This window comes from Musca domestica, unplaced genomic scaffold, assembly GCF_030504385.1.
Source record: "Musca domestica strain aabys unplaced genomic scaffold, Musca_domestica.polishedcontigs.V.1.1 19, whole genome shotgun sequence".
Classification (NCBI taxonomy): domain Eukaryota; kingdom Metazoa; phylum Arthropoda; class Insecta; order Diptera; family Muscidae; genus Musca; species Musca domestica.
The window spans coordinates 8,895,728-9,184,085 of NW_026712245.1; the positions used below are offsets into that span (position 1 = coordinate 8,895,728).

The window sequence follows — 288,358 nt, forward strand, 5'->3', positions numbered from 1 at the left end:
GTACCGTTACCGAGGTGTTACATGCGGAATGACTATGGTGGAGGGTATAATAAAATCCGTTAAAAATTATGTTTAAATCTCTTGAAAAATACCGAATTTAGCCATTATATTAGAGTCTATACGACGACGTGGACCTTCATAGGCAACTTTTGTGATAAGTCATTAAAATATTGAAATGCGAAACTTGAAAAAAGATTCGGTGAATAATGCAGCTAAAATCATTAAAATATAGGAATATAGTGAGGTACCATTATATGGTGGCTATACGAAGACGTGAACCTGCACAAACAATTTTCTGTCTTAGGCTATAGTATCCATTTCGAACTTCAAATACCAAATTTGAAACAATTCCGATGAATAATGTCGCTAAAATCATAAAAATTCCGAATATCGGGAGGTTCCGTTGTATGGAGGCTATGCGAAGACGTGGACCTGCACGAACTTCAAATACCAAATTTGAAGCATTTCCGGTTAATAATGCAGCTTAATTCATCAAAATATCGAAAAAATGGAGGTATCATTATATGGGGGCTATACCCATACATTGCCCATTTTACAAACTTAATATACCTTTCGCACTATGGTGGAGAGCATAAAAAGCTTGAAATCGCTACCCTATTTTCCGAACCCTATATTTGCTCATATTACATCTTGTATGAATATGGGAGAGATCACTTCAATACTTTCAGTACCTCTACTTTGAATGGTTGAAGTTTGAAAATGATAAATCCTCAAAAATAAATAAATAGGAAATAATTTTTCATGATAAAGTCACTTTCGACTTTTTACCGCCCCTATTGGAGTGAGGAAATATAGATCCGATTTTTTAAAACCTTATCAACTATTCTGCATGTAGCCATAATCAATTGAATGGGACACTCTTAAATAGATAGCCCCCATTTCACAACGCTTTTGACTTTACATTTATTGCGATTTGGCCCAAAACACACACAAATTGAAACTTTTGCCTTTACAAATAATATCACTTAAAGTTGTTGTCGTTACCCGCTTGGTTTTTTTTATTCAGCTTTACTTTCGCATTATTTTTGCAAAGAAAATGCGACATTCTCGTTTCGGAATTTCGGTGTCGCTTGCTGCTGTCAGCGTTGTTATTATCACTGGCACTACGGACTAGCCCGGCCAAAAGTTTGCGGCTGTTGTGGCTGGTGTGAATTCTGAATTCGGATACGGCAGTGATGCTGTTGTTTGTTGTTTTCAACAAAGGATTATGCAAAAAAGTTTTTCATTAATTTTTGAATGTTTTTCGCGAGTGAGCGAGCGAATGAGAAAAACGGCTACCATCGTTGTCGCTGCAAAATGTTTGAGTTTGGCCAATGGCGGTGTTGTTTGCTTTGCAATGGAAAAAGTTTTGGGCTATGTTTTTTTTTTTTTTCATGTACTCCCTACATTAGGTATTAAATAGTTTTTATTGGCAGATGATAAGACACATGATTGTTAAACAAAACCTTTTAAAATAAGAGCTTAAGATCTCGACACTTGGGTATAAGAAGTTATTTTGTCATAGGAGTTATTTTTAAAATTAATCCTGGGGAGAATATCCCAGGCAAAAAACAAGGGATCTGATGAGGATTGGTGGCTCTTTCTGAATCCTAGGTTTTCCCTGCCTTACCCCCTGGTAAACATTACTATCTTTCTCAACTAATACACAAAAAACAACAATAATGGGATTAAACCTGACTATTTTGCAACAACAATAAGAAAAAAATATATTTTTTCTATGCAAAATTGAATCTTAACTTACATTATTCAATAATTGTCATAATTTTTTCCCGAGGATATAACGTAACAAGTTGTATAGAATTTTTGGCATTGATGTGTAACTTACCTGAAAAATAAAAAAAAAATATTTAAAATTAATTATATTGAAGTAATAAGTAATGGATACAACATATAATACTTTTCTAAAACAAATATAACAATGAAAATCAACAATTAAAAAACAAAAAATGTTTTTCCAGAAATCCCTTGAAAAAAAATTCTTAGAAACATCATGATTTATACCAAAATGTCCTCATAAAAACTACACGCTTTTGTCTAGAAAAATTGTAAAATATATTTTTAAATATATACAGCAGAAAAAGTTTTAAAATTTACGATTGCAGCCCTGATAGTTTTTGGTACTTATTCAAAAAAATCCCTATATCTGACAAGAAAGCCACGAAACAAATATTTAAATAAAAAAATAGCATCTGGTCACAGTGAACAGTGAACATTTTTTTCAAATACAGAAACATTGATTCCAAATCGATGAAAATCGAAAATTCAAAATTTACAATTGTTGTCCTGGTTGTTTTTGACAAATGTTTAAAAAATCACTATTCCTTTCAAGAAATTCATTCGATTTATGACATGCCAAAAATTCTCATTGGGTTGGAGCACTATATTTTATATTAACAAGTTTAAAAGCAGTTTAGATTGGAGTGTCCAACTACTAATATTCTTCACCTATTGGGAAAGCAACCGTTCTATAAAGCATCGACAAAAACTGAATAGCATGAGATACATGGCTAGAGAGATATATATCATTTGATATAGTCAAAACATCCCTCATTGAAATAACTGTTTAAGACCCTAAATCTCATTTGACCAAGTCCGTTTTAGGACGCTACGAGTTGATCTATCGATGTCCGCCTGTCAGATTGGTGCGCACGGTAACTGTCGAAGGAAGTATCCGATTTGGTGTACATTTTCGAAATAAGCATCTAGTTCTCTTTATATTTAACAATTCCATTATTTCTACTAACACAAGATCTGCTATAAAGATGGGATACATCGGTTCATTCCTTCTGATACCTCCCTCACAGAGCGTCAAAATATTGAATATCCAGGAAACTCATAAAACGCGAAATTAATTTCCGATTCCATTCAGACTTGGTATATCTCAATATTTCGATTAACACAAACTTTTGAATAACCAATGCGATTATAAAACGTCGAAACAGCATCCGGTTCTCTTCATATTTCACACATTCCCTTATTTCTATTCACACAAGATCTGCTGTAAAGATGGGATATATCGATCCAATCCTTCTGGTACCTCCACACGAAGAGTCCAAATTTTGAATACCCACGAAACTCATAAAACGCGAAATTAACATCCGTTTCCATTCAGACTTGGTGCATCTCAATATTTCTGTCAACACAAGATGGTAGAAATCGGACCATTTCTTTTTGTACCGCCCCCCAAATATGGTCCAAGATTCTCAAAAAAAGAAATAAGCGTCTAACTCCCTTCAAATTTCACACACACAAACATTTTTGACCTTCTAGTACCTCACATACAACGGGTCAATATTTTCAATACTTTTATCTCATAATTTGAGAAACAAGTAAGCGTTTCTTTTCTACTGAATATTTTTCTCATCCAGAAACCTACGATGAATATGGAATTTATGATTTCGCATAAAATTGGATATAAAAGTTATATCTGGTACCTAACATACATTTTAAAATTTTCTAAAAATTATCACCTATCTCATATAATGTGAAAGAAGTAACCACTAACTGACTAACTTAAAATAAGAAAGCAAAGGCTACAGCCGTGCGGAGCCGACAATGTGATACCCTACAACACTACAATATGTTGGAAGCCCCCTTATGTCCAAATCTATTTTCGAAGATTTCGTTTTTGAAATAATGTCACAGAGCTCTACCCAGATGCTGCCCTTATTTACGAACTCCGTCTTGTGGTTGTGTTTAAAATCAACTAAAGTTGTAGTATATTATATAGTTAAGTATAACCCCATGGTCATCCAAAATGCTCCACTTCTTTCCTGTTCTTAACTCATGCAAAATTTCGTGTTCATTGGTTGTCAATTGTGAAAACAGGAAAATTTTATTATTTTTCGCCCATTTGAACCCCTAAATGTACATATTCATAACAAAAGGCTTTAATTCAGAACCTAACCCTGCCGCCATGCAAACATTTTGTGAGTATGGGACTATAATTGCCAAATGTATATGTATATTATATCCTTAACAACTAGTGTGTAGAAAAACTTTTGAAAATTTACAACTCAAAATTGTAAATCAAATTAAAATAAGCGCATGCGATAAAAAACTTTGACATAAAATGATTTGCGCGATAAAAATATTTGACATAAAATTTAACAAAAATTATCCACTTTTTATTGTCATATTTATACACGATTTTCTTTGATTTTGATTTTTTGATGAGAATTGTGAAAATCAGTCCAACGGTTCTTGACTTATAAGCAAAATAACTAACATCAATTTGTTTACATATAGATCGTAACTATTTTTCTATATTTCCGATATCATGGGTATAATTATTTTGAAAATACTTTTGACCGATTTATATTCAGATAGGAAACTTATATATGTTTTATTTTCAAATTTGTGCGGAAAAATAGGTTTGAAATTCGAAAGGGTTGATCTAGAGATGACTTTTCGACCAATTTGTAGTTGCAGAATAATAAATTTACAACAAACTGTTACTACAAACGTGAAAAGTTCCGCAGAGCAACCATCTAATCCATAGTATCACATTTTCCTAAAATTAACATCTTAGTCCCCACATGAATAAAGGTAGCCTAACAAATATTCGTCTTTCCCAAATCATTTAAGTAATGTATTATTATTATTTTTTTTTTTTTTTTTTTTGCACTTCGAGACTGCATTTTTAGCCATTTGTAAAGATATCCCGAAAACCAAAAAGTGGCATTACCGCTTTTTCATCATCATCGTTCTCGTTGTCTTTGCCGCCATGGTCGAACTTATTTAGTTGTTGTTGTTGCTGCTGTTGTTATTGCAGTTAACTTTAACTTTGAAAATTTGTTGGTTTCTACTGTTGCGGCGACTGTAAAAGTTTTCTTTCACTTTTTTTCTGTTTAGGTGGTGGTGTCACAATTTTCATTCCGTTGTAGTTTTTTGTTTTGTCTTGTCTTGCATTGTCTCTTGTAGATCGTAAAACTTTAGCGCATATATATATGCACATATATATATATACGGACATAGTATTTATAGTACTAGCAGATTTGTATAGAATTTTCTTTTTTATTTAAACAAAAGTGAGAGAATTTTTACCAAGCCATTTTTTTAACCCTTAAACTTACGGAGATGACTCTATAATACTTCATATTGAGGTTTAACATTTAGTTATATAAAAATTATAATTATATAATTACATTCTTATGCCCTCCAATATAATATGAAGGGTATATTAAATTTGTCATTCCGTTTGTATCTCCTCGAAATACTCATGTCAGACCCAACAATGTATATATATTCTTGATCAGCGTAAAATTCTAAGTCGATTCAGCGATGTCCGTCCGTCTGTCTGTTGTAATCACGCTATCTTATCATATTTATTTTGCTAGTAGGCATGTAGGCATAAATGGGCCATGTATGTCCACGTCTTCGTATAGTCCCCATATAACGGTACCTCCCAAAACTCGGTATTTTGATGATTTTAGCGTCATTATTTAACGGAATTGTTTCAAATTTGGTATTTGAAATTCGATATGGATACTGCACGAAATGGAAGAAGCGCGTCATGAAATGTCTTAACAGAGCAGGCATTTTTTTTACCTCCACCCTCCACCATAGATGGAGGGTATATTGAGTTTGTCATCCCGTTTGTAGCACCTCTAAATATGCATTTTAGACCCTACGAGGTACATATATTCTTGATCAGCATAAAATTATATGTGTTTTCAGCGGAATTGTTTCAAATTTCGTATTTCAAGTCTCTAATAGGTACTACAGAAAATTGTCTATGCAGGTCCAGGTCTTCGTATAGCCCCCATATAATTGTATCTCTCTATATTTGGTATTTTTATGATTTTAGGGTATTCAAAGTGTTACTTCTTTTTAACTTGTTCTTCGTAAATTCTATTTCCGAAAAAAAGTTCAATAATTGGAAGCTAAGCTGAAGGCTGAAGAAGATTGCTTGAAACAATTATAACAAGTAAAATAGTATCAGTGGGTATTACTGACAGATGTATACCCCCAGCCTTGAGTTATGATTATTCACACTTTTGACCCTTTATGGGGCAGGTTCCGAAGCAGTTGGTCAACATTGACCAATTCGTATCTGACCTAAGACTGATAAAAATATTACAACGTGCCAGATTTGGACTTTATCGACTACTTCGTATAATAAAAATTCTGGGAAAATGTGAAAATGTGCGTGAGGTAACAAATATAGCGGACCCAAGAATTTCATTTTCATACTTCATTTAATGCAGATAGAACAATTGAAGGAAATGGAACAAAATTTGAAAATTAGAAGAAAGTGGAACATTTATATCCAATTTTATGCGAAATCATAAATTTCGATAAATTGCATATTAATGTCAGATTTTTGGTTAAGAGAAATATTTAGATATAACAAGTTGTCAAGAATCACCGATATGCTTCACAAGTTATGACAGATACAAGTATTGAAAATTCTTACCCTTAGTGGGTTAGGTATCAGAACGGATTCGCAGATGTTTGTGTGTGTGTGAAATTTGAAGAGAGTTGGATGCTTATTTCGCTTTCTTTGAGCGTTTTGTTTTTTTAATATCTTGAACCATATGTGGGAGATACCAGAACAATTGGTCCGATCTCTACCATCCTTATAACAGATTTTGTGTTGATGGAAATATTGAGATGTACCATTTTTTAATAGAATCGGATGTCAATTTCCCGTTTAATGAGCTTCATGTATACTAAAATTTTGACCCTTTTGTGGGGGCGGTACCAGAGGGAATGGCTCGATCTCTACCATCTTTTTGGCAGATCTTGTGTTGATGGCAATGTTGAGTTGTACCAAGTCTGAATGGAATTAGATGTTAATTTCGTGTTTAATGAGCTTCATAAATATTCAAAATTTTGACCCTTTGTCGGAGAGGTACCAATAGAAGTGGACCGAAATATTCCTTCTTCCCACCAGACCTTGGGTTAATAGAAATATTGTGATGTGTGTAATTTGAAGACAATCGGACACTTAAATCACATTTTACAAGAGTCATAATTATTCAAAAATTTGAACCTTTGTGGGGAAGGTACTGTATCGAGTAGACCGATATTATCAATTTTTGCACCTGATCTAGAACTGATGGAAACATTAAGATTTGCAAAGTTGGAGGAAAATCGGCTTGCAGGCACACAGACGGACGGAGGGACATCGCTAGGTCGACTCCAAATGTCCTAAAACGGATTTGGCTCAAAGAGACCTAGGGTCTAAAACCCCTATTTCGATAAGGCAAGTTTTGGCGGTATCAAATGATATATACCCTCTCTAGCCATATGGCTGAGGTTATAAAAAGATATTTTCCTACAAAACAAGTTTAAAGTTTGTTTCTCCTAATATCTATTAAAGCTATAAACCAAATACAACAGTTGACCTTTATATCTTTATTCGGAATCGTAATAATAACAAATCATCTTTCCCATTTTGGCAAGTTTTATGTTTTTCCCATCACAAAGCTGCTATAATTGCCTTGACCCCTTGATTACTTTATTTGCATTTTTTGTCTTTGTTGTCTTATGATTCTGCATTTTTTCATCTAGTTTAAGGGTTAATTTTGTATTCCAGCAGCAGTTTTTGTAAATGAAGGAGAGTTTCTGGTAATGTTCACCCTGGGAAAAAGTTCTTGGTTAAGACTCATTCTCAACAAAATGCGTAAAACTTCATTTTTTATTGATAAACAATTATTTGAGATTTTCCCGAATCTTCTTTTTTCTCTGATTCTTGTTTCAATTGGATATCTTTAGTTTTTCAATCACAGTTGTAAGAACTTGAGACGAAGAAATCCATTTTCATGTGAATGCGAAAATAGTCAAAAAAATTGATTTGGCGCAACAACAATTAAAGGTTACTAGATGTCATTGTTCATATGATTCAGATTGGGGAAGGGAAAAACTTCAATCTTAATACTTATATTGACCAAACTTTGGAATTCAAATAATACAGGCAGTCATTTCTAAACCACACGTCCGACAGCTGTTAAAATTATTCCAGCGACAGCTCATTATATTGTTTATAAGCGTTCAAAAGCATTTTGCTGAAAATTTTCCAAAAAAAAAAGTTATTGGTGATGGAATTCAAGCGTGATAGTGTGGTTTCTTTATATTTTGCTGGAACACCACTAGAGGCTATCATTAGAGCACTCTAGCATTTAAATGTGAATAAATCTTTTGTGTCTCATGTCATCCCTCGTTACCGTGATACTGGAAGCGTAGCCCGACGTCAAGGAAGTGGACGGAAGAAAACAGCAACATCAGCAGAAATGGTTCGAAAAGTAAAGAAGCGACTTGATCGAAACCCGCGTCACAGTGGCTCGTGAGCTGAACAATCGCTAGATTCCATTCGGCAAATATTGAAAAATGAGCTCGGGGTAAAGCCATTGAAATTCCAAAAAGTGCAGGAACTTACACCGCAACAAAAAGAAAATAGACTCAAAAGAGCTAAAATTTGCTTTGCTTGGCCGAAAGTGGTGAACTGCCGAATTTGGTTTTCTCCGTTTCAGATGAGAAACATTCGAGAGAAATGATCGTGTTTACTTGCCAAAGAGGTCAGCTGAAAATGTGCACCTTCGGTTGGCCACCAGAACTGAAGCCCCGGCCATGTTGATGCTGTGGGCCGCCATAATAGCCGATGGTCGCTCTCCGCTCGTATTAATCGACCTTGCCATCAGAATAATTGCCGAACATTATTATATTATCACGAAAATATTCTGGAGGGTGTATTAAAGCCTTGGACACGCAAACATTTTGGCCGCAGACCTTGGACATTCCAACAGGACTCAGCATCATCGCACTCAGCATGCGCCACCCAAGAATGTTTACAAATTGCGGTTCTTTTCTTCATTTCCTGCGCACAATGGCCACCAAAATCTCCGAATACCAATACGGTGGACTATTGTGTCTGGAGTATTTTAGAAAGCAAGGTTGGCACTAAAAAATACCAAAATGTTGATCACCTCAAACAAGCGCTTCGACGGAAATGGGACACAATACCGCAGAGCAACATTCGGACTGCGTGTGACAATTTCATTGGCCGTCTGAAAGCCATAATTCGTGCCAAAGGTGACCAATTCGAACAAATCTAAACTAATTCTAAAATGTTATGCTATTTCCGACATTTTTTGCTTTCATTCAATAAAATTAGAAAAAAAATGTAAAAATTGTAAAAAAATTGTTACAGTTTTTTATCTCACCCGGTATTGTGCTCATCTTCGAATTTGGCTGTTGAAATGCAAAATTGTCACTTTCAAAAGATATTTTGAAAACAGATATATATATATTCCCCCAGAGTTACATTATGAAGCCGTGTTACAATTTGTTATGGGCGAAGAATTTCATCACATCCTTACCACGAAAAATTGTAAAAATCTGAACATAATATTAAAGAAATCTCCCCAATAACACAATATCTGCATTTCTTTTTCCAAGAGAATCCCTCTTCCAACAAATAAGTAAACAATAAAAAATCCCCCTTCAGAAACGCAACATTTATTAATTGATTTTATGCAAAATGAAAGCTTTAAACTGGATAATAACTGCAAAGTGTGCTTAGGAGAATAATCTTTTGAGGCGATTACAAATAAAAATCACTGCCTAGACCAGCAACCACTGACTTTTGGCGTTTAAAGAAAATGTTTGTGACAACCATTTCGGAGAAGATTAGATCTAAATCGAACCCTTGTCATGGCAATTATGGAGGGATATTCCTTTACCAATATTTGGCATTTGTTCTCCCTTTTTTAGCTGGCACCCTATTGCGTATGTATATGTGTTTGCTTTGCATACACACACACATACACTTACACTTACAAAAAAGGAAAACATCAACATAAACATTGATCGCTTGTTTTCATGTACGAAAAATAATTGTTTCCTTATCGTTTGCCAATGTCGTTAGACAATACCAACAACAGCAACAACAATACAATGTTGGCCAAAAAACACCAACCTCAAGGGTAACATAAAAACGGAAGACAACTAAACCCTTTCACTGAAAACCAAACAAAAATTTGTTCTTTTTTTAAGGACATCTTGTTTGTTGTCGGATCCCCTCACCTCCGCCCCCACCCCCACTCGCTCCAACTCCAACCAATGTTTGACATCCTTTCTTCATTTGCCCAAGTTCTTAATGGAGGTTTGATTGTTTTGCTGCTGTTGTTGTTGTTGCTCCTGCTCTTGTGAAAGTTGTAACGGATTGTTGTCGCAAGTTGACGGCGATGATGATGGCGGTGGTGTTGTTCTCCCATTTGTTATGATGTGGGCGACGTGTAATACGGATGATGTTAGTACTGCTGGTCCTGTCGTGTTTGTTTGCCAACATAAAAGCCAAACATTGTTCCCCAGATACAAATTTGTGCTTATTTGTTTTAAAGCTCATTCAAAGTACATGCGAGGGGAGAGAGCCGACACACAGTAAAAAACTCAGTAACCAAAAAAAAAGTAGAATATAAAAGACAAACACGCCACTGGGCCACATGATGAAACAATCCAACACCTGTAAATGGTTTTGGAAATTCAATTTTCTTGCCACACACACACACACGGAATACACTCAAAAAGGATATGTTCGAAATACTAGAATACTCAGGTACTGTATAGTTGAAATTTGATAGGCAAAAAAAAAACCTTTGCCATGTAGATGAGACATTTAGTATGTTTTTGAAGTTTTGGGAATCCGTACTTTAATAATACGAAAAATACTAAAAGGTGTGAATTGGTCAAAAATTATATCAGTACGAGTTATAGTTGAGAAAATTACAACGATAATCACGATTTATCGGAAAAATGGATTGAGAACTTGTATTGTACTTTAAAATTACGAATAGAGTTGAAATATTGATAAGAGTTGGCAGATTGAAATTTTGTATTCGGTCCACTCATGGGGGACAAAAAGCTGATTTTTGTAGAAAATCTTTGCCTGTATGAAAGAGTACAGAATTCGCAGCATATGTAATAAGCAAAAAATAAATAAAAAAAAATGGAAAATTTATGTGGCCTACTTTGGAGGTGCTAAATTGGGATTTTTGGAATTTTGTACTTTAAGGGCACGAAAAGTACTAAAAGTTACAATATGGCACACTATTGTTATTGAGCCCTGAATACGATATTATTTTTCACTTTTAGTGTTGATGGTGATATTTTTGGCATTTGTACTTTAAAAGTACGAATAGTGCCAAAACGCAGAATGTCTTCATTGAGGTCAAATTTGGAGTAAATGGTTAGGGAAACCGGATTTTTGGTAATTTCTAACTTAAGTGTAGGGCAAGTAATAAAAGAAATCTATAAATCCAAAAAATTAAAAATTTTTAAGAAATCATGCGAACTTGTTTATAATTTTGTACTTTAAGGACACGAAAAATACTAAAAGGTACAAATCTTTTTACACCCTCCACCTTCAAAAGGATGGTATCTGAACTTTGTCATTCCGTTTGTAACATCCCTAAATATTCGCCTTAAGATGATTGGTATTGAAAATAATACATATCGGTCCAGTACATCCCGATATTCGATATTTTTATGATTTTCGCAACATTTTTTTCACGAATTTGTCTAAAAATTAATATTTGTAGGTCATAATGGGTTTTAGCTCCGGTGACAAAACATTGTATGTATACAGGATGACATAAACAACTGCAACAAAGTCAAACGCCATAATGTTTACATGTTTTTTTTATTTTTTTTTGAAAGCACATATTGTCGGAAATAGCATCAAATTTTAGAATAAGTTTAGATTTGTTCGAATTGGTCTTCTTTGGAACGAATTATGGCCTTAAAACGGCCAATGAAACCGTCACAAGCTGCCCGAATGTTGCTCTGCGGTATTTTGGCCCATTCCGGGCGAAGAGCTTGCTTCAAGTGATCGATACTTTGGTATTTTTTAGTGCCAACCTTGCTTTAAAAAATACTCCAGACACAATAGTTCAACGGATTGGTTTCCGGAGACTTTGGTGCCATTGTGCGCTGGAAATGAAGCATTGTTAGCATTCTGAGTCCAGATGGAACGTCCAAAGTCTGCAGCCAAAATGTTCAGTACACCCTCCAGAATATTTTCGCGATAAAATTCGGCATTTATTGTGGTACCACGGTCGATAAATACGAGCGGAGAGCGACAATTGGCTGTTGTGGCGGCCCACACCATCACCATGGCCGGTGCTTGAGTTCTGGTGGCCAACCGAAGGTGCACATTTTCAGCTGACCTCTTTGCAAGTAAACACGATCATTTTGTATTTTTTTACAAACCTCTGGACAACGAATGTTTTCTCATCGGAGAAAATCAAATTCGGCAGTTCACCACTTCCGGCCAAGCGAAGCAACTCTTTAGCTCTTTTGAGTCTATTTTCTTTCTGTTGCGGTGTAAGTTCTTGCACTTTTTAGAATTTCAATGGCTTTACACCGAGTTCATTTTTCAATATTTGCCGATTGGAATATTGCGATATGTGCAGCTCATGAGCCATTTTTCGGCCACTGCAACGCGGATTTTGATCAAGTCGCTTCTTAACTTTTCGAACCATTTCTGCGCTGATTTTGCTGTTTCCCCCGTCCACTTCTTTGACGTCGGGCTACGCTACCAGCACCACGGTAACGAGCGATGGTACGAGACACAAACGATTTATTCACATTTAAATGCTGGAGTGCTCTAACGATAGCCACTTGGGGTTTTCCAACCAAATAAAAAGAAATCACACTATCACGTTTGAATTCAATCACGAATAACTTTTTTTCTGGAAAAAGCTCACCAAAATGCTTTTGTACGCTTGTAAAGAATATAATGAGCTGTCAATGGAATAATTTTAACAGCCGTCGTACGTGACTTAGAAATGACAGCAGTCTAAATTCGTATGCATTTTTTCATCTCACCCTGTATTTGATAGGCCAAAACGTGCCTCATCGAAATAACGGTTTTAGACCCCAGGTCTCTTTGGACCAAATCCGTTTCTGGACATTTGGAACGCGCCATAACTTTCGAAAGGAGTATCCGATTTGATCCAAACTTAGTAGATAGTAATATTATTGTCAAACTTAGATCAAGTTCGGAAATGGGCAATATCGGTCTCCTTCTGGTACCTCCCCCACAAAATGTCAAAATATATTTGCATTTGCAATGGATAATATCGATCCACTCCATCCAATACCTCCCCACAAAGGGTCAATATTTTGAGCATCAATGAAATTTATAAAACGCGAAATTAACATCCGATTCCATTCAGAATTGACGCATCTCAATATTTCCAGCAACACAAGATATGTTATAAATATGGTAGAGATCAGATTTTGAAAAACAAAATGCCCAAAGAAAACGAAATAAGCATTCAACTCTCTTCAAATTTCACACATACAAACATTTTTGTTAACACAAGATCTGTTGTGAAGATGACATATATCTGCGAGCCCCCTCTGGTACCTAACCCATAAAGGGTAACAATTTGCTATACTATTATCTGCCATAACTTGGGAAACAAGTCAGCGATTTTTTACAACTTGCTATATCTAAATATTTCTCTTAACCAGGAACCTGACAGGAATATGGAATTTATGATTTCGCATAAATTGCATATAAATATTCGATTTTCTTGTAATTTTTCCCATACCAAAATTCGCGGAGGCGTCTTTGGGCTCCAAAAGTACAATGAGAAGTTGTAATTTGAATTTACATTTTCGGTAAATAAGAATATGGAAGTCGTTTCGAAAGCTTACTACTATAAAATACCAAATCCCGCTCTAATCTCCGAGAAAATGAAAAATTCAAGGCGTATCGAATATTTGTAATATTAAGTGTGTATCCTGAAAGTTAAACATCTGACGGAGCATAAAATTGATATAAATTTGAATTGAAATTCCTAAACATGATGAGGGCGAATAGGGGTTCTGTATAATACTTTCTATTAATGCGAACTTTTCTTTGTTGAAATAGTATTTATTTTCCAGTCCTCCATACATGATTTATCCACCATAATAGAAATGTTGTCCAAAAAATTACTCTCTGGTGTGGAGATATCACTCCCTCATTGATGACATTCTGAAACAATAAGATTTCGTTTTATGCGCGGAATGACCCATTCTTTAAAAGCAAAACAAACATATAAGAACAACAACAAAAAACATATTGAAGATATTGTTGTAAATGTTATTTTAGCGCCTTTAGCGTGTCCATTATAGCCATTCACGAATTGAAGTTTCAAAGCATTCACCAGCGTTTTTCGCATATCCATAAGTAAGTGTCGGCCATATGCTACCATTTCCATTTGGCTACAAAAACATGGAAGAGGGGAGACGTCGAATGATGGCAACATCACCAAATGATAATGCCGCTGTTCAACAAATTTGCCTTAAGGGACGATTAGACAGACAAATGAAAATGTTTAGTTAGAGACTATGACGACGATGATGATGATGATGACAGAACGACAGCTTTGCTTTGCTCCGAACAAAAGTAAGAATAATACTCCTGTCACAAAGATCTTTATCATCCTCGCCATTGAATGTGCCAAATAAAAAAAAAGCCAACAACACAAAAAAACTTGAATTTCTAAGTGAATTCAAATGTGAAGTTTGGTACCTATCTGCCATCAATTTTAAAGGTGGAGGAGGAGCTTAGCCTCAAAACGATTGTGTGCGTGGCGTTTGGACTCAGGAGTCATCTGCCAGCAAGGACAATGGTGGAATATGGTTTGAGGTCAGCCTCCAAAACCCTAATTTATTTTGATGTCACAGAAGATTTTTTTGTCGATAACATTTTCAATGACTCTTAATGTTATTGGCCGTCGTCGGTTGCCAATTGAGATTAGTCGAAATAAAGAGCTGCTGCAACAGGTCTAATGGACATTTTGAAATTGGCTAATTTTGAAAATTACCCCATTTCGTTTTAGGGGAGAAATATATGACAAGGTTAAGGACATGATATAAGTACTGTATTTGCATTCAATGGGTACCGTGTTTAATGTTGTAAAAGAGGCGTTTTATAAGGTACGTAACTTGTCTTGAATGAAGTGACTGTAGTCTAGGCAATCACAACAATTTATTTAAATTTTAATAAAATGCAAATATTTAAAAACAAATTGAATGACATATATATATATATAGAATACCTGCGAGTAAAGAAGACCTATTAAAGTCCTCTATTAAGAAGGTCCTATTTTAAGAAGGTCTGTAAGGGCCTACTTTGTAGAAGCCCTTCTGGGGGTGCTACACAAGTCTTCTGTTTACATGATGAGATTAAAAAACTGCAACAAAGTCAAACGCCATAAATTTTACATATTTTTTTTTAAATTTTATTGAATGAAAGCAAAAAATATCGGAAATAGCATTAAATTTTAGAATAAGTTTAGATATGTTCGAATTGGCCACCTTTGGCACGAATTATGGTCTTCAAACGACCAATGAAACCAATGAATGTTGCTCTGCGGTATTTTGGCCCGAAGTGCTTGCTTGAGGTGATCGACACTTTGGTATTTTTTAGTGCCAACCTTGCTTTCCAATATACTCCATACTACACAATGGTCCAACGGATTGGTATCCGGAGATTTTGGTGGCCGTTGTGTGCTGGAAATGAAGGGAGGAACCTCATTTTGTAACCATTCTTGGGTGGCGCGTGCTGTGGCAAAAATCATCGAAATACGGAATATCGGCAGGTACCGTTATATGGGGGCTATACAAAAACGTAGACCTATAGATGCAATGTTTGGCCAATGGAGATAGAACCCTTAATGATCTACAAATATCAATTTTTAGAAAAATCCGTGAAAAAAGTCGCGGAAATCATGAATACTGTCCTCCTGTCTCTTGAAATCACCATACAGCCGTCATTATTTGCGTAGAGCTTCAACAACTTTGGCACAACAATTTGTATTGTGTCTAGGATGGTTGGTATTGAAAATGAGATATATCGGTTCACGTTTTGGTATAGCCTCCATGTAACGGAACCTCCCGATTTCGATATTCGGTATTTTCATGATTTCCGCGACTTTTTTCACGGATTTGTCTAAAAATTGGTATTTGAAGATCATTAAGGGTTCTATCTCCATTGGCCAAACATTGCATCTATAGGTCTACGTTTTTGTATAGCCCCCATATAACGGTACCTCCCGATATTCCGTATTTCGATGATTTTTGCCACATTTTCTAATTCTCCCAGTTATATGTTCTTGCTCGGATGTTGCAGTGGGAAATGACAAAGAGGGGGCCTTCAGATTTTGGGGACTTCAAGGTTTGTTGACTGCGAGCCCATCCATACCAATTCATAGCTTTCTCATTTTCTCCAATATTGAAATGACCAGGTGTTCAAAGCAAAGCCGGAGAGATTTTGCAGAGTCGCTCTACACCTCAGGTTTGCGTAGTAATTGATTGTAGAAGATTCAGTTGCCTTAAGAACCGCATAAGTAATCACCGCTGCAGTCATTTCCCTCTGCCTGAAAAACACTGCACTTCCTCTCCAGGAGTAAACCGTTCCTAGTTGCGCACAGAAGATTCCGGCTCCCCTGCCTTCTACGATGGATGATGCGTCTAAATATATCTACAGGCCGATTAGAGGTAAATTGGCCTGTAGTAGGTCTTCCATTTTGCGGATTAGCTTCAATCTACAGAAGTGAAGTCTTGTAAATATGCACCACCCGTGGAAGGTGCTCTATCCATAGAGAATCTGAAAGAGGTATTTAATATTCTGACTGTCTGAAAGGGACTATTTATTATTATTTTTACTATTTTTTATGACAAAGAAAATATGTTCTTTCTATGAAGCTCCTCTTTCTGTAGAAGACCCGTGGAAGGTCTGCAATTCATAGTAGAACTGTTGCTGGACCTTCTGTCCATGGAATACCTTACAGAGACCACCTCTCTTTAGACGACCTGTTGAAGGTATTCTTACTCTCGGAAAGACCTATGAATTATACATTATTTCTATAAGATCTCCGTATGTTCTTGAGTCTCTAAACGACATATAAAATGTTATACTTCTAAAGAAGGGTAGTTCTTGTTCTTTCTCTCTCCCAACCAAATATTACCTCTCCCTTTGGCCCCCTGGTATGTATATTTATTCCATGTTCTACGTATATCCCTCTCACTCTCTGTAGCTGCAACAGGACTGGGGGGACGTCTTCCATCTAAGAGACCTCTGAGGCCTTTAGAAATTGCTGTAGAACTGAGAATGGTCTTCCATCTACAGAATATCTGTGAAGAAGCCTTTTTACCGAAGCCCTATGGAATTATTGCAATCCATAGACAACCAGATGCTGGTCTTCATTTCATAAAAACGTTTGTCATCTATCGACATTGTTGTTTAGAGAAGATCTGTTTAAAGTATTATCTTACAAAAATACACAGGAAAAGTCATTTGTTCTCAGAAGAACTATGCGAATTCTTTAGACTCTGTGAGACATACAAAATAGGGTTTCTCGTTTTAAAAAAGAGGGTTTTTTCTTTCTGTTACAAACATTGTCTCTCTTGATATGCACATTTCTTTCAGCTTTTGTTTCTTTACCTTCCCCCTATCCGTTATATGTACATTTAATTGTCTGCAAATTACATTGGAAATTTTCAAAATGAAATTGTTACGAAATTATCATGTCTGATAAGAAAATTGCAAAAAAAAAGAGACAACTGGAAATTAAAAAAAAGAAGAACTTTAAATACAAGTCCAGAAAGTTTTAGTTTTAAGTCAATTTACATTTGACACTGCCATCGGGGAGCTGGGTCATCAAAGAACATTTGGAGCGTGGCTTCTAATCTGCCACGCAGACAGTTTCAAACGAAGTTTGCTGTTGTTTTCATTCTTCCCTCTCTGGTTCCAGCTCAAGTTCTTCGATAAAGTTTTAAGTATTTTGCCATAATTAACTTGGCTTAAGATTTTGCATGATATTGCTGTCTGGTCACTCTGGGGATGGAGGGTTAACAATAAGTGTGTAACAATCATAACACCCCACAATCGAGAGCATTCAGTGGCCAGCAAAAATAATTTCCCAGAACTCCCAACACTTCGCTGGAACAAAAGTGAAAATAAATTATGTAAAGAAGTCTGCTGCACTGCCAATCGCCAATGTGCGCCAGTACAAGTGTGTGTGTGCGTGTGCGAACGCTTTCAAATCTAATAAATGGAGCCATGGCGAACGAACATTTTTCCCTGGGGCAAAATACAATTAATTAAAGTCAAGATGAATGCAAAAGGGGCTCGACTAACTGACGAATGGAAACTAATGGTCCTGCATTTTATTTAATAGGGCCAAAGGGAAACAAATCTGGAGAATTTTCTAAGTTATGAAAAGCCGGCTGCTACTTCATCCGTGGAAGAAGGCTGAATTGGCTTGGTAGCTAAATGGACAATATGGTTTCGTTTTCCTTTTATTTTTTTAGCAAATTTATAAGTTTCGCTGTGCTACTTCTACCACCGCTGCTGCTGCAACATATTGCACTCATTATAAATTGTTATTATTACTATTTTCTTTAGCGACGATTAGTAGTTGTTGTTGGTTGTAATATTGTATACCCTACAGCCTCAGTGGACATTTTATGAATAGAAGACCATTGAATGATTTAACAACTTTAGGACATCTATGGGTATTTTGCTAAAGCACTCTAACAAAAAGAAATTTAATTTTTTGGTTTTTATAATTTAAAGTCCAAAGCAACTAATATATGATAGGAATATCCTCCTCTAAATCGATTTCTACTAAATTTGCCGAGGCATATTTGCCTTTTCAATTCGGGCTTATAGTGCCCATTTGGTAAACAATTAACATGAAATCGGGAAAAAATATATGTGGGAGCTATATTCAAATCTGATCCGATCTCGATACAGTTTTTCGAAAGTATTCCAGAGTGCATATTACAGCTGTGGAGAACAAATCTAACAAATCGGATGAACGTTATATATGGGAGCTATAGCTATATCCAAACCGATTTTCACCAAATTTGACATACTTCTTTCTAGGCTCAATTTAGTCATAAGTGCCAAATTCCAACCGACTGGAATACACGTTTGGTGCACAATAAAAGGAGATCGAACGAAGATATATGTGGAAGCTATAACCAAATCTGAATCGATCTCGATAAAATTTTTCAAAGGCAACTGCATTTGATATAATTCCGCAAATATCTTTGTTACAGAGTACATATTACGGCTGCGGTTGACAAAAATAACAAATCGGATGAACAATCTATATGGAAGCTATAGCTATATCTGAACCGATTTCGATCAAATTTGGCATACTTATTTCCAGGCTTAATTTGATAGTATGTGCAAAATTCAGTGCCATTTGATCAAAAAAGCAAATCGGACGAAGATATATATGGGAGCTACATCCAAATGTTGACCTATTATCTCCAATTTCAATAGGGTTCGTCCTTGGGTCAAATTTTCTGCAAAATTTCATCTGGATTGGACAATAAAAACCTATACTTTGTTTACAAGAATACATGGACAGACGGACTGACATGCATAAATCGACTCAGAATGTGATTCTAAGCAGATCATCAAATGGGTATATCTATGGGTATGGGTATGGGTATGGGTATATCTCGCCTCGTTTTGCCTGTTACAAACAAATGTACAAAGACTTCGTCAACGAAAAGCCCACCTTAAAAATGTTAGATTCTTTCAGCAGTTCGTGTTGGGCCTTCTGTACTCAAAATTCACAATTTGTTCAGTTGACAATATTTTTTAATCAAAACTTTATAAATCGTACTAAATTTTTTCCGACTTTCAAGATTTTATAAATTATTCAAGTGTTCTTCTTCGGATAGAAAAATTGAAAGACGTTTACATTTTACCCCAAAAAGTCTTAAACATCGTTAATTGTGAAGTTTGCCGTGGAGGATATTAGTAAAACCATTGCACAATGAACCTACACCTCTTCATATTTGAAACCAACAGAATATTGCATTTCAAATTTTAGGATTCCAGCTCTATCCTTTCACCAAATACCATCTTGTTTTGTTTTCCGCATTTTCAAAACAATCTCCATATCCCAACCTCAGATACCAACAGGGACCTTAATATCAAATTTCGCGATTTAAACTCTATAATTTCTCCCATTACGAAATGTAGTACCATTTAGTACAATTATTGTACACATACTCAAAGGCAGCTATTTTTCTCAACAACATACACCAAAAGTGACATCTACATCAAATTCCGTGATTCCAGCTATATCCCTTAACCCAATACCAAATCTAGTACCATTTAGTACAACCATAATACACATTTCCAAAACCACCTCTATATCTCTATCCCAGATACCAAAATAGTCAATGTCAAATTTCGGGATTCCAGCTGTATCCCTTGACCCAATTTCCAATTTAGTACCTTTTAGCACTTTTCTAACAATTGTAGTACACATTTCCAATATAAACTCAGACACCAATAGTAACATCTCTATCAAATTTGAGGATTCCAGCCCTATCCCTTCACTCAATGCCAAATTTAGTACCATTATGTAAATTTCGTACAATTATGGTACCCATTTTTAAAACCTACCCCTTATCACAAACAAAAACAATCAGCGACCTAAAGAAAAAATCATCTGTTCACCCTAAACCAAACTTTTACAAATTTAGTACCTTTTAGTACAGATCGCACACTTATTACAAATTTTCAAAACCTTCATGCATCAAAAATACATTCCAACCTTGATTCTCATACCAAATCTCAATTTTTAGGATCTATCCAAATGATACCATTTCAGAAGTGTAGTACCATTCTAGAATTTTTCATACAGCTGTTAAAATTATTCCAGTGACAGCTCATTATATTGTCTACAAGCGTACAATAGAATTTTGGTGAGCCTTTTCCAGAACAAAATTTATTCGAGATGGAATTCAAGCGTGATAGTGTGATTCCCTTATATTTAGCTGGAAAACCAAAAGTGGCTATCGTTAGAGCACTTCAGCATTTAAATGCGAATAAATCTTTTGTGTCTCGTACCATCGCTCGTTACCGTGACACTGGTAGCGTAGCCCGACGTCAAGGAAGTGGACGGAAAAAAACAGCAACATCAGCAGAAATGGTTCGAAAAGTAAAGAAGTTACTTGATCGAAACCCGCGTCGCAGTAGCCGAAAAAAGGATTGTGAGCTGAACATATCAATTATTCCAATATTCCATTCGGAAAACATTGAAAAATGAGCTCGGGGTAAAGCCTTACACCGCAACAGAAAGAAAATAGACTCAAAAGTGCTAAAGAGTTGCTTCGCTTTGCCAAAAGTGGTGATCTGCCGAATTTGGTTTTCTCCGAAGAGAAAGCATTCGTTGTCCAGCAGTTTGTTTACAAACAACATGATCGTGTTTACTTGCCAAAGAGGTCAGCTGAAAATGTGCACATTCTGTTGGCCACCAGAACTCAAGCGCCGGTGATGGTGGACCTACCGCTCGTGTTAGTCGACCGTGGCATCATGACGAATAATAAATGCCGAATATTATCGTGAAAATATTCTGGAGGGTGTATTAAAGCCATGGGCACGCAAACATTTTGACCGCAGACCTTGGACATTCCAACTGGACTCAGCACCACCGCACTCAGCACGCGCCACCCAAGAATGGTTACAAAATGAGGTTCCTCACTTTTTTTCCAGCGCACAATGGCCACAAAAATCTCTAAATACCAATCCGTTGGACAATTGTCTCTGGAGTATTTTGGAATGCAATGTTGGCACTAAAAAATACCCAAGTGTTGATCACCTCAAGCAAGCGCTTTGCCGGGATTGGGCCAAAATACCGTAGAGCAATATTCGGGCAGCGTGTGACGGTTCATTGGCCGTTTGAAGGCCATAATTCGTACCAAAGGTGACCAATTCTAAAATTTGATGCTATTTCCGATATTTTTGCTTTCAAAATTTAAGAAAAATGTAAAAATTACGGTGTTTGGCTTTGTCGCAGTTTTACTATCGCACCCTGTACACATTCCATGTAAAATAGTCTATCTATAAGTCGTTGTCTTCCAAATTTTGCTATTTTTTATGTTTTTCTTTACATTCATTACAGCTACTAATTGCTTTGTAAATAACAAACAGCAAGTAGGTTAAGAGACTACGGGGAATACAAAAATCGTTTAGTTTTATATGATTGGTTTAGGTTCCATCCCCATTCCACTCCCCACCCAACCACATCCATTCATAGTTTATGGAAAACCAATCTAAAAACTGTAACTCTCCAATGTTTTGTGTTTTTTTTTTCTCCCTCTGCATTCTATTTATTTTTTTGTTTTTACACTTCTTGCCTAACACTTTTCTTTCTTATCTTGGTCACTTTTCTTTAACGTCTTGCTCCCCACGTTTGTTTTAGCTCTTGCCTTTCCCTTCCTTTCCTCTGGTTATAAAAATTGCAATAATTGCATAGAAATGAATTACAAATACTATTAAAATCTTAGCAATGTGAAACCCAGATAAAAGCAACGAGGACAAGGAGAGAAATTGTGCTCCTTGTGATAGTTGCGAAGAGAGTACCCAACGAATGCTACAAAACAAAAGTGAGCATTCAAGAAATGCCACAGCCAACCGACAACGAGACCACCCGCAACGTGTACGTGCAATTCGACTTGATTGTGGTTGCGAATGGTGAGGGAGTGTGTGCAGAGGGTGGGTGTGTATGTGAAGGCTAGCGTCATATTTCACCGCTGGTATTAACAGCAATAATCCTGTTGTACAATTAAGACTAGTGATAACACACACACACAGACAAACGTAGAGATTTCCATAGAAATATTGAGTTCAGATAGGGGAGTACCATGTCATAATTTCCAATATAGAAACACACTCACATGTATACACATACATGGGAATGTGCATTTGTATTGAAATATTGTTAACACACATTCTAGACCTATTAATTTTGAATGCATTTAATTGACTAGGGTAAGTGTACCAGTAGTCGGCATTTTTAGGATTTTCGCGTTTTCGCGAATCGCTCACAATTCTAAGTGGAACTTTTCAATTATTACAAAGTTAATTTATTCAGATTCGAAATTTTGTATAGTTTTTGCAATAATAAATAAAGTTTTAATAACTTTTTATTAAATTTCATAATTTTGTAGTTTTATTAAAACAATGCCTTTTTGCCAGTAGTCGGCACCACTTGCCGATTGTCGGTATGGCATGTTCCAACAGTCGGCATACCGATTTTTTTGTGAGAATAATTAATAATAATAATAAATTAATTCATAAAAATATAGTATTTTTGTTTAGTTCAACTGATTCGACGTCTTCGTTGTACCTTTCTTAAGAATATGGATTGTTGAGGACCTTAATAGACAAAAATTTAATTTTTATTAGAATAAATCATCTTTTCTTAACGAAATTGTACACAAAGACAGCTGACAATATATTTGAAGTAAGCAAAAGACATTTAGTTATAATAGTTTTATTTATTTGGGCTTAAAAATAAAAAGTGCCGACTACTGGGACATGCCGAACTTAGGCACACTTACCCTATATCTAGAAAAAGAGGAATGTGCGAATACACATCGCCACAAGTAAGATTCCCTATTAGATACCCAAGAAATTAACCTTTCTTAGAAGTGGGTGAATTATATGAACTATCTTCCAATTTTTATATTACCGTCAATTACAGATTATTAATCGAGATGATTGTCCTTTCATGTCCTATTTCTTGGTAACTAATTGCTACCATATTTTCAGTTTTAGATAGTAAATTAATGTTATTATTAGTAAATCTAATAAAAGAGATCATTGAAAATTTCACTCTAAAAGAAACGCTTTAACAAGAAGGTATGGGAACGAAAAGCTAGCAAAATTTTCAAAAACTAGGTGCTAATCCTAGGAAATTAATATGCCTCCTAATCAGAAGCTGGCAACCATGCTATTATTTTCTACGTCTGTCTGTCAGTCTGTCCATGTTAATTTGTAATCACTCTACAGGCTGCAATTATGGCCCGATCTTCACAAAATTGAAAATAGAGATGGGGTTATGGTCAAAATAGAAGCCTATTGCATAATATTTAGAGGTTGAAATGGACCAAAAACTAAAAAATTTCCTAATTTTGCAGTTGCTTTGTAGGTCGCACTTATAGACCAATCGACGTAGAAGTTAGCATGGAGCTAGAGCTTAGAGCTGGCCAATTTTAATGGTCATCGGGTAATATTTAGTGGTTGAAATAGACCATAACATTTGTGTTAAATAAAAGTCAAATTTTCCATTAAACCGCGAAATCAATCCCGGCGAAATCACAAATAGACGAACATGTAAATTCTGATGCCGATAGTAATTTATCGGATATATATAGCGAAATATATAAAATGTGTACATACAAAGGAAAGGGGTGTTAGATAGAATGCTTTTACCTCAAAAATGGCTGAACCGATCTTGAAAATTTTGTCAAATCAGAATGCCCTCTTGGCATAAAAATATGAAATCTAAAAAAAATCGCATAACAATATGCCAATAATGATGTTAATATAGGTTTTGTAGAATTTTGTGACATATTTTCTCACATTTTTTATCGCATTATCAATTTGGCTTATAAAATTGAAGTGTATATTTTGTACTAATTTTTCACCATACAACACAGGTTGGGATATTATATACAGTTTGCATTATCGTGCGATCGTCACGAAAATATTCACAAGGATAGAGGGTAGAGTAGGCTAGACCTATTGTTTTCAAAGATGTCCGCAATATAATTAGATGTTGAAATGGACCAACAACTAACAAATGTTCCTGATTTTGCAGCTGTTATAAAGGTCACAAATAGAAACCAAAGGACACGAAATTTCGCATGAAGTTAGAGTTTAGCACAGCGGGTAGAATGCCAAACATCTGGCTTTTTATGCTGATTTCGCTGACGAATATAGCCAAATATCGTAGACAAGCAAATCATAAAGATGAGCCTAATTTGGAGATACAGAGGGGCCTCTTTCTTTTGAAGATGATCGCAAAATATGTAGGGGTTCAAATGAACCAAAAACAGAAAAAAATAATCCTGATCACACAATTGAAGCCAATCGACACGCCTTAGGACAGAGTTAAGAATTCTAGCATTTTGGATGACCATTGGATTATATTTAGCAGTAAAATGGGCCACAACAACTAACAGCATGACGGAGTGCGTGAATATTGGGCAAATGTCCCTGGTCAAAATGCTAAGGGTAATATCTGAGCAGTGCTGCGTGACTTAATTTCGAAAGCGAAATCTTCCAAAATGGATTTGGACAAAAGAGGGGCTTCTAACATATAGTAGTGTTGTAGGCCCCGCACGAATATAGCCTTTGCTTACTTGTTTTGGCTGAAATTAAAAAAATAAAAAAATGAAAAACTTTGATTCTTCTTGTGGATTATTATACCTACTCCACAAGGTGGTCAGGTCGGCCCCACACGACTTTAAATCTTAGTTTACTGAATTTTATTTGATCTTTTAATTTTTTTTTTCTTTGCATCAAGTCGGGAATATGATGTCATATATATAGCTGACGGCACAGTTTATTGTCATTTGAGCCCTTTTTATGGCATTTTCCATCACTTTGGTCAAAACTTCCGGCGATAGGTTCTCATATTCTTGACGGATATTGTTCTTAAGAGCTGAAAGACTCTGAGGCTTTTTGACATAAACCAGTGACTTCAAAAAGACTTAAAACTTCGATTTGCAGGCTAGTGCATATATCCAAATCGGAAGATTAGGCGACCGGGAAATACATCCTTCAGCATGCAGTGCAGTGCAGTGTCCTGTTCGTTGCACCGTCATGTTGGAACCACATTTTTTTCTAATCCCAACTCATTAAAACTTCTAATTATACTTCTGAATACACAAAAATGTAACTTTTCGCATGGTGGGCTTATAAAATGGGGGTTTATTTGAATTAGAGGCGTTCTCCATTGTTGTGAAATTAAGTCAAATTCTTGCATATTATTGCATTATAATAAAAGTTTTGCACCTAAGTTTTTTGTACTACCTCCTAGTTGGCACCTATAGAAATAAAAATCTCACCGGTCAACTGGTTGACACGAGTGTAAGGTTAAATGCGATCAAAACTGATTTAATATTTTTTAAGTGGTCACGTTGTTCTCGGGGCACAAACTGTGAACCAAATCAAATTTGTCTCGTGGCTCTCCACTGCAAATCACACACCAACATTTACCGAAGAGGGAGATTAGACGAAAGGAAATAGAAATGAACAGATTTCTACACATGTCACATGAGAGTGGGGAAAGTTTAATGGTAGATATTGAAAGGATAAGGAATAAGGAATTTAACAATGACTTCAGTATTTCAAATCCTAACTTTTTCAAACATGTTTTCCAAGAAATATGAAGTTTTAAAAATAACAATGGAGGAAAAAGTCTATAGTGTAACCAAATCTTGGCAATAACGATTTATGTGGATGAAAGCCAGTAAAATATCGTGATAGCTATCCCTTAGCACTCCTGGCAATCAGTGGCTCCCAGAAGTGAGAAACTTCACACAATAATTCTCAACATAACGAGGTAAGATTTATTTTCCAATTTTCAAAATTGCTCTCCTTTCTAAGCCCTAATGTTACTTTTAGAATTATTTCTCCATGTCCTACAACTATCATCGTCATTCTCGTCGAAAGGACTACAAGAAACTGGCAGTCCTGTTGATTTGTTTGTGACAATATTTTTGTAATTCAATTAATTGCATTACGTGCCATGAAAGTAATTAAAACGATGACGACGGCAACGACGATGATGATGCGTTTCTGTCTTCTGTTCTACTCTCTGGCTACTATGAAGTTCAGTAATAGCAACAGCAACAGCAGAGCATGGCTCTTGATGATAATGATCCTAATTGTCAGGCGACGAAGGCTTTGTCACAACAACGAGTACAGCAACAACAAAAACAATAGCACTGCCAGTCCTGTCCTGTCCTGTGTAAGTCATCATTTAATAGACTTTCTAAAGTGGATAATTGAATGGGAAATATTTGCGTCAATGATGTTGATGATGATGACAAACACGCAATCATACAAACACCCGGTCTCTCTCACAGACACAAACATACACACACACTGAGTAATCAAACTATTTGGCAACAACTAACGCATCAACACACAAACAAACTCACACAAATTGTATTTGAATTGGCAAATTTTATTAAAATTGATGTGACACAATTAAATCACTAAAAATGACAAACACGCACAGCACACACACACTAACACAAATGTTTGTAATTAAATGGTTGTTGTTGTTGTTTAAATTGTCAGTGTGTTCAACAATGGAGATTAGGCCCAGAGAGGGTGAATGATATAAAATTTCCACCAGATGTGAAAACAACAGACTGGAATGTTTGGAAGAGGTTTGTTTTGGAAGAGGTCTCTGCTGAAATGTGGACCAGTTCCAACCTGTTCGTACCATGATTATTAAAGGACAGGATATATTTTTCGGTATTTTGACATGATTATGAAAATATGTAATCTTAATAAAAATAATTCCACAAGACTTTATATTTTTAGTATAAAAACTCAGTGCAATAATTGTAAAATTCCCATATATAGACGTCCTTACACTGGTACCATAAACAAGTAAAAAACATTAAGTTCGGCCGGGCCAAACTTTTAATACCCTCCACCTTAGGGTAAGGGAAAATTAGAACCCATTATGACCCACATACACCAATTTTTAGACATATTCATGGGAAAATATGCCAAAAATTATCATTATACCGAATATCGGGAAATACGGCTACATACAGTGTTTCGCCAAAAGAGCTAGAACCCATTAAGACAAATAAAAACCAATTTCTAGACAAATCCGCGAAAAAATGTGGCAAAAATCATTAAAATGCCGAATATCGGGAGGTACCGTTATTTGGGGGGCTATATCAAATCGTGGACCTATACATGCAATGTTTCGCCACACGAACTGGGCCCCGTTATGATCTACAAATACTAATTTTCAGACAAATCCGTGAAAAAATGTGGCATAAACCATCAAAATATCGAATATGGGGAGGTACCGTTATATGGGGGCTATACCAAATCGTCGACCCTTACATGCAATGTTTCGCCATCGGTGCTGGACCGCATTATGATCAACAAATACCAATTTTTAGACAATTCTTTGAAAAAATGTGGCAAAAAAAATCAAAATAACGAATATCGGAAGGTACCTTTATATGGGGGCTATACCAAAGCGTGGACCTATACATACAATATTTTGCCACACGAACTGGGACCCGTTATGATCTACAAATACTAATTTTCAGACAAATCCGTGAAAAAATGTGGCATAAATCATCAAATTATCTAATATCGGGAGATACCGTTATTTGGGGACAATACCAAAACGTGGACCGATATATCTCATTTTCAATACCAACCATCCTAGACACAATACAAATTGCTCTGCTAAATTTTGGCGCTCTACGTCAAATAATGTGGGCTGTATCGTGATTTCAACAGACAGCCAGACAGACAGACGGACAGACAGACGAACATCGTTAAATCGACTTAGAATTTTATGCTGATTATGAATATATATACTTTATGAGGTCTACGACTAATATTTAAGAATGTTACAAACGGAATGACAAAGTTAATATACCCTCCTTTCCAAGGTGGAGGGCTTAAATTTTGAAAAATTTATAAATTTACAAATTCTGGCTTTGTTCCAGAACATGCCAGAATCTACTATTTTTGCAATTTTTCTCGATATCATAAAGGGAAAAGCAGTTATCGTAGTAAACATTCTCACATTAGTGCAGTTCTGGATCAGACCTATAACGTGATATAATTTCCATTTGCTTGCAATTTTGTGTAGCACAATTTGGAAAAATCTTGTTTTCTTTACCAACTGATTGATACTTTTTTGAACGACAAAGTACACTTTCATTGTCAAGCATTCCGAAATAAATTCTAGTTTTAACCATGTTATGCTAGGAACACAATTGGAGCGAACGACGAATTTCGCCCTACGCGGCGACAAAATGAGCCGCGAAAATTCGTCGTATGGAACACAATACCGACGAAATTATAAAACAGCTGATGAAGTTGTTTACTTTTTGCTCATTTGTTGACTACAATGAATTATACAAGAACACATAATTCTTTACGTTCTCTATTATAATTTCACTTATGTCCATCTTCTCTATTATAAATTCACTGATATCCATCTTCACTCAGGCGCAAGTACACAAATAAATAAACAAATTAATTATGTTTTTTTTATACGAGTAACAGATAGTAGAGTGACCATAACAAATTTTAAAGTAAAAAGTAACTTTATTTACTAAAACACATAAAATTCGTACAAGTATGGCCACCTTGTACTGTTTTGTTCGCCGGTCGCCGGCGTATGAAATAGAAATAAAGCTAATTGAGTTCGCGGCGACCGACGAAATTTTCGCCGGTGCCGTGATTGTGTGCACTTCCATATACACATATGTGTTTTATTTTTGACGACGAACATACGCCGCGAAAAAATTCGTCGTTCGCTCCAATTGTGTTTCTAGCATTACAATGTAGAGTTGTGTCAAACAATTTCAGTACACCATCTCCAAAACGTATGAGTGATTTAAAATTTTTTTTATATTTCATATCACTCATACGCAGAGTTTTCATACAAACAACCGGAGTTCACGGATCATAGTTCGTTCGATCGAGCTAAATTGGCACAATTCTGGTGCAATGGGCATGTATTATAAAATTGTGGGAAATGAGATGATTTGTCTTTGTACTATGAAACCAATGACCATAAATGGTGAACTTTTTCAACACCAACAAAAAATGGAGAATACTTGTCTCTATTTTCTATTCATTGCCAGTAGAACAATATCCAATGTAACTTTGTATTCTACGTACAAACAATTACCAGTTTAAAAAAAAGGTTCCCTTTTATAACAACCTTATTTAATTTTGTGCTATTCTGCGAAATGTAAGAATTTTTCAGATAAGGTGCCAGTTCTATAAGATCAACCGATACAAATTACCTTTGTGTACTTCAAATATGCAAAAATTGCAAAATTTTAGTACGAATTTCCGAAAATCACCTTACATATTAACCTTATACAGGGTGAGATGAGATGGTGAACTGCAACCAACTTCAGACTGATGTCATTTCTAAGCCACTCGTTCGACAGCTGTTAAAATTATTCCAGCGACAGCTCATTATATTGTTAACAAGCGTACGAAAACATGTTGGTGAGAATTTTCCAGGGAAACAGTTATTCGTGATGGAATTCAAGCGTGATAGTATGATTTCTTTATGTTTGGCTGGAAAACCACAAATTGTTATCGTTAGAGCACTCCAGCATTTAAATGTGATTAAATCTTTTGTGTCTCGTACCATCGCTCGCTACCATAATACTGGTAGCGTAGCCCAACATCAAGCAAGTGGATGGAAGAAGACAGCAACATCAGCAGAAATGGTTCGAAAAGTAAAGAAGCGACTTGATTGAAACCCGCGTCGCAGTGACCGAAAAATGGCTCGTGAGCTGAACATATCGTAATATTTCATCCGGCAAATATTGAAAAATGATCTCGAGGTAAAGCCATAGAAATCCCAAAAAGTGCAAAAACTTACACCGCAACAGAAAGAAAATAGACTCAAAAGACCTAAAGAGTTGCTTCGCTTGGCCAAAAGTGGTGAACTGCCGAATTTGTTTTTTTTTTTTTTTCGATGAGAAAACATTCGTTGTCCATGATTCTCATGCCATAGTCGATTAATACGAGCCGAAATATTAGCACGAAAATATTCGGGAGGATGTATTAAAGCCTTGGGCACACAAACATTTTGGCCGCAGACCTTCGACATTCCAACAGGAATCAGCTCCATCGCACTCAGCACACGCCACCGAAGAATGGTTACAAACATGAGGTTCCTCGCTTCATTTCCAGCGCACAATGGCCACAAAAATATCCAAATACCAATCCTATTGTGTTGGGAGTATTTTGGAAAGCATGGCTGGCACTAAAAAACACCGAGTATCGATCGCCTAAAGCAAGCGTTTCGCCGGGAATGGGGCAAAATACCGCAGAGCAATATTCGGGCTGCGGGTGATGGTTTCATTGGCCGTTTGAAGGCCATAATTCGTGCCAAAGGTGACCAATTCGAACAAATCTAAACTCATTCTTGAATTTGATCCTATTATCGACATTATTTGCTTCATACAATAAAATTGCAGTTTTTTTTTGTGATCTCACCCTGTATATTGTTTGGTGACTGTCATATTAATTTCCAAGTTTCAAATCTTCCCTCAAATAAATCTTTAATTGCAAGTTATTTAGAATTTATATTTTCTTTGTACTCTGTTAGTAACGATCTTCAAGAATTTCCTTCCTATATTACACGCCACACTCATAGATAACCTCACACTAATCGCCATATATCGCACACAAGTCTAACTCTCAGATAAAATTTCTTTGCATTACCCTACCGATTAGTAATTTAGTAAATTTCCTACACATAAATTACCAAAATTCCAAAAATAGCATATCACTTAGGGGTGGACCAATAATCAACAAATAGCAAAACTGTACCTCCTACAAATAATATTATTCCAAAAATCCTTGTTATACGACCAAACGTGCCTCATCGAAATAATGGTTTAGACTCTATGTCTCTTTGGACCAAATCCGTTTCGGGGCATTTGGAGTCGATATAGCATGGTTGACTGGTGCTCACGATAACTCTCAAAGGGAGTATCCGATTTGGTCCGAACTTCGTACGTCGTAATATTATTACCAAACTTAGATGGAGTTCGGATATGGGCAATATCGATCCTTCTGGTATCTCCCCCACAAAAGGTCGAAATTTTCAAAAAAAAATATATATATATTTTAATGCACAGAAAGAGATACGATAATCCGATTTTGATCCCACTTTGCAAATCCTAATATTTACATCAAAGCTACTTCAAATGCAAAAATGGACAATATCGATCCAATCCATCAAGTACCTCCCTCTTCAAAAATTTTGAAAATTCATGAAACTCATAATACGTGAAATTCACATCCGATTCCATTCAGACTTGGCACATCTCAATATTTCCATGAACACAAAGATACATAAAGATGGTACAGATCGGACCATTTCTTCTGGCACCTCCCCTACATAGGGTTTAAGATTTTGAAACACAAAACGATGAAAAAGGGGAATAAGCTAATTTTACACCTATAAACATTTTTACTAATATACGATCTGTAGTGAAAATAATATATCTGCGAACTCTTCTGATACCTCACCCACAAAGGGTCACAATTTTCAACACTTTTATCTGCATAACTTGCGAAACAAGTCAGCAATTCTTTACAACTTTATATAACTAAATTTTCCACTCAACCAGAATCCTGAGTAATATATCGGAATTTATGATTTCGCCTGAAATTGCATTGTGAGGTTAAAAAACTGCAACAAAGCCAAAAGCCACAATACATATATATTTTTTTAAATTTTATTGAATGAAACATGCCACGTCGAAATGTTTATATCATATGTTTTTAGGTCCTATTCGAAATGGACAATATTGGCCCATTCCTTCTAAACCTACGCCATAAAGGGTCAAACATTTGAATAATCATAACATAAGTCAATATATATTTAAATAATCGATCATTGGCTGAGGGTGACTTGTATTTTCTGTTCATTTTATTAATATGGATAAAATGCTTTATAGCGTATGAGTATTGTGTGTTATTTATTAGAAAGTATTCATACGCCACAGTGCAAGTCAAAATATTTTCAAAATCATGATATATTTCAGTATTAATATAATAACTATTAAAATATTTCAATTCATTAAAGATTATACTTTTCGACATTAGAAAAAATCATCAAAAATATTCAAGGTCAAAAGGTAAAACGATTTTTTCTTAAGTCAGATCCTTAAATTTTCAATACCAACCACATACATTATATGCTCAATCATTTATTTTTTTCGACACAATCCGTTTGGCAATGACTATTTGAAATTGTTTAGGCATTATGATATATTTGTGCCCACACAAGTAATAGTATATCTCTACTAAAACTTCAGCCTAAGATTAGGCAATCAATATCGAGCAGAATAACATTTCTGCAAGTATGCTAATGATCATTTTGCTGGAAGTACCTTCAAACCATCCAACCACCATTCGAGCAGTGTTTTTGTGATGAGTTGGCAATTTTTATGAGAAAACTTTACTCCTTTCTCAGCTAAATCCTCAAAGCTCCACATACACACACACATACGTTCACACACAATCACAACAGCTTAAAGAAGTGTTTTTAATGGCGAACAAGGGAAAAATGAAATAGAATTCACTCAACAGTTTGGCCAACACTGACAATGGGCCTTAACAAACTTTGCTTTATTCGCCTGGCATATTTCGTGTTTTTTCTCCCTTTCTCTTCCTCTTCAACTTGTATTTTTATTCAGTGTAATATATGTAACGTAACACAAAGCATATTTAGTTGGCCGTTTTGCTGTTTTTCTCTCATTCGTTGGCTCGTTTGTTCATTCCTTTTAGTTTCTTTTGCATCTCCATTTACTCTATTAAAAATTCATAAACGCTTTTTCTTTTTATGGGCCCATAAAAACTGGTGGCTGGCGGGGGCATTGGTAAACGTTTAGTTTGGGAGGCGGCAAAGAGTCTTGCATGAGGGTGTGGTGTGCGGGGGTAATGTAAAGTTCTACTCTGATGAATGTGGGCCAAAAGCAATTTCCTGACTCATTGCACACGCAATATCGAGCAAAGCAAACGGACCGAACTAAGCCAACAAAACAAAAGACCAACAATGGCTCTAAACACCAATGGAATGTGTGATTTTTCTGGTCCTTCGATGGTATTTTGATTATGTGTGCATGTGTGTGTTTTTTCTTCTTCTTCTTCGTTTTCGTATTCTTTTAGCGAACGTATGTGTGTTAGGCAAAATTAAATGCAAAATTATTATAGATGCTTTTACAAGTGCCTGGAGGATGCAGAGAAAGATGGAAAAACAGTATAAACTATACGGAGCCGACCATGTAATACCCTACAATTCGACTGGTAGAATCTGCAGAGCCAACTATATCTTTACCACGAAAGTACCCTAACTATTCGTATTTCAGAAAAATGTTCAGGTCTAAAATAACGAAGAAGTCCTTTAACGATTTGGCCAAGAAGTCATTAAAAAAATCATAGATTATGATTAAAGGTTTAAAATTGACGAACATATAAAGATTCTGAAAATTGGACCCTATCAGAATCCATAACCCCATTACATTTACAAGAGTTATGATTTTTCATGAATTTAGACTTCTGTGGACCTATGGTTTTTTCTTAAAAAAGTTTTTTTTTGTCATATAAGCTATTTTTAAAATAACTTCGGGGGAGAATATCCAAGAAAAAACACAAGGGGACTGATGAGGATTGGTGGCTCTTTCCGAGCCTTCTCCTAAATCCTTTACTCACCATAGCAGCCGGTACCGCGTGTGTAGTGAAAATCCATTCTTCGAAATTGCTTTTTCACATGAATGCAGAAAAACTGCTCAGAACCAATGAACAGCAACACTCATGTCCAGGCTTACAAGCAATAAAAATCAATGGAACACCGCCACCACCACCATTACCACCTTCAACGTCATTGCCATATACATATGTAAATGTTGAGTAGAACTCTTGTTATTGTGCTGTGTGATGAGTTCGAAGGATTACATGGGGTCAGGCGGCAAGTCAATGGCTAAAGTTTAGAGGGCTCCATGATTAACAGTTAATGAAGCAAAAATGCAATGCAGTGACCCATTCTCCGATGGCATTGTTGTGGCTTGTAATTCATCATGGATTAGCAATGATGTGTTGGTTGTTTAGAGATTTTTTTTTGCAGTTTCGGTTCAGTTTCAATATTTCCAAATATTTGCTGCTGGGTTGGAGTATTAGAAATGGAAGTTTGTACTTAGGTTTGTTTCTGTTTATAAGACTCTATTGTGTGGGCCATAAATGTTTTTATAGGTCATAAATGAAGATGTTTTGTTGAAATATTTTCTGGAAGGAACCAAGCCTTATATCTCTGCGTTCAAAATGTGTCTCATCAAAATAACGGCGTCAGGCCCCATGTCGTTTTGGACAAATTAGGTATACTTTATTCTTCGTAATTCTCCTGTCAAGTTTCAAAGAGGAAAATTACAGTTCAACCCTTTAGGTATTTACAGCTTTAAATTTTCCAAAAAAAAAAAACTTACTTTTTCTAAAACTTCCCACATCGTAATACTTATATATATGTATAAAAATGAATGGTATCGGCTTAATGATTTGGTACCCAAAATTTAAAAAATTTAAAAATTTAAAAATTTAAAAAAAACAATCATTTAGAGATTTCATTGAAGTACTACTTCAGCTACCTCCCATACAGAAGTCAGAAAAATCATATATTTTAATAATGCGTTTGTAGGATATAATATTGTCGAAACTTGACACAAAGCTATATTTTTATCAAACCAAGTGGAAAAATAGAAAAAAAATATCGAATTTCCTCACAAAACTTAAAATTGAGAATTATATTTTATTTATGACTAGCAGGTGCCCGCTACTTTGGATTAGTTCCAAAAAAAATGTTTTAGGCCTTTTTAATACTCAAAATTTACAATTTGTTCAGATTGACAAATTTTTGTAATCAAAATATCATACATCGCGCAAAATTTTTAGACTTTCAAGGTTTTATTTAATAGTCAAGATTTTCCTTTTTCTAATAGAATAATAGGAAAATGATTAACTTTTACACCAAAAAGTCTTAAAAAATCATTCATTCTGCATTTGAAGGAGGAATTTTACCATTGCCCAATGGACCCATATCCAAATGTTTCTATCCAAAACAATTTCAATGTCTCACTATGTAAACCTTAGAAACCAACCACAGACACCAACACTGACATCCATATCAAATTTCAGGGTTTCTGCTCTATCCCTTCACCTAATACCAAATTTAGTAGCATTTAGTACTTTTTGAGTAATTTCATATGCATTTTCAAAACAATCTCCATAGATCAACGTCAGATAACAATAATAATAATTTAATTTCTCTCATTGCCAAATGAGGTGTCATTTACTACCATTATAGTACACATATCCAAAACCAGCTCCTTGTCCCAACAACTGACACCTACACTAACATCCACATCAAATTTTAGGATTCCAGCTCTATTTCTTCCCCCAATATCATATTTAGTACATTTTAGTACTTTTTGTACAATTATAGTACACATTTCCAAAACCATCTCCATAACTCAATCCCAGATACCAACAGCTCTAAACATTCCAGATCTATACATTCACTCACTACCAAGTTTAGTACCATTTAGTACTATTCGTACAAATAAAGTACTTATTTCCAATCCCGTTCCATATCTCAATCATAGACACCAACAGTTGTCGCAATATAAAGTTTCAAAGTTTCACCTATTATATTAACAATCAATACTTTTCGTACAATTATTGTACACATTTCCAAAACCTTCTCCACATATCCACGCTACAAATGTTTGCCCAATACCAAGTTGTTACACACGTAGTACTCTTTAGTACTTTACTTACACATTTCCAAAACCAATTTTTAATTCTGAAGCCTACCACCAACAGGGATCCCAATGCCGAAACTTCGAAATTTCATCTTCAACATCAAATATAGGAAGCATTTCCAAACCACCGCCGAATCTCAAATACATATATCATCAGCAATCTAAATATCAAATTTCAGAATTTTATCTCTATTCTTTCACCCAATATCAAATGTAGTACCATTCAGTACTTTTCGTACAATTTTTCAGAATTTCAGATTTCAAGCACTATGTAATAATTTTCATGCACTTGTAGTCCCAAGAGGGACCCCATTACAAAATTCCAGATTCATCAAGTCACTCTGAACCAAACTGTTTCAAATTTAGTACCATTTATTACATTTCGCCCAATCTTTACATGTTTCCGAAACCACAAATTTAATCAAATTTACTTTTCAATTTTAATTCGCATACCAAATTCCTAGAAGGTTAGTATCATTTTAGAACTTTCCGTAACCTTAGAAAGCGAATTTTCAAAAATTCCTTGGTACATTTATTCTGCACTCCATCAGTAAAACTGATTCCAAATTCCAGAATTCTAGCTCATTCCGTATGTTCAATACAAAGTATTAAATTTTCAGTACATTTTAGCACTTTTCGCATCATTTTAGTCGGAATTTCCAAAAACCCAGCCTTATCAGTCAGTTTCTTGTGCAAAAGTTTAAGATTCTAGCATCAACGGTTTCACCTGGGCCGTGTTTCTCACAAAATTTGACAATTTATAATCACGTTGCAGATTACAATTATGGATTCATTCCCCAGTGGTCCCACATGAATGGGAAATAAAATTGTAAAGATTGGTCCTCGTTTAGGCATAGTCCCCATAAAGATTTTAGGTGAATTTTAAATTGAAATGGACTGCTTAGAGAAACCTATCCCGATTTTACTTCTTTAAAAATTTAACATTCTTTCTTGGGAAAGGGTAACAAATTGATGTGTCAAAAATTGTCAACATTGAACATGTTTTTGATATAGCTCCCATATTCGAATTTATAAATATTTCAATTTTATTTCTGATTTAACTTGGATTCAATTCTCCCATATTGAAACGTTCTGAAAAATTCCTCCACTGTAAATCTTTCATATGTCATCCACCTTTCCATGGATGCTTTTGTATTCACAAAAAAGTCTTAAATTACTTAATACGTTTAACCTTTGACAAAGTACTTGGCAAGCGGCTATTATTATTAAATGCACTTACTTACAAATCCCCTTACGAAAATAAACGAAACGCCGAAAAGCACGCTTCCGGCAGAAGTAACAACCATCCAACATCCAACCACATCAGATGGGAATACGGATCAACAGACAACAACACCGCATGGAAGTCTGCTCACAACCCACGCCACTGATTTATAATCCATAACCGGACATAATTCTTATTTTCCTGCAGTCTCCAGTGGAACCTGGATTCTTTTTTTTTCCACTGTCGGTAGATTGCAACGTTTTACAAGCATGTGGACACATCAAACATGGCACGTGGTTCCCGTTCGTAGGTTGCGTTGCGTTTCTCGCCGGTCGGTCAGTCATACGCTCGCTCACTCACTCGCAAATAACAAGACATAAACATCGACACCATGTCGTAACATTTTTATGTGAACGTCATGAAGCTGACGTCCCTGGGAGTGGATAGCTTTTGGCCGGGACTGGTTTTGCAGTCTGACCACAGCAAGACAAGCGTGCGTGTACCTTATGTTTTACAACCATTCAAACGGCCATCCATCTATCTTGCCCAGGATACATGTGACCCTTCAACGCTTTGATGTCTGCGGCAGCAGGGACAAAAAAATTGTATTCCGAGCATTTATACATATATGTTTTTTTTTTTTTTTTTTTTGGATCACTTGATTTTGACCATTTGGGACATGGTCGCTTGCCTCCATGGTGGGATATATTTTATGCACTGTGCGTATGACAAACCAAAGAGAAGTCATTTTGTTTAAATCACAGAGAAGTCAGACAAAGTAGATTACTGTATGCCCTTCAAAAATACATTTCCTAAAAAGGTGCATCAATTATTCCTTTTAAGAAAATATTCCCAAAGAAATCATTAATTGCATGTGTCAAAAATCAATAAACTCCTTTGAAAAACCTAGATCATTTCCAATAGTGCTTTGCCAGTCATGGTCCTAAGGTTTATAGTATTCTTAACCCAGTTGATATTTTTGGCGATTGTTCAAAAGATTTCCTTGGAGTTTTATGTAGCATCGCACAATCCCGTTTTATATATTTTAAGGAATTAATTCTAAATTTCACCTGTAAGAGAATCTTTATTTCAGTAAGGATCTGTTGTACTGACAATGACTGCAGAGTTGAGCAATTTTGAATCTGATGTAGTTCATTTGACCACTTCAAATAAACTATGCACTAAATATGATCACGCATCAAAACCAATGACAAATTTATAATACCAAATTTTGCTGTAGCGTATTTGTGCTCAAAATTCAACAAAAAACGTAGACACGAGATAGATATTTTATGATATAGTAAAGTTATACACAGTAATATTTTTTTTTTATTTATTTGTTCAAAAAAATGTTTTGTAAAAGAATATATTTCACTCAAATGGACAGTTTCAGAACAATACTTTTAAAGTATAGAGAGGTGAAACGTTCAGTTCCAAATTATTAACCACTTGGGTTGAGAGATGAAGGATTTTTAATGAATAACACTGCCAACTAAATGGAGCCAAAGTCCCTTATTTAATTTGACTGAATGTATGTTATTTCGAAAATTAGTTACAAAAGCAGCAAACGAATATATTACGCACGTACATTGCTTATAATTTTTTTTTTATGCCCTACACCACAAAGTGGTCAGGGTATTATGTCTTTATGCATTTTTTGTAACAGGTAAAAGGAAACGAGATAGACTCATAGTTCCTTTTGATGATCTGCATAGAATCACATTCTGAGTCGATTTATGCATGTCCGTCCGTCCGTCCGTCCGTCTGTCCGTCCGTCCGTCCGTCTGTCCGTCCGTCTTTCCATGTATTTTTGTAAACAAAGTGCTATTCGCATTTATTGCCCTATCCAGATGAAAGTTTTCACAGATCATTTGTTTGGCCCAAGGACGAACCCTAATTGGAGATAATCAAAATTTAGATATAGCTCCCATATATAACTTCGTCCGATTTACTTTTTATTGTGCACCAAACGTCCATCCCAAATGGGATGGAATTTGGGACTTACGACCGAATTGAGTCTAGAAGCTAGTATGTCAAATTTGGTGAAGATCGGTTCAGATATAGCTATAGCTCCCATATATATTATTCATCCGATTTGTTATATTTGTTACCCACAACCGTAATATGCACTCCGTAACAACGATATTCAGGGAAATATATAAAATACAGCTCAGAAATATCTTTGCCAAATTTTATCGAGATAGGTTCAGATTTGGATATAGCTCCCATATATATCTTTATCCGATTTCAAATTAATTGTGCACCAAATGGGCAATACAATTCCGAATTTAAAAGATACAAATGCTTCGGCATATTTAGTTCTTTGAACTTTAAATTATAATTATAATCATAGCGTGTATGATTGAACTCTCCCATAAAAACGTTCAATTGTTATGTGGTGCTCTACTTAGCAAAGTGGTGTAGGGTATTATAAAGTCGGCACCGCCCGACTTTAATACTTTCTTTACTGGTTGAATTTTGTTATATCTCTGAAAATTGTTTAGTTTGTACTTAATGACCATAATGCAATAGAAACTGAAAACAAGTAAAAAATCAGCTAAGTTCGGCCGTGCCGAACTTATTATACCCTCCACCATTTGAAAATAACTTGAAAATTTTCAAGAAAAATTTCGAAAACTACCACTTAATTAAAAACTGTTAAATGGGGACTATACGAAGACGTGAACCTGCTTACGAATTTTTTATCATATGCTGTAGTACTAATTACGAACTATGAATACGAAATTTGAAACAGTTCCAGTGAATAATGTCGCTAAAATCATCAATATACCGACTATCGAGAGGTACCTGCATACGATTTTTTTTTGTCATAGGCTGTAGTACCCATTGCGAACTTTTAATACGAAATTTGTTACAATTCCGGTGAATAATGTCGTAAAAATCATGAAAATTACGAATATCGGGAGGTACCGTTATATGAGGGCTATACGAAATTTGAAAGGATTCCGGTAAATAATGTTGCTGAAATTATCAAAATAACGAATATCGGCAGGTACCGTCATATGGGGGCTATTGAAAGACGTGGACCTGCATACAAAACTTTTTGACATAGGCTGTAGTACCCATTACGAACTTCAATTATATGAAATTTAAAATAACTCCTTTAAACAATGTCGCTAAAATCACGAAAATACTGAATATCGGGAGGTACCGTTATATGGTAAACTCTTACTGGTAAGCAATGTATGTGGGCAAAATGTTAACCTTCTACCTCAACTCGTTCGTAAGAAAGCGTGATTACAACAAACAGACTATTTCGAGAAATTGACAAAGCTAATATACCCTCCATAGAATGGTGGAGGGTATAAAAAAATATATTGTGATGCTCTAAAGATTTACAGAAATTGCGGAGCTGTATTCTTTAGAAAAGGCAACTACACTGCCCACATTATTTACACACAATGGAATTTCTTAATTATACAGAGGGTATATATCATTTGATACGGCCAAAACGGTTCAAGACTCAAGGTCTCTTTGTACCAAATTTAGCACATTTGGAGTCGATCTAAAGGTGTCCGTCCGTCTGTCTGGATGGCTGGTGTGCATGATAACTTACGAAGGGAGTATCCGCTTTTTCCAAATCCGTTTCAGCACATTTGGAGCCGATCTGTCTGTCTGTCTGGCTGTCTGTCTGGCTGGTGTTCACGATAACTCTCGAAGTGAAAATCCTTTGGTCCAAATTTGGTACATTGTAAAATTATTATCAAACTTAGATCGGGATCTGAGATGGGCAAAATCGGTCCACTGCATCTGGTAACTATACCACAAAAGGTCGAAATTAAAAAAAAATTGTTTTACTGCACAAAAAGAGAAAGGATATTCCGCTTTTTCTCCAACTTTGCAAATCCGAATATTTGCATCAGTCAGGTGCGAAAATGGGAAATATAGGTCCACTCCATTAAATACCACCCCACAAAGGGTCAATATTTTAAATGATTATAAGTCTTATAAAATGTTATGTAAAATCCGATTGTGTTAAGATGGAATATATCGGTCCACTGCTTCTGGTACCTCCCACGCAAAGTGTCAAAATTTTGAATATCATTTTGTTTGTTTACAAACTGCTGGACAACGAATGTTTTCTCATCGGAAAAAAACAAATTCGGCAGTTCACCACTTTCGGCCAAGCGAAGCAAATCTTTAGCTCTTTTGGGTCTATTTTCTTTCTGTTGCGGTGTAAGTTCTTGCACTTGTTGGAATTTCAATGATTTTACCCCGAGCCAATTTTTCAATATTTGCCGAATGGAATATTGTCATATGTTCAGCTCACGAGACATTTTTCGGCCACTGCGACGCGGGTTTCGATCAAGTCGCTTCTTTACTTTTCGAACCCTTTAGGCTGATGTTGCTGTTTTCTTCCGTCCACTTCCTTGACGTCGGGCTTCGCTGTGAGTATCACGGTAATGAGCGATGGTACGAGACACAAAAGATTTATTTACATTTAAATGCTGGAGTCCTCTTACTATAGCCACTTGTGGGTTTCCAGCCAAATATAAGGAAATCACACTATCACGCTTGAATTCCATCACGAATAACTTTTATTCTGGAAAATTCTTACCAAATTGATTTTGTACGCTTGTAAACAATATAATGAGCTGTCACTGGAATAATTTTAACAGCTGTCGGACGAGTGGCATAGAAATGAAAGCAGTCTGAAATTGGTTGCAGTTTTTTCATCACACCCTGTAGTCTTAAATCCATATTTTCAAGGGGCACATTTTATATTTTTCAAATAGTATATACTATATGTAGTTGTAAAGGTGTATATGATGAGTTATAAAAATATCACGAGCAGTTATATTTGAATATAATAATTATTTCAGCATTATCGATGTGACATCTTGTTCTGGAATTTAATAAAAAATATCTCAGTACAATTATCTTAACTAAATAACAGCCCAACAAGGTAATTTAAGCAATAATATAACTAATTGTAGCTTAATTAAAATTTGTATGTGTATTCTAGTGACCGAATTCCGAATTCTTTTCGAAATCGAATTGGCTGTCTGTTACATTTCCGGTTTTTATTCCTTGGACTTCGGACTTCCAAAAACCAGACAAGAGAAATTTGAAATTTTCTAGAAAAAAATTGAAGTCTCAGAAAAAAAAAATATCTAAAAGCAGACCCTTGAAATATATCTAAAACTGGCGGTGTTTGAGAGAGGAAGTTATTATTAAGGAATATATATACTGAGATCGCATACACATTTCGTATGATTTCAGTTTTGAATGAAAACCCCTGAATCAGATTGATTAAACATATATAACGTAATTTATTTATTCATTTTTTTTGTCTTACCCACCCTTTTAGATTGCGCTTCTTTCTATAAACTTGAACTGGACATATCAGATTTTTTGGACCCTTTATTTCTATATATTGAAGAAAAAAAAACATTTGATATAACCCCCATACATGTGACCAAAGGACACAAAGAAAGAAAGAACAGAAAATGACAAAAATAAAACACACGTACAACAAAAAATGTAAAACAAAATGTTGAAATTCAACAGATTTATTGAAACTTGCGGCCCGTTGAAGTTTCTATGATAAATTATGGTCAACAATGGAAGCGTGCGTAGCATAGCCTCGAATTCTAACTTGCACTGCACATGGATGCTCCCTTTAGTGATTGCCTTCGGTTGAGGTGGTAAAGTAATTCTTTACTTGATCTGTAAACTGCGTGTGTCTGTGTGAACAGAACTCTCCCCATGTTGAACGGATATGTTACCCTGTTCCTGCTGATATTATATTTCCAAGCCGAACGAACGAACAAACAAACAAATGTGTGACTTAAAACTGAACTCCTTTAAAGACAAAGTATAGCATGAAGGGTCATGTATGCATGGTAATACTTCACTCCTGGGCTGCCGACAATGATAACTGCAACAATGGATTTACTTTTAAGCATCCAGCTGAACACACAGACACTCAGCCAGCCAACCAGGCAGCAGCTAGTCAAGCAGACACACAAATTGGTTTTGTCAATTTGACATTATAATAGATTTAGCAGTTGTTCAAATCTTCATTATACGTGCCAGGATCCCCCCTCCCCAACCACCTGACATCCACGTCCCTGTGATGGGAGTTTACCGAGATTGAGATTTAGTTTCAAAGTAAATGAGTGGTGTTCTGCTGAAGATATGGAGAGAGAGAGAGAGAGAGAGTACCAAATGATAGATTGTCTGTTTACGTTGGCCTTAGCACTCAGAGTATTACTGTGTGAAGTCAGACTGTTGTTGAATGTATTTGCTAAATTGAAATCAAGTTTGAACTTTGTTTAAACTTACAATTCTTCAAAAAGGGTTGAATTCGTTTTTTTAACTACACTAAAAACGGAAAAGAGCTGTGCGAGAAATTTACCAAAATAAACTTAAATTATAAAGAATTCAGAAAAAAAGTTGACTGGGATCTAAGAAATGCCAAAATTTAGTCGTTGCAAGACTAGAAACTATTGCTGCACCCTTTGCAATGTACAGGGTGAGATAAAAAAATGGAACCAACTTCAGACTGTTGTCATTTCTAAGCCACTCGTCCGATAGTTGTTAAAATTATTCCAGTGACAGCTCATAATATTGTTTACAAGCGTACAAAAGCATTTTGGTGAGAGTTATCCAGAAATAAAGTTATTTGGGATGGAATTCAAGCGTGACAGTGTGATTTCTTTATATTTGGCTGGAAAGCCACAAGGGGAAAAATTAGCTATTTTAGAATGGCCATAACTCATCAAATGTTGACATGTCAGGGTTTTTAGCGTGTTTTAAATTGCAGTTTCTTAAAGGGAAAATAGAGTATTTTAAAATGGCCATAACTCCTTAAATATTGACATTTGGGAGTTATTAGTACGTCTTGAATTGCAGTTTCTTAAAGAGGAAAATTAGGGTATTTTTAAATGGCCATAACTCCTTAAATATTGACATTCCAGGGGTTTTGGCATGTTTCAAATTACAGTTTCTTAAAGAGGAAAAATAGGGTATTTTAAAATGGCCATAACTCCTTAAATACCTACATTTCGGGGTTTTTAGCATGTTTTAAATTGCAGTTTTATAAAGCTTAAAAATAGCCTATTTAAAAATGCCCATAACTCCTTAAATATTGGCAATTAGGGGTTTTAAGGATGTTTTAAATTGCAATTTCTTAAAGAGGAAAAAAGGACATTTTAAAATGGCCATAACTCCTTAATATTGACATTTCGGGGTTTTCAACATGTTTTAAATTGTCGTTTCTTAAATATGAGAAATAGGGTATTTTAAAATGGCCATAACTCCTTAGATATTGTCAATTTGGGGTTTCTGCAGCTTTCCAAAAAAAAAAGATAATTTTAAAATGGCCATAACTCCTTAATATTGACAGTTTTATAAAGAGGAAAAAATAGCAAAATATGCATGGAGTTAGAAATGGCCAGAAAAAATTTTGGATTTGTTGGATTATTGGGCAGTTAAATAAATGCGAAGTGTCTTGAGGGCTTTCTAGATTGGGAGGACACCTGTTACTGACGTTGGGTATAATACGTTCCTTATTAGAATTGGAGACGCTACTATACCACGACCAAAATTGTGCTAAGATAGAACGTATTAACCCTTAGGATAATGTTGGTGATGATGAAAAAACTGCAACAAAGTCAAACGCCATAATTGAACATTTTTTTTTAAATTTTATTGAATGAAAGCAAAATATGTCGGAAATAGCATCAAATTATAGAATAAATTTAGATTTGTTCAAATTGCTCACCTTTGACACGAATTATGGCCTTCAAATGACCAATGAAACCACACGCTGCCCGAATATTGCACTGCGATATTTCGGACCATTCCCTGAGAAGCGCTTTCTTGAAGTAATCGACATTTTAGTATTTTTTGTGCCAAAATACTCCAGACATAATAGTCCAACGGATTGATATCCGGATATTTTGGTGGCCATTATGCGCTGGAAATGAGTGCTTAGTGCGATGGTGCTGAATGTCCAAGGTCTACGGCCAAAATGTTTGGGTGCCCGAGGCTTTAATACAGCATATTTTCACGATAATATTCGCCATTTATTCTAATGCCACGGTTTATTAATACGAGCGGAGAGCGACCATCGGCTGTTATGGCATCCCACACCATCACACCATGGCCGGTGCTTGAGTTCTTGTGGCCACCCGAAGGTGCACATTTTCAGCTGACCTCTTTGGCAAGTAAACACTATAATTTTATTGTTTTTACGAAGCAACTATTTAGCTCTTTTGTGTCTATTTTCTTTCTGTTGCGGTGTCAGTTCTTGCACTTTTTGGAATTTCAATGGCTTTTCCCCGAGCTCATTTTTCTATATTTGCCGAATGGAATATTGCGATATGTTCAGCTCACGAGCCATTTTTCGGCCACTGCGATGCGGGTTTCGATCAAGTCGCTTCTTTACTTTTCGAACCATTTCTGCTGATGTTGATGTTTTCTTTCGTCCATTTCCTTGACGTCGGGCTGCACTACCAGTTTCACAGTAACGAGCGATGGTACGAGACACAAAAGATTTATTCACATTTAAATGCTGGAGTGCTCTAACGATAGCCACTTGTGGTTTTCCAGCCAAATATAAAGAAATCACACTATCACGCTTGAATTCCATCACGAATAACTTTTTTTCTGGAAAATTTTCACCAAAATGCTTTTGTACGCTTGCAAACAATATCATGAGCTGTCACTGGAATAATTTTAACAGCTGTCGGACGAGTGGTTTAAAAATGACAGCAGTCTGAGATTGGTTGCAGTTTTTTCATCTCTTCCTTAAATATGCAACATGTTTTTTAATATTTCAAAGTTTAGGGCTTCGAAAAAGTTAAGGGAATTCGGTTGCACTAGAATTGTATACAAAAATTTTTATTTATTTATTTATTCGTTATCCACTTGCCATATTATATATTTTTTTAACATTACCAAACAGATATGCTGGACTTATTTTCATTATTCAAGCTATTTGTTGAGCGTGTCGAGGATATGATACCAGGTGCCAAAGTCACCCAATTATTTAGGCCCTATACTCTATTCTTTTTCATATTTGAATTTTCCTATTTTCAGTTCTTCTCTCTGGTATGAAAAACACGCCTGACATGAGCCTGGCAATTTTCTTAAGTAAGCGTAGTCTAATATAGCTTATCAATCTGCTCTACACAATAGGACCCTATCATTATATTAATTGACTAACTGTAAATCATTTCAATAATTTCCCACAAATGACAGCAGAACAAGCTCTGCCCTGTTTAAGCTTTTAACGCTAATTTACGAAATCCACCATTAGGGAATACTTATGATCATGACAATAAGCTATTGCTGGGAACATTACATATCACACACACACACACACTCACATTCCCACTCTTGCCTGCTACTAACACATTTCCAATTTAATGGGATGCGGAAACGACCAACAGTGACCAACAATGTTATATTGCATCAAATCGCAACGGAAAACGATACTGATTGTGTGGCAGCAGTTACTAGGTATAACAGTGTGTACGAGCGTGTATGTGTATGTGTGTGCAATCCCATGTTGCATTGTGTCTCTATGCGTTTAGAAATATAATGTCTTTTGTCACATAACTTCAGGAAATTGCCTTTTATGTTATGTGTATATGTGTGTATGTATGGGTGCATGTATGTGTCTTGTTGAAGACACCAAACTCTGTGTGCAACCTTAACATTATAAGTTCTTCCCCCACGCTCCCCTTCACATTTAGCCCCGCATAAATCTTTGAGGCCATTGTGAACCGGTAACATGACTCTGCAGTCCATTACTGTGTCTGTTTGGCCAAACATACCTTCATATCTCTGTGTACTCCTGATAGTTTGTAGCTGCTCGGCTTGGCTTAGTTTACGTGTAATGCTTAATCTTGTATACTTTTCCTATCGTTATTCTTATAACTTGACGCACACACACAATCAAACTCACACATACACACACAGTGATTCTCACGTCCGCACAATTGGCGACCAACAACACATCATTACAAAACGTACAAATTTACGAACATGTGTTGCACACAGTTGTCAACAACAAGGTACGGAATATCTATGTATGCATAATGTTCGTGAGTTGGTACGTATGTATGTGTGTGCGTGTGTGTGTAAGTCTTCTTGTGTGCACTTTTGAGAAAATTGAGAATTGTGCACTGTGTGCATTTTATGTGCTCAATTGAGAATGAAACTGAACGTTGAAGCTTTACCGGGGGAATTGTTGTATTTGTGCGTAACTGCGTGTGTCCGCAACATTTATTGTAAAGGCAAATTTTTGCCTTATCTTACAGGACCTCCAGAGCGAAGGAAACAGGCAAAGGTCTCAGCATAGATCTGGCTTTTGGTAGATAATATTAAAGAAGATTACAATAACTCATAATCCCGACTATAAAGTGTGAGATGACAAAACTGCAACCAACTTCAGACTGCTGTCAATTCTAAGCCACTAGTCCGACAGCAATTAAAATTATTCCAGCGGCAGCTCATTATATTGTTTACAAGCGAACAAAAGCATTTTGGTGAGAATTTTCCAGAAAAGAAGTTATTCGTGATGGAAGTCAAGCGTGATAGTGTGATTTCTTTATATTTGGTTGGAAAACCACAATCGTCGGCAATCGTTAAAGCACTCCTGCAATTTTTTTTTTTTTTGGTAGCATAGCCCGACATCAAGATAGTGGACGGAAGAAAACCGCAACATCACCAGAAATGGTTTAAAAGTAAAGAAGCGACTTGATCGCTTCGCAGTGTTCGAAAAATGTCTTGAGAGCTGAACATATCGCAATATTCCATTCGGCAAATATTAAAAAATAAGATCGAGGTAAATCCATTGAAATTTCAAAAAGTGCAAAAACTTACACCACAACCAAAAGAAAATAGACTCAAAAGAGGTAAGGAGTTGCTTCGCTTAGCCGAAAGTTGTGAACTGCCGATTTTGGTTTTCTTCGTCTCCGATGAGAAAACAATCGTTGTCCAGCAGTTTGTATACAAACAAAATGATCGTGTTTACTTTCCAAAGAGGTCAGCAGAGAATGTGCACCATCGGTTGCCACCAGAACTCAAACACCGGCCATGGTGATGGTGTGGGCCGCCATAACAGCCGATGATCGCTCTCCACTCGTATTAATCGACCGTGGCATCAGAATAAATGCCGCATATTATCGTGAAAATATTTTGGAGGGTGTATTAAAACCTTGGGCACGCAAATATTTTGGCCGCAAACATTAGACATTCCAACAGGACTCAGCACCATCGCACCCAGCACGCGCCACCCTACAATGGTTACAAAATGAGGTTCCCCGCTTCATTTCAAATCTCCGGATACCACTGCGTTGGACTATTGTGTCTGGAGTATTTTAAAAAGCAAGGTTGCCACTAAAAAATGCCAAAGTGTCGGGAGTGGGTCAAAATACCGCAGGGCAACATTCGGGCAGTGCGTGACGGCTTCATAGGCCGTTTGAAGGCCATAATTCGTGCCAAAGGTGACCAATTCCAACAAATCTAAATTTGATGCTATTTCCAATAGCACGTATACCTCCATTCGTAATTTTTTGTCATAGACTGTAGTACCCATTAGGACCTTCAAATGCGATACGAATATTGTCGCTAATATTATCAAAAAACCGAAAAAATGGGTATCGTTATAGGTGGGGTATACGAAGACGTGACCTGCATATACAATTTTTAGTCAGATGCTGTAGTAGCCATTAGGAACTTCAAAACAATTGCGGTCTATAATGCCTTTTATACCTTCAAAATATCGACTATTAAGAGGTACCGTTATATAGGGGCTATATGAAGACGTGGACCTGCATAAGTAATTTTTTGTCATAGGTTGTAGTACCTATTAAGCTATTCCAATACGAAATTTGAACAAATCAGGCCTATAATGTCACTTCAATCATCAAAATACAGCATATTTACGAACATAACCTGCCTACTGACAAAATTTCCATGTGTGCAAAATTTTAGCCTTCTATTTCGATTGGTTCGCAAGATAGTGTAATTACAACACATAGACAGATATCGCAAAATCGATTAAGAATTTTTCGCTTATTAAGAATATATATACCTTGTTGGGTCTGACATGAGTATTCCGAGGAGCTACAAAACCGACAAAGTAATGACAAAGTAATACACCCCACATAGTATGGTGGAGGGTATAAAAACTTTGGTAAATATATCCTACACGACTGACTGGTATTGACCTCTTTAAGATATCATAATGTTCTCTTAACTTTTGTCGTGCAAAACCTATATGTTTCGTGAGAGATTCTTAAGAATTTAGTTGAAAAATGTCAAGTATTTGGTTTTAAAAGCGAAATGATAATCTTTTCAAAGAAGCCTTTAAGTCTTCTTAAACAGGTAATTTAGAAACAAAACACCTCGAAGGATTCTCTCATCCGATCCATATTAAAGTGACTTCAATCAATATGTTCATCCTGCATTTAACTTCATCTTGTAAGTCATAACATCTTTACCAAATGCTGTATCCATTCACCTTTATTACACGAAATAGACTGGCTTCGTGGCAAGTCCCCTAATACTATTAAGGCTTTCTTTGGTGTATATGAGTATGAGCACGTGCATGTATGCGTATATCCTTCTTCTCTGCTCTCTTGCTATTTTGGGACAAGTCTAAACCTTATGTCCATTATGTCTGACCGTGTGCGGTCGGTACAATGTAGCTCTCATTATCCCGAAATGCGTGTGCGTTTCTGCTTTTGTCACAGCAGCCACTGCTGCTTTCGTTGCCATTGTCCTCCAGCCTCGGTGTGCTCATCCTCGCCGTGTCGTGCCATGCCCTGCCATGCCATGGAGTTCCAGTTTTCGACTCATCCATAACATGGTTAATTGTGCTAATTATTGGCATATTTGTTGTGGTCTTTCGGATCGTTTAGGACAATTGCTTAGATTTATTTTGATGTCCTTGGTGTCAACATTTGGTAATTCCCTTAATGACTTGTCCGCATTACGAATGGTAAGTGGGTTTGTATTGTTGAAAATCTTACCGAGGCTGAGTAGCCTACTCAGAGGATTTGGACAATTGTCAGGATGGCAGGCGGCCAGCTAGTCATAGACATGATTCTTAAGATCAATGTCGGTGCGGAGGAGGGTGGTGGAGGTTGGATATAGTTAGATGACAATAGTCAGTATGGCACATAATCATTCTCAGCAGGAAATCACTGAGTGCAGAAAGGTCATCAGTGCTTTGGCTGTTAATGGATGTTGGGGAATTGTTGGATGTGCAATACCTGGATTTTAGCGGATATGCACGAATGCATTTGACCAATGTGGAGTTTCGAAATTGTGTATTATTGATTATGTTCTAATGGAATACATTAATATAATAGATAATCAATTATTATCAATTTTTATATAAATGAATAAGTTTTCATTTATTTATATCAAAATTGATAATAATTAATAATAATTAACTGTTGACAAATTCCATACAATTTTGGCAAGCAATAATCAACAGAATTATTTTCTTTGTATTGGTTAAATATGGTACTTCACTGGGGATTTTTGATCAACCTGATGGTAGGACGGTCTTTAGATCGTGCTGTCAAGCCAAGTATTCAATTCATTCTCAGCACATCGTATTCTTTCCAGTCAATCATACCACTACTTCTCAACAAGTTATCCATTTTCAGTACCGGAGCAAATCAGTTCCAAATTTTAATCCTCATCGTAAACCCCACAAATTATAAAGGGTGAAGATAGAATTTGGGGGAAAATTTGGGTGGGGTCACTCTTGAGACGAAGGTGACAAGTAATTCTGGGTTTTTGGAAATACCTACCAGAACGATACGAAAAGAACTAAAGACAAGTGAGCAAAGGCTGTAGACGTGCAAGAACGACCATGTGATACCCTACAACCTTATGTCCAAATCCATTTTGGAAGATTTCGCTAAATTATGTCATAGGGAACTACCCAGATATTATCCTGAGATTTTTGGCCGGGGACATTTGCCAAATATTTACGCACTCTGCCATGCTGTTAGTTGTTGTGGTCCATTTTACAACTAAATATAATCCCATGGTCATCCAAAATGCTAGACTTCTTCCCTGTCCCTAACTCTCTTCTCATGCAAAATTCCGTGTCGCTTGATTCCAATTGTGTGATCAGGAAAACTTTTTCTTTTTGGTTCATTTGAACCCCCAAATATTTTGTGATTATCTCCAAAAGCAAGAGGCCCCTATGTATCTCCAAATTTAAACTCATCTATATGATACAATACAATATTTGGCTATATTCGTCAACGAAATCAGCATAAAAAAGCTACGAGTTCGCCTTTTGTGTATTTTGGATCTCGTCTGCAAGTTATTTTCAGCGTTTCAGTAGAATGGAACTCTTGGTATTTTTTTTCACACAAAAGTAGTGGTCCATAATACCCGCTGTGCTAAACTCTAATTTCATGCGAGATTTCGTGTCCTTTGGTTTCAATTTGTGACCTTTATAACGGCTGCAAAATCAGGAACATTTTTAGTTTTTGGTGCATTTCAACCTTGAAAAATCGCATGCCATAAAAAATATGAAAATAATTTAAAAAATTTCAAAAAATACTACAAAATCAATATTAACATCATTATTGGCATCTTCGTATGCAATTTTTTTTAGATATTATACTTTTATGCCAAGAGGGCATTCTGGATTCTTGAGACAAAAGCATTCTAGCATTCTATATACACATTTTATATATTTCGCTACATATATCTGATATATTTACTATCGACATCTGCGGAACGGTCAGAATTGACATTTTCGTCTATTTGTGATTTCACTGGGATTAAAAATATTGGCGGTTTAATGGAAAATCTAACTTTATCTGGCACAAATGTTATGGTCTATTTCACCTACAAAATATTACCCGATGACTATCCAATTTGGAAGGCTTCTGCCCAGCCCTAAGATCTAGCCCCATGCTGAATTCCGATTGGTCTATAAACGCGACCTGTAGAGAAACTACAAAATCAGGAAATTTTTTCAGTTTTTGGTCCATTTCAACACCTAATTATTTTGCGATCATCTCTAACAACACAAGGGTTCTATTCTAGCCCTACCCTCACCTCCATTCTAAATTTCGTAAAGATCGGGCCATAATTGCGACCTGTAGCGTGATTAAAAATTAACATGGACAGACGGACGGACGGACATACATAGCTAGATCGACTCAGCTCGGTGTTGTAGGGTATATTTGTTACCATTGCGTATCATATGAACGGTTAGAGCTAAAAACTTGAAATTTGGAATGGAAATTAAAGTTGAGGAGTAGAGTCGATGTAGCTTTGGAAGTGTATTCTCAAGCATACGAAATGTACTAAACGGTACTGATTTTATTACAATTTGAATTTGGAGGAGATGGGGCTGGAATCCTGAAAATTGAACTTAACAATAATGGCGGAGAGCAGAATTGAGATATGGAGGTAGTTTTCGAAATCTGTATTTATGTACACGAAAAGTACTAAATTTGGTAAAATTTCGATTTAGTTGAACTGAAATGCTGAAATTTGGAAATAAGATTACGATTGCATTGTAGGACTGAAGAATGTAGGTAATTTTGGAAATTTGTACTTATGTGTGTAAAATGGTACTTAATTTGGCAACATTTAAATTTTGGGAGAACCGTAAGAATTTGAAAAATCCTAAAATTTGAAAATAAAATTTCTATTGGATTGTATTATGTAGGTAGTTATTGAAATATATACTTAGGTGTACTAAATTATACTAAATTTGATACAATTTGGATTTGGACGAACCAATAAGATTACTGTCGGAGTGGGATACGGATTTGTACTTACATGTACTAAAATCACTACAATTCGGATTTGGGTAAACCGATTGAACTGGAATCCGGAAATTTGGAATTACGATTACTGTTGGAGTGTAGGGTTGGCGTATGTAGTACGCTTTGGAAATTCGTAATTATGTCTACAACATGGTACTAAATTTGGTACAATTTGGGTTTTGGTGAACCGATATGGCTGGAATTCTAAAATTTGGAATTAAACTGTTGGAGTGTAGGATGGAGTTTATAAGAGAATTCGTACTAATATGTACTACATGGTACTAAATTTGGTATAACTTAGATTTGGGTGAAACGATAGGTCTGGTACCCTGAAATTGGGGGATAAGATTTCTATCGGATTATATGACACATATTCTTATGGAAATTTGTATTTGTACTAAATGGTATTAAAATTGTTACAAATTGGAATTTCGAAGAACCGATAGAGCTATAATTCTGCTATTTGGAAATACGATTTCTGTGGGATTGTATGATTAGGAAATGGGTGTAGCTTTAGATTTTTTTAGAAGTTTTGGATATTCGTACTTATGTGTACTAAATTTGGCACAATTTCGGTTTATGTGACTCAACAGAGTTTGAATCCCGAAATTTAATATTATGGTCACAACTGATCTCTGTGGTTAAGATATGGAGATGGTTTAGGAAATGTACGCTCGAAAAGTACTAAATGGTACTGGGCCGGAATTTCGAAATGTGATATTGAGGTTAGCTGTTGGTATCTGAAACTGAGAGTTTGATATGGTTTAGAAAACGTGTACTGTAATTGTACGAAAAGTACTAAATATCACCAATTTGGTATTGGGTGAAGGGATAGAGCTGGAATCCCGAAATTTAATATTTATGTCTCTCTTGGTATATAGAACTGAGATATGGAGGTGGTTTTGGAAATGAGTACTATAATTATATGGAAAGTACTAAATATAACCAACTTGGTATTGGGTGATGGGATAGAGCTGGAATTCCGAAATTTGATATTGAGGTCTCTGTTGATATCTTGAATTAAGATATGGAGGTGGATTTGAAAATGTGTAGTACAATTGTTCGAAAAGTACTAAATTAAACTAAATTTGGTATTGGGTCAAGAGATATAACCGTGAAATTTTAAATTGCGATTATTGTTGATGTCTAGGATTGAGATATGGAACGGTTCTGGAAATGAGTACTATATTTGTACGACTAGTACTAAATGTTACTGAATTTGGCATTTAGAGAATATATAGATATGGAATCCCAAAATTTGATATTAAGGTCTCTGTTATCTGGTTTTGGAAATGTGCACATTATTAGTTCGAAAAATGCTAAATCGTACTAATGTTGTAATCGCACTGTTGGTGTCTAGAATGGAGAAATGTAGATTGTTTTGGATATGCGTACTAAATGTCACTTTATTTTGTATTGTGTAAAGGGAGCTGAAACTTGATATGGAGGTCATTGTTGGCTTCTGAAGTTTTCATATGGAGCCGTGAAAATGGTTCTGGATACAAAAATTGGATGAGGGACCAATGTGCAAAATTTATTAATACCCTCATCGGAAAATTTCAAAATGAAGATTTTTTTGGTGTAAAAGATAAACACTTTCCTAATATTCTTTCCGAAAAAGGTAACTCTTGAGTAATGTCTTAAAACTTGAAATTAAGAAATTTTTTAATGATTCATGAGGATTTTATTAAAAAAATGGTCAAATTGTGCATTTTGAGTACTAAACTACGAAGTACCTAAAAAACTGTTAAAATCTAAAATTTTAAGGGGACTTTTCACTGGCGAAGTAGCAGACACTTACTATTTTTAATAAAAGAAAAAATATATTCCCCTCAAATTCTAGATCTCATTACTCTTTTCCTCCCATCGTGGAACATTTTAAATTGCCAACATGTTTCCCCCCATCCGCAATAAATAAGTTATCGCAAAGCTTTTGCACGCTCGTTTTACGAAACTCCAAACATTTTGATCCTTGACCATTGGTTACATATTTGAATATTAAAACTTAATCTGTCAACCATTGTCCCTTTTTTTGTTGGACCACCCAATCCCATTCTATTTCCACAAAATAAAACGAATCTCTGGCAAACACTTATATCACTGAGACAATAATCCCAGCGATATCCTTTGTTGACTTATAGTTTTTTTTTCGGTTTCAGTTCCAGTTCGTTTTCCTGCTCTCAATAGAGATTCAATAAAATAATTCCCTGAAAAGAAGTCGCTACCACAACAACGATAACGACGACAACTATGGTTGGCCAAAAATTTATGGCTGACTTTTTATGGGGTACCAGAATAAAAAAAGACCAACAACAACAACACCAGCATCCCAACAAATTTAATCCTTTCTAATACGAAGTATATGAATGAAATGAATTTCTAGAAATGTAGATGATTTTTTGGTTTCCGTCGATAAAAATAAAACTTCTACTACCTTCAATTGACCCTTACTTTTCCATAGCCGCACAAAAAACAGCATTCAACTAGGCCAGTCAGCCAGCTAGCCAGCAGCTTTAAAACTTATTCACGAAGCAAACAAAAAAAGATCAAATGCCAAATAATTTTTTGGGTTTCTACCGATATGTGTGCTGCTGCTGCTTTCTCCTCTTTTTCTGGTTGGAAAGATTACCTCGAATTAAATTCCACGGATGCCATGGCACAAAAAAAGGTATGGCTTAGCCGAAAATAGAGAAGAAAGAAATGCAAAAAAAAAGGGAGAATCGTTGCCACAAAACTAATCCTCGTCTAACGAGACAAAGTTGCGATATTCGGTAAGAAAAACAAAAAAGCAACAACAAACAACAACAACGAAACTCACACACCAACACAAATATTTGCAAAAGAAGGAAAGCTAGAGAAATGTGTAACAGCTTAAAATTTGATTTGTGTCCGGGTTGTGGTATGGACCAGGTGAAGTTAGATTTTTTACGAAAACCAAAAAAAGAATAGAAGAGTGCATATGAGGGTAGTGAAAGCAACCGTTGGCCATTTATGCTGTTTCATGGCCACGTGAACCCATTAGAAAGTGAGTATATTGTGGGAAAACAGAAATGAATGCCAACTGAATATCATAAGTGATATCACCCCTTAAAGAAAAGTTAAAAAAAATTCCAATCGCAACTATTTTAATATTCAATGGCCTGTTCCAGAACTGCAAGAATGTTCAAGTTTTTACTACGATAACCCATTTTCCCTTTATGATATCGAAAAAAATTGCAAAACTAGTAGATTCTTGAAGGCACTGGAACAAAGCACAAGAAAACAACAAAACATCGAAATATTGACCTTTATCTCCTAACTCTATACGACCACTCAAATGAACTTTCTACAGGGTGAGATGAAAAAAAATGAATCCAATTTCAGACTGCTGTCATTTCTAAGCCACTCGTCCGACAGCTGTTAAAATTTTTCCAGTGACAGCTCATTGTATTGTTTACAAGCGTACAAAAGTATTTTGGTGAGAAAAATAGTTATTCGTGATGGAGTTCAACCGTGATAGTGTGATTTCTCTATATTTGGCTAGAAAACCACAATTGGCTATAGTTAGAGCACTCCAGCATTTAAATGTGTCTCGTATCATCGCTCGTTACCGTGATACTGGTAGCGTAGCGTGGACGGAAGAAAACAGAAACACCAGCAGAAATGGTTCGAAAAGTAATAAAGCGACTTGATCGAAACCCTCGTCGCAGTGGCCGAAAAATGGCTCGTGAGCTGAACATATTGCAATTTTTCATTCAGCAGATATTGAAAAATGAGCCAGGGGGTAAAGTCATTGAAATTCAAAAAAGTGCAAGAACTTGCACCGCAACAGAAAGAAACCAGTAAAAAAAGTCCTAAAGTCGGGCGGGCCGACTTTATGACACCCTACACCACTTTGCTAATTTTGTAGAGCTCCACATACTAATAAAAGATTTTATGGGAGAATTTAATCATACACGCTATGATTATACTTGTAATTTAAAGTTCAAAGGACTAAATATGCCTAAGCATTTGTATCTTTTAAATTCGAACTTGTAATGCCCATTGGGTGCAAAATTAATTTGAAATCAGATAAAGATATATACGGGAGCTATATCTAAATCTGAACCAATCTCCATAAAATTTGCCAAAGATATTTCTGAGCTGTATTTGATATATTTCCCTGAATATCGTTTTTACGGAGTGCATATTACGGCTGTGGGTAGCAAATATAACAAATCATATGAACAGTATATATGGGAGCTATAGCTATATCTGAACCGATCTTCACCAAGTTTGGCATACTAGCTTCTAGACTCAATTCGGTCGCATGTGCCAAATGTCATCCAATTTGGGCAAATATTAGAAATTTGGTGCACAATCAACGGTAAATCGGACGAAGTTATATATGGGAGCTATATCCAAATCTGAACCGATCTCGATAAAATTTAGCAAAGGTATTTCTGAGCTGCATTTGATATATTTCACCAAATATTGTTGTTACAGAGTGCATATTGCGGCTACGGAGGATAAAAATAACAAATCGGATGAACAATATATATGGGTGCTATACTAATATCTGAACCGATTTAGATCAAATTTAGCATACTTATTTTCAGGCCTAATTTGGTTGTATGTGCAAAATTCCATACTATTCGGGCTGATATTACACGTTCGGTGTACAATAAAAAGCAAATCGGACGAAGATATATATGGGAGCCATATCTAATTTTTACCGCTTATCTCCAATTTCAATAGGGTTCGTCCTTGGGCCAAACAAATGTTGTTTGGAAAATTTCATCTCATTCGTATAATAAATGCGACCTGCATTTTGCTCAGAAGAATACATGGACAGACGGACGGACTGACATGCATAAATCAACTCCGAAAGTGATTCTATGGAGATCCTCAAACTATGGGTCTATCTCGCTTCCTTCTCCATGTTTCAAACAAATGCACAAAGGCATAATACCCTTACCACTATGTGGTGTAGGGTATAAATAGACTCAAAAGAGCTAAAGAGTTGCTTCGCTTGGCCGAAAGTGGTGAACTGCCAAATTTGATTTTCTCCGCCTCCGGTGAGAAAACATTCGTTGTCCAGCAGTTTTTAAACAAACAAAATTATCGTGTTTACTTGCCAAAGAGGTCAGCTCAAAATGTGCAGCATCGGTTGGCCACCAGAATTCAAGCGCAGGCCATGGTTATGGTGTGGGCCGCCATAACAGCCGATGATAGCTCTTCGCTCGTTTTAATCGACCGTGGCGTCAGAATAAATGCCTAATATTATCGCAAAAATATTCTGGAGGGTGTATTAAAGCCTTGGGCACGCAAACAGTTTGCCCGCAGACCTTGGACATTCCAACAGGAATGTCTGCACCATCGAACTCAGCACACGCACCCCAGAATAGTTACAAAATGAGGTTCCTCGCTTCATTTTCAGCGCACAATGGCCATCAAAATCTCCGGATACCAATTCGTTGGACTATTGTGTCTGGAGTATTTTGGAAAGCAAGGTTGGCACTAAAAAATACCATAGTGTCGATCACCTCAAGCAAGCGCTTTGGTGGGAATGAACCAAAATACCGCAGAGCAACATTCGGTCAGCGTGCGATGGTTTCATTGGCCATTTGGAGCCCATAATAGTGCCGAAGGTGACCAATTCGAACAAATCTAAACTTATTCTAAAATTTGATGATATTTCCGACATTTATGGCTTTCATTCGATACAATTAAAAAAAATTGTAAAAGTTGTGGCGTTTGACTTTGTTTCAGTTTTTTATCTCACCCTGTATATTACCGAAAAGCAGCTAAATTCGTTCCTAATAATTTATGTTAGAGTTTTGTCAATCATATCATAGTTCAGTACATCAGTTGCTGAACGTATGAGTGATTTCATAAAGGTCGCATATTTCATATCACTCATACGCAGAGTTTTCATACAAACGACCGGAGTTCACAGAACTAAACTAAGGAACTAGTTCGTTCGATCGAACTAGATTGACACAATTCTAATTGTTACATTTAAATATCCCAGCTCTACTTAAAAAAATAACCAAATTAATTTAACAAACCTCGTCATTACAACAACACCAATCTTTTGCATCCCCCCAAAAAAAATTTGGAATTGGGATAACCATAAAATAAACTTTACATAAATGCAAAAAAAAAACCTCTAATATGTTTTCACTTACTTACCTTTGTGGAGTTGAATTGGAAAACAGTTTGAAATCCAACAACATTGCCTTGTAACAACAGCAGCATTACAACTATTGATCTCTGTGTGGTGTATCCTCCACGCACATTTGCAATAGCTCACCGAGACAACGGCAAATATTTTCTAAAACGATTTCAGGGATTTGTTTCCACATCCTCAATTCAGTTCCGGCAAAGAATTCAAATCTGAAAAAGTAAATCAAAACTCTCATAAATTTTATATCGGAGAGAAAAAAATGTAAACGTTGTTAAAGAATTGATATTTCAATTTTGTTGTCGAACACCTGAGAGCGGATGTGCAGAAGATTTAAAACGGTCTGCGGTATACATATTTGAAAATACGAAATATTTAAGAAGTAACGAATAACAAGGATGGCAAGTTGTGAAAAATTAAATTCGTTCATTTACTCAAACAGTGCCACATCTCAAGGAATGCAGTTTGGAGAAAAACACATTTTAAATTATCGATTTAAATTCGACTTTCCCAATTAAGTAGATTATTGCAAAGAAAGTAATATAATCGAATTGACATATATTTCAAAAGTCGTCACCGGATATCAGGGCTAAATTTGTGTGCATGATCAAGCATGGACTTTTAATACATAAGAGATACATAAAACCTATAAAATGCTGAATAATAGTCAAAATATTTATAATTGTGAGGTTGCCATAATATTTAGGCCTCTTCGATGGGAAATGAATTATTCGGCATTAAAAATACATAAAAAAGAAAACTTAGGGTGCACCGCTCTAGGGGGAGCTATAGTAAATACTGATTACACAAAAAGTTCACTTCTGATCGTTACATTGATTCAGATATAGAAGATATCGGATATATAGCAAAATAAATACTGTTTATGTATATCAAGAAAGGAAGAAAAGAATAAAATGTAGAAAAATCGCATAAAAGATGCGAATACATATGTTAATTTAATTTAATTTTTTTTATATGTTTGATCTAATGTGATTTTTATACTGTACACCTCTCTGTGGCCAGGTTATTATGTCTATGTAATTCGTTGGTAACATAGAGAAGTAAGCGAGATAGATCCATAGTTCCTTTGGATAGAATCACATTCTAAGTCGATTTATGCATAGCCCTCCGTCTATCCATTTAATTTTTGTAAACAAAAGTACAGGTCGCATGTATTGCCTTAGATATACCGCAACAAAGGCAAACACCATAATTTTTAGATTTTTTTTTAATTTAACTGAATGGAAACAAAATATGTCGGAAATAGCATCAAATTTTAGAATAAGTTAGGATTTGTTCGAATTGATCACTTTTGGCACGAAGTACGGCCTTCAAACGGCCAATGAAACCGTCACACGCTGCCCGAATGTTGCTCTGCGGTATTATTGGTCCATTCGCGGTGAAGCGCTTGCTTAAGGCGAGGAACCTCATTTTGTAACCATTCTTGGGTGGCGCGTGCTGAGTGTGATGGTGCTGAGTCCTGTTGGAATAACCAAGGTCTGCGGTCAAAATGTTTACATGTCCAAGACTTTAATACACCCTCAACAATACGAGCGGAGAGCGACCATCGCCACCATGGCCAGTGCTTGAGTTCTGGTGGCCAACCGAAGGTGCATATTTTCAGCTCCACCATACTATGGAGGGTATATTAACTTGTCATTCCGTTTGTAACTCCTCGAAATACTCATGTCAGACCCAACAAAGTATATATATTCTTGATCAGCGTAAAATTCTAAGTCGATTAAGCCATGTCCGTCTGTCTGTATGTCTGTTCGTTCGCCTGTCTGTTGTATTGAGATAGAAGGCTAAATTTTTGCACATGTGTTTACTTTTCCAGTAGGCAGGTTAAGTTAGTAAATGGGCCATGTAGGTTCACGTTTTCATATAGCTCTCATATAACGGTACCTCCCGATATTCGGTATTCTAATGATTTAGGCGACATTATTCACCGGAATTTTTTCAAATTTGGTATTTGAGATACGTTATGGATACTAAAGCCTATGACAGAAAATTGTCTGTGCAGATCCACGACTTCGTATAGCCCCCATATAACGGTACCTCCCAAAATTCGGTATTTTGATGATTTTAGCGTCATTAGTAACCGGGATTGTTTCAAACTTCGTATTCAGAGTTCGTAATGGGAACTACAGTCTGTGATAGAAAATTGTCCATGCAGGTCCAGGTCTTCGTATAGGCCCCATATATTAGTATCTCCCTATATTCGGTATTTTGATGAGTTCAGGTACAATACCCACCGAAATTGTTTGAGATGTCGTATTTGACGTTCGTAATGGATGCTATAGCCTGTGACAGAAAATTTTCTATGCTGGTCCAGGTCTTTTGATGATTTTAGCCACATTATTCACCCTTTATTTCAGGTTACGAATTTGAATATGGTAATGGCTTATGACAAACAATGCCTATGTAGGTCCACGTCGTATATACCCTAATATAACGGCTATATTCGGTATTTTTAAATTTTTAACAGAATGTTTTAATGATTTTATTTTTTTAAAATTCCCAAATTCTTTCCATTTGGTGGAGGGTATTCAAAATTCGGCCCGGCCAAACTTACTGCCTTTTAACTTGTTTATTTTCTCTCTGTTGCAGTGTAAGTTCTTGCTCTTTTTTGGCATTTCAATGGTTTTACCCCAAGCTCATATTTCAATATTTGCCGAATGGAATGTTGCGATATGTTCAGCTTACGAGCAATTTTTCGGCCATTACGACGTGGGTTTCGATCAAATCGCTTCTTTACTTTTCAAACCATTTATGCTACGCCACCAGTATCACGGTAACGAGCGATGGTACGAGAGTTATTTACATTTAAATGCTGGAGTGCTCTAACGATAGCCACTTGTGGTTTTCCAGCCAAATATAAAGAAACCACACTATCACGCTTGAATTCCATCACGAATAGCTTTTTTTCTCACCAAAATGATTTTGTAAGCTTGTTAACAATATAATGAGCTATCACTGGAATAATTTTAACAGCTGTCGGATAAATGGCTTAGAACTGACAGCAGTCTGAAGTTGGTTGCAGTTTTTCATCTCACCCTTTATAATTTGATGGTGAAAACTGGAAGGATTTATCGGAACATTCTGGTATTGCGAATTTGACTAGATATTGCAGACCAATTAGGAGACTTTTTTGTATCCACTGACGAAGAGTACATTGACTACAAGACTACTAGAAAGTCCTTGTCTGTAGGGAAGACAGCCAAGGGAGACCAAATAGATTCCGTGTTAAAAGGGAAGGAAGATTTGCCTATACATAGAAGACCACTGAAGAGGTTTGCTGGGCTCATAACACTTTCAAGAAGATTTGTATGTACCAAGGACCACTGATAAGGTCTTTACTGCTGGGGGATATGAGGTACTTTGTGTATAGGAAACTATTGAAGATTTCTCTTCCACACTTCAAATATAGAAGACCATTGAAGATGTGTTCTTCTATGTGTTCGAAACTTGAGCATAACCCTTTCTTTGTATGGAAGAACAAAGTATTGAAGAGAGCAGATTACTTCTTTTACACCCCGGTCACTATAGAGGTCTTCAATGTACCACTGATGAAGTACTTTGCATATAGAAGATCTCAGAGGAGTTTAGCTATATATTAAGAAGCAGCGGAGAGATCTTCCGAGTAAAGAAGACTACAAAGCGTATTATACAAAAGGCTTCTGAGGATTAGACAAGAAAGCAATTTTTAGGCTTAGAAGAAGTTTCCTAATTGCACAGGACATACAGTGTATTAAGGATAACTTATTTATTTAGAAGATTACCAGATATGTGAAAAATACGCAGAACATAACCAAATACACACCCTATTTCAGCAAAATCGTTAAAGAGGTATTGTAAGTAATAAATACAGCAAGTATGCTGTTGTTTTGTACTCATTCCTACATATCTTTAAAATCTACTCTCAATTTTAGTTTTGCAGAACACAACCCAAGAAATCTTTAAGTCTTCAAAACCAAACAGCGACCAAAATCTCCGGATTACATGTCTGTTTTAAAGATTTGCATTCTCCATAAACATACTAAAATTCTTTGATCTGTTTTCCCTTTACTGCTTCACTATTGAGTGATGCTCCTCCTTACGCCCTCCCCCAACAGCTAAACAATTGTCTTTAAGCCATCACTCATATCATCGGATTTATGGTTTCATCTACACAGGAAATTGGCTTTCAGATCCAATATTTATTCAATACCACCACTGATGTCGCTGCATCTTTTGTCTTTTCTTCGTCTTCTCCGTCTTCGTCATCGCCTGATGCATTCCTTGTGTGTCTTGTCCTTGGACCATGTCGTTGTCGTCATACGTCAAACAGGTTAAATGGCATAAAGTTGCGGCCATTGCGGCTAGATAGCATAGATCAACTGACAGGTATTTCAATGAACGAACCACGGCCAGGACGACGTAACGCACATTCCTTCTTCCGGTTGTTTGGTCGCTAGCCGCAAAGAAGAACAAACAAAAATAAAAGAAAGCTCGCACACAAAATCACGCCAGAACGCCAAAAGGAGAAAAACGGAAAAGAAATAGACGAAGATGGAACGGAATTCAATGAAAACCTACCAAAAAATCTATTTGAGCGGTGGCCAACAGTTGACAGTGGGTGTGTGTGTGTGTGCCTGTGCGTTTCTCGGTGTGTGTGTGTGTACATTGAAGATGTCTGTCAAAATATTTCAAGGATCATTATTGGCACGTTTGGTATTTGTCGAGTGGAATGGAGATGGATTGAAGAGTTTTTGTGGATTTTCATGTCGCCAAGTGCCAACAAAGTGAGTTGTGTTCGCTTCGTTTATTTGTGTTATTTGAATTTGTTTTTGTTGTTGTTTTAATCGCTGAATTTTAATCTGTTTGGTGCGGTGAAAGTGATGGCCACAAAACAAAGAATGAAAATTGAATTAAATAAATTCCACGAGTCTATTCACAACGAAGTGAATTTTATAAAATTGTCAAAACGGTGACTTTGGAATTTGTCAGAAAAAATAACAAATTATATTAAAGAAGAGGTAAAACGGGTTCAGGGCATGGATTTTGATTTTGTTTTTAAGGATTGAATAGAAAGATTTCAATAATGATCCTCAATATATGACGATATTTAATCTCTAGAAGATGTTTAAAAATTTATCCGTGATAATCTTCTACCAAATTTTGAACAAAGAGCGCTATAGATAGATGTTTTAATGCCAGATGTCATCCCTGCTATGAAACAAAGGGGGGATTAGCTTTCGCCTAACACCATTCGGTTACATACAGAAGAACCTTCTTTAAACCAGGCTCTAGGCATTAGTGTCTATATTTCATCTAAAAGCTGGTCCTCACAAGGTAATGGAAATGATCTTCACAGAAAACGCAGTGGATCCTAAGGATAGAAATCTGTATAAGTACTCCAGAAAGGATCCATTCTACAGTAGAATGTTTATGGTAGTTCGTCCTGCTTCAGTACTAAACCATTTCAAAATCTCTGTGATGGCTTCGATTTTTTGCCTGGAAAACTGTGGTGGTGCTTCGGTAGGCGGAGAGAGATTTCCATCTCCACGTCCTTCATAAAGAGGACTACCCCGTTCTCTCCCCTAAATCGAGCCAGCTTCTTGATGGAATATTCGCTAGGTTTCCTTTGTTACATGAGTCCATGTCCTGGATTAGTGTTTCGCATAGTGCAAATTAAATCTTTTCTGGTATTGGTTTGGAAATGATTATATCCATTGAATCTCCTATAGTGAACTGCATTATTGTTTTATGGCCTGTGTGGCCTTCATTAACTCACTTTTCTATCGGCTCTGACCTCATGGCTGTGAATAACCTTATGTGAACATAAGGTATAATCTCTTAAGCCCTCGTTTTTGTAGTCTTTTTTGCCCTGCTGATACCTAGGCAACACATTCTTTAGACTTTCTATAAAATGTTGATATTGAAATGTTTGTCCATTGTTGTTCACAAGACTACGCATCTGCACAGCCAGTGAATCATTTTTGTATTTAGTGCCTATCTTCAACCTATTGTCCTTCTTCAGATTTATTAGCATCTAAGAGAATTGTTTGCTCTTTACTGGAAAGACAAGTAAGTTTTTTATATCCTCAGCCATATGTATGGCTTCAGAGGATGTATATCATTTGATACGGCCAAAACGTCGAAAAAACTGACTTAGACCCTAGGTCTCTTTAGGCCAAATCCGTTTCAGGATATTTGGAGTCGACATAGAGGTGTTCGTCGGTCCGTCGGTCTGTCTGTCTGGCTGCCTGGTGTGCACGATAACTTCGGAAGGGAGTTTCCAATTCAGTCCAAACTTGGAACATCCTAATATTATTATCAAACTTAGATCGATTTCGGAGATGGCTACCTTGAGTCCACTACTTCTGGTACCTCACCCACAAAAGCTCCAAATTTTCATAGAAAATAATTTAACTTATAGAACAAGAAAGGATCATTAAATTTTGTTAAAACTTTGCAAATTCCAATATTGGGCAGCTACGAAAATTGAAAATATCGGTCCTTTCTCCCCCACAAAGGGGTTAAAATGTGGAATAAACCAAATGCTAATATAATGTGAATTTAGCATCTGATCTCTACCAAACTCCACGCATATCAATATTTATACTCACACAACATCTGATGTGAAGATGGGATACATCGGTCCCTCCTGGTACCTCCACAAAGAGTCAAAATTTTGAATAATTATATCTCTCATAACTTGAGAAATAAGTCAGCAATGCTTTTCAAACTCGGTATATCTAAATATTTCTCTCAACCAGATACCTGATGTGAATATGGAATATACGGACCAACACCTTATGGTACCTCTCTCACAGAAGTTCAACATTTTGATTCATTATTTCATTTTTCATTATTCACATAAATAAAATAAATGTCCAATTTTCTTTTAATTTTGCACATATCAATATTTTCGGTCCGCTTCATATGATACCTGGCGCATTTTTCGTCATTTTACAAAAACTATCATATATCACATAAAATGTGATAGAAGTAGTCGATAGAGTTCAAATCTGGAACTTGTAATATTTATGTCAGACTTAGGTCAGATACGAAATAGATAATATTCGCCCACTCCTTCCGAACCTCTTGCATAGAGAGTCAAAAGTTTGAACAATCATGACGCAGGGCTGAGGGTATACATCTATCAGCAAAACCGATTGTTTCTTTTTAACGTGTTTCAATCAAGGATTATTCCTAGGTATTCGATTTACTGGATATACTAACTATCTTAGGGCTGATTCATATATGAACTATAATACTTTTGATGAGAAAGAATCGCCTGTGTAACAGACAGGCTCAAATCCCTCCTTGATAAGGTCCCTTAAAATACTGTTAATCATGATTACCCACAGGAATGGTGACAAAATTTCGCTTGCAACGTTCCCTGAAAAACGTTGAAGTTTATAAATATGTTGTGTAGCCCGCAGCTCTTCTATATATTCCTTACTATGTGGATTATCCAGTTTCGAAGGAACCGGTCTAACTTGAACGTATCTAAGGATTGATAAAAGGAATCAAAGCTTCAATATTTATGCACACAGAAAGTGTGTACATCTTCATATTCATATAGCACTCTCAATATGATAGACAATCTCAGGGGGTGGGGTTCCAATGTTGTTCCAATTTTAACGATTCATTTGGAATTCTGTTTGAATATAAGAACAACGCTTGCTTCCTGGCAGACTTATGGTGTGTTCGCAAAAACATTGAAGATTTCGATTAGGTTGAGGGAAATTTAGTCAGATTCTCTTTGAGGTAGCGTCGGAAACACATTATCTGAAATGTGTATTATGTCTGCAGGACTTTTGGTATTGAAAATGGGCTATATAGATCCACGTCTTCGTATAGCCCCCATATAACAGTACCCCTCGATATTCGGTATTTTGATGATTTTAGCGACATTATTTACCGGAATTGTTTCAAATTTGGTATTTGAAGTTCGCAATGGATGGTCTTCGTATAGCCCCAATATAACTGTACACCCCGATATTTGGTATTTTGATGATTTTAGCGACATTATTTTCCGGAATTGTTTCAAATTTGTTATTTTTGTCTTCGTATAGCCCCATATAACGGTACCCCCGATATTCGGTATTTTCATGATTTTAGCGAAATTATATACCGATATTCGGTATATTGATGATTTTAGCGAAATTATTTACCGGAATTGTTTCAAATTTGGTACTTGAAGTTTGTAATGGATACTATGACAGAAAATTGTCTGTGCAGGTCTACGTATTGTAACTACCTATATTCGGTATTTTATTTATTTTAGCTACATTATAAACAGATTTTTTTCAAGTTTAGCATTTGAATATTATAATTGCTTATGATAAAAGTTGCCTATGCAGGTCCACGTCGTCGTATGGACCCTAATATAGGGCTACATTCGGTATTTTTAAGATTTTATCAGAATTTTTAGTGGATTTTATTTTTTTGAAAATTGCCAAATTTGTACCCAATGGTGGAGGTTATTCAAAGTTTGACCCGGCCGGACTTACAACTTTTTTGCTTGTTTTTTTCTTAATTATCAAAATATTCTGTCATTATTTGATGTTGACGTTTATTAAAATATCTGTCGATGTTGTAATTCAGATTGTTTTATAAATGTCCCAGTTGCATTAAAGTAAGTGTTATGTGTGTATATTTTTACGGGTTTGTACAGATTATTCAATGTTAGACAGACGGCTTGCTGTGTTAATATTTTTATTGATTAGTAATCAAATCCTCTGACATTTAATTCCATTATCACAAAATCTGTGTTTTGAGTTTTATTGTTTATTTGTTTAGCAACAGCAGCAGCAGTAAAAACAACAAAAAATGTTTATAAATTTCCAAAAATTATGAAAACCGAAATGTATTTGATTTATGACAACGACAATGGAGGACAAAATTGGGAGTATTAACAAATGTGTTTAAAAGAAAGCCACAATACTCAGATTACATATTCAATCGACTATATAATCGAAATAAATACTAGTTGGAGAAAATAATTACTAATTTTAGTTAGAATTCAAAAAATACCAAAAGTATATTTTAAGCTGTCATATCCATAACTATATCTTCCTAAAATTTCTAAAAATTTGTATACATTACATCTTCTGAAATAAAAGATTTCTTATTTGTAAATCCATATCTCACACTTTTCACCCTCACTGTTTCGACCAATACATTTACACTTGTTATTCCCCCGGAAACACATGTACACATTCCGGTACTCCAACATATATCTATGTATATGTGTGAATTTTTAACAAATCATACGCAACAGCAAAAAAGAAAAAACTCTGCACAAAACTAACATTTATTACAATAATAGTTTAGTTGGAATTTCCGGGCAATAATCTACAATGTTTTCCTAAACCGCAAGCATCAGTAATATTTTAATTTATGAATGTTTACAGCAACGCCAACGCCAACACCAACACCAACAATAACAACAAAATATTTTAATCCTTTTCAAATACATATGCATACATATATATTTTGTGGCTTTACGTTTCCAAAATTTAAGATGAATGCCATATTGATTTTAGCACAAATTTCGATGATGCAAAAATTACAAATTTGCAAAAGAAGAAAATTTAAGGACTATTACTTGAAATCAAAAAGTGAGGGATTTGCTTTATTGTATAAAATTGTTTTGTGGTGTTTGCTCTTCATTCATAATTGATCAGAAATTGTTGATGTGGCTTATGGCTATGACCTTGTAACGTCAGAATATTGTATGTAACTGCAAGGGATTTATGCATACAAATAAAATAGGGTGAGACGTCAGCGATATGCTAGAAATTAACAGAGCTCAGATTTGTTCTAAGCCACTCGTCCGACAGCTGTTAAAATTATTCCTGTGAAAGCTCATTATATTGTTTACAAGGGTACAAAAGCATTTTGTTGAGAATTTTCCAGAAAAAAAAGTTATTCGTGATGGAATTCAAGCGTGAAAGTCTGATTTCTTTATATTTGGCTGGAAAATCACAAGTGGCTATCGTTAGAGCACTCCAGCATTTAAATGTGAATAAATCTTTTGTGTCTTGTACCATCGCTCTTTACCGTAATGCTGGTAGCGTAGCCTGACGTCAAGGATGTGGACGAAAGAAAACAGCAACATCAGCAGAAATGGTTCGAAAAGTAAAAAAAGCGACTTGATCGAAACCCACGTCGCAGTGGCCGAAAAATGACTCGTGAGCTGAACATATCGCAATATTCGGCAAATATTGAAAAATGAGCTCGGGCCAAAGCCATTGAAATTCCAGAAAGTGCAAAAACTTACACCACAACAGAAAGAAAATGGACTCAAAGAGCTAAAGAGTTGCTTCGCTTGACAGAAATGGTGAACTACCGAATTTGGTTTTATCCGATCAGAAAACATTCGTTGTCCAGCAGTTTGTAAACAAACAAAATGATCGGTCACCAGAATTCAAACGCCGGCAATGGCGATGGTGTGGACTGCCATCAGAATAAATACCGAATATTACCGCGAAAATATTCTGGAGGGTGTATTAAAGCCTTGGGCACGCAAACATTTTGGCCGCAGACCTTGGACATTCCAACAGGACTCAACACCATCACACTCAGCATGCGCCACCCAAGAATGATACAAAACGAGGTTCCTCGCTTCATTTCCAGCGCACAATGGCAACCAAAATCTCCGGATACCAATCCGTTGTACTATTGTGTCTGGAGTATTTCGGAAAGCAAGGTTGCCACTAAAAAATACCAAAGTGTCGTTCACCCCAAACCAGCGCTTTGCCGGAAATTGGCCAAAATACCGCAGAGCAACATTCGAGTAGCGTGTGATGGTTTCATTGGCCGTTTGGAGGCCATAATTCGTGCCAAAGGTGACCAAGTCGAACAAATTTAAATTTATTATTAAATTTGATGCTATTTCCGACCTTTTTTGCTTTCAGTCAATAAAATTAAAAAAATGTACAAATTAAGACGTTTGCCTTTGTTGCAGTTTTACTATCTTTTATTTTTTATCTCACCCTGTAAGGGTGGTACATAAAAAATGGTCCGATCCCTACCATCTTCAGGACAGATCTTGTGTTAATAGATATATTGAGATGTACCAAGTCTGAATGGAATCGTGTTTTATGAGCTTCATGGATATTCAAAATATTAACACTTTTGTTGGATAGGTACCAGAAGGCGTGGACCGGTATATTTCATCTTCACAGAAGATCCTGTGTTTATAAGAATATTGTGATGTGTGTAATTTGAAGACAATCTGACTCTTACATCACATTTTATAAGAGTTGTAATTATTCCAAATTTTTACACTTTGTGGGGAGGTACTTGATGGAGTGGACCGACCGATGTAAGTTTGATAATAATATTATAATGTACCAAGCTTGGAACAAATCGGATGCTTCCTTCGAGAATTATCGTGCCCACCAGCTAGACAGACGGACATCGCTAGATCGGCTTCAAACGTCTTGAAACAGATTTGGTCCAAAAAGACTTAGGGTCTAAGACCGTTATTTCGATGAGGCACGTTTTGGCCGTATCAAATGATATATACCCTCTGTATGTCTGAGGGTATAACAAGTAAAAAAGCAGCAAGTTCGACATAGCTGAACTTTTAACAACCTCCACCATTTTGCAGGAACTTGAAAAATTACAAAAAAATCCGTAGAAAAATACCAATCAAAAAACCCCTTATATGGGGATTATTCGAAGATGTGTTCCTTCATAGATAATTTGTTGTCATAGGCTGTAGTACCGATTTCGAACTTCTAATGCCAAATTTGAAACAATTCCGGTTAATAATGTCGCTAAAGTCATTAAAATACCGAATATCGGGACGTATCGTTTTATGAGGGCTATCCAAAGACGTGAACTTGCATACGAAGTTTTTTTGCAGAGGCTGTAGTGTTCATTGCGGAATTTGAATACGGGAGGCATCGTTATATGGAGGCTATATGAAAACTTGAGCCGATATAACATTTTACGAATTTAACCTGCCTACTTACAAAATACACATGTGTGCAAAATGGTGGCTTTCTATATGAATTCGTGCCAAAGAGAGCGATATTACAATTACAGACCGGAAGATGGACAGACAAACCGACGGACATCGCTAAATCGACTTAGACTTTTACGAATATACAAACATTATTGGGTCTGACATGATAATTTCGAGGAGTTACAAACGGAAATCCAAAGTTAATATACCCTCCACAGAATGGTGGAGGGTATTAAAACGCTTTAAAATGTGAGATACGCATCCAATTGTCGATTTCGTGGAAATATAGTATATATCGGCCTACCCCTCCTGGAACCTTCCCCATTGAGTGTCCAATTTTCAATACTTGTATCTCTAAAAAATTTCGAAACACATCAGCGATTCTTTTTAAACTTGGCATGTCTTAATATTTTACTCTACCGAAGATTTGATGTGAATGTGGAATCTTTTGGCCAACTTCTCGCTAACAAGAGTTTAGCGTTTTCATTATTATTAATTCGTATTAAAAAATCGGTATTAGATGAAGTGTAATTCTTCGGTCTACTATATCTATTACCTCACGCACTTGTTAACATTTAACAAAAATTATCACATATCTCAAAAAATCGGAAGGAAGTAGTCGATATAGTCCAAATCTGGACCGATGTAATATTTATATTAAACATAGGTCTGACACTAAATATTAGCCCATTCTTCCGGAGCCCCCATAAAGGGTCAACAGTTTCAACAATCATAACGTTAGGTAGAGGGTTTTTTTTTTTTTTTTTTTTTTTTTGAGGAATTCACTTTACCAACGACAGACATTTGATATGTCAACAGAACGAAATTACAAACGCATACAAATTATCCATCCTACGATCCTCGGTCATTTGAATATTTCCTTTAACCTTTGTCAACAGATTAATACCAAAACAGATTTAAAATGTCATTCCAACTGGGAAAAAACCAACCTAACACAAAACAAAGAAGAGCCTCAAAAACTAAACTGAAAATAAATACCACCACTAATTCGACAGATTTAAGCTGATTTAGACAACAAAAAAGGTAACTTTGGATAATTTGCATTGATGTTCACATGCCGAGTCGCCCATCTAACGTCCCAACGTTAGAATGGGTGTAATTATTGAAATAAGGTTCCACATATGAGTACGTGTATGTGTGTTAGGCCGATTTATCCAATAATTGAATTTAATAGAAAATTGTCATCAACCCAGCTCAAATCATGAAATGACCAACCACCACTTCCCATTTCACTGACAGACAAAAAATATACGAAAACGGCAGGGGGAAATTGTAGCATCAAATGATGTGTCTTTGAATAAACACAACACCAGCACAGCATCCGAATTGATATTTCCGGATGTATCAGCCACACACCACATGCACACACACCAGCACTCATACACGTGTAGGCCTGATTAAATGAAACTTTCCTTGGAGGGGAAGGGACAATGTTCAATGTCAAACTTTATACCGGATAAACATAAAGCCAAACACATGCTGTGGTGTAAGTGTGTGTGTATGTATATATGTCAGAATGTATTTGCGGTTGAATCAAGCAGGGGAACCTACAGAGCTAAGAGTATTAGATACAAATGTCTAGAAACGAAAAAAGACACGAACTCTTCGCCATACTTACAGGGTCATTACATTTAAGGCGCCCCACACACAAAAAAGCCAATCCCTAGAAATGCGGTAAGGAATTCAAATGAGTTCTCATTTCATCATCAACGCTTCGAAGCAGCCAACAGCGACACGAACAAAATCATAGACAACCAGAGCAGAGCCACCACTAAGACTGCCAGGCGGCTGGTGTCACGTAGCAAAACGTTTTGTTTTTATTTTTGTTGTCACTGCATGGGAGGTGACACAATTTATTTTCTGGCTTTGATTTCCTTTAAAGCGAAGATAATTTTATTTTCTCAAGAATATCAAGTTCTTTTTTTCTCCTGTTCCTGTAAGGGTGTGAGTAGGAGTGTCAGTGGATGTGTGCGTGTGCATGTGCGTAGTCCTGTAAACACTCACGCGCATCTTAGCCATTAAGCATTTAAGCCTGATTGATTTTTTACATTTTCTCAATGCGAGGGAATAGCATGCCTAAAGTAGTTTTATTTTTATGGATTGCATTCGCCTGAATGATGACCAGGATTGCTGGAATATTGCGCTCAGAAAAATAATCAAAATTCTGTCCAATATTGTATTGTTTTACAGAATATATGTAAGAGAAATTGTTGATTTTTGAATTTTAAGAATTAATACGTAAAAGGTAAGAGTGAGATGCTTTCACATTCTCAAGAGTTAGAAATAGAAAGTACTTACATAAGTACTATTTTTACATCATTTATTGACACCATTTTCGTAAGAATAATAAGTTTTATGCTCGACGTTTTAGTAATCTCAATGTCTCATCGATGTAAGACCCTAGGCCTCTTCGAACAAAATCCGTTTCAAGAGATTCGCAGTCATTCTAGCGATTTAAGTCTGTTTATCTGGCTGGTGCCCACAATAACTTTCGAAGGAATGTCAGATGTAGTCTAATTTTTTTTAAAATCAGATTGTATTGTTCTAAAGAGTGTCCGAACTAATTGAAACCATAGCAAAACAATAGAGGTAGACTTATTTGCCAAATCAAATATGACAAACCTTTTCTGAAGTACTCGACTATAAACGTATGAAGAGTATCATCAAAAATAAAAAATTATTTTCGCATATAAGAACAGTTATATGTTCCTTATCTTAGGAAGACGAATGTTATTTATCTTGTCTTAAGCTTAAACAAAATATAAAAATTTTTAACCCTTAAACTGCATCTTAAGGATATATTCTCGGTGCTGTTAGTTCTTGTGTAATTCCGGAACAACGTTTCATTTCAAGCCTGTCTTAAAGGACTAAACTTCAGAGAAACTAACTGAAAAATGTTGGTAAAATCTTCGGGGATTATGGATTATGTATAAAAGGACATATTTCGCAGATAATTTTTGTAACGGCCAAATTCGGGATGACAGTCACATACCAGTATTATCTTGTACTTGTTGGTACTTGATACTTTGAAACAAAATTCAACCATGCCATAGGCAAACCTTACATTACTTATGAGGCCAAGTTTTGAGATTATATTTTTCCTTGACTTTTATACCCTCTAAAAGGACTGAAATTGACAAAATATTTGGTAGGAAATAAATCTAAATTTCTTGCCCACATATTTAAGGAAAAACTACTACATCTAAATTCAACAATTTATGGACATCAAATTTTGTAGATGTGCATTGTAATTTGTATATCAAATCGGAATTTGATTTTGAATGGAACCAGCCATCACCATCATAATTATACCCTCAGCCATATGGCTAGAGAAGGTATACATCGAAATAATAGTTTTACACCCCAGGTCTCCTTAGATTAAATCCGTTACAGAACATTTAGAGTCGGTATATATCGTAATATTATTATCAAACTTAGACAATAGACAATATATTCCCCCAAAAAACTTGAACTTTTCAAAAAAAAAAATAAAAACAAATTATTGCTCAGAAAGAGAAAGAATAATCCGATTTTGCTCCAACTTTGCAAAATCTTAATATTTGCAACACTGCTTAGTCAGGTACGAAAATAGGTAATTCCATTAAGTACCTCCCCCACAAAGGGGTCACAATTTTGAATAATTATAACTCTTATAAAATGTGATGTAAGTGTCTTCAATATACATACATCACAATATTTTTATTAACCCAAGGTCTGGTGTGAAGATGGAATATTTCGGTCCACTCCTTCTTGTATCTCCCCCACAAAAGGTAGAAATTTTGAATATCCATGATGCTCATAAAACGCGAAATTAATCTCCGACTTTCATTCAGACTTGGCACGTCTCAATATTTTTATCAACACAAGATCTGTTATAAGGATGGTAGAGATCAGACCATTCCTTCGGGTACCTCCCACACAAAGGGTCAAAGTTTTGAATATCCAAAACGATTATAAAATCCGAAATAAGCATCCCGTTCTCTTCATATTTCACACATCCCACTATTTCTGCGAACACAAGATCAGTTGTGAATATGGAATATATCGGTCCACTCCTTCTAGTACCTTCCCCACAAATGGTCGAAATTTTGAATATCCATGAAGCTCATAAAACTCGGATATGAGATCCGATTTCATTCAGTCTTGGTACATTTCAATATTTCTATCTACACAAGATCTGTTACAAAGACGGTAGAGATCGAACCATTCCTTCTAATACCTTCAAATTTAACATATCAAAATATTTTTGCTAACGCAGGATCTGTTGTAAAGTTGATATATATCAGCAGCTATAGCTATATACAGACAGCCTTTTAGGCTATATTTGATTGTACATGCAACTAATTTGGGCATATATTATGCATTTGGTGCACAATATATATAAAAATGGAGATATATCTAAATGTGGTCCAATTATCACCAATTTTAATAGGATTCTTCCTAACAAATGAACGATGCAAAATATCATCGCAATCGAACAATAAGTGCAGCCTGAAATTTGCTTTCAAAAAATTCATGGACAGACGGACGGACAAACATAAATCGGCTCAGAGTGCCTTACGAAATAATTAGACCTTGGACTAAATCCGTTTCAGAAGTGAATCTAGTGATGTTCGTCCGTCTCTCTGGTAGGCACTATAATTCACGAAGGGATTATGAGATTTAGCCCAAATTTTTAATAATAATGAAGCTCATAAAACGCTAAATCATCATACTATTCCTCTCTAATTTGGCACATCCCATACCTATCAACATAAGATCTGCTGTGAAAATGAAATATATTGGTACACTTCTTCTAGTACCTCCCCCACAACGGGTCAATATTTTGAATAATCATGAAGGTCATAAAACGTGAAATTAGAATCCGATTCCTCTCAAACTCTATAGACCCCAATATTTCTGGTACATCACTCATATTTCAATATTTTTCAAAAATGATCACCTTTCTCATTAAATCCAGTCTCATCGCTCAATAAGAATGTTGTACCTTTCTTAACCTTAGAAGAAAAATCCTAATATATCTCTGTCTGGGTTCAAACTCTGGAAACCGTTATATTCCTGAGAATCAAGAATCTGTTCAAGATAAACGGGTTCTTTCTGACACTACGGTCTACTCCGCCTTATCCCTAGGTAAACATCTCCATTCTTCTTCTAATAAATAAATTAATAAAAAGTAGTACCCTCAGCTTTCGTCACATCACACATTTTTATATCCAGAGCGCCATCTTTATCCTGAACAACTTATTATATTATCATAAGTTATCCGAGAAAAGAACTTCATATGGCAGGAAAGTTTTCCAAAAAAGTTCAATAGTAACTTTTCCTCAAGTTTTTAACTTGTACTAAAAACTAAAAACAAATCAAAATCTAATAACTTTCACTTTCTAATATTAGTACAAAAGCTCAGCAGGACTTTTCATCACAAACTTACAAAAAATGTATCGGAGCTTAATTGCAACCTCCAAAGCTTTTCATAAAGTTGCTGAAAATCTACCACAGCACATGTACTATCTTTGAACTTGGAATAACTTACCACGGAACTAATGTTGGTGATGAGACGGAACACAAAATAACCCCAGAGCACGCATGTGACACTTTAGGGGAGATTTAAGGCAAGAGATAAGGGATTTTTTTTGCTCTCTTCCTCTCTTTTGCAAACTCTAGCATGTGGGAGAGTTGAGTGTGTGGGAGAAAGAGAAGAGTACAACATTGAGTGCGAAAAAACACATGAAGGGTAATTAAAACGACAACCACTAAAATGTCAAGGAATGTCACACGGACACAAAGAAACAGAGTTGCCATATGATTGGATAAGTAAGCAAGCAGCAGTAGTTGTGGGGGATTAAAATAATTTATAGGAGTTGTAAATTTGAGTTACTCAATAAAGCAATGTATGTGAATATTTATTGTGATTTTCATAATCTGTTTTTATTTACATTTCATCCTTATCTCCAAATTACAACCATGTGTGGGGCTGCCATAAAAGCTTTGGCTGGCCATTAAATAAATCGATTTCACCATACATGCGCAGTGAGTCTCACAGATGCGCAAAATATAAGGAATAATCAGAGCTTTTTTCTTCAGTAGGACTATCATTGGCTATATTACCTACAAACGCTTATGAACATCGACCGTGAACGTTTATAAAAATCGAACGAACAAAATAATATTTTTTTGCTGCGCTTTACTAAATTTAAGAAAAAAGGTGATTAGAAAATTGTCTAAACTGTGTTAAAAAATTGCAAATCCATGGAAATAGTGCTTTAAAATTTGTTAACTACATTCTAAGTTTGTCAAATTAATGTGTGCAAAAGAAAAACGAAACTTCTTGAAATGAAATACTAAAAAAAAACCCCAAACCCCCATAGAAATGTGAAAAATTATACATGATTTTTGTGTAGATGAAAATCGAAGAAAAAGAAAGATATATTGCAGCCATATAAAAGAAAGAATTGTGTGAGATATATCCAAACGAAACGAAGGATGACAAGAAAAAAATTGTGTATCAGCCTTAAGAAAAGGCAATGCCAACCAAACCAACCAAACATCAGCCTGCGACCAACATTTTCTATATTCGGGGTATACATGCTAACGAACATCAGAAAGAAAGAACGACACACATATACGCAGTCATTCAGCCAACGAGCCAGGCAGTCAGGCAGGCAGCCAACCAGCCATCACAACACCCCCCGTTTTGTTGTACCAAAGACGAAAAAACGGGGCCACAAAGTGAAGGAATTTTTTGTGTGTTAAATAATACCCTACTAATAAGGCTAGCTAACCAAAACCGAAAAAGATCTAATCAGATTTTGTTCTGAATAGATTCAGAGAAAAAGACACAAGGAGAACAAAAAAAAAAAAAAAGAAAAAGGATATGGTAAAACTCAGGTCAACCTAGAGCTATTGATTTTTTTCGAAACAAAACTAAAACTGAAAACATAAAATCATTGCAGGCACAAAAACCTACAAAGGATATTTTCAATTCCAAAAAAAAAAAAATATTTTAGCTTTCAGGCTATGCCTCTTTAATGGCAATTCACTTTTAATTCTCCAAGTCCCTGTTTTGTGAAAGCAAGAGTTTTTTCATTAGTGGGGGATTATTACCAATATTCCCACATTAAAAAGTAAATCATTATTTTTTTATTTCATTTCGTTCTCCAGTTATTTTTTCGTCGTAACAAAAACACTGGAACACCAACAACAACAAAGCTGAGAGTGAAAAAAAAAAGAAACGAAAAGAGCTTTACTCTCACTCTTATTTATGTATTGGTATTTTGGGGGCCCCTCACTTGAGCAGTTCGCTATGTGCTCTCAATTTACTCTCACATAGCAAATACATACACATTTCAAATACACACACCAACACATTGTGACACAGGACCATCAATTAAGCTACAATCCACCAACAACTTTGGAATTTACAATTAAACAAACAACAACAGAGGGAAAAAATCATGAGGAAAATTTTTTGAAGAAAAACAACAATAGTCGAGGAATGTGTGTGAGAGAGAGAGAATACATGTAATGAACATAGAAAAATCATAAATTAAAAGGACTAAAACTGGGGTGGAGTCGACAGTGATACACCCTACAGGCTAACATGATAAAAATAATGTCCTATTTCGAAGTTGCGTTTTAAACACTAACTTGAGCTACAGGAATTTGACTTGGGATATTTTTTTTTTATTCTATACAAACCATTTGTTGGTCAGATGGGCGTTCAGTTAGTTTATATTAATGTTTCACGTGACCTCTATTGAATGATATATTGAAGAGTATATCTCGTTTAATAAAGAAGAAGAACTTCCGGTTGGTTTGAATCCATGATCTGGAATTAATTGCGGACATTTAATATATCGGTACTTTTAATATTATTCATTTTCCGATACATATTCGTCACTATTTGTCTAGACTTATCTGAAGTTTTGTCTAATACTAGTTAAATCCCCTTATCGCGTAAGCCATAATTCCAGTCATATTTCAATACTCTATGATAAATTTAATACTTTTCCGACTGTCTACAGTAAAAATTTTCGATAATATCCCATTGCCTTCCTCCTCTAAATTAACCAAAAGTCATAATTCCAGTTATATTTTTGAACATTGTACGAAATTTGCTAAGCAATTTTCCAACCACCTCCTTATCTAAAAGTTTCACACTCACAGCGGTCCCTATATCAAAATTTATAATTTCAACTCCATTCGTAACCGAATATACCAATTCTGGCTTTTTTCCTAAACTACTTTCCAAATTTAGTCCAATTTCCAAATTCATTTCCCAATCTAAACTCTTCGCACTCTCGCATTTCTAAAGTCACCTTCTTATTTCAGTCTTATTTCCCAACTTTAATTGCTATATTTAGTTAAGATTTAAGCTTTATCACCTAAAATAAGACTTTAAGTTCGGATTTTCTCAAAACCATGGGGTATATCTATGCTTAACTCCACCAGTAACCCCGTATTCCAAATCTTCAACTCCTTCTAGTGCTACTTCTGGAATTTCTTAAATTTTCACTTTGTTCGTCATATACAAAAATTCAGTGATCTAGCACCTCTCAATGGCTCATTATTAATGGTACCATAATAAGTATTTTTTCGTAAATTTCGTGCTCGTGTAGTACGAATTTCTAAAAACCCAACCTTATCCGTAATTCGCAATATCGTCTGAGCGTTGATAAACCATTCAGTCAGTCATTAGTCAATCACTTATCAAATATTAATAGAGATTGATGTGAATTGCCCCAAACTTTGAATCTAATTATGCCAACTACTATGGTGTAAATTATAAATCAAACACAATACATGCTCAATTCCAGAATTTTTTTACGGAACAGTAAACGTATGGTATTTTGTCTGACAAGATAGTTTCTATATTAAAATTGGTATAGATTCATCTAAAGACATTTTCTCTCGGTACTTCAGGTCCTCAGAATTACTTTCCAAACGATTAGGTTGGATTACGCAGTTTTTTTTATTTTCGTTTACACATACTTGAGACAATTAATGTAATTATTAAAGGGATCCATCTAGATGAACAAAAGTACGTCAATTCCACACAAAAAAATCGCAATCGGCCAACGTTTTGGTATACCCAAAACTCCGGGTTAACCATCGGAATTTGCTATTATACGGCTATATGGTGATCTCATTGGCTTTGATTAATGATGTTGGCTCTCACTGGGTACGCCAACTCTGTACAAATGAATTCCGTTTATGTCTCCCAAAAATTTGAAAATTGTGATTGAATTAAAATTGAAAATGAAATGCATCGGTGTTGTCTTTTTGATACCTGTTCCACAAACCATCAAGAATTTCCTATATACAGCACATATAAACGAAACTGAGTTACTGAAACAGCCTCAGCTTGGCCCTGTTTACATAATTCAGACATAGAACAGGATCGTGCTCGGATTGTAGTACCTCACCCTAAAAGGTTAACGTTGCAACTACCAATGACTTTCATAATGTATAAAATCAAAGTCCGATTTTTTAAACTTCGCATATTCCAATTAGACAACAGTAGGTCTCGCATGATGATGCGATGTGTCCTCTCCCCTCCTCTAAATAATCATAAATCTATGCATGTTTAGTGCAAATACCAGTGACAAATAAAAGTCTATATTGGAAAATTTTAACAGGGAGATCATACAAACTATGATTTATTTTCAATTTGTGTTGTGTCTTTGGGTCAGATATATAGCAAAAATCTATCCAGTTTGGGCTGATATTACATATTTGAAATCTGACTAAACTATATATGAGTGATATATACAAATCTGACCTGTTCTCTATGTAGAGTGCATATTACGATGGTGAAGAATTTAAAATCGAATGAAACATATATATGGTAGCTATGGCTTTATCCGAAACTATATTTACTTTAGGCTGGGTCGTATGTGTCAACATTTACTTTATTTGGAAGTGAATATTAATCATTTGGTGCATAACAAACCTGAAATCGGACAAAGCTATATTTGAGAGATATATCTAAATCTGAACCGATCTCCATTAAATTTGGCAGAGTCATTTCTAAGCCATATGAGATATCTGCTATCAAATATCATTGTTTTGTTAAAAACCAAATCAGATACAATTTTCATCCAATCTGAAGTACTTCCTTCCAGGCAGACTTCGGTTGGATTTGCCAAAATCAATCGTATTCGGGCTAATATTAACTTATGGAGCACAATGAAATTGAAATCGGTAGAAAATATATATGGGAACTCGGATCCATTATCATCAATTTCAATAGGGTTTGTCCTTGGACCAAACAAAAGATTTATGGCAAATGTCATCTCATTGGACAAAACTGCGACCTGTACTTCGTTTACAAAATACATAGACAGATGGATTAACATGCATAAATCGACTCAGAATGTGATTCGATGAAAATCTTTAAAAGGAACTATGGGTCTATTGCGTTTCCATGTGCATGTTAAAAACAAAGACACACTCCTATGTGTTACGTAGGATATAAATTTCGGATTAATACGACTTCATTTCGTATTTGAAGACCTCAGGTGTTTAATTTATATATAAACGGACTGCATACAAAAATTCAGTAAGATTAGTAAGATTTACTCAGTGATTTTCAAAAGTAAACAGACTTAGCTCGAAATCAGCTATTTTGAAAAACGAATTTGTATTTGTCTTACAAATTTTCAAGCAAAAGTTTAATAAATTATTGTGTTTCTTGAGAAAATATAATTAGAGCAAAGAACGATGATACGATTTGTTAAATTTACCAAAATTTCTATTCCATTTAAAATGTCAGTTAATTGCTTAAATTCAGATTCAGCAAATCTTTGTGAAAAAACTGTTAACATTTCTTGATTTGCTCGGTTCTACTGGACTTTTGAGAAAACAGACAACATCAAGAAAAATTTGGAGGCTATTGTTACTAGACATCGAAAAAAGAGACAACAATAATCCAACTGATAGTTCAACAATTAAACAGCAGTTACGTTTAGGCTGCCCGAAATTTTAATGACCTCCAGCTTTAGAAAAATAACACCAAAGTACCAAATTTTGATTAAAAAAAATCGATAAAAAATGTCGCTACAATCATCAAAAACACGAATTTGGTGAGCGACCGTTATATCGGGGGTTGTACGAAGACGTGGACCCGCATAAAAAATGTTCTGTCATAACAAGTAGTACTCGTTACGAATACCAAATACCGACTTTAAAACAATTCCGATGAAACATGTATCATAAATCATCAAAATACTGAATATCGGAGAGTATAGTTATATATAGGAATCTATAGCAAATCTCGGAAATATACTGGGGACACAAACTGCAATTTACAGCATATTCGGCTTTAAACTATGACTTAAACGACCAAAATACCTTAAATATGTCGTTACCGTCATATGAGGGCTATAAAAAATCATGGACCTATATAGCCCATTTTCAATGTTGCAAATTTGAAGATCCTAAATAACATTTGAATAATATTTTATCAACCTATTTTGATCTGTTCGGGAGCCAGACAACGGACAGACATCAACTTAAATTGTATGCTGATGAGGTCCAATATGAACATTTCGAGAAGTTACTATGAAATATGGAAAATTGGGTTAAATTGTATTGTTATTTATTATGAAATTTAATATAAATATATTAATAGAAATCCAGGCGGAAAAGCTAGACCGTGTGTTAATGAATGCCCAAACTGTGGTCCATCGGTTAGTTTAATTATTATTATGGGAACAAATCCAGTAGGTCATCAAAGTGGGCAGATAGACTAATTAGCATGACGAGATTAAATTACGTTATTCAAAAATATTCCGCAATGAGACGGGAGCGGGAAGTATTCAAATTGGGAACCAATTAGGCAACCAATGATATGCTGTTCAGGCAACGAATTAAAATATAATCGAAAATGGTATTTAACTCTACAACTCGTGGCATTATTTACGAACTCGTGGCTCTCAGGGGCGAACTTTTTGATATCAAAATATATATTTCTAATCCTCGATTTCATTGTGGGGAGTATAAAACAAAATCACAGTATCACAAACACACAGTTTGCTTTGAAATTACCATCACCACAATAATGCAGACACACTTAAGCACAGACTTACATTCACATCCACTCAAGTATACTTGAGAAGAGTGGAAGAAAGTCCTTTCTCTCCCAAAGCACTTTATACTATTAATGCTCCAACCACACTCTCCCCCTATCACAACGAAAGGAAACAAATTTTTATGTCATTCAAAATAAAGTAACAAGGAAAGCAATAGAGAGACATAGAGAGAGCGAAAGAGAAATGAAAAAAGAGTCATCTCTCGTTAAGCTCAGTTGGTTGGGGAAAGGAGGCACCAAAAAAAAATGGACAAGATGACTAGCATTCCTAGTACAACTGCTGGCTGAATTATTTATGTGGCCAACATCCATACATACAAATGCTAGAACAAGAGGAGAGTTTCCTAAGAAATTGGTTTCGACTTTCTTTTTAGTATCTTTTCCAGAGATTTGCTACATTCATTGCTGTTGTTATTTTTGTTGTTGCTGCTGTTGGCATTTGATAATGACGTGGGGCGGGGGCAGGGGGTTGTGGTAGTAGTAGTGGTGGTGGTGGTGAGTGACTATGCTCGTTTTGAATTATATTGATTATATGACGTTGTTGCCTTTGGCATTGTTTGTTGTTGTTGTTATCGTTGTTATCATCCATTGGCAAACAACAGACTTTGGATTTGGGTTTCTAGACAATATCGATGGAAAAATAAAAAAGCTTTTAAATAAAATCGAAATAGGATTTATAGTTGATTTGAGAAAAATAATGACTTGTGAAAGAGATCGTAATTTGTTACTGTAAAAAGGGTGTAAATTTAGGGGGGGGGGGGACAATATAGGTTCTCGATTCAAATTATCTTTAGAAATGTGTACCTTATAAAATTTGGTTGTTTTTTTAATTATAAAATACACAAAAAAATATTTTTGTGAATTTACTACAAAACCATTAAATTGGTATCCTCCCAAAGTTTGTTCTTAAACGATAATTTTGCTGTTGTTTTTGTTACCCTCGAAATGACAACTTTATAAGGGTTGGCACCATTTAATGTTTTGACACAATTTTCTTGCCAAAAACCAACAAAAAATGTGAAAATCGTTCACTCGGTTGCCAGGAATTCTGGCAACTTTATGGAATTATTGCCCAATGAGACAACGGACCTTTTGGAAATAATTTCCATTGAATTACCAACAAAATGTCATTTTGCAGGCATTGAGTGAGTAGGGTATAAATATCGTACATACGTGGATACATGCACACACACATATGTACGGCATTTATAATAATTGCGACTAAACGAATTATTGCGAAACTTATTGAATAAATCATCAATTTTTTGTTTTGAATGACATCAGAATGAATGAAAAGGGGAGTAGAGTCTGGCAAAGGGTTACCATACTGCAGGAAAGCCCTAATGCCTTACTAAAGTTAATATTGACTTTTTGGGTTGAGTTGACTTGCTGGCATTGTAGATGTGTTTGTGGCTGTCCAAAAGAGATTTTTGTGCTGTTATTCAAAGAAATATATTTAAATATAACCTATATTCCTGGATATTGCTACTGATAATGAACGACGGAAACAGCTTAGCTGTTACTTCATATTTTCGGCAATTTCCACTAAACAGTAGTTTTTCTAATATCGGATCCCATTTTTGCATTGCCTTTTTCCATTTTTCAAGGGTATTTTCTGAAAATCCACCCAAGGAGTTCCTTGTAAGTATTTTACACTCTGAAAGATAATTATATATAACGATATAGTATATCCCCCATATAACGCTACCCCCGATATTCGGTATTTTGATGATTTGAGACACATTTTCCAACGGAATTGCCTGAATATTCATACAGGGGGTTCCTTGTGAGTACTTTATCCCCTGGAAGAGAATTATCTATATCGGTCCACGATATGGTATAGCCCCCATATAACGGTATCCCCCGATATTCGGTGTTTTGATAACTTTGTCACATTTTTCAATGGAATAATACATCTCACATATTTGGTATTTTGATGATTTAAGCCAAAATTTTCAATGAAATTGTCTTAAAATCCACAAAAGGAGTTCTTTGTGAGTACATTACGCCCGGGAAATAAATTGTCTATAGAGGTCCACGATATCATATATCCCCTAGATAACGGTTCCGGTGTTGGAAAACAAATTTAGAATGTGTGAAATTTAATGTCCATCACCAAACTCGATCTAAGTTTGATGTCAAGTTTGGACCAAAGCGGATACTACCTTCGAGAGTTATCGTGAGCACCAGTTGGAGATCGACATCAAATGTCATGAAATGGATTTGGCCAAAAGAGACCTAGGGTCTAAAACCGTTATTTCGATGAGCCACGTTTTGGCCGTATCAAAAGATATATTTCTTTGTAGCCATATGACTGAGGATAAAAAATTATCTTGTAACTAGTGAGTTCAACAGAGCTAGGAAATATTTTTTTTTTTTTTTTTTTTGACCTATAAGAACCCTTTTAAAAAAGTTCATATGCTCCAGAAAGTTATTAACACGTTAGGGATATTGGTGATTTGCTTAAAAATTTAACTGTTTCGGATCTATAGATCAGAACCGAAGAGAATTAAAAATATTCTAAACATTTGAACAAAATTGCCTTGAAACTGAAGTTATATCAAAGACCTAAAATGGTAAAGACTAGGTTTGTGGCTAAACTACCTTGAATAACAGCTCATGGCAGAGGCATGTTAATATAAAAAACACAATTATAGGAAAGAATGACAAATAAAATTGTGGATAATCCAAAGTATTAGTTTCAAAATTCTATTCCATATACCTTCCCAAATAATTGCATATGGCCTTAGCGGTTGAAATTGCTTAACATTGGTAACTATGTTGTTACGATATCATAACAACAGAGGTATTTTTCACAGGGTTGCCATATTTTACTCTGTCTTGTCCTATCTTTATACTTCTATGTCTTTGGTTATATTGATTTTAGGTGTTCACAACCTTAGTTTAGTATGGCAAAGCTATAATATTTCAGAGAAACTGTGTTGGTCTTCTATTATGCTGCGTTGTTAGCATTTGGTATTAGTTTCCATGTTCCCTATTGTTATATGTTAAATGTTTTCCATATTAGACTACCTATAGACTACCTATAGATAGACTACTCCCTTCATCGGAAAAATTCTGTTGTATTCGTCTTTTCGGAGTTCTTCTCCGTAAAATAGAAACGAAGATATGTGTATAAGTAACCATCCAATATTTGGATTTTTGTACCCTTAGGCAACACTGGGCGGTGTACTCACATTGCATTTCCAAGCCAGTTTAGGGAAGAAAAAAAATTAACTTTTTCATGTGAAACGTAAAAAAAGCGTCGGAAACAGGGTGTGTATAACTCCCACACATATATTGCGCACTTCTGTCTCTGGAAGGCTAAGTATTCTTGTTTTATTATCAAATATCCTAGAGTTCAAAAACTGCGACAGATGGTCACCTCAAATCGACTCAAGAGGGTGAAAACTGTGATAGGAATCCTCAAAATGTTGATTTTCAACATCCTAGGAGTACTTAAATGTCTATGCCAAATTTTATTTATATGTCTCAAACTATTTGACCTCCATATTCATAAAAAGCAGTGGTCCGACGGTGTCTCTGAAAAATATTTCGATGTATTCATACGGGAATGAAATGTTATTTTACCGTATATTTTTAATGTTTAAATATAAGGGAGATTAAATTTGGTGTTTACGTAATCTTAGTAAAGTCCAACAAGTAAGAAAGCAGTAATTCGGCCCGACCATTTCCCAACATTTGGCAATTTTCAAAAAAAAAAAAAAATAAATAAATAAAATTCCTTAAAAATTCTGTTAAAATCTTAAAAATACCAAATATAGAGGAAGGTGCTTTTATAATGTAGTATGTACGAAGACGTGGAACAGTATAGGCAACTTTTGTCATGGGTCATTATAATATTCAAAAACGAAATTTGAAAAATCCGGTGAATTATGTAGCTAAAATCATCAAAATACCGAATATGGGGAGATACCGATATAAGGTGGATATTCGAAGACCTAAACCTACATAGACAATTTTCTGTCACAGGCTGTTGTACACATTTCGGTGAAAAATGTCGCTTAAATCATCAAAATACGGTATATAGGGAGATATCGTTATATGGGGCCTATACCATATCGTGGACCTATATAGAAAATACTCTTCCAGGGGATAAACGTACTTAGAAGGAACTCCATGTGTGAATTTTGGCTACAATCATCAAAATACCGAATATCGGGGGTACCGTTATATGGGAGCTATATGATATCGTAAACCGATAGAGCTCATCTTCGAACTCGACCTGCCTGCAGACAAATGACTGACATGTGCAAAATTTTAGCTTCTTGCATCAATTCGTTTTGTCTCTAGCGTGATTACAATAGACGGACCGTCGGACAGGGCTAAATCGTCTCAGAATTTTACGTTGATCAAGAAAATATATACTTTGTAGGATCTAAAATTATTATTTCGATGACGAACTTAATATACCCTACATACTATGTTTGGTAGAGATTATAAAAAAACTATGAGGGAATATTTTGCCTTCATTTTTGGCTAGAGCCCCCAATTTCTTCATCATGTAAGTATTTTGACATTATATAAAGCAAATCCTGCGACAACTTAGTTCGCATTACACGTACAACACCACTGTACAACATTGTGAAATCGGAAAGGATAATAATAAATAAATCTCCTTTGATTAAACTAACGAACTTAATATATACTTTTGCCGTAAATACCACCACATAAGGAATTTCCGTTTAACGACAGCAACTTTAATTTACACCGACTTTTATTGGCAAATATAATTTACAAGCTACCACTTAACGGAACGACGGAACGAAAAAAACAATTTTACGCCTGATTTTTTGTTAAAGATTTTTTTATGACACCATTGCCACTTGCCCCACATCGTCAGGGCACAGTTGTTGACAGCTGTGTGTATTTTAACGACCATGTTGTACATATCTTGGCCAGAGAGCAGCTCCATACTTTGGGGCTAAAGCAAGACAAATGCACACACTGACAAAGTTAAAGTATATAAGCGTGTTTGTGATACAGAATTTGTTTTATTTAACTCTGACACCAACAGCAATGTGGGAGTATTTGATAAATTGTTCCTCACAGGATATGGTTTGGCATGGGGTTGGGTCTATACCTGCCAGCCATACTTTGTTAAACGTTCTTAAAGTTGTTATCAAGCAAAAGAGAGATGCTGATCTCATGTTGTGAAATATTCTCCTTTCCCTGCGACTGGGCAAATCGTTTCTTATTAATTAGCTTGGGAAAATAATAAGAAATGCTCGAGGTTTTTTTTTTTTTTTTTTTTTTTTTTTTTTTTGAAGGATTAGTCTCCAACCCATTTGGAATTTTCGGAATGTAAACGGTTATTCGTTGGAATACCTTTTGTTTTATTTATTTTAGCCAAGCTTCTTTCATGATTATCCTTAAATTGTTTGTGAGTCCCTTTTGTTTTGTTTACAAAACCCATTTATGAATAATTTATCATGAAATCCAATAACGAGAAAGTGGTGGAGGAGATATAATGTGAATTCTAATTTATTTCTTTCCACCGTTTGTATACCCAAGGTAAATATTTGAAATGCTCAATGGGATTACAGCATAATCACCTTCGCTACCACTACCAACATTAAATTTATTACGTTCGGCTGTTGTACTACAATATACTTTGTTGGGAACAGAACAGAACTTCTTATGGTAATTAAGACGAATTTTAGCAGAAAATATCACAGAAGGATAAGTGGTTTTTGTGATTGACAGTTGTTGTCAAAAAAAAAAAAAACACTGTCGAAAACATACTTACAGAACACCAACTGTGTTGATTTAGTTTTTTTTTTCCTATATAAGAACGTTGTTAGTGGTCATTGAGCCATAAAATTACAAGTTTTCCAAGAACTAGCCCAATTTATTAATTAGGCAAATATAAATATTCGGTAAAGAACTAACAGAAATGTGCTAAAGCGGAAGTAATAACTTGGAAAGTTTTGGAAGGTCTTTCGACAGAAATTTACCCTCATCAATTGAGGATTAATAGTATATTTGTATAGTTTTTGTGAGGGACGCATCATAAGTATTATCACATCTTTACACTAGATCTAATGTTGTATAATTTTGAGATGCGGAAATCAAAGAAAATCGGGCAAAGTTAGCTATTTAAAAAGTTTAACATTTGGATAAAATCTATGGAAAACAGTGGGCCAATATTTTTCATATACGCACCTAACCTAAATCTTTTATATATATTACCACGAAGTTTGGACTATATTGGATATTCGAATTCTTTCTTGGGAAACATACTGGCTTTTTCGACATTCTTGGTGCCGGAAGGCTCAGAAAAAAGTCACAAAAAAATATTTTCGAAACTAACCTTAATCTAATCTAAATACTACTACTGTCTATATAAAATTCGTAAATATACCCCACAACACAATGTATTGCGTGTATTTTAAGTTTGATAGGGCCAAAAATTATGTAACACCTCGAAATATTGGTCTGGCACATAGGAACTTATGTATATGGATATTTCTATCTTCCAGAGCTGAGTCGATCTATATCATGCATATACATGTCCGTCCGTCCGTCTGTCCACGTTAAAATATAATCACTCCACAACTCGCAATTATGGTCCGATCCTCACGAAATTTTGAATGGGTGTAGGTTATGGTCAGAATAGAAGCATATTGTTGGGAGAGACGATCGGAAAGTATATGTCGCATAGAAAAATACCCCAAGAAACATTTCCTAATTTTGCCGTTGTTATACAGGTCACAATTATAGACCAATCGACGAGAAATTTAACATGTGGCTAGAGTTTTGGGATGGGCAGAAGCCTCCCAATTTGGATGGTCATAGCATAATACTTAGCGGGTGAAATAATCCATAACTGTTATGTAAAAAATACAAAATGTTCTATTAATACGCGAATGTTTTTAATCCCGGCGAAATCGCAACTACACGAAAAGGTCACATCTGATCGTAACAAGATATCACATGTATAGCAAAATATATACAATCTCATATATCACCCAGTAAAGAAAGGCCAATGATACTCTAAAGCAAGCCAAACAAGTCAAATGCCATAATTTTTGCATTTTATTCCAAAAAATTTTATTGAATGAAAGCAAAAAATGTCGGAATAGCATCAAATTTTAGAATAAGTTTAGATTTGTTCGAATTGCTCACCTTTGGCACGAATTATGGCCTTTAAACGGCCAATGAAACCTCCACACACACGTCACACGAATGTTGCTCTGCGGTATTTTGTCCCATTCCCGGCGAAGCGCTGGTTTGAGGTGATCGACACTTTGGTATTTTTTAGTGCCAACCTTGCTCTCCAAAATACTCCAGACACAATAGTCCGACGGATTGGTATCCGGAGATTTTGGTCATTGTGCGCTGGAAATGAAGCGAGCAACAGCATTTTGTAACCATTCTTGGGAGGCGCTTGCTGAGTGCGATGGTGTTGAGTCCTGTTGGTATGTCCAAGGTCTGTGGCCAAAATGTTTGCGTGCCCAAGGCTTTAATACACCCTCCAGAATATTTTCACGATAATATTCCGCATTTATTCTGATGCCATGGTGGAGTAATACGAGCGGAGAGCGACCATCGGCTGTTATGGCGGCATCATCAAAATCACCATAGCCGGCGCTTGGTTGGTGGCCAATTAAAGGTGCACATTTTCAGCTAACCTCTTTGGCAAGTAGAAAAGATCTTTTGTTTTTTAACAAACAGCGAATGGACAACGAATGTTTTCTCATCGGAGAAAACCAAATTCGGCATTTCACCACTTTCGGCCAAGCGAAGCAACTCTTTAGCTCTTTTTAGTCTATTTTCTTTCTGTTGCGGTGTAAGTTCTTGCACTTTTTGGAATTTCAATGGCTTTACCCCGAGCTCATTTTTCAATATTTGCCGAATGGAATATTGCGATATGTTTAGCTCACGAGCCATTTTTCGGCCACTTCGACGCGGGTTTCAATCAAGTCGCATCTTTACTTTTCGAACCATTTCTGCTGATGTTGCTGTTTTCTTCCATGCACTTCATTGACCTCGGGCTACGCTGTCAGTATCCAGGGATACAAAAGATTTAGATAGCCACTTGTGGGTTTCCAGCCAAAGAAATCACACTATCACGCTTGAATTCCATCACGAATTAATTTTTTTCTGGAAAATTCTTACCAAAATGTTTTTGTGCGCTTGTAAACAATATAATGAGCTGTCACTGGAATAATTTTAACAGTTGTCGGATGAATGGCTTAGAATTGACAGCAGTCTGAAATTGGTTGCAGTTTTTCATCTCACCCAGTCCATATATTCAGATTTGTAGACCAGTATTGACCATCTCGATCAAGTCTAGACCAGTCCAGTCGTACATACGGACGGCGGTAACTAGATTGACTAGAAATGTCCTGAAAAGTATGGTGACCAAGGATAAATTAAGTATAGAACCATTCTAACGATGAGACTCATTTTGGACGCACTAGGTGATATACATTCTCTGTAGCCATCAGTCTGGGTATATAAACATATTATTTAAAGGGGAGAGACTGATCGTCGTTCATTATGATTCCGTTCCGTTGGCTCTCAAAATTAGAAGACAAAATCCAAGTTTAATTAAAAAGTATTAAAAACGTTCCAAAATTCTAAATTGGTTTATTTGCAAGGTCATTAATCCCATTCATTCTTAATTTTAAACGAATAAAATTCCCATTAATCGCCATTAACATTTACGGCAGTCAATTGGTTTATAAATTTACCTCAGAGCCCAATACATCCAAATTTAAAAATTCAAATTTTTAGTTTGATATAAAAAAATAATTTTTTAATATTTTATTTTAACGTTGCTTCTGTTTCTGTTTTGTTCAGATCTCATTTATTTCACTTGGAATGTATTTCTTTTTGGCTAGTTCTACTTTCACAACTCCATCAGTCTCATTTATACTTTCTTCGCTTTCTACAACATCGTCACCATCAGTTTTGTTTTCACTTTCGTCTTCATCTTCCCCTTCGTCTGTTTCTGTTTCTTGACTTTCATCTTCGCCCTCTTCACTTTCCTCAGCTGGTCCACCACCATCTTCGGTTTGCCCAGATTCCTGATTTTCATTCTCCTCCACTTTCAGGGGACAATTGTACATAGCATTCAGTTTTCCAATATCTTTGGGACTCAAATGATCCCGCTGACCAATATTGGCATTGCTATCCAATGCTGTTATTGTTGGCAGGCCATTATCTGAGAAACTCATCGGCCCATAATGTAGAATGCTCTCGTAATCGTAGCCATAGCCAAAGTCGGTGGCAGTTTTATTATCCAATTTCATGTAAAATATTTCCCGTCCCGGTCTGATATTTTCCCAATTGATCGTTATGAAGTCGTCGCGATCAGAGGCCATGTGTTCATGGAAAAATCCCAGGGTGTGCAACAGTTCATGGGCCACAATTATGGGATTAAAACATTTTGGTCTTTCCTTGGCCAATTGAAGCCGTTGTTCACCTCCACGGTAACCCAACATGGCAGAGCAAGTTCCGATCTCTGAGGGTATGATGTTGACATAATTTTTGACATTTCTCTTGGCCTCATAGAAACGGACACAGGACACATCTTCAAGGCATTTCATGGCCGTTAGAATGGCATCCTTATGGAATTGTTCTTCAAACCGCAAAAGGAGAGGGAATTAATAATTTTTTCCTTGCCGCAAAACAGAATCCTTTGCTTACCAAATTCATCAGATATCCGATAATAGACTATTCCATTGGGCCATCTCCTGGCCGGAGCTACGACACCATTTCTAAGAACTTCAAAGACCATGTCTTCCAGTAAATAATCTTCATTGACGTCATTTTCACTGGCAAGAGGAGCTCCATAAATTTGACCAATTATTAAAATTAAAATACCCCAACAAAACAAAGAAACTCTAGCTTTTATCATAGTAACTTCCCCGTGTGTTACGTTTCGGGTTCGGTCCGGATTAAAAAATAAACTTAAAATTCACTTGTCTTCAAATATTTATAGCAAAACAACAAGAAATGAATTTTTAATCGGAATAATTTATTATTGACACACTTCAAACTATAGTTCGACGCCACACCGCAGTAGCACAACAACAACAATATTTGAATGATTCAGAAAACATTGTTATTGTATTTGATTTCGCTTCGCACGCTGTATAAACGGGGTGAATGATCATAATAGAGTTGAATTGCTAAAACGAATTTAATTTTTTTTAATATTAAGATTTAATGGAATTTTTATACATCCTGGTTATATGTCACCTGTACTTACATATATTGACTTCAAAACCCAAAAATTTCAAATTGCAGGTATGATCAAAGTATCTCTAATTGTTACGCATATATGTATGTACACCATTTTATGAGATGAGTTCTACCAGCAAAATGTTCAATGCCAAGGAGGGAGTTCCATCTCGATATCAGATAATCCTAAACACATAATTTTTGTCAAAGAAGTCATAATTTTTAAAAAGGCTTGGTTCGACCAGAAATTAGTTTTCTCCCATCTTAATAGGGTCTTATACAATGTTAATTGGAAGTGGGGAAGTGTTTGTTAAAATATATTTATACCCCACAACACTATGTGTTAAGGATATTATAAGTTTGATTGAGCCAAAAATTATGTAACACCTCGAAATATTGGTTTACAATATAGGAAAGTATATATGGATCTTTCTATCTCGCCGAGCTGAGTCGATCTACCTATGTATGTAAGTCCGTCCGTCTGTCCATGTTAATTTGTAATCTGTCTACAGGTCGCCATTATGGCGCGATCCTCACGAAATTTAGAATGGAGGTGGGGCTAGGGCCAAAATAGAACCCTATTGCTTTTGGAGATGATCACATAATATTTAGGGGTTGAAATGGACCAAAATTTTCCTGATTTTGCAGTTGCTCTACAGGTCGCAATTTTAGAATAATCGATGCGCAAATTAGCATGGGGCAAGAGTTTAGTGCTGGTCAGGAGTCTACTATTGAAGGGGATGTTATTTAGACCGCCCATAACTTAATAACGGTTGGACAGATTTTTAGAATTCTCACAAAATTCGGGATGGCATCTTGCCAGAAAAGTATAAAATCTCAGAAAATCGCGTGAAAATATGCCAATAAAAAAGTGAATATTTTTTGTTACGTTTTTTCCAAATTTTCTCATATTTTTTATGGCATGAGAATTTTTCATATTTGACTTACAATATCGAATTTTACGTTTGGTAATATTTTTTTACCTTACAACACTATATTTTTGGAGTATTATATTCAAGTAGCATTAATCGTCCGATTCTCAAGAAATTTTGCATCGGGATAGGGTAGGGGTCGGAATTATACCCTATTGTTTTTCAAGATGTACATTTAAGGCTTCAAATGGACCAACAAATTAAAAATTTCCTGATTTTGCAGTCGATTGATATAGGTCACAATTTGAAACCAATCGACACGGAATTTTGCATGAGAAGAGAGTTAAGGACAGGCCATAGGTCCAGCCATTTGGATAGCTATTAGATTATATTTAACGGTTAAATGGACCACACATTTCGTGTGAAATTGTTTTGAATGCCTATCAGCACGACAGAGAACGGGGAAAGTTCTCGCGGTCAAAAAACAAACATAACATTTGTGCGGGACTGAATGGAACTATTTCAAGACGAAATCTGACAAAATGGTTTTGGACCTAAGGAGCTTTTAACATATTATAGTGTTTTAGGGTATCACATGGTCGGCCAACACTACTATAGCTTTTACTTGTTTAAAAATAAAAAATTTGAATATTAATGTGAAGAACAGAATATCTCTTCCATGAATTTACTACTTCACTCTAAATGCTGACACGGCGTCAATTAATAAACGTCAATCATTACAAAATTAACCGCATAGGTCTTTGACCTAATTTAAAAAAGTCTGTATTCAATAAATTGAACTCCATATCAGCTGTTAAAACATTGAGACCATCAGTATTAGTTTGTTCATTTCTCATTTAGAACTGTTGTATATTCATCGAGTTCAGTTACAGACAGCGAGAGTTTATTTATTCAACCTTCACCTTTAAAATTTCTATTAGGTAAATATTGGTGTTCGTTAGTAAAATAGCAAACGTCTGACCTAAACTCCAACCCATAATATATATGAGATCAATTTATGTTACATACTCTTATATGTGATTTATCCATAATTTAATTTATCTTAGCAAAAGCTATTCCTCTTAATTCCTAACAAACGATCTCTACTAATGGAGCTAAGAACTAACAAATGAGAAGCCTAAATTAGGCTACTATAACCCAAAAATAATGGTAGCTTTATTCTAAGCGATTTAATATGAAATATATTAAATCATTTATTTTATTTATTTTTTATTTATTTATTTATTTATTTATTTATCTATTTTTTTTTTTTTGACAACTAAATCTAAGCTATTGTGGAAATTTCAAGTATCAATACATGAAACCTACTTTATATATTTGCAAAATTAGCGTCAAAATACCTGATTTTTTAGGGGCCATACTAAAACGTATATTTTCTGCTTTCACTCTAAAGTAAATAAAGTATGGAATAATTTAATCGATTTCTCTCTTCTCGTAATATAGAATAAGAATCCTTAAAATCATGTAGTGCATTAAAAAAAAAAAACTTAATCCATGTTAACAATTTTTGTTGGAAGTTGTTATAAACATCAGTAACACACTTGCAGTTTCCCTAAACAATATTAAAAATGGGGTATACATTAATGATCAGCTACTGGCAATTATTATAGGGAGGAATAAGGTCTTACAGCCAGTCATTCTCAGCCATATGGCTAGAGAGGGTATATATCATTTGATACGGCCAAAATGTGCCTAGTCGAAATAACGGTTTTAGACCCTAGGTCTCTTTGAACCAAATCCGTTTCAGGACATTTGGAGTCGATCTAGCGATGTCCGTTCGTCCGTATATCTGGCTGGCTGGTGAGCACGATAACTCTCGAAGAAAGTATCCGATTTGGTCCAAGCTGGATACATTACAATGTATTTGTCAAACTTAGATCGAGTTCGGAGATGGGCAATATCGGTCTACTCCTTTTGGTACATCCCCCACAAAAGGTCGAAATTTTCAAAAAATATATTTTTTGCACAGAAAGAGAAAGGATAATCCGATTTTCCTCCAACTTAGCGAATCCTAATATTTTCATCAGTGCTAGGCCAGGTGCGAAAATTGACAATATCGGTCCGCCCCATCAGGTACATCCTCCACAAAGGGTCAAAATTTTGAATAATTAGAACTCTCATAAAATGTGATATAAGAGTCCGATTGTCTTCAAATTTCAAACAACCAATATTTATATTAACGCAACGTCTGGTGTTAAATCCTTCTTCCACACCTTCTGGTACCTCCCCCACAAAAGGTCGAAATTTTCAAAAAATATTTTTTGCCCAGAATGAAAAAGGATAATTCGATGTTGCTCCAACTTTGCGAATTATAATATTTGCGTCAGTGGTAGGTCAGGTGCGAAAATGGACAATATCGGTCCACTCCATCAGGTATCTCCCCCACAAAGGGTCAACATTTTGAAAAACTACAACTCTTATAAAATGTGATGTAAGAGTCCGATTTTCAAACATCCCAATAATTTTTTTAACCCAAGGTCTGGTGTGAAGATGGAATGTATCGGTTCACTGCTTCTGGTACCTCCCCCACAAAAGGTCGAAATTTTGAATATCCATTGAGCTAATAAAACGCGAAATTAACATCTGATTCCATTTAGACTTGGCATACCTGAATATTTCTATAAAAACGGTAGAGATCGAACATTTCTTCTGGTACCTTCCCCACAAAGGGTCAATATTTTGAATAACCAAAACGTTTATAAAATCCCAAATAAGCATCAGATTCTCTTTATATTTCACATATCCCATCATTTCCACTAACAAAAGATCTGTTGTGAAGATGGGATATATCGGTCCACTCCTTCTGATACCTCCCCCATAAAAAGCGAAATGTACATCCGATTCCATTTAAGACTAGGTAAATCTCAATATTTCCATCAATACAAGATCTGTTATAAAGATAATAGAGATCGGACTATTTCTTTTGCTACCTGCCCATATGGTTCAGGATTTTGAAAAACAAAACGATGAAATAAAGCGAAATAAGCATTCAACACTCTTTAAATTTCACACATACAAACATTTTAGCTAATACAATATCTGTTGTCCTGTTGGCTTTTTTGTATAGCTGTGATAATTATAAGGCACAAATGTATTATTGTTTTATTCGAAGTTTTGTTGTAATTTTATGGTTTGGAAAACGTTCTCCCAAAATGTCAAAATTCTACTTTCGTAGTATTATTATTGTAAATTACGCTATTTGTTCACTTTATTATTTCCTAAAAATAACAAAATTGTATTGACTAATGGAGTTTAAAAATACATTTATAATGAAAAATGTCCATAGAAGAAGACATAGAAATGACCCACTGAATGTATACATTGATATTTTATACATTTATCCACCCATCCATCCATCATCGCCATTGACAACAACAACACAATAATCATCATCGGCAATAGTTAAATACATTTCCTGGCCAAACGATATCACATTGACAAGTACTTATCAAAGACCCCTCCCAAATTGTTGTAATTTATTTCTTACACAAAAAACGACAACAACAATGTATGTTTAGAAGGAAAACAATAAGACACCATCACAAAACAACAAATAAAATTCTAGCTAGGACAGCCATGTAACTATTAACTTCCAAAGAGTATTGCAAAAAAAAAAAAACACAAAAAAAACTAAATTAAGTTAAGACCGATTAACACGAACTGTTGGCGGATTCACTTCGCCACTGCTTCAAGCTATTAAAACGTGACGTAAATTTACGTTTAGACATGTTGACTGGCAGCAACAAAACGCTGATGAAATTTAACCACATTTTAGTGTTCCATTTCGCGTTGAATTTCCTCGTTTGTTGTGTAAGGGAGTTGTTGGGGAAACAAAGTGCACAGTGGTTAGAAAAATGGGTGAATGTAGTAAAAATTAATTTATATGAACCCGAAAATTTAACCAGAGGGAAATTTTAGAAAGATGAAAGAAGTTGTAAAGTTTTTTTATTTTTTTGAGACTTGTCTTTAAAGATTGATTTAAAGCATTGTTTCCAATCAAGGGAAGCAAGAGGATATTGAGTGATTATCTTTGCAGTTAGGGTGTAATCTTCAAGAAAATATCTTCAAGAAATTCTTTTAGGAGCAACAATTTGTTACAATCTTTCCTTAAATTGCTATCCTGCTTTGATTTCGTCGCTGCAATAATTTATAAAATTCTTGACCCGAATAAAATTTAAAGTACGTTACATGGAGATGATATCCAAATATAGACCTGTTCTGATTTTATACTATATTAAGTTTGTCGTTCCGTTTGTAAAACCTCGACATATACATTTTAGACCCCACAAAGTATACATTTCTTGATCAGCATAAAACTCTATATCGATTGAGAGTGTCCGTCGGTCCGTCATTGGAAATCACTCTAGCTTCCGAACGAAATGAAGTAGATTAATAAAATTTTACTCAAATGTATATTATGTCTTCAGGACTTTTAGTATTGAAAATGGGCCATGTAGGTACACATTTTGGTATAGCCCCCACATAACGGTACCTCCCGTTATTCGTTACTTTGATGATCTCAGCGACATTATTCACCGGAATTATTTCAAATTTGGTATTTGAAGTTTGTAATGAATACTACAGCCTATGACAGTAAATTGTCCGTGCAGGTCAACGTCTTCGTATAGCCCCCACATAACGGTACCTCCCGATATTCGGTATTTTGAATGATTTTAGCAAAATTTTTCACCGGAATTGTTTTAAATTTGATAATTGAAGTTCGTAATGGACACTATAGCCTATTGCAAAAAAGTGTTTGTGCAAGTCCACATTTTGGTATAGCCCCCATATAATAGTACCTCCCTCCATTGATGATTTTAACTACATTATACACCGATTTTTTTCAAGTTTCGTAATGGCTTATGACAAAAGTTGCCAATGCAGGTCCACGTCGTCGTTTAGATCTTAATATGACTACATTTGGTATTTTTAAGATTTTAATAGAATTTTTATCGGATTTATTTATTTATTTATTTATCTATTTATTTATTTTTTTTTTTTTTGAAAATTGCCAAATTCGATCCAAATGGGTGAGGGTATTCAAAGTTCGGCCTGGCCGAACTTACAGCTTTTTTTTTTTTTTTTTTTGAGACTTGTCTGTAAAATTTGATTTAAAACATTGCTTCAAATCTAAAGAAGCAATGGGATATTGGGAGATATATCCTTTGCTTCGCTTTCGTCGCTCTCATCATTCTTGATCGTTATATGGATACGATACCAAATTTACACATTCAGCCATATGGCTACAGGGGGTGTATATCATTTGATACGGTCAATACGTGTCTCATCCAAAAGACGATTTTAGACCCTAGGTTTCTTTGAACCAAATCCGTTTCAGGACATTTTGAATCGATTTAGCGATGTCCGTCCGTCCGTCTGTCTGGCTGGTGCGCACGATAACTCTCGAAGGGACTATCCGAATTAGACCAAACTTTGTACATCGTAATATATTTATCAAACTTAGATCTAATTCGGAGATAGGCAATATCGTTCCACTACTTCTGGTACCTCACTCACAAAAGATCGAAATTTCCAAAAAATATACATTTTCTGCACAGAAAGAGAAGTGATAATCTGATTTTGCTCAAACTTTGCAAATCCTAACATTTCCATCAGTTCTACGTTAGGTACGAAAATGGGCAATATCGATCCACTCCACCGATTACCTCCCCCACAAAGAGTCAAAATTTTAAATAATTGCAAAATTTTAAATAAAAAGTGATGTAACAGTCCGATTGTCTTCAAACTTCACACATCCCAATATTTATATTAACCCAAGGTCTGGTGTTAAGATGGTACCTCCCACACAAATGGTCGAAATTTTCAAAAAAAAATTATTTTTTGCACAGATAGAGAATCGATAGTCCGCTTTTGCTCCAGCTTTGCAAATCCAAATTTTTGCGTCAATGCTAGGTCTGGTGCGAAAATGGACAATATTGGTCCACTCCTTCTGGTGCCTCCCCCACAAAGGGTCAAAATTTTAAATAATTGCAACTCTCATAAAATAAAATGGCCAATATTGGCCAATTCCTTCGTAACCTACTCTATAAGCGGTTAAACATTTGAATTAAAATATTTATAAATAATCGGACATTGGCTGAGGGTATACATCTGTCAGCATAACCGACCTACACTATTTAACTTGTTTTAATTTCCATGAAGCTCATATAATGCGAAATATAATTTTGTTTATATCAATATCAACTTTCATAACAGAAGTCAAAATATATCTAAAAATCGAACATTGGCTGAGTGTATACATACGTGGCAAAAGACCCACTTTCACAATCTGCAGAATTTTTCTCGTAATTATTTTGTTTTTTTTTTCACAGTGTTATTTTGAAAATTAATTTTCATCATTCTACTGTTCCATGGCATGTTTATTATCGATAAGATAAAATGCTGAAACTCGCCTAATAAAAATACCTACAAACCTACGCCTGATTGGACACCCCCGACGCATACCCCTATCATGTTGCCTTTCTCTTACGATTTTTTTGATGAAAATGAAATGAAATCAATTCAATTCCAACAAAGACATTCCCTTGGCTATGTAGTGTCATAAACCAAGTGTATAACAGCAAATAAAACGTATCCTGTCATCTGTACAACCAACCCATTTACCGACAATGTGCCATCCACTCCCCAGAGTCGTAATGTTTGTACACTAATCTGGTGAAGCATGTATCTATCTAAGCATATAACCATTCGTCCTTAGAATTCTTCTTTCTCTATCTCTCTCGTTTTCTCTCTTCTTCTGTTCCTCGAACTCTCCCTCTCTGTGACAAAAGTCATTCAAAACAAAAATTAGGTTATCGCAATTCTTTACCATATCAAAATGATGATTCTTTTTGTCGGTCTTTTTCCGATTTTTTTTCGGAAGATTCTAAATTTAACCTAGCTCATCTACTCTTTGCGCCTTCGCCAAAAGATGAAAGCAAACAGCAAAAGAAACACACACAAAATAAATACCAATAAAAATGTAAAAGAAACCAAACAAATAAAAAAACGCAATCAAAATGCGCAGAAGTCAACTTGAAAAGAACAACAAGAACAGAAAACCTAGAACAAAAAAAAAAAAACAGCAACAACATAGCACAGCACAGGGAAATCAAGGCAAGAGGATAGAGAAACGGGCAACGAAAGGAGGATACATCTCTAAACTCTGAATGACAGTTTAAGTGTCAAAACATATATTTTCATGGACATTTCGACATTTCCAGTGAATGACAAAAGCGCAAACACACACACACACACACGGAACAGTTGCTGCGAATGCCCCCAACCACCCCCAACTACTAAATAATTTCATATTTTTTGGGGTGTATTGTTGTGGCTACGTACATGCATACGCACATACCTTCATAGAAATACCACCACCACCGCCACCAGTAGTAACTGACTGCCTGGCTGGCTGACGCAGTTACTTGGCCATAGCAGCGTTCGTAAATTCGCCTGCAAGGGCATGTGTAGAAATCACACACAAATCAGGGCGATTAACTCCACTTCATTTTTATCGTTGCCTAACATAAAATTATCAACTTTTATGAACAAATAATAAATAAATTATTGCTGTTGCAATTAATAGACCAGCAAACTGTTGGAGTCGGGCAAATCTAATTGGGGAATTGTGAGATAGGGCCAAGTAATGTCTATATTATTATTTTGTATATTATTACATAATGTGTGGTTAGCAGTGGTTACTAGTCTACGAAAAAAATAATGAATGAATGAATGAATGGAACAAAGGGAAATTGTATAATTTACACCTAATATTAAAAACGAAGATGTAGGATGTGTAGTATGGTCGGCTAAAATTTGAGTATAGGAATTAAAGTTTCTTAATTGGAAGAAATTATTTCTATGAAAGCAACACATCACGTATTAAAAGCAGAAGTAAACAATTAAAATAGTATCAGTCTGTTTTTCCGACAGATGCCTTGAGTTTTGATTATTCAATCTTTTGACCCTTTGTGGATGACATTTCGAAGCTGTCGGCCAATATTGATCAATTCGTATCTGACCTAAGACTGATATAAATATTACAACAGAAATTTATAGATAGTTGTAAGGATCACCGACTTGTTTCGAACGATAGATATAAGCACTGGAAATTGTGACCCTTTGTTGTTTAGATACCAGAAGGGATTGACAGATATATCATCTTCACAATAGAACTTGCGTTAGCAAAAATATTTGTATGTGTGAAATTTGAAGATAGTTGGATGCTTTTTTTTGAAAATCTTGAACCCTATGTGGAGAAGGTACCAGAAAGAACGGTCTGATCATTAACATCTTTATAACAGGTCTTGTGTTGATGGAAATATTGAGATGTACAAAGTCTGAATGGAATCGGATGTTAATTTTATGTTTTATGAGCTTCATGGGTACTCAAAATTTTGACCCTTTATGGGGGAGGCACCGGAAGGTGTGGACCGATATATTCAAACTCCACACCAGGCCTTGGGTTAATCACAATATTCTAATGTGTGTACTTTGAGGAAAACCTGATGCTTATTTAAGATTTTATGATCGTGGGGGATACCAGAAGGAATTGTTCGATCTCTACCATCTTTATAACAGGTCTTGTGTTGATGAAAATATTGATAGGTGCCAAGTCTGATTGGAATCGAATGTTAATTTCGTGTTTTATGAATTTCAAGGGGACTCAAAATTTCGACCCTTTGTGAGGGAGGTACCAGAAGGAGTGGGTCGATATATTCCATATCCACACCAGACCATTAGTTAATAAAAATATAGTGATGTGTGTAATTTGAAGAGAACGGGATGCTAATTTCGGGTTTTAGATCGTTTTTGTTATTCAATATCTTGAATCCAATGCGGGGGAGGTACCAGAGGGAATGGTTCGATCTCTACCATCTACCATCTCTACCTCTACCAATATTGAAAGGTGCCAAGTCTGATTGGAATCGAATGTTAATTTCGTGTTTTATGAGCTTCATGAATATTCAAAATTTGACCCTTTGTGTGGGAGGTACCCGAAGGTATGTATTTTATAAGTATACAATATTTTAGCCTTCTATCTCAATTCGTTCGAATGATAGCGTGATTAAAACAAACTGACAGGCGGACAGACGAACAGACAGACGGACATCGCTAGATCGTCTTAGAATTTTACGCTGATTCAGAAAGTTTGCGCTTTGTAGGGTTTACTACGAATATTTCGAGGAGTTACAAAGGTAATGACAAAGCTAATATACCCTCCATAGAGTGGTGGAGGGCTGCAGGGCTTTCAAGAAGAGAAATAAGTAAAAAAGAAGCTTTAATACTCTCCATTTGGAAGGAACTTGAAAATTAAAAAAAAAAAACTGAAAACTATTACTTAATTAAAAAACCGTTATATGGAACCATACGACGACGTGAACCTGCTCACGAAATGTTTTGTAATAGGCTGTAGTACGCATTACGAACTTCAAATACGAAATTTGAAATAATTCCGGTAAATAAGGTCGCTAAAACCATAAAAATACTGAATATCGGGAGGAACCGTTATATGGGGGCTATACGAAGACGTAGTTTGAAATTCCGGTAAATAATGTCGCTAAAATCATGAAAATACCGGATATTGGGAGGCACCGTTGTATGAAGGCCGCCGTGATCCATTTATGAACTTAACCTGCCTACTGGTAAACTATGCATGTATCCATCCATACATGCATAGAATAGAAGTAAAGGAAGTAGTCGGTATTTTTATCGGTCTAAGGTCAATGGAATAATATTGGACCACTGCTTTGATACCTCGACAACTAAAGGGTAAACATTTAAAATAATCATTACACAAGTCAGAAAAATAAATAAACGGGCATATGCTGAGGCTGTATGTGTTGTGTCTGAACCCAGACAAAGTCAAAGATGGGCTCCATCAGTCCACGTTTGCATCTATACCCCATTCTACTCAATCATCCTATTTTATGAACTTTATAGATTTTTAATATATTTTAAAATATTTATTGGTACTTCTTGTTACCGCCGACCATAACTTGTGATAAATCCTATATAACAGTTCCATATTTATGCCCGAGGGTTTTTAAAGGTCGGCTTGCTTTTTTCACTGTCCCTCAAATCTTAATTTTTATTGACGTTCAAATTTATTTTCATACAATCCTTCCTCTCATTGACTTGTATTGCATTCTCTAAAGATCATGAACGATTTATATACCAGAAGCGACCACAACTTGTGTGGGTTTGCGGCAATTTTTAATTTCAAGCTGCATTTCTTTGGCCATAGTAGGTCTTTCATAACGAAATATCTCTTCATAGAAAATAATAGGAGCCCAAAAATCGATTTCCATATTACCTATTTTAAAGTCTTTTATTTTTGACCCTAGTGATTATGACACATCGAAAGTAAATATTCCGATCATCTTATTCTCCAACATTTGTTCACTCATTGATAAATAGATTGTTACCAAGGGATATTGGTCGAATCCGGAAGACTATAGCCTCTTTTAATTGTTTCTGACAGGAAAGTTTCGCAGTGTACTCAGAAAACATTTTGCAAAAAATCGCATCATTAGTCCATTTTACATGTTTACAGGTGCTATCACAGAAGCTATTATTGAAAGGTTCTTAAATAATTAAAAAAAAAAAAAACATCAAACTGAATCTCAGTGTTGTCGTGATTATTATATGACATAAGCATACAACATTTCTTTCTTATTTCTCATTGGAAAATTTATTTATTTTCGGTATCCCCATCTCTCATTAATTATACTTTTCTGTATTTACTTTTCTACGACAAAATAGGTTCCACTTATGCGTTTTGTTTTCATTTCAAAGTAAACTTTAATTTTGGAAAACTTCCCTTTACCCTTAAAAATCCCTAAAGTCTTTATGTAATTTCTGTATTTACATTTCACAAGAATGCTTTTAACTTCTTTAATATCTCTGATAACTCAAAATAGGTGACAGAATTCCTAGAAAAAAAAAAACACGAGAAAAAAACTCATTTATCCCCAGAGTTATTTTTTTGGCAATGTCCCATCTAGGGAAATGCATTGAGACTTTTATTATTTTTCTTTCCGACAAAAACACTCGCAAACAGGACAACACAAACAAAAATAGTACAAATATTTGTTATTGTATCCCATGTACGTTCATTGCTGTGTATCGCCATGTACGTTTGTTTATCGGCATGTATGGCCAAAGTGATTATGGTTCATGTAGATTTAGAGCTCTGGCCGTAAGCTTTATTGGGGTATGGAGATAGATGCCCGTCAGTGTCCCCCAAACAGTAGTCGTTGTTCGTTCATTCATTGATTAAGGTAACAGAAAAACGAAAAGGAAAAAAACCTACACACACCCCATAAGCATTGTGAGAGCCTGCCATTGGCGTAGTGTTATATTTCTCCATAGAGATGGGGCCCGGACTTCATGTGAATGTGTGTGTGTGTTTGTGTATACGTGCGAACATTTGGTGAACTTAAAACATGTCCCACAAAAGAAAACTAAAACAATATCAATTTCAACAGCAGACAAATTTTCAGTTCTATTCATGGTCCGGAGACTACTTGTCTACGTTGAATATGACAATGTTTTTTGTTTCTGTGTGCATGAATACCTTTTTTTTCCCAAACAATGGCAATACCTCTTAATATCCTATACGAGAGAGAATACACGGTCGACATTGTGTCCCTTAAGGCAACTACAGTGTTTCATAATGATTGCGACATATGTGACGTGAGGAACAGTGGCTCAAATTAAAAAATATGAAAATTGTTTGAATGTGTTAAATTCCGTAAATATATGAAAAATTTGTACAATGATTGTATATAGAAAAGAGTGGAGGAAGCTTAAAACACTTATACGTATTGTGTTGAAAATTAAAGGCATACTGACTTTCTCAGCAAGGATCGGGTACATGCCATCGAGCGACAATAAAAACATATCAATATCGATTTCTCGCCGTTGGATACCTTACCTAAATATACTGTGCCACATGTTTCCCATGTTAAATAATTGAAAATTTTTTGTTGCTTCTGGTTATGAGAGATACCGACGGCTTTGGAGGCCTAAATGGTACTGGAAATAAAAAATACACAGCATGCAGTTAGTTTTACTCGGTATATAGAGCTAGTTTGAGGATATAAAAAACGTGCACCTATGTAGAATATTTTCTGTCAGCCAGAGGGATAACTATTCATTACGATCTTAAAAAAAAAAAACAATTAAAAAGTATCGGCCGACAGATGTATACCCTCAGCCAATGTTCGATTATTTAAAAATATCTTGACTTCTGCTATAATTATTCAAACTCTTGAACCCTATGTGGGGCAAGTAGCAAAATAAATGGTCCGATCTCTACCATCTTTATAACAGATCTTTTATTGATGGAAATATTGAGATGTACCTAGTCCTTAATGGAATCGGATGTTGATTTCGCTTTTTATGGTCTTCATGGATATTCAAAGTTTTGAGTCTTTGTGGGGGAGATACCAGAAGGAGAGGACCAATATATCCCTTCTTCACAACAGATCTTGTGTTAGCAAAAATGTTTGTATGTGTGAAATATAAAGAGAATCTGATGCTTATTTCGGATTTTATAAACATTTTGGTTATTCAAAACTTTGACCCTTTGTGGGGGAGGTACAAGAAGGAATGGTCCGATCTCTACTGTCTTTATAACAAATCTTGTGTTGATAGAAATATTAAGATTTGCCAAGTTTAAATGGAATCTGATGTTAGTTTTTCGTTTTATGAGTTTAGTGGATATTCAAAATTTCGACCTTTTGTGAGGGAGGTACTTGAAGGAGTGGACCGATATTGTCCATTTTCGCACCTAAACTGACACAAATATCAGGATTTGCAAAGTTGGAGCAAAATCGGGTTATGCAGCAAATATATTTTTGATAATTTCGACATTTTGTAGGGGAGGTACCGGAAGGAGTTGACCGATATATTCCATCTTAACACCAGACCTTGGGTTAATATAAACATTGGAATGTGTGAAATTTGAAGACAATCGGATTCTTACATCACATTCAATGAGAGTTGTAATTATTCAAAATTTTGACCATTTGTGGGGGAGGTTCTTGATGGAGCGTACCGATATTGTCAATTTTCACACCCGACCTAGCACTGACGCAAATATTAGGATTTGCGAAGTTGGAGCAAAATCGGATTATCCTTTCAATTTCCGTGTAAAAAATATATTTTTTGAAAATTTCGACCTTTTGTGGGGGAGGTACTAGAAGGAGTGGAGCGATATTGCTCATCTGCGAACTCGATCTAAGTTTGACAAAAATATTACGGTGTACCCAGTTTGGACCAAATCGGATACTCCCTTTGTGAGTTATAATGCGCACCAGCCAGACAGATAGGCAGACGGACGGACGGACAGACATCGCTAGACCGACTCCAAATGTTCTGTAACGGATTTGGTCCAAAGAGACCTAGGGTCTAAAACCGTTATTTCGACTAGGCACGTTTCGACTGTATCAAATTGTATATACCCTCTGTAGCTATATGGCTGAGGGTATAACAAGTTTTAAAAATTTAGTGAGTAGGAGTGAGGTAAGGTGGATTTGTCGAAATGCGAAAGGTTTGTCGAAAGGTTTAGCACAGCGCTGTTGAAACGAGGATCTTGAAATTGGTGTGAAATTTGTAACCTACATACCATTGGCACAGGATTACATATAAGGTGGTATATTTGGATATTCGTACTAAAAAAGGCGCAAAAAGAAGGTGGTTCTGGAAATATGTATTAAGTGTAAGAACTGCACTAAATGGTACAATATTTGGTACAATTTCGTTTTGGTTGAATGGCAAGATATAGATATAGGTCATTCTGGACATGCGTACAACAAGTGTACGAAAAGTATCAAATGGTATTAAAAAGTAAATCGGTTGAAACATATATATGGGAGCTATATCTGAACCGATTTTCTCCGAATTCGATGTACTTGCTTCTAGACTGAATTCGGTCGGATGTACACAAATTCAGGACTTTTGGACTGATATTGGCCATTTGGTGCATAATTAACCCGAAATCGGTTGAAGATAAATCTGAGCCGATCTTGATAAAATAACAGAGTAATTTCTGTGCTATAGCTGATATCCTGTACCAAATATCATTCTTGTGGAGTACATACTACGCATGTGAGGGACTTTAAACCCCTAATCGGATGAAACATATATATGGGAGCTATATCTGAACCGATTTTTGCCAAATTTGATGTACTTGCTTCAAGACTGAAATCGGTTGGATGTGCCAAAATTCAGGTCATTTGGACTCATATTGGCCTTTTGGTGCACAATTGGTTGAAGATATATATGGGAGCTATATAAATTTGAACCGATTCATACCAATTTCAATAGGGTGCAAGGGTTCGTCCTTGGATCAAACAAATATTGTTTGGAAAATTTAATTTCAATCAGATAATAAATGCGACGGACGGACATGCATGCATAAATCGACTCAGAAAGAGAAATTCTATACGTTTCGAATACGTACTTTTTGGTACCCTATTGGAATCAGTTTCGAGATTAGGGCAATATTTCCGACTTCAACTCACCCACTTCTCTTAGAAAACACCCATTTGTGACATTTGATAATCAATTCTTGTTATTAATTCGTTTTGCATTCCCATTTAAAGCACAAATTACTTCTTGGAACTTTCTACCCCACCACAATAACAAGAGTTCGTTTGAAATTGTGAAATGACTTTCCAGGAATTCTTTAATTTCGATCAATTGTTCTACCTTGCATCATTGCAAACAGATAATGAGGTACAATAATTCAAAATAACTATGTCACCCCAGAGGTCTGTATTTTGCCTCTGTTATTGCCATTATTCTTGTCATGATTGCAATGCAGCACAATAGAGTCCACTCATTATGGGGACGATGATGATGACGATGATGAACTCTGATAACATTTGTCAAGCTGGCTTGGAATGAGAGAAAAAAAAAAAACAACTAAACAAAACTAGAATGAGTGATGTGGCACGAATGGGAACAGAAAACCACAGCAAACTAATAACAAAGCAGCCACAGAATAAAAAAACAACAACAACAGCACCAAGAGAATAAGGATAAAAAGGATTCATAACAAATTAATAATAAATACAGATATACAATCATTGGTGCCAGGATGCTGTGCCGCAGGGCGGCATGGGTCAGGGTATTGCTAGAGTATCAGGTCATGCTAAAAAAAACATTTCATTGTGCCATAGAAATCCTTATGCATTTTTAAACATTAGCAAAGAGTTTCCTCCATGACTCTGTGCAACTCTAAAGTTCACTTCAGTCAAGGTTATCCGGGAAATTTGAAATTATACTTAGAAAGCCAACATCCAGAACATACTGCCAGCTCTGCCAACTGCGCCAACTAGAGTGGCAAGTTTTTTTTCCAAGTATCTCCTTCTTCCTTTTTTGCCATATTGATCTAATTTCAATGAAATCATTTAGACTTCGTTTGCCAGCCACCACTCCACTCCACACCACTCTACCCCAACGACAACACCACACACATACACACACACATGAATGAGTTGTCTGTGACAAAGTGGCGTCGTGCGAATGACACTTCTTCTTCTTTTTTCTAACTGCGGTTGAACAACTATATCTATGGATATTCGTTCAGTGCAGTTCAGTGGTTTCAATCTGGAACATTTTATTATTTTTTTTATTGTGTTTGTTGTTTTGGCTTTTGTGCTGGCAGGATATGCGGTCATAATCTATGAATAGAAGAATAACAAGAAACTATGTTTGTGTGTTAATCGAGATATTATGTTTAAATTTGTGAATGTTTGTAGATTTCGAAATGAGATATTTTTTGTAAAGATAGTTTGGCTTTAATGTTTTAAAGTAGATGTTACATTAGAACATCCACACACATTGGATTTCCAAATATACGGCATTTTGAGATATTTTGTGAATAGAAGACCATTTACCCTTATTCTATAAATAAGATAGAAGACCTTTAAAAGGTATTCTACTCATATTAGATGGCCTTAGATCTTTTTAAAATATCTTCAAAAATTGTCTATGGATAATTTATAGTCTTCAGGTGTACCCAGTATAAAAGAAGGAAATGGTTAGAAGATCCTATACAAGTCTTCTTTGGATTAAAGATGTACAGATTTTCCATTAATATAATACCCTCTGCAGATCTCTTATGGACGCAACACTTAAGACAGGTCATCGATGAATAAACTAAAGACCTCATGAAAGTTTTCTATGGATAATATACCTTACATAGGTCTACTTTAAATAGAAGGCCATTTATGGGTCCTTTATGTAAAGAACTCCTTTCATAGGATGTTATAGATAGAAGACATTGTTACGTTTGACATTGTAATATTCTTTGAATAAAATACCTTTTGCATTAATTTTATGGATAAACAACCTTTAAAAGCTTTGTGGATAGCAAACATCTTACATATCTTTTATGAATAGAAGACCTCTTGCCGATTTGTTATGAATTAAGCACTTCAGCAGACCTTCTTCCATAAGTCTTCTAACGATGGAAGATATTCTTTATGTTTTATATCGCTTAAAAACTTCTTCTTTGTTAATTTAAGAAATATAATGAGGTCTTCTTTGGATAAGAGTCTAGGGATAGGTATTCTAAGGATAGAAGACCCTCTACAAGTCTTACATGGACAGAAGACCTTTAAATGGTATTTTGTGGATTGAAGGCCTTGTAAAGGTCTTCTGCGAATTGAGAACCATATATTGCTCACATTTTCCATAGGTCTTCAATGAATAAAAAAATTTCTACAAGGTTCAATGGATACAGATTTTTATGGATCGAAGGCTTTCTAAAATCGTTTGTAGATTGAAAATTTATAGATCGTCTGAATAAAGCCGGAGATATATAAATTTTCCATTTCTTTTACATGCCTTCTGTGAGCGGAGGATCTTCTGTAGGTCTTCTATGAACATTAGACCCAATAAAAGTCTTCGAAGGGAATGAGAATTGATATAGGTCTTCTATGGATAGAAGTCTTTTTACAAGTCTTCTCAAAGAGATATTTTATAGGTCTCTTATTTAAAGAAAACCCGCTTCTATGTTTTGTATAAAAATCTTTCAAATGGGATGTCTAATTTGATTAATGAAAGCAAATTATCCAATAAAAAATCATATGTTCATTTCATAATAAAAAGATGTAGCCTCAAGAAGCATACTATACTATTTTCATGAGGCTTTTTTCTCAATGATTACAGCAAAAATTAATAAGAATTTCATAGTAGACTTAAATTTTAAATGAATTGTATTACATTTTATTTATTGAATAAAAGCAAAAAATGTCGGAAATAGCATTAAATTTTAAAATAAGTTTAGATTTTTTCGAATTGGCCATCTTTGGCACGAATTATGGCCTTCAAACGGCCAATGAAACCGTCACACGCTGCCCGAATGTGGCTCTGCGCTGCCCGAATGTTGCGGTATTCTGTCCCATTCCCTGGGAAGCGCTTGGTTGATGTGATCAAGACTTTGGTATTTTTTTGGTGCCAACCTTGCTTTCCAAAACACTCCGGACACAATATTCGGAGATTTTGTTGGCCATTGTGCGCTGGAAATGAAGCGAGCAACCTCATTTTGTAACCATTCTAAAGTGGCACGTGCTGAGTGCGATGGCTCTGAGGTCTGTTGGAATGTTCAAGGTCTGCGGCCAAAATGTTTGCGTGCCCAAGTTTTTGATACACCCTCCAGAATATTTTCGCGATAATATTCGGCATTTATTCTGATACCACGGTCGATTAATACGAGCGGAGAGCGACCATCAGCTGTTATGGCGGCCCACACAATCACCATGGCCGGCGCTTGGGTTCTGGTAGCCAGCTGAAGGCGCACATTTTCAGCTGACCTCTTTGGCAAGTAAACACGATCATTTTGTTTGTTTACAAACTGCTGGACAACGAATGATTTCTCATCGGAGAACACCAAATTCGGCAGTTCACCACTTTCGGCCAAGCGAAACAACTCTCTCTCTCTCCTTAGCTCTTTTGAGTCTATTTTCTTTCCGTTGCGGTGTAAGTTTCTGCACTTTTTTGGAATTTTAATGGCTTTACTCCGAGCTCATTTTTCAATATTTTCAGAATGGAATATTGCGATATTTTCAGCTCACGAGCCATTTTCGGCCACTGCGACGCGGGATTCGATTAACTCGCTTCTTTACTTTTCGAACCATTTCTGCTGATGCTGCTACGCTTCCAGTATCACGATAACGAGCGATGGTGGGAGACACAAAAGATTTGTTCACATTTAAATGCTGGAGTGCTCTAATGATAGCCACTTGTGGTTTTCCAGCCAAATATAAAGAATTCATACTATCACGCTTGAATTCCATCACGAATAACTTTTTTTTCTGTAAAATTCTCACCAAGATGCATTTGTACGCTTGTAAACAATATAATGAGCTGTCACTGGAATAATTTAAATCACTCTGTATATATATATTTTTGTAAGATCTAAAATTATTTTTTCGATGAGTTACAAACAGAATGACGAACTTAATATAGCCTCCATACTAAGTATGGTGGAGGCTATAAAAATAATAATGCAAGGTATATACCTGCCGGAACACCGACTACAACTTTCTAGCTATTTTGCAAAGAGTAAGGTAATGACGCCGCTGGATCATAAACCGCACTAAACAGTGACACCTTGAGGGTGAAGAGGCTTCTGAACTATTACTCTTGAAAATTCCGATCCCCAGATAAGATAATTTAGCTTGTTGACTCAGCGAGGGAGGTAAAAACGGGCCTCATCAAGCAATTTAATTTTTTCTCATATACAAGGATTTCAAGTTCAATAAAAGGTAATTCAAAATAACTCTTTTTCTATTGAAGTTTTATGATTGGGATACCTTCTATACGTCATCTAAGAAAAAAAAAGAAAATACTTTCTTTAGGTCTCACTGTGAACTCCGTAATTGTCACTCAGATCCGAGTAGAAGTAGAGTAGAATTAGAGCAAGAGTAGTTTTCCTCTCGATTTCACTCTTAGAGTAAAATGTTAATATATTTAAACTGGAATAATTGCGAGAGATCGCACGTAATACAAACAAATAGAGAGTAAACTGCTTGTAAAGCTTTTACTCTTTGAACATTCCCACTCTCCTTCTATTAGAACTTCACAAAGGTTTATGAATGAGAGATATTTTTCAGATCTTCAGATAATAAAATAAGATCTTCTATTGATCTCCTATGGATAGAATAATGATAAATTATATACGGATCCTTTGTATATACTAGTCCATTATATATACTGTATATTTTAAAGAACATTTAAGGGTTTTTATGAACTTTTCAAATGTCTTGTCTCCCAAATTTACAAATCCATAATTCAAATTAGATGTGTTACAAAATTCCTGGAACAAATTACAGATTTGAATAACTTTTTTAATCACTTGGCGGCGCAGAGTATAAACAGGCCTATCTCATTAAAAATTATATTTAACCTTGAATCCAAAGCCCCACTCTGAATAAAATGTGTTTTTAAATATTTAATCTTTATATTTATGCAAATTCATGCCATAATTTATACAAAAGAAAATTACATTGGATAACCTTCATTTGTTTTGCTAATGCTTGTGTGTGTGCGAGTGTTTGTGTGTGCCTTCGCTGTGTATCTGTGTTTTAGGGTCTGTACACACACACACACACGCTCTCTGAAGATGGTTAGATGGCAAACGGTTTAGTAGTGGCATGAGAATATTTGATTACTTCATTGCGGCGTATAAGTGATACAGAATTAGTAGAGCACTCATACGCTACGTGATACCCATACAAATGCGGATGTGAATAAATCAATTAAAAAAGAACGTGTTGCGAAACATCACTCACTCTCTCTCCCTCTCCGGATATTCCATAAACATAATTTACACTTTGCAATTTCATTTCGTATTTTATTTCATATTTTATGAATTAATCTGGAAATGAATAAATAACACACTTTTAAAATCTATTAGATTCTAACCTCCCAATCTCTGTCGCCCGTTCTTTTCCCCTGAAATTGCAATCATTATCATTGAATTTCCGTTTTTCCTAGAAACGTTGATTGCTAAATCAATTTCAAACTTAAAAAACAACGCATAAATGTATTTTTAGAATGTCATCTCATATCTCGCTGTGTTTGAATTCTGTTTGTCATATTGACAAGAGTCCTTTTTTATTCCTCTTTTTGTTTTGTGCCCGGCATGTGGTGTGCTTCGATTAAAGTATCGCTCAAAGGCTAGATGGTGATTGTTTGTTGGATGGATAGAAGGTTGGCTTGCTGGTCATATGGATAAATGCATTCTGCGACAATAACAAAAAACAGAAAAACGAGAAAAACTTCAATAAAATGAAATGCCAACTAGGCGTCAGACACACCAGGAGGTAGAGTAAAACAACAACAAAAAACACCGAGTAAGCGTTTCATTTTACATGCTGATGAACTGCGACGACATTAGAGCTGGAGAAACCCACAAAACGACAGTAAACGATAAGATAAAGCCACCAGCACCCAGCATGATTCAGATAAACGCCAACAAAGCACTTTCCTTATGTTAATGGCACAAAAGTGAGAGCATCTCAATATTGAAAGTAATTGGATACGGAAATGTGACAATTTTCCACAAGTAGTCCCTGCTTTTCTCTTCTTGTAATTTTTAATGGAATGCAAAGATGTTACTTTTTCGCAGAATATTTGAAACGCTAAAGGGAAAGTAGTGGCTTTAAAGTTTAATGCAAAATGATTTTAAAATTTATACAAAACAAGGAAAAAAGTATCAGTCGGGTTTTCCGACAGTTGTATACCCTCAGCTAATGTGCGTTGACTTGCTAGACTTGTGGGAGGTTCCGATATATTCAATATCCACACCATATAGATATCTGTATGAGTTGACTTGTTTCGCAAGTTGTGAGAGACATAAGTATTGAAAATTGTGACCCTCTGTGGAGGAGGTACCAGAAGTAGTGAGCCGATATCTAGCATCTTCATATCAGGTCTTTGTGTTAGTGGAAATATTGGCATATGTGACGCTGATGTCTTTTTTCGAATTTTATGAGCGTTTTGTTTTCAAAATGTTGGCATATCTTTGGTGGAGGTACCACGTGGTGGAGGCCGATATATCCCTCCTTCACAGCAGAGAAAGAGAAATATTGAAATGTGTGAAATTTAAAAAAAATTTAATGAATTTCACTTTTATATGTGTCATTATTATTCTAAATGTCGACCTCTTGTGGAGGAGGTACCAGAAGGAGTGAACCGATGTATTCCATCTTCACGGCAGATCTTGTGCTTATATAAGTATTTGGAGGTGCCGAGTTTGAAAGGAATCGGATGGTTATTTCTCGTTTCATGAACTTCATGGTTATTCAAAATATTAATCCGTTGTGTGGGAGACACCAGAAGGAATAAATCTATATGATCAATCTTCGCACCAGATCTTGTGTAGGTAGAAATATTAAGATGTGCGAAATTTGAGGAGAATCGGATCACCTTTTGTGGAGATACCAGAAGGAGTGGGCCGATATATTCCATATTCACGGCAGATCTTTGGCTGATATAAATATTTGGATCTACCAAGTTTGAAAGGATTCGGATGCTTATTTCGCGTTTTATGAACTTCATGATTATTCAAAATTTTGGCCCGTTGTGGGTGAGGTACCAGAAGAAATGAACCGATATGTTCCATATTCACGTCAGATCTCGTGTTGGTAGAAACATTGAGATATTCGAAATTTTAAGAGAACAGACTCTGCTTCTACATTTTATAAAATGTTTACACTTTGTGGGGGAGGTACTTGATGGAGTAATATTGTATATTTTCCCACCTAACCTAGAACTAATACAAAAATTAGGAATTGCAAAATTTGAACAAAATCTGATGATCTTTTCTCGTTCTATTTTCTATTGAAATGTTGACCTTTGTCGTGAGGAAGTGGACCACAAGGAGTAGACCTATATTGACCATCTCCGAGCTCGATCTAAAATTCTTGGTTTCTAAAGGGGTGGAAAATCTCTTCGCAGAAAACTATTAATATAGGAAAATGATTCGGTGTAGCACCTTTATAAAGGAACCTCCTGATTTTATCTATTTCGAAGGTCTTGACTCCATTTTCCAACTGATTTGGCTAAGAATTTCATTTCGGAAATTAAATTAAAAAAAAGCTTTTATTTTAGCCGGACCGAAATTTGTATACCCTGCACCACTATGTTTATCAAAGTAAAATTAATTAATGAAATGTTTTAATTAAAATAAAAATTTTCAAAATACCGAAAATCTGGAGGTATCGTTTCAATCAGCCTTCGCCTTCATGAATATCGGGCCAAACTTTGAATACCCCCACCATTTGGAACGAATTTAGAAATTTAAAAAAAAAAATCCGTTAAAAATTCTTTTAAAATATTAAAAATACCGAATATGACCGTTATATTGGGGTCTGTACGAAAACGTGAACCTGCATAGGCAACTTTTGTCATAAGCCATTACAATATTCAAATATGAAAATAAAACAAAATTCGGTGAATAATGTAGCTAAAATCATCAAACTACCGAATATAGGGAGGTATCGTTATATCGGGCTACGCGAAGACCTGGACCTGCCTACACAAGTTTCTGTCACTGGCTGTAGTACCTATTAGGAACTTCAAACACGAAACAATTTTGGTGAATATTGAGCTAAAATCGTCAATATACCGAATATAAGAAGGTGCTAACGAACATATGGGCCTATGGGAAGGCCTGAACCCGAATAGATAATTGTCTGGCATAGACTGTAGTTCCGAGTACAGTTATATAGAGGCTTTACGAAGACGTGTGCCTGCATACGCATTTTTTTGTCATAGGTTGTAGTACCCATTACGAACTTCAAATACGAAATTCGACGCAATTCCGTTGAATAATGTTGCGAAAATCCCGGAAATACCGAATATTTCTGGGGTTAGCATTATATGGGTGCTATACTAAAACGTAGACCTATATAGACAATTCTCTTCCAGGGCGTAAAGTACTCACAGAGAACTCCTTGTGTAAAATTTCAGACAATTCCATTTAAAAATGTGGCTAAAATCTATTAACTAAATACCGAAGTTTGTCTTCGGACTTGACCTGCCTGCACACAAAAGACTGATCTGTGCAAAACTTTAGCTTCCTATCTTTATTCGTCTTGACTATATCATGATTACAGTAGATGGGCAGACGGACGGACGGACAGGTCTTAGAATTTTAGGCTGATCAAGAATATATATACTTTTTTACGCCTAAAATTATTATTACGATGAGTTACAAACGAAATGATGAACTTAATACCCTCCGTACTTTGTATGGGAGGGTATAATAAACAAGTCATGTCTGTCTATCCAATAACAAAATATGTATTTCCAAACGATCTAAATTACAGTCACCATAGTTAGAGGTCAGTGAACTAGACAGGAAAATCTTATGATCCAGCAACGTACGAATTCTGTGGGAATCTTCATGAGTTTTGTGTTCCAGGATTCCGTAAAATACAGACCGATATAGCTTTTCTCTCAGTGTACCGTATCGTATAAAATTAATTGCAGAAAAATATAGAAAACTGCTCTCCAGAACTCCAATGAACTGGTGTCCCCGTCGCACCAGTTAAATTGGAAACAAATCACTTCACATTTAAAATAAATAATATAATTAAATATACATACTTATAATGGTCTTCCTACACATAGGTGACTACATCAATTTGGTAATGTACATACACACATCGTTAGACACAAATAAAATGACTTGCAAAATTAAAAGATGTTTAGAGAAAATCCAGTCACGATTTCCTTGTGAATTTGATCGTTTTGGGTTTCATTTGAATACAACTCACTTTATTTGGTCTTACTTATGTGCCGTACGTGACACACAAAACATTTTGAGGATGTTCAAAAAATTATCTAAACTACCAAAGACATGAAGATAAGGACACCGTGATACTGCAATAATGGATGGAAGTGAAACAAAAGGCAAACAAATGCCAATTGAAATTAAATATTTAATATTCGGCTGAGTTGACCCTCGAGTTGTAACAACAAGTTGGAAGTTAATGGTTGGTTGGTTGGCAATTTTCGAAATACACGAAACTTCTCAAGGGATAAGACTTTTCATTTTTACTTCATTTACATTTCAGACAAAAATTTTACTAATCAAAATGGCTTTATTTCTATTTTCCAGTAAGCCAAAATGCCACCAAACGCAGAAACAGTCGATGGATCTGGTTCTGAAATACCACCCTCAGAGCCCTTCGAATCGGCCAGTCACAAAGCAGAGGAACCCGAATCCATAGCTCAACAGGCCGAAGAGCAAAGAGTTAATAAATTGCCAGAAGTGACGACTTTAGCACCCGCAACCTCAACAGCCGAACCCGAAGGTAATCCACCACAAATCATATCATCTAAAACAACTTAACTCCATTTTCAAAATTTTCATTTTGAACTTTCAAACACAACAGAAGAAACCACAACAAAATCGGTACTCAAAAAAGTCGAAGATGTTGGCGAAAAAGTCACAGAAGTCATTGCTGAAAAAACCGGCATACCCACCTGGGGTGTGGTGGCCATCATCATCCTGGTATTCCTTGTCGTATTCGGCATCATATTCTTTTGTGTGCGGCGTTTCTTGAAAAAGCGACGAACCAAAGACGGTAAGGGTAAGAAGGGTGTTGATATGAAATCGGTACAGTTGTTAGGATCGGCGTACAAAGAAAAAGTAAGTATCAAATGCGCTATTTAATCTAAATAGTTATTGGGTTCTGGTATGCCCTAGGTTCAGCCTGATATGGAGGAACTCACCGAAAATGCTGAAGAAGGCGACGAGGAGGACAAACAGAGCGAACAGAAGTTGGGACGACTGAATTTCAAGGTAAGTTGAAATGGTGGACAAATACCAAAAGGAAAATACAAGAGAATGAATATATTGCTGTGTGTGTGAGTGTGTTTTACGATGAGCCGAATAAAAACAACTACAGAGAAACAAACAGCAGAAATAACACAGAAACAACGCTTTAAATCCCAGAACTCGGTTCAATACAGCTGATCTGAGTTGAAGAAACAATTTTGAAGACATTTTCCATACGAAATAAATGTGTTTTCTGATAATATTTTTCAACAAAGAACGTAGTTCCATATTAAATATCCAATTTCCAACACAAATATAACTTTGGATTATGTGCGAGTGAAAAATACTCGCTAGTGGGAGAACTCAAAGATTGCGAGTTTTTATACTCCCCCATTATGTCTTATGTGGGGGCGCTAGCAAATATCCTATTTGAAAACTAGAAGTGGAAGTAAAATGGTTTGATGTAAAGTAAGGGTTTACTCTAAGGGTGAAATCGATTGGAAAGAAAGAGAACTGTGTTGGCGTTTATTTTTGTGATGCCCTTATTATTTTTTTTATTAGAAAATAGTCAATTTAATCCAATAATTGTTGTTGTTTTTCAACAATAAAAGTGGAAAAATTCATTATTGTTTATCTGAATTATGCGTAATTCGAGTGTGTGGATTAGTAATCACTTGTTGACTGGGGAAGTCCTGTACAAGAGTCAAGAAGAGAAAAATAATATTGTATTGATTGTATTGCAAGCGACAGACACTTTTTCAACAAAAAAAGCAAAAGCAATTCCATAGTACAGACTAAACTGAAGGAGCAGTCGGCAAGTTTAGTATCTGCTCGATTTCAAGCATATTGTCCTCTCATACTCTTATCCAAGTGAAAAATTAGGAAAAATAAAGGAGTAACCCCACTCAAATTCAGGTAGGGAGTAAAACTTGGGGGCTCTGGAGTAAAACTTGCCGGCTCTTAAAAATAGAAAGAAATCCAATCTTAAAAGGAATTTGGAGCTTTTGTTAAACCTATGATTGTCATATTATATTCTTCATATTGATTAAAAATACAGTATATGACATATTAATACAACAAGTATGTAATTTTATAATACTTACGACAAAATTAGTTGGCTTGTTTTTCTCGATTCAAACAGCTATAGTCCCAGGATCTGAAAAAAATAGAAAAATAAATATTTTGTTATAAAATAAACTACAAATACTTGATAGGATCTTCAAAAGAACTTATAGAATTATTAATTAAACTGAATTTGAAATGTGAAATATAAAAAATAATATAATTGGTTATAAATAAATATTGGGACCTATACCACATTTGGAGAAAACTTTCTTCTCCAACTCACTATTTCGTTACTCATAACAACAGACATCTACATACAAACATACCTAAACCAAACATAAATACATACAATCAAACCTGTTTTTTCTCTACCATTATTACAAATGCAATTTGACCCGACCCGATAAAAAAACCAGTGAGATGTAGTTAAGATCGGCCGAACGTTTAATATCCTCCACATTTTGAAGAAACTTGAAAAATGTCCAAAAACTTCCATCAAAAAATATCGCCCAAAGGAAAACCTGCATATACAATTTTCCGCCATAGGTTGTAATAACCATTACGACCTTCAAATAAGAAATTTTAAACAATTCCGGTGAACAATGTTCCTAAAATCATCGAAATACCGAATATGAGTAGTTGTCGTTATATGGGAGCTATACGAAGCGGAGATCTGCATAGGCAATTTTTTGTCATAAGCTGTAGTACCCATTACGAGCTTTAAATTCAAAATTTGACACAATTCGGGAAAAAATGTCACAAAAATCATCCAAATAGCGAATATCGGGGGGTACAGTTGTATGGGCGCTATACGATATCATGGACCTAGATAGGTTCTCTTTCAGGGTATAAAGTACTACGAAGGGACTCCTTTTGTTTGATTTTCAGAAAATTCTATAGAAACATTTGGTTATAATCATCAAAATTCGAATATCGGGAGGTAACGTTATATGGGGGCTATACCATATCGTAGCTGCTTGCAGACAAAAGACTGATCTGTGCAAAATTTAGCTTCCTATATTAATTGGGTTTCCACTCAATAGGAAAGTGTTACTGAGGTCTACAATTTGTAACACTTATGCACAAAATTTGGCCTGAAACCTGTAAGTAACCGAATATAGAGGTGCTCACTCTATTTAAATGTCAAATAGAGGACATATATTAACAAATTTCTGCCAGAGGTGCTCACTCTATTTAAATGCCAAATAGAGGCAATTAATTAGAGGAAATTAACAATTTTCTGCCAGAAGGGTTTACAGGGTTGCCCATATTCGACGGACCCATCTGGCAACGCCATAACTTTTGACAGAAATGTCTTATCGCTTAATGACATACCGAGTTTGAAGCGTCAGTCCAAGCAGATTTTTACCATGAACCAATAAACGCCAAGCGAGCGCTCTGAAATTTACATTCAACAAAAGAAGTCAATTGTGAAAACTCATCGTACTTTTAAAACATTAAAAAATGTGAGAAGTTCTAAGAACACCATTAGGCGTTTATACGAAAAATTTTCGACTGGTAAGGCTCTTTCTAATCCGAAGAGGCCATATAAAAGTCGACCAAGGCGATCGGCCGAGAATATCGCTGCCGTACGAGCCAGTGTTGAGAGGTCCCCAAGAACATCCCAAAAACGCCGTTCTCAGCAGTTGGGCATGGCTCGGTCGACTTTACAACGGATTATTCGCATTGATTTGCATTTGTTCCCGTACAAAATTCAATTGACGCAAAGAATGTTGCCTGCGGACAAGCCTAGTCGATTGGAATGGGCCCAAAGAGTCATCAAAAAAATGGGTCCGTCGAATATGGGCAACCCTGTATATCCACTAAAATTGTGAAATATCAAATTAAATTGGGGAAAACCCTTCGAAATACCAGAAATCTGGAGGTTGTATTATGGGAGCTATACAAAATACCAAACTATTTATGAATAATTTAAATTTAACATATATATTTTATGTGGCCTCCGACGAATAACAGGAATTCTTATATATGATATGACGAGATTAGTAAATTCTCTTTCTTAAGGCAAATATTATAAATACAGAGAATATTAAAATTTGAAATTCCGAAATCCGCTAGATAATCTTCAAACTCAATATGGATTGTGAAAAACAATCCTGATTTAGTATAGAACTCCCACGTAATCACTCAGATAATTATTTTAAAATTTCAAATGGAGTTAGTGATTTTGGGAGAGGCGCTGCATCGGCTTTTGTGAAATCTAACAAAAAGTTGTAAAATACTTTAAGTCGCAGTATTTGCAACCAAATAAAGGTCCTAACATGCTTTGACATTTGGTATTTGGCGAACGAATAAATCCAATTTTTTTCAATATTTCAACATTGTTAGTGTGCATGGATAGATGGTGATGCGTTGAAGAAGATTCTAAAAAGAAAAGTGCTACATATTAAAACATAAGTATTGAAGGATCAATAAGGTACGGCCAGTAAGCAAATAAATTTCAAGTTGTACTAATTTGCAACTAGGTATCGGTTAAAGTTTTTGAAGGGGTATTTCGTATTTATGTCTTTTTCCATACTCATCTGCCTTAATTTGGCCTCAAAAACAGGTTTGACAATACATTTCAAATATTCGGCCTTCGATATAAACAAAATTGATTCATACTCACCATCTATGCACTTAGTTGTTCGCAAAACATAAATCACTACAAAATCTATAACTTCAATGTTACTTATCTAAAATCTTCCCCTTTTATTTCAATTCTTTTTTGGAAAAAAATGCTAACCTCCTTGGATCCCGCACAACCTCAAATGGACAATCTAAACAATTGATCCTTAATTTGTGTGCCTGTGTCTTTTTTCCATATTATTTTTAAATTTCCTTGAAAACAGCTCGAATACGACTTCAATGCCAACAGTTTGGCAGTAACTGTTATACAAGCCGAAGAATTGCCAGCCTTGGATATGGGCGGTACATCAGATCCCTACGTCAAGGTCTATCTGTTGCCCGACAAAAAGAAGAAGTTCGAAACTAAGGTGCATCGTAAAACTCTTAGTCCTGTCTTCAATGAAACGTTTACATTTAAGGTAAGTTGGAATGCAACGCTTGGTACTCCTAATCCAGTCTTCTGTAGTGGAAAACATTAATCTTTGTACGTGTGTGTGTGTGTGTTCTTTTAAAGAGTTTACCCTATGCCGATGCCATGAACAAGACTTTAGTATTTGCCATATTCGATTTCGATCGATTCTCCAAACATGACCAAATTGGCGAAGTAAAGGTTCCACTGTGTACCATCGATTTGGCGCAAACAATTGAAGAATGGCGTGATTTGGTTAGCGTTGAAGGTGAAGGTGGTCAGGTATGTAACGTTTTTTGATCTAAACTATACAGTTTTAAGGCTTTTTATGAGTTTTATATAAAACAAAAACAACAATTGAGGTTTTTTGAAAAAAAAAACTATTTCCTTATTAAGTGATATATAAACAAATAAAATATATTTTTAATTATTTAAAAAATTAAAATAAACTTTATGTACATGTGTGTGTTTGTGTGAAAATGAAAAAAGACAATAAGAAACATAAACAAAAAATAAGCAAGTGTCTAGTAAGGAAACAGATCACAATTTGAAAAAAACGACAATACTACACCCAAGGGTAGGGTTTACACCCTACTCCGCCCACTCTCTGTCACGCGTTATGTTTGCATACAGACCAAATGCAAATCTTATCTCTCTCTCTCAACACACCCAGTTCAAAATGTCAACATTAATGGAAAATAACATTTTTATGAAAAAAAAATATTATTTACAACAACAAAAACAAAACAAAAAGATTTAAACAACAGTAACAGTACTCAAAAATATCCTCCAGTCCCTCCATATTTAAATGATAAAAAAAAATGTGAAAACTCCCCCCTTGAACTATATTTCTGATTCTCTCTCTCTCACTCTCTTTTTTGGTTTTTGAGTTCCCCAATTGGAATTAAACACTAAACTTTAATTTCCACAAACTGATTTTGTTTTACTCTCTTGTTTTGGTGAAATCTTCGATTATTAACAACAAAAACAATACAATAACAAATAATTCTATTAAAATCTAATTTTCTTTTCCAATTTCCTTGAAAAAAAAATTATTCAAAAAAATACAAAACCCCCTAAACTTTGATTTCAACCTTTTTAGAAGGTAAATACAACAACAAATTCAATTGTACAAATCAAAACTCTCTATCTCTACTTTTGTTTTCATTTATTTATTTTCTCTCACCCAATCACCGACTTTTATTTTTTAAGGTTTTATTTGGCACTTACATATTTACACTCAAATCAAAAAATACAGATTTTGTTACCTAAAATCACCATCCAGCAAAAGTAAATAACCACCAACGGCAGTATCACATTAGAAAGAGGTTTATAAAGGGATGAATTTAGAAGAGAGGAATTTTTGAAGGCCTTCTAGATAAAAAATAGCTTTTGCAGACCTTCCTATATTTTGAAGGTTAAGTAAATATATAAAGATTTTTTTTTCGAAATTTACTACTTTCCAAGAGTAGGTCTAACGGAAGAGGTTTATAGATGGTAACTTGCAGAGGTTGAAGGCCTTCTAGATAGAAAGAGCTTTTGCAGATCTTCATATATTGTGAAAGTTTAGTAAATATAGAAAGTTTTTTTCGAAATTGTCTAATTTCCGAGAGTAGATCTAAGGAAAGTAGAGCTCTTTTTGTCTGTATATACGAGCATAAATGAGTCTCTCTCTCTTTCTTTCTGTATAGACGGAGTGAAGTAAGTCTCTTTATGTAAATAAAATAATGGATGGATGAATAGATGGGCTAAAGTAAATATATATCTCTCTCTCTGCATATAGGACCAGAAGCATGTCTCTCATTCTGAATTTAAAAGCGAAAGAGAGTCTCCCATTGTATAAACGAGCTGAAGTGAGTTTCTCACTGTAAAACTCTTTTTATCCGTTTATACGAGCGGAAGTAAGTATCTCTGTAAAGAAAAGTTAACATGAATTTCCCATTGAATAGACGGGCAGAAGTGATTTTCTCTCTCTAAAGACGAACAAAGGTAAATCCCTCTCTGCATAAACGAGCTAAAATACATCATTCACTTTGGAAAGGCATGAAAATATTGACTGAGAGAGGAGAGAGAGGAGAGCCTCACTCTAAAAGAATAGCGAAAGTTAATATCTGTTTTGAACAGCTAAAATGGGTCACTCTCATATTGAAGACCCTAAGTGAGTTTCTCTATGTACAGGCGAGCTGAAGTTAGTCCTTTTCTGTAAAGACGAACGAAAAAGAGTATATATTTATGCAGAGAAGAGCAGTCTCACGATCAGAAGCGACTCTGTACAGGCGAATCTTTATAGGCGTGATTAGGGAATTCTTTATAGACGAGCTTAAGAGAGTTTTTAAATGCCAGCTGGGGTGCTTATAAACGAGCTGGAGGGAGTTTTTGTAGTGAAGTAGAGGGTGTCTTTATAGCCTAGCTGATAGGAGTCTTTATAGAAAGAAGTATCTTTAAATGAGCTGGAGAGAGTATTTCAAACAGGAAAATCTCTTTGGATGGGCTGCGGAAAATATTTTCAGAGAACCTGCAAAGAGATAAGCTAAAAGAGAAGTTTTTACCGACGAGTTGAAGAGAGTCTTCATAAACGATGTCTTCATAAAAGGTGTCTTTATAGAGGAAATTTTTTGGACCGGCTAAAGAGAGTCCTTCTAAACCAAATGTAGGGGATCATTTTTGACGAACTAAAGAATGGTCTAAAGACAATTTTAGTATAGATGAACAGGAGGGAGCCTCCATAGATGAACTGGACGGAGTCTCTATAGACGAGCTGAAGTGAGACTTTACAGACGAGCTGAAGTGAGCCTTTACAGACGAGCTGAAGGGAGTCTTTACGGGCGAGCTGAAGGGAGTCTTCAAAGACGAGATAAAGGGAATATTTAAAGACGAGCTAAAGGGAGTCTTTAAAGACGAGCTGAAGAAAGTCTTTAAAGTCTTTTAAAAAAAGGTGAAGCCAGTGTTTTTTGGCATACTGGAGAGCATTTTTTTCGGCAAACTGAAGGGAGCTTTATAGATGAACTGGAGGTATGTTTTAGAGTTTGAGAGAGTCTTCTGTGACAATCTGTAGGGAGTCCTATTGAACGAGCTGGTGGTAGTATTTTTAGACTAGCTGAAGTTAGTCTTTATAGAGGATCTGGAGAAAGTCTATTCAATCGAAATGAAACCAGTATTTTTAGACAGGTCTAAGATTGTTGTTTAGAAAACTAATGGGAATGGCTTTTTCAGTCATGCTGAAAGAAGCATTTTTAGACGAGTTGCCAGATATATGTAGAAAATCTTTAGAAGCGAGATGGAGAAAGGGGTTTTTAAGACTAGCCTTTATAAAGGAGCTTTAAAAATATTTTTTGACAAACTAAAGGAAGTTTTGTAAACATTTAGTAGATAGTAATTTTAAGCATCCTGGATGTAGTATTTTGAGATGATTTTTGATCTTAAACTAGATTAACGATTTGTCCAAAAGTTTCTTAAAAACGATTTATGTGTTTGTTTTCTCTTTCGAGACGAGCTTAATGATCAGGAATTTGCAGTGAAAAGGAAAGCCAGATAGACACTATCACACACTCACCACTATGCGACGCGTTTCGCCGTTGGTTAAGTGGCTTACAAGGGCCGTTCTCTGGAAAGTAGTATATATTTCGAACTTATTGCAAATTAGCATATGCTTGCAAATTAGCATAGAAACTTATTGCAAATTAGCATAGAAACTCTCCAGGTTCGACTCAAGTTCTATTGGCAGATCTTTTTCACAGCAAAGTTTTGTTTTTGTAGTTTCTTAAAAACTTAACAAATTTGCTGGATAGTAAATCATTTTTCTTCAGTTTCCTATCATTTTTTAAAATTCTTTTTCAAAATCACTTACATTTAAAAAAAACAACTGCATTTTACTTAACCACCGAAAAACTAAAAAAAGGAAAAAACAAAACTTAACTAATTGTATTTTGATATTCGTCAAAGAACGTTTTTCTCGCATCACTAATATTGTAGTTGAAGACGTTTGTGTTTTTTATAATTTAATTGTTTCTGCAATGTCTCTTATTACTTTCTTTTTAAATTTAACGGTCATTTTGTACAGTTCTTTTTTCCTAAATATTCTTAATGTTAGTTGAAACAAAAAAAAAACAAATGGAACGTTTTCTTATTACTATTTTAATATAACAAAAAATATACTATTAAGTCAAGAAGCTCGAAAACAAAAACCGTAAGCAATCAATGTCATGATCTACTCTTCACTTTTATTTTCAAAAATTTATTTATTTTTATTAACAACAAATTAAACTATATTTCTCTAGTGAAATATATAAGTTATGTAAAAAAAAGAAAACAACAAATCATTTTGCTACAATATTAGTTTGTTGAGATAAACAATGAAAAGTAACAGAGAAAAGAAACTGAAAACAAGTAAAGAGGAAATGTCAGTAGAATCACTGGGATGAACTACAATGGGAATAGTTGTATTTTTAATCCGAAATTCAAAAGTTGGTCAAATAAATAAACTTTTCGAACATCCCTTTCTCATACTTTATGTAAAATACGGGGTGAGATAAAAAAATTGCAACAAAGCCAAACGCCATAATGTTTACATTTTTTTTTTAATTTTATTGAATAAAAGCAAAAAATGTCGGAAATAGCATCAAATTTTAGCATAAGTTTAGATTTTTTCGAATTGGTCACCTTTGGCACGAATTATGGCCAATAAAACCGTCACACGCTGCCCAAATGTTGCTTTGTGGTATTTTGGCCCATTTCCGGTGAAGCACTTGCTTGAGGTGATCGACACTTTTGTATTTTTTAGTGCCAACCTTGCTTTACAAAATACTCCAGACACAATAGACCAACGGATTGGCATCCGGAGATTTTGTTGGCCATTGTGCGCTGAAAATGAAGCGAGGAACCTCATTTTGTCACCATTCATGAGCGGTGCGTGCTGAGTACGATGATGCTGAGTCCTATTGGAATGTCTGAGGCCAAAATATTTCGGTGTCCAAGGCTTTAATACACCCTCCAATATTTTTGCAATAATATTCGGCATTTATTCTGATACCTCGGTTGATTAATACGAGCGGAGAGCGACCATCGGCTGTTATGGCGGTCCACACCATCACCATGGCCGGCGTTTGAGTTCAGGTGGCCAACTGAAGGTGCACAATCTCAGCTAACTTCGTTGGCAAGTAAACACGATCATTTTGTTTGTTTACAAACTGTTGGACAAAAACCAAATTCGGCAGTTTACCACTTTCGGCCAAGCGAAGCAACTCTTTAGCTATTTTGAGTCTTTTTTCTTTCTGTTGCGGTGTAAGTTCTTGCACTTTTTGGAATTTCAATGGCTTTACCCCGAGCTCATTTTTCAATATTTGCCGAATGGAATATTGCGATGTGTTCAGCTCACGAGCTGTCACTGGAATAATAACAGCTGTCGGACGAGTGTCTTAGAAATAACAGCAATCTGAAGTTGGTTGCAGTTTTTTCATCTCACCCTGTATATTATAGTTTTCAATTTCCATATCACCCTTTATTGTTTATTAGTAAAGGAAAAATATTTTTGTCGCCTGACAATTCCAGCCTACAGCTTTCCACTTTGATGAAAAATACAATACCTAATTTTTTTAATACAAATCCAAATTTAATTAATTTATTTTAAGAATATATTTACTATCTAAAATGTATACAAATTCTGATCACTGATCCTTGAGTATGAGATTTCAAACAACTATTAATAGACCAATACCAAAACTCGCATCCACAAATGGCATAATTCGCAAATTGTTCGTAAGGTTTTAGTAAAAACATTTGACTTTAATAAAATCGTTATCTAATTAAAATTATTAAAACCGTGATTATCAATTCTACTGACATTTCACTTGACAACAAACAAATAAAAAAATCATTTTTTTATTTCATTTTAAAGAAATACTTCAACATTTCATTTTCTTACTTCTTTTATTATTTTCTTTGAGTATGACATTTTTCTTCCTGCACCAACATTTTTCTTAAAATAACCTCTGTAGCTAAGCATTTCTTATTGCACCCAAAACCAAAAAATAAAAAAAAACTAAATCTCAAAAGTCCTTACTATATATCTAATCCTCTGAACATTGTACTTATATTAACATAATAAAGACATACAACTACATTGCATTACATTTACACGATGTCAGATGTCATGAAAACGACTATTCAAGATTAGAACACAACGAAGAAGGTTAACATTTCCAGACACACACCCACACAAACACACAAAATTTGTCACAAACATAAACATTTTGAAGATACAGAAATATTGGCCAACACAACAATGAAAAATTCCAACACTTTTACACTTACATAACCATTAATATCAGTGAGCGTTTACAACGAAAGGCCATTATGTTCCAAATGAAGCAAGAGATCGGAAGTTACTTTTTTATATTAACATGGATTGAAATATCGTATTGGACGCGGATCTTTCGTAATTTGTAGCACAGTAAAATAAAAGCAGTCAGGTTAAGCGGGTCCCCTCCATCATTAGGGAAAGAACCCCATTTAGTCCAAATTTAATATTCGAACATTATATATTGTTTTTGAGGAGAAAACATCTAATCGTTTACAAACAAAAATTTAAAAATTATCTGTTCAATAAATGCATTATTGCAGAAAGATTCTTGTTTGTTAATAAATCCGCAAAAAAAATGCTGAAAACCATCAACATAAGTATGGGGAAGTGCCAGTATATGTTGGATATTTCCCAATATCAAGTACCAAAATTATCAATCAGTCCAAAATCATCAAAACTCAGATTTAGGGGGGTACCTTTATTTTGGGAAATATGAATACGTTGACCTATATAGACAAGTTTCCGGTAGAAGAATTGATAATTATTACAAGTCTTAAATAACGAATTTCGTTGAAAGTTGTGGCTAAAATAAGCAAAATACTGAACATCGTGAGAAACCGTTATATGACGGCTGTATAAAAACGTGCACCTTTATGGATAACTTACTGCCAGAAGGGATGTTACCCAGTATGAGATTAAAATGTTGATTTTAACCAGTTTCATCGGAAAATGACGCTAAAATTATTAATATGACGTGTATACGAAAACGTGGACACATATTTACACCTAAGGGATTGATTATCCATAACGAAGCCGTATTGCAGATATTAGAAAAAACTGACTGAAATCATTAAAAAGGTAGACCTTTTCCCAATATGAACTACATATTTCGCAGGATTACATGTAAGAATTTTGCACAATAATCATATAATAAAATCAGGGTTATCGAAATGAAAGTCGTTTAAAAGAAATCGATACAAAATCACTTAAAACTTAAGATAAAATGTGAATATTACGTGAAGGCTTTGCTGAAACGTTTGAAATGTTTGATAACACCAAAATGCAGTTAAGTGAACGGAACAACCCCTGGGTCTCTCATCAACACCCGTTACCAAAATGGTCAAAAACGTTCAAACTACTGATTTTGTTTGACCACGTCTTTAAAACTTTTCTCAGCAGGATTGAAGTACTCGGTGCCTGCATTTCACGAATAAATGCTTCAACGCTGTCTTCCTATGCGCCAAACAGTCTAAAGGCGTTAATTCGGAAGAACTAAGCGGCATAAATAATTTTTACATATTTTTTTAAATTTCATTGAATGAAAGCAAAAAATGTTTAGATTTGTTCGAATTGATCACCTTTGGCACGAATTATGGCCTTCAAACGGCCAATGAAACCGTCACACGCTGACCGAATGTTGCTCTGCGGTATTTTGGACTGGGAATGCTTTCCAAAACACTCCAGACACAATAGTCCAACGGATTGGTATCCCGAGATTTTGGTGGCCATTGTGCGCTCGAAATGAAGCGACAAAACTCATCTTGTAACCATTCTTGGGTGCCGAGTGCTGGGTGCGATAGTGCTGAGTACTGTTGGAATGTCCAAGGTCTGCGGCCAAAATGTTTACGTGCCCAAACATTCAGAATATTTTCGCGATAATATTCGACATTTATTCTTATGCCACGGTCGATTAATTCGAGCGGAGAGCGACCACCGGCTATAATGGCGGCCCACACCAACACCTTGGCCGGCGCTTGAGTTCTGGTGGCCAATCGAAGGTGCACATTTTCAGCTGACCTCTTTGGGAAGTAAACACGATAATTTTGTTTGTTTACAAACTGCAACGAACAACGAATGTTTTATCATCGAAGAAAAACAAATTCGGCAGTTCACTACTTTTGGCCAACTCTTTAGCTCTTTTGAGTCTATTTTCTTTCTGTTGCGTTGTAAGTTCTTGCACTTACACAGGACTTTCAATGGCTTTTCAATATTTGCCGAATGGAATTTTGAGATATGTTCAACACTCGAGCCATTTTTCGGCCACTGCGACGCGGGTTTCGATCAAGATGATTCTTTACTTTTCGAACCATTTCTGCTGATGTTGCTGTGTTCTTCTGCCCACTTCCGTGACGTCGGGCTACGCTACCAGTATCACGGTAACGAGCGATGTTATGAGACACAAAAGTTTTATTCACATCTGAATGCTGGAGTGCTCTAACGATAGCCACTTGTGGTTTTCCAGCCAAATATAAAGAAATTCCATCACGAATAACTTCTTTTCTGGAAAATTCTCACCAAAATGCTTTTGTACGCTTGTAAAAAATATAAAATGCTGTCACTGGAATAATTCAGACGAGTGGCTTAGAAATGACAGCAGTTTGAAGTTGGTTGCAGTTGCACCCTGTATGTCTTATATAAACCTCAGGAAGTACTCAATGTAGTCCAGCACATCGTAATGTAGGTATACATTTAGGTCAATCCCTATATTGATGGGCCCAATCCTTATAGTACCCCTCCCATACATGGTGAAGAGGCCTGCGAGTAGGTCTAATCTCAGCACATCGCAATATTTTTGTCGAGCTATGATCCGGTGCGAAAGTTTGAGATACCAGTGCACTACGAATGATACCTCTATTCACTTCTTCACAATATCAACCGTTTATATGGATGATACGCGCTGTAATTCTTTAAGGGAATTTTCTATTTTGTATGAAATATTATCATACGGTATGTATTTTTATCAAACCTAGTACATATGAACTAAATGGTGAAAAATAGATTCCAAAATTAAATTTGGAACCAAGGATAGATGTGTATTTACCTATGCGTCCCAATCCTAACAAAAATGAATGAAAGTGTTACTCACAACTTTGAATAAAATAGGTATACCTCCAGATTGTTAATCAAAATGTGCAATTTTAATGGACGAACAATTTTTAATTTTATAATAAAGATCAACTATCCATTTTGAACGATCTCTTGCTTCATTTGGACAAACAACTCCCAAAACAAAACATAATACAATATTTAGTTATAGAATGGATTGGAAATCATTTTATTTTGAATAAAAGAAATCCTTTTACTTATTACTTGGCAAGGCAACAAAAAAACGCATGCTAATGCTTAAAAGAAACTTTTTTCCAAAAACTTCAAATTAATTTAAATTACATTATTTTATTTATTTTGGCAAACATTTTAAATGATAAAATTTCTAATACATTTTTTGTGAACATCATTCTTACTTTTATGACAAACATGACAAGAAAAATAATTTCTAAATCACCAACAAAAACCACCAGCAAACCAATCCAAAAAAAAAATAATAGAAAAACGCAACATTACAACTATTTTTTTTTTTACTTTAAATCAAATCGAACAGCTCATATTTCTTGTTTTATTTTTTACAATACAATATTTTTTATTATTCTCTAACCGATTAAAAATTTCGAATAATAAAATTGCAAGAAAGCATTTTTTAATCTTTTTTATTCTTCATATATTTTTTTCTCTAATTTCGTATGAACCAAAAAAAAAACAAAACCAAAATGTATCGCTAATCTAAAATCTAACAACTCAAAAACGAAAAAAATCTCGCTCATTACATCTTCAAACCAAAATGTAAATTCGAATCATCCTCAAAATGAATCAAATCGAAAAAAAAAAATAAAAATACTACCCTGAAAAATTATTGAAAATCAATCAAAAAAAAACAAAATTTTGATTCAAATTTTCGTCAACGCTGTGCTCACCACTACCACCACCACCAAAACTCACGTTCAACTCAATCTCAACTCCTTATCTCTCTATTTCTCTGTCACTGTGCGTGTGTGTGTAATGCAAATCGAACATGTAAGTACCCGAGTTTAGCAACAACAATCAAAAATTAGTATTTGAAACAAAATTTAAGAAAATTATCGAAAAAAAAAACAAAAAATGAGAAAGTGTGTGTGTCTGTATGTTTTGTTTACTTTATTCATTTTTCGTTTTTATGTATTTTGGATTTATTTTTGTTTAAAGGTAATTTGAGAGAAATTTCGACACAATCAAGGACTTTTTTACAATAAGGATATCTCTTCAGAGATTTTCTAGAGAGGTACATGATCCTAATAAAGAATTCGGAATTAGATATTTTTTTAATTTGTATCTCTGGTTAATATAAGCGTCATATTTCAAAAACTATCACTTTCGATTTCAAGTTATTTCAGAATTAAATTTTATAATGTAAATGTAAATTTAAAATTCCCCAAATTGTGTCGAAATTTGTCTCGTAAATTACCTAAAATTAATTTTATTCATGTCTATTCATATTTAAAATATTTTTCATTTAAGTTAATGTCTAAATGTTGTGTTTTATTTACCATTGTCTGATAATCAATTTAAAATTTAATTTAAAGTCCAAATATTAAAATTGGCTGTTGTTTTTTAAAAATAAAAATAAATTTGTTAAATTGGTGTTGTTGAAAAATAGCTAAAACTTAATTATACATACAAACAAAATATTTTTTGGGTATATGTATGTACGAATGATGTGCTAAATAAATGCAATAAATGAAATCGAAAACATTTCTTAATGCCTGTTTGCTTTTTTGATTTTTGTTTTTATTATTTTTATTTATATTTGGTTTTGCATTCGTCTAGTTCCAAGTTTTTCAATGGCAAATGACCCTTCCAAAAAAACCAAAGAAAATCAAAAGAGCAGCTTCGACATTCTACCTTTTTGCTTCTTTAGTAGAAATCATTTAACTCTTCCTAAATTCTAGCTTTCTTTTTTTCATTAATTTTTTATTTGAATTAATTTTACAACATAACATTACACTTTACATAGAACAATTCTCACTCTGTTTCAAACTTTTTGGGGTAAGTTTTCCAGTTGATTTCGTTTTTTAACATTTTTTTATAAATCTTGTTCTTATGTAGATAGTAAAATTTAATTACATTAATTATTATTGAATGACACAAAAATATTTCTGAGAGACCCAGTTCGGAATAAAAATTTCAATGCGATATTTAAACTTCCTCTTATCAAATGGTATATTTAATTATAGATTTTCAAATTAATTTCTCTGTCTCCCTACGTCATTTTCACAGCATTCGAAAAGATGTTTTGAAATCAAATGTAAAGAAATTTCCCCCAATTTTTGCACCTTTGGTGGAAGATACAAAATTGGGAATTAATCCAACAACATTCTTTAAAATTTTCAATAATAATATCAACACTGAGTGGTATGAAGAAATTGGTCAACACTTTCCTTATGGAGTACCGGATATAGCCATACATTTTTATTCCTACTGCTTCCTCTACTATACAAGTGCAACAATTTTAAGTATTCGTACATCTGGTATAAGATCTTCTAGTCGGAAAAAGCTATGACCTTTTGTGGGAGAGGTACCAGAAGCAGTACATCGACGCAGTGGGCCAATATTTTTTATGTTCTCTCCAGTCCTAAATGTTATATATACACAGTTTGAACTATGTCGAGCAATCGTTTTTTTTTTTTTTTTTTTTTGATGAGATAGTTTTTTTTTTGATTTAGAAAGTCTAAACCAAATATGTATTGTTCTTGTATGGGCAAGGATGTCCGAAGTCTGCATAAAATTGAAAACTGATTTTAAATTTTACACAAGTTATTGGTATTCAAAAATTTTTCTCTTAAATTCGTATCATTGCTAACCCAGTGGCGTTTGAGTCAAACCCTAGGATAATGTCGCAAGTACTGACCATTTCCTTTAGTAGGTCCAGGACATCTTTGCGTGGATGGTCCGAGTTTTTATGGATGTAAATCGATCATATTTAGCCTTACGGTGGTGATGTCATAACTACCATTTGTGAAGACGAAAACCATATGGTTCGTGCCATTTAGCCCAGAATTATCCATATTATAAAGATAAGGCTCTTGGACCAAAGTGACGTCGACATTTTACACCAAGATGATTAACAGGAGTTCGACAGCAGCCGCTTTGCAATGGTGCGGATTAATTTGCACCAGGCGTTGGCCAGACTCCTTGCCCACTACTGCTGGGTTTGTGGGAAGTGCATCCTTCGTAACGCAAAGCATAGCAATTCCCCTTGACGTCAAAGGAAGTCCTCTCTAGCCTTGTCTGTTGCTACTTTAAGAAAAATCCCGCTGTTCTTAGTTAAGGAATTTAGCAACCATTCCGCATGGGATATGCAAGACAGGCACTGCGGCAACCTTCCTGCATTCCCAAAGGCATTCAAGACTATCTGACATTTGGTCTAAAGACTCTGGCTCCCCTATAGAGTACTTCTCGGCCAATCCGTACATTACACTGTTTGACCTGATTCGACAGGTAGATGTACCGCATCTTCCCGTCGATCAGCAGCCAATGATCTTCGCTGATGTACCCATTTGTGTCAACCTGATCAATGATCGCTACTCTCATCCGGTATCATCCGTTGAGCAGGTTGATGATGCTACTTCGTTTTGGGTTGCAAGGTTTCTGCGAGGCATTACCATTTCGCACTCCCATTAGTGTGTTTCCCAATATACTTCTTTGCCGCCACCGAAGCATACGAAATGGACTGTTGTACCGTCTGCGTCATCACCATTTTCTTTGCCTGGGGTTGCTGTTCCTCAATTGACCGCATCCTCTTTACAGCCCCTGGGTGAAAGGATACTTGGTCGGCTTTGGTGCTGCCTCGTCCAACGAGATTGACAACACAGCAGTAAAAATACCCGTATGTCCGCTCGTCATAGTAAAATTTGTACAAAATAGGATTGCTCTTCTTCGTGCAAAGAGATCAAGGTTGTTACGGTTTTAATAATACCGTCTGTAGCTACAAGTCAGAGGGTATAAAAATACTTTATGTTAGGTCACATCATGGATGTACAACATATTACTATTGAACAGCATCTTACAAATATTAAAAATATGTTGTTTGCGAATTTCCAAAGATAAATTTTAAATTCTGCGAGCTCTAGAGAAATGACAAGTTGGAGTGAACATCTCAATACGGTTTTATGTTGATTTGACAAAGTCGATGACATAATGGAAGTGCCCCAATTATTCCCACCGATAATCAATGTAACCAAAATATTTGAAATACTTCAAAATAGACGAATCCGGTATATAGGGACAATATTACCAACTCTTAGATTTTAGAAAAAATTAAATTGAAAATTACATCGCATGCATCTTTGCAAAGTACATTTCGCAATTATAGTTCGTCCAAGATAAAATGTTAAACCATTTATTTTTTGACATATATATGATAATTTATGCCATTCACTTTAACTCAAAATCAAAGAGTAATATTGATAGTTCGTCAAATACCACTCTGGATTTGGTATGGTCCTCAAATGCCAAGTTTAATATCATAATATATTCTCAGGGTTAATGTAAAACAGGTTTGTTGAGTTTTGTAATACAAGATTCATACATATAATATTAAAAAAAACATGTAATGATTTATTCATTTTATCCTACATTTTCTTTTCGCTTTTGTAATATTAACTTTCTTATATATAATAATAAATATTTTTCCATAAATTATTTAAATATATCTATCTATGGTATGCCATTTTTATAAAAAAAAAACATTGATATATAGAGCTTGAAAATATTTTAATCCTTCTTTATAACTACCAACACCCAAATATAACTAAATATTAATTTCCTTCATTATTATTATTGAATTTATTTTCTAATTAGCTACATATTAAATATTATTTTGTTATTCTTTAAAGAGTTCTTAGAAATTAACTGAGAGAAGTTATATATATTATTACCATTCATTGCAAAAAATATATATAATGAAGTACAAAATAACGTACTTGTACCTTTTTGAATTTTGTTCAGTGTAATAAATACTCACTATTATCTGTTAAATGAAAAAAAAAGTAAATCAAATTTTGAGCTGGGTGTAAAGCAAACGATTTAGAAGTAAACTAACTGAGAAAGCTTTTGTAAAACGAAAGTTTGTAAGTTTTGTAATTTTCTAGATGGCAGCAGTGTACCTAAATAAATCAAACCAACAAATAACAACAACAGCTACTACTACTACTACAAAAAAACCCAAGAAACAAAAACCACACAGTCTACAACTATATTCCAAATTTAGTTTATGTTTTATGATTTTTTTATTTTATTTCCTTAGTTGCCTTCTGTGTTGCGTTTCATTTTCTATTCTCTACTTGAAAAAAAAAAAAACGCAAATACAATTTTCATGTCATCGAAGCTCTCAGTCTTCTCGTCGTATTTAACGTCTGAATTGTATTGATGTGATTTTTAAATGTTTATTTTTTTGTTTTGTTTTATTTGTGTACTTCATGTTTTCTATATTTTGTGTTACTTGTGTTTTCTTTTCTAGTATTTGTAATTTGCTGATCGATGTTTGTATGACCAGTGATAATGAATAATAAATAAAGTTAATGCAAAACAATAAAAAAAATAATCTAGGATCGGCAATATTGACCACGTTATACCTTATACCACTATATAGTAATATTGCAGGTCAAAGTGTAAAGATTAGTCAAATTCTGAAATTTGGATAAATAAAAATAGCCGAGTCTATACTCTGCCCAAAAAAACAAAAATTATTTTAAGGGTTCCCAAAAAAATACTCCTTACAAATCTGAAAACTAAGTGGTTGTTTCCCTTCTACTTTAAACGCAGTTTAGTGATAAATAAGAACTTATAAGATTGAAGTTTAGTGGCCAAACTTATTTTATGCGATATGTCTTAGTTAAAAATGAATTGGTAAGCAGTTTTGTAATGACTATGTTTGCTGGGTTATTATATATCCCAGTCAATTCCAAGGGCTCTTTTCAATCATGGATTCATGCTGTTTAATATTGCATTTTTATACCCTACACCACAAGGCGGTCAGGGTATTATGTCTTTGTGCATTTGTTTGTAACAGGTAAAAGGAAACGAGATAGACCCATAGTTCCTTTTGATGATCTGCATAGAATCACATTCTGAGTCGATTTATGCATGTCCGTCCGTCCGTCTGTCCATGTATTTTTGTAAACAAAGTACAGGTCGCATTTATTGTCCGATCCAGATGAAATTTTGCAAAGATCTTTGGTTTGGCCCAAGGACGAACCCTATTGAAATAGGAGATAATCGGTCAAAATTTAGATATAGCTCCCATATATATCTTCGTCCGATTTGCCTTTTATTGTGCACCAAACGTGTAATATCAGCCCGAATCTTATGGAATTTTGCATATACACCCAAATTAGGCCTGAAAATATGTACGCCAAATTTGATCGAAATCGGTTCAGATATAGCTATAGCTCCCATATATATTGTTCATCCGATTTGTTATTTTTGTCCACCGCCGCCGTAATATGCACTATGCAACAACAATATTTGGGGAAATATATCAAATACAGCTCAGAAATACATTTGCTAAATGTTATCGAGATCGGTTCAGATTTGGATATAGCTCCCATACATAACTTCGTCCGATTTACCTTTTATTGTGCACCAAACGTCTAATATTGGTCCAAATGGGATGGAATTTGGCACTTACGACCGAACTGAGTCTAGAAGCTAGTATGTCAAATTTGGTGAAGATCGGATCAGATATAGCTATAGCTTCCATATATATTATTCATCCGATTTGTTATATTTGTTACCCACAACCGTAATATGCACTCCATAACAAAGATATTCAGGGAAATATATCAAATACAGCTCAGAAATATCTTTGCAAAATTTTATCGAGATCGGTTCAGATTTGGATATAGCTCCCATATATATCTTTATCCGATTTCAAATTAATTGTGCACCAAACGGGCAATACAATTCCGAATTTAAAAGATACAAATGCTTCGGCATATTTAGTCCTTTGAACTTTAAATTATAATTATAATCATGATTGAATTCTCCCATAAAAACTTTTAATTGTTATGCGAAGCTCTACTAAATTAGCAAAGTGGTGTAGGGTATCATAAAGTCGGCCCCGCCCGACTTTAAGACTTTCTTTACTGGTTTTAACATTAGAACCTATTCTTTTTAAGAAGGTGTTCCTTGAGATATTAGTTCAAAATCCACTAAATCCTATTTTAAATATTACTAACAAATCCATGATTTTGGATTAATTTTTTAATTATTCACGATTTCTGTCCGGGAAGTCCTTGAAAATAATCAACGATTCTTGGAACGTATAATACGATATGCATAAATTTTTGAAAATTTGACTTCTTGCAGGGGAGGGATGAGATTAATTGGGTTTAAGTTTTCCTTTATGTAGAATTAAGGACTTTAAGAAATAGTGTGGATACCGGAAGGTGTAAACCTCACCTTTATGATTTAAAGATATTTGATATGGGAGGTCCAGAAAGAGGCAACCAATATATTCCATTGTCATAAGTGATATAATATTGAACAAGTAAAAATTCAGTAAGTTCGGCCAGGCCGAACTTTGAATACCCTCCACAATTTGGAATGATTTTGGAAATGAACCAATATTGCTCGTATCCGAGCTCCTTCTAAGGGCGTCGGTTTTGATGAGGAATGTAGTCTATGTTCATATATTTAAATATATTCGAACGCATTAGACATATTCAAAACGTTAAGCCTTTGTGGGGGAGGTAGCAGATAGCGAAAAAGGAGAAATGATTTATAGAGAGAAGTATATTTAGCAGGGTGGTCTGTATAGCCAGGAAATGCCGTTGGAAAATGTATTTAATGATAATGAGATCTATGTCTAAGAATAACGTTAGATGTTCTACCTGCGTCCTGCCAAATGGCGTATGTCTTTTGTTGGATAACATGAAACGTTTCACCGTCTTCTTCAACTACTCATAATTTACTGTACTCAGGAATACTGTTGCCCTATCTTGAGGTCAAATATCTAATAATGTAGTGACCAGTCAGTATGCCCACCACAATTCGTATATCAGACATAATAGGTGATACAAGGGAGCTTGTTCTTCTCCTCGATCTTAATAGGCAAATAACCCAGCTTATTCGACAAGAGATTTTTTGAAGCAACGGACATAATAGCGTTATACGATTAATAGCGGTTTAAGAGTCTCATAAATGGGTAGATCAATCAACTGGGATTTATCAGCCACTTCATTCCCCACTAAATTGCCTTTTTTCCGGAACCCAACAAAGCTTTATAAGTCTATGTGTTTCAAGGTGGGCTATCTTGCAGTCAGGAGTGGCTCACAATTTAATGGCACTTAACTTGATAGCTTTAAGGTCTTCTCTACTATCGATTGGTCCTATAATGCTCTTGCAGAGGTCTCTAACCATTTGGAATAATTCGTACGTTCAGAATTCGTACATGACCAAACCGTGAAGAGAGCCATCCTCCAGCTTCCCCTGTTCTCAGCGCGCTCCTTGCTGTTTGGAAATGAGCTAAGTTCAGCAGCACCTCCAATGCAGATTGTGGAGTGCCCTTGAGAGCTACGAATGTCAGATGCATGGGATCTAAAAACGTTATTTCTATGATGCTCATTTGGTGGAATCTAATGACTATACACTCTTTGGCCTTACGGCTGAGGGTACTTAAATCGACTAATTGGAGCGTCCAGGACTCGTACATGACCAAAACGTGAAGAGCGCCAAACCTCCAGCTTCCCCTAGCCTCAGCACACTCTTTACTGCTTGGAATTTAGCTGAAAGATCCAGTGGCTGGAAGTTTAACAGCACATCCAATTCAAATTGTAGAGTACTCTTGAGAACTACGGATATCAGAGACGTGGGATCTAAAAGCCTTATTTCTATGAAGCTCATTTGCGGAATCTAATGACTATACACTCTTTGACCATACATCTTAGGGTTCTCAATTGGTGCGTTACTTTAATTTTTGTACATCTTATCTCAAATCTAGTTTTACCAAAGGCATTTTCCGTCTTTAAAAGAAAATATTAAAAAGGAATATAAAAACTTTAGAATTGCATTAGGTCCATTGTTAAAAATAAATTATCTTTTAAAAAATATTCATTTGAAATAAATTCTTAGTGGAATAAGGTAAAACGAAAAGCCCATGTGATATGTAATTGTTTTGCAAAAATTATTTATTATTCATTATAAATTGGTAAATTGTGTTGTTTGTGTTCCATAAACAAAATAATGTTTTAATTTATTTTGCGAGTTTTAAGAAAAAAAAAACGTAACCTAATATATTCTAAGTGTTATTGATGTTTCTTTAACGGACAAATAAAAACGCAACAGCTAACGTTTAGAAAATGGTTGATTAGCGCATAAGAAACCAAATTTTCCAATTCCATATCGAAGAAAATTCAATCGAAATTCCAATCGATTACAATTAACAATTTAGCAAGCAAAAATATATATATTCAAATGAATTTTGTTTGAATTTTTTCGATATTGAACGCGAAAACTGAGCCCAGATATTAAAATTGTTTCTAAATCTGTTTAGAATAAACATTCCCTCTCTTCTATTTAAACCGAAGTGAAATGAGAACTTCAAGTTCGTGTCCTAAGTCTTTTGTTTTACTGCTATAGTTTATTTACTCTCTCTCTCTCTCACTTGAGATATGAGTATTTATGTATTACGAGATATGTTAAAGACGGTCATATTAATAAGAAAAACCTGAAATAACCATTAAAACAATCTATTTAAAATACCAATGTACTTCTCCTAATTTTTTTAAAGTCTTTTATTTTTTTATAAAGTACAATAATTATGAAATATGAATAATAAAATGCCTAAACACATTGATCTGAATGATGTTTTATTTCAACTATTTTCAAACAGATTTAGTAACAATACAATCCTGCTTTCAATTCTACCCAAACTATTGATCTCTCGACTGTATCACCCTAGACATGTATTCACTATTTTACGCAAAATACCAAAAAAAATAAATACAACAAGTAACGATTAATGTTTAAATGGCAATCACGAAGTAAAAAATTAAAAATAAAACAAACAACAACATAAGAAGAGAAAAGGTCTTGTGTAGTAAAAAACAAAATACAATAACTTTGTATATGTCTATGTTTTGGTTTTTGTATTGTTTTATGTTAACACAATGGCATAAATATTGAAATTTATAAAAAATACTAATTCTATTTTAAATATTTTCTTCTCTTTTCCTCGTTACTTTTTTTTCTTTTCACAAACTATAGGAAAAGCTTGGTGACATCTGCTTCTCGCTGCGTTACGTACCGACGGCTGGCAAGTTAACTGTCGTAATCTTGGAGGCTAAAAATCTCAAGAAAATGGACGTCGGTGGATTGTCTGGTAATACAATTTGGATGCCAATTTATGTTAATGGCACATTGATGTTTTGTGGCTTTCAGTTTTTTTGTTTCTCTTATTTTGCATTTGTTTGTGTCTGTGTGTGTATGTATGTATGTTTTGTAGTATTCTGTGTGTTTGAGAGCCATATAATAGCCATACATAATGAAATGGTTATTATATTGTTCCTCAATATTAAAAACATAATAATATTTTAAAATTTTTTGAAATATATTTATAAAACTATAACGCACAAAATTAGACACTGTGATGGATTAAAAATTAAAAAATTTTATTCATTTATTAAAAATTAAAAAATTCATAAAAAATATTTTTAATATTATCCGGAAATAAAAAGGTTTAAACTAATTATTTTTTATGTAAATTAGTCCCAAAAATCCAAATTAAAACAAAGAATGTTAAAATTACAATCCCTATTGGCAAAGCCTTTGAAATATCTTTTGGGAGATACAAATGTGTCTGTAAACTTATAATTTTAAGGGAAATAAATTTTGTTTAACCTAAAAAATGGTAAAGAGTATGCAATCCAGCGAGGTGATAAATTAACCTCAAGGTATCTAGTAGAAAAACATGTGTTAGAAATTTGACAAAAATCTATAAAAACAAAGTCACTCCAGAAAAAATATAACAACAAACACTATCCTGAAAATAAATTTTCTCTCGGTAAGAATTTAACGATCTGAAACTAGAACAGTTTTGGCCTGTTTGTTCGGGATACCGTCGTAAGCCCATTATGGTTATTTATTAGTGGAAAACGATGGTAGTCTTTACCAAGGCAGTTCCCTTGTTTTTGTCTGAGATATTCTCCCACACACGGCCAATTGTGAGAAGTGTTTTGCTGTTGGTTCGGTATGGTAAAAGGATCCGCAACTACATGAATTCGGCAACTACTTCACTAGGAAGAAATAAAAAAAATGGGGATTGAAGAAATATAGAAGGAGAAGAAAGTATTTATAGAGAGAAGTGTATTTAGGAGGGTGGTCTACCTAACCATTGGAAGTTCTCTTGAGAGCTCCGGTTTTCAGTAAGAATGCGGCTGTCTGTAGTCTGGTTAATTTAGACATGACTGCCTTGGATTTAATCGCATGCCATCAAACGAGGTACACATATGCCAGAACATGTAAGACCAGTATACGACGTATGTTCTGTGCCCCTAGCTCTTCTATATGGTGTTCCTGCAATGAGTCCCTATTTAGCGGGCCCTCGATGGTCTTGCTCCAATCCCCGTATGGCATGTCAAACTAACTTCTTTCTAAGGAAACGAGGCAAAATTAGAAGGGGGTAATATTTTTTATTTTTTTTTTTTTTTATAACATCCAACTCGGTTGAAAATTACTGCTGAATCCTTCGAACAAATCCGAAAAAGAAGAGGTATAACTACCACGTACATTAATGAAAAATTGGCAGAAGACTACTGAAAGCCAAAATAGCCAAAGAGGAAGGTAGCGTTTTATGGGGGCCTACCTAAATGTGGATTTTATTTAGAATGGGATAAATTTGACTCTAAAATATTGTGAGTGATGTCGTAATTTTCAAGGACAAGAAAACTGACAATCTCACGTAACTAAATCAATATAGAATTGCATGCTGAGCAAAAATATATGTTCTCTATATGCTCTCCGGCATAACAATATTTCATGGAGACAACATTTGTATCCTAAGGAAATTTTGCCTAAAAAATTCAATATGTTTTGTACTAAAAATATTTTTTTAAAAAATATATATATTAAAAAATAATTAAAAAATTTCGTTCTATATCCATCACAGTGTCTACCTTTGATAGTAACAATTACATATATTTATCATTATTTATTTTTCTTTCAAATTTTCCTCAATCATTTAGTGAATTTTTTTATCAAATTAAAATCAATTTTTGCTCAATTTTTCTATAAACCAAAAAAACCAAACTAATTTTAAGCTTTCTAATGCTAATGATGATTACCAAAGAATCATTACAATATCAAAAAAAAAAAAAAAATGATTAAAAAGAAACCAAAAAAAGCTTTCATTTTATTTACATGACTTTTTCCAACTTTTTTAAAGCCTATGAATTTTTTCCTTGTCTGTATATTTATATAATTAATTATCAAGCATAAATTTTTCTTATCATTCAAATAATCGTAATCGATTGATATTTTTTGATGGCAACTTGTAGTGACAAGATTTTTGAAATCGAATATAAAAAAGATATATCAATGGAATTTAAAAACCTTTAAAAAAGTTTTTAATTTCCCAAGCTTATTTACGCTTTAATACATTTTCATTATGTTGCCTTCTACCAACTTCCCTTCCCCATATCTATATGAATTAGTTTTTAGTAGCCTCTGTGTGTATGTAGTATTTGCCTTGTATTTCAGTATTTTGCCTTGATTATGTTCAGCTTTTGCAAAACCAAATGGAAAAAAAGTTGCCTCAAAAAATATCCCTTCTCAAGCAATGAGAATAACCAAATAAGATCTTCTAGGCTTTTACAAACAAACAATTTGAGAGAAAATAATTTAAAGAAATACCTTGCGTTTTTGGTAAATTTTATGTTTTGTGGTTTTCCAAAATTAAAAAAGTAACTCTACAAAAAATTGGAGATTTTGTGTTAACTTCGAAGTTGTTTTGAGTTTCCTATTGATGTTCTACTTTCTTTGTTTATTCTTTTGATTAATTTGTTTATTATCTATTAACTCTATATATCCAAATATATAACGATTTGTGTTTCCAATTACATACTATACGAATTTTGTGTTGGTTAAAATTTTTGCGAAAAAAAACTAAGAAATATTTTAAAATTTATTTATCAAAGAATATAATCCATAAAATAATAGTAATCGATTATTGCCTTAAATGTATACCGATGATTTAAAACAAAAACAATTATGTGTTCTTTGGCCAAACTTAACCAAAAATAATAACAAATTACAAATCAAAGCAAAAAATTTGCAAGCAAAACAAAAACAAATATGGAATATTTTATTATTTTCTCTTTCTTTCTTTATTTATTTCTGTTTTTCTTTTATAGATCCATATGTGAAAATTGCCATTATGCAAAATGGAAAACGTTTGAAAAAGAAGAAGACAAGTATCAAAAAATGCACCCTCAACCCCTATTATAATGAGTCGTTCTCATTTGAAGTACCATTTGAACAAATACAAGTATGCGAGAATGTATTATACTATCCTATAATAACAACAACAACAAAAAACCAATCAATCAAAAATAAACCCACCACCACCTAACCCCCCACCTAACTGTCAAAAAAGAAAAGAAAACAAACCGAATGAAACAAGAAAAGAAAGAAAATATATAAAGACTGAATACCACCCCCTCCCCTTGAGCCCACAATAGGCCTGTGTTTAACTACATATACAGCTCTGTCTCTACTCACCACTATTGTCACCACGATCTCTATCTGCCTCTCTCTTTCTGTCTGTCTCCCTCTAATTCTACTTCTGTCTTTAATATTCAATGGAATGTTATTTACCTTGATTATTTTGTGGATTGAAATGTTCCAATGTTTCTATTATCCCGACCCCCCTCAAAACAACTACCAAACACACACAGTGTTCATATTTGGTCCCAATTTTCCTCCAGTCAGCAAATCAAAAACACCAGACATGGAATCGAATTACGTTTCCATTTTGTACAGGAACAAACTTAATTAGATAACAAAAACCTCTTCCTTGTGTGAACAACAAAAAATACCAACAACAACAACAGAAACCCCCTTTACAAAAATCAATCCTTCAGACACAACAGAATTAATAATTAGTAAAATTGATGTTTTGATGTTTAAATGTTGTGCTTTACCAAAAAACAGAAAACAAAAATTATCAATTATAAATCAATGGTTTATTATTTATTTGTTTATAAAATTTTGTGTAATTTTTGTAATATTATTTTTTTAATTTGTTTTGAAATTGTTCAAAGGCATGTGACAGTGTTTAATGGAGTTTAAATTTTTTTTTTTTGAAATTTAAAATTTAAAGGACAAATTGTCCCATGAAGAAGTTCAAATATATATTATCGTAAAAACTCATGGATCGTTTGCAATGAAAATCTTTAATTTTAAAAATTTAATTTCTCTCTTAAAAAATTGAAAATCCGGTATATTATGTTTTACTCTTTACAACGAGTAAATCTTAAATATTATACATTTTACGAAGTCCGAAATTCCACCAACGAAACTCCATAATGTCAATTAATGTTAATTTTTAATTAATTTAAAGGATGTTGGAGCCTATTACCTCGAAATACCTAATATCGGGTGGTGCTTCTTCTTAGGTGAATAGTGAACCTATTTTAAAAATATTTAGCTGAAAGAGCAACTAGTTTGTATATTAAAATGTAACACTCAAAATATGAAAGAGAGAGGAAGTAGAAATTTCCTTTTTTTTTTTTAAGTTTGCGTTCTAAGTCTTTTGTTTGACCATAGGTCGTTTAAAAAGTTTGTATCTTAAGTCTCATATATGTAGCAGAAAGAGATTTAAAATACTGAAATCAAAATTACCAACAGTAGGAATTGCAGGTTTGAGAGGCCATATCAAACGTTGATTTTATGTACGAAAGTTTTGTATCAAATATTGGAAGAAATATCGTCATTTTCTAGGACGAAGAAACTTACATATGGCCATGACTAAGTTGACACAGAATTGTATTCGAATAAAAAACAATTAAATAAAAAAACGATTCATTCTCTTTCTGGACTTTAATTTAGCAAAATGTGATAAAAAATAAAAAAGCTAAGTTCGGCCGGGCCAAACTTTTAATACCCTCCACCGTTTTAGAGGATCTTGAAAAATTTCAAAAACAAATCCATCGAAAAATACCACTTAAATGAAAGCATTTATATGGGGGCTATACGAAGACGTGGACCTGCACAAGTGAAATTTTGTCATAGACTGTAGTACCGATTCTGAGCTTCAAATGCGAAAGTTGAAACAATTCCGTTAATATCATCAAACTTTAAACAATCCCGGTGAATAATGTTGCTAACATCATCAAAATACCATTTTACCAATACCAATTTTCCATCCTAGGTTGTAGAACTTAATATGAGCTTTAAACTTTAGTAAAGAACTCCTGGTGTGGATTTTGAGAAATCTCCATTAAAAAATTTGACTAAATCATCAAAATATCGAATATCGTGGACCTATATAGACAATTCTCTTTCACGGGGTAAAGTACTCAGAAGAAACTCCTTGTGTGGATTTCAGACAATTCTATTGAAAAATTTGACTACAATCATCAAAATACCAAATATACCTCCCGATATACGATTTCGTGGATATATGGGATATATACGATATCGCGGACCTATATAGACAATTCTCCTCCAGGGGGTAAAAAGAAAGAACTCCTTGTGATGAATTTCAGACAATTCCATTGAAAAATTTGGCTTAAAATATCAAAATACCGAATATCGGGAGTCCCGTGTATGGGTACGATATCGTGGACCTTCGAACTTGATATTCTTGCAGGCAAAATACAGACTTGTACAAAATTTTAGCTTCCTATCTTAATTCGTTTTGACTCTTAGAATTTTACGCTGATCAAGAATATATACTTTAGGTCTAAAATTATTATTTCGATGAGTTACGAGACCCAACCATTTTAAGGACCCAATCAGCAAAGACCTGACATATTTGATAAACTTTGTTAGCCTTAAGAAACAAGCTCTTAGGCAAATAACGACGAGCAGTGAACTTGGACTTTCGTTCACACTTTGTGCTACAGCAGCAGTATTCCCAGTTGTTCCTGGTCGACGTACATAGATTTCACTTTTTCACATCATTATCTTGTCTTAACAATTCGAATATTTAACCAAATTTCTGTATTACGGTCCAACAAGTTGCTTCATGACGACCTACAATCTCCACAACATTTTTGTGGAGAATTTTTTAAAATGTCAATGCATCGTTGATTTGTTTAACGTTCCATATTTAATAATGGATTGCTACACATTTTGTTGGAAATCCCTGCTTCTAAGCTGGCCAGGGATCCAAAAGTTCAAATCAAGTTTGTAACTCAATGTAGGAACTATTAATGCTGTCTTAAAAATATCAAGATTAATGATTTGTATGGCGGAAAAAACATGTTCCTATAATGTGAAAAATCTAAACGCCACTTAAATTTTATTATGTTTTTAATCTCTAATTAATAATAATATGAAACGAACATATATTTCTTAATATTGTTACCAAAATCGGGTATAAAATAATATTTTTTATCTCCCAACTATTGAACAAGTTCTCATATTTCCCCTAAAACACTGTCTAATGCCTCTGTAATATTTTAAAATTTAAATGTGTCAAAAAATTATCAACAACTTTTTGATTTTTGTTTAATTTGTGTTGAGCTTTCAAAAAAAATTAAATACAAGACCTATATCTGTTAATTATAAATTGTAGTATTGAATTGATGTGCTTTACAATTTTTTTGTGTTTAATTATGGCGTTACAAAAATTATTTGTGTGTTTCGGTTTGATATTATTTGCAAAAAAAATATTACCAAAGTAAACAAAAAAACAAAACAGCAGTAAAGACAAAATTTCAAAAATCAAAAAAAAATCCCAAATAAAATTTTTAGAACCTTATCCCTACCCCCCAGAAAAAAAAACAACAAAAATTGACCTCTCTATAAACTAAAATACAACAACGCAGCAAAATTAATTGCATATTAGTAACTTTTTTGTTTTGTAGTAGCAACACTACACTTTATGTAGAAATAACAATTACAAAGAACAACAACAACAACAAGTTTATGTTGCTTTTTTCTCAAATGCCACACAGAGCATACACAACAACAACAATATTTCAAAATCAAAACTCCGCAGGGTTTTGAATGCAACTTAGTAGAACACTACAACAATAACAACAACTCAATCTCAACTCAAACACTCGTTGCCTTAGTTTTGGAGTTTCGTTTTTTGCGAAAAGAAAAAGAAAAACGCTTCAGAAATAACTTAACGAGCTCTCAACGATACCGGAGCATTTTCATGGCCCCAATATAGGGCTTGGCTCCCCACAGCGTCTTGAAAAGCAAGAAAAACACGCCCCCAGGGTTCGTTGTTTTGACACTGTCTTCTGATTTGATACAAAACAAACAAACCAAGCAATAAAATAAACATGCAAACAAACACCGTCAACACTCTTTAATTACCAACAAAACAACAGCTAATAAACAACAACAAGAACTATGAACACCATCACCACCAACAACAACATGAATCACATTTAAGCTAAGAACAACGAATCACAGATAATGTGTCGAAAAAAGTCAAATTCTGGTCCCCCGCCCCCCAGTCTTGATGCAAGTTACCAATTCTGGTCTGGTGTTATATCCAGAGAAAAACTTTTGTATTAGTCTTTAAGGCTTTGACCCCGGCCCATCCAAAAATTGTAGGCTTAATACCCTTTATAGGAGAGTGAAAACGTCTAATTCCCCTTGGTTAATCCTGCGAACAAATTTAGGATTGAATATTATACATTTTCGTTTACCAGTATTTAATGAACAATGTTCTTTGCAACAACCCGAATTGGCAATGCAAAAAAACTTTTGAAATTCCAATCAAAAAAAAGAAAATTGTTCATTTAAATAAATATCTCAGAAAAAGAAAACATAAATTAAGCCATTCAAATACACCATTACACACATCCAAGTACATGTGAGAAACAGCTCACAAACATTTACATAACTCCATACCACTACTAAGGCACTAGCTTAAATACATTAGCGCTTTATCTAACGCCAAAACAAACCACAACAAATTGGTAGATGCCATGAGACAACAAAAACAAAAAACTCCTCCCCCTCACACAACCCCATGTAAACAACAACTCAAATGCATGTTTTAAATTCCATAGCAAAACAACTCCAATTGAAATTTGTCTTAATGTCAAGAACTCACCCCCACTCCACTCACCCTTTTACACTTAGCTGCCTTAGTTGCAAGGTTTTTAGTATTAGCCACTGCCACTCCCACTTCCCTGCAAAGGTCACTAAACAATCACTCTTTAAAGCTACACATATCAACTACCACACACTCACACTCAAAAGTATGGTTATGTGTATGTATACGACTCACCAATCTACATACATATGAATGTATGTTTGTATGTATGTTGCGCTTAAGGGCATCCAGCCAACCAACCAACCGACACTCATTAACAAAACAAAAACGAATGAAAATAAAAAACCAAAAAAGAAAACTTGGCTGTTTTATAAACAAAACCCCCCAACTGTAGTCAATATTTAGCTTTACCGATATTATTGTTGTTATCTATTTTAATTTCCAAAACATTGCTTTTTATTTCGTTTACATTGTATTTATAAGCTACATACCTTTTTTTATAAAATATGGTAAGAATGGGGTCACAAGAAATTACAAATGTTGATTTTAAATTTAAAACTAAATATTTTTTAAAGTTATTTTTTTAAGAAATTTTCACTGGCACAAATTAAAAAAAGAAATTAAGAGAGATTCCCCAAAGGAAGCATATTTTGAAAATAATTTTTAAGGACAGGCGTCCACATCTTCAAAAATATGTAATACATCATTTAAGGCTTTTTTGTAAACATACAATTTATTTGGAGAAAATTTCAGAACACCTATTAATAGAAAACCACAGAATGATCTCTTAAATTATATTTAGAAGATTTTATAATAAAACCCCTGCTTCTATCTATGAGAGATGCCTTGAAGGACCTGTTCAGCGACATACCCAGAAATTCATATTTTCATATCAGCGAAAACTTCAATTATCAAATAACTACTTACAAATCGTCCTACTACCCTATTATTTTTACAGTGACATACCGGCCAAAATAAATAGTTTTATTTTCGCTGCTAAAGGCGAAACGCCATTCAAAATGCGTTTTTCAAATTTTGAATTTAACGTAACTTTAATATAAAAAACTAATTTGGGATTGTGTCTTTATTTTGAATTCACTTTCGTATCTCTATACCGAAACAGGCCATAAAAGTAGAAAACAAGTAAAAAAGCATATAATTTCGGCCCGAACTTTTAATACCCTTCCCACTTTTTAAGGAACTTGAAAAATTTCCAAAAAATACCGCCCAAAGGAAGACCGTTATATGTGGGTTATAAGAAGACGTGGTGCTGCATTTACAACTTTATGTCATAGGCTGCATTACCCACTACGAGCTTTAAGTACAAAATTTAAGACAATTCCGGTAAAAATGTAGCTAAAATCATCCAAATAGGGAATATTAGAGACTATACTATATCGTGGGTCTATGCAGACAATTCTCTTTCAGAGGGTAAAGTACTCAGAAGGAACTTCTTGTGTGGATTTTCAGACAATTCCATTGAAACATGAGGCTACAATCATCAAAATACCGAATATCGGGAGGTACCGTTATATGGAGGCTATACGAAGACGTGGACCTGCAATGGCAATTTTCTGTCTTAGCCTGTAGTATTCCTTAAATACCATTTTTTAGTGCCAACCTTGCTTTCCAAAATACTCCAGACACAATAGTCTAACAGATTGGTATCCGGAAATTTTGGTGGCTACTGTGCGCTGGAAATTAAGCGATGAACCTCATTTTTTAACCACTTTCAGGTGGCGCGTTGTGAGTCCTGTTGGAATGTCCAAGGTCTACGGCAAAATGTTGCGTGCCGAAGGCTTTAATACACCCTCCAAAATATTTTCGCGATAATATTCGACATTTATTCTGATGCCACTGTCGATTAATACGAGCGAAGAGCGATCATTTTCTGTTATGGCGGCCCACACCATCACCATGGCTGGCGCTTGAGTTCTGGTGGCCAACCGAAGGTGCACATTTTCAGCTGACCTCTTTGGCAAGTAAACACGATAATTTTGTTTATTTACAAACTGCTGGACAACGAATGTTTTCTCATCGTAGAAAACCAAATTCGGCAGTTCACCACTTTCGGCAAAGCGAAGCAACTCTTTAGCTCTTTTGAGTCTATTTCCCTTCTGGTTTTGTTTTTGCACTTTTTGAAATTTCAATGGCTTTACCCCGAGCTCATTTTGTAATATTTTCCGAATGAATTCCATCACGAATTACTTTTTTCTGGAAAAGTCTCACCAAATTGCTTTTGTACGCCTGTAAACAACATAATGAGCTGTCACTGGAATCATTTTAACAGCTGTCGGACGAGTGGCTTAGAAATGACAGCAGTCTGAAGTTGGTTGCAGTTTATTCATCTCACCCTGTATTTCCAAAAATTCCATTTGTGTACCACGTATAGAAGATCGGATACCCCTTATAACGTCATCTTTTTTTAGGATTCATCTGGATCAATAGAAGACCTCAATTAAAGTCTTTCTTCTATAAAATGCAGGCTTCTTAAAAGCTTTTTAATCCAAAGTCATAATAGAAGTTTCCTATTTTTCGCGAAACTATAAATAGGTTTTCTATATTTGAAGGAACTCTAGTGAGGTTTCAATCAGAAGATGATGTCTGAAATTTTATTTTTTATATTAAAGACATTTTATATAAAAAGTAGCTCCCTTAAAGCGTTTGATGTCTGCCGTAGTGACATATTTTCTTCAGAAGGCCGTACATGTATGTAGTTAATCTTTTTATATTTATCTGCAACTGTATATATACATATATATATATATATATATATATATATATATATATATATATATATATATATATATATATATATATATATATATATATATATATATATATATATATATATATATATATATATAACATTTTGTATGGAGTATAGAATATTTTGTATGGAATAAGGGGTATATATATATATAAATATAAAAACTCCTCAATGGGCTTTTCTTTCGCAGAAAAATCACCCCTCGAATTGTATGTATCCAACACATAGTATTTTACTCAAAAAACGCTCCAAACGAAAATTTTTAAACGAAATCAATTAAACAATTTTTCGTTTTTAGTGGACCTCATTACACCGAATTAGCTAGAAATGCCCTTAGAATATATCCTCGAAGTCCAAGAGAAAAAATGAATTTTCCAATAAAAATGTAAAGAAAAAGTGTACAAATTTTCCCTGAGGCCATCGTTATGCAGGTTGAACCTATTGAACCTGTAAAAATACCTTGAAAGTTACTACAACTATAGGCGATTTGTTGACAGGTCATCCGTCCATAAGCAACTCTCAAAAATCTTCAAAACAAATGAAAATTTCTGACTTCCATTATATCTCTTGAAGACTTCTTGATAGACCATCCATCTATTTAATAATTAATTAAGAATACCCTTATTGCCCGCAATATTTGTAATTTCTGTGACATCCTATCCAACTTTTCGCAATTTTTATTTTCTTATCATACCTCTGTGTTCTTGTATATAATATATGTGTATATTAAAACCAATATATGTATATTTTAAAAAATAATCAACTATTAAGTGTTTTTTTTTTTTTGAACATAAAACAAAACTTTGGCACCAGATCCCGAGTATGTATAACACCAACGATACAAATTGTTAAATAATCAAATGCATATTAACTAAAATTAGTTTGAAACCTTTAAATGTAACTTCTACAAAATCCTCCACTAACTTTACACAACTGCGACTAAATATTCTTTCTACTTGAAATTCCCAAAACAAAAAAGAAATAAAATTGCGAGATAATACAACCTACCAGGTCAACAAACAAACACTCTTGACAGAGTATCAAACCAAAAATATATCTTCTTCTTCTTTCGACTCCGACAACACAGAGAATTCCAAAATGAAACCTCTTAAAAAAACATAACTTCTACAACTAAATAACTAATACAAATACAAAAAATGCTACCATATCATTTTTATGGAAAAAAATTAACATTTTGTTTTTTATTCTCTTTTATCTTCCTATCGTTGTGTGTGTGCGTGTGCATTTTTCCAATGAATCTCACACCACATCTCCAATTTATCTCCATCTCCACCACCACCATCGTCATGTGCGCCATTGCTCCATAAGAAAATCTGTCTGGTTATTACTGTTGTGGATTACGATCGTATCGGTACTTCTGAGCCCATTGGACGCTGTATATTGGGATGCATGGCAACCGGCACCGAGCTAAGACATTGGTCCGACATGTTGGCTTCACCACGACGACCCATAGCCCAATGGCATACCCTCAAAGATCCTGAGGAAACAGATGAGATTCTCAAGAATATGAAGTAAATTGCAAAGACATAATGGGATACGTACTAATCCATCATCACTCATAACCAGCAGCTGAAATCAGTTAGTCAGTCAGTCAAGTCATTTATCATCATCCCAAAAATGCAACAACAACTATAGCAACATAACGAAATAAAAATCCCAAAAAGAGAAATTGCAAACCAAAATATGCCAGCCAGCATAATGTCTACAAAAAAAGAAACAGAAAAAAATGAACTACCAAAACAACAAAAAGTAAGCATTTTTATTATGAAGATCTCATAACAATACCAAAAACAAACAACAACAAAAAGGTTGGTGACTATTTGTAAGTGGAGAGGTATTTCCATGTGATTGGTTGGATGAATAAAAAAATTTGCTAAAAATCTATTTTTTCTCTCCCTCTCTCCCTTCAAGGATATCAAATGACATTTTCGCCTTCAACAAATAAGTACTACAACAACAACAAGAGAAAGTTTGCATCAAAAAAAGCCTCAGCCGCCATCAATAAAAGAAATACAAAAACAACAACAACAACTAACCATATAAGGAAAAACGAACAACAAAATCATCAATATCACTGTCTACTGTAGTTAAAATTTATGATTTTATTTATAAATGAAATATATATACATATAAATAATAATAATAATATTAATTATGTTAACTTGCAACAAAAGTTAAAAGTCCTATAAACCTCACATAACATTTCACACATCCCCGTATACATATAGAAAAAAAATAACAACAACAATACACAACAAAAAAACCAAAGAACTCCCTAAAATAAAAAAATAGTTAAATTTTCCAAAAGACAAAGAAAAAAGGCCATTCCATATACATAAAAATATATTATATAAAAATACAATCAATATCATATACATAAATAAAAATAAACAAATCGTATATAAATTACGAGACCAGGGATGGGTAATTGTTAAAATTAATTAGAGACATTTAGTGGATTTTATGAAACAAACAGTTGCTGAAAATTTTTGGAATTTTAACAAAACTTTGTAGAGACAAGGTTTTCTTATAGAAATCTTTGTGGAGACAAGATTTTGCTATATAAAAGCATGTGGAGACAAGGTTTTCATATAGAAAAGTTTGTGGAGACAAGGTTTTCGTATAGAAAACTTTGTGGAGATAAGGTTTTCGTATAGAAAACTTTGTGGAGACAAGGTTTTCATATAAAAAATTTGTGGAGACAATATTTTCGTATAGAAAACTTTGTGGAGACAAGATTTTCGTATAGAAAACTTTGTGGAGACAAGATTTTCGTATAGAAAACTTTGTGGAGACAAGGTTTTCGTATGGAAAACTTTGTGGAGACAAGGTTTTCGTATGGAAAACTTTGTGGAGACAAGGTTTTCGTATAGAAAACTTTGTGGAGACAAGGTTTTCGTACAGAAAACTTTGGGGAGACAAGGTTTTCGTATAGAAAACTTTGTGGAGACAAGGTTTTCGTATAGAAAACTTTGTGGAGACAAGGTTTTCGTATAGAAAACATTGTGGAGACAAGGTTTTCGTATAGAAAACTTTGTGGAGACAAGGTTTTCGTATAGAAAACTTTGTGGAGACAAGGTTTTTGTATAGAAAACTTTGTGGAGACAAGGTTTTCGTATAGAAAACTTTGAGGAGACATGGTTTTCGTATAGAAAACTTTGTGGAGACATGGTTTTCGTATAGAAAACTTTGTGGAGACATAGTTTTCGTATAGAAAACTTTGTGGAGACATGGTTTTCGTATAGAAAACTTTGTGGAGACATGGTTTTCGTATAGAAAACTTTGTGGAGACAAGGTTTTCGTATAGAAAACTTTGTGGAGGCATGGTTTTCGTATAGAAAACTTTGTGGGGGCATGGTTTTCGTATAGAATACTCTGTGGAGACAAGGCTTTCGTATAGAAAACTTTGTGGAGTCACGATTTTCTACTGGAAACTTTGTGAAGTCACGGTTTTCTTATAGAAAACTTTGTGGAGACAGGGTTTATTTTAGAAAACTTTGGGGAGACAAGGTTTTCTTTTAGAAAACTTTGGGGAGACAAGGTTTTCAGTTTGTATTACTCCTTTCCGAATCATTTGTTCTTATTAATTTTAATGATTACCCATCCCTAATAATACATTCCAAAGGTATTATATATCCTTATTAAAGGATTACCAAATAATTTCATATACAACTTTTAATTGATTTCAAAGATATTTTTAATCTGTAATTTCTAAAGTTTATTCAAAACGTAACCTACACTTACACTAGGTAATGCAATGCCTTTCGAATTCGAATCTTTGTCGGTTATTATTTTTAGAGAAACAATTTTACTAGTGACTCTAAAGATATGTTGGAGATTTTTTCCGGGTTAATCTGTAATGGAACTAGGTTTTCTAAATCGTTTACAACGTAAACCTGCTATAACTCTCTGCAATCACATACACATATGATTTTATCAAATAACATTGAAAATTTATAGACATGACATTCTTGATAGTTTTTAAAAGTATTTATGATCCGGACTCTTACTGAGCTCTTTTACATCAATTTCTGTCTAAGATAACCCTTGACATTGATTCTTTTTTTTTCAAAATTTCTGTAAAAAATTAGTAATAGTGAATCGAAAATACGAAAAGTTCTGCAAATGATTCACAGAACACTAATTCACATCTTCTTCAAAATCAAAAGGGCATCTTCTCGAAACAACTTTCTGTTCTCAAAACCATTTTTGCTTCCTTTTGCCCTTCTTTTTACTAATCCACAAATGCTGGTCTTCGTTTTTTTACCTCTTGTGTACAGAAATAAAACCAAATTTACAATAACAAAAATAAAAAAAAAAACAAAAGAAGAAAGCAAATACGAATAGCTTTTAATTTAAATATCTCTATTATGATATAAATAAACTTAACAAATGACAAAAACAAAACTCTATTAAACAAATTATTATTAAACTCTATATTGAAAATCGATTTCAAAGTTGTTAAATTTTAGTCAAGAAAAAACCCTTATCTTTGAATAAAAAAAATATGAAAATCTCTTACAAAAAATCTACGACGTTGACAAATATAAATAATGATTTTTATTATTTGTTGGAAGAAAACTGAAATGTAATAAAAAAATCATCATAACAAATAAATAAGTTTTTTTTTTAATTTATTTTCATTTATATTTTAAACGAAACTTAGTCTGTTTATAATTTATAACAACAAAAATGTTACTACTGTTAAAATGTTAATAAAATCGAAATTAGAAAGTTTCCACGGAAATATGCATTGCAGAAAAGAGAAGGAAAGAAATCTTAGGTCTGGAGTGCTTCAGGAAAGCCGGTAGCTTGGTCAGCCATAAAACAAAGTTCTGAAACAAATGGAAAATAAAGAAAATATGACTAATTCGTTATTTATCTCATTTTTCCTTTTATTTAAAGGAATCCTATTTGGCATTTTCCTCTTGAGAATTGGAAGACCCATTTGTTTCGAAAAATGTTATATCTGACCATGTTGCTATATATTTTCTATAACATCATTATCCAGGTTCGGACAGAAAGAAAAACGCATCGCAACAACACAACTATAGAAAAGACTTTTACAGAAGAAACAAAAAATAAATCCAAAAATAGTCCCCACAATAAATTGTTATGTAAATTACAATAAAAATAAAAAAATACCGGAAATAAATTATTTAGCAAAAACACTGAAAAATCACAAAAATTTACAATAACTTAAATTGATTAAACAAAAAGAGAACAAACAAATAAAAAATACACTTAAACACGTATATATACATACACATACACTTATAAATATAACTAACTCTATATATGAAACCGAACAAAAAAAATATAAAAAAAACAATTGAGAAAATAAATAACAAAATTCTCTCTCTACAGCAGCAGCAGCAACATTAATAATTCCTTTATTAAATTAAAAACCCAAAACAAAAATGATAATTAAACAAAAAATTTACAAAATAAAAAATGAAAGCATAACTAAAAGCAAATATAACAAAGTTAAACTTTAACCAGTGATTTGGAATGAAAGAAAATTATACATATTTATAATTGAAAATTAATTTAAATTAATTCCTGCCTAATTATTTAACTTCCATTTTTGTGTTTCACAACAGGACAAACTAAAAATTATAAAAAAAGTATTTATAATTGAAATTGCAAAACTATATATATGTATACAGAAATAATTTGCTCATTAGCAATTTATGTTTTTTTTATTAGAAAAATAATGTATTTTTGTTACATTTTTTTCATTTTAGTGTCCTGCAAATATCATTGGAGGATATAACAACAATATTGATAAAAATTTCATTAGTTAAAATTTAATAAATAAATATTCTTAGACAAATTACGAATTATTTATTGTATGTATAACTTATTGGCCCCAATAAAAACATATGTTTAGTCTCAAATTGTTTCAAAAATAAATTCTTTAAATTTTGGCAGGGGAATGGCAGGGAAAGGATTTGAAACACGGAAAACTTTTAAACTAGGGACAAAGTTTTCTCACAGAAAACATAATATTCAAAAAGTAAAAATTCATTTGAGACAAAATGTTCTTATAAAAATATTTATTAAAGGAAAATTCTTTAATTGGAAAATTTAGGGAAACTCAATTTTCTCAAAGAAAACTTTACGTAGACAAAGACACAAGTCTCTTATATATCTCTTGGATACCTCAAGTCTAGGGGACAAGATTTTCTCATTAAAAACTTCCAGGAACACAATTTTCCTAAAGAAAACTTTGTGGAGACAAGATTTTCGCATAGAAAACTTCGCGGAGACAGTGATTCTCTATAGAATACTTTGTGGAAACAAGTTTTTCACATAGAAAACTTTTGGAGACAAGGTTTTCGTATAGAAAACTTTGTGGAGACAAGGTTTTCGTATAGAAAACTTTGTGGAGACAAGGTTTTCGTATAGAAAACTTTGTGGAGACAAGGTTTTCGTATAGAAAACTTTGTGGAGACAAGGTTTTCGTATAGAAAACTTTGTGGAGACAAGGTTTTCGAATAGAAAACTTTGTGGAGACAAGGTTTTCGTATAGAAAACTTTGTGGAGACAATGTTTTCGTATAGAAAACTTTGTGGAGACAAGGTTTTCGTATAGAAAACTTTGTGGAGACAAGGTTTTCGTATAGAAAACTTTGTGGAGACAAGGTTTTCGTATAGAAAACTTTGTGGAGACAAGGTTTTCATATAGAAAACTTTGTGGAGACAAGGTTTTCATATAGAAAACTTTGTGGAGACAAGGTTTTCATATAGAAAACTTTGAGGAGACAAGGTTTTCGTATAGAAAACTTTGAGGAGACAAGTTTTCGTATAGAAAACTTTGTGGAGACAATGTTTTCTTATAGAAAACTATGTGGAGACATGGTTTTCTCATAGAAAACTTTGTGGAGACATGATTTTCTCATAGAAAACTTTGTGAAGACAAGGTTTTCGTACAGAAAAGTTTCTGGAGACAAGGTTTTCGTGAAGAAAACTTTGTGGAGACAATGGTTTCGTATAGAAAACTCTGTGGAGACAATGGTTTCATATAGAAAACTTTGTGGAGACAATGGTTTCATATAGAAAACTTTGTGGAGACAATGGTTTTGTATAGAAATCTTTGTGGAGACAAGGTTTTATCCTAAAAAACTTTGTGGATACAAGATTTTCTCATAGAAAACATTGTGGAGACAAGGTTTTTCCCGTAGAAAACTTTGTTAAGACAGGGTTTTATCATAGAAAATTTTGTGTAGACAAGGTTTAATGATATAAAACTTGGTGGAGACTAAGATTTTTCGTAGAAAGCTTTGTGGAGACTCAATATTCTTACGAAAACACTTAACAATTTAAGGGTTTCCTTTGAAGCATTCATGAAAAACTTTTCACTCTTACAAAAAACAAGGTTTTATTACTGAATTTGTTTTATGTAAGGCTGTATTATAGCAAAGGCAGTTTATAGCAGGTTTTTATTTATAAGTAATATTTCTTAATCGGATCCTCGAGCATTTTTAATTATATCGAAGTTTGTCAAGGGCACAACTTCAAACTATGCTACAAATCTTGATATGATACCAAAAGAATATAACTGATTTCTGGAAATCTATGTAGCTAACATTTTGTTGAGACAAAAGTTATCTAATAGAAATTCTGATGCAACCATATTTTTCAATACCTAGTGGAGACATCTTTTTCCAGTAGAAAACTAATGAAACAAAAAGCGCTGGCCGCTTATTATATCCTCAAATTATGTATGCCAAGCGTACTGAGGTGATGCAAGACACTATTGATTTGATGTTAGTTTTTTTGATTCTCTAAAAACATATTTTTTAAATTGAATTTTATGAGTTTGTTTACCTCTTTTCTTATAAAAACTATAAATACAAATAGAAGAACTTGTTAAGAAAGCAGAGAATAAAATATATATTAAAAAGAGATTATTAAGAACAATAATAGTTATTACTTACTTATTTATATTATATGCATATTATTATAAACAAAACCAAAAAAATATATATTATTAATTATTAGCATACAAAATTAAAAATTATTAAAAAACAAAAAAAAATATTTAATTCAATAAAAAAATTAAAAAAAAAAAAAACAATAACTTAAATAAAATAGAATGCAATATATTATAAATGTGCAAACAATAAATAATATATTGAATTAGTTAAAACAGCAACAACAACAACATAATAATTATAATAACTTCACATAATATTAGTATAAACAATAAATTGATATACCTAACAACAACAATATATACAAAAGAATATATATATATACAACAAAAAGAAAAAGAGAAAAAAAAATACAATAATATTTCCTCTTTTTTTAAGAAAAGAAAAAGAAAATTTTACAAAAAAAGTAGATGTTTTTTTGTCCTGTATAAAAATAAAAAGAAGAACACAAAGGAAGAAGGAAAGCAACAGCAAACTATATATGGCCATACAGAAAAATGCAACTAAACAAACAATGAGAAATACAAAATTATTATTAATAGTAAATACATATGTAAAAATATAATATTAAATTATAATTATAAATTTCCAAAAACAAAGAAGGAATGCAACAAAAAATTATTTTGGTTTCGTTTGTTGTTATTTTTTAATTACGTCTAGTTTAAAAAACCAAAAAAAAAAACAAATAAAACGTGAAATGTATAAAAATTAATTTGAAAATCAATCTATGATTCATGAAAGAAAAAGACCTCACTATCTCATCCACAACTCAGACACCGACACCATACATATACATACACAAAAATACATAATACAAAAAACATTCAAACATACATATTATATACATAATAAATACATCTCCGCATACATACACGCATACATATATAGGTAGTATATTCCCTGGTATATAAGTACAGATATACAAAACATACATTAATTGAAATCGAACAATGAAAATGAAAACCAAAAAACCAAATATGTTGAATGTTTCAAATTTGATTTATATACAAATATATATTATACATATATGAAAATCTAACTCTATGTTCCAAATAAATAATATTATAACAAAAAAAAAAACAAAACAAACTGAATATTAGTTTTCAATTGAGTTGTTTCCTTTTGCATTTCACACTTAACTCACTTAAAAGAAACGTTTGTACCTCTCTCTCTCTCTATACATACATATACTATATTTGCATGGCTCATGACTCGATCTCTCCAAAACTTTTTGGAAAAAAAAACCAAACATCGTTGTATTTAAACAAAAAAAAAAAACAGAAATTATCGTCTCGTATATTATTAACCATCTGTTTTGCCATATTAAAAGACATTTCTATGAAAATTGACCAATTTCCCAAAATAAAACATAAACAAATGGAAAATTAAATAGTTTTTGTTATTTTATAGAAATTATCACAACATGTCGTCCGTTGAAACGAGTTATGTATTGATTTAGAGAATAAAACTAGGAAAATAAATGCACTCGTGTATAGTTGTATGTACATAGGAAATAAACAAAAGGTAATGTCTTTTCCTGATTTTCTCTTCCTGTCCCATGATTTGTTTTGATGTATTCCCCTATATTTCGCGGTATTTTGTACTTTAGAAAAATTTGATTTTCCTTTTCACAGAAACCGTTCTCAAACTCTCTCTTTCCCAAGCGAAGAAGCTTGGTCATTCTGAAGACAATACTGTGCTGAAAACGTTTTCCTATAGAAAACTCTACGCAGACTATGTTTTTTCAAAGATAACATTAGGTGGAAAACTTTGTGGACACAATATTTTCGTGTAGAAAACTTTGTCGAGACAATGTTTTCGTATAGAAAACTTTGTGGAGACAATGTTTTCGTATAGAAAACTTTGTGGAGACAATGTTTTCGTATAGAAAACTTTGTGGAGACAATGTTTTCGTATGGAAAACTTTGTGGAGACAATGTTTTCGTATAGAAAACTTTGTGGAGGCAAGGTTTTCGTTTAGAAAACTTCGTGGAGACAATGTTTTCTATGAGAAAAATTTGTGGAGACGATGGTTTCGTACAGAAATCTTTGTGGTGACAAGGTTTTCGTATAGAAAACGTTGTGGAGAAAAGGTTTTCATATAGAAAATTTTGCGGAGAAGGTTTTCGTATAGAAAACTTTGTGGAGACAAGGTTTTCGTATAGAAAACTTTGTGGAGACAAGGTTTTCGTATAGAAAACTTTGTGGAGACATGGTTTTCGTATAGAAAACTTTGTGGAGACAAGGTTTTCGTATAGAAAACTTTGTGGAGACAAGGTTTTCGTATAGAAAACTTTGTGGAGGCAAGGTTTTCGTATAGAAAACTTTGTGGAGACAAGGTTTTCGTATAGAAAACTTTGTGGAGACAAGGTTTTCGTATAGAAAACTTTGTGGAGACAAGGTTTTCGTATAGAAAACTTTGTGGAGACAAGGTTTTCGCATAGAAAACTTTGTGGAGGCAATGTTTTCGTAGATAAAACTTTGTGGAGACAAAGTCTTCGTATAGAAGACTTTGTGAAGACAATGTGTTCGTATAGAAAACTTTGTGGATACAAGGTTATCGCATAGAAAATTTTGTGGAGGCAAGGTTATCTTATAGAAAACTTTGTGGAGACAAGGTTTTCTTATAGCAAACTTTGTGGAGACAAGGTTTTCGTATAGAAAACTTTGTGGAGACAAGGTTTTCGTATAGAAAACTTTGTGGAGACAAGGTTTTCTATGAGAAAACTTTGTGGAGACAAAGGTTTTCATATACAAAACTTTGTGGAGACAAGGTTTTCTTATAGCAAACTTTGTGGAGACGAGGTTTTCTTATAGAGAACTTTGTGGAGACAAGGTTTTCGTATAGAAAACTTTGTGGAGACAAGGTTTTCGTATAGAAAACTTTGTGGAGACAAGGTTTTCGTATAGAAAACTTTGTGGAGACAAGGTTTTCGTATAGAAAACTCTGTGGAGACAAGGTTTTCGTATAGAAAACATTGTGGAGACAAGGTTTTCGAAAAGAAAGCTTTATGGAGACAATGTTTTCGTTTAGAGTACTTTGTGGAGACAAGGTTTCCGTGTAGAAAACTTTGTGCAGACAATGTTTTCGTTTAGAAAACTTTGTGAAGACAAGGTTTTCGTTTAGAAAACTTTGTGGAGACATTTGGTCTCTTTTGTGAAATTTCCGAAAAACTTGTATTTTATTCTAGTCTCTGGGGAAACAATTGATTTACTGTGTAGACAGTTCGTGGAAATTCTGTTTCTAATATTTTCCATATGTTTTTAACTTCGTCATTACTTTCATTTCATTTGTTGGACCCGCCGAATGACTCAAGATTTCAAAGACTTGTTTTGTTTTGTAGGTATTCCCCTGTTAACTTCTATGTAATAGCAAGCACATGCACAAAACAAAACCAAGCTCCTTAGATTGTTATGAATGTAAGTAAGTATTGTGTGGTTGGGATCGAATGCGTCCCCCTACTAAGGCACTCAGTAAAAAAGTATAGTTAATGAATTTATACAGAAAAAAACAAATATAAATAGAACTTAATATTTACAGACGGACGTATACAATATATACATAACTAATATATATATATATACATACCTTTCAGACATACCTATAAACTATTTTTCAAACAACCGAACATGGAATAGGCAGATAATCCTTAAACTGAAATTTGTATACAGTCATAGAAGTTGAATATTTATAATAAATAGACAACACAGAAATAGAAAACATAACATAAAAAATATATACATACATGAAAAAATATGGAAACAAATAATAATTCATTTATACATAATCATCGGCACCACATAGTATGAACTACAAAAAAAAAAAAAAAAAACAGACGCAAAAGCCAATCAATCAGCATAGTTAAAGGATATCCTAAAATAAGAAAAACCAGAATATTGCACCACATATACATACATATGTTTCATCCTATACTCAAGGGTTCTATAGGGTCTTAAGGACACAGATTCTTTAAAAGAATTGAAATTTAGAAAAAAATATTTTTATTTAAACATTGTTTTAACCAAACTTGACGCTTGTCAATATTGTCGGAACTTCATGGCAAGTATTTTGGGCATTGACTGAAATGGACAAGATTTTGTAATGAAGAAAAAATCGGCTTATTTATCGGGCCGCAATGACTTGGAGTTTCAAACCCCCTAATTTTCTTTATTCGAAAGACTTGGTATTTTACCATGATAAAGATTCAAATAACAAACAATGTGATCTGACTCCTAAAGAACGGTGTTTTTACAAATGATTATGTAGTTGAATTATTTTACAACTTTCAAGGAATTCACAGATCTCATCAAGCTGCAAGTCTTTGGTGTTTTTCAAACCATGTTCCTAGAAATATGGAAACCAGAAACCAGTGATCTCATTTTCATAAAATATTTTCTCCATTTTTAGAAATGATCTCAACTATCCTAGCATCGTCCTTCATTCCAAATTTTAGATTCACACATGTTTAGAAACAAATTTTCCAACTTTTGTAAGATAATTTTTATTCCTAGTTGTGAGTGGAACATTGAACAACAAAAACACTAAAAATAGCCCACAATATGTTTTTTATTGTTGTTTTCTGTATAAATTACCAAAAAATATATATTTATATATACATATTTATTTTTAAGGTATAGACAAAAAATTGAATTAAAACAAAATAATTTTAAACAAAAAAAAGAAATCTTTAAAAATAATATATTAAACCCAATTACCTTCTCCTTCCTCCTCCCTCTTATTCTCATTGATATTATTATGTATTATGAATTGAAAGAAAGAAACAAAAAAAATGCTATCGACGAAAATATGGCACGAAAGAGATGAACGAAGCAAAACTGTTAAATGTTATAAACAAAACCGTATATATAAATAAATATTATTCATATTTCTGAAATACAAAAAAAAACAAAACAAAAAGATATATAATTGGATTTGAAAGAATAATAGACAGCAAAAACCAGCAAGATGAACATTTTATTTTCAAATGAAAATATCCAAAACCAGAAGTAACAAAAATCTTGTAATGAATTGAACCAAACTTAACAACAACCAAAATACAAGAACAAAATCCAACAGACAGAAAAGAATAAAAACAACAACATGTGTAGTTAAATAAAATACAAAATTTATATAAGTTAAAAATAAAAATATGTTTGAAACTAAAAATCAAATGTTGTCTAATTTAAATTTTTGGGGAAGGAGAAGTTTTTTGGAGAGAGAGGTAAGAGATTGTATGATTTTTTCAACAAAAATTGGAATCGAAAGGCTATAGTCGTGCGGGGCCAACCATGTGATACCATAAAACACTACAATATGTAAAAAGCCCGCTTATGTCCAAATCCATTTTGAATGATGTCGCTTTTGAAGTTATGTCATAGAGCACTTACCCTTAACATTTTGACCAGGGACATTTGCCCAATATTTACGCACTCCGTCGTGCCGTTACTTGTTGTGGTCCATTTTACAGTTAAATATAAACCAATGGTCATCCAAAAGACTTCTAGACTTCTTCCCTGTCCTTAACTTTGTTCCCATGCTAAATTCCATGTAGATAGATTTCAATTATGTAATCAGGAAATTATTTTGCAATCAGCTCCAAAAGCAAGAGGCCCCTCTGTACCTCTAAATTTAGTCTGATATATTTGATGTACTTGTCTACGATATTTGGCTATATTCGTCAACGAAATTTGCATAAAAAAGCCAGAAGTTCGCCTTTTATGTATTTTGGATTTCGCCTACAAGTTATTTTCAGCATTTCGGTAGAATGGAAATGTTGGTATTTTTTCACATAAAAGTAGTGGTCCATACTACCCGCTGTCCTAAACTCTAATTTCATGGGAGATTTCGTGTCCTTTGGTTTCTATTTATGACCTTTATAACGGCTGCAAAATTAGGAACATTTTTAGTTGTTGGTCCATTTCAACCCCTAAATATATTGCGGACATCTTTGAAAACAATAGGCCTAGCCCTTCTGAGCCTAACCCTACCCTTTTCGTGAGGATCGGACGATAATTGCAATCTGTATATAATATCCCAAAACTGTGTTGTAAGGTGGAAAAATATTACACCTTAATATTATAAGTCAAATTGAAAAAATCGCGTGCGATAAAAAATATGAAAAAATAAAAAAATGTCACAAAATACTAAAAAAATCTATATTAAGATCATTTTTGACTTATTTTTTTGCGATTTTTTTAGATTTTATACTTTTATGTCAAGAGGGCATTCTGAATTGACAAAATTTGTCAAAATCGGTCCAGCCATTCTTGAGATATAAGCATTCCATCTAACATTCCTTTGCTTTGTATATACACATTGTATATATTTCGCTATATATATCCGATATATTTACTATCGGCATCTACGTAACGGTCAGAATTTACCTGTTCGTCTATTTGTGATTTCGCCGGGATTAAAAATATTCTCGTTTTAATGGAAAATTTGACTTTATTTAACACAAATGTTATCGCCTATTTCACCCACTAAATATTACCCGATGACCATCCAAATTGGAAAGCTTTTTCCCAGCCCTACGCTCTAGCCCCATGCTAACTTCTGCGTCGATCTGTCTATAATTGCGACCTGTAGAGCAACTGCAAAATCCGGAAATTTTTCAGCTTTTGGTTCATTTCAACCCCTAAATATTATGCGGTAATATCTAAAAGACTTCTATTCTGACCATAACACCACCTCCGTGCAAAATTTCGTATAGGTCGGGCCATAATTGCGACCTGCAGCGCAGTTACAAATTAACAAACTGACGGACAGACATACATAGGACGGACAGAAATACATAGCTAAATCAACTCAGCTCGTCGAGGATCGATAGGAAGATCCATATATACTTTCTTATGAGGGAAACCAATATTTATTTCGAGGTGTTACATAATTTTTGGCCCAATCAAATTTATAATACCCCCAACACATAGTGTTGTAGGGTATAAAAACTGACTATCGGATCAGAATTTCAAATTTTCTAAAAAAATACAAATGGTGTCAATCGGTTTTACCGGCAGATGTATGTATACTCACAGCCAATATTCTTTTATTGAATATATAATTGGCCTGTCGCAGATATAGTAGACCGAAGCATTCCACTTCATCTAATACTGATAAAAATATTGGGATGAGCAAAATTCAAAGAAAAACTGACATTTAATTCCAATTTTTGCGAATACTTATTAAAATTTTAAACTTTTTTGGGGAGGTACCAGAAGAAGTGGGCCGATGAATTTCAAATACGCATTAGATCTTTGGTTGAGAGCAATATTTAGATATACCAACTCAGAAAAGAATAGCTGACTTATTTCCCAAAATATAAAAGATTAATTAGGAGACTCTTGTGGGTTAGGTACCAAATATTAGCAGAAATACTGAGATGTGTGCAATTTGATATTTTCCACCTGACATTGCACTAATAATACTAAAATTTGCAAAGTTTTCACAAAATTGGATGATCCTTTCTTCTTCTGTATGGCAAATTTTGTTCTGTAAAAAAAAAGCGGACCGATATTGCCCATCTCGATCTAACTTTGATAATAATATTACGAGAACCATCGTACGCAGCAGCCGGACAGATAATAGACGGACGGACAAACAATCCTTCAACTTTAAACGGATTTGGTTCAAATTCACCTGGGGTCTAAAACCGTTATTTCGATGAGACACGTTTTGGGCGTATTAAATGATATATATCTAGCCTATCCCTGAGGGTATAAATATTATAAAGTTCCAAGTTTGGACCAAATCAGACACTCCCTTCAAGATTCTATTACACACAGGCAAACAGAAGGACCTACAAAAAACAACAGTGTTTTCAACTTTAAATTAGACTATTAATTCATAATTTTGCATTTTAACGGACAACGTTGTACGAAAACCATGGGAAACATGCTATTAGTACTGACATTTCGTTCGATAGTATCGATAGCAAAAACTATCGCTCGATACCCCCTTTTAAAAACAAAAGTATCGATACCATCAATATAGCCATTGATTGTTTGTCAGCCCTATTTGAAATTCAGTACAAGAACAACAACTAGAACGAAAAGAACGCAATAAGCGGAGAAGAGAAATTATAATTTTAAGAAAATATTCACGACATATTCTTCCAAAGGAACTAAAAATAGATTGTTAATAAAAAACCTTTAAGCCCTACATCAGCGTGTAATGTCAGAGCTTCGCTCCAAAGTTATACAATTATACAAGCATGTAAGTAGAAGGGCCGAGCAGATGCTGTTGGTTTATACAACCAAGCAAGCTATTTGTTTTATTCAAAAAAAAACCTGTCCATGCTTCGTGACCTTGTCATGTGAGTCATGAGACGGAATCAAATTTCCTACATATTTTTGGAGATTTCATGTGGTTTATTTATGTTTGACACATTGCAGCTGCAATTTTTGGGACGTGAATATCCCGGCGTAAATGGCCCGCAGAAATTCCGCCAGCAAGTGCGCGATGCTTTCCTAAAGAACAAAGATGAGACTGATCCAAATAAAATCAAAGCCCTGCTAGCCCAGGGCCGTTATGTGGCCAAAGAAGTCGAAGCTTTGTATTCACTAAAGAAGTATCGTTCCATCAAGCAACGCTACTCCCAAGAATAAAGACCCGACCAGAAGGAGCAATAACAATGTATTCGAATGCAGTAGCAGCAGCAGCATCATGGATGGATGACGCAACAACGTGTTTTGAGAAGAAAGACTCGATTTAGAGCCAGTAATTAGACTATAATGCATTTTATTTCTGTCAAAATATTTTATACTATAATATGTAGATGACCCCCCTCTCACCCCCGTAGTTTGTTTGTTAGTTGACACAAGTAATTGATAGATTTGTGGTAGCATCTCGACTTAAAGTGGAGAAGAAGAGCAGCTACGCAAAAAAAAAAAAAAAAAAACAATTTATAAAAACAATGCCAATGCTTTAAATAAAAGAATACCTACTTCCAAATATTTTACGGAACATATGAATGTGGTCAAGGTGTTATGTTTGGATACCAATTAAGATGGTAAGGTAAATTATTCTGGTGTTGGTGCTCGCTTAGTCGACAATCAAAAAATGTTAATTTGGTGGGTACTTTGTTTTGTGCATTGCATAAAGTTATGCATCTCTCCATTCAAGTAATAAATAATCTGATTACGCCCGGAATGTTATGACAATAAAACCCCGCCGTCAGATTTGCAATAAGATTATGGCTGGTTTGTTTTGCAACAAATAATTAAATTACAAACAATCGACAGAAACATATTTACAAACACATTTGTTTGTGTGTGGCAGCTATATTCTCTTTTTCGCAAATACGCAAAATCTTTATTGATGTTTACGCCGCTCTGTCTCCGTAAGTATAGTATATATTTTGTTATATTTATATACCTCAACAATCAAAAACAACAACTTTGTGTTGAGAAGGAAGACAGCACCACATTTGTTTACCGAAGATATGTACATGTGGGTATGTTTGTAAAAATATCGTCACAGATTAATTGTTGAATGCATTCAATTGAATTGGCAAAATGTCGATGTTTTTATCTTATTGCCTACTTTTGTTTTTTTTTTTTTCTCTTCTTTGCAAAAAATTTATATATTGTTCAATCTTCTAAATGGGTATGATAAATAAAATAAATTTGCATAGAATGTGAACTTTGATCTTCAAAAAATTAATTTTGTTTGATTTTTGGTTTAAAAAAGCGAATATACCACAAAAATGTTGAACAAAGTATTTGTTGGCTAATAGCTTTGATCAATCATTGTTTTTAATAAATATTGGTAATTTATTATCGGGATTTTAAATGTGACGTTCATTAAGCCATTTTAATCTGGACAGGCTAACGCTAAATGCGTTTCGAAGGCTGTATTCTTTTGACCCTTTCCCCTGCAAAGATAATTGGAAAATTGCAATATAGCCCACAGTTAGGCAATGAAATGTACTACGTTATACAGGCATAAAAATACAAGATAGTAAGAAGTATAGACTTATCTTTTTGAAATTTCACATATGAGTCACATATATTGTCCAATCAAAGGAAATTTGTTTATAACCTACTCAAACGATATTTGTCTGATGAGCCGCTTAAACTACGGCAAAATGCGCTAATAAGTCAACATTTAATATGCCTAATAATGAAGATATAGGATCCTGTTTGCATCATTGATTAGAATAGAATTAGAAACGTATTATGAGACAAATATAAATTATTTGATTTTAAAGCCCTTAAACTATTCTATCACACGTCCACAAGGGTTCATCGGCATTTGTCGTAGTGTAGTGGACCATTATGTAGGTCTTTTTGAAAATAAATGCCATTCAAAACTATTACAAAAAATAAGGTTGATTTTAATTAAAACAAGCCTTACCCATAGCTGCATAAGGAGTAGTTAAATAACTGACTTACTGAAAATCAACGAAGCGGCTGAAGCTGGAATCTTTAAATATTGCACGAGGATCAGGCTTGGTGCATAGGCGTGTTAAAAGGCTGAGTTTTTGGAAACTCGTAATTAAAGGGATACGAAAAGTACTAAATATTTAATACTTTATATTGGACAAACGGAATAAGCTAGAAATTTGGAATGATAGCCACTGACGGATTGCAGGAAAAATGTATCATAGGGTTTTTGCAAATTTCAACTTCAAGTTTACGAAAAGTTCTAAAATGGTACTAAACTTCAAAAATGGCATAATTTGGTTATGTGAAGGGCTATTGCTAAAAACTTGAAATTTCGTATGAGAATCATCGTTGGATAGTAATTTGATATATGAATGTGGTTTTGGAATTGTGTACCAAGTGCGCGAACTGTACTAAACGGTGCAGTTTGGTTTTGGATGGACGAATGAAGCTGAAATTTTGTATTGCGGTCCTTTTGGTGGTAGGTCTGTGATACGGAGGTGGTTTTGGATATGTGCACTACAAGTGCACGAAAATTACTAAATAGTACTGTATTTAGTACAATCTGGTGTTGGGTAACAAACAGTGTTTGAAATTTGGTGTTAAGGTCGTTCTTCTTGTATAGCCTGAACATATGAAGGAGGTTTCGGAAATGTATACTATAATTGTACGAGAAGTACTGAGTGGTACTAAATTGGATATTGGGCGAAGGGATATACATATAACAATTTGGGATATGATATTAATATTTATAATTCTATCGGTGTTTGAGGTTTGGCGGGGTCTGGAAATACATCCCATATATGTACGAAAAGTATTAAATGGTACTAAATTTGGTACCATGTGTAGGAATAGGGATGGAATCTTCAAATTTGATATTGAGGTCTCTATTGTTGTCTGGAATTGAGATATGGAGGCTGTTTTTGAAATACGTACTATAATTCAACGAAAAATACTAAATTTGTACGAAAAGTGCTAAATGCAATTGAATCTTCAAATTTGATATTGAGGGATCTATTGGTATTTGAAATTGAGATATGGAAGTGGGTTTGAAAATATGTACTGTAATTGTACAAAAAGTATTAATTAGTCCAAAATTTGGGTATTGGGTAAAGGAATTGAGCTGAAAAAATGAAATACAGATACCTCTTGTGGGATCTTTGGAATGACAGATGCAGATTATTTCGAATATGCGTACTAAATGCTACGAAATTTGATATTTTTGGTGATAGGATAGATCTGCAATACTGAAATTTTATATTGAGGTTACTGCTGGTTTCCAGAGTACATATATGGAGACGTTAAAATAGTTTTGGACAGATAAATTGGATGTTGGTACATTATGCAATGGTTTTAATAACATCCTCTTCTGTAAACCTCAAAATTAAAAAATAGAAGACTTTTTGTTGTAAAAGATAAACATTTTTCTATTATTCTTTGCGAAAAAGGAAAAACTTAAATAATATATGAAAACTTTAAGGTCTGAAAATTTAGTACGATATATGAAGTTTTGAAAATGTTATCAAACTGAACAAATTGTGTATTTTGAGCACTTAAAATACCAAACACGAACTGGAGAATGAATCTAAAGTTTTAAGGTAAACTTTTTGCTAACGATGTAATAGGGCATTTGCTAGGATATAATAAATCAATGCCACTCCAAACTAAAAATTTCAGATTTTAAAATATTACACGATTTAAGTCAGAGATTTCTTATGTTTCGAAATGTTTGAAGAATTAGTTTATGACATTTCTGATGTTGATACAAAGTTTATACAAAACCCGATATTCATCCAACGCATTTCATCCGCATAGACATAGTTTGCAAGTCGGGTTGACGTTATTTAATCTAATTTCCCTAAAACAGAGGTCCAACCTTATGGAGAAAATAATATTCTATTGGTACTCGGTCACAAAAAAAAAAAAAAAAATGTTGGAATATATTAAGCGGTTTTACCGACAGATGTTACCCTTGGCCTTTGACCAGACCTATATTTTCCATTTTTAAATTTGATTTAATACTCATACAGAAAATCGGACATATATTTCAAATTTTATGTAATTTTTAAACAGTTTTAAGCTTCCGATGAAGAGATGTCAGAAGAAGAGAATTGACATTGGAGGTTTTTATGAGTATTTTAGTTGTTTAACATGTGACCTTAGGCTGAATTAAATCCTCTCTTTGCTTTTTATGAGTTAAATTATCCTCTATTAAAATTTTGACCTTTTGTGGGAAATGGAAAAGATGGCCGATTTTTTCAATCTCCGATCTCGATCAAAGTTAGAAATATTACGATGATGAAAATTCGATACTTCCTTCTAGACCTATCGGACCCTTCAGCAGTACATACAAAAAGACGGATAAACATAGCTACATCGATTCCAAATGTCCTCTAACGAATTTTGTCTACTGACCTGGGGGTCCCATTTTTTCGATAAAACACATTTTGGCCAATCCAATTGATATGTACCATCTGTAATAATATGACGGTCCTTCTTTTTAAAGTATCCATTTTGGTTCATTTATGGCCATTAGAGACCAATTTTCTCAATATTCCTTCTCAATAATATATCTGGTGTATCGGTGCGATATATATGACTGTAGCAATCCTTCCTTTGGGTCAAAGTTTTTAAGAAATTCAATCAGAACACAAAGCAGCTCAGAGTGGAATACTCTTTTCAAAATCCAACAAAATAGAAGCGGCCCTTAGAATGGTACAAAAACTTTAATTAAAACAGTCAATTTTTTAATTTTTCTGTTGACAGGCGGATGCAGTCAAACTTCTAAGCCGATCAGATGGGTAGTAGTATGCTCATCATCTTTAGTTTTCCATACGCCAGAAACCAGTCCATGCGTGGTATGTGAACTGCCCCCATCTCTATTGTACATAAGGGTGAATTCCACAACATATTTTCACCCACATCATCAACACATTGGCCGAGGAAAAAACAAACAACACATTTTTATTTACATTACACAATTTATTAAATTATTTAACTTCCCACAGAATCTTGCTTTCCAGGATAATTTCAATATATTTAACTAACACATGTTCGCCGATCTCCACCACTCCTGACTTTAGTTTGATGGGATGCCGAGTTCCTTGTTTGTCCACTGGGATGGATCGGGATAGGGGAATTCACCGGTGACATGTTCGTGTTCATGATACAAATGCCACAAGACCCACCACCACATAGCGGCGCCGACCATTTCAGCACCGATGCGAGTAGCCTTCGAGTGTGGTGGTGGAGCAACACGATATGAGACTACATGGCTCTGACGAACTGTGGTTGGAGCCATACCCTTCACGGCATTACGCACCAAGTGTTGCAAAAGTGGTTTGCACAAAGGTTGTAGCCTGCTGCTGATCATCGTTGTTGGAGAAATCTATGCCAGAATCCCAGGAAGAAACAATAATTTCTTGGTTTTTTCGTTTGGTGTGCCAAAACTCGGTGTCGTAACAGTTATCGATAAATGAACAACTGATTTTTGGTCGATAACTGGCAACAGCTGTGCCTCTATTGTGAATGGTGGCCATAATTGTGAATGGTCCGTCAGTAGAAATTTAAAGCATTGCCATATTAAAATAAATTTTTGCATTCGTTTGAGATGCGTTAAAAACACAAAAACGAAAAGTAACCCCTCACCAAATATAAAAATACTCAACATTATGGATTTTTTTCTAATTTTATAGCATGTATTGAAACAATAATGTTTATTTATTTTTTTATTTTGTATAGTATTCCAAAAAATATGTACGTACCTTTGCAAAATGCATATGTCAAAAACTGCCGAAAATTTCCATTAAGAATAATACCAGATGAAAATTGCAAATTTTATTAAAACAGTTATAAATATTATATTATATATATTATATATAAATATTAAAAAACCTTGCGATGAATATTAAACCGTCTATAAATACATTCATGATGAAATGTTCTTAAGTATGCAAGGAAATTACAACATTTGTATCACAATATTAGCGAAAAGATTTTCTTGTACGACGTTATAATTAAAAACATTTTATTTTTAAGAAATATTTTAAGCTTTATATTATTATAAGCGCGCTGTAACCCCGTACAATCAATAACGACTGAAATCACACCAATATTACCCCTCACAAAAAATAGCTTTTTTAGTATTCTTATTAGACACTTAATTTTCTTCAACGTATTTCATATAAAATTTCCCGATTCTTATATTATTTTATTTGCACGAAAACAACCGATAGTCCCGTTCTTAACGACACAAAAATTATTCGAATATTTTCACGTAGGAAGCAATATTATTTTTTTAATTTTTACAGAAAATTGATTTATTTTTCATTTTGTATTAATGACACTTCTTGATTTTTTTATTTTATTTCTCTTTTAAAGAATTTGGTCGAGCAAAACCTTTACGACTTTATTTTCTTTAAATAACTAAAAGTCATGGGCATTGCAGAGAGCACACTGTTAATATACATTTCCCGCCAAAACTTCGTTTACTTCTGACAAAAATCGCGACAACACACAAAGAACACCCGATCACTGTTAACCCGTTTATGTATGTGTAATCGAAAAGCTTTATTAAAATAACAACAATTGCAATGCAAGGAGACAATACTTTTTCATATTAATTTTCTTTGAAATCACACTTAATTTTTCTTTTTTTCATTAGGTGTATTTGAAAATTGACTTATTTATGCTTTTTGTATATTTCTCCAATAAAAATTTACTTAAAATTCAACAATTTCTTTTAACGAACAATATTCACGACCGACCATCTTTAAACTCAATTGATAACTGAGTACAGACGGAAATGGGAGTAACAGTATTGCCATAACAGAGTAAAGAGATAGCGACGAACGACACGACACGAAAAAAATGTTATTGTACATATCCCGACAATTGACGACTTAAACATCCGATCACTGTTAACAAGCTTCTATAAAACCGACCGGCAAACATACGAGCATTTTGTTACTTACGCGGACGCCATTTGTATTGGAAAATAAAGAATGCCTTTTTATGCAATATTCCAATAGCAATTACTTGTACTTCACTTTTTCCTTATGAAAACTGCACTATTCTAACTTTTTTGGGTTTTTTTCTTGCAAATATTTCATTGATCTTAAGCATTCACGTTTAGCTTGCACAATTTGCGACCGACAACTTTAAATCACGATTGATAACTGACCACAGAAGCAAAGATGAATAATGTTTAATGGGCAACAAATGCAATGCAATCTTTTTGCATTGAATTTCGATTGATAACACTTTCTTGCACAATTTTTTCACTTTGTATGCTAAATATTAACCTTTTTTGATCATTTTTGTATAATTTTATAACGCCTTTCTAATTAAATTTCAACATTTGGCTTTAACAAAAACTATTCACGACCGACCGTCTTTAAAAGTGATTTGGAACTGAAAAAAGGAATAAATGAGAATAACAATGTTGTCAATTTTGTGAAAACAAAATTGCAATAATTTAAAATCGCTAAAACAAGGAAAACGTTTTTAAAGCGCAGGATTTGAATACAAATTAATGTTTAACGAAGAAATCAGATGTTACACTTAATATAGTGCAGAATTATATTACATTAGGAGAATAGTACGTTGACAATATTGTATTCCATTTTTTTAAAGTAATATTTTTCGAACCTATACCGGATGAGATAAAAAAACTACAACAAAGTCAAATGCCATAATTTTTTTATTATTTTTTTAATTTTATTGAATGAAAGCAAAAATGTCGGAAATAGAATCAAATTTCAGAATATGTTACGATTCGTTTGAATTGGTCACCTTTATCACGAATTATGGCCTTCAAACGGCCAATGAAACTGTCACACGCTGCCCGAATGTTGCTCTGCGGCATTTTGACCCATTCCCGGCGAAGCGCTTGCTTGAGGTGATCGAAACATTGGTGCCAACCTTGCATTCCAAAATACTCCAGACACAATAGTCCAACGGATTGGAGATTTTGGTGACTATTGTGCGTTGGAAATGAAGCGAGGAACCTCATTTTTTAACCATTCTTGGGTGGCGCGTGCTGAGTCCTGTTGGAATGTCCAAGGACTGCGGCAAAAATGTTTGCGTATCCAAGGCTTTAATTCACCCTCTAGAACATTTTCGCGATAATAATCGGCATTTATTCTGATGCCACGGTCGATTAATACGGGCGGAGAGCGACCATCGGCTGTTATGGCGGCCCACACCATCACCATGGCCGGTGGCCAACCGAAGGTGCACATTTTCAGCTGACCTCTTTGGCAAGTAAACGCGATCATTTTTTTTTGGTTACAAACTGCTGGACAACGTATGTTTTCTAATCGGAGAAAACCAAATTTGGCTATTCACCAATTTGGGCTAAGCGAAGCAACTCTTAAGCTCTTTTGAGTCAATTTTCTTTCTGTTGCGGTGTAAGTTCTTGTACTTTTTGGAATTTCAATGGCTTTACCCCGAGATCATTTTTCAATTTTTTCTGAATGAATTATTGCGATATGTTCAGCTCACGAGCCATTTTTCAACCACTGCGACGCGGGTTTCGATCAAGTCGCTTCTTTACTTTTAGAACCATTTCTGCTGATGTTGCGGGTTTCTTCCGTCCACTTCCTTGACGTCAAGCTACGCTACCAGTATCACCGTAACGAGGGATGGTACGAGACCCAACTTGTCGTTTTCCAGCCAAATATAACGAAATCACACAATCACGCTTGAATTCCATCACGAATAACTTTTTTTCTGAAAAATTCTCACCAAAATGATTTTGTACGCTTGTTAACAATATAATGAGCTGTCACTGGAATAATTTTAACAGCTGTCGGACGACTGGCTTAGAAATGACATCAGTCTGAAGATTATTGCAGTTTTTTCATCTCACATTCTATATACTTTTCATCATAAAAAACTCTAAGACGATCTGGCGATGTTGGCAGTCAAGTGCGAAGATAGGTTGTTTCGCTTCGTGTTTTGGTATATTTTCATTATTTGTTATTTAAACCTCATTTTCTAATGGAACTGTTTAAAACTGAGTCTTCAGAATTCCTCCTATAGCCCCCCTGTAACAGTACATCCGTATATTCAGTGTTCTGTGATTTAAGCGATTTTTTAAACGTTTAAAATGTTTAAAGCAAAATTAATTTCAAATTGTTGTATAACAACAATCGCTGTTACCTTATATTATTATACCATAGGTAGGCTTATAAAAATTGATCTGTATTCAATTCCTCTCGCTTTTAAAAGGCAGTGGACTTTTGGCGTTTTTTACTTTTTATTGTTGTCATCACATTGACAACATTGGATTTTCCATTTATTTCTTCTCCCGTCTGTGAATTCTCTTTGTTGAACATAAATATCGGTATTTGATGAAAGAAGTATTAAAAATATGTGTAAATTGTCAATATACGATATTAAATAAATGTGGAAAAATGTTTTTAAACGAAATTTAATGCAAAAAGATTGGAAGGGAATTTTTCTCCGCTTAACATGTAGTTGAGGGAATTGCTCTCATTTGCTTCTTGTTCTCACTGCTCTGTTAAACATAATCGATTAACAGTGTTGGCTAAAAATGTTAAACATTTTTTGGCGGAAATGAACATTAACATTTATGGTTGTTAGGTCGGTTAAATATATGCTTCTTTTTAATTACAATTTGTTGTTCATCTTAAATTAACAATTGCGTTTTAGAGTTGTTGAATATTTTGTTGATTAAACTTATATACTTAAAAGAGTAATTTTTCTTAAAAGAAAATAAAATAAAAGTGCTTGCAATTTAAGTATTTCAAAAATTTTTTTATAGTTTTCTTTCAATGAAATTGTCTTCTTCTTCTAGCAATGTAGACAACAAATTTTGCAATATTTCAATTGCAAACACTTTATTTCATTTTCATTTAAGTGAATTGCACTTTTGAGTATTTATGTTTTACATATAAAATATGTGATTGACAACTTCAAAATACTATTGATTACATAAGATGAATGAATTTAATTAAAGAGAAGAAATATATTTAACGAACAGATCCAACAACGATAAATGTAAATGTTTATTTCCGCCAAAAATTGTTTAACATTTTTTAGCCAACACTGTTAATCAACTTATGTTAACCCGACCAGTAAGAAAATGCATGGATAAATGAGAGCAATTCTTTCATCACGGACGATGGCACAAATAGAAAAAACAATGTTGTCAATGTGATGACAACAATAATAAGTAAAAATCGCCAAAACTATACTGATTTAAAAGCGAGAGGAATTGAATGTAAATATATTTGTGTAGGCCTGCACATTGTTTATATATAGGGGAACATAAAGTGTTGTTGTACAACAACTACATGCAAATAAAAATGTCACCTGAAAAATCAAAAATGAAAAATTCTACAATTGCAAGAATTTTCTAAATTTTAAAGATGCACGTACAAAACATATTAAAATAGCAGAGGTGGCTAGTTTTACGAAGCGTTAAACACTTTAAAAAATATAGCTAAAATCGTAGAATTCTGAAGGTGAACGATGATCCATATAGACAGTGAGTTTTAAGTAGGAACTCTCAAAACGCATTTTGCACAATTCCGATTAAACTACCGTATAATGGGAGGTATCTAAATGTGTGAAACTGGACTCTTTGAGAACAAAACTTCACCTATCTTTCTTCCTTCGGAAGATAGAAAGAATACAATAAAAGGGTGGACACCGCCAGATCGTTTAAAAATTTTTTCTGATGAAGAAGGTATACAAAGATTTTAAATTTTTTACTCTTAACGATTACCCATGATAATACCGTAAAACAAAAGGAATAAAATATTGGCAACGTAGTATTCTCACAAACTGATATATTTCAGCACTATATTAAGTTGACCATTCGATTTCCTCGTTAAAAATTAATTCGCACTTTAAAAATGTTTTTCTTGTTTTAGCGTTTTTTAATTATTAGAAAATTGTCTTCGCCAAATTGACAACATTGTTATTCTCATTAACTCCTTTTCTCCAGTTTCACATAATTTTCAAGACGGTCGGTCGTGAATAGTTTTTGTTAAAGGCAAATGTTGAAATTTAATTAGAAAGGCATTTTAAATTTATACATAAATGTTAAAAAATGGTTAATATTTAACATATGAAGTGAAAAATTGTGCAACAAAGTGTTATCAATCGAAATTCAATGCAAAAAAAATGCATTGCAATTGTTGCCCGTTAAATATGAAGCTGAGAGAATTGCTCTCATTTTGCTCTCTGCAATCAAAACTCCTTATTCATCTTTGCTTCTGTCATCAGTTATCTATCGTGTTTTAAAGTTGTCGGTCGCAAATAGTGTTAGCTACACGTGAATGCTTAAGTTCAAAGAAATATTTGCAACAAAAAATACCCAAAAAATTTAGAATAGTGCAGTTTTCATAAGTAAAAAGTAAATTAAAAGTATTTACTAAATGTTGCATTACAGGCATTTTTGATTTTCCCATGCAAATGTGGTCCGTGTAAGCAACAAAATGCTCGTACGTTTGCCGGTTGGTTTTAGAAAAGCTGGTTAACAGTGATCGGATGTTTATGTCGTGAATTGTCGGTCTATGACATAGACTCTATGTACAATAAAATTTTCTTTTATCGTGTCGTGCTCGAACTGCTTTTTTCAGTGTTGGCAATACTGCTACTCCTAGTTTTTTTCTGTTTCCAGTTGTTAATTGATTCTAATGATGGTCGGCCGTGGTTTTATAAAGCAATTGTGTGATTTTAAGAAAATTTTTATTGGAGAAATATACAAAAAGTATAAATAAGTCAATTTTCAAGTACACAAAATGAAATGAAAGTGAATTGAATTTACATTTCAAAGAAATGTAATGTAGAAAAATGCTGTCTCCTTGTTATTTTAACAAGCTATTCATATATAATCGGGTTAACAGAGATCGGGTGTTCTATATATGTATTAAGGTGTGTGTTGTCGCGATTTTTATAGCAATAAAGTAATTTCCACAGGAAATGTATATCAAAGTATTTCTCTCTGCAATGACATTGTCTTTTAATTATCCAAAGCAAATTCGGTCGCAAGTTTTTCTAATTACTTTTAAAAGCCTCTATTTCAAAAATGAAAAGTGTAATAAAAATTTAACAAGAAGTGTCATCAATATGAACATTTTTTTTATTTGTTGAAAATAAAAAAAATAAGCAAGAAAAAACAAACCTGCAACATCGCAATACAAAAAAAAAAAAAAACAAGAAGAATGCTCAAGAAGAAGAAGAAGAGTTCCAAGTGACTTCCAGTAAAAAATTTCAAAATTTGCTACAAATTTTAGGGTAATTTAACACACCTCTTGACGCCAGACGGTTTTTGCCAGAAAAGTCGTTGCGCTTAATATATTTCCGCCTTTTTGTACTGGCAACACTCTTATTCATATTTGCTTCTTCATCAGTTTTAAAGATGACCGGAGGTTCGTTAATCGTAACTGTTGAATTTTAAGGAAACATTTATTGACAAAATATTTAAAAGTTTAAAAATGTCGATTAAACAAAAAACCAAATGTGATAAAATGAAACATCAAAACAAACGTAAACCGTTTTTATGAATAAAATCCAATTTGAAAAATGCCATATTCGTTACCTTAATAGTGTGTTATTAGTGTTGGCCGATTCTACATGAGTGTGTTAACAGTAACCGGATGCCTTGACTAACATTTTCCTGTTGGTAGGTTTAATACATAGATGCCCAGTAGTGGCTGATTTCAGCAATTTCAACTCACACGTATTCTTACGCTCTTTTGTTTGATCGCCAATCAACCAATAGGAAAGCAGAAATATGAGTGGGAGAGACAAGCTACACAGGCAGAAATTCTGTGTAATATTTACATTTAATCGTAATCGAGACTGCTGTTAGTGAACACATAAACTGAAAATTATTGCGATATGTCAATGATGTCATTTCAAAAGCATTTTATGCTACAAAATGCTTTTGATGATATGCAATGTGTTATATGTTATAAGACATTTAAAAAAATAAGAAATATAATAAAAAAACATTTTGAAACTGTTCATAAAGACATGAATTGTTAGCAGGGGGAAGAAAAAGAAAAACGATTTAAAATGTATAAGAAACTTTTTATAAAAAAGTTGAAGGAATGGGTAAATCAATATAGAGGTAATGATGAAGATATGGTGGAGGAGAATTTAAAAATGGGTTTATCTAACTTAATAAGTTTATATATTATAATAAAAAAGGGAAGGCCATTTTCAGATGGGCCGTTTGTCAAAAATATGTTGTGTCAAGTTTTTGAAAAACTTAATTTTAACACTAATTTTATTAAAAAATTACCTTTGTCCCGCAATAGTATAACCCGGCGATCCCTGTACATTCATTAATTTTACATTTCCCAGAAAAAGCAAAAAATTACGACACCCGCCACACATGTGCTTTCGTCGCTATCTCGTTGACGACTAAATAAAATGAATAGAAAAATATTTTCTTCCAGTGTTATTTCGTCGCTCTCACCAATACTATTACATTGGGCATCTATGCTGTAATGGCAAAATTGAATGTTAGATCTGTATCTTTCCCGTTGTGTCGCGGATTGTGCTCGTATAAGAGAATTGCTAACTTCCAAAAAATATTGTTTTAAGAAATGAAAAAGGCATAAAAAATTCGATTTAATATCATCAGTGTCATATATGTTAAAAGTTTAAAGAAATGTTCCACTAAAAAGTGAAAAAATTAAATTTCTTTCATTTCATAAAAAAAAAATAATTGTCAAAAAAAAATGTTTGAATTGTGTTAAAAATGTTGGTGTTCTTCGAGTTACGAGTCAAAAGTGAAATTTTTGTTGTGTAAAACTTAAAATTTTAATATGCAATTTTGCTGAGAAATAATCTCTATTGAAAAATCGTTATAAAGTTGGATTATTACATATAACGAAATGACGCTGTGATGAAAATGGTAAGTCATTTTAAATGTTTAGATTTTTTGTGATCTATTAATTTAGGACCGAAAATATTAAGCCACCCAAAAAAAGATTTTTTAACGTATAAAGTTTAAGCAAAGTAACTCGCGATTTCACAGGTATTTGAACTATATTATGCATTTTGAATTTGAATAACACTCATCATAGAATTCTAGTATTTTGGATATTTTTGTTTCGGAATACCTCCTAATGTTAAAAAACGAGAGAAAAAGGTGTTGAGAATTTATAAATAGTGCGGCTTTAGTTACAAATAATTTTGGATATTAACAATCTTTCATATAAACTTTTAATTCCCTAAACATGATGAAGATAAATTTTAAAATATAATAGCAAAGACACAAATCACATGAATTTTGTGTTGGTGCACAAGGGGTTAATTGAAAAATAGTTTTTACTTAATATTAACTACTTTTTCCAATTTTTGATAATTGAACGTATTTTAAACAAATATTAAGATAAAACCAATTCTCCTAAATTAATTTAACAGGAAAATTACACAATTTCCGGATGAGGACGAATAACCAGCAAGGGGTTGGCGGTAAGGAAACTTCATGGAAAATGCTGAATTTCACAAAAATCAAATGAAAGGTCTCGAGGAGTACTTTCTAAATATATATGCTTAATATTCCCAAATGATTTCAGAAAATCGAATTTTACCGATATTCTGACCAAAGTGGGGTTAGCGGTAGGGAAGCTATGGAAAATTCTGAATTGCACAGAGCTGTTATAGGAAAGTTGTAAACTAAGACGGTTTAGCCCCGTCCGTCCGTCTGTGGAGTGAATAAAGATATGAAGCTAGGGAAGATCAATCATTTGTCTGCAAGCAGGTCAAGTTTGAAGATGGGTATTTTGATCATTGTAGCTAAATTTTTCTAAACAATTCTCTGAAAATCCACAAAAGGAGTACTTTACCCCCTGGAAGAGTTTTGTCTATTTAGTTCCATGATATCGTAAATCCCCCATATAGTGGTACCTCCTATTTTGATGATTTTAGCTAAAATTTTCAATGGAATTGTCTAAAAAGAAGGTCTTTCTAAATACTTTATCCCCAGCAAGAGAAATATCTATATAGGTTCACGATATTGAATAGCCCACCTACCACGGTACCTCCCAATATTCGGTATTTTGATTGTTTTAGCGACATAATTCACCGAAGTTGTTTCAAATTTCGTATTTAGGTTCATGTCTTCATATAGGGCCCATAATCAGTACCTCCTTATATTCACCGAAGTTGTTTGCAATTTCGTATTTGAAGTTCCTAATAGGCACTACAGCCTGTGAGAGAAGTTGTCTAAGCAGGTCCAGGTCTTCATATAGCCCCGATATAACGATACCTTCCTATATTCCTATACATTTTGATATATTAACAGAATTTTTCAAATTTCGTATTTGAATTGTAATGGCTTATGACAAAAATTGCCTACGCAGGTCGACGTCTTCGTACAGACTCCAATATAGCGGCTATAATCGGCATTTTTAATATTTTAACAAAATTTTTAATGGATTTTATTTGTTTGAAACTCTTCCAAATTCGTTTTAAATGGTGAAGGATATTCAAAGTTCGGCACGGCTGAACTTACTGCTTTTTTACGTGTTTCCATAATAAAAAAAACTAATTGTCTTTGCTCATATCAAAATATTTCTTTTAATTAAAAATATCTTAATAAACATTTCATAATTAAAACATTTCATAATTGTTTAAATCATATATATAATAAAATAAAAAACAACATTGGTTTATATTTAAACTAAATGCTGTGAAAACAATTTAAGTTTACAGAGAGAGCATTTGTAAGGGTTCTAAAAGGTTTGTAAATTTACATATAGATTGTATTATCGAAGTTATGAAAGTGTTAATTGTTTTGATTTTTTTTGTTCATTATTTTAGATGAAAATGTGAATGGTTTTCTATACAAAAATTCGAATTTAATGAGCTACCCTGTATAAATATAAATCGTACTATAATATTATGTCTATCTTTAAACCATAGAATTGTGTATAATATACTTACAAGAAACATGATAGGAAAGAAAAACAAATGTATTCTTAAAAATATACGATTAAAGCTATTTTTGGGAATTAGATAGAATACGGTGCTAAAAGCATGATAATCTTATTAAAGTCATCCTAAATCAACTTTTTGTGGTTGACTTTGCAATGTTTCAATCTAGTAGCACCGTGTAATTTAAATTGCTTACGTAATTACACCTTTGTTCTATTAGATCGCAGTAATATTACTATAAGTATGTAATAATCTTCCTACTTAACACTAAAACAACAATGTTCAATTTTAACCAAATTCAAAACCTAAAACATCATCTAAACCATAGTCGAAAAGTTTAAAATCATCCGCATAGATTTCATACAAATGCCGAATGGCACTGATCGGTAAAGGATCAAAGTATTTACGCAAATAGGAACGAGTATTCGAAGGTTTGTGGCCGGAGGGAAATGTGACATTTTCAGCACCGGTTAAGTAGAGAGCCAAGGCAGAATCATCCAAAAGGGTTTCATATTTTCCTGAAAAAAAATAAATAATATATTATTTATTTTCTCTACCTTTATTTTTCGAATTGTCATTCCACACTTACCAATGACATTATATTTCATAACACATGGATTACATAATCTCGATATAGGCTCCCAGTGCTCATTATAGGTCGATTGATTGTTCAGACTCAAGGAGGGCGTTAGAAGGTACTGTACAAATTCTCCAAATGAAACATCATCACCATATTCCAGCGAATGATTGCTCGGATCGACACGTATTCCTCGGACAATTTGCCGACCAATGCGATGTTGAAAATATTTAGTACTCGGTGCATTACCCTCCAATTTATTGCGATAGGCAGACAATATTCTTTCGAAGGGGTGCCGTACAAATATGAAACGAGTGTATTCGGACATCACCTTTTGTCGTTCCTCTTCATCTAGGCTATTGAATTTCGTAAAGATGCCATCTGAGTGTGCCAACGAACCGGGTATGCGCAGGGGATCGGTACCATTTTGCCAGATACCTTTAAGTAGCATCAAGACACGTTTCCAATTCGTACAGGCAACCTGAAAATAATAAAATAAATAAGATTGATTAATATTTTTCGAATCATTTGACACTGAAATTATGGTTAACAGTGTTTCAAGTTCGGCCCGTGTGTGTTTTTTGTGGAAATTTATATAAAATACTTATATAGGTAAGGAAAATTTATAAACTACATGTCTTCAATATACATAACTAGCAAGTGCCAGTTACTTCGTCAGGCGAGATACCAAATTTTAGATTCGTTCCAACGTTCGTGTTTTGTAATCAAAATACACAACTTTTTCAGTTTGACAAAATTTTTTAATCAAAACTTCATGCATCGTTCTAAATTTTCAGATTTTCAAGGTTTATACAGGGTGAGATAAAAAAACTGCAACAAAATCAAACGCCCTAATTTTTACATTTTTTTAAATTTTATTGAATGAAAGCAAAAAATGTCGGAAATAACATCAAATTTTAGAATATGTTTAGATTTGTTTGATTTGGTCACCTTTGACACGAATTATGGCCTTCAAACGGTCAATGAAACCATCACATGCTGCCCAAATGTTGCTCTACGGTATTTCGGCCCATTCCCGGCGAAGCGCTTTCTTGATGTGATCGACACTTTGGTATTTTTTGGTGGCAATCTTGCTTTCCAAACTACTCTACACACAATAGTCCAACGGATTGGGATCCGGAGATTTTGGTGGCCATTGTGCGCTGGAAATGAAACGAGGAACCTCATTTTGTAACCATTCTTGGGTGGCGCGTGCTGAGTGCGATGGTGCTGAGTCCTGTTGGAATGTCCAAGATCTGCGGCCAAAATGTTTGCGTGCCCAAGGCTTTAATACACCCTTCAGAATATTTTCTCGATAATATTCGGCATTTATTCTGATGCCACGGTCGATTAATACGAGCGGAGAACGACCATCGGCTCTTATGGCGGTCCACACCATCACCATGGCCGGCGCTTGAGTTCTGGTGGCCAACCGAAGGTGTATATTTTCCGCTGACCTCTTTGGCATTTGAACACGATCATTTTGTTTGTTTACAAACTGCTGGACAACGAATGTTTTCTCATCGGGGAAAACCAAATTCGGTAGTTCACCACTTTCGGCCAAGCTCTTTTAATTTATTTTCTTTCTGTTGCGGTGTAAGTTTTTGCACTTTTTGAAATTTCGATGGTTTTACCCCGAGCTCATTTTTCAATATCTGCCGAATGGAATTTTACGATATGTTCAGCTCACGAGACATTTTTCGGCCACTGCGACGCGGGTTTCGATCAAGTCGCTTCTTTACTTTTGGAACCATTTCTGCTGATGTTGCTGTTTTCTTCCGTCCACTTCCTTGACGTCGGGCTACGCTACCAGTATCACGGCAACGAGCGATGGTACGAGACAAAAAAGATTTATTCACATTTAAATGCTGGACTGCTCTAACGATAGCCACTTGTGGTTTTCCAGTCAAATATAAAGAAATCACACTATCACGCTTGAATTTCATCACGAATAACTTTTTTTCTAGAAAATTCGCACCAAAATGCTTTTGTACGCTTGTAAACAGTATAATGAGCAGTCACTGGAATAATTTTAACAGCTGTCGGACGAGTGGCTTAGATATGACAGCAGTCTGAAGTTGGTTGCAGTTTTTTCATCTCACCCTGTATCCCTTCACCACATACCCAAATCAGTTTAGATTAGTACTTTTTGTGCAAATATAGGACGCATTTCCAAACGACCGTCAGATCTCAATCACAGCGGCCAACAGTAATCTAAATATCAAATTTCAGAATTGTATCTCTACTCCTTCATCCAATATCAATTTAATTACTATTTGGTACTTTTTGTACAGTTGTGTGTATTATACACATCTCCGAAACCACTTCTCAAATATAGGTGCCATCAGTAATCTAAATATCAAATTTCATTTCAATCCCTTCAACCAAGGCCAAATTTACTACCATTTAGTACTTTTCGTTCAACTATAGTACACATTTCCTAAACCACCTCCATATGTCCAGGCTACATATGAACAATGACCCTAAAACCATTATTTCAGATTTCAAGCATTATCTGTACCATATTGTACAAATATAGTACTATTTAGTACTTTTCGTGCACTTGTAGTACACATTTCCAAAACCATCTCTTTATCACAAAACTACCCAATACAAAATTTCGAAAATCTAGCATAATCAGTTCACCCTAAACCAAACTGTTTAAAATTCCATTTTAGAAGTTTAGTACCATTTTATTAGAACTTTTCGTACCCTTTTAGTACGAATTTCCAAAAACCCTTTTGATGCATCAATCCTGCACTCTATCAGTGACTCTGATTCCTGATTTCATAATTCTAGCTCATTCCGTTTGTCGAATACAAAGTAGTAAATTTTTAGTACTTTTCGTACACTTTTAATATGAATTTCCAAAAAACCAACGGCTTCGTACATTAGACCCTCTCAGAAATCCTTACTATTCTGATAATTTTTCTACTTTTTGCTTAGAAAATGTTGTTGCTTCCCCCACCCCCTCCCGAAATGATTTCTGCCTACGTCCCTGGCATGTATAATAGCCTCATCTTACAATTACGTAGGGCATAACACAAGTTCGTTACACAACAACAAGACATTAAAAATGTATGTGGCCGGCTTTTGTAATTGTCTATTTTTTATGAGATCAGATAACATTTTTCTTAGAAACAAACATTAATAAAATGAATTAAAACGAAAAAAAAAACTAAATTAAGACACAAACAAAAATGTGAATTATTTTAATTTCAATATAAGTCATATTTTTATTATGGAAACCTGTGTACATTAGCCTGTACGTATTATTTTTAACTTTGCTCAGGTTCATCGCATCGTCGTCGGTCATTAAAATCTTGCGTAAATTTTTGCCAAAAAGATACCAGTTTAATAATTGGGGAGGTCGTCTACTCGGTCGAACAACCGGCCGGATGGCCATTAACTAAAGCAAAATGTTAAAATGTAATGAGCTTTTTTTGGTAGATTAAGCAGCGGTAAACAGAAAAATAGCATTGATTGAGCAAAAAATACGCATCAGCATTTCACACATAGCTGCTATGGAGAAGTGGGAAATTTACAATGAATTATTCACAAATGTTTACAACATTCTATTTTATGGCATTTTTATTTTAGTTGTGGCGTTGGAGAACAGAAAATAACACACTCTTTCGAGAAACTTGTAATAGAGGCAATAAATGTTGCCAAACTACATCTGATCTGATAGACGACGCCTCCGTTGACTATATCATTCACACAATTCCAATTTTGTTTATTCATAATGTTCTGAGCAGAAATTCTCTAATCATAATTTTTATTTCGCAGAACACGTGTGTTGAATCTAACCAACCCCAAAAGTTTGTCATTCCTTCTTCATTTTTTTTTTGTGGATTCCAATGAATTCTCGCAAACATTCTTATGTAGTTTTTTTCTAATGACTTCCGCCAGTTAGGGGGTTATCAGTTGGGACACTAAATCACAGCTGCCATAGTGACAATAATGCTGTCTTTAGTTTTGAAAACTAATTGTTGGCACGTCAAATGCCGTAAACCACCACAGAATGAAAGCCAAGATATCGAAAACTATTCGATAGGTTTCTATGGAAATAACAATGACTTGTCTTTATCGCGATAAAAGTCCAAATGGTAATTTAGGACGAAGTCGATCTATTTTTAAAATCCCCTCCACCCCTATTCATACGCAAATGTGGATATAACGTGTCATTCCGCATGTGACTCAACGTTTGTTTGATCGGTGTGAAATTCTAATTGATTTAAATCATGTACGTCCATCGTTCGTAATTTTCAAAGGGGTTTGAAAATTGTATCATACATCTTGACATTAAGAGCATTGAGAGAACAAGCAATTAAAAAACTTTAAGTTTGGCCGGACGAACTTTGAATACCCTCCACCATTTGGAACAATGTTCAAAAAAAAAATCCGTTAAAATCTTAAAAATGCCAAATGTAGCCGTTATATTAGAATCTATACGACGACGTATAGATTTCTGTCATAGGCTGTAGTATCTATTACGAACTTCAAATACCACATTTGAAAGAAGTCCGTTAAGTAATGTCGCTTAAATCATCAAAATACAGAATGTTGGGGGTACAGTTATATGAGAGCTATATGAAGACGTGGACCTTCACAGATAATGTCATAGGCTGTAGTATCCATATCAAACTTCAAATACCAAATTTAAAACAATTCCGGTGAATACTGTCGCTAAAATCATCGAAATACCGAATATCGGGAGGTACCATTATATGGAGGCTATACCAAAACGTGGACATGCACAGACAATTTTCTGTCTTAGGCTGTAGTATCCATTACCAACTTCAAATGCCAAATTTGAAACAATTCCGGCGAATAATGTTGCTAAAATCATCAAAATACCGATTATCGGGAGGTATCGTTATATGAGGGCTATACCAAAACGTGGACCTACATAGCCCATTTTCAATACCAAAAGTCCTGCATACATCATATACATTTGAGTAAAATACTATCAACCTACCTAATTTCGGACATCGCTAAATCGACATAGAATTTTATGCTGATCAAGAATATATATACTTTGTGGGGTCTAAAATGTATATTTCAAAGTGTTACATACGGAATGACAAACTTAATATACCCTCCATACTATGGTGGAGGGTATAAAAAATGCTTCAAAGTCATAGCATGGTTCTTTGATTTTTATACCCTCAGCCATATGGCTACAGGGGGTATATATAATTTGATACGACCAAAACGTTGTTCATCGGAATAACGGTCGTTTTAAGATATTTGGAGTAGATCTAGAAGTGTCCGTCTGTCTGTATGGTGCGCATGATAACTCTCGAAGGGTGTACCAAATTTGCTTCAAACTTGGTACATCGTAATATTTTAAAAGATTAAGTTCGGAGATCGGCAATGTCGGTCCACTACTTCTTGTCCCCATACAAGTTTTAACAGAAAATAATTTACCCTATAGAACAAAAACGGATCAACCAATTTTGTACGAACTTTGCAAATCCTAACATGTCAAATGCGAACTTTTACGAACTTTTGCAAATCCTAACATGTCAAATGCGAACTTGTCAAATGAATAATTTTGATAAAATTGTAAACATATGACTTTACCTTCCTAATTCTGTCATATTTCGGCACAACGATTCCCAAATTGGGTTTCAGTTCTAGGACCTACAATTATATATTTACCTTTTTATGTTTTTTTTTTTTGTAAAAACTAATTGTTTTCCATAGTTTATATTCCCAGCAAAACCCGGATAATCAATCAAACAAACTACATTCAGTATCTACGATGATTTCCATACAATTTTGTTTTCTCACAGACCTTGATAAGTTTTGTTAAGAAAATGTGTCGCTTCAGATATATATGTTTTTGTACTTTGACACCCACCAATAACAACCCATTACGGAAGTAATTGCATTGTCGGGTGAAAGAAAGCTCAGCTTAATGGACTGTTTATCTATCTGTCTGTGAGATGATGGCACACAATAAAAATCGCAGACTTGAAAGAAAAACAAAAAAATGCGAAAGACAGATAAGCCTCATTTTACACGAATTGTGATAAAATACAAACAACGACATCTACACGGAACTATATACAGATTGGGCAAAAATGAACCATCCAAAAATAATGATAATTTTAAAAATTAGTTACACCAATCTATAACTGGCAAATAATGTCAGACAATACTAGCCCTCACTGTAATCTTTTAAATTGCATATTCAAGTTGGAGATTTCTTATTTAAATATATTTGCATGGCAATATCAAATGTGCCCATCAGCCGAACATCAACTGCAAGTGAGAAGGCGGATATCAGACAATTGTGAATAAAAAGCAGCAGCAACATCATCATGTGTGGGACCGTACGCCACCCAAGTATAGTTGGGCATATTTTAACATGTGAATCTGCTACAATAAAAAATATGTGTCAATTTGGCGACGTTGGACCACAGCACATATTCTAAAATAAGAAAATTTGGACATGACTAGACATGTGTCAAATTATTAAATATGTTATTGTTTGTGCGGAAATGTTTTTGCTACACATTAAACTAAAAATAAAATAAACAACGTTTGCTGAAAACAAAGACATAAAACTATAAAGACTGGACAAAATGCATATGGGCTTTAATTTTTCCATCAGGTAACAGATGGCAGGCGACATAACAGAAATGCATTGGAAATCTTAGAAAAATATGTTATTCCGATATCGCCGAAAATTGGCGGAAATACGAGGAAAAAAATATCAGGTATGATAGACCAAAAATCAAAAATCTATTCCAGAGCATTTCCTTGTAGATTGAATCGATAAAATCAACAACAACCCTTAAAAAGTGTCAGCTCTGTTAAACTATAACATAATGCTATGTCACGATATCGTGACATAACATATTTTTCCACTACCAACGCCATCTATTAAAGAAAAGTGAAAATGTAATGTCGCATCTTATTATATTATATGTCTTTGCTGAAAATCAATATTTATTTCTGTCAATAATATTTATTTTTGAAAAAAAAAAAGAAAATTATATTTTAGAAGAAATGTTAGCTATTTTCGTAATTATTGGTGTTTTGGGTCCAAGGACCAAAAATATATATGGGAGCTATATCCAAATCTTGACCGATTTTAATATAATTGGACAAATGAACCAAACTGGAGATATATGGCGTGTTGGGTGCATCAAATACATGAAATCGGTCGAAAATATATACAGGGTGAGATAAAAAAGCTGCAACAAAGTCAAACGCCACAATTTTTAAATTTTTTTAATTTTATTGAATGAAAGAAAAAAATGTCGGAAAAAGCATAAAATTTTAGAATAAGTTTAGATTTGTTCGAATTGGCACGAATTATGGCCTTGAAACGGCCAATGAAACCGTCACACGCTGCCCGAATGTTGCTCTGCGGCAGTTTGCCCCATTCCTGGCGAAGCGCTTGCTTGAGGTGATCGACACTTTGGTATTTTTTAGTGCAAACCTCAATTTTCAGGTGACCTCTTGCCCCGAGCTCATTTTTCTATATTTGCCGAATGGAATATTGCGATATGTTCAGCTCACGAGCCATTTTTCGGCCACTGCGACGCCAGTTGGAAAGTTAAGTTGGTAAATGCACCATAACGGTCCACGTCTTCCCATAGTCCTCATAAAACGATACCTCCCAATATTCGGTATTTTTCTGATTTTTACGACATTATTTACCGGAATTGCTTCAAAATTCGTATTTAAAGTTAGTAATGGGTACTACAGTCTATGACAAAAAATTGCGTATGCAGGTCCACGTCTTTGTATAGCCCCCATATTGATCGGTTTTTGATGATGAATTGATTCAAAATTTTGTATTTGAAGTTTGCAATCGGTACTACAAGCTACGAAAGAAAATTGTCTATGCAGGTCCACGTCTTTGTGTAGCCCACATATAACAGTAGCTCCCGATGTTCGGTATTTTTTGATATTAAGTACTACAGCCTATGATAAAAACTGTTTTCATTTAGAGGCATTTTTTGACGGATTTTTTTTTTTTTAATTTTTCAATTTTTTTCCTCTCCTACTCTTTGCTACATTGGATAGATCGATGTAGTCCCCTGAGGCCAGGCTGATTTAATTATTCTACCTTTCAGATAACAAATTGCTGGCGGTTTTGACTATTAATAGCTTTTCTATGACTAACAGCCTTAATAAGTGGTGACAGTGAACATTTCATAAAAATTATCACCTTTTATGATCTTCCACCAATTATGTTTTCAAAATGTATTTATGTCGAAACTTTTATTTATATTTCTCAAAAACTAGTCATTTAGTTTTAAAATCAAAATAGAAATCCCCTTTGATTTTCGACAAATCACCTTTCTAGAGAGTGTCAGACAGGCCATGTATGTTTATTTAAACGATAATTGGTTATCAAAACTCATTAATGAAATAATTACTCACACACTCTCTCTCTCTCCCCAGTTTGCTGTCAATCCAAAAAAAAAAAATTCGAAAGTATCAAAGGCCACAAAAATATTGCTTCTTGGCATTAAATTTTGATTAAAAAATTACGTGTTCTAGACGAAATAAAGTTCCATAGAACGTGAGATAACAGAGCGTGGGGTGTTGAGAAACGAATGTTACCAAATTGAATGCAAATCAAAATTATGAGTTTCAGTTTCAAAATATTCTTTGTTGTATTCGTATTTATAGATTTAGTTGAGGAAAACGAAGGCTGTATTGGTATAGCATGACTAAAAATGACACCAATAAAATTTAAATGTAATGTTGGCTTTAGCCCACCTTTAATTATTGCACGGCGAATCGGAATATCTTTATCGGGGAATTTTTTGTCAAAAATCTGGTAACATTGTAAACATTTCGAAACCTAATCAATCATAGCGTATGATAAAATATCATGTTGAACAAACCGCAAAACATCTGGTTGCCAAATGTATGATAGTGGTCATTTGATTTCCGTGGTAATTCTTGTTTATGTTTAATAAATACGAATTTGTCACGACATTAAAAAAACAATTAGATTTCATTTTTTGGACAAAAATAAGTTCCATAACCGGAATACGTATGTGAAATAATGCAATTTAGCCAAATTTGATATCCAATTTATGACACCTGGTAAGAAGTGAAATAACGACATCCCCAAAATTCATGGAACGTGACAAAGTATTTAAAAGCTAATTCAAATAAGGTGGCTACATAATTTGTATATGAGATATAGAATGAAAATTTTAGTAAAAGTGAACCACAGCATGTATTAAGTAAAGGGGGAAGATGAGGTTTGAAATTTCAGTGAATCTAGCTGTAGGTAGCTTCATCAATCATTTGCAAATTTTACTTTTGGCCGAATCAGTTATTTTCAAATTCCAGTAGATTTGAAACTTATGTTATATCGAGACTATACCTAAATTAAATATTTTTTGGGAGATGTAAATCTACCCACAATGCACCCTTAATGCTGAAGCCTTAAAAAATTATAAATAAGATGATTCCGTTGTTAATGCGCTACACCAAAAATGAACCGACTTTGAATATTTTTTGCGAGGATCTCATCTACCCACTGCAAAAACTTAATGTCAAACTATAGCGGATTTGTTTAGAATTTGAGGACACAAATCTCAAAAATATCAAAACTCAGTAGGTAAATCAATAAATTCCATTTTCAATTCCAAGCACTCGGTGAAAAACATATGAAAATATCTGAAAAATTTTCAAAATTCTATTTTTAATAGTGCGATTTCTATTGTACTTTCAACAGACCGTCAGACAAACATTGGATAATACTTTTTGAGTTCTCCGGTGAATATTTTGAGGTGCTGCAACTGATCTTCTTTTTAAATGTATTTTAGGCGCAGTTACACTAAAAAAAAAAAAATAAAAACCAAATTCCGATGGACAGCTTCATTTACCATTTGAAAATTTAACTTTTGGCCAAATCAGTTGTTTTCAAGGGTATATTAAGTTTGTCATTCCGTTTGTAAGACCTCGTAATATACATACATTATGTCTGCAGAACTTTTGGTATTGAAAATAGGCCATGCAGGTCCATGTTTGGTATAGCCCCCATATAACGGTACCTCCCGATATTCGGTATTTTGATTATTTTAGAGACATTATTCACCGGAATTGTTTCAAATTTGGTATTTGAAGTTCGTAATGGATACTACAGCCTAAGACAGAAAATTGTCTGTACAGGTCCACATCTTCGTATAGCCCCATATAACGGTATGTCCCGAAATTCGGTATTTTGATGATTTTAGCGTCATTATTAACCGGAGTAGTTCGTAATGGGAACTACAGTCTGTGACAGAAAATTGTCTATGCAGGTCCAGGTCTTCGTATAGGCCCCGTATATCAGTACCTCTCTATATTCGGTATTTTAACGATTTTAGGTACAATACTTACCTAAATTGTTTGAAATGTCGTATTTGAAGTTCTTAATGGATGCTAGAGCCTGGGACAGGAAATTGTCTACGCAGGTCCAGGTCTTCGTATAGCCACCATATAACGGTACCTCCCCTATATACGGTATTTTGACGATTTTAGCTACATTATTCACCGTTTATTTCAAGTTTCGAATTTGAATAGGGTAATGGCTTAAAACAAACAATGCCTATGTACGCCGTATACGTCGTATAGAACACAATATAACGGTTATATTCGGTATTTTTAACGGATTTTATTTTTTGAAAATTTCCAAATTCGTTCCAAATGGTGGATGGAATTCAAAGTTAGGCCCGGCCGAACTTACTGCTTTTTAACTTGTTTTAGTTTGTCTTTAGTAGTTCAGGCCGGCCCGAACTTCCAATACCCTCCACCATTGGGTAAAGACGTGTTCCACTTTAAACTACAAATGCCGGTAAGACCATTGGGTAATGCCGTCAAATTTTTCAAAAAAAAAAAAAAAAAAAAATGGGTGAGGCCGTTATATGGGGGCTATACCAAGACGGGAACATATATAGACAATTTTATACTTCAAGGACTGTTATCTACCAAATCTTCTTAAATAAAGAATTAGAAACAATTTCGTGGGTAAATGTGACTAGGATTATTAAAATACAGTTATATGTGCGCTTTAGGAAAACGTGAACCTTTACATAAAATGATCTGCCTCCTGAGTTAGGACCCATTACGAACTACAAGTGCCAATTTTTGAGCAAATCCGTAAAAAATGTGTCTAAAGCTTTCAAAATACCGAATAAATGCCGACTATTGGGAGAGACCGTTATATGGGGGCTATACACAAACGTGGACTGATATATCTCATTTTCAATACCAACCATCCCAGACACAATACAAATTGTTGTGCCATGTTTTAAATCTCTACGTAAAATAATGGAGGATGCATACACATGCAGACAGACGGACGGACAGACAGACGGGCATCGTTAAATCGACCTAGAATTATATCCACGTCTTCGTATAGATCTCATATATCAGTACCTCCCTATATTCGGTATTTTGACGAGTTTAGGTACAATATTCACAGAACTTGTTTGAAATTTGTTATGAACTCGGTCATTATTTTTATGCGTTTCACTGTAATTCTATGCATCATTACCTTTTTTAAACTAATTTCATCAATTTCATTCAAATAAATTTTACTGGAATTTAAATTATTGCCAAAATTAAGAACACTACCGGCTCATAAAATAAAGAAATTACATTTTTATTGGGGCACATTAGCAATTTCAGGAGAATTATGGCGGTAGTCCGACACATGTTTATCATTTATTTGCAACCGCAGCATCGGTGGGAAGAAGATTCTATCATTGAAATCCAGCAGCAGATATACTATATGTGTGTGTGCGTGGTGTTATTTTGAATTTAAAGAACTTTGTATGATGATACAAATTTCCGTTAAATGTATATCTGATCAACAAGATGACCCATCGGCCCATTCAAGAGATATTGAAGTGATTTTGTTGTTTGTATTTGGCAAGTTTGTGTTTGTGGAGCACTTTATACGGCAAACATAACACTTGAATTATTTGTTTTTTCGTTTTGTTTATTGTCTGTGATATCTTTTGGGTTGTGGAAGTGGCTGAATCACTTGAATGAAAACATTTCATCTCTCTTTAGGTTATCGAGAAAACTTAACAGAAAAGTAGGCACATTTTTGTTGTTAGAGGTAAGGCAATTCTAAGTGAAGAAGTCATTGTTTGTTTTGGTTAAAAAGTTGGTAGTTAAATTTCGGTTTCAGCTTTAGAAGAAGATTATAAGTGGATGATTTTAAATTTTGAACTCAGCAATGAATTTGAAATTTTGTAGACCGCTCTTTCTATCTAAATATAGAGGAAAACTAAAATTTGTTTTATTAAAATTTTGATCAATTAATTTGATACCAATGACCAATTAAACAAGTTAAATAGTATCGGTCGGTTCGTCAAGGAAGTGGACGGAAGAAAACAGCAACATCAGCAGAGTTCGAAAAGTAAGAAGCGACTTGATCAAAACCCACGTCGCAGTGACCGAAAATGGCTCGTGAGCTGAACATATCGCAATATTTCATTCGGAAAATATTGAAAATTGGGCTCGGGGTAAAGCCTTTGAAATTCCAAAAAGTGCAATAACTTACACCGCAATAGAAAGAAAATAGACTCAAAAGAGCTAAAGAGTTGCTTTGCTTGGCCGAAAGTGGTGAACTGCCGAATTTGGTTTTCTCCGATTAGAAAACATTCGTTGTCCAGCAGTTTGTAAACAAACAAAATGATCGTGTTTACTTGCCAACGAGGTCAGCTGAAAATGTGCACATTCGGTTGGCCACCAGAGCTCAAGCGCCCGCCATGGTGATGGTACGGGCCGCCATAAAAGTTGATCTCCGCTCGTATTAATCGACCGTGGCATATGAATAAATGCCGAATATTATCGCGAAAATTATCTTGAGGGTGTATTAAAGCCTTGTGCACGCAAACAGCACCCACGCACTCAGCTCGCCACCCAAGAATGATTACAAAATAAGGTTCCTCGTTTCATTTCCAACGCATAAAGGCCACCAAAATCTCCGAATACCAATCTTTGTGGGGGATGTACCAGAAGAAATAGTCCGATCTCTACCATCTTTAGAACAGCCCTTGTGTGAATAGAAATATTGAGATTTGCAAAGCCTGAATGGAATCGGATTTTAGTTTCGCGTTTTAGGAATTTTGACCCTTTGTGGAGGAGGTACTTTATGGAGTGGACCGATATTGTACATTTTCACACCTGACCTAGAACTGTAGCAAATATTAGAATTTGACAAGTTGGAGAGAAATCGGATCATCTTCTCACTTTTTGTGCAGTAAAACATTTTCTATAAAATTTCAATTTTCATTTCAAATTTCAAAATTGTGGGGGAGGTACCAGAAGGAGTGGACCCATATTGCCAATCTCCGAACTCGATCTAAGTTTGATAATAATATTACGATTTACCAAGTTTGGACCAAATCGGATAGTCCTTTCATGCGCACCAGCCCGACGGACGGACAACGCTAAATCGACTCTAATTGTCCTGAAATGGATTTGGTCCAAAGAGACCTAGGGCCTAAAACCGTTATTTCGATAAGGTACGTTTTGGCCGTATCAAATGATACTCGAAAATATTTCCAATTTTTTTGCAACAATAAAATACTACGGTATTCCGAACAAACATGCCAGAACTTTTCAATTTCCATATTTATTTTATTTATTTTTTTATTTTGATCAAATTCTTCTTGAACACATTTCGAGTTGATGTGTGAAATTAACATATAATTTCGTTTTAGTTCGAAATTATTAAAAGAATATATATTCTATCCAAAATTGCATTATAAATCTCAGAATAAACCGTACATCAAGGTGTAATAGTTGTAAAAAAATATCATGTAAAAACTCTAAAAACTCGATATGAAATTTGATCAAGAATATTTCTTTCATTCATACTTTCCGGAAAAACTTGATTATAAAGGGAGATTTTGACCCAGAATGAAAAAGTATTACTTAGTGAAATATAAACACAAAATTTTTACTAAGTAGTACTTTTTCAAATTTTATAGTGAGTTTTTAGGCACATACAATTTCTTTACTTGGAAAGATAAAAGTGAATTATCTTTTATGTGAATAACCCAATAGTTTTAGGCTTACTGTAATGCAGGGGTTATAAAGTTATCATTACTATTATTTTCTTTTAATTCCCTTTAATAATTTATAGAACTAGTATGGGGTAGTGATAATCCAATGTTAACACTTCCTTTCCAGAACTTATAAATCATTTGTCATATTTTTCAATTTTTAGTTGCCCAGTGTTGGGGTTTCATCAAATCCAATGGTAATCTTATCATCAAAAGCGGCTATGTTGTGCTTAATCAAGTGCCGCGTAGTAAAAATTAATTGGTATCAAGTATTTCTTAGTTTTGCTATAATAGTGCTATCAATAAATTTTCTAAAGAGCAAAACAGAAATATAACCGAAGGAAACTTAAAAAACCTAAGACGTTAAGGTGACACACTTCTTATCAACAATAAAAAGACAACCATAGTATCTGGAATCATCCATCCGCCTGTTTTATTTATCGACTGGGGTTTCTCGCCAATTGACTTTTATTATATTTAATAAGCCGATTGCTAATCAGATTTTGGAATTTTTCATTTACGTCTTTGGTGTTGTTCTCCTCATTTAATTAAGTCGACAACTAGTCGACCATAAACTATAAATAATATTATTAAATTACTTTTATCAGTATTTGGCGTTGGGATTTAATATACATTTTTTTGGTCAATTCTATCATTATTATTTTTTTTCTAATAAGTCATTATCTTGAATTCAAATCATTTGGTATTCCAAGTATATGAATTAAAGGTCAATGATTATGAATGCAGTAAAGTCAAATAATGTCAGTTTTTGGTGCAAAATTGCAATTATTTCATGTATTTGAATTCATGAATTTTATTGAAATGTCCAGGGTGAGATGAAAAAACTGCAACAAAGTCAAACACCATACTTTTTACATTTTTTTTAATTTTTATTGAATGAAAGCAGAAAATGTTAGAAATAGAATCAAATTTTGGAATAAGTTTAGATTTGTTCGAATTAGTCACCTTTGGTACGAATTATGGCCTTCAAACGGCCAATGAAACCGTCACACGCTGCCCGAATGTTGCTCTGGCATTTTTGGCCCATTCCCGGCGAAGCGCTTGCTTGAGTTGATCGACACTTTGGTATTTTTTAGTGCCAAACTCGTTTTCCAAAAAACTCCAGACGTAATAGTCCAAGGGATTGGTATCCGGAGATTTTGGTGGCCATTATGCGCTGGAAATAATGCAACCGTTTGTAACCATTCTTGGGTGGCGCGTGCTGAGTCCTGTTAGAATGTCCAAAGTCTGCGACCAAAATGTTTGCTTTAATACACCCTCCTGATGCCACAGTCGATTAATACGAGCGGAGAGCAACCATATGCTGTTATGGCGGCCCACACTATCACCATGGCCGGCGCTTGAGTTCTGGTGGGCAACCGAAGGTGCACATTTTCAGCTGACCTCTTTGGCAAGTAAAAACGATCATTTTGTTTGTTTACAAACTGCGGGACAACGAATGTTTTCTTATCGGAGAAAACCAAATTCGCCAGTTCACCACTTTCGGCCAAGAGAAGCAACTCATTAGCTCTGTTGAGTCTATTTTCTTTACGTGCGGTGTAAGTTCTTGCACTTTTTGGAATTTTAGTGGCTTTACCCCGAGCTCATTTTTCAATATTTGCCGAATGGAATAATGCGATATGTTCAGCTAACGAGCCATTTTTCGGCCACTGCGACGCAGGTTTCGATCAAGTCGCTTCTTTACTTTTCGAACCATTTCTGCTGAGGTTGCTGTTTTCTTCCGTCCACTTCCTTGACGTCAGGCTACGCTACCAGCATTACAGTAACAAGCGATGGTACGAGACACAAAAAATTTATTCACATTTAAATGCTGGAGTGCTCTAACGAAGTTGTCACTTTCACCGTTAAGCCAGTTTTGTTTATTTTTATGTGCGCCAAATTTGATAGAGCTCTATCACAATTAAAGGTAGAGCTTTGAAATTGTATATAGGCATTGTTATTAATCCTACCTATCAGTACCTCCATATTTTTACGTCAAAATTTTCGTTTTCAAACCCCCGCAAAAATTGTACCTCCTGATTATCGATAGTTTTTAAAATTTTTGGCTCCGATTTGTAACCACATCTTAAATTACGGGCTCTCCGTGGTGATTTTTTGTCCTTCTTTTAAAAATTTTTTTTCTAGGTCTACGTTTTGGTATAGCTCCCATATTACGATACGATTTAATTTATTTCAAAGTATTCGGCTCCAACTTAGAACCAAATCAGCTGTAATTTGATACTTTGAGATCTTTCTAGGTGGATTAACTGCTATCTAAAAATATGTAATGTAGATATATCCCTCATTTTCATGGAACTTCCAAATGTTAGGGATTTTAAGGATAGCGGATTTTGTAATTTTGGTTAAGAGTTTTCACATGGTGTAGGGTATAAAAATTTCGACCCGAACTAAACGTTTTTTATATTTTTATTTTTAATTTATTGTTTTATTCTATCGCAGTTTTTCACCACAAAACATGGTAAAGGTCACCAGATAATCATAATGCAATTCACAACTGACAAGGTTTACAAGACACAATAATAACAATTTTCACAACATATCAGATGGTATAAAAATAGTTGTTCAGAGATGGTTATAGTTTTATTATTTATTTTTTTGTAGAATTTTTGCAAAAAAAAAATTAAATATATCTTTTTACACTGAAGCAAAAAACTTCAATTCACGAATTTGCTTAAAATTTGGTATTCGATAAATCATACCACCTTAATTAAACTGATATGGTTTATTTATTTTTATTTTATGTCCTTATTTTAAGAACTCGAATATTTTTTTAATTTCCCTAGAACAATACACAATACAATATTTTTTACCATCCCTGTCTGTTTCTATAGTTATTTCATTAGTTTTCACATTAAACCAACAACAAACATACATAATTAAGACGCATTTTCTTGATAGTGCCAATTAATGAACTTTTTGATCTTTAGTCAGTGTAATTATATACAACATGCAGCAGATTATAATTATTTTGCACAACAACAACAACTACAAAATAAAAACAAACTACAACAATAAGTTATTGCATGATGAGATTATATTTCCATTTGCATAAGTCAGGTATCGAGTTATTTAAAAAAGAAAATAGTCAGACAGTATTGAATTCGATTCTTTTGAAATCGGAAACCATGTATGGATGACATAAACTAAATGCCGCAATAATAGAATGAGAATGCAATATCAGAAAAGGTGTGTTCTTCAAAGATACTACAATGTCTCAATTTATTTCAAAATGTAACATAATAGCGAAAAATTTACAATTAAAAAAGCTGTAATTTCGGCCGGGCTGAACTTTGAATACCCTCCACGATTTGAACGAATATGGCAACTCTCGAAAACAATAAAATCCGTTAAAAATTCTGTTAAAATCTTAAAAACATCAAATGTAGCTGTTATATTTGGGTCTATACGACAACATGGAACTACACAGGTAACTTTTGTCATAAGCCATTGCAATATTCAAATGCGAAAAAAATAGTGAATAATATTGCTAAAATCATCAAAATACCTAATATTGGGAGGTACCGTTATATGGAGGCTATACCAAAACGTGGACCTGCACAGACAATTTTCTGTCTTAGGCTGTGGTATCCATTACGAACTTCAAATACCAAATTTGAAACAATTCCGGGGAATAATGTCGCTAAAATCATCAAAATACCGAATATCGGAAGGTACCGTTATATGGGGGCTATGCGAAGACGTGGACCTGAACAGACAATTTTCTGTCTTACGCTGTGGTATCCATTGCGAACTTCAAATACCAGTGAATAATGTCGCTAAAATCATCAAAATACCGAATATCGGGAGATATACGAAGACGTGGACCTGCACATACAATTTTCTGTCTTAGGCTGTAGTATCCATTGCGAACTTCAAATACCAAATTTGAAACAATTCCAGTGAATAATGTCGCTAAAATCATCAAAATACCGAATATCGGGAGGTATTGTTATTTGGGGGCTATACGAAGACGTGGACCTGCACATACAATTTTCTGTCTGAGGCTGTAGTATTCATTACGAACTTCAAATAACAAATTTGAAACAATTCCGGGGAATAATGTCGCCAAAATCATCAAAATACCGAATATCGTTAGGTACCCTTATGTGGGGGCTATACGAAGATGTGGACCTGCACAGACAATCTCCTGTCATAGGCTGTAGCATCCATTACGAACTTCAAATACCAAATTTGAAACAATTCCGGTGAATAATGTTTCTAAAAGCATAAAAATACCGAATATCTCGAGGTACCGTTATATGGCGGCTATGCGAAGGCGTGGACCTGCACAGACAATTTTCTGTCTTAGGCTGTGGTATCCATTATGAACTTCAAATACCAAATTTGAAATAATTCTGGGGAATAATGTCGCTAAAATCATCAAAATATCGAATATCGGGAGGTACCATTATATGGGGGCTATACGAAGACGTGGACCTGTCTTAGGCTTTAGTATCCATTTCGAACTTCAAATGCGACATTTGAAACAATTCCGGTCAATAATGTCGTTAAAATCATCAAAATACCGAATATCGGGACCTATATGGCCCATTTTCAATACCAAAAGTCCAGAAGACATAATATACACTTGAGTAAAATTTTATCAATCTATTTTATTTCGTTCGGAAGCTAGAGGGATTTCCACAGACGGTGTTACAAACGGAATGACAAACTTAATATACCATCCATACTATGGTGGAGAGTATAACAAATGGTAATTTCCCCAACAGGGAACAAATAAGTGAACCCCACCCTTCGTACGCCACTTTCCTTTTATAAGCAAAATATGTATCAGGGGTAATGGACACACATTTAGAAACATTTGTGGAGAACGGTAAAAGGTCCAGAATTTCAGTGCCCATTTGGTGTGCCAACCCTACAATCTTTCCTCATTTTAATGCTGAAATATAAAACGTAAATAGGAAACTAATTAAATTTATGTTATATCTATAGCTTCTTAAGCACATAAAATGCTAACAACTCACTCGCAAACTGACACGTGACAGAAATAGAGAAGTACATAGCTACATCAAATCTCTGAGCAATTTATAAAATTCACAGAATATTCCAAATGTAATTGTATACAAATTTTCCTTTCTCTTTTTTTTTTGTAAACATTGCCAATCGATTTCGAATTCACTTTAATTTATTGTTTATTTAAACAATCTTTTTTGGTTTGGCCACAGTGTAGGTCATTTAATAGAGAGCATATAGAATATTTCAAATCTAGCGCGCCAGCCAATTGAAGATCAGTAACCGATTGTTTATGCTATGAAATAGAGCAGCACAGTAGCCAGCAAAAAGTCAATGGCAGCGAAAATAGAACACGCTATTCTGTATTATGGGAATTAATTAACACCTTCTGCCTAATTTCCATGTGTCCCACATACAGCTGCATAGATGAAATATCCGCATAGTTCTGTGGTCCAGTGTAAAACCAAAAAAAATGAAGGTTAAAATAAACAAAACACAAAATACGTGAAAGTTCCCTTTCTCTCTGCTTCTCTTTGATTATTTTTCTCTCTTTTGTTGATTATAAATGGGCATGTTTCCCTAAACAAAATCAAACCTTAAAATAAAAACAAGAAACCTAACATATGCGGCGGGATTTTATGGCTTGCCCGGTTTTCTCATGGATGTGTGAGTGTGTCGGCGTTTCGGCTCGTATGATTTTCAAGTATTTTATACCGACAGACAGACAGACAAAAAACAAGAATTACAAGAACAATACTGTTGACTAAACCCCCAAAAATAAACAACAACGGCAACAAGCAAGGCTCTAAACTAGCCCCAACAAAAAAAAACCAGACAAACAAAAGACAAGTCCAGAAGAGCGTATTGCCATTCAAAGCAAAAAACCAAACTTAAATCATTTCAAATTTGTGGAAATTAAGTTCAATAAACTTTCAATTTATGGCGGGGGGAATCAGTAAAATGATCAATCGATATAAATTGGATAAAAAATTAAGCAAAATGTCTCAATAGAAAAAGGGAATCAGATATAAAGTCAGGAATAAATAGATTTCATTCAGATTATTAAACAGCTTTTTATAGCCTCCACCATAAAATGGGAAGTACATTTTTGATTTTTTCACTGGAAAAGCGGCTTTCACTGGTCTTATTCCTTGTTCGAAACACCCCATGCATATTTACGATCAGCGCAAAACTCTATGTCGATTTACCCATGTCTGTCTGTAGATGTATAAAGTTTGCATTATCATCAAAAGAGCTTCAAAATTTTGCACAGGTATTATCCTTAGAATAGTTTATATTAAAAATATCGGTTTCGTTTAGATTTTGCTCTCTGGGTAAATCTGTCTTCACAAAAAATTCAGTCTAGGTCCATTTTCCGGCATAGCCCCATATTACGGTACCTCATAACTAAACCAGTAGTACATTGATATTTTAGCCTCTTTTTTTTCTAAAAATATTTAATTGTCACTCATAATTCAAAATGTTTTCATGAAGGGTTCGTCGTTTCTTTTTGAAATAAATATCAGCTAAGACTCAGGGAATCAAAGCTTAACAGTTATACCGTTTTATAAAGTTGGTTGTATCAGGTGACCCAAGTCTGGGATTTTGAAGGCAGTCATTGTGGCAATTTCTTAGGTTACGGGTATAAAAATGTTGTCTTTCCTAACTTTAGATCGCTTTGGAAAGACCATGGCTTTATGAGATTTCAATGCCCAGCGCAATTTATGATATTCCGCTGTTGGTAATAATCAGAGGTAATCAACGCTGGAGAAGCAAATACGGGGTGAGATGAAAAAGCTGCAACGAACTTTAGACTGCTGCCATTTATACTCGTAGCGTAGCCCGACGTCAAGGAAGTGGACGGAAAAAACAGCAACATCAGCAGAAATGGTTGGAAAAGTAAAGAAGCGACTTGATCAAAACCTGCGTCGCAGTGGCCGAAAAATGGTTCGTGAGCTGTACATATCGCAATATTTCATTCGGCAAAATTTGAAAAATGAGCTCTGGGTAAAACCATTGAAATTCCAAAAAGTGCAAGTGAAAATGTGCACCTTCGGTTGGCCACCTGAACTCAAGCGTCGGCCATGGTGATGGTGTGGGCCGCCATAGCAGCCGATGATAGCTCTCCGCTCGTGTTAATCGACCGTGGCATCAGAATAAATGCCGAATATTGTCGCGAAAATATTCTGGAGGGTGTATTAAAGCCTTGGGCACGCAAACAGCACAAACGCACTCAGAACGTGTCACCCAAGAATAGTTACAAAATGAGGTTCCTCGCTTAATTTCCAGCGCACAACGGCCACCAAAATCTCCGTTGGACTATTGTGCCTGGAGTATTTTGGAAAGCAAGGTTGGCTTTAAAAAATACCAAAGTGTCGATCAAAAGACCGCAGAGCAACATTCGGTGTGTATGACGGTTCATTGGCCGTTTGAAGGCCATAATTCGTTCCAAAGGCGAACAATTCAATCAAATCTAAACTTATTCCAAAATTTTGATGCTAATTCCGACATATTTTGGTTTCATTCAATAAAATTTCAAAAATAAAAAAAATGAATAAAAATTATACCCTCTACACTCTGTATGGTGGAGGGTATACAAATATTAGAGATATCCTCTAGATCAACAAGTACAGCTAGGAGGTCTAAGTAGTATTTATAGTCTATTCTCAATACATTAAGGCAGAATAAAGACAGATGACCGGAAAAACCGGAAAAATATCAAATTTAAGCGATTTTTTTTAGAAAATATCGTTACAATCATCAAAATACAGAATATAAGGAGGCATCGTTTTTTGAGCTAAAGAAGAAAATAGTGGATATTAGGAAGGCTAAATACAAAAATTTCAACAATACCAATCAGCAAAATACCGAGTATCGGGAGGTACCTTCTAAGATGCCTATATCCAAATAAAAATTACAGATATAACTCGGGAATGAACTAAATTTGAGCCATATAGATTAGAGTAATGACCAAGTTGTTTTAGAATTTTACGCTGATAGAAAATACATAATTTGATTATTTCGATAAGGTTAATATACCATCCATACATGATAAAAGACAGGTGTTTTCGAATATATAATACCCTACACCATTATGTATGTTTAGAAGAGCTACCCGTAACAATTGTATGAAAAGTTTTCCAACGGGATAAAAGATATTTTAATGAATCACATACATATTTTTTAATACTGGTTTAATGTCAGAGCTTATCAATTTCGGCAAACGACTTTCTAATCACTTCACATTGTAAGTCATCACAATTACTTTGAAAACGATGACTGAAATTTTCGGAAACATTTTTAAAACTGGATTTTCAAATTTTAATCATTTGCGTGAAATAATTATGGTTTAATAACCATTAAATAATTAGACCTGAAGGGTAAATTTTAATTTTAAAATCTCGAAAGGGTAAATTTCCACCTTTTCTACTACCGAGATAAAATATAATACAAATCATCGTCCGCTTGCTACCAATATTTGAAAATTGTAGAATTTCTAGTTTAAAAACTCTCTATTTGTATGGATTTCCAACTCACCTTTGGTACATAGCAGTACAAAAATTTCAAATCCTTATCCACAATCATGTGCTCCATTTGTTCCTCGGTTAAATCATTGATATCCTGTTGGCTATAACCCAACGAATCACATTGTTTTTGTAAATATTCCTGGCGCTGCAAATTAATGGTTTGGGTCAATTCCAAACTACGTTTGGCAATTTTCACCTTGCTATTATTGACATCCTCAAATGCCCCGCGAATCAGATCAATTTGGAGAGTGAAAAGAAATGCAATTACAACGAGTGAGACCAAAAGTGATTGACGATTAAAGAATTTCCGGCGCTTAATGGGAACTGATGTCTCGGCTATGGAGAAATTTGATATCAAATTATCCTCATCTGCACAAGTCAAATGTTGATTCGAAGAATCTCCATTCGTATTGGTTGTAGTCATCATCTTGGTTTCACACAGAACGGAATGCTGTTGTAGCAACAACTATTGGAGGAGATCTGGTTGTATTTGCTGCGGGTAGATGGCGACGCCGATGATGATGATGTTGGTGGTGGTGTCGTACAATGAAGCAGGACTTGATGCTTTGAAAGTGAATATTTTCTTTTTTTAACTCTGGTCTTGATTGCAATTAATTGGCACATGGAATGTTTCTTGGACTTTGATGGTTGTGGTTGGATTCCTTTTAAAATCATTTGGTAAATTATAATAGCTTTTTAATTCGAATGCTTTATTTTTTATTTCTCTTTTTGCGATAATTTCAATATCAACACTTAATTATTTTTCTTCAAACACTTGCTGCTGACCCAATAACCATATGGTGGTGGTCAGCCTGCTTTTTTTATTGCCTCTTTTTGCCCAAATACTTTTCACGTTTGGTAAACCTTAGAGTCTGTGCATTCTCGATGCCACACTCACTTAACAACTTGCGACCGTTTTCGTCATTTATCAATGTTTTGTTGGCGGGATCGAATAAAGCGTATGCTCGCCATAGGTAACGCCAGCTAACGCACGGCCTATGTTGATGACCGTTGTGTGCCGCAGAACAAACTAATTCGCCAGTCAAGCGAATGGACGGTTTGGACTTCAGCTCTGCCATTGTTTCTCGAGTTGTTTTTCTTGTAACGTTGTCTTGCTCTTGACATTTCTCTTTGTTGTTATCGCTGCTCTCAGTGTGGGCTGGTGTGTAGTTGTTGTCGTCTTTTCCCCACAATTGAGACCCACCGGGGTATGGAGAGGAGGTGCTGTTGCTCCCGGTTGCGTGTTGGAGCACATTTTGTGTTCTTCTTCGTATGCGCTCTTCATGTCGCTCTCTTAACTCTCTTTTTAGTTGAATGTTTGCTTGTGCAGCAATAGCTTTCTTTAACTGTGCAATAGTCGGTTGATCTTGTGGCAACTGTAATGATATTAAATTTCAATAAAGCTATGATTAAAAATATAGCACTGGAAAAGGTTGGGATATATTAGCGGATTTTATAATCGTTTTGGATTGTAAAACGTTGACGTTTTATGGGGGAGGTACGAGAAGGAGTGGTCCGATATCTACCATTTTTATAACAGATCTTGTGTTAATAGAAATATTGAGGTGTTCGAGGCCTGAAGGGAATCGTATAATAATTTCGCGATGTATGAGCTTCATGGATATTTAAAATTTTGACCATTTGTGGGGGAGATACCAGAAGGAGTGGATTGACATATTCCATATTTACACCAGACCTTGAATTAATAAAAATATTGTGATGTGTATAATTTGGAGACAATCGGAGTTATACTACCCATTTTTTAAGAGTTATAATTGTTCAAAATTGTGACCTTTTGTGGGAGAGGTTCTTGATGGAGTGGACCGATATTGTCCATTTTCTCACATAACCTAGCACTAATACAAACAGTAGGATTTGCAAAGTTGGAGCAAAATCGGATTATCCTTTCTCTTTCCGTGCAGTAAAACGTTTTTTTATTGTTTTTTGAAAACTTCGACCTTTTGTGGGGGTTGTACAAAAAGGAGTGGACCGATATTGCCTATCTACGAACCCGATCTGAGTTTGATAATAATATTACGATGTACCAAGTTTGGACCAAATCGAATATTCCTTTGGAGAGTTGCCGTGCGCATCAGCCACCCATACAGACAAACAGATGGACGGATCTAGATCGACTTCAAATGTCCTGAAACGGATTTGGACCAAAGAGACCTAGGGTCTAAAACAGTTATTTCGAAAGGGTACGTTTTGGCCGTATCAAATGATATTAACCCTCTCTAGCCATAGGGCTGAGGGTATAAAATGTATTGAAAGCATGAACTAAGCACTGATTATTGGATTCATCCATGTGTAGAAGACTTTTCGAAGTAATATAGTTTCAAAACAATTCTAATTTTTTAAAAAAAAAAAAACTTATTTTGGTAAAATTAAAATGTTTAAACTTGGTGCACATTTTCAGCTGACCTCTTTGGCAAGTAAAAACGATCATTTTGTTTGTTTACAAACTGCGGGACAACGAATGTTTTCTTATCGGAGAAAACCAAATTCGCCAGTTCACCACTTTCGGCCAAGAGAAGCAACTCATTAGCTCTGTTGAGTCTATTTTCTTTACGTGCGGTGTAAGTTCTTGCACTTTTTGGAATTTTAGTGGCTTTACCCCGAGCTCATTTTTCAATATTTGCCGAATGGAATAATGCGATATGTTCAGCTAACGAGCCATTTTTCGGCCACTGCGACGCAGGTTTCGATCAAGTCGCTTCTTTACTTTTCGAACCATTTCTGCTGAGGTTGCTGTTTTCTTCCGTCCACTTCCTTGACGTCAGGCTACGCTACCAGCATTACAGTAACAAGCGATGGTACGAGACACAAAAAATTTATTCACATTTAAATGCTGGAGTGCTCTAACGAAGTTGTCACTTTCACCGTTAAGCCAGTTTTGTTTATTTTTATGTGCGCCAAATTTGATAGAGCTCTATCACAATTAAAGGTAGAGCTTTGAAATTGTATATAGGCATTGTTATTAATCCTACCTATCAGTACCTCCATATTTTTACGTCAAAATTTTCGTTTTCAAACCCCCGCAAAAATTGTACCTCCTGATTATCGATAGTTTTTAAAATTTTTGGCTCCGATTTGTAACCACATCTTAAATTACGGGCTCTCCGTGGTGATTTTTTGTCCTTCTTTTAAAAATTTTTTTTCTAGGTCTACGTTTTGGTATAGCTCCCATATTACGATACGATTTAATTTATTTCAAAGTATTCGGCTCCAACTTAGAACCAAATCAGCTGTAATTTGATACTTTGAGATCTTTCTAGGTGGATTAACTGCTATCTAAAAATATGTAATGTAGATATATCCCTCATTTTCATGGAACATCCAAATGTTAGGGATTTTAAGGATAGCGGATTTTGTAATTTTGGTTAAGAGTTTTCACATGGTGTAGGGTATAAAAATTTCGACCCGAACTAAACGTTTTTTATATTTTTATTTTTAATTTATTGTTTTATTCTATCGCAGTTTTTCACCACAAAACATGGTAAAGGTCACCAGATAATCATAATGCAATTCACAACTGACAAGGTTTACAAGACACAATAATAACAATTTTCACAACATATCAGATGGTATAAAAATAGTTGTTCAGAGATGGTTATAGTTTTATTATTTATTTTTTTGTAGAATTTTTGCAAAAAAAAAATTAAATATATCTTTTTACACTGAAGCAAAAAACTTCAATTCACGAATTTGCTTAAAATTTGGTATTCGATAAATCATACCACCTTAATTAAACTGATATGGTTTATTTATTTTTATTTTATGTCCTTATTTTAAGAACTCGAATATTTTTTTAATTTCCCTAGAACAATACACAATACAATATTTTTTACCATCCCTGTCTGTTTCTATAGTTATTTCATTAGTTTTCACATTAAACCAACAACAAACATACATAATTAAGACGCATTTTCTTGATAGTGCCAATTAATGAACTTTTTGATCTTTAGTCAGTGTAATTATATACAACATGCAGCAGATTATAATTATTTTGCACAACAACAACAACTACAAAATAAAAACAAACTACAACAATAAGTTATTGCATGATGAGATTATATTTCCATTTGCATAAGTCAGGTATCGAGTTATTTAAAAAAGAAAATAGTCAGACAGTATTGAATTCGATTCTTTTGAAATCGGAAACCATGTATGGATGACATAAACTAAATGCCGCAATAATAGAATGAGAATGCAATATCAGAAAAGGTGTGTTCTTCAAAGATACTACAATGTCTCAATTTATTTCAAAATGTAACATAATAGCGAAAAATTTACAATTAAAAAAGCTGTAATTTCGGCCGGGCTGAACTTTGAATACCCTCCACGATTTGAACGAATATGGCAACTCTCGAAAACAATAAAATCCGTTAAAAATTCTGTTAAAATCTTAAAAACATCAAATGTAGCTGTTATATTTGGGTCTATACGACAACATGGAACTACACAGGTAACTTTTGTCATAAGCCATTGCAATATTCAAATGCGAAAAAAATAGTGAATAATATTGCTAAAATCATCAAAATACCTAATATTGGGAGGTACCGTTATATGGAGGCTATACCAAAACGTGGACCTGCACAGACAATTTTCTGTCTTAGGCTGTGGTATCCATTACGAACTTCAAATACCAAATTTGAAACAATTCCGGGGAATAATGTCGCTAAAATCATCAAAATACCGAATATCGGAAGGTACCGTTATATGGGGGCTATGCGAAGACGTGGACCTGAACAGACAATTTTCTGTCTTACGCTGTGGTATCCATTGCGAACTTCAAATACCAGTGAATAATGTCGCTAAAATCATCAAAATACCGAATATCGGGAGATATACGAAGACGTGGACCTGCACATACAATTTTCTGTCTTAGGCTGTAGTATCCATTGCGAACTTCAAATACCAAATTTGAAACAATTCCAGTGAATAATGTCGCTAAAATCATCAAAATACCGAATATCGGGAGGTATTGTTATTTGGGGGCTATACGAAGACGTGGACCTGCACATACAATTTTCTGTCTGAGGCTGTAGTATTCATTACGAACTTCAAATAACAAATTTGAAACAATTCCGGGGAATAATGTCGCCAAAATCATCAAAATACCGAATATCGTTAGGTACCCTTATGTGGGGGCTATACGAAGATGTGGACCTGCACAGACAATCTCCTGTCATAGGCTGTAGCATCCATTACGAACTTCAAATACCAAATTTGAAACAATTCCGGTGAATAATGTTTCTAAAAGCATAAAAATACCGAATATCTCGAGGTACCGTTATATGGCGGCTATGCGAAGGCGTGGACCTGCACAGACAATTTTCTGTCTTAGGCTGTGGTATCCATTATGAACTTCAAATACCAAATTTGAAATAATTCTGGGGAATAATGTCGCTAAAATCATCAAAATATCGAATATCGGGAGGTACCATTATATGGGGGCTATACGAAGACGTGGACCTGTCTTAGGCTTTAGTATCCATTTCGAACTTCAAATGCGACATTTGAAACAATTCCGGTCAATAATGTCGTTAAAATCATCAAAATACCGAATATCGGGACCTATATGGCCCATTTTCAATACCAAAAGTCCAGAAGACATAATATACACTTGAGTAAAATTTTATCAATCTATTTTATTTCGTTCGGAAGCTAGAGGGATTTCCACAGACGGTGTTACAAACGGAATGACAAACTTAATATACCATCCATACTATGGTGGAGAGTATAACAAATGGTAATTTCCCCAACAGGGAACAAATAAGTGAACCCCACCCTTCGTACGCCACTTTCCTTTTATAAGCAAAATATGTATCAGGGGTAATGGACACACATTTAGAAACATTTGTGGAGAACGGTAAAAGGTCCAGAATTTCAGTGCCCATTTGGTGTGCCAACCCTACAATCTTTCCTCATTTTAATGCTGAAATATAAAACGTAAATAGGAAACTAATTAAATTTATGTTATATCTATAGCTTCTTAAGCACATAAAATGCTAACAACTCACTCGCAAACTGACACGTGACAGAAATAGAGAAGTACATAGCTACATCAAATCTCTGAGCAATTTATAAAATTCACAGAATATTCCAAATGTAATTGTATACAAATTTTCCTTTCTCTTTTTTTTTTGTAAACATTGCCAATCGATTTCGAATTCACTTTAATTTATTGTTTATTTAAACAATCTTTTTTGGTTTGGCCACAGTGTAGGTCATTTAATAGAGAGCATATAGAATATTTCAAATCTAGCGCGCCAGCCAATTGAAGATCAGTAACCGATTGTTTATGCTATGAAATAGAGCAGCACAGTAGCCAGCAAAAAGTCAATGGCAGCGAAAATAGAACACGCTATTCTGTATTATGGGAATTAATTAACACCTTCTGCCTAATTTCCATGTGTCCCACATACAGCTGCATAGATGAAATATCCGCATAGTTCTGTGGTCCAGTGTAAAACCAAAAAAAATGAAGGTTAAAATAAACAAAACACAAAATACGTGAAAGTTCCCTTTCTCTCTGCTTCTCTTTGATTATTTTTCTCTCTTTTGTTGATTATAAATGGGCATGTTTCCCTAAACAAAATCAAACCTTAAAATAAAAACAAGAAACCTAACATATGCGGCGGGATTTTATGGCTTGCCCGGTTTTCTCATGGATGTGTGAGTGTGTCGGCGTTTCGGCTCGTATGATTTTCAAGTATTTTATACCGACAGACAGACAGACAAAAAACAAGAATTACAAGAACAATACTGTTGACTAAACCCCCAAAAATAAACAACAACGGCAACAAGCAAGGCTCTAAACTAGCCCCAACAAAAAAAAACCAGACAAACAAAAGACAAGTCCAGAAGAGCGTATTGCCATTCAAAGCAAAAAACCAAACTTAAATCATTTCAAATTTGTGGAAATTAAGTTCAATAAACTTTCAATTTATGGCGGGGGGAATCAGTAAAATGATCAATCGATATAAATTGGATAAAAAATTAAGCAAAATGTCTCAATAGAAAAAGGGAATCAGATATAAAGTCAGGAATAAATAGATTTCATTCAGATTATTAAACAGCTTTTTATAGCCTCCACCATAAAATGGGAAGTACATTTTTGATTTTTTCACTGGAAAAGCGGCTTTCACTGGTCTTATTCCTTGTTCGAAACACCCCATGCATATTTACGATCAGCGCAAAACTCTATGTCGATTTACCCATGTCTGTCTGTAGATGTATAAAGTTTGCATTATCATCAAAAGAGCTTCAAAATTTTGCACAGGTATTATCCTTAGAATAGTTTATATTAAAAATATCGGTTTCGTTTAGATTTTGCTCTCTGGGTAAATCTGTCTTCACAAAAAATTCAGTCTAGGTCCATTTTCCGGCATAGCCCCATATTACGGTACCTCATAACTAAACCAGTAGTACATTGATATTTTAGCCTCTTTTTTTTCTAAAAATATTTAATTGTCACTCATAATTCAAAATGTTTTCATGAAGGGTTCGTCGTTTCTTTTTGAAATAAATATCAGCTAAGACTCAGGGAATCAAAGCTTAACAGTTATACCGTTTTATAAAGTTGGTTGTATCAGGTGACCCAAGTCTGGGATTTTGAAGGCAGTCATTGTGGCAATTTCTTAGGTTACGGGTATAAAAATGTTGTCTTTCCTAACTTTAGATCGCTTTGGAAAGACCATGGCTTTATGAGATTTCAATGCCCAGCGCAATTTATGATATTCCGCTGTTGGTAATAATCAGAGGTAATCAACGCTGGAGAAGCAAATACGGGGTGAGATGAAAAAGCTGCAACGAACTTTAGACTGCTGCCATTTATACTCGTAGCGTAGCCCGACGTCAAGGAAGTGGACGGAAAAAACAGCAACATCAGCAGAAATGGTTGGAAAAGTAAAGAAGCGACTTGATCAAAACCTGCGTCGCAGTGGCCGAAAAATGGTTCGTGAGCTGTACATATCGCAATATTTCATTCGGCAAAATTTGAAAAATGAGCTCTGGGTAAAACCATTGAAATTCCAAAAAGTGCAAGTGAAAATGTGCACCTTCGGTTGGCCACCTGAACTCAAGCGTCGGCCATGGTGATGGTGTGGGCCGCCATAGCAGCCGATGATAGCTCTCCGCTCGTGTTAATCGACCGTGGCATCAGAATAAATGCCGAATATTGTCGCGAAAATATTCTGGAGGGTGTATTAAAGCCTTGGGCACGCAAACAGCACAAACGCACTCAGAACGTGTCACCCAAGAATAGTTACAAAATGAGGTTCCTCGCTTAATTTCCAGCGCACAACGGCCACCAAAATCTCCGTTGGACTATTGTGCCTGGAGTATTTTGGAAAGCAAGGTTGGCTTTAAAAAATACCAAAGTGTCGATCAAAAGACCGCAGAGCAACATTCGGTGTGTATGACGGTTCATTGGCCGTTTGAAGGCCATAATTCGTTCCAAAGGCGAACAATTCAATCAAATCTAAACTTATTCCAAAATTTTGATGCTAATTCCGACATATTTTGGTTTCATTCAATAAAATTTCAAAAATAAAAAAATGAATAAAAATTATACCCTCTACACTCTGTATGGTGGAGGGTATACAAATATTAGAGATATCCTCTAGATCAACAAGTACAGCTAGGAGGTCTAAGTAGTATTTATAGTCTATTCTCAATACATTAAGGCAGAATAAAGACAGATGACCGGAAAAACCGGAAAAATATCAAATTTAAGCGATTTTTTTTAGAAAATATCGTTACAATCATCAAAATACAGAATATAAGGAGGCATCGTTTTTTGAGCTAAAGAAGAAAATAGTGGATATTAGGAAGGCTAAATACAAAAATTTCAACAATACCAATCAGCAAAATACCGAGTATCGGGAGGTACCTTCTAAGATGCCTATATCCAAATAAAAATTACAGATATAACTCGGGAATGAACTAAATTTGAGCCATATAGATTAGAGTAATGACCAAGTTGTTTTAGAATTTTACGCTGATAGAAAATACATAATTTGATTATTTCGATAAGGTTAATATACCATCCATACATGATAAAAGACAGGTGTTTTCGAATATATAATACCCTACACCATTATGTATGTTTAGAAGAGCTACCCGTAACAATTGTATGAAAAGTTTTCCAACGGGATAAAAGATATTTTAATGAATCACATACATATTTTTTAATACTGGTTTAATGTCAGAGCTTATCAATTTCGGCAAACGACTTTCTAATCACTTCACATTGTAAGTCATCACAATTACTTTGAAAACGATGACTGAAATTTTCGGAAACATTTTTAAAACTGGATTTTCAAATTTTAATCATTTGCGTGAAATAATTATGGTTTAATAACCATTAAATAATTAGACCTGAAGGGTAAATTTTAATTTTAAAATCTCGAAAGGGTAAATTTCCACCTTTTCTACTACCGAGATAAAATATAATACAAATCATCGTCCGCTTGCTACCAATATTTGAAAATTGTAGAATTTCTAGTTTAAAAACTCTCTATTTGTATGGATTTCCAACTCACCTTTGGTACATAGCAGTACAAAAATTTCAAATCCTTATCCACAATCATGTGCTCCATTTGTTCCTCGGTTAAATCATTGATATCCTGTTGGCTATAACCCAACGAATCACATTGTTTTTGTAAATATTCCTGGCGCTGCAAATTAATGGTTTGGGTCAATTCCAAACTACGTTTGGCAATTTTCACCTTGCTATTATTGACATCCTCAAATGCCCCGCGAATCAGATCAATTTGGAGAGTGAAAAGAAATGCAATTACAACGAGTGAGACCAAAAGTGATTGACGATTAAAGAATTTCCGGCGCTTAATGGGAACTGATGTCTCGGCTATGGAGAAATTTGATATCAAATTATCCTCATCTGCACAAGTCAAATGTTGATTCGAAGAATCTCCATTCGTATTGGTTGTAGTCATCATCTTGGTTTCACACAGAACGGAATGCTGTTGTAGCAACAACTATTGGAGGAGATCTGGTTGTATTTGCTGCGGGTAGATGGCGACGCCGATGATGATGATGTTGGTGGTGGTGTCGTACAATGAAGCAGGACTTGATGCTTTGAAAGTGAATATTTTCTTTTTTTAACTCTGGTCTTGATTGCAATTAATTGGCACATGGAATGTTTCTTGGACTTTGATGGTTGTGGTTGGATTCCTTTTAAAATCATTTGGTAAATTATAATAGCTTTTTAATTCGAATGCTTTATTTTTTATTTCTCTTTTTGCGATAATTTCAATATCAACACTTAATTATTTTTCTTCAAACACTTGCTGCTGACCCAATAACCATATGGTGGTGGTCAGCCTGCTTTTTTTATTGCCTCTTTTTGCCCAAATACTTTTCACGTTTGGTAAACCTTAGAGTCTGTGCATTCTCGATGCCACACTCACTTAACAACTTGCGACCGTTTTCGTCATTTATCAATGTTTTGTTGGCGGGATCGAATAAAGCGTATGCTCGCCATAGGTAACGCCAGCTAACGCACGGCCTATGTTGATGACCGTTGTGTGCCGCAGAACAAACTAATTCGCCAGTCAAGCGAATGGACGGTTTGGACTTCAGCTCTGCCATTGTTTCTCGAGTTGTTTTTCTTGTAACGTTGTCTTGCTCTTGACATTTCTCTTTGTTGTTATCGCTGCTCTCAGTGTGGGCTGGTGTGTAGTTGTTGTCGTCTTTTCCCCACAATTGAGACCCACCGGGGTATGGAGAGGAGGTGCTGTTGCTCCCGGTTGCGTGTTGGAGCACATTTTGTGTTCTTCTTCGTATGCGCTCTTCATGTCGCTCTCTTAACTCTCTTTTTAGTTGAATGTTTGCTTGTGCAGCAATAGCTTTCTTTAACTGTGCAATAGTCGGTTGATCTTGTGGCAACTGTAATGATATTAAATTTCAATAAAGCTATGATTAAAAATATAGCACTGGAAAAGGTTGGGATATATTAGCGGATTTTATAATCGTTTTGGATTGTAAAACGTTGACGTTTTATGGGGGAGGTACGAGAAGGAGTGGTCCGATATCTACCATTTTTATAACAGATCTTGTGTTAATAGAAATATTGAGGTGTTCGAGGCCTGAAGGGAATCGTATAATAATTTCGCGATGTATGAGCTTCATGGATATTTAAAATTTTGACCATTTGTGGGGGAGATACCAGAAGGAGTGGATTGACATATTCCATATTTACACCAGACCTTGAATTAATAAAAATATTGTGATGTGTATAATTTGGAGACAATCGGAGTTATACTACCCATTTTTTAAGAGTTATAATTGTTCAAAATTGTGACCTTTTGTGGGAGAGGTTCTTGATGGAGTGGACCGATATTGTCCATTTTCTCACATAACCTAGCACTAATACAAACAGTAGGATTTGCAAAGTTGGAGCAAAATCGGATTATCCTTTCTCTTTCCGTGCAGTAAAACGTTTTTTTATTGTTTTTTGAAAACTTCGACCTTTTGTGGGGGTTGTACAAAAAGGAGTGGACCGATATTGCCTATCTACGAACCCGATCTGAGTTTGATAATAATATTACGATGTACCAAGTTTGGACCAAATCGAATATTCCTTTGGAGAGTTGCCGTGCGCATCAGCCACCCATACAGACAAACAGATGGACGGATCTAGATCGACTTCAAATGTCCTGAAACGGATTTGGACCAAAGAGACCTAGGGTCTAAAACAGTTATTTCGAAAGGGTACGTTTTGGCCGTATCAAATGATATTAACCCTCTCTAGCCATAGGGCTGAGGGTATAAAATGTATTGAAAGCATGAACTAAGCACTGATTATTGGATTCATCCATGTGTAGAAGACTTTTCGAAGTAATATAGTTTCAAAACAATTCTAATTTTTTTAAAAAAAAAAAACTTATTTTGGTAAAATTAAAATGTTTAAACTTTACCACCACCTCATAAAATACGTTCCAAAATTTACCCTTGATAGTTAAAGGTTAAATAATTTATAATTCATTCTGGTTTTAAGTAAAAAAATGATTTGGCAAAAAATAAATAAAAATATTCCCAACAAATATTTGAGGCAAAAAATAATATTCCATAATTAACAAAACTGCAATAAATGACTTCAAAGAAACGGAACAGGTTATTCGTTAAAATAAAAACAAGTAATAAATTTTGATGTCACTAATTTGATCCTAATAAATGAATGTATACAAAGGTATCTTATAGAATATAAGTGATATAAATTGCATGTAAAGATATGTGATCGTTTTTCTAATGTCGAAGAAAGTGCGTCCCAGAAAAAAATCAGGAATTCGATTTATTTGTTTTTCAATATTTTAGTTAATTTAATATTTTTATTAATCACATCAGACATCAGACACAATTTTAGAATACAGATCCCACCTTCTGTAAGAATTTGATCTTAAGATGGAAAGAGACCTTTCAGCTCCGGTTTTTTTGTGATCACGTCATCATTTACACGGTTAGATAAAAAAACGGCAATAAAGTCAAACGCCATAATTTTTAATTTTTTTTTTAATTTTATTGAATGAAGGCAATAAATATCGGAAATAGCATCAAATTTTAGAATAAGTTTATATTTGGTTGAATTGGTCACCTTTGGCACGAATTTTATCTTTCAAACGGCCAATGAAGCCGTCATACGCTGCCCGAATGTTGCTATGCGGTATTTTGGCCTATTCCCGGCGAAGTGCTTGCTTGAGGTGATCGACATTTTGGTTTTTTTAGTGCCAACCTTGCTTTCCAAAATCCTCCAGACACAATAGTCCAACAGATTGGCATCCGGAGATTTTGGTGGCCATTGTGCGCTGGAAATGAAGCGAGGAACCTCATGGTCGATTTATACGAGCGGAGAGCGACCATCGGCTGCCACACCATCAGCATGGCCGGCGCTTTAGTTCTGGTGGCCAACCGAAGGTGCACATTTTCAGCTGACCTCTTTGGCAAGTAAACACGATCATTTTGTTTGTTTACAAACTGCTAGACAACGAATGTTTTCTCCTCGGAGAAAACCAAATTCGGCAGTTCACCACTTTCGGCTAAGAGAAGCAACTCTTTAGCTCTTTTGAGTCTTTTTTCTTTCTGTTGCGGTGTAAGTTCTTGCACTTTTTGGAATTTCAATGGCTTTACCCCGAGCTTATTTTTCAATATTTGCCGAATGGAATATTCCGATATGTTCAGCTCACGAGCCATTTTTTGGCCACTGCGACGCGGGTTTCGATCAAGTCGCTTCTTTACTTTTAGAACCATTTCTGCTGATTTTGCTGTTTTCTTTCGTCTACTTCCTTGACGTCGGGCTACGCTACGAGTATCCCGGTAACGAGCGTTGGTAAGAGACATAAAAGATTTATTCATATTTAAATGCTGGAGTGCTCTAACGATAGCCACTTGTGATTTTCCAGCCAAATATAAAGAAATCACTCTATCACGCTTGAATTCCATCACGAATAACTTTTTTTCTGGAAAATTCTCACAAAAATGCTTTTGTACGCTTGCAAACAATAAAATGAGCTGGAAAAAAATGAACAGCTATCGCACGAGTGGCTTAGAAATGACAGCAGTCTGAAGTTGGTTGCAGTTTTTTCATTTCACCCTGTAGAAATCTATCCTGATTTTGACTATTTTAAAATAACAATGTATAAAGATGTTAATATATTCTAGGCGGTTTCTGAACTTCATTTTGAATTACCGAAAATTCTATATGGCATCGCAGCATCGACTTAAAATGTACTGAAATGAATTTCGTCCGTTGATTTCGCCTGAAACCTCAATTTCGATTAAACACATTAGTGACAATATCAAGGTCTAAGTGTGCCAAATGAGACGATAGTGAAAATGTTGTACCAGACCTGTGTAGGTTACAAATTTTACTATGTATATATTTACGATGATTAAAAATGTTGATCATGGGAGCTATTGAAAAGAGTGTATTTCGTGTCCGATATTTGACTTAATAATGTACCATATTAATTTTTTAATGACTTTGTTCTAATATATTTTTCGAGGAGTGGTACCAGAAATTCTATACAACACCTGTAGCCCCATATATAGAAATAAAAAAAATATATTTTTTTAAATATTTTTTTTTTAAATAAAATTCTGTTCTTGCAATAATTATGAATTATAAATTTAAATATTCGGTATATTATTTTGCACAACTTCCTTTTCCTGACAAATATTCAAAAGGAAAAAACTCACTGCAATTCTGTAAAACACTAGATTTCGATTGCATAAAACATTACAAAAGTTCTGAATGTGATCAAGTATAAAGTTTATTTGTTTACACATACGCAATATAAAGTCTGAATAACTTATTATTTAAATGGCTATATAAAGTGAATTGTCGGCAATTATAAGCCGAGTGTGAGTACGACGTTAATAAATCAAAACAAATAATAACAAAATCCATATGGGGGATTTTATGTCAGATTTCTCAGTTTTCAAGTGGAGTTTGAAATACAATCTCGTTATAAAATCATAAAATTTTAGTTTTGTTGCCCCTAATAGCAGAAACATCAGGTACTGTCATTTAACCTTGTTTTTAGAAGAACAGAAGAGGCACAACATCATCAGTCATCGGAATCGGAGCATTGTGTTTTCATTGTAATTTGAATAAATGTGTCAATTTCATTAGAAATGCTTCACATAAATATGTTTGGGTAACGGAAATATTCTCCATACGTCTGTGTGCCCGATTAACCCAGTAACACCAATTCGGCTTTCCCTTACAAAAAAGACATTATTATTATTATTATTATTGACATTATTATTATTGCAAACAATTAGCAAATCAAATTCGAGTAAATATCAAATTTGTTTACAAATATTTGGGTATTTTGCTAAATCAACAGACGATGAGAATACGAAGCAAATGTTTTAATTTCCGAGTACAATTACAGTTATGTCTAGATACGTCACAACATAAGGGTGATGTTAAAAAAATAAGGCCTAGATAAACAAATGCTTAAATATTAGCCGAATTGCAAATATTTTTTGGAAGTTTTTGGTGAAAGCTAGACGGTTATAAATTGGCAAAAAAAAAAATAGATTGTCAATCTCCTATCCTATCTGCTAAAAAATTTCTAATAAAAACTCAGCCAAGCTCGAAAAAACAAAGCACTTAAATTTCCTTTCAAGAAATTTTGTTGATTCACTACGCTATGGTTTTTAACGCTTTTTAAGCGAAGAAAGAATATAACACGTGGTTAACAATTAGTATTTTTTTTCTTTCTCGATTTTGCTAAATATTATAAATAACTGTAAACTCTGGCCATTGCCAACAACTTATTAGCATCTACATTAGCTAACTATTGACTATCTTTTCTAAGCGTTTATGTAACGCTAATGACTATTAATTACACATTTGAACTTGACAATCGCCTCAAAGTTTTCCATTTTCGTTTCGTCTTTAAAACCAAACAAAAACTCACACTTTAGAATGAGTTTGCGTAAATCATCAAATATTTACTAATCACTTTGGAAGTGTTTACACAAAAACAAATCACCTTTCCGTATGTAAAGTTAGGCACATGATTGATCGACGAACGGCGTGTATCAATCAAATGCTAAACATGTGAAAAACACCTTGAAATGCGAAAAAGTCTGGAATTCTGTTTAAACTTACCACAACTTTGAGCGTCGACAATCCATCCCGTTCAATGTATATAATAGTTCCGCCGCCTTGGGCCAGTGCAATCTAATTGAAAGATAAGAAAATGTGTAGGGGTTATTACAAAAAATATAATTACTTTTTTAAATAGTTCAATTGTAGAGTATGGCCTACAAAATGCTAATTAGTTTTCGTCAACGGAATAACCGAGAACGCCCACTATTTGCTAAATTTTAGAATTAACAACACGTTCTAAAAAATACATCGAAAAATGCAATTTGATCACTAGTGTAAATGAATTCTTGCAAATATCGAAATTACTTTTCATAATTTTTATACAATACAAAACTTGCTTGAATTCAGCGGTTTTATCGTTCCTATGCCTAATGAGTTGCCAAGTCTAGATAGATTCCCACACAGGGGAGAATACAGGGTGAGATGAAAAAACTACAACCAACTTCAAACTGCTGTCATTTCCAAGCCACTAGTCCCACAGCTGTTAAAATTATTCCAATGACAGCTCATTATATTGTTTACAAGCGTACAAAAGCATTTTGGTGAGAATTTTCCAGAAAAAAAGTTATTCGTTATGGAATTCAAACGTGATAGTGTGACTTCGTTATATTTGGCTGCAAAACCACAAGTGGCTATCGTTAGACTGGAGTGCTCGAATGTGAATAAATCTTTTGTGTTTCGTACCATCGTTCGTTACCGTGATAATGGTAGCATAGCCCAACGTCAAGGAAGTGGACGGAAGAAAACAGCAACATCAGCAGAAATGGTTCGAAAAGTAAAGGAGCGACTTGTGGCAGAAAAATGGTTCGTTAGCAGAACATATCGCCATATTCCATTCGGCAAATATTGAAAACTGAGCTGGGGGTAAAACCAAAAAGTGCAAGAACTTACACCGCAACAGAAAGAAAATAGACTCAAAAGAGCTAAAAAGTAGCTTCGCTTGGCCGAAAGTGGTGAACTGCCGAATTTGGTTTTCTCCGTCTCTAATGAGAAAACATTCGTTGTCCAGCAGTTTGTAAACAAACAAAATAATCGTGTTTACTTGCCAAAGAGCTCAGCTAAAAATGTGCATCTTCGGTTGGCCACCACAACTCAATCGCCGAATATTATCGCGAAAATATTATGAAGGGTATATTAAAGCTTTGAGCACGCAAACCTTTTGGCCGCAGACCTTGGATATTCCGCAAGGACTCAGCACCATCGCACTCAGCACGCGCCACCCAAGAATGGTTACAAAATCAGGTTCCTCGCTTCATTTCCAGCGCGCAATGGCCACCAAAATCTGCGAAAAAAGGCGTAAATATACAAAAGATGTTCGGACGTATCAGTCGCTTTAGCTGAGTCCTTTATACTCAACCTTTAAGGCCATTGAAGAACTTTGCCTCCGATGTATGGAAATTACTCCGCTTTATATTAAAGTTTAGATTTTGTTATGACAAAAGAGTAGGATGATAAATTTCACATTTAAAATTCAGACATAACAAGTAAAAAAGTATCAGTCGGTTTTGTCGACAGATGTATACCCTCAGCCAATGTTCGATTATTTAAAAATATTTTAACATCTGTTTTGATTTAGAAAATTGATAAATATATCTCCTTGAGGGAGCCATAATCCATCTGGATGAAAAGACAAATCCAAGGAAATGGCTGGATCGACACAAAAAGTTTAAACCCTAAATTTCCATGAAACACTTCTTGCCGTTCTGGAACAGACCAAGTGTTGTGGTTACTCTGTTCCAGAGCTGTAAGATTGTAAAAGTTTTTGCTACTATGACTGATTTTTACCTTACGATAGACAAAATTGCAAATTTAGTACATTCTTGCAGGTAATGAAACAAAGCAGTTTTGTTTTTCTTTACCCTAGAAGATTCTTTAAATTATGTTCATTCATATTTAAAGACTGAAATTGTTCAAGAACATTACCCGGCGAATTTAGTTCAATATCTTAACCTGGTTCTGCCACGGCCATATATTAACAACAAATCATGATAAGTTGCATTACGACCAGTGAAACGCATCCCTCATTAATTTGTACATCCTATTAACGGACGAGTAATGCAAAAATTGCCAAAGATTCTACGTAACACAAGTTAATTGAACTATTGATTAATTGAACTATTTTTATATGTCATATCATAACTTCGTGCTAGATTTTTTTACCTCTCCTTCAAGCTCCACTGGTATGACATCAAATGGAATATCGGACAAAACGTCGTCCTGTTCCAGAATCTCTTTTAACTGCATTTCACTAGCATGTATCAATGCATCCAGTTCCGAAGTTTCAAAATCTTTTGAACGTCTTTCTAATTTGCTTCTATTTTTTCTTCGATTAACGCCAATGCCACCATTACGAATGCGACGTTCTCTTTGGAATTTACGGGCCAAGTTGATGGGTAAATATCGGCGTTTGGGGCGAGCTTTTATTTGATGACGTTTTCCTGAAAATATGTATGAAACCTTTAGAAGACCATATTTTATATTTAAATAAGTGTATTGTACCTGTAGATTTCTTGGTATTCCTAGAAGTATTTCCCGGCATTTTGTTGTATTAGTAGATTGTTGTATTACAATAAATTAGATCAACGACCTCTTTATATCTGAAGTATCAAATTATAAGGCAATAAGAGTTTCTGAGAAAGAATATATAGATATTTCATAATCCAGGATTCATCACACTCGGCTAAACGGACTTCTGTGAGCTTATCAAGATTGGATAACTTAGGAATTCAGCAAGATCTTTAAAATGTCACTCCTTCCGACAGAGATAGAAGCAAGTCAATTGTTCTGTGTCGTTGTTTGCTTGATTGTTGACGACGACCGAAAAGGTATAATTTTTCCTATTTTCCTCGGGAATTCCAGTGATTTTTGTTCCAACGCGCTTCACTCTTGTTGTTTATAAACAAATGCTTCTTCTTTCTTGACATTTGTTAAATGGATTGATATCATGGTATATAAAAACAATAGGGTATGTTCAGTGAGGTATTCTCAATAGAGGAGACTATTCACAGTAACAGCGACACAATTCATAATTGATGACATATTTAAAATATCCGTTAAACTAGTCTGTATTTTAATTAAATTAGTCTTTAAAAAAGAATTTTAAGCTATTATGTGTAGACTAAATATGGAAAACAATCCCTAATAATTAAAACCTTGGGTAATTTTGTCCAGTTTCTTGGGCTTATGTAACCTATTTGGTTACGAACTTACAGTTTGAAACTTGATATGCTGAAGGTAGAAATAGAGACTTTACACACCGATTCCATATTCTGAGAGAAACGGAATAAATGTTATATATACGGATTGATATTGGGGGCGGGCTTGTCAAGGTTTATATAGGTAAAGAGAAAATAATTATGTGACTGTTTTCAAATTTCGCACATCTCAATATTTCTATCAACTGTGTGGTGATGGGATACACAGGGTGAGATAAAAAACTGCAACATAGTCAAGCGCTATAATTTTAACAAAAAATGTCGGAAATAGCATACAATTTTAGGATAAGTTTACATTTGTTGGAATTGGTCACCTTTGGCCCCAATTCTGCGGATGCTGCTGTTTTCCATCCGTCCACTTCTTTGACATCGGGCTAGGCTACCAGTGTCACGGTATCGAGCGATGGTACGAGACACAAAAGATTCACATAAATGCTGGAGTGCTCTAACGATAGCCATTTGTGGTTTTCCAGCCAAATATAAAGAAATCACACTATCACGCTTGAATTCGATCACGAATAACATTTTTTCTGGAAAATTCTCACTAAAATGCTTCTTTACGCTTGTAAGCAATTTAATTAACTTTCACTTGAATAAGTTGAATAGCTCTTGGACAAGTGGATTAGAAATGATAGCAGTCTGAAGTTTGTTGCAGTTTTTCATTTCACACTGTATAGTCCAAGCCTGGCACGTCGCAAAATTTATATCATATTCATACGGAATGAGCAATATTGGCCCATTCCTTCGGAACCTACTCAATAGAGGGTCAACAATTTAAATAATCATAACAGAAGTTAATATGCATTTAAATAATCGAACATTGGCTGAGGGTCAGCAAAACCGACTAAAACATATAAATAAAATCATGAAACTTACCATTTTCCAGCCCATTTAAATAAAATTCAATATTTTTTTGGTTCCGCAGAGAGAGCTAAACGATTTATTATTTCGTAATAATATTTTATATTTTTCCGACATTTCTATAAGATTCTGGTTGATGAATTCTTAGAAGTGTATTACAATAAGAATAATATGTATCATGGGGTTTGTGTGGGTGTTAATAGTTATGCAATATTTTTGTATATTAATTTTAATTATTTTTAATGTATATTTATTTATATTCACTAATTTATAAAAAAGAAAATTAAGTTTTTATTATTATAAATATTGAATGTGTTATTGATGTCCACAAGACAGATGTTGTTGATGTGGAGTCCATCAATGGTTACTAGAACTGCAATTGTTTTATTTAGAGTCGATGTTAGGTGTATTTATTTATGTGTGTGGGTGTTTGTGCCCAAATAAGCTAAAAACTACATTATTATTGTTGAATAGAATCTAAATTTTTAAACTAAGTACAATTTTATTATTATTATATTTATTTTGAATATAAGTTTAATATTTACATTTTAGGATAATGAATTTTTGTGCCATTTTCTATTTGTATCTTGCTAAGATAATAAAAATAATATGAGAAATTTTTATATCTCGATGTAAATATTGCTGGTTGCCCTTTTCGTAGTTTTTCTTTATTGCATGAAGGACCCCAAAATCATTGCCAAATGTTTGTGTGCTTTTTTTATTTCCATTTGGTCTAATGTATTTTGGCATCCTTTGTGGTCGGTCGTGTGGAAATTACATTCCTTTGGTGTTTTATTTTCCACATAAAGTTTACCGCTGTTGATTGGTTAACATCTCTCCATGCAAGCCTTTCCAACCAATTACAGCATTGTATTTCTGGTCCTCCTTCCTTTTTTGCTTGCCAACAACAAAATCCATGGAAACCGTTGAGAGTGAAGAGTATGCTGGTTTCGATGGCAACAACTGTTGTATACTTTCAGGCGTGTGAGTTTCATTTATTCTTTCTCTTCAACAGTAGCATATTTACTCTCTCTCAGCAGCATTGTTTGTGTGTGTGCGTGAAATAGAATAAGAGAGTTGGAGGACTATGAAAGTTTTCACACACACGCAATCACAAATTTGTCGGTAGTATTGTCATTTCCGGTGTTGGTGGTGGTTTGAGCTTTATTTCCTCTATTTACTTCTACCATTGGTTGGTCAGGCCAATGAGTGAGAAGCTTGACATTGTGTATAAGGTTCATATAAGTTAGCATTTATTGCGTGGCTTATATACAACCATATTGCAATGTTTGACGAAATAAAAGAACGACGAATGCAGTTTTTTTGTGTTTCCAAATTTGTTGGCACTGTTGGTTTCTAGTTGACTGTAAAAGAGACAGAAAGACAATAAATTAGTTAACATGTGCATATTTTTAACTAATGTATAAAAGATACGCCTTCCACACTGCTCTGTAATCATTCGAAAATTTGGAAGGAGTTATAGCACAGTACTTTTTTATTGAATAATTTAACAGTTTATTTTTTTTTTAATTTGTTTTAAAAAATTTCAGTGCATAAGTTACATTTTAGACATATAGTTTTGACTGTCATGGCTCGATTGACTAGTGTTTTTTACTACAGCTGACTTTCATTACTATTATAAGACTTATATTATAAGTTCTGAAATCACGACAAAATTATTTCACGCAGATTTTTAAAATTTAGCACAATAGTTTGTACTAAGAAGTGCCCGCTACTTTGTCAGCGAAAAGTCCTCCATAATGACGAACTTAATATGCCCTCCATACTATGTATGGTGGAGGGTATAACAAGGCCTTTACTATGTGTGGTGGTTTGTAACTCGTCGAAATAATAATCGTAAACCTAAGTATATAGATTGTTGATCAGCGTGAAATTCTAAGATGATTTAGCCTTGTACATTCGTCTGCCGTGTGTTGTAATCAAGCTGGAGTTAAAAAAAAAAAAAAAATTGTACAGGTCAGTCTTTTGTATGTAGGCATGTTAAGTTCGAAGTTGTGCTATATCCGTCCACGATATCGTATAGCCCCCATATAACAGTACCCACCGATATACGGTATTTCCATGATTTTAGCGGCATTTTCTACCAGAATTGTTTTAAATCTCGTATTTAAAGTTCGTAATGGGTACTACAGCCTATGACAAAAAAATTATATGCAGAACCGCGTCTTCGACTAGCCCCCATTGACAATTTTTTTAATCAGAACTTCATACATCGTACTAAATTTTCTATCTTTCAATCTTCTATATATTATTTAAGTTGTTCCTGTTTCGAAAACAATAATATGAAAATGTTCAACTATTACACCAAAAATTCTTTACAATCTTCCATTTTGAAGTATACCTGAGAGGATATTGGAAAAACAGTTGCACAATGGACCACATCCACATTTTCTGTCCAAAAATATTTCAGTATCTTCATATGTACATAGCGATAGCATAGCGATCTCAATATGAAATTTTAGAATTTCAGCTCTATCCCTCCACCCAATACCAAATTTAGTAACAATAATTATAGTATGTATTTTCAATATTCCCACCAGATACCAACTGAGACTTAAATATCAAAATGTCGGTATTCCAGCTTTATCCCTTTAGATAATATACAATTTTGTACCATTTAGCATGCATTTCCAAACCTACCTCCAAATCTCAATCTCAGATACCAATAGTTATATGAATCTCAAATTTCAAGATTTTACCTGCATCCCTTCAACCAAGACTAAATTTAGTACTATTTGTACTTTTCGTTCAGAATGTACTAATAATAATATGTACTAATATTTCCGAGACCATCTCAATATTTCAAATCCCGATTTCAACAGAAACGTCAATTTCAAGGATATGAGGATTCCAACCTTACCCCTTCATTCAATACCAAATTTAGTACTATGTAGTACTTATCGTACAAATAAAGGACGCATTTGCAAACCACCGCCAAATTTTAACCTCAGATACCAACAGTTATCTAAATATCAAATTTCAGAATTTTAGCTCTACCCCTTCACCCACTATTAAATATAGTATACCATTCAGTACTTTTCGTACAATTATGGTACACATTTCCGAAACCACCTCCACATGTCCAGGCTTCATGTGTATTTTTAAATATAGTACTTTTCGTGCATTGGTGGTACAAATTTTCAAAACCCAACGTTAATTCCCAATCCTTTACGCTTACTGAGGCCTTAAAGCAAAATTTCTGATTTCAAGCAATATCAGTACCATTTCTATGCTATTTGAACTAAAATTTCGAACCCAACTATTTATCACTTGAAACTACCAGCTCCTTCCGTTCACCCAAAACCAAATTGTACCATGTTTAGTATCCTAATATTTGCGTGAGTGCTAGGTCAGGTGTGAAAATGGACAATATCGGTTCACTCCATCAAGTACCTCCCCCACAAATGGTCAAAATTTTGAAAAATTACAACTCTCATAAAATGTGATATAAGAGTCCGATTGTCTTCAAATTTCCCACATTCCAATATTTATATTAACCCAAGGTCTGGTGTGAGGATGGACAATATCGGTTCACTCCTTCTGGTACCTCCCCCACAAAAGTCGAAATTTTCAAAAAATATATTTTTTGCACAGAAAGAGAAAGGATAATCCGATTTTATTGCAACTTTGCAAATCCTTATATTTGCATCAGTGCTAGGCCAAGTGGGAAAATGAACAATATCGGTCCACTGCGTCAAGTACCTCTTCCACAAATGGTCAACATTTTGAATAATAACAATTTCATAAAATGTGATGTAAGGGTCTTTTGTCTTCAAATTTCACACATCCCTATATTTATATTAACCCAAAGTCTGGTGTTAAGATGGGCAAAATCGGTCCACTCCTTTTGGTACCTCCCCCACAAAAGGTCGAAATTTTCAAAAAAAATATATTTTTTTTTGCACAGAAAGAGAAAGGATAATCCGATTTTGTTCCAACTTTGCAAATCCTTATATTTGCATCAGAGTTATGTCAAGTGGGAAAAAGAACAATATCGGTCCACTCCATCAAGTACCTCTCCCACAAAAGGTCAACATTTTTAATAATAACAATCTCATAAAATGTGATGTAAAGGTCTGATTGACTTCAAATTTCACACATCCCCATTTTTATATTAACCAAAGGTCTGGTGTTAAGATGTACAATATCGGTCCACTCCTTCTGGTACACCACAAAAGGTCGAAATTTTCAAAAAATATATTTTTTTTTGCACAGAAAGATAAAGGATAATCCGATTTTGCTCCAACTTTGCCAATCCTAATATTTGCGTCATTTCTAGGTCTCGGGCCAAAATGAATAATATTGGTCCACTCCATCAAGTGCTTCTCCCACAAAAGGTCAAAATTTTGAATAATTATAACTCTTAAAAAATATGATGTAAGAGTCCGATTGTCTTTATATTTCATATATCCTACTATTTTTATGAACCCAAGATCTGGCAGTAAGGCAGTCCACTCCATCTGGTATCTCTCCCTCTAACGCTCAAAAGTTTGAATATCCATGAAGTTCACAAAAAACGAAATCAACATCCTATTCCATTCCAGACATGGCACATCTCAATATTTCCATCAACACAAGGACTGTCATAAAGATGGTAGAGATTGGACCATTTCTGTAGCTACCTGCCCTACACAGGGTTCAAAGCATCCAACTCTCTTCAAATTTCACACATACAAACATTTTTGCTAACACAAGATCTGTTGTGAAGATGCGAACCTCTTCTGGTACCTCACCTACTACGTTTCTCTGTCATAAATTGCGAAACAACTCAGCGATTATTTACAACTTGCTATATCTAAATATATGTCTCTCATCTAGGATCCTGAGATAAATATGGAATTTATGACTTTCCATAAATTGGATATAAATGGTCGACAAATGTTCCATAGAGGGTCAAGAGTTTGAAAATTCATAATAGAAGTCAAAATATTTTAAAATAGTCAAACATTGGCTGAGGGTATACATCTGTCGGCAAAATCGACCGATACTTATTTAGACATATCCTAAATATTCTCTGCGACTACCCTAATATTACAAAACATTTATATAAACACAATATATGTATACATGTATATATACCGAACATTTCTTCTCGCTAAATCTATCACATGAATATATCTATCTGAATATATATGTATGTATGAGTGTATACAAAAACAAAAAGGGTATTTGGTTGTTTATGAAATTTGTGCCAAGAAAATAATTGCAAATCTGACGTAGATTCGAAAACAGACACTCGAAGAAAAATGTTCATTCAAAATGCACATATATTTAGCTCTTTTGATTATATTATTAAGAAATAAATGAAAAATAAAATCAATATTTACAACAAAAAAGAATGCAAGGAGGTGTGGTAGATTGGTATTTGAGATATAAATGAATTGCTGTTTGTTTTGTTGTTGCAAAGGGGCATGATGCCGTTTTGGCTGGCAGTGGCCAAAATGATAAGATGACATAATTTATGATCGTGGAGTTGTGCCAATATTTGTTTCTGGACTACTTCTCAAAAATTAAAAAAAAAAAAACAAACAACAAGGCAACATAACCGAGCAGATTGTTGGTTTTCTTGGTACTGGGAGAAGGAGGAGGAGATATAGAAACGAATTTGGCTTCATTTATTGTGTGATTTTTGTTGTTGTTTGTTTATTCTTTTCATGTGACGTTGTAAACACAAAAAAAATTCTTGGCTCACGATCGATATTTGTTTTGCTTCGAGGAATACCCCTGCCTTGATAAGGGATAGAATTGTGCGTAAACAAGTGTGTGTATGATAGACACACATAGAAACATGCGTAAAATTACGCCACACCAATGAAGTAGATTCATTCTTTTAATTGACCATCTTTAGCACGTGTTCGCAAAGGTCAGGTTTTTTTGCAATGTGTGATGTGTGTATGTGACGTCACAACAAGCCTTTGCTTGCCAATATATTTTCCTAAGGCACACACAGCCACACAACATCTCAGGCAAGGCCACAAGGAATTAAAAGTTAGCCATTGAACATGTCAGCCAAATAGGTATGGGGAGATCGAAACTAAGTTGTATCTCGAACAAGTTCATGTTGCTGTTGCAAAGTGTTAATTATCGAAATGATTTATTCTCGCCTACAAACCCCTCGAAGGATGTCTTATGAAGATGTAAGGACTTTCTTTGAACATTTTATTACCCAGATGATGATGAGGTTTGGTTAGCCGTGTTCCATGTTTTCGATGTTCGATTTATTGCCAACGGATGTGAATAATTGAATTCGACTTGTTCCACAAGTTTCGCCATATCGATGGCCACAAGAGAAGAAATTGTGTTGTAGTCCTTGCTTGGTAGTTGGTGGTCCTTACAAGAATTTTATTAGCAAACCCATAATACACCCCCACACTCACACAGAAATAAGTGGTACTGATTTATGGAGTTTGATCAATTAGTAGAAAGGTAAAGGGGTTAGTGTATAGATAACTTCAATGAAATTAGACTGGAAAATTTGTATGCTGTGTAGAATATTAAAAATGAGAGAAACGTATTCATTTGAACTAAAAGTATTTGAATGTCCAAAGCGAACATTAATACCTTACTACTTGATGAAATTTGGCACCAATACCAATGCAAGAAGCTCATATCAATGTGGCTGTTTGAAATTAACCTGCTTTCAACTAATGTGTATCTAAACGATTCAAGCTGTCCTAAACACGACCCTTTATTCACAATTCTATCCAAGGAATATTTTGTCCAGTGAGAGCCAGATTTTAAGAGTATACAGGTTAAGGTGAAAAAACTGCAACCAACTTCAGACTGCTGTCATTTCTAAGCCACTCGTCCGACGGCTGTTAAAATAATTCCAGTGACAGCTCATTATATTGTTTACAATCGTACAAAATCATTTTGGTGAGAATTTTCTAGAAAAAAATTTATTCGTCATGGAATTTAAGCATGATAGTGTGATTTCTCTATATTTGGCTGGAAAACCACAAGTGGCTACCATTAGAGCACTCCAGCATTTAGATGTGAATAAATCTTTTGTGTCTCGTACCATCGATCGTTACCTGATACTCGTAGCGTAGTCCGACGTTAAGGAAGTAGACGGAAGAAAACAGCAACATAAGCAGAAATGGTTCGAAAAGTAAAGAAACGACTTGATCAAAACCCGCATCGCAGTAGCCGAAAAATGGCTCTTGAGCAGAAAATATCCCAATATTCTATTCGGCAAATATTGAAACATGAGCTCGGGGTAAAGCCATTGAAATTCCAAAAGGTGCAAGAACTTACACCGCAACAGAAAGAAAATATAATTGCTTCGCTTGGCCGAAAGTGGTGAACTGCCGAATTTGGTTTCTCCGGTGAGAATACATTCGTTGTCCAGCAGTTTGTAAACAAACAAAATGATCGTGTTTACTTGCCAAAGAGGTCAGCTGAAAATGTGTACCTTCGGTTGGCCACCAGAACTCAATCGCCGGCCATGGTGATGGTGTGGGCCGCCATAACAGCCGATGGTTGCTCTCCACTCGTATTAATCGACCGTTGTATCAGAATAAATGACGAATATTATCGCGAAAATATTCTGGAGGGATAGTAAAGCCTAGGGCACGCAAACATTTTTGCCACAGTCCTTGGACATTCCAACAGGACTCAGGACGCGCCACCCAAGAATGGTAACAAAATGAGGTTCCTCGCTTCATTTCCACACAATGGCCACCAAAATTTCCGGATACCAATCCGTTGGACTATTGTGTCTGGAGTATTTTGGAAAACAAGGTGTGCACTAAAAAATACCAAAGAGTCAATCGCCTCAAGCAAGCGCTTCGTCGGAAAAGGGGCAAAATACCGCAGAGCAAAATTCGGGCAGCGTGTAACGTTTTCATTGGCCGTTTGAAGACCATAATTCCTGCCAATTCGAACAAATCTAAACTTATTTTAAAATTTGATGCCATTTCCGACATTTTTTGCTTTCAGTCAATAAAATTAAAAAAAAAATTAAAAATTAGGGCGTTTGGCTTTTTTGCAATTAATAGAAAAAACTTAGAATAAGAAATTTGGTACTTTCTGGTACGTCCCCAACAAAAGTTCAACATTTTCCAAAAAATATATTCTCATATAAAGTGTAGGAAATAGCCAATATGGTCCAAACCTGGAACGTCATAATATTTATATTAGAATTAGACTCTTTATATACTCCACCACTTTCCATTTGCAACACATACATTCATTGTAGGGCCATTTTTTTGTATAGCCACCAAATATTCGTATCTCCAGATTTCCGATATTTTTAAGGTTTCTGGCCCAATTTTCGATCTAATTTCATCAGCTGTAATTTGATACTTCGGATCCTTTGGGAGCCAAATAATTCCTCTCTCTCCCTCCCTCTCACAAAAAAAAAACAATACAGCAAATGTCGGGAATTTGAAGGATAATTGATTTGGATATAGCGTCCTTCTATCATAAGTCTTTTCAGTTTTGGAAAGAGATTTTTTTGTTGTCAAGTCGGGGAAATGCATTTGCTGTGGACCAATAACGTGATGAGATTGACCAAAAACCAGATCCACTTAAACGACCCGTAAATATTTATGGTAATAACTGGACCAGCTACACGAGGAGAAGAAAATCTTTCTTATACTAAGGCTATAAATCAATACAGTCCTCGGACAGCAGACAAGACAAGAAATTTGTTTTTAGAAAGACTTTATATATTATAGTTCAAAGCTATCCGAAATATCAAATTTTTTTTTAACGATTTAAAGACTCATTCCGTCAAGAAAACCACTAAATTAGAAGGGAATTTTCGGGTTGCACTTGGCCAAAATAGAACATACAATACATTATCTTCAAACGAGACTGTAGGGTATCAATATACATACAACAAGTAATTAATTATTAGTAAAATAAAACACAACACGATTAAAATAATTTTCGTAATGAATAAAACTACACTATTCACTTAAAAAATTACTCAATCAAGATCTGCAGGCAGTCTCGAAAAACAAAAAAAAGTGCCGCTGTTATTGATGTAGCAAACCTAAAAGGAACGACAGAAACTAATTTATTTTTATCTGAGAAATAAAATGAAAACACAACAAAATGCGAAATGATGAGCAAAAAATCGCAAAAGAAAAAAAAAAAACAGCTACTACTAAATAAATCTAATTGCATTCACATTCATCCGATGTTTGGCTACATCATTTGATGGGCATCAACGGCTGTTCGCAAATTCAAATGCAAACGAATTTGCAGGCAATGCCGTGACAGGAAAGCGACAGACGATCGACAAAAAAATGAGACGAGAAAAAAAATCGCCAAAACATTTTGAAATGAGACAAAAATTTTTTTTCTCCTACTAGACTTGACACACAGAGAGAAAACAACTAAGTTGCTTTAATTCTACATAAATATTTTTTTGGAATGTGACAATGTGCCCGAGAATAGGGCAAATTTTTCTTCCAAGTTTTTTTGATGGATCTTTAATATATTATGGTACGAAATTTCAAGAAAAGCACCAAATGCTTCGGAACTATGTAAGGCCTGAGCTCTAAATTTGTATACCCTACACCACACTGTTGTTAGGGCATTATGTGTTTGTGCACTTGTTTGTAACATGCTGAGGAAAGGAGATAGACCCATAGTTTCTTTTGAGGAATCTTATAGAATTACCATCTGAGTCGATTCCTGTATGTCCGCTCTTTTGCTCTTCTGTCTGTTCATGTATTTTTGCGAACAAGGTACAGGGGGAGATAGAAAACTGCAACAAAGTCAAACGCCACAATTTTTACATTTTTTTTAAATTTTATTGAATGAAAGCAAAAAATTTCGGAAATAGCATCAAATTTTAGAATAAGTTTAGATTTGTTCGAATTGGTCACCTTTGGCACGAATTATGGCCTTCAAACGGCCAATGAAGCTGTCACACGCTGCTCGAATGCCGCTCTGCGGTATTTTGGATCATTCCCGCGAACCGCTTGCTTGAGGTGATCGACACTTGGGTATTTTTTAGTGCCAACCCTAATTTCCAAAATACTCCAGACACAATAGTCCAACGGATTGGTATCCGGAGATTTTGGTGGCCATTGAAGCGAAGAACCTCATTTTGTAACCATTCTTTGGTGGCGCGTGCTGAGTGCGATGGTGCTGAGTCCTGTTGGAATGTCGAAGGTCAGCGGCCAAAATGTTTGCGTGCCCAAGGCTTCAATACACCCTCCAGAATATTTTCGCTATAACATTCGGCATTTATTCTGATGCCACGGTCGATTAATACGAGCGGAGAGAAACCATCGGTTGTTATGGCGGCCTACACCATCACAATGGGCGGTGATTGAGTTCTGGTGGCCAACCGAAGGTGCACATTATCAGCAGACCTCCTTGGCAATTAAAATACGATCATTTCGTTTGTTTACAATTTGCTGGACAACGAATGTTTTCTCATCGGAGAAAACCAAACTCGGCAGTTCACCACTTTCGGCCAAGCAAAGCAACTCTTTAGCTCTTTGAGTCTATTTTCTTTATGTTGCGGTGTAAGTTTTTGCACTTTTTGGAATTTCAATGGCTTTAACCCGAGCTCATTTTTCAATATTTGCCGAATGGAATATTGCGATATGTTATCACCTATCACAATATATTTCCCACAATAATCCACTAATTGTTTCCCGGTGTATTGGGGTAGTTTCTACCGCCACTGTCGTTGCCGTTGTTGTTGTCAACAACTAAGGATTTAGGTATTTTTTTAATGAAGCATCAGTGACAAGAACAAAAAACACCAACAACAACAATAATAAAGCAATTCAGAAGAACAACTGGGAAACTTATTTTCGAAACGATTATATGGTCACATAACACACTAAACCTTAACAGATGAACGATGAACAGAAATACAAAAACAAGAAAAACGAGAAAAAAACACTTTGAACAAATCGCCTGTTCTTTTTGGTTTGTTTTGTTGCTGTGAGTTTTTTTGTCTATAAAAATAGACTCCTTTCGATCTGCTTAGAGTCCGAGAACATTTGGTGTACGTTAATTTTATGTCGATCATTGTCGTTGTTGTGGACGGCAACAACACCGGCACCAGAAGTGTTCTGAAGAGCAAATAAAAATAGGGGGACTATTAATAACAAGGGGTTTCACCAATAAGATTATGGTGAAGGGCATGTTTCAGGTTTTTTAAAATAACATTTATATAAAGAATTAAAATAAAATAAAAGTTAGAATATAAAAATGTATCAACATATTTGTTTCACATGACATGGGCATATCTCAATATCTCAATAGGTGTAAATTATAACCTCGAATATGTTGACAATCATACCGGTATAACGACAGCAGGTGATCCAGCTGTGTGTACATCTTTTTAAAGCTAAAATTTATACAGGGTGAGATAAAAAATCTGCAACAAAGTCAAATTTTTACTTTTTTTTTTTCAAATTTTATTGAATAAAAGCAAAAAAAGTCGGAAATGTCATCAAATTTTGGAATAAATTTAGATTTGTTCGAATTGGGCATCTTTGGCACGAATTATGGCCTTCAAACGGCCAATGAAACCGTCACACGCTGCCCGAATGTTGCTCTGCGGTATTTTGGCCCATTCCCGGCGAAGCGCTTGCTTGAGGTGGACGACACTTTGGTATTATTTAGTGCCAACCTTGCTTTCCAAAATACTCCAGACACAATAGTCCAACGGATTGGTATCCGGAGATTTTGGTGGACATTGTGCGCTGGAAATGAAGCGAGGAATCTCATTTTGTAACCATTTTTGAGTGGAGTGTGCTGAGTGCGATGGTGCTTAGTCCGGTTGGAATATCTAAGGTCTGCAACCAAAATGTTTGCGTGCACAAGGCTTTAATACACCATCCAGAACATTTTCGCGATAATATTCGGCAATTATTCTAAAGTCACGGTCGATTAATACAAGCGGAGATGGACCATCGGCTGTTATGGCGGCATACACTATCACCCCGGCGCTTGAGTTCTGGTGGCCAACCCAAGGTGCACATTTTCAGCTGACCTCTTTGGCAAGTAAACAAACAATGTTGACCATTTGTGGGGGAGGTGACAATCGGCCAACTACATCACATTTTATAATTATTCAAAATCTTGATCCTTTGTGGTGGAGGTACTTGATGGAGTGAGCCGATATTGTCAATTTTCACATAGCACTGATTCAAATACTAGGATTTGCAAAGTGGGAGCAAAATCGGTTTATCCTTTCTCTTTCTTTGCAGTAAAATATTTTCATTAAAAAGTTCGACCTTTTGTGGGGGAGGTACCAGGAGGAGTGGGCCGATAATGTCCTTATCCGAACTCGATCTAAGTTTCATAATTATATTACGATATACCAAGTTTGGACCAGATCTGATACTCCCTTCGATAGTTATTGAGCGCTCGGCACCCAGACAGACAGATAGATGGACGGACATCGCTAGATCGACTCCAAATGTTCTGAAACGGATTTGGTCCAAAGAGTCCTGGGGTCTTAAACTGTTTTTTCTATGAGGCACATTTTGTTCGTATTTTGCGCGTATCAGATTATATATACACATTCTACATATATATACCCCTTCTAGCCTGGCAAATGGAGTGCAGGATAACATTGGAGTTTAATTAAGAGCAAAGCTAATTCTTGAAGTACAGGTCTCAATTGGTAGCTAAATAACAATGGACCCTTAAACAGAAATTTTTATCACCACAATCGCATCACCACAACCTATTTCTACTCTAATCTATCGCTCCATAACAATACGGTACCATTAGTGTTCTTTTAGAACCCTTAACGTACGAAATTCCAAAAATCCTGGCTTTAGTATTGATCGTTTTTATTTCACCCCTTCACACCATCAGCGACCCTCATAACAAATTTTAAGATTTTAGATTTCGTCGTTGCCTGACCGCTATTAGGTCAGTTAGTCAAACATCTTTCTCCTATGTTAATACCCTTCTCTTATGTCATTGTAGTCCCTTTTCATTACAAGTCTCCGCTAGTGAAAAATTATATTAGAGGACACAACAAAAAATAAGAAAACTCTTTCAACGTTTGTTTTCTTTTATGAATGTTCTTTTTGTTGGGGCTTTTCTTCTTGTGTTTGATGGTGGATTTTGTTGCCTGAAATCAATTGCGCGTTATTGGATTTTGCGACGCTACTTCTGTTTTTTTTTCGAAAGATAAAGCAACAAAAATATAGCAGATCTTAAGAGATTACATAAATGCATGCATAATTTATTGACGTTGATCTGTTGTCTGTTTTTTTTTTGTTGTCCGAACATTGGGAGGGACAGAATGTGACAATTGATGAAGAGGATGTATGAATGTGTCTCATTCACCAGAGGCTTATCGTGTGTCATGTTGAACTTACAGTAACATATTCCGTTAATGTTGGATTGCTAAGTTGAAACATTTTCTTTAGAAAAACATTTTTCTTGTCATTTAATACTTTGTGTAATTGTTTTTTTTTTTTTTTTTTTTTTTTTTTAACAAAAAACTGATATCGAAGTGTTGTTATTTTATGACAGTATAGGTTTTTACTTAAATAAAAAATAGTTTGGGCATTCGATAATTTTATAAATTAAATTTGGCATGCGCATTTTTGTAGCCTCTATAACTGTACCTCCTGATTTTTAAAAATTTTAAGACTCCAGCCACAATTTTCAAACAAATCGGTTGTAATTTGGCATAGTTTTACACGAATTTTCTAACTGTATTAGTAATTATTTGACGTTTTAGGTTGTCAGAGGAATGAAATCCCTACAGAATATTTTTAAGGTAGGACCACATTTGGCCCCCCTTGTACAAAATTTTCTGAAATTAGGTTTTTTAAGGTTTCAGCCATAAAATTCAATAGAAAGGCTTGAAACTTTGCCAGGACCTTATTGAATAAACAAAATAAAAAATCAACCAAAAAATCTAGCTAAAATAAATAAAATTTGCATATTGTGAGGTACCGTTATATAAAGGCTGTGCGAAGACTTGGATCTGTATAGACAATAATCTGTCAGAAGTAGTTCCTCTGCGAACTCCAAATTCCGAATTTATGATTCTGGTGAAAAATGCAGCTAAAATCATCAAAATAATCAATATAGGGAGGTAGCGGTGCATGGGGCTATAAAGAAACGGGGACTTCTATAGCCAATTATCTGCCAGAGAAACTCCAAATACCAAGTTTGAGATAATTCTGTTGTAGTTAAAATAAGTTAGAAAGTATCATCAGTATCAGGGATGGGCCGATATGTATCATCTTCACACCAGATCTTGTGTTATTAGGATGTGTGAAATTTGAAGGGAATCGGATGCTTATTTCCGTTTTTATACTCATTTTGATTATTTGCAATTCGTACCCTTTGTGGGGGAGGTACGAGAAAAAATTGTCCAATCACTACCATCTTTATAACAGGTCTTATGTTGTTGATATTGAGATGTACCACATCTGAATGGAATCGGATTATAATTTTGCGTTTTATGAGCTTAATGGATATTGAAAATTTTGACCCTTTTCCCACCAGACCTTGAGTTGATGAAAATATTTTGATGTATGTAATTTGAAGAGAACCTGATGCTTATTTCGGAGTTTATAATCGTTTTGGTTATTCGAAATTTTAGCCCTTTGTGGGGGAGGTACCAGAAAAAATTGTCTGATCTCTACCATATTTATAACAGATCCTGTGTTAATGGAAATATTCAGATGTACCAAGTCTGAATGGAATCTGATGTTAATTTCGCGATTTATTAGCCTCATGAATATTCAAAATTTTGACCCTATGTGGAGGAGGTACCAAAAGGAGTGGACCGATACATTCCATCTTCGAATCAGACTTTGGGTTAATAAAAATATTGTGATGTGTGCAATTTAAAGAGAACCAGATCCTTATTTCGGATTTTATATTCGTTTTGGTTATTCGAAATTTTAACCCTTTGTGGAGGGAGGTGCCAGAAGAAATGGTCTGTTCTCTACCATATTTATAACAGATCTTGTGTTGATGTAAATATTGAGAAGTGCCAAGCTTGAACCCTTATATGACCCGATATATGCCATCTTCATACCAGACCTTGGGTTAATAAAAATATTGTGATGTGTGTAATTTGAAGACAATAAGACCTACATTCATTTACATCACATTTTATAAAAGTTCTACTTATTCCAAATTTTGACCCTTTGTGAGGGAGGTACTTGATGGAGTGGACCGATATTGTCCATTTTGGCACAGGACCTAGTATTGAAGCAAATATTGAAGCAACTATATTTAAACATGGAACTACAAATGTGATCCATAGCTTGATTTCAAAAGAAGGGAGAAATTGGACGAGAAGTACTGAATGGTCCTATATTTGGTACTGGTTGAAGGAATGGAGATAAATTTCTTAAATTGGATATTATCGACGTATCTGTGTTTGAAATTTGGCGGAGTTTGAAAATGCGTCCTATATTGTTACGAAAAGTATTAAATGGTATTAAATTTGTTATTGGTTGATATTGAGATCTTTGTTGGTATCTGGAATTAGGATGTGAAGGTATCTAGGATGTAGAGATGTATATTGTTTTGGATATGTGTACTAAATGTTATTGATTTTGGTATTGTGTGAAGGGATAGATCTGAACTTCTGCAATTTGGTATCGAGGCCACTGTTGGTGTCTGTGGTGGAAAGAAGGAGGAGGTGTCGACATAGGTAGTACAATTGTACCAAAAGTATGGCAATAATCCTGGGATTGGGTCTTAGGATAGAGCTGGAGTTCTGAAAATTTATATAGACGCCACTGTTGGTGTATAGTTTTAAGAGAAGTTGGTGGATTTGGAAATGCGTACTAGATTATTCGAAAAGAACTAAATGGTACTTAATTTGCCGTTGAGTGAAAAGACAGAGCTTGTATGCTGAAAATTTATATTGATTCTAGGTGTTTGCATATGTAAACATTGAAATAGTCTTGGACAGAAAAAGTGAATGTGCGTAAATTTTGCAATGGTTTTATTAATATTCTCGGATTTTCACCAAATTTGATGTACTTGCTTCTTGACTGAATTCGGTTAGATGTGCCTAAATTCACGTCATTTGGACTGATTTTGGCCATTTGGTGCACAATTAGCCCGAAATCGGTTGAAGATATATATGGGAGCTATATCCAAATCTTAACCGATCTTGACCAAATTTGGCAGAGGTATTTCTGGGCTGCATTTGATATCTTGTACCAAATATCATTCTTGTGGGATGCATATTACAAATGTGAGGGACTTAAACACCAAATCTGATGAAACATATATATGGGAGCTATAGCTATATCTGAACCGAAACAAATATTGTTTGGAAATTTCATCTCAATCGGATAATAAATGCGACCTGCAATTTGCAATTTCATACCGACGGATGGACGTACGGACAACGGACTGACATGCATAAATCGACTCAGTAAGTGATTCTATGAAGATTCTCAAAAGTAACTATGAGTCTATCTCGCTTCCTTCTAAGTGTTACAAACAAATGCACAAAGACATCATAACCTTACCACTATGTGGTGTAGGTTATAAAAATGTACAAGGCTTTATATAGGGTACCTTGTGCGTTCATTATTTTGACTTATTTTCAAAAGTTCTTGACTTATTAGCGACCAACAAAAAAAAAAATATGAAATACATTAAAAATATCAAAAAATGTGCATCTGTTTTGCCATATTTCTTTTTTTTGTGCAATAAAGTCATTTCCTCTCGACCACAAAATTAAATCAAAAAGAAAAACATTCCCCTTGTGTGCCGGCTTTTAAAAAATTTTGGGTGCAATTAAAATCATTCACTCATTTCGTTTTGGGCTGGGAATGCGCTTAACTTTATGAATTTCGAAATTTTGAACACACCCAAACCGAAACAACCAAATTGAAGTGTTTCACTTTTTGAGTGATGAATATTTGGACAATTTATTATCGCCTCATTCGAAGGGGGTTTTCAAAGGCTACAAAAGAATTTCGGTTGGTGAGTGGTTCAAGTGCCTCATTGCAATGCGCTGCTCTTTGATCGGAAAAACTAAAACAAGAAGTTTTGCAAGTTTTTGTTTGTTGACCAGCCAACAGCCAGTCGGCTATGCAAACAATTGACATAAATTCCGTTGGCAGACAATATCAATGAATGTGGAGAGGGGGGTGGAGAACGAGAACAAGGGATTTTGTTTTTGGGATAATTGTTGCCGCTACATTACTTTGGATGGTCTGGTTCCGTTTTGTTTGTGACCATTCCAGAAAATTTCTCGCGTTGATTAACATATAAAAGGCATTAAATACTGCATTAGAAAAATCATTAAATCATTTTTGTTTGTCTTTGTTGAAATCTCCACAAAAACAAAAAAGAAAAAACAAATTCGAACAAAACAAAGCAAGTGCTATCAAGTAAATGTTGAGGACCAACCAGCCAGACACATAATTTCTGGCTTCTTGCAGGCTTTTGCTTCTTTGTCAAAATTTTACAGTTACGGGGGAGAGGGGAAATTTGCGATAATTGCTGTGGACAGTTGTTTTATGGCCTGCAAAAATCTATGACGCCTAAAAAGTTTTGTTTGCCCCCAAAGTGCCGAAGAAGACTACGAAGCCGCCAATTCGAAACATACAAAAAAAAAAAAAAAAAAAAAAACAGCCGAAAAATATAATGATTTACCGTATTTGCATATTTTGGTCATAAGAAGAAAAACAAAGTGGACAGAGAAAGAAAAAAAAAAAACTCGTTCGCAGTTGTGGGTGATGAATTAAAAGCAAACAAATTAAAAATAGATCTGAGAGAGAAATAAAAAACAACAACGTAAAATTATTATTCAAAGGAGTCTGAGTGCATTATTTTTATGGAGACAACAAAGCGAAAGCGAAAACAGCCTTTCAATAATGTCTGCGTTTTTTTAATTTTGTGTGGCGTATGAGTGTTGGCGTTGTCAGATTTTATTGCTCATACAACTATGGGTTAAGGAAGTTGGGAGCAAAAGAATATAATGTGGGCTCTCAAGACTTTCATGACAAATTCTGTAAGCAATATTATTTAGTGAAATTTTGAAATTTAGTTTACTACTGAATCCTTTTGAAAAAGACTTTAAAATCGTTGTTTTGATAAAAAATATCTAGAAATCCGGTTTTGTAAGGCAAAGAAAAAATGTATTCCGGTTTTGTGTGATAAATTTTTGGAACTTGTTACGCATTTGGCATGAGGGTCGATTTTGGTATGAAGAAAATAAAACGAATTTTTTGGGAGCTTTAAAAATTTGTGGAAATCCTATCAAACAGAGCTTAAAACGTGTAGGCCTAGGAATCTGAAATTTAATAGACTGTGTGGACTCCGATAGTATATATGAAAACTTTGTGTATGAGTGATATGAAATATATGAAATCACTCATACTTTAAGGAACTGGAGTACTGAACAATGATTGACACCACTCTACTCCCATAAATATATTTGTTCAGATATAACTATAGCTCCATTATATTGTTTCATATGATTTTTAATTTAAGCCCCCAAAGACGTAATTGGCACTCTAAAACAATGACATTCAGCATACGATGTCGGATACAGCCTGGAAACACCCTTTCCTCCAAATTTAAGAAAATCGTAGTCCAAATTAAATGAAAATTGAAGCCTGAGACAGAATTTAGCTTAAAAGTAACTTTTATGAAATTTTGTGAAAATCGGTTCAGATACAACAATAGCTCCCACATACATGGTGAGATGAAAAAACTGCAACCAACTTCAGACTGCTGTCATTTCCATGCCACTCGTTCGACAGCTTTTAAAATAATTCTAGTGACAGCTCATTATATTGTTTACAAACGTACAAAAGCATTTTCGTGAGAATTTTCCAGAAAAAAAGGTAATCGTGATGGAATTCAATATATGATAGTGTGATTTCTTTATATTTGGCTGGAAAACTACAAATTCCTATCGTTAGAGCACTCCAGCATTTAAATGTCAATAAATCTTTTGTGTTTCGTATCACCGCTCGTTACAGTGATACTGGTAGCGTAGCCCGACGTCAAGGAAGTGGACGGAAGAAAACAGCAACATCACCAGAAATGGTTCGAAAAGTAAAGAAGCGAGTTGATCGAAACCCGCGTCACAGTGGCCGAAAAATGGCGCGCGAGCTGAACATATCGCAATATTCCTTACGGCAAATATTGAAAAATGAGCTCGAGGTAAAGCCATTGAAATTCCGAAAAGAGCAAGGACTTATACCGCAACAGAAAGAATATAGTCTCAAGAGAGATAAAGAGTTGCTTCGCTCGCCCGAAAGTGGTGAACTGCCGAATTTGGTTTTCTCCGATGAGAAAACATTCGTTGTCCAGCAATTTGTTAACAAACAAAATGATCGTGTTTACTTGCCAAAGAGATCACCTGAAAATGTGCACATTCGGTTGGCCACCAGAACTCGTGCGTCGGCCATGGTGATTGTGTGGGCCGCCAGCCGATGGTCGCTCTCCGCTCGTATTAATCGACGGTGGCAACAGAATAAATGTCGAATATAATCGCGAAAATATTCTGGAGGGTGTATTAAAGTCTTGGACACGCAAGCATTTTAGTTGAAGACCTTGGACATTCCAACATTATTCAGCACGCGCCACCCAAGAATGGTTACAGAATGAGGTTCCTCGCTTCATTTCCAGCGCACAATGGCCATCAAAATCTCCTGATACCAATCCTTTGGACTATTGTGTCGGAATATTTTGGGAAGCAAGGTTGACACTTAAAAATACCAAAGTGTCGGTCACCTCAAGCAAGCGCTTCGTCAGGAGTGGACAAAAATACTGCAGGGCAACATTCGGCAGCGTGTGACGGTTTCATTGGCCGTTTGAAGGCCACAATTCTTGCCAAAGGTGACCAGCTCGAAAAAATCTAAACTTATTTGAAAATCTGATGCTATTTCCGACATTTGTATGTTTCATTCAATAAAAATTAAAAAAAGATGTAAAAATTATGGCTTTTGACTTTGTTGTAGTTTTTTGATCCCACATTGTATTTAAGTACGAGAGAAGTACGAGGAATTGAATGCCAATATTTTTCAGTTTTTCAAGTCCGATAAATTATGGTACCTCCTCCACAACCGGTCAAAATTTTGAATAACCATAACGCTTATGAAATATATCCGAATTCTTTCAAACATTACATTACATACAGTTATAAAAACCGACCACACCTTCTGGTACCTCCCACCCAACGAAAGAAAATTTCGAAGACTCGGTGTATTTACATTACTCCAGATCTGGTATGAAGATGGAATACTTCAGATCATTCTTACAAGTACCTCAGACGGTCAATATTTTGAATAACCGTAACGCTCATAAAAGGCGGAATAAATATACGCTTCTTTTTAAACTTCGCACATACAAATACATATACATCCAAGTACAAATGTGGTGGTAATTTGGCTGATTTCTCCTTCTTGTACCTCCACAAAGGGTCAACATTTTTGATAGTTACAACTCTTATTACTTCCAAAACTTGTAAGTGGTTCTCTCTGAAATAAGTATATCTCAATGTTTCGCTCAACTATAAATGGATGATGTTAATATGGGATTTTTCGAACCACTCCTTCTGATACCTCGCCAACAAGGAATCAACATTTTGGATAATTACAGATTTCATTAGATGCAAAATAATTATTCGATATTTCCTTTAACTTCCCACAACGCGATACTTTCACCTAACATGTATGTAGCGTGGTTATGGAACTTATCGACCCAGTCTTTCTGGTACCTCCTTCACAAGGGGTCAACATTTTGATTAGTTGTAACTGTCATATAAATAAATAAAAGATCTTGTCAATTTTTACTATTTATAGGGGTACCAGAAGGAGAAGGAGTGGGTCAATAATATCCATCTTCGAACATCATCTAATTTTGACAAAATTCGGTCGAAACTTTTACACCCATATCGAATACTCTATTTGCGAGTTATAGTGCTCACAGGCCAGCTAGACATCAAATAAAATTGGACTAAATTCACACTTAATTTCGAAATATTTCAATTGGGACTGCACCTTTAGGTTGAGACCATTCCAATCTGGACAACCTCATGTGTGTCATGAAGAATCAAATGAGCGGAAATAAATATTTTTAATTTTCTAATCTTTTAAATCCACAAAGACTTTACTTTGACTTCTTAACATCTATTCTATCCATAAGTAAGTTAAACTGCCACTTTTTGCCACATCCTTAATATTCCGAGCGTTACGGCAGTACTGCTGTGTAACATCAACTCAACTCGCAGTGCCGCATTAAAAATCTGCAATTGGCAGCGCCTATTTGTCTGCTGCCGAGTCAAGAAAAAACATAATGCGGAGGGGTGGCCATCCTATCCGCCAGCCAGCCAAGCAAACAAACGATGAGCTAAAATAAAAGAACATAACAGAAACACATAGCAAATTTTCAATTTTAACATTTGCCTCGGCTTGTGATTTTGGATGTTGTTATTCTTTATTTCATTTCCCATCATCTTGGCTAAGGAAATTCTTATTGTCGTTTGTTTGGTGTTTGGCCAAATGTTATAACATAAATTTAATGTTAACATTTGAGGAGGGGAAACATTGGGAGTTTGCCTATGACTCCCAGTCCCCTGAATTGTGGTCTAACAGCCTGGCAATCTTTCATAGGCTTCCTTTTGTTCCTGGATGAGGATGAGAGGGGTGGTATGATATATGAAATGGATTTTTGGTGGTGCACCATTTTGGGGGAATTCTTAAATAATGCATGTGGCTAAGTGCCATTATTTTCAAAATTTCTTTAGATTTTTTTTGTTGCAATTTTGAAAATGCTTTAATCTCTGACGCACATTTTGTGGCGATGCCCAGTATTTTTTTCTTTCTTTGATTTTGTGACTTCGAAATTTTCTTGGCATTTCCTTGCGTCCACTATTTACGGAGTGTGTACAACATGCCAACTATGACGACAACAATTTCAGATACAACATTTTTTGTCTTCGCATTTTGGCCATGGCTGCCACCAAAACGGCCAACACTAACTTATTGGCTAATCAAGAAGAAACAAATGCTTTTTGGCCAGCATTTCCAGAGGTTGGTATTTCCCATTTGGCTCATGAATGGATATTTGTTTTCGATTTCAGTGTCCCTCGTACTCTCCTTTGAAGGGGAGAATTTTCATTCACTCTGAGGATCACTGCCAGAGAGTGTTTTCGAGAGAGAGAGAGAGAGAGTGAGAAGAGATATGTTTGCCGAAGAACAGGTGGTTGTTGAATGAGATTCTCAAAAAGGCCAAGATGTTAGAATTATTGTTTGATAATTTCAAGTTTGATTTGTTTGGCAAGTTAGCAAAATTCGTCCGTACGTCGTCTGTCTGTCATTTTATTTAGTTGGACAATTGTCTCCGAGTTGGGGTTCATTAGCCCCTGTCGTGTCGTGTTGTTGGCAGACAAAGTGTGAAAGTGGGCTTGTTGTTTACAAAAACAATTTCACTCACAATTATTGGCTGGCATTTCGTCAAGATTTTTTTTAATCTTGGCATTAGTTAATATTCGTTTCATTGTCTGCCAAGAAAATTTCGTCTTCCCCATATTTATAGATTTATTGATGTATTCGACCACTTGTTTGCCGAGAAAATGAAATTAAGGTGAGGATTCCTTTCACTGACCATTCCAATAAATGACGTCATCAAATATGACAACAACAACTATATTATTTAGAAAGTGATTTTTTGATAAGAGTCCAATTAATAATGTTGGGATTAATATATGAATTATTTGTGCAGTGATTGGTGAGAATATTCGCATGGGCTGAAGAAGAAATGTGAAAATGCTTTGAGATCGGGAAAAATATTGAAGTATTCATGTTAATTATTTGAGTAGATATTTTTATTAACAAACAAATAAAGAACAATACAGGGGGAGAAAAAAAAAACTGCAACATAGTCAAACGCCATAATTTTTAATTCCGAATGTTGCTCTGTGGTATTTGGCCCATTCCCGGCCAAGCGCTTGTTTGAGGTAATCGACACTTTGTGACTTTTTAGTGCCAACCTTGCTTTCCAAAACACTCCAGACACAACAGTCCACTTTGGCAAGTAAACACGATCATTTTGATTGTTTACAAACTGCTGGACAACGAATTTTTTCTCATCGGAGACGGAGAAAACTAAAATTCGACAGTTCACCACTTTCGGTCAAGTGAAGCAACTCTTTAGCTCTTTCGGGTCTATTTTCTTTCTGTTGCGGTGTAAGTTCTTGCACTTTTTGGAATTTCGATGGCTTTACCCCCAGCTCATTTTTCAATATTTGACGAACGGAATATTGCGATATGTTCAGATCACAAACCATTTTTTTCGGCCACTGCAACGCGGGTTTCGATCAAGTCGCTTCTTTACTTTTCGAACCATTTTTGCTGATGTTGCTGTTTTCTTCCGTGCACTTCTTTGACGTCGGGCTACGCTACCATTATTACGGTAACGAGCGATGATACGAGACATAAAAGATTTATTCACATTTAAATGCTGGAGCGCTCCAACGATGGTTTTCCAGCCAAATATAAAGAAATCACATTATTACGCTTGAATTATATCACGAATAACTTTTTTCTGGAAAATTCGCATCGAAATCCTTTGTACGCTTGTAAACAATATAATGAGCTGTCACTGGAATAATTTTAACATCTGTCGGATGAGTGGCTTAAAAATGACAGCAGTCTGAAATTGGTTGCAGTTTTTTATCCCACTCTATATATCCCATATCGTGGTTATCGTCATAAATGCATCGGCCAGAAGTGACCTTTATTGAGATTAAAAATATTTTTGGGTTGAATAAAACATTTGTATTTTTCTCACAAACGCTATTGTTCACCCTCTAAATATTATCCGATGGACATTCAAATTGCTATGTTTCTGTCCTTGCTGGTAGCTGTATAATTTTGACCTGCAGAGAAACTGCAATATCATGACATTTTTCTGTTCTTGGTCCATTTCAACCTCTAAATATTTTCGCATTATCTCCAAAAACAATACGCTTCTATTCTGACCTAACCCCACCTCCATGCTAAAGACCACGCCATAATTGCGACTTGTAGCGTGGTTACAAATTATCATGTACAGGCGGTGAGACGGACACACATAGCTCGATGGACTTAGCTTGGCGAGAAAGAAAGATTAAAAAAAACATCGTAGGTCTAGGACCAATATTTCGCCGTTTGACATAAGTTTTGGTCCAATCAATCTTATAATACCTCTAACACTAAGTTTTGTAGGATATACAAATTGGCTACGGAGGTGGATCTACACATCCTATGTTCACCATACACCTAATGTTCATACAAATTTTTGAGAAATTTGGGAAATTATTCGAATTAGAGTTGGAAGTTTTTCTGTGGGGGCCTCTAGAAGAAATCTATTATTTAAAACAAAATTGAAAAAAAATGGAAAAAGTCAAATAGTACTCACTTTTTAAATAATCACTTAATTCAATTAGATATTTCAGATAGAGTCTTGTGAATTTTATAGATTATTTTAATTTCCAAAAATTCTTTAAAGAAAATATTAAAAGGTCCGGAGACTTGATGAAATATTTTTAGAAACAAAGCGTTTCACAAATTTTTTTTTTAAGAAATACTCATGATTTTAGGCATTTAACTTTCCAGAAGGCTGCTTATTTAGACAACCCACCCGTTTTTCTGTTTAGAAAAAACTATGTAATGTTAAATTCCTGGCTTGTCAGGACCACTTGGCGCCCCATAAATATTTCCAACTGTTCCACTGACAGGATGCAGCAATTTTATATTTGGCTAAAAACAAAATATTGCCAACAACAAAGCAAATCAGGCCTTTAAAAAACTCGAATGGGAGGGTCTGATGTTTTACAAAACATTCAAGCAGCCTTTACACATTTAAGACAAACATTTATATGAACCCATCAGAGCATTTACACACTCGCACACACATGTCCTTAAACAAACAATAATGCATTTATAACGACTGGGACAAAGAAAACGATAAAATTTATGGGTTTTTTTTTCTTATTTAGACAAAAAAGGCAGCAAAAGCAAACAAATAATAAAATAATATTCATATGAATATAAAAAGAGATGCAATAACATGACAATGATTTGGTAATACAAATAAAACACAAATATATATCAAAATGAGAATGATGTTGGAATCAAAATATTTGAGTAAGAGACAGTTTTGAAACTTAGGAAGCTCTGACTGACTGATATTCTCCGATATATTCCACATAAAACAAAGCCTAATTGTCTCCCTTATAATTGTATCAATGTACCCCGCTGCAATATTTAGAAGTTTAAATGGGATGGAATGTGAACCGTTTTCAAAAATAAATTATTTGAAGGACTTACCCCATTTTTAAACAATTTGGCAGTAATTTTTAACATCATTTTTAATATTCTTTCATTTAACATAGACGGTGAAACAAGACTGTTGCTTTTCTCAATATAAATTTTTGTCGAAGACAGTCGAAATATCGGAAAATAAATATCAAAATTATAAAAATAAAACACTGATGTTTTTCAATTGACCTTAAGCCAAAATAAATCAATATACAGGTCAACAATAAAAAACAACAACATTCTTTCATTGTTTGGAAAATCTTTCTTTTTCATATATTTAGCATCACATGTGTTTTGTATACCCTCAGCCATATGGCTTCAAACCCATTTTAGGACATTTGGAGTCGATCTAAAGGTTTCGTTCGTCCGGCGCTCTATCTGGCTGGTGCGCATGATAACTGTCGAGTCGAGAGTACCCGATTTGGTCCAAACTTATATCGAGTTCGGAGATGGGCAACATTCGTCCAATCCATCCGATAACTCTCCCACAAAAGGTCAAAATACCAATGAAAATAATTTTCCGTATAAAACAAGAAAACGATCGTCTAAATTTATCCAAACCAAAGCTCTGGTGTGAAGATGGAATATATCGGTCCACTCTTTCTGGTACCTCCCCCGCAAAATGTACAAATTTTCAAAAAAAGAAAATATTTTTTTACTGCACAAAATATGAAAGGATAATCCGATTTTGCTCCAACTTTGTAAATCCCAATACTTGAATCAATGCTTCGCCAGGTGCGAAAATGGACAATGCCAAGTACCTCCCCCTCACAGGGTCAATATTTTGAATAATTAGAACCAAACTTTCCAAATCCCAAATGTTTTATCAGTAAGGTGCGACGGTATCGTCCTACTCCATTATGTACTTCCCACACGAAGGGTCTACATTGTGAATATTTATACATCTTATAAAATAATCATCCAATTCTCTTCAAATTTCGCATATCCCAATATTTCAGACAGGACAAGATCTGATGTGAAGATGAGATATATCACTCCACTCCGTCTGGTACCTCACTCACAAAGGGGCCAAAATTTTAAATAACAAAACTCCAAAAAATTTTTGAATTTTTGAATTCCATCTCTCATTAAATACGAAATAAGCATCCGCCTCTCTTCAGATTCCACACATCCCAATGTTTTTTTATTAATACAAGATATGGTGTGAAGATGATAGATATCGACCTACCCCTATGTACCTCCCCTACAAAGTGTTACAATATTAAATACTTATATTTCTCATAACTTGCGAATGAAGTCAGCGATTCCGTTCAAACCTGTTATGTTTTAATATTTCCCTCGTAAAGAGATCTGATGTGCATATGGAATTTTTCTGTCCACACCTTGCGATACCTCCCCCACAAAAAGTTAAAATTTGGATTTACAATTTTATGCGAATAAAATTGGAAATAAATGTGGACTCTCTGCGAACACTTCATAGCGATATTTTGTACTTTTAGTACATTTCGTTTTTTAATAATACGATTATGATAAACTTTTCGGTAACCCATCATATTTACCACAAAAGAAAAATTAAGCTAGCGCCTTGTGTCATAAGGCATTACAATATTCAAATGCGAAACTTGAAAAAAATCGGTGAATAATGAGCTAAAATCATCAAAATACCGAATACAAGGAGGGATTATTATATTGGGACTACATCAAAACGTGGACATACACAGACAATATTCTATCACAAGCTGTAGTAACCATTACGAACTTTAAATACCAAATTTGAAATAATTCCGGTGAATAATTCCACCAAAATCATCAAACTACCCAATATCGGGAGGTATTGTAATATGGGGGTAGGCTCTAGTATCCATTACGAACTTCAAATACCAAACAATTTCGGTGAATAATGTTGCTTAAATCACCAAAATACTGAAGATATGGAGGTACCATTATATGGGGGCTATACCAAAAGTCCTGCAGACATAATATACATTTGAGTAAAATTTTATCAACCTATTAATTTCGTTCGGAAGCTAGAGTGATTTCCACACGCGGACGGACATCGCTAAATCGACATAGAATTTTATGCTGGTCAAGAATATATATACATTGTGGGGTCTAAAATGTATACTTCGGTATGACAAACTTAATATAACCTCCCCACCCTCCCCATGTCAAATATAAGATTTCAAGTTACACTTTTTCCCCTAATATCAATATTTTGTACATATTGATTTTTCAAAAACCGATCAATTTGCGTTTTGTAAACCTACATACAAATATTAAGTATATTTTAGTGTCTGATGTATATTTTGTACCTTTTAATATTTTTTTTAGTTCAAATTTTTACAAACTCAGCTGTACGTTAACCATGCATACAAAGACTGACCCTCACACAAAATTTCAGATTTTATAGACCCTCTGAAATTACTATGTACTCTTCAAATATTATTTTCAAAAATTATTTTGTAAAATTATTTTATTAATCATAGACGCTTGGTATATTTTAGTACCACACCGCTACTTTCAAAGGCTTAGCCATACCTTTGTTTTCCAAATGGTGAGGGAATGAAAAATTTCCAGCCGGTAAATTTAATGTCGTTAATTTTTGCCTTTTTATTAAAATCTACATTCAATAGAAAGTCTTTCGTATTGTTATTTATATTTGTGTTAACTTCAACCAATTTAAATACATCCAATAATTCTGCGAGGTAACCTCAACTACATTCAAGTCAAATGTCAGGATTCAAAAAGCCCTGGAATAAAACAAAAATGTTAAAAATGCTTTGCATTTGACTTTATTTTGAGGGAGCCGAAAATATTGAAACATTAGGGTGGAGAAGTTAAAAAATGCATTTCAATAATTTTTCTAAATACAACAAAACATTTTTTGAAAATTATGATTTTTGGTTTAAAATATTTAAAAAATTTTAATTTTTTCTAAAATCCAATTTCCAAATATAATTGACCACATCTAATATTCTCCCTCCTCCCAGAAAACCTCCAATATGTTTTATTCTAATAAATTCTGGCAAAACCCGAAACCGCAGCAATGTGTTTTTAGCGCTCGTGTTTTGCTCCATTAGTTACAGCTACAAAACAAACAATGTTGAATAGAATTTCTGGGTTGTGGTTCGATGTTGTGACGACCATCACTACCAGAATTGTGTCATTTTTTTGGGAAGCAAGGAATTTGAGAGGACATGTGGAATATACATAGGGGAGAGGGGGTTGTGTGTGTGTGAGTGTTGTTTATAGTTAGGTTTGTTGTTTAGTTGTTTTTGTTTACAAAATAATGTTGTTGTTATCACAATGTTGCGGTCACTGTGTGAACAAAATGTGTCGACGCTAATGATTATCTTATTAACTGGAACACGATTATCGAACATGATTGTTTTATTAATTTGTTGGTTAGCGCTTAGAAAGCATCGGGAAGGGGAAGTTGGAAAAGATTGTTCGTATTTAGCTTATAATGATGTTAATATTGTTGTATTGATCAATTTATAATTTTAATTTTTCTTATATTCAATTTTCATTTTAGGTTCCAAAAAACTCTGTTGCGTATGAGTAATGACACGTAAAAGTAATGTAAGTAATAATCATACGTTCTTTATAAGTTAATATTCAATCTGGTATAAAGAATATAGTTGTGCCAACATAGTACGATCGAACGAACTAGGTCCTTATCTAGTTCCATGGACTCCGGTCGTTTGTACGAGTGATATTATGTTCATGAGTGATATAAAATATATGACATTTTTTAAATCACTCATACGTTTAGAAATTGGTGTACTCAACTATGAAGTAGATTGACACAAATTTAATTAAGAATGACGAGTAATTTATTGGCATATTGATGTTAAGACAAAACCGCTGAATATTAAAATTTGGCTTGGTTTTTAATTAAAACGGTACGAATATTACCAAAATGTACTAAATGTTGTTTTATGGAATTAAGTGAATGTTAATAATTGGAGTTTGAGTCACTACTGGTGTATGAGGTTGAGATACAATTGCATTTTGGTATATTTGATCTAAAATATATCTAATGCCTAAGCATGGTATTTAGGTAGGTAAAGCTAGAATTTTGAAATTTGTTGCACAGCCGTGAAACATAGCAGCCCTTCTAAAATTTGAAACTACATTGGTACTGTGTTAACTATTTGCTGAGACATAGTAGTAGTTCAGGTAAAATAGACATAATTAGAGTGGTTAAAATGGCAGAAATTCTCACAAAGCTATTTAAAAATATCCGTCGTTTACATTCCTTCATAAAGATTAGTAGGGTTTAAAAGCAATTATTTGTGATTTATTTTCCTTATTATTATTATTTATTATAAGTGTGAGTTTTTTCGACCTATTTTCCAATATATTTAATAATATGAGTTTTTTTGAGCTTTAGGCCAGTTTTTTATTTTATTTCATTTTTGATCTCCGATATTTCGCAATTGTATAAATTGCATCTTCAGGGGATCTACAAGATAATATAATATTCTTAATATTACTATCACAGCATTGATTAAAAATAGAAACAAACACAATGTTATTACACAAAAATCGCTTACTTGTAAACAATAATCGTCAAGTTAACTTAATAACTACGATAGAATGCACTATCATCGTCGGCTGTTAATATTGCACTGATTTTGTTTACATATTGCACGATCTCTTCTTTTGTGTCAAATGCCTATAGCAATAAGCTGCGTTATCTGTGTCGCTCTTAAAATTTATTCTCTCTGTTGTGTGTAGATTGTTGATGTGTAACATTTCTAATGTGAGTCTTCTGTGGTAATGGTTTTCCGTTTGCAGTATTTTTACTTGTTCAAGGTTTGGCTGATGGTTGCTTGATATACAGTGTTCCGCAAGCGCTGTTTTTTGTGTGTAATTTTGGTTTCTCATTTTTAAATCAGACTTATGGGCTGATAGTCTAGTTTTCAATTTATTTTTTGTGGTACCAACATAATATTTCCCACATTTTTCGTTAGGGTTGCCATCGCATTGTATTTGGTATATCACATTGTGTTTATCAGGATTTTGTATTTTGTCTTTTGTATGGCTAAATAGCTTTTTGAGAGTGTTGTTGTTTTTCTGGGCTATTATATATTTGTTCTTGTCATATAAATTTGAGTTCTGGAATCGTTCTGATAAATTTGGTACGTAAATCATAGATTTATATATCTTTTCATCTTTTTGGGTTTCTCTAGTAGTATTCCGTCGTCCTATTAATCTATTTATTATTCTTATTGGAAAATTGTTGTTTGTTAGAATATCTCGGATTTTGTGTTTGTTCTTGTTATGGAATTTCTCGTCACTAATGCTCATTACTCTATGTACTAAATTTTTTGCAGTGTTTATAATCATTTGCTTGGGATGTTTCGAAAAGAAATTTATAATTCTTCCCGATGCCGTGGGTTTCTGATACCAGTCTAATTCTAATTTGTCCTTCTTTCTATATATTATTGTGTCTAGATATGGTAAACATCCATTCATTTCATCCTCCATGGTGAATTTGATATTGTTGCTGAAACTGTTAAGTATATTCAATGTATCATTGATTGCATCTTCCCCAGTTATCACAAAAAGATCGTCCACGTATTTCGTTAATATTTTGGGTTTTGTTGTCAGTTTTTCCATGCAGGTGTCTAAGAGTTTCTCCATGACTATATCCGCCACAACTGGAGAAGCTGGTGAACCCATTGGCAGTCCTTTCTTTTGTTTATATATCTTGTCGTCGTATTTGAAATATCGGTTGTCTTTAATGCAAAATTTTAGAATACTTAAAAATAGGCCCTTTGTCATATTTGTGTATTCTTTTAGTTCTTCCCACCTTTCGTCGATTATTTGAATACCAAGATCTATCGGTATGCTTGGGAAGAGTGATACTACGTCAAACGAAACCATCCTGTCATTTTCTTTAATCGTCATATTTTTAACTTTGTTTTTGAACGCCATTGAGTCTTGAACGTTATATTTGGAGAATTTGGTAAGATTTTTTAAAATTTTAACCACATATTTGCACAGTTCTTCCGACGGAGAATTGATTGAAGAACAGATCGGGCGTAACGGGAAATCTACCTTGTGGATTTTTGGTAGTCCATACAATCTTGGAGCTGTAGCCACGTCACTTCTGAGTTTTTTCCTTTCCATTGTCGTAATAATGTTGTTTTTGTATAGCTCCTCCACCAGTTCATTATTCTTTTTTATCAAACCTGTTGTTGGATCTTTGTTCACCCGTTGATATGTCATCATATCTGAAATAATACTGTTCATCCTCTGTTTGTAGTCATTAATGTCCATTGCAACCGTAACATTTCCTTTGTCAGCATTTAAAATTAATATATTTTTATTTTGTTTCAAAAAAGTTTTGGTGCGGCCCACTGTGCTGTTGATAAATTTATCTCGTTCACTCTCTTTCATCTTATTCATATGTGTGTCTATCATTGTTGTGAACTTTGTCCTCATCATTTCTTGTTGTTCTTTGTCATTCCATGTTTGTATTACGTCTTCGCCGTCTGCTATTAGTTTAAATAGTGGGAATTGTGATTTTGTTGTTGGAAGTCCAAATTTCTCTCCAAGCGAAAGAAGCCATTTCACGTCATCGGGGAATTGAGTGTTTGTTTTGTTTACAAACCATTTATCATTCTGTTTTATGCCAAGTTGTATCATTTGTTGTTGTTTAAGTTTTTCGAATTTTCTTTTCTGTGTGTTTTTTATTTCGTTCTCCATGTTCGATATTATTTTGCTTTCGTTTTGAGTAACTATGTTTATCTCTTGTTGTGTTAGATTTTCTCCCAAAGTTTTTTCTATATTTTGTTGATCCCTTTGATTGTTCTTTATTTCGTAATGTTTCTGTTTAATTAGTAGATTGAGAATCTTGTTTTGAAAAGTATCAATGTATCCCTTTAATGTATTTTTAATGTGGTATATTTGAGGTGTCTTAAAAATATTGTGAATATTTTTTAAGGCATTTCTAATAAAGTTAGGAATGATGCCGTTGTTACGACATCGAATTAGAAAAGTTAAAGAGCATTTTGTTTTGGCAATCTTCACTTTTGTGTTTTTGTGTTTGTTAATGCTGTGTTTGATGTTGTTTTTATACTTGATGTTTCTGTAGATCATGTTGTTGGTATTCGGCGTGCTCTCCGTGTTATATATTATAAGTGTGAGTTTTTTCGACCTATTTTCCAATATATTTAATAATATGAGTTTTTTTGAGCTTTAGGCCAGTTTTTTATTTTATTTCATTTTTGATCTCCGATATTTCGCAATTGTATAAATTGCATCTTCAGGGGATCTACAAGATAATATAATATTCTTAATATTACTATCACAGCATTGATTAAAAATAGAAACAAACACAATGACATTAATGACTACAAACAGAGGATGAACAGTATTATTTCAGATATGATGACATATCAACGGGTGAACAAAGATCCAACAACAGGTTTGATAAAAAAGAATAATGAACTGGTGGAGGAGCTATACAAAAACAACATTATTACGACAATGGAAAGGAAAAAACTCAGAAGTGACGTGGCTACAGCTCCAAGATTGTATGGACTACCAAAAATCCACAAGGTAGATTTCCCGTTACGCCCGATCTGTTCTTCAATCAATTCTCCGTCGGAAGAACTGTGCAAATATGTGGTTAAAATTTTAAAAAATCTTACCAAATTCTCCAAATATAACGTTCAAGACTCAATGGCGTTCAAAAACAAAGTTAAAAATATGACGATTAAAGAAAATGACAGGATGGTTTCGTTTGACGTAGTATCACTCTTCCCAAGCATACCGATAGATCTTGGTATTCAAATAATCGACGAAAGGTGGGAAGAACTAAAAGAATACACAAATATGACAAAGGGCCTATTTTTAAGTATTCTAAAATTTTGCATTAAAGACAACCGATATTTCAAATACGACGACAAGATATATAAACAAAAGAAAGGACTGCCAATGGGTTCACCAGCTTCTCCAGTTGTGGCGGATATAGTCATGGAGAAACTCTTAGACACCTGCATGGAAAAACTGACAACAAAACCCAAAATATTAACGAAATACGTGGACGATCTTTTTGTGATAACTGGGGAAGATGCAATCAATGATACATTGAATATACTTAACAGTTTCAGCAACAATATCAAATTCACCATGGAGGATGAAATGAATGGATGTTTACCATATCTAGACACAATAATATATAGAAAGAAGGACAAATTAGAATTAGACTGGTATCAGAAACCCACGGCATCGGGAAGAATTATAAATTTCTTTTCGAAACATCCCAAGCAAATGATTATAAACACTGCAAAAAATTTAGTACATAGAGTAATGAGCATTAGTGACGAGAAATTCCATAACAAGAACAAACACAAAATCCGAGATATTCTAACAAACAACAATTTTCCAATAAGAATAATAAATAGATTAATAGGACGACGGAATACTACTAGAGAAACCCAAAAAGATGAAAAGATATATAAATCTATGATTTACGTACCAAATTTATCAGAACGATTCCAGAACTCAAATTTATATGACAAGAACAAATATATAATAGCCCAGAAAAACAACAACACTCTCAAAAAGCTATTTAGCCATACAAAAGACAAAATACAAAATCCTGATAAACACAATGTGATATACCAAATACAATGCGATGGCAACCCTAACGAAAAATGTGGGAAATATTATGTTGGTACCACAAAAAATAAATTGAAAACTAGACTATCAGCCCATAAGTCTGATTTAAAAATGAGAAACCAAAATTACACACAAAAAACAGCGCTTGCGGAACACTGTATATCAAGCAACCATCAGCCAAACCTTGAACAAGTAAAAATACTGCAAACGGAAAACCATTACCACAGAAGACTCACATTAGAAATGTTACACATCAACAATCTACACACAACAGAGAGAATAAATTTTAAGAGCGACACAGATAACGCAGCTTATTGCTATAGGCATTTGACACAAAAGAAGAGATCGTGCAATATGTAAACAAAATCAGTGCAATATTAACAGCCGACGATGATAGTGCATTCTATCGTAGTTATTAAGTTAACTTGACGATTATTGTTTACAAGTAAGCGATTTTTGTGTAATAACATTGTGTTTGTTTCTATTTTTAATCAATGCTGTGATAGTAATATTAAGAATATTATATTATCTTGTAGATCCCCTGAAGATGCAATTTATACAATTGCGAAATATCGGAGATCAAAAATGAAATAAAATAAAAAACTGGCCTAAAGCTCAAAAAAACTCATATTATTATTATTATTTTTTATTTTTTGGGAAATCTTAAAATTCTCTTTAAAATGCCTCATAGTAAATTTTTCTAAGTGTTACCATTTCCGACAGGTTGCGATTTTAGTAGTCATTCATGATGTGAAACTTAGATTGAGTTTCAAAATGCATTATTTAAAATAATATTGATACCGACACACAAATTACTGTACACAAAAAAAAATCAACAAGTAAAAAAATATTGAGTTCGGCCGGGTTGAATTTTTAAAACCCTCCACAAAGACAAAAAAAAAAAAAACATTTTTATATTATATAGTATCTGGATTCAAACGTGTTCCACCTTAAACTAAAAATACCAGTAAGACCGTTTGGATTATACTGTTGAACTTTTCAAAAAACCATAAAGTGGGTGAGGCCGTTGTATAGGGCAATACCAAAACGTGAAACTCTATAGACAATTTTATACTTCATTATCATCAAACAGATCTTCATCAACATCAATACCAAATTTGAAACAATTTCCTGGGTAAATATGACAAGGACTATGAAAATCGTATCGTTATATGTGCGCTATAAGAAAACATGGGTCTGCTGGATCTAGAACCCATTACGAACTACAAACACCAATTTTTGGACAAATCCATGGAAATATGTTCAAAAACTAATCAAAATACCGAATATCGGTAAGTACCGATACACTGTGTCTGCATGAAAACTGGACCTATCCATACTATGTTCCGCCACAGGAGCTACAACCCATTACGAGCTACAAATACAAATTTTTAAACAAATCCGGGGAAATATTTGAAAAAACTAATCAAAACACCGACTATCGTTAAATGGGGATTGTACAAAAACGTGCACCTATACATACAATGTTTCGCCACCGGAGCTAGAACCCATTATGACGATCAGAATACCATTTTTAAGACAAATCTGTGAAAAAGTGTGGCGAAAATCATCAAAAATATCGACTATCGGGAGGTACCATTATATGGCAGCTGTTCCAAAACGTGGACAGTTATACAGGGTGAGATGAAAAAACTGCAACCAACTTCAGACTTTTATCATTTCTAAGCCACTCGTCCGACAGCTGTTAAAATTATTCTAGTGACAGCTCATTATATTGTTTACAAGCGTACAAAAGCATTTTGGTGAGAATTTTCCAGAAAAAAAGTTATTCGTGATGGAATTCAAGCGTGTTAGTGCGATTTCTTTAAATTTGGCTGGAAAACCACAAGTGGCTATCGTTAGAACACTCCAGCATTTAAATGTGAATAGTATTTTGAATCTCGTATCAATGCTCGTTACCGTGATACTGGTAGCCTAGACGTCAAGGACTTGGACGGAAGAAAACAGCAACATCTGCAGAAATGGTTCGAAAAGTAAAGAAGCGACTTGATCGAAACCCGCGTCGTAGTGGCCGAAAAATTGTTCGTGAGCTGAACATATCGCAATATTCCATTCGGCAAATATTGAAAAATGAGCTCGGGTAAAGCCATTGAAATTTAAAAAAAGTGCAAGAACTTACACCGCAACAGAAATAAAATAGACTCAAAAGAGCTAAAGAGTTGCTTCGCTTGGCCAAAAGTGGCTAACTGCCAAATTTGGCTTTCTCCGATGAGAAATTGATCTACCGAATTTTAAGGCTCAACGCCAATTAATGTGGGCTGTATCGTGATTTCAACAGACAGACAGACAGGCATCATTAAATCGATTTAGAATTTTATCCTGATCATGAATATATATACTTTATGGGGTAACATTCCACCCACAATTGCTTTTTTGAAAATATTTTCGTGAAAATTTCTTACATAACGTCTTCGACAATATTACCGACAAAAATTCAGGTAATATTTTTTCTCTAAGAAATTAACCATGTCTAGAGTCAATAAATGGGTATATTAAGTCATATTACTTTAAAACGTTCTAAACTCTCTTAAGATGTTAATATTTGTTAATATATTCTACAAAATTATTAGTCATAAATTTTACTATAGGTCTTCTAATACATCAAAACTCCATATCTTAACATAAAGCCAAAAATCGGTAAAAATAGAGACCTCGTTTTAGAATAATAGTCGTACCTCAACGAGTTTGTTCAAAATGTTTCGATGAAACATAATTTGAAGTCAAAGACAAAAATATTGAAGGTATAATTTCATTGCAAGACGCGAATGAAATAAAATCTATATTATTATTATATATCAAAAAATACATGTATCATTAAAAAAAAACAAAAAACATCTCCTTTGTGTTGGGGCTATTTTATGTTTGATTGGACCAAAAAGTTTGCAACAAACTTGTTATTATAAAAGCAAAATTTTTCAAATAACAATTATTTTTTTAACTACTGCCATAAATTATTGTAATTTCCTAAGCATATTACAGCAAACACAATTTCATTTTAATACGAAAAACTTAATTATTGTAAAAGGACAACAAATATTTGACATTGGCGAAATATTCAAATTTATGTTGGCCATTAAAACAATTAACCAAAGAAAGACGAACATGAAAACATCCTCAAAAAATCACCTCACTCTTAATGGAAATGAACTAATTAACACGAGAACGGAAATTAGCATCCTTTTTGGGCAAAATAACCTAAAGACTCTCCCCATGTATCTCTCTCTCTATTTTCTTCATTGCCCACGATATAATAAGACAAATTACCATCGAAGTCATTACAAAAAAGATTTAATGGTGCGCGAATAGTCGGCAGGCATTCAGCATTCGGCGAACATGCCAACGACTTTCAAAAACATGCAAAACAAATAATTTTCACTTGGCCTTAAACGTAGAGTTGACACGGCCAGCTGAACAGGACGACTTCTAAGGACAATTTATTCGAAATGAAGCGCATTTTTTGGCAGCCGAAAAAAATAAAATGCCATCGAAAGAATGAAAAAAGAAAACGCCAGATGAATGAGCACATTTAAATACTCCTGACATGGACAATATTCTCAGCATCCTGTTTAAATGATACTTTTTTGGGGAAAAAAATCAAAGGAAAAAATGAAATGCATTCTTTTTTTGTTACCAAATTTTTTGTCACCAAACGGAAATTGGCAAAAATCTTATTGTTAAAGTCAATGTTTTTCATGTAGTTTCGGCTGTTTTTTTTATTTTTTTATCCTGCAATTATTTTCTCTTGACTGGTTTGCTGGTGTCCTTTGGTTTGTGTTTTTTTCCTCTGCTTTGCAACAGGAAATGCTGGTCAGTTTCTTCCTTGCAAACAGCTTAAAATATTTGTTCTCACTTCGTTGTTTTTATCACTTCCCGTAGATTCTTCTATTTTTTTTTTTCTTATTGGTGTTGATATCGTTTTCTGTTCAATTGTTATTTTTTCTGCTTTTGTTTGTAAGATTTATGGGTATCACTACTTTTTTCTATTCTATTCTGATGGCTGAGAATTTTATTGATTATAGAGGATTTTAAATAAATTTTCGAATGTAACATTTAAATAATTTATTTGGGGGAACAATTAAAATTGCACCATAAGGAAATGGTGTACGTAAGCTTGAGGGCATCCATTGGAGTATTTAGATGTGTTACTAAAATAAACAAAATATTGTCTTGGACTACTCAAACTGTAGTCGTGAATTTTTATAAATAATTTTTTATGTAAAAAATAAAATCGTGGATTGCTGTGAATATTTTTAACCTTTTTTACCTTGAAGTTATGTACCGTATTGTAGCAAATATTTTTTCACAATTTTTTGACATGATTTTTTTTTAAATTTTGAGGCATTCAATGCAGTTTCCTTCGTTTGAAAATCTCAATATATATTTTTTTATCTCCTGTCTACAATTTTACGGAAGAGGTCAAATTAGCCCCGAAATTCAATAGTTATCTGGTTAACTATTGAATTTCGGCCATTAAATCGAAGCTGGATCTGGTAATATGACTCATAAATATTTTTTTTTATTTCTGCTATGTACTTTCATAAAATGCTTGGTAAACGTATTTTATCAGAGCAACAATCGTTGATTTTTTTTGAAGTTTTTTTATGAGCTATCATACCTAAAATCAAGAAGTTTTCCTGGACATCATTACTGCAATTGTGGATTTGTGAGAATTTAGTAAAATTATTCTATACCCTCAGTCATATGGCTACAGAGGTTATACATCATTTGATACAACCAAAATGTACCTCTTCGAAATAATGGCTTTAGATCCTAGGTCTCTTTGGATTAAATCCATTTTAAGACATTTGAAGTTGATTTAGGGTTGTCCGTCCGTCTGTATGTCTGGCTGGTGCGCACAATAACTCTCGAAGGGAGTTTCATCCCAATATCATTGTTAAACTTAGATCGAATTCGGAGATAGGCAACAACGGACCATTCCTTCTGGTACCTTCCCCACAAAATGTCCAAAGCATCATTCGATTTCGTTCGAACTTTGCAAGTTCCAATATATTTGTCAGTACTTGGTCAGGTGCGAAAATTGAAAATATCGACCCATTTCATAAGTTTCTCCCACAAAAAGGGTCAACATTTCAATAATTATAACTCTTTAAAATGTGAAATAAGAGTCCGGCTGTCTTCAAATTTCGCACATGTCGATATACAGGGTGAAATGCAACCAACTTCAGACTCCTGTCATTTTTAAGCCACTCGTCCGACAGCTGTTAAAACTATTCCAGTGACAGCTCATTATATTGTTTACAAGCATACAAAAGCATTTTGGTGAGAATTTTCCCGAAAAAAAAGTTATTTGCGATGGAATTAAAGCGTGATAGTGTGATTTCTTTAGAGCACTCCAGCATTTAAATGTGAATAAATCGTTTGTGTCTCGTACCATCGCTCGTTACCGTGATACTGGTGGCGTAGCCCGACGTCAAGGAAGTGGACGGAAGAAAACAGCAACATCAGCAGAAATGGTTCGAAAAGAAAAGAAGCAACTCTATCGAGACCCGCGTTGCAGTGGCCGAAAAATGGCTCGTGAGCTGAACATATCGCAATATTCCATTCGGCAAATATTGAAAAATCAGCTCGGGGTAAAGCCATTGAAATTCCAAAAAGCGCAAGGACTTACACCGCAACAGAAAGAAAATAGACTCAAAAGAGCTAAAGAGTTGCTTCGCTTGGCCGAAAGTGGTAAACTGCCGAATTTGATTTTCTCCGTCTCCGATGAGAAAACATTCTTTGTCCACCAGTTTGTAAACAAACAATATGATCGTGTTTACTTGCCAAAGAGGTCAACTGAAAATGCGCACCTTCGGTTGGCCACCAGAACTCAAGCGCCGGCCATGGTGATGGTGTGGGACGCCATAACAGCCGATGGTCGCTCTCCGCTCGCATTAATCGACCGTGGCAACAGAATAAATGCCGAATATTATTGCGAAAATATTCTTGAGGGTGTATTAAAGCCACACAAACATTTTGGCCGCAGGCCTTGGACATTCCAACAGGACTCAGCATCATCGCAAGAATGGTTACAAAATTAGGTTCCTCGCTTCATTTCCAGCGCACAATGGCTACCAAAATCTCCGGACACCAATCCGTTGGACTATTGTGTCTGGAGTATTTTGGAAAGCAAGGTTGGCACTAAAAAATACCAAATTGTCGATCACCTCGAGCAAGCGTTTCGCCGGAAAAGGGTCAAAATACCACAGAGCAACATTCGGGCAGGGTGTGACGGTTTCATTGGCCTTTTGAACGCCATAATTTGTACCTGGTGACCAATTCGAACAATTTTAAAGTTATTCTAAAATTTGATTGTATCTCCGACACTTTTTGCTTTCATTTAATAAAATTAAAAAAAAAAAACAAATAGAAAAATTATGGCGTTTGACTTTATTGCAGTTTTTTTCATCTCACCCTATATATGCAGAACTTCAAATTTCAAATTTGAAACAATTCCGGTCATGAAAATATCGATTATCTCTAGGTACAATTATACGAACAATGATGTTTCTTACATAATGGGAACACATGCTGGGGGCTTTAACAAAACATTATAGCCCATTATATAGCCCATTTTAAATACAAATTGTCTGCAGACCTATCACACATCTAAGTTAAATTTTATCAACCTACTTCATTTTATTCTAGAGTGATTTCCATTGACGGGCAAACGGAGAGACAGACAGGCGGATGGACCGACATCGCTAAATCGACATAGAATATTATGCTAAACAAGAATATATACTTTCTGAGGTCTAAAATGTATATTTCCAGGATTTACAAATGACAAACTAAATATATCCTCCATACTATAGTGGTGGGTATAAAAAAGGAATATTTCACACAATTACCCAACTTTTTTCACAATGATTATTAATAATGACAATAATATTGTAGTTCAGTGTTTATTTTATTATACCCTACAACACTATGTGTTGGGGGTATTATAAATTTGATTGGGCCAAAAATTATGTAACTCCTCGAAATATTGGTTTCCCACATAGGAAAGTATATATGAATCTTCCTATATCGCCGAGCTTAGTCCATCTAGCTATGTATGTCCGTCCGTCCGTCCGTTCGTCCGTCCATGTTAATTTGTAATCACTCTACAGGTAGCAATTATGACCCGATCTTCACATGATGGCAGAAGCCATCCAATTTTGATGGTCATCGGACATTATTTAGTGGGTGAAATAGACCATAACATCTGTGTTAAATAAAAGTCAAATTTTCCATTGAACCGCGAATATTTTTAATCCCGGCGAAATCACAAATAGACGAACAGGTCAATTCTGACCATTACGTAGATGCCGATACATCGGATATATATAGTGAAATATATACAATGTGTATATACAAAGGAAAGGGATGTTAGCTAGAATGCTTATATCTCAAGAATGGCTGGACCTATTTTGACAAATTTTGTAAATTTGTCCTCTTGGCATAAAATAATAAAATCTAAAAAAATCGCATAAAATGATGCCAATAATGATGTTAACATAGATTTTGTAGTATTTTTGAGACATTTTTTATTTTTTCATATTTTTTATCGCATGCGATTTTTTCAATTTGACGTATAATATTGAAGTGTATATTTTGCAATTATACAGATTATTATATACAGATTGCAATTATCGTCCGATCCTCACGAACATTTTTACAAGGTTAGGATTAGGCTCAGAAGGGCTAGGCCTATTGTTTTCAAAAGATGTCCGCAATATATTTAGAGCTTGAAATGGACCAACAACTAAAAATGTTCCTGATTTTTCAGCCGTTATAAAGATCACAAATAGAAACCAAAGGACACGAAATCTGGCATGAAATTAGAGTTTAGGACAGCGGGTAGAATGCATCACTTTTGTGTGAAAAAATACCAATATTACTTTCAGGTAATATCCGAAATATACAAAAGGCGAACTTCTGGCTTTTTTATGCTAATGTCTTTGACGAATATAGCCAAATATCGTTGACAAGCAAATCATATAGATGAGGCTGAATTTGGAGATACAGAGGGACCTCTTGCTTGTGGAAATGATCGCAAAATATTTAGCGGTTCAAATGAAGCCAATTGTGGCGCCTGAGAAGAGAGTTAAGGACAGGGAGATACAGAGAAGCCTTTTGCTTTTGGAGATGATCGCAAAATAGTTAGCGGTTCAAATGAAGCCAATTGTGACGCCTTCGAAGAGACTTAAGGAGAGGGAAGAACTCTAGCATTTTGGATGACCAATGGATTATACTTAGCTGTAAAATGGACCAAGACAGTTAACAGCACGACAGAGTGCGTAAATGTCCCTGGTCAAAATGGTAAGGGTAATATCTGGGCAGTGCTCCATGACATAATTTCAAAAGCGAAATCTTCCAAAATGGATTTGGACATAAGGCGGCTTCTAACATATTGTAGTGTTGTAGGGTATCACATGGTCTGCCCCGCACGACTATAGCCTTTGCTTACTTGTTTAATGTTATTGGTAATACAATGAAATTTTTCGTTTGAAATTTGCGTTTTTCTGTTTTTTCCTATTTAGGTTCATTGATTTTAACCTTTTGCAGTTTACCAAATAAAATTAAACGTTTTTAATTTTTTTTCACTACGTTTTAATATTTTTAGGGAACTCTTCTATTTAAATATTTACTTATTTATTTTAATTTTTTTTTTTTTGGAAAATTTATAGTACTTTCTCTAGACTTACCTTTCAAATATTTAAATTTAAAAATCACGATCTCGTTTGTAAATATCAGGGTCTTTGCAGCAATGTTTGCATGAAGATATGGTGGAGTATTAAAGTTGGAGTTTTTATGTTGATTTTACAGTTTTAACGGGATATGAATTATACTTTTATGTATTATTTTTATTGGTGATTTGTTTTTTTATTATTTTCTTGAATAATGTATTATTAATATATATTGTATGTAATTAATGTATTTATTATAAAGTATATTTATTACTGGCGCAATAGTTTCTATTTTTTTATAATTTTAATAATTTTGAGTTTTTTATATGAAGCACTTGTTTACTATTTTTATGTATTTTTTATATTTATTGGCAACTAGGGTATTTATTATAAATTTCTAATTTGTTTTTTTTTTTTTTCTCATAAAGGGATTTTCACTTCACTACTATATTTTCTTGCCATTTCCACAATAATCCAATATTATTTGCGAACAAAAGTTACAGCTTTCATAAAACCTCAAAAGTGTTTTCACGTCCATTCATTTTGATGTTCGAAGGTGTTTTGTTGATTTTTTTTAAACGATTCACTGTTTGACAAATTTCTAGAGCTGTATGATCGAGACGGACGTTACACTGATGACTGGCTGGTTGTTTGGTTATTAGCAGAACTTCTATTCCAATACTGGTATTAGCTGGGAAAATTATTATTTGCTTTTTTTGGGAAAAGTTGACCCCTTCGGTAATGCAGCAGCACTGGTTGTGGCTCGCTTTTCCGTCTTTCATTACAATTTCTTTTGTTTTTTTCGTTTCTTGGTTGTTTTAATATTTTGGCACTTCAAAATATTGGCTTCTATTTGATTTGGCTAATCTCATCGTACTTCATCGCTTTGTCTTTTTGCCGTTGTTGTTGTTTTGGACAATGACATTTGTTTTCCGGGGAAAAAACCTAAAGTCCACAAAAAATAATTCTGATGGCCAAAAACGAAAAAATTAAATATGAAACGAAGGATAGCTGATGAATCCAGGGCTGCGTTGTTTTTCATTGCGTTCTTCTTCGGCTGTTGCTGTTGAAACCGTTGCTACAGTTTTTGTTGTTGTTGCTGCTGCTTTAGCGTGGACCATCAGCATGATTTGATGACATGTTGAGCTGGCCAGAATAGGTTATCATTATTGCTGTTGTCGTTGTTGTTGGCTTCCTCTAAGGTTTTGTCTTAGCCAGGCTGCGTGTCCATGTGAGTATGGGTGTGTGTGTGTGTGCACAAATTTTTCTGGCTGGCGATTTTCTTGGATACGTCTCAATCACCGAAGCTGTTGGTTGGCGGTTGAGGAGGAGATGACGAAGTTTTGCCACGCTGCCGTAGGGCACACTATTTTCGTTGCCAGCCGCCAGTCAGTCAGCCAACAAATATTATGTTGCCCATCTTCGCCGTCATCATCGTCATCGTACACACCACACATGTTTATGTTTGGCTCGCGCTTAGCTGGCCTTTATTGTTAGCCAACTGACTGACGACTAACGTTGGCTATCAACTACAGAACGGTGTGCCAGCAATCGAAGAGCAGCCGTTAGTGAGTGTCGCTAATGTTTTCATTTCGAGCAGTCTTTGGTCGTAGCCGTTGTTGTCATTGTCGTCGTCGTCGTCGTTGTTTTCATCGTTGTTGTCGTCGTGCCCATCGTCATCATTATCATTGTTGTTGCGAACGGTTCTCAGCCACCATCCGGCAATAACATCATTATTATCATTTGAAATGGGAGGACAGTGATTTGGTGGGAAATTGTTTGAAGATCGGTTTTAACCGTTTTTGGGGAATATTTGGGTGATAACATTCGGTTAGTAGATCAAACTGACATATAGCCTTAACCGTACACAAAGGGCCTAAAATACTTTTTTCCCTATATTTTGCATATTTATTAGGAATGTGGACTTATGCGGTGCCATTATGAGGGGACTGTACCAAAATGTATACCTATATTGAAGTTTTTCTGCATGAGGCTTCTCCATCCCCAAAGTAGCCTAGATACCAATTTTAACCAAATCGATAGGAAAATGTGGTCAAGACTCTCGAAAAAGGAAAAATTAGGTGATACCTTTATATGGGCGGAACTTCTGTGAAGAGGTTTTCTACCCCCTGAGAAACTAAGGTTCTAAATAAGAACCAAATCAATTGAAAAATGTGGCCAAGACCTTAATATGAGGGTTATACCAAAACGTGGGCCCATATTGATAATTTTGCACGGATGGTTCCTTTTTACTAAGATCTCAAACTATCATCATTTTCTCAAATTAGAATGAAAAATATGGCAAAAATGTAAAAAGGATATATCCTTATATGGAGGCCATACCAAAACGTTGACCATCATGACCTATATTCTGTACAAATGATTCTACACCTAACCAATAGGCCTGTATCAAATCTCTTAATTTCTATCTTAAATGTCAAGATGTATAAAACAAAATATTTGAGGCACTTTGTGTAAGGTGGCCGATGAATCAAAACTCTTTTGGGATTTATATCTACTAACTGAATACTATCACCTTCACTTAGAATGTTTCACTTCCAAAATTGGCTTTTGCGCAGTGCAATCGGGGATTTTTGAGAAATATTTTTTCATGGACCATCAAACGAATACAGAATGATTTTTTGAAAGGTCGTCAAGGAGTTCTCTAAGAGACATTTCTCCAAATTAAAATCCCACCAAAGCACAGTGCACCCTTTGCCGTAGTAATTGTCAATGAGCAGAAAACAACAAAAATTCTCCTCATTGGGAGAAGAGTTGAGATGCGTTCAAGAGACACCATCCAAAAACACTGCCATGAATGCACAAGAAGACGCACACACACAAACCCAATTGTATCTGTGGCCAAAAGACAATTCTCCACCCGTTGCGCTTTGTGCCATTAAAACTGCAACAACGACGATAACAACAACAAACTTTGGCTAGGTTGCTGGCTGGCTGACTGGCTGGCACAAGCAAACAACTGGCTGCTCTCCAAACTCCAAGCAACAACAACACCACTCATTCGTTGTAAATGATGACGGTCGGGGAGAGTTCCCAATGCATTCGGCTTCGTTCGTATTGTTTTGATTGTTGTTCGGTTGCATTCGTCGGTCTTTGGCTTTGGTTGACTTTGGCACATTTGCATATGGGGTGTTGGGGAAATTTGGGTTGTGCTGCTCTCTTTCTCTCAACGGTATTGATGTTTCTCTTTCAGTTTATCTCACATACGCACCATGTGAACTTGGCTGGACTATCTCTGTTTACTGCTGCGGTCAGGATGCAGTGTTTTTTGTATTCGGGTGGGAGAAAGCATAAACATTGTGCGTGTGGGATATGTGGGATCGCTGTGGATTTGCTCTTTTTGTGCGGTGAGATTTAGTACACTGCAAAAAATATATTTTCGAATCTGAAGAAGGTGGGCTTATTTAAGAAATGTGGAAACCGGAAACACGCAATTTAGAGAAATGCTGTAGAAATTCGTTTCGTTTGCCTTAATTTTTATGGTATGGTCCAGTCGGATGATATGTGTTTTAAGGCTTTCCAACTTTTTTAGCGGAATTGTCAACAAAATTTGGTATCTAATATTTCAATGTGGACAGTTTGGACGAAATCGTTAACTCTGTTTACTTCATATGTAAATACTAATTTTCCAAAATTTCCAAAGATTATCGGGGAGGCACAAGAAGGAGGAAGAAGGGAACCAACTTCATTTTCGAACCTGCTTGATGTAAATATAAGGTTGCACACAGTTTGGATTACATATAAGCTATATGATCGTTTGAAAATTTAGAAGTGAATTTAAAAATTAACTAAGCTTTTTTTTAATTTTGTCATTCTGTTCGTCTTGTGTTGCGACGAATGTTTTTTTTTTTTTTAATACTGCATACGAAAGGTAGTAACTAGTTTTAATGTTCCATGTGTTGCCATTGCGTGAACTTATATAGCTGGAATTCGGAAAGTTATAATCAGTCATTGCAGAAAATTTTCTCCAAATTTCCACATTTTGAACTAAGCATCATACTTCAATAAAGAGAATCGTTTTTTTCAAATTTTTGATTTGAGTACTTCAGGATGGTATTTAGAAACTTCAGAAACTTCAGAATACTAACTTTATCATGACACTCTATAAGGTACGCACATTCAAAAACATGCCCATACCAAAATGCACACCTCCACCTCTATGCCTATCAGACCTCCGAAAAAACCCCGCGATTCGGTTCCCCTCTAATTTTTTCAATAAGAGTGACTCGAAAGCGCTCGCACACTAAAGAGTCAAAAATGAAAGAGTGAATAGTAAACTCTCATTCTTCTAGAAATCCTGCTCGCAAGTGAATACAAACAAATCTGTGCTTGGATTCCTACAGTCTATACAGTCCTACGTACACGTTATAGATCGCATTTTATTTCTATTTCTATACTTCATACTAAATGTAAAACCATTGGTTCCAAATGTAATACCATACGATGGGTACACTTATGTACGCATTCCCAAAACAAACTCTTTATATTAGAAATACTTATCCGATAAAATTCAAGATTTGTTTATCTTTATTCGAATTTGGGACATCTGCAGGGTGAGATAAAAAACTTCAAGAAAGTCAAACGCCATTAGTTTTACACTTCTTTTAAATTCTATTGAATGAAAGGAAAAAATTACGGAATTAGCATCAAATTTTAGAATAAGTTCAGATTTGTTCGAATTGGTCACCTTTGGTACTAATTATGGCCTTCAAACGACAAAAGAAATCGTCACACGCTGCCGAACATTTCTCTGCGGTATTTTGGTCCATTCCCGGCGCAGCGCTTGCTTGAGGTGATCAATATTTTGGTAATTTTCAGTGCCAATCTTGCTTTCCAAAATACTCCAAACACAACAGCCCAACGGATTGGTATCCGGAGATTTTGGTGGCCGGAGATTTTGGTGGGTGGAAATGAAGTTAGGAACCTCATTTTATAACCATTTTTGGTTTTCGTGTGCTGAGTGCGATGGTGCTGAGTCCTGTTGAAATGACCAAGGTCTACGTGCCCAAGGTTTTAATACACTCTCCAGAATGTTTTTGCCATAATATTCGGCATTTGTTCTGATGCCACGGTCGATTAATACGAGCGTGGAGCAACCATTGGCTTTTATGGTGACCCACACCATCACCACGGCCGGAGCTTGAGTTCTGGTGGCCAACCGAAGGTGCACATTTCCACATTTCATTTTGTTTGTTTACAAACTGCTGGACAACGAATGTTTTCTCATCGGAGACGGAGAAAACCAAATACAGCAGTTCACCACTTTCGGCCAAGCACAGCTCATTTGAGTCTCTTTTCTTTCTGTTGCGGTGTAAGTTCTTGCATTTTTTGGAATTTCAGTGGTTTTACTAATTTTTTAATATTTGCCGAAAGGAATATTGCGATATGTTCGGCCACTACGACGCGGATTTCGATCAACTCACTTCTTTACAATTCGAACCATTTGTGCTAATGTTGCTGTTTTCTTCCGTCAACTTCCTTGACGTTGGGCTCCGTTACCAGTATCACGGTAATGAGCGATGGTATGAGACACAAAAGATTTATTCACATTTAAATTCTGGGGTGCTCTAACGATAGTCACTTGTGGATTCCCAGCCAAATATAAAGAAATCACACTATCGCGCTTGAATTCCGTCACTAATAACTTTTTTTCTGGAAAATTCTCATCAAAATGCTTTTGTACTCTTGTAGACAATACAATGAGCTGCAGGACGAGTGGCTTAGAAATGACAGCAGTCTGATCCGGTCGATCCGTTTGCCCAATACAAATCGCATTATATTGAGTACCTTTAAGTGAAACCTTTCCTAAACATTCTAGCATCTTCCAATCACTCAATCTCAACTGTACCATTATATTAGTACCTTCTTATACTTTAAGTGAAATAATAATTCGAATTTCCAAATATCAAGCCTTATCTCACCCTTAAGTATATCATAGGTAGTTGTGGTAGCTGTCAGCAAAGGGTGTTATTTGATTTCAGTTCATAAATTGCTCAAATCTACCTCAATTTCTCGACGTGTAATTCGCAAAATAAATTCGTTTGATTTCTTGCAAAAAAATATTTCTTGGCGGCAAGACCCACACACTTAAAAAATAAACCGTGATTGGATTCCTTAAAGAAGTCTGGTCTTATCTAAACAATCTTGATATGAGGCTGTCCATTAGCTGGCAGTAAGTCTGAGAGGATTTTTTCAATTCATTTTTGTGCCGCTTTTAGAAAGTTTACAGTTGTTTTTCGGAAGGTCCAAGGAAAAAAACAAACAATGGCATTAATGTGTAATATTTTAAATATGGGTTGGGTTGGATGCGCAACGTTTATTTGTTGCCAATGAGGATTTCACAACATATTCGTTTAGAATTGAAGGAAAAGGTCCAATTCTTTACATATATCTGGTTATCAGAAGAAAGGTTTTACAAATTGAGTCAGTCCATTGTAAAGTGTTTAGCGAACAACTTCAACGCATTCACACACAGATGGTGAAGGTTATGTTTAAAATGGAAGAGAGAGAGAGGTTTTGTTTTGTTGCCATAAATTACAATTGAACATACCCGGGGAGAATTTACACAGAGTATCCTGCTAACAACATGAAATTCCGTTTAGAAATGAAATCATCAACCTCTTCTGTTAAAGCGTACAATGAGTGGGAGGAAATTGCATGGGGCAACTACAGGATTGTGTTATTTACAAGCGAACCACGTGTTATTTTCATACACGTTGTCCATTGTTGTCGTCGTTGTTTGTAATGTTTTGGTTTGATTTTGAAGTGTGGTGGTACTTTGTTGTAAAGGTCGGTCGAGCACGTGGTTTTGTTGCAAAACAAACAAGGGAAACAAAAATGAAGTGAAGAGGAGTATGTGTTTGGAAAGTGGTAAAGAATAATTATAAAAATCGATTTTATTATTAAAATAGTTGGTTTTTGAAATTATTTTTAATCTGTGGTTTTGTGTTTGTAGAATAATAAAAAAGATGTTTTCAAGATATTTTATTTTTTGAAAAACTTTAAAAAATATCCATGTTTCAAAACTTTGGAATAATAATTCATGTCTATTATATATATCTTTAAACGATTATACATTCGAATTTCTTGAACAGATATAGAATACCGAATGTATTATTCTTTATCTACTACTCTCTTGCAATTTTCTCAACACATACAATCAGAACCATTGATAAACAAAGTCATAAAAATGCTACCCTGTGCCAGCCCTACTATTAACCACGTATTTCCAAAACGTCCTTATCTTAACCCTACATACTTAGAGTGATTCCAAGGCCAATATTAGCAGTTGTAGGACGTATACATATATCAAGTTAAGTCCTGAAACAAGTCAAACGCCATAATTTGTACATTTTTTTTTTTAAATTTTATTGAATAAAAGCAACAAATGTCGGAAATAACATATAATTTTAGAAAAAGTTTAGATTTGTTCGAATTGGTCACCTTTGGCACGAATTATGGCCTTTAAACGGCCAACGAAACCGTCACACGCTGCATGAATGCTCTGCGGTATTTTGGCCCATCCCCGGTGAAGCGCTTGCTTGAGGTGATCGACACTTTGGTATTTTTTAGTGCCAACCTTGCTTTCCAAAATACTTTAGACACAATAGTCCAACGGATTGGTTTCCAGAGATTTTGGTGGCCATTTTGCGCTTTAAATTAAGCGAGGAACCTCATTTTATGACCATTCTAGGGGGGCGCGTGCAGAGTGCGATGGTGCTGAGTCCTGTTGGGATGTCCAAGATCTGTGGCTAAAATGTTTGCGTGCCCTCCAGAATATTTTCGCGATAATATTCGGCATTTATTCTGATGCCACGGTCGATTAATACGATTGGTGAGCGACCATCGGCTGTTATGGAGGTCTATACCATCATTATGGCCGGCGCTTGAGTTCTGGTGGCCAACCGAAGGTGCACATTTTCAGCTGACCTCTTTGGCAAGTAAACACGATCATTTTGTTTGTTTACAAATTGCTGGACAATGAATGTTTTCTCATCGGAGAAAACCAAATTGGAGAGTTCACCACTTTCGATCAAGCAAAGCAACTCTTTATCTCCTTTGAGTTTATTTTCTTTCTGTTGCGGTGTAAATTCTTGAACTTTTTGGAATTTCAATGGCTTTACCACGAGCTCATTTTTTAAAATTTGCCGAATGGAATATTGCGATGTGTTCATCTAAGTAGCCATTTTTCGGCCACTGTGACGCGGGTTTCGATCAAGTCGCTTCTTTACTTTTCTAACCATTTCTGCTGATGTAGCTGTTTTCTTCCGTCCACTAGCCCGCTCTACGTCGGTCTACGCTACTAGTATCATGGTAACGAGCGATGGTACGAGACACAAAAGATTTATTCACATTTAAATGCTGGAGTGCTCTAACGATAGCCATTTGTGGTTTTCCAGCCAAGTATAAAGAAATCACATTATCACGCTTGAATTCTTTCACTGGAATAATTTTAACAGCTGTCGGACGAGTAGTTTAGAAATGACAGCAGTCTGAAGTTGGTTGCAGTTTTTTCATCTCACGCTGTACTGCTTTCGTAAACCATATATTACGCATATTCCAATCCTCCGCCTTATCTAAAAGCAACACAATGTAACATACGAATTAAAATTTAGTACCACTTCATAGTACCAGACAGCCTTCTCATCTTTTATTCCCATATACATTTGAAAATTCTCTATTCACGAAAAAATCAAAATGGTACCAAATAAGCACCTTTTTCCTACATTTAAACTTCAAATGTCCTTACACCCTTTAGTACGTCCCCAAGGATATATGGGTTTTAATTTTTTTTAATGTTCGTGACTTTTGTACTCTTCTAGTTCGAATTTCCATATCTAGCATTCCGCCCTAATAATTTCAAGATTCATTAATATAAATAATAAAACAAAAAAATGTCACTATTAGCCTTTAACTGTTGAGTTGACATTTGGGAAGATATTTTATGACGTTGTGGTAAATTTTACTCCTCTTAATTTAAAAAAGTTAATATACATTTTTTGATAGTTTTTTTGTTTTATAAGTATAATCTTGTATATTATAAATTACGATTAGTAAAAAACTGATTCGTTTATTTAAACAGAAAACTTACTTTCATTCATCGCAACCTAAGAGAGAATTTCAACAAAATGTTAAGAGAGAGAGAGAGTAAAATTGTACACCACCTCGTTAGTTATAGGTTAAAAATGGCCCAAAATATTAAAAAATTTCTAATTCGAGAAAAATTAAAATATATTTGGCATAAATGAGCGAAAAGCTGTCTGACTGCTTTGAAATATAATGCAATATCGAAAAAACCGACAACTTGGATTGTACGTGCAATATCGTGACAGTTATTTGTAAAAAGAATGGAAACCGATGAAGCTTTAAGCCCAATAAATTAGACTTCTATTATGCCTCCAAAACTATAAAAACTGCGAAGAAACCATAACATCAAATCAGTTTTTTCATGTCCCACTCAAAACTTTTCATAAAATGTTTCCAGGCATCCATACTATTTTAGCTACCATAAATTTGTTGCACTCACATATATCAAAATTCAATAGCTTAATCCATTTAATAATAATTTCAACTTACGAAGCATTTATTTGAATTTATTTATTTTTTATTCGTATCATACGTTAGCCATGCATTTTCATAACTTTCAATAAGAGCAGCAGTCTTCCTTGTAAATTCTAATCGGTCATAATTTTAAATTTCCCTTCTGTTATTCTTTCTCAGCCCTGGTGCATTGGCGACAATGCATAAATGCAAGTGCATGCTAGTCACATGCCAGATTTGCAGGCTGGCGCCTTTTCTAACATAAGTCTTACAATGTTGCTGTGTAAAATCTCAAGTTTTACCATGCACATTCATGAATGCATCCTTGTGAGTACTCCAGAAAATATTACCATAAAAATGTTTATGAATCTCAATGAAAAGAGTTTTTCCACATAAGAAAATATCGTTGATATTTTATTTCATGGATGGCCCTTTCAGCAAATTGACCATTTGCATTCATTAACGAGGGTTTCTTTAGGAAAAATAAAGTTTGGGGTTTTTGTGGATATTGTGAATTCCATTTCGTATTGATTCATATTGGATATGTTTTCAAAGATTCGATCTCTCAGAGAACAAGCAATGGTCGGTATGAAACAGGTATTCTTTGTTTTGTGTGTGCTTTTTGAATCTTTTTATTGTCCTTGCACGCTACAGAGGCAATGAACAAATGTCAGGGCCTGAGTGAACTTCTTCATCTATCTATATCAAGTTCGATCAAAATGAAACTGGACAAAAATGCATGAAATTGGACAAAATGCATGTAGGGTATGAAGGAATTAGATATGGGGGTATTTTTGGAAACACGTACTTTATAGTGTACTAAATGGCCGTACGGACCGTACTTCAAATACCCTCCACCATTTGGGAAAAAATTGGAAATTTTCAAAAAAATAAATAAATAAACCGCTAAGGAAAGTCCAAAAGTTGGGCGGGGACGACTTTGTGATACCCTACACCACTACCTACACGCTTATTTAGTAGAGCTCTCGTAACAAAATAATTAATTTCAATTAGATCATACCACTTATCAACATTTGGCTTTAAAGCAGTTATAATTTGGTTTCAGAGCGAACTAATATAGGGGGGCATATCCAATTCTTAATGGATATTCAATAAATTTGGCGGAGGTATTTTTATCTTTTAAACCAATTAAACCGAAATCGGTTGAAGTTATATATGTAAGCTATATCCAAATCTGAACGGATATTCATACAATTTGGCAGAGGCATTTCTGGGCTATATCTGACATCTGGTACCAAATAACGTTGTTATCGAATGCATATTACGAATGTGAGGGATTTAAACACCAAATCGGAAGAAACATATATATGGGACCTATAGATATCTGAACGGATTTTCACCAAATTTATATTAGCCATTTTGTGCACAATTAACCCGAAATCGGTTGATATGGGAGTCAAATCCAAATCTGAACCTATCTTGATAAAATTTGACAGAGGTATTTCTGGGCTGTATCTGATATCAAATAACTTTGTTATCGAATGCATATTACAAATGTGAGGGACTTAAACACCAAATCGGATGAAACATAAATACGGTCGGATGTTACAAAATCCGGGTCATTTGGGCTGATATTATTGGAACCGATTCTCACCAATTTCAATAGGAGTCATCCTTGGGCCAGATCTTTTCGTGATGGAATTCAAGCGTGGTAGTGTGATTTCTTTATATTTGGCTGGAACACCACAAGTATCTATCGTTAGAGCACTCCAGCATTTAAATGTGAATACATCTTTTGTGTCTCGTACCATTGCTCGTTACAGTGATACTGGTACCGTAGCCCGACTGAACATATCGCAACATTTCAATCGGCAAATATTGAAAAATGAGCTCGGGGTAAAGCCATTGAAATTCCAAAAAGTACAAGAACTTTCACCGCAACAGAAAGAAATTAGACTCAAAAGAGCTAAAGAGTTGCTTCGCTTGGCCGAAAGTGGTGAACTGCCGAACTTGGTTTCCCTGACCAAAGAGGTCAGCTGAAAATGTACACCTTCGGCTGGCCACCAGAACTCAAGCGCCGGCGATGGTGATGGTGTGGGCACGCCATAACAGCCTATGGTAAATGCCGAATATTATCGCGAAAATATTCTCTACGGTGTATTATGCCTTGGGCACGCAAACAATTTGGCCGCAGATCCTGGACATTCCAACAGGACACAGCACCATCGCAGTCAGCACGCGCCGCCGAAGAATGGTTACTAAATGAGATTCCTCGCTTCATTTCCAGCACGCAATGGTCACCAAAATCTTGGGATACCAATTCGTTGGACTATAGTGTGTGGAGTATTTTGGAAAGCAAGGTAGGCACTATAAAATACCAAAGTGTCGATCACCTCAAGCAAGCAATTCGCCGAGGATGGGCCAAAATACCGCAGAGCAACATTCAGGAGCGTGTGACGGTTTCATTGGCCGTTTGAAGGCCATATCTCGTACCAAAGGTGATCAATTCGAAAATATCTAACTTGATTCTAAAATTTGATGCTATTTCCGACATTTTTTGCTTTCATTCAATAAAATTTGAAAAAATGTAAAAATTATGGCGTTTGACTTTGTTACAGATCTTTTATCTCACCCCGTACTTTGTTGGGTCTGAAATATATATTTCGAAGTGTTACAAACGGAATGGCAAACGTAACATACCCTCCATACCATAGTTGAGGGTGTAAAAAGAGTTAGACATTATAAGTCGGTTGGCCAAAGATAAGTAAAATGGTTAAAAACGTCTTTAAAAATGCATCGTAAAAAGTGTAAATAATACACAAAATACAACTTTATACTTAAAATGTAACGATTTCAAAAAATCATAGCCAAAAAAAATCAAAAAATCGAAAGAGGGAGGAACTTTTCCTCTTTGTTTAAGTCATTTTACCAAGTAAACTTTCTTAACACGTTTTTTCTCAGTTTTACTCAATCTTAATAACCTATTGGATTTTCCCTGCAATTATCTGTTAAATCCAGAAGTATTGATCATATTAATATCCTGTCTATATATAATGTTTGTGAAATAAGCTGATATAAAAAAATTCCAAGCACAATTCCCTGCTACTATTTTTTTTAAGAAAATTACAAATGCCCTGCTCCATAACTGTAGCCAAAATCAGTATTTGATGTAGCTAATTCTGTGGCCAAGTATGCCAATATGACCTTTCAAATTTTCTTAAGTTTTATGGAAATTCATGCAAATAAAAATCAAATTCTTCCCAATAAAATATTCCTTACAAGAGCATCATCGCCGAACAACACCCCAATCCCCATACACACATTGAAAATCATTGCTAAATGTACTTCAAAGTTCAAATATGGTATCATTTTGAACTCCTGAAGAAAAAAACTAAGCAAAATTGAACTTGTAGACAGACGCCAAAGGTCCTCGAGATGTCGTTGCAAAAAAACAAGGAAACGCCAACCAGCATCGCTGGCAGAACATTCAACTACAAGAAATGCCCACACGTCGTCAAAAACAAATGTAGCCAAAATAATGTGAACGTCATTTATGGTCTATAAGGATATGAATTTCCATTACTCTGTTCCTGCTGTAACCAAAAAAAAAACACAGTAGAATATACTCATGCATATTCGTTGTAGTATCTACGTTCAAAATGGGAAGTGTATGAAGGTATCAATGCCGATGTTGGAATGTTTCACAGCCTGAGTTAAACGATGTTGCCGTTTTGTTTTTGCGTTGATTGCATTCAAGCATATGAAAAAATATTTAAACGGCGGAATGTTGAAACAAAAACTAACAAAGGATGTTCAGATTAAACAGATTTGAACTTACAAAAAGGACAGTGGGTCGACAATCTCTAAAATTTCACAAATTAAAGTTATTTGTGAACATAAAATTTGAAACCAGAAATCAAGGTCATACAAGGTGGCACAAAAGTAATCCTCCTATCAGAAGATACTATAAATTTTACGATTGGTCCCTACCTTCTTAATTACAGCCAAAAACATCGAAATGTCCGTCAAGAACATATGCATGTACAAGGTGGCGCAAAAGTAAACGTCAGATGTTTTTTGGCTGTAATTAAGACATCAGGGTCCAATCGTAAAATTTATAACATCTTCTGAAAGGAGGATTACTTTTGTTCCATCTTGAAGACGTGTACAGATGGTTCAACACAAACCATTTGCTCAAAATGCATTTCGATTTAAGGATGTCCGTCTGTCTGTTAAAATAATGATACTGCCCACATTATTTGACGTAGAGGTTGAAAATTTAGCAGAACAATTTGTATTGTGTCTATAATGGTTGGTATTGAAAATAAGATAAATCAGGCCACGTTTTGATGGTTTTCATTTTTTTTTTATATTTTTCCACGGATTAGTCTAAAAATTGGCATTTGTAGTTCATACTGGGTTCTAACTCCGGTGGCAGAACATTGATTATTTATGTTTACTTTTTCCTATAGCGCACATATAACGATGCTCACCGATATTCGGTATTTTGATAATCCTACACACAATTTAGTCACAAAACTGTTTCAAATTTTGTGGAGGACAATCCTTGAAGTATAAAATTGTTTATAGAGGTTCCCGTTTTGGTATGACGCCATATAACGGCCTCACCAACTTCAAGTTTTTTTTTAAAGTTTAACCGCATTATCCAAACGGTCTTACTGGTATTTGCAGTTTAAAATGGAACACGTTTGAATTCAGAAGATGGAGGGTATTCAAAGGCCCGGCCGAACTTAATATGTTTTAATTGTTTTCCTTTGCAGCGGTCTAAATACTTGTTATTATTATATAAAAAGTAAATAAAACGAAAACTAATTTTGACATTTCGTTTCTATTCTTCAGGCTTTTTATTTCAGTCCACTGTGAATGAACAAATACAAACATATTCTGTTGCAATCTATGAATATGAATTTACCATCTAAGTATTTTTTTTTTTTTTTTTTGGTGTATTGAAATTTTACAAAAAAGATGCCAACGCAAAATGTCTACAAACATATTTTTATAACTTTCACAGCGAGTAGTCTAAACAAAGGAACAGCATTTTAAAAAACCCAAATACAATGACTTTTACTTAGGGCAGTAGTCGAAAAACCCGAGAATTAAAGAGATATTTTAAAACTATAAATTCATCATAAAGGGACCTGTTAGACGTTTTGCAGTTCTCACTCCTCAGCAATGTGGTAAATGCTTATCACAAAACCCACTCAATAGAGGCATAATTACAAACTTTTCGAACTGTGGAATATTATATTTTAAACAGAGCTATTACAATGTGCGACAAAATTTAATTTCAAAAATAATTTCAAGGAATATCCAGATAATTTCAAAAGCAGAATTAAAAATAGAAGACATGTGTATCGGCATTTTTTCCGATAAAAACACGAGGATTGATTGATCGAAAACTAAAACTTTAAACGTCAAATTGTTTTACAATACTATTTATAAAATTCTTATCTTAATCGCCAAAAATCGAAATCTTACGCCAGGAACGCATATATATTAAAAATACAACTTAGCTTTAAAACCGTACTCTATTTGGATATAAAGGGAAGATTAAAAAACTGCAACCGGCGACAGCTCATGATATTGTTTACAAGCGTAAGAAAGCATATTGCTGAGAATTTTTCAGAAAAAAAGTTATTCGTGATGGAATTCAATCGTGATAGTGTGATTTCTTTATATTAATCGACCGACATTAGAATAAATGCCCAATATTATCTCGAAAATATTCTGGATGGTGTATTAAAGCCTTGGCACGCAAAAATTTTGGCCGCAGAACTTGGACATTTCAGTAGGACTCAGCACCATCGCGCCACCCAAGAATGATTACAAAATTAGTTTCCACACTTCGTTTCCAGCGCACAATGAACACCAAAATCTCCGAATACCAATTCGTTGGACTATTGGGTCTGAGGTATTTTGGAAAGCAAAATAAAAAAATACTAAAGTGTCGGTCCACTCAAACAAGCTCTTCGCCGGGAATGGGTCAAAATACCGCAGAACAACATTCGGGCAGAGTGTGGCGGTTTCATTGGCCCTTTTGAAGGCATAATTCGTGCCAAAGGTGACCAATCCGAACAAATCTAAACTTATTCTAAAGTTTGATGCTAATTTCGGCATTTTTTACTTTCATTCAATAAAATTAAAAAAAAAAAATTGAAAATTATGGCGTTTGACTTTGTTGCAGTTTTTTGTTTCGTATTGATCAGCATAAAGTTTTATGTCGATTTAGCGATGTCCGCCCGTCTGTGGAAATCACTCTAGCTTCCGAACGAGGTGTAGTAGGTAGATAAAATTTGACTAAAATTGATACTATATCTGCAGGCCTTTTGATATTGAAAATGGGCCATGTAGGCCCACGTTTGGTACAGCCCCCATGCAATAGTACCTACCAATTTTCTGTACTTTGGTGATTTAAGCGACATTATTCACCGATTTTTTTTCAAGTTTCGCATTTGAATTTTCCAGGTCCACGTCGTCGTACAGACCCTAATATAACTATATAACTGCTACTACTATATAACTGCTACATTCGGTTTTTTAAGATTTTAACAGAATTTTGTACGGATTTCATTTTTTTGATAATTGCCAAATTCGTTCCAAATGGTGGAGGACATTCAAAGTTCGTCCCGGCCGAACTTACAGCTTTTTTACTTGTTTATTGTAGACAGTTAGTGGTCTTGAAGGAACATTAGTAATTCATTCTAAAAGAATACGTAAAATCTTTAATTGTAGTAATTATGACAGAACGGGTAGGTATGTCTCTCTGAAATTAGTTTGAGTGTTACTACGATTGAGTTAAGGCTGGGAACTGCGTTAAGTCGTATTTATGGGTAAGGGCATGAAAGTACGATAAGATTCAACGACGCATAACATAAGAAACTGTCAAAGAAAACTTAGTTGAGTCTCTTTTGTTTGTTTGTTGTTTGTTTTTTTTTTTTTTTTTTTTTTTGAAAATTCCGTAATTCTTCCATTTTTTCTTTACTTTTATAACTTAAAATTATATAATAACTTAAAGTAAACCTAAATTTATATGAAAAACTCATGGCGGCATATACGGGATTTATCTCCTCCTTCACTGGCATATAAAAATATGGTAACACACACACGCACACACATGATTCTGCTGTGTGTGACAAAACTTAATGACCTGTTAACTTTTCGATAATAGATGTGCAAATTCTAACACATTTTTGTCTATCCTTTGTTCCTTAGAAAATTGTGGCAAGACAACTAAGACCACCCACAAAATTATCTAAGCGTTGAGGGACACTTGAACGAGGCATTAGAGG

At 34.6% G+C, this 288,358-nt stretch overlaps 9 protein-coding genes across 23 annotated transcripts; 3 read left to right on the forward strand and 6 right to left on the reverse strand.

Moving 5' to 3' along the window:
* Positions 1 to 77,666: 77,666 nt before the first annotated feature.
* LOC101899869 (synaptotagmin 1) lies at positions 77,667 to 166,703 on the forward strand. 13 transcript variants are annotated; one of them, XM_059121234.1, is made up of 12 exons: positions 77,667 to 77,778; positions 118,924 to 119,119; positions 119,201 to 119,457; positions 119,515 to 119,610; positions 123,504 to 123,698; positions 123,794 to 123,970; positions 143,064 to 143,178; positions 146,207 to 146,340; positions 155,138 to 155,651; positions 155,741 to 156,721; positions 156,753 to 156,814; positions 156,846 to 166,703. In XM_059121234.1, exons 2-9 carry the CDS (start codon positions 118,933 to 118,935, stop codon positions 155,342 to 155,344), a joined length of 1,368 nt encoding a protein of 455 aa, XP_058977217.1. In that variant the 5' UTR covers positions 77,667 to 77,778; positions 118,924 to 118,932; the 3' UTR covers positions 155,345 to 155,651; positions 155,741 to 156,721; positions 156,753 to 156,814; positions 156,846 to 166,703. The 13 variants fall into 13 exon arrangements, with proteins under 13 accessions (XP_058977217.1, XP_058977220.1, XP_058977219.1 ...); XM_059121237.1 differs by having other exon boundaries at positions 155,741 to 164,479; positions 164,605 to 166,703; XM_059121236.1 differs by having other exon boundaries at positions 155,741 to 164,200; positions 164,418 to 166,703.
* Positions 92,490 to 93,504, reverse strand: LOC101900209 (seminal metalloprotease 1-like). The gene is made up of 2 exons (XM_011294878.3): positions 93,343 to 93,504; positions 92,490 to 93,274 (listed from the first exon to the last, which is right to left on the reverse strand). The coding sequence occupies exons 1-2, from the start codon at positions 93,431 to 93,433 to the stop codon at positions 92,490 to 92,492; spliced, it is 876 nt and encodes a 291-aa protein (XP_011293180.3). The 5' UTR covers positions 93,434 to 93,504.
* Positions 166,704 to 169,778: 3,075 nt separating the features above from the next.
* LOC101899695 (electron transfer flavoprotein regulatory factor 1) lies at positions 169,779 to 170,738 on the forward strand. The gene is made up of 2 exons (XM_005185047.4): positions 169,779 to 169,980; positions 170,160 to 170,738. Exons 1-2 carry the CDS (start codon positions 169,939 to 169,941, stop codon positions 170,370 to 170,372), a joined length of 255 nt encoding a protein of 84 aa, XP_005185104.1. The 5' UTR covers positions 169,779 to 169,938; the 3' UTR covers positions 170,373 to 170,738.
* A 4,374-nt stretch (positions 170,739 to 175,112) lies between these two features.
* On the reverse strand, positions 175,113 to 175,634 carry LOC101899538 (NADH dehydrogenase [ubiquinone] 1 beta subcomplex subunit 2, mitochondrial). The gene has a single exon (XM_005185046.3). The coding sequence runs from the start codon at positions 175,522 to 175,524 to the stop codon at positions 175,231 to 175,233; it is 294 nt and encodes a 97-aa protein (XP_005185103.1). The 5' UTR covers positions 175,525 to 175,634; the 3' UTR covers positions 175,113 to 175,230.
* Positions 175,635 to 185,846: 10,212 nt separating this feature from the next.
* On the reverse strand, positions 185,847 to 210,038 carry LOC131801986 (carbohydrate sulfotransferase 13-like). The gene is made up of 3 exons (XM_059121241.1): positions 209,244 to 210,038; positions 186,670 to 187,138; positions 185,847 to 186,598 (listed from the first exon to the last, which is right to left on the reverse strand). The coding sequence occupies exons 1-3, from the start codon at positions 209,658 to 209,660 to the stop codon at positions 186,369 to 186,371; spliced, it is 1,116 nt and encodes a 371-aa protein (XP_058977224.1). The 5' UTR covers positions 209,661 to 210,038; the 3' UTR covers positions 185,847 to 186,368.
* Positions 209,813 to 219,208, reverse strand: LOC131801987 (uncharacterized). The gene is made up of 2 exons (XM_059121242.1): positions 218,785 to 219,208; positions 209,813 to 210,609 (listed from the first exon to the last, which is right to left on the reverse strand). Exons 1-2 carry the CDS (start codon positions 219,199 to 219,201, stop codon positions 210,055 to 210,057), a joined length of 972 nt encoding a protein of 323 aa, XP_058977225.1. The 5' UTR covers positions 219,202 to 219,208; the 3' UTR covers positions 209,813 to 210,054.
* Positions 219,209 to 219,353: 145 nt separating this feature from the next.
* On the reverse strand, positions 219,354 to 227,774 carry LOC131801988 (uncharacterized). Its single transcript, XM_059121243.1, has 4 exons — positions 227,382 to 227,774; positions 227,043 to 227,320; positions 224,883 to 224,954; positions 219,354 to 220,150 (listed from the first exon to the last, which is right to left on the reverse strand). The coding sequence occupies exons 1-4, from the start codon at positions 227,419 to 227,421 to the stop codon at positions 219,596 to 219,598; spliced, it is 945 nt and encodes a 314-aa protein (XP_058977226.1). The 5' UTR covers positions 227,422 to 227,774; the 3' UTR covers positions 219,354 to 219,595.
* Positions 227,775 to 258,569: 30,795 nt separating this feature from the next.
* On the reverse strand, positions 258,570 to 261,540 carry LOC131801989 (uncharacterized). Of its 2 annotated transcripts, none has more exons than XM_059121244.1 (2): positions 258,753 to 261,540; positions 258,570 to 258,661 (listed from the first exon to the last, which is right to left on the reverse strand). In XM_059121244.1, exon 1 carries the CDS (start codon positions 261,304 to 261,306, stop codon positions 258,838 to 258,840), a length of 2,469 nt encoding a protein of 822 aa, XP_058977227.1. In that variant the 5' UTR covers positions 261,307 to 261,540; the 3' UTR covers positions 258,570 to 258,661; positions 258,753 to 258,837. The 2 variants fall into 2 exon arrangements, with proteins under 2 accessions (XP_058977227.1, XP_058977228.1); XM_059121245.1 differs by having other exon boundaries at positions 258,570 to 258,681.
* Positions 261,541 to 261,557: 17 nt separating this feature from the next.
* Positions 261,558 to 263,461, forward strand: LOC131801990 (uncharacterized). Of its 2 annotated transcripts, none has more exons than XM_059121247.1 (2): positions 261,558 to 263,278; positions 263,350 to 263,461. In XM_059121247.1, the coding sequence occupies exon 1, from the start codon at positions 261,574 to 261,576 to the stop codon at positions 263,191 to 263,193; it is 1,620 nt and encodes a 539-aa protein (XP_058977230.1). In that variant the 5' UTR covers positions 261,558 to 261,573; the 3' UTR covers positions 263,194 to 263,278; positions 263,350 to 263,461. The 2 variants fall into 2 exon arrangements, with proteins under 2 accessions (XP_058977230.1, XP_058977229.1); XM_059121246.1 differs by having other exon boundaries at positions 263,370 to 263,461.
* The last annotated feature ends 24,897 nt before the right edge of the window (positions 263,462 to 288,358 follow it).

What these genes read in the sequence shown, in the direction of transcription:
- LOC101900209 (XM_011294878.3), bottom strand. Translation starts at nt 93,433, where the DNA reads ATGGTCTTTGAAGTTCTTAGAAATGGTGTCGTAGCTCCGGCCAGGAGA. An exon ending in TCGGATATCTGATGAATTTG is followed by an intron (nt 93,275 to 93,342) that starts GTAAGCAAAGGA and finishes TGCGGTTTGAAG; the next exon opens with AACAATTCCATAAGGATGCC.
- LOC101899869 (XM_011294871.3), top strand. Translation starts at nt 118,933, where the DNA reads ATGCCACCAAACGCAGAAACAGTCGATGGATCTGGTTCTGAAATACCA. An exon ending in TTGAAGGTGAAGGTGGTCAG is followed by an intron (nt 123,971 to 143,063) that starts GTATGTAACGTT and finishes CACAAACTATAG; the next exon opens with GAAAAGCTTGGTGACATCTG. An exon ending in GGACGTCGGTGGATTGTCTG is followed by an intron (nt 143,179 to 146,206) that starts GTAATACAATTT and finishes TTTCTTTTATAG; the next exon opens with ATCCATATGTGAAAATTGCC.
- LOC101899695 (XM_005185047.4), top strand. Translation starts at nt 169,939, where the DNA reads ATGTCAGAGCTTCGCTCCAAAGTTATACAATTATACAAGCAT. An exon ending in TTATACAATTATACAAGCAT is followed by an intron (nt 169,981 to 170,159) that starts GTAAGTAGAAGG and finishes GACACATTGCAG; the next exon opens with CTGCAATTTTTGGGACGTGA.
- LOC101899538 (XM_005185046.3), bottom strand. Translation starts at nt 175,524, where the DNA reads ATGATCAGCAGCAGGCTACAACCTTTGTGCAAACCACTTTTGCAACAC.
- LOC131801986 (XM_059121241.1), bottom strand. Translation starts at nt 209,660, where the DNA reads ATGATGACTACAACCAATACGAATGGAGATTCTTCGAATCAACATTTG. An exon ending in TGTACTGCTATGTACCAAAG is followed by an intron (nt 187,139 to 209,243) that starts GTGAGTTGGAAA and finishes TATTATTTTCAG; the next exon opens with GTTGCCTGTACGAATTGGAA. An exon ending in TATGAAATATAATGTCATTG is followed by an intron (nt 186,599 to 186,669) that starts GTAAGTGTGGAA and finishes ATTTTTTTTCAG; the next exon opens with GAAAATATGAAACCCTTTTG.
- LOC131801987 (XM_059121242.1), bottom strand. Translation starts at nt 219,201, where the DNA reads ATGATGACTACAACCAATACGAATGGAGATTCTTCGAATCAACATTTG. An exon ending in TGTACTGCTATGTACCAAAG is followed by an intron (nt 210,610 to 218,784) that starts GTGAGTTGGAAA and finishes ATATCATTACAG; the next exon opens with TTGCCACAAGATCAACCGAC.
- LOC131801988 (XM_059121243.1), bottom strand. Translation starts at nt 227,421, where the DNA reads ATGCCGGGAAATACTTCTAGGAATACCAAGAAATCTACAG. An exon ending in CAGTGGAGCTTGAAGGAGAG is followed by an intron (nt 224,955 to 227,042) that starts GTAAAAAAATCT and finishes TCTTTCAATTAG; the next exon opens with ATTGCACTGGCCCAAGGCGG. An exon ending in TGTCGACGCTCAAAGTTGTG is followed by an intron (nt 220,151 to 224,882) that starts GTAAGTTTAAAC and finishes ATATCATTACAG; the next exon opens with TTGCCACAAGATCAACCGAC.
- LOC131801989 (XM_059121244.1), bottom strand. Translation starts at nt 261,306, where the DNA reads ATGATCTACAGAAACATCAAGTATAAAAACAACATCAAACACAGCATT.
- LOC131801990 (XM_059121247.1), top strand. Translation starts at nt 261,574, where the DNA reads ATGAACAGTATTATTTCAGATATGATGACATATCAACGGGTGAACAAA.